Genomic DNA, 288,358 nt, shown 5'->3' on the forward strand with positions numbered 1-288,358 from the left:
AATACAGTTACAGGGCATGACTAGTCCTAGATTTTCATTCCAAATCTCACTTATGCACAAAACTATTCAGTGTGTTTCCTAGAATTGAAGTAGCACAGACTACATGCTTACGATACAAGGCCTTACTGTATATGAATTGATTGCATCATCTTAAGTCCACAATCGGTTTTAATATGACTTCGTTTTATGATGCAATAGCTTATTGGCTGATTTTATCACACTATCATCAGGGAACAAAGTTTGAAGTACAGCTTTGCCAATTTATATGTATGTGTGCTGTGTAGACTGACTAGACCTGCATGTACTATTCGTACCAAGTAAACTAGAGCCTATAAACTTTTTTTTATTGTCATTTTCGTTTTTAGCACACCAATATTAGCAAGAATTCACTATTTTAATTTCAGGGACAATATGGCTGTTGGCTTTTGTAATCGATTGAAATCACATGTGGTCTTATTTGTCAGCAGCCTGCCTTGAAAGGCTTTATTAAGAAACATTCCATAACAGGAATTTTTATACAATAACCACAAATATGAGTAGAAATATTACTTGTGCTCTGACATTGTGTCCTTTTAGTGTGAAATTCAATGTGTAGTTTGTGGTCCATTTGATTGTGTACAGTGTATAAGCACCTAACTAATATGTTAAAAGATAAAATCACAGAAAATTTTACCTTTTTGGCAAATGTTGAAAATAAATTGCAAGAATTTGAATGAAAACAATTGTTTTTATTTATTTCCTAGATCTCCATATGCTGCCTTAATTATCAAAATTCCTATTGTATGAATTTACCATGACAAACCCTTTTCTGCTTAACTATATATTTCACAATACGCAGGTAGATTTTAAGTTTCTCAATATGATGAACACATAGTACTAAGCAATCATGTACCAAATGGGATGGAGAGTCATTGTCTGCCAGAGCTATACCGAATTTTGATGCTCGTGTAGAAGGCTTGTTTAGAAATGAAAATAGGGTCAGTCCATATGAAGTCAAACAACATGGTTGCTTGACCAACTAACTAACTAACTCTCTAACCTTCTTAAACCCGAAGGTTCATGGCTGCAGCAACACAGGCCTTTCATGTTTCCCTATCTTGAGTAAGATCTATATACTCTTTTCCATCCCTACCGATTTCCCTTAGGTCCATCTCAAAGTTGTCCCTCCATCTTCATCTTGGTCTTCCTACAGGTCTCTTACCATCAGGTTTCCCAACAAGAATCCTGTAAACTCCTCGTTCCTCTCCCATTCGTGCCACATGGCCTGTCCACCTAAGTCTTCTTGATTTAATTATTCTAATAATATCTGGACATGAATACAAATTATGTAGTTCTAAATTATGTAACCTTCTCCACTCACCTGTCTCCTCATCCCTTTTAGGTCCAAATATTTTCCTAAGGATCTTATTTTCAAATACTCTCAATTTATGTTCCTCTTTCAATGTAAGGACCAAGTTTCACATCCATATAATACTACAGGCAAAATTACTGTTTTGTATATTTTACCTTTAGTTTCTTAGATATTAACGAGAAGACAAAACTTTATGAAGAGAGAAGTAACATGCATTTCCTGAATTAAGCCTACTTTTTATTTCCTCTTTAATATAATTTTCATTTGTTAATATTACTCCTAAATATTTGAATTTGGAAACTGGTTCAAACGAGTTATCAATAATTAGATTTTGATTATTGCCTAACACTTGGTTTTGGCCTGTAAGCATATATTTAGTTTTCTCTTTGTTAACGTCCAAACCTATCTCTTTAGCAGTTTTGAAAAATATTTTAGCATTATTCTTAATTGTATTCTCATCATCCCCCAGTAAGTCTACATCATCTGCATATGCTAACAACTGAGTCACACCATTTAATTTTAGTCCTCCTTTAGTTTCTTTTACCTTCCTAACAGCATATTCTAAGGCAAAATTAAAGAGCAATGGAGATAATGCATCTCCTTGTTTTAACCCATCATGAATTGTAAATTTGTCAGACATATTAATACCCACACGAATTTTACTTTCTGTTTCACTGGTGCATATTTTTATGATACTAACAAGCTTCTTAGGTATTCCAAACTCTACTAATATATTATATAATTTATCTCTTTTGACCGAATCATTTGCTTTTTTGAAATCAATGAATAACTGATGGACATTTTGATTATATTCCCACTTTTTCTCAAGTGTTTGTCTGATGTGAAAAATTTGATCTGTAGTTGATCTGTTACGTTTAAATCCACATTGATAATCACCTATAATTTCATTAGCATATGGTGTTAGTCTTGTTAAAAGAATGTTAGACAATATTTTATATGTTGTTGAGAGTAGAGAAATTCCACGGTAATTATTGCAGTTCATTTTATCACCTTTTTTAAACACAGGAACAATTATGGATTCTTTCCACTGTTGAGGGATTTCTTCTTTATTCCATATTAAACCAATTAATTTATGAATTTGCTTGACAATTTTTTAAAAAGTTTATTTTTTGTGTGGTGTGAGCCTCATATGTTGACAGTTCAGAACCACTGATATTTTGTTTTTACCATCACCGATTGAAGATGATGGCGGGCATTTTTTTATCATGGCATGCGTCATTTTCTCCATTCGTAAGCATCAGCGGCAACTTTTTTATCTCAGCTCTGTAAGTCCTATGACAATGAGATAAAATCTGTGATGTTAAGCCCATTATAGGCTACAATTATATTTCTGTGTAATTTTCTAAATATTATTCCTTCATAATAAATTTGAAGGTCAAAATTGTGTATTTTAATCGCTCAAAATAACATCTTTGGACATTTTTTTTTGGTGGGAAGGTAGTTTGTGTGAAACTTGAATTTTTTTGTGCAAGTACCTGTGTACCAATAGAGTATGTCAAAAATATTTCAAGCTTGAGATTTTAAAATTTTTTTTCTACAGGTTCATAAACATGTACTTTTTGTTAAAAAAATTCCAAGTTCAGGGTTAAATATCTCTAGTGGGCAGTTGTTTAAAAATCTGAAATGGAGTGAAAGGCCGCAAACTGCAACTGATGGAGGTCATCGGAATCGTGTTCAGCTTGGGTTTTCTTTACGAGCATGAACAGCCAAGATCGCACAGTACTGATGTCTACACATTCATCACCATAAAATGCCCTCAGTCTCAGATGAATGTCAATTTGTAGTACATTTTCTGCAGCTAGAGACTCGATCACGGCACGCTATTTCAGGCACTCCACCGACATTGCATGGTTACATGCTGCCATTTTCCTCGCTATAGTTCAGCACCCCCTAGTGATAGAAGTTTGAAACCTTCAATGGAGAAGCGGGAAAGTCTTGTAAGTGCAATGTATGGATGCTCAAAATCCAAAATGCGTTTGCAAGATAACAAATAAAAATAAAAACATAGGAAGCTTTACTTTTCAGCATGCCCTCGTATATATACTTTATTGTAGATCCATTTCAGGATTGTAATGTTGTTCATTGACATTCCAAATTACAGATTGCAAAATTTTAACACAAAATGTTAATAAGAAATGAAATTAGGCATACCATATTTAATGCAAAGTCTTGAATTTTTCACGAGTTTTGTATCTCTTAAACCAATTGAATCTCAAACTCAAATTTTGTACTGAAGTTACTTATCATGGAGTACTGTATTGTGTACAAATTTCAGATTTTTAAACAACTGCCCACCAGAGATATTTAACGCTGAACTTGGATTTTTTTAACAAAAAGTACATGTTTATGACCCTGTAGACAAAAAATATTAAAATCTCAAGCTTGAAATAATTTTAACATACTTTATTGGTACACAGGTACTTGCACAAAAAAATTCAAGTGTCAAACAAACTGCCTTCCCACCAAAAAAAAAAATGACCGAAAATGTCATTTTGAGCGATTAAAATACACAATTTTGACCTTAAAATTTATTATGAAGGAATAATATTTAGAAAATTACACAGAAATATAATTGTAGCCTATAATGGGCTTAGCATCACAGATTTTGTCTCACTATCGTAGGACTTACAGAGCTGAGATAAAACAGTTGCCGCTGATGCTTTCGAATGGAGAAAATGACGTGCGCCATGATAAAAAAATGCCTGCCATCTTCAAATCGGTTATAGTAAATACAGGGTGATTCTAAAGGTATATTACAAACGAAAACCACAGATACCTCCCATGAAATAGAGACGAAAGTTCCGCTTCCACTTTGCCGAGAGATGCCTCCGTGAGGAGCTAGACAACGCCGAAAACGTGTGAAAATGATCTTCACACCTCTGTACAGCCAGTACCAGTGAAGATAGAAAGGCGGAGCAAACGAAGTCAAAAGGAACACCAAAGTCGCCCATCCGAAAAACACTAGGCGGCAGCTGCGCAACGCATGCGCATGGGGTTCCACAAAGGAAATAGGAGTGTCCCGCAAGACAAGTGAAGGGAAAGGGTAGCGATCGACAACGGTAGGGAGAAAAGAAGCAATGAAGCATGAAGTAACAATTGCACAGCGGGAAACAAACACATGCAGCGCGTGGGAGTCCCCAAACACAGTGGGGAGACACCGCAGCAAGAACAAAGCACGGTTCAACAAAAGAGAAAGAGGACCGGACGGGGAATGGTACCTGTCAAGGAGACAACAAATGCGGGACGAGGGATTCACCGTAGCAGCACCGAGGGGATGTCACACAGAGGTCGTGCGCCAGCAGGACAAACACAGCAACTACGGGCACAGGAGGTTTATTGCCACGCAAAGGTGCATTTACAGATAGGAATAGTACGTAGTCGTACCCCGGACTGATGTTACAAAAGTTGCTCAAATTGACGACCACCACATTCAATGCAGGCATTGCAGCATCGCAGGAAATTCTGGCGAACCCTATCAAAAATCCCTGGCATGGTACACACCTCGGCCGATGCTGCAAGTATCCGCGCTACCAATGTTTCCTTGTCAGGCACCGGGGTCTCATAGACGAGTGTTTTCACATGGCCCCACAAGAAGAAATCCATTGGTGTGAGGTCAGGCGAACGGGCGGGCCAGGGGACGGGGCCCTCTCTGCCGATCCAGCGCTGTGGGTAGGTATGGTGCAAAACGGTTCGCACTGTGCCATCAAAATGTGCAGGCGCTCCATCCAATTGAAACCACATACGATGTCGCACGTTGAGGGGTACATCTTCTAGCAGCTCTGGAAGGACTGATGCAAAAAAGGTGCTATAGAGGCGGCCATTTAAACGTGGTGGCAGCAGGTATGGACCGATAATCTGTTCATCGATGATACCTGCCCAGATATTCACTGCAAACTGGGTCTGATGGTGCACCTCGACTGCTGCATGTGGATTTTCATAATCCCACACATGGCTGTTTCGGCAATTGAAGATGCCCTCACGGGTGAATGTTGCCTCGTCCGTGAAAAGCACATGGCGCAAAAAACGGGGATCGTCGGTACAAAACTGCAACACTCGGTGACAGAATTCCACACGTCGTGGGTAATCCCCAGCCTGCAACGCGTGGACTCGCTGTGGATGATAGGGATACAGCAGATCATCATGAAGGACACGCCACACTGTCGACTGTGATACTCCCACTGCACGTGCAATGCTACGGGTGCTAGTGGACGGTGTGTCGTCCACGCGAGCAAGTACGTCCTCCTCGACCGCCGCGGTGCGCACATGTCTTGGGTGACCGACATGATGGCCTGCATGTAACACACCCGATTCACCAAGGGTACGGTGCACGTTCGAAAACAACCTGCTGTCGGGTTGTCGCCTCTCCGGATACCGTCCGCGATAAAGGCGTGCAGCTGCTCGGCCATTGCCATCAGCAAGGTCGTAGACAAAATGCATGTCCCTCAGTTCTACAAATGTGTAGCGTTCCATGGTACGGTGAGGATAGTGCCAATTATGGAATACTGTACTGCAGTGCACAGGTGGCACACATACACACACTTGTCACAACGGCTTCGAAACAACGTACTCAATTGTCGTAAGTCAAGCACACCACCACCGCACCGTGTCTTTCACTGACACGCTCCCTGACGCTGCATTTCCAATCAGCCCACACGTCCGCACGGCGCTGTGGTACAATCAGCTGACATTCCTGAGCCACCCGTGCCTGTGCTCTTCTCTACCTGACCACTGCCCTCAGGTGGGGCCATGTACTCTGGGGCCTTGTCATCGTGGAACACATGTAGCGTCCTTCATTCTTGCCCCATTCACCCACAACACGTACTTCGTCCATCTTGCTTGAGCCGACGGCCAGTGTGCAGCTGCGGTGGTGTGAGGCCACGCTTGGTTTCGGAGCGGAAGGCTGCGGCCGAGGAGGGACTCGAGTTGTTCGGCTGGGGTTGCACTCGGAAGCAAGCAGCCGCTTCAGGTCTGGGAACGGTCGACCTGGTGATCGGGATGGAAACATTCCGACCTTGTCCATTAGTGTCGTCCACCGTACGGAGTGGTGGGGTCCGTACGACACTCCAGCAGCCTTTCGCCCGCTCCCACCCAGCGATGTGCCTCCGGCTTCATTTCTAAGAGGCTGATTGGGCCCCATCACGATGTTTGTTACAACGTCAGTATGGGGTACGTGATCCTATCTGTACGTGCACCTTTCATTAGCAATAACCTCCTGTGCCCGTAGTTGCTGTGTTTGTCCTGCTGGTGCACGACCTCTGTGTGACATCCCCTCGGTGCTGCTACGGGGAATCCCTCGTCCCGCATTTGTTGTCTCCTTGGCAGGTACCATTCCCCGTCCGGTCCTCTTTCTCTTTTGTTGCACCTTGCTTTGTTCTTGCTGCGGTGTCTCCCCACTGTGTTTTGGGGACTCCCCTTGCGCTGCACCGCCAGCGCCGCCATTTCTGCCCCGAACCATGTACGTGTCTTTTGCCTGTGGAGTGTCACGGACCACTTTGCTTGCATTCTCGGTGTGTTTTTACATCCTACGTCGTCCTCCCGTGGTTCTGCAACCCCGCACTACTTTTCTCGACTGCACTGCTTCAGTCATGGTGTTTGTTTCCCGCTGTGCAATTGTTACTTCATGCTTCATAGCTTCTTTTCTCCCTACCGTTGTCGATCGCTACCCTTTCCCTTCACTTGTCTTGCGGGACACTCCTATTTCCTTTGTGGAACCCCATGCGCATGCGTTGCGCAGTTTCCGCCTAGTGTTTTTCGGATGGGCGACTTTGGTGTTCCTTTTGACTTCGTTTGTTCCGCCTTTCTATCTTCACTGGTACTGGCTGTACAGAGGTGTGAAGTTCATTTTCACACGTTTTCAGCGTTGTCTAGTTCCTCACGGAGGCATCTCTCGGCAAAGTGGAAGGGGAACTTTCGTCTCTATTTCATGGGAGGTATCTGTGGTTTTCGTTTGTACTATACCTTTAGAATCACCCTGTATAAAATAACAGTGGTTCTGAACTGTCAATATATGAGGCTCACACCACACAAAAAATAAACTTTTTAAAAAATGGTCAAGCAACCATGTTGTATGACTTCATATGGATTGACCCAATAGAGTTGTTAGAAACTTTGAATATGTTTATACATGAGGTCTGCTAACAAAGTTCATGAACTTGCCACCGTGTGCGTACATTAGCAGCACTGTACAAACAGGTCAATTTGATTTCATAACCTTGGTATCTCAGTGTCTCACAGCTGTGTTCTTGTTGATCTGTGGCAGTATTGTGCTGAGTGGCGTTCATTATTGTTGTGTGCTGTCGCAAGAATGCCGGATCTTGAATTAAAGCAATTAACAAAATTTATGGAATTTCTTGTTTAACTTGGCAAGAGTGGAAATGAAATAAGGGACATGTTAGTCCAAGTTTATGGGCATAATGACATGAAGAAGCAGTAGTGTACAAATGGATCAAACTTTTTCTGAGGGAAGAGAAAGCATCAATCTTGAGCGAAGGCCAATGCAGCCAGTAACAAGCAGAACTGGTGAAATCATTGTAAAAATTCGTCAAATTATGCGTCAAAATCATGGGCTGACTGAGATGAAAAACAGACCAAGTAATATAATCACTCTCTATATGCCTTCATGGCATGGTATGAAACACAGGGGATCACTACTTCTTTTTTTTACTTTTTTTAATTTTTTGGTTACTTTCTACACAAGTGTAAATATCATTTTTCATTGGATTCAAAAGTATGTTCTGAACAAAAAAAACTTGGTAGAAAAAAGTGTATCGACAGTAGTTTAGTGATGAAATAAGAACAATTGAATTCAATATCCACACAATCTGGGTGTGTGTGTGTACATATATATATCATTTTCGGGCATTCTAATGTGACTGCCCATACAATATTTTCTTGACACCCTTCCCCTTTCCCCCAGTCACTCTTCCCTGGCACCGTCACTGCCTCTACATACTAAAATTTTGTCGCTGGTTCGCGGGTAGCCCTGCGTGTGCATTGAAAGGGTTAGAAGGGATGGGGCTGCATCACTTCCAACTGTAATAATAATTCCATATTATAATCTTGATATATGCGTAGTGTTTTACGAGAAATTAAAGGTGTCACTTTTCTAAATGAAGACCTTGCTCCCCCCCCTCCTTTTGCCACTGCACTATGTGAAGTAAAAGTACTACCAAGGGAAGTAAAAGTTGTGTTCCCCCCCCCTCAGTTTGTCTGCTTGACAAACCTTGTATTATTAATGTGAACAGCACCCCCTCTCCCCTCCTGCAATTCCAAATTGATTCTAAAGACATAAGAGGTGGTGTTTCATTTCAACCCTAGTGCCACAACCACAGGGTGGGCATTACTATCCCCAACCTTGGACAGAAATCAATACTAGGGAGGACAAACATTGATGGCCAAGGGCACCTACAGGCAGCTGTGCCCATCCCCCCAAAATGTAGAAGAACATCCCCCCCCTTTATGCCGAATTATTTACTCAAATTACTTTGGTCAGACAAATTTTGTGCATATACTTTAGGTATTGTTTACAATGTAGACAATTACATGTATATTGCATTTTACTTTGGCATTGGTTGAAATAACATTTTACACAATTGATGGTAACTCCTGATGTGGCAAAGTTGTTGCAACAATGTTATTGATCATTTCCTCAATTGGCTCCAGTTTTAAAATATCTGACTCTCAGGATGGAGTTAAGTTAGACATTAACGTAGTCGGTTTTCAATGGTTCTAATGACACTCATTGTGCGTTCGGCAGAGCAATTTGTCAACTTATTTTATATAATACCTGCAAATTTTGAAAGGTCGAAAACTTGACAACAACGTGGTATGGTTAAAGCAATCCATTCTTAACCAGGGTGTGAAATCATCAAGGACTAGAGGGGTGGGGGGGAAGAAGATCTTAATCTACACTCATATATATATACAGGGTGATTCTAAAGGTATAGTACAAACGAAAACCACAGATACCTCCCATGAAATAGAGACGAAAGTTCCCCTTCCACTTTGCCGAGAGATGCCTCCGTGAGGAGCTAGACAACGCCGAAAACGTGTGAAAATGAACTTCACACCTCTGTACAGCCAGTACCAGTGAAGATAGAAAGGTGGAACAAACGAAGTCAAAAGGAACACCAAAGTCGCCCATCCGAAAAACACTAGGCGGCAGCTGCGCAACGCATGCGCATGGGGTTCCACAAAGGAAATAGGAGTGTCCTGCAAGACAAGTGAAGGGAAAGAGTAGCGATCGACAACGGTAGGGAGAAAAGAAGCAATGAAGCATGAAGTAACAATTGCACAGCGGGAAACAAACACATGCAGCGCGTGGGGAGTCCCCAAACACAGTGGGGAGACACCGCAGCAAGAACAAAGCACGGTTCAACAAAAGAGAAAGAGGACCGGACGGGGAATGGTACCTGTCAAGGAGACAAAAAATGCGGGACGAGGGATTCCCCGTAGCAGCACCGAGGGGATGTCACACAGAGGTCATGCGCCAGCAGGACAAACACAGCAACTACGGGCACAGGAGGTTTATTGCCATGCAAAGGTGCACTTACAGATAGGAATAGTACGTAGTCGTACCCCGGACTGACGTTGTTACAAAAGTTGCTCAAATTGACGACCACCACATTCAATGCAGGCATTGCAGCGTCGCAGGAAATTCTGGCGAACCCTATCAAAAATCCCTGGCATGGTACACACCTCGGCCGATGCTGCAAGTATCCGCGCTACCAATGTTTCCTTGCCAGGCACTGGGGTCTCGTAGACGAGTGTTTTCACAAGAAGAAATCCATTGGTGTGAGGTCAGGCGAACGGGCGGGCCAGGGGACGGGGCCCTCTCTGCCGATCCAGCGCTGTGGGTAGGTACGGTGCAAAAGGGTTCGCACTGTGCCATCAAAATGTGCAGGCGCTCCATCCAATTGAAACCACATACGATGTCGCACGTTGAGGGGTACATCTTCTAGCAGCTCTGGAAGGACTGATGCAAAAAAGGTGCTATAGAGGCGGCCATTTAAACGTGGTGGCAGCAGGTATGGACCGATAATCTGTTCATCGATGATACCTGCCCAGATATTCACTGCAAACTGGGTCTGATGGTGCACCTCGACTGCTGCATGTGGATTTTCATAATCCCACACATGGCTGTTTCGGCAATTGAAGATGCCCTCACGGGTGAATGTTGCCTCGTCCGTGAAAAGCACATGGCGCAAAAAACGGGGATCGTCGGTACAAAACTGCAACACTCGGTGACAGAATTCCACACGTCGTGGGTAATCCCCAGCCTGCAACGCGTGGACTCGCTGTGGATGATAGGGATACAGCAGATCATCATGAAGGACACGCCACACTGTCGACTGTGATACTCCCACTGCACGTGCAATGCTACGGGTGCTAGTGGACGGTGTGTCGTCCACGCGAGCAAGTACGTCCTCCTCGACCGCCGCGGTGCGCACATGTCTTGGGTGACCGACATGATGGTCTGCATGTAACACACCCGATTCACCAAGGGTACGGTGCACGTTCGAAAACAACCTGCTGTCGGGTTGTCGCCTCTCCGGATACCGTCCGCGATAAAGGCGTGCAGCTGCTCGGCCATTGCCATCAGCAAGGTCGTAGACAAAATGCATGTCCCTCAGTTCTACAAATGTGTAGCGTTCCATGGTACAGTGAGGATAGTGCCAATTATGGAATACTGTACTGCAGTGCACAGGTGGCACACACACACACACACTGGTCACAACGGCTTCGAAACAACGTACTCAATTGTCGTACGTCAAGCACACCACCACCGCACCGTGTCTTTCACTGACACGCTCCCTGACGCTGCACTTCCAATCAGCCCACACGTCCGCACGGCGCTGTGGTATAATCAGCTGACGTTCCTGAGCCACCCGTGCCTGTGCTCTTCACTACCTGACCACTGCCGTCAGGTGGGGCCATGTACTCTGGGGCCTTGTCATCGTGGAACACATGTAGCGTCCTTCGTTCTTGCCCCATTCACCCACAACACGTACTTCGTCCATCTTGCTCGAGCCGACGGGGAGCACTACGTACAATCGTGTGGTGTTTGTGTACACCAATGTGGGGTAACCCAGCAGTTGAACAGACGTGCATACCCCCACGTAGCTTCATTACACGATTGTCCCACGCAGTGTATCTGTCTAGCCTTGCTCGGCCCGGTCTCACACCCATGCGGAGTGTGCGGCTGCGGTGGTGTGAGGCCACGCTTGGTTTCGGAACGGAAGGCTGCGGCCGAGGAGGGACTCGAGTTGTTCGGCTGGGGTTGCGCTCGGAAGCAAGCAGCCGCGTCAGGTCTGGGAACGGTGGACCTGGTGATCGGGATGGAAACATTCCGACCTCGTCCATTAGTGTCGTCCACCGTACGGAGTGGTGGGGTCCGTACGACACTCCATCAGCCTTTCGCCCGCTCCCACCCAGCGATGTGCCTCCGGCTTCATTTCTAATAGGCTGATTGGGCCCCATCACGATGTTTGTTACAACGTCAGTACGGGGTACGTGGTCCTATCTGTACGTGCACCTTTCATTAGCAATAACCTCCTGTGCCCGTAGTTGCTGTGTTTGTCCTGCTGGCGCACGACCTCTGTGTGACATCCCCTCGGTGCTGCTACGGGGAATCCCTCGTCCCGCATTTGTTGTCTCCTTGTCCGTCCGGTCCTCTTTCTCTTTTGTTGCACCTTGCTTTGTTCTTGCTGCGGTGTCTCCCCACTGTGTTTTGGAGACTCCCCTTGGGCTGCACCGCCAGCGCCGCCATTTCTGCCCCGAGCCATGTACGTGTCTGTTGCCTTTCGAGTGTCACGGACCACTTTGCTTGCATTCTCGGTGTGTTTTTACATCCTACGTCGTCCTCCCGTGGTTCTGCAACCCCGCACTACTTTTCTCGACTGCACTGCTTCAGTCATGGTGTTTGTTTCCCGCTGTGCAATTGTTACTTCATGCTTCATAGCTTCTTTTCTCCCTACCGTTGTCGATCGCTACCCTTTCCCTTCACTTGTCTTGCGGGACACTCCTATTTCCTTTGTGGAACCCCATGCGCATGCGTTGCGCAGCTGCCGCCTAGTGTGTTTCGGATGGGCGACTTTGGTGTTCCTTTTGACTTCGTTTGTTCCGCCTTTCTATCTTCACTGGTACTGGCTGTACAGAGGTGTGAAGTTCATTTTCACACGTTTTCGGCGTTGTCTAGCTCCTCACGGAGGCATCTCTCGGCAAAGTGGAAGGGGAACTTTCGTCTCTATTTCATGGGAGGTATCTGTGGTTTTCGTTTGTACTATACCTTTAGAATCACCCTGTATATATATATACGCACACACAAATAAATTATGATGATATGGATATTTCTAATGTTATTAAATATAAAAGTCAATTGATTACTAAATATTTTTAAAAAACCATTATTATTAAATACACAAAGTAATTAATTAGTTACTTTTATATATATCAGATATGTGTAAAGTAGCAAATTAATTCCTTTACTAACTGGTTAAAGATGTCAATAAATTACAAAGTAGTTTTGTTATGTACAAGCTTTTGTTTAGTTTTTGTATTAATACAAAACTATTGTAATTTATAATTATGTTTGACTTGTATTTTCCTTTTATTGCACGCATATTGCTATTGGTGTACACAGAGTAATAATCTCTTGAAAAGGATAGTAAGCATTCTGCACTCACTATTTTGTGTGTTTTCGATATTATCCTTAATAAAGTACATAAGAAGTAAATACTAATTGCTTATATTTTGTTGTTCCAAGAAAAACTCTCCCCATCCCTAAGAAATTTTTCGTGGGGGGACTTTTGAGGTCAAGATTGTTGGTGGGGAGAAATCCCCCCCCCCCCCATTTCTGCTGACGTTAAATAACTCAAGATGAATAATGTTTTCCATTGCAAAACATCAGAAACACTTTACAATCAAATCATGCGAACAGAAATGATATTAAGAAAAGGTCATGTATCTCGTGGCTCGTCTCATTAGGCTGAGTTTGTTTGCCTGGTCCTGAACCTGAAGCACTTTCATCATTGGCATAGTTTTCCCAAGGTCCACTTCCAAACCTAACGTCCACAATTTTGTACTTCGTGGGAAGATTATTTTTAGTTTTATGTAGTACATATTTAAGCTAACAGTGTTTTTTGCACTTATCCTGGCGATGAATGGTATTATGACAGCCCACTACGATCCTTCCCGCTACGACCTAAATACTTAAATCAAAAGTCTCTCAATCAAAAGTTCACCTGCTATAGAAGCATCTTGGTAGAAGCAGACAAGTCGGACATCGGCGCCATTTGGTGAGTAGCGGCAGCACATACAGCGGTGTATGTTCTTGTATAACATGAAAAGTGCCGAGGCTGGAAGGATAGTAGCAGGTTATTGTTTGCCTCGTAAGACTTTTGGGCATGACTGTTCTGTTCCTTTTCAATTTACATAGTCAACAAAAGCAAGCTTTTGACAACAAAAACTGACAATATTTTACAATTATCCAGTCAGTCGTAGCACATGAACACAACAAGCGAACAGTGGCAGCAATTGGGTTACAAAACCAGGGGAGCAAGGCACCCAAACTGGGGGGGACAGTTTATTTTCTCTTGGTAGATTAGATTCAGTATAGTGCAGGGGCAAAAGTAGCCAATCGCCACCACTGCAAGCGAAACAAATCATGCCTGAAATCATCCAACAATGAAACTGAAGTTTCCATTGTCCGAAGTACCGAGCCGACTCGGAACTACCACATAGAAAACACCAGATATTATTTGCCACTGGCCGAGATGCCAACAATCTAAAGGTGCATAACATTGGAAACTTTTCATTGCAGTTGAAATTAAAAGACTAAAGGAAGAAAAAGTGGTCCATTCTGTCCCGGTACTGGGCACAATGGACCCCCTGGTCTCAGAATGTGAAATGTAATATAATTTGTTAACATTCGTCTACAAATGATATTATGTGGTAATTATATAACTTGTTGGTATAGAAGGACCTACAATTTGTGTTCTGTGTTCTGGCACACCAGGCCTAACCGGCATGTCAGTGGGGCTTGAAGGTAAGAAATCCACATCTGAGAAAATATCCATGTTAACAGGCCAAATTCCAGTTGCTTCGAAACCTTTGAGTATTATTTACACACACACACATCATATTACACATGCACACGTAAGTAATGCACACAAAAGACAACAGTAGCTATAAACGGAATAATGCAATAACATACCAACATGGGGCAGAATGGACTCCTACTCCGTTCTGCCTCGTCCTACATTGTTAAGCTACATGAGGTTCTGGCGGAAAATGCTGGTGAAATATGTAACTGTTAATATACAACACTGTAGTACCCACCACATCTTTAACATGCAAACAAGGGAAACCATGTGTTACATGTGGAAATGTATCTTACCTTCAAAGTCGAGCAGGGGCGCTGGCTTGTCAAAATTATTGGGGGGGGGGGGGTTCTGATCACTGAAATAAATGAATGAATGACTCACTCCCTCCTTTTTTAAAAACAAGAATTACGTCTTTGTATAGCAGTTTTTAAGCAGCTGTTATATTCTTCATGCAAATGAAATGTAACATGGAAAACATTTAGAAAATGTTTCAGTGTCTTTATGTCTTTTGTGTCTGCTCATTTGTTTTTTTAGATAAATAATATTTTTATTGAAAAGTATGTGTTTACATTACGAGGCCAACCTAACAGTTTTATGCCGGCCTCAGTAGCCGAGCATGTTGGGTGGTCGACTCAACACGCTTTGATCCAGAGGTCTCGGGTTCGAGTCCCGGCGAGGGCGTGGGTGTGTTTTATGTCCGCAACAGACATGTGACGGGTTCAAATATCCTTAGTGTTGACGTACCCATAAAATAACGAATATTTACAATATTTAACAGTTTTATTTAATTATTTACATAAATGCTAACACAAATTGCAGGAAAATAGTTTTACTTTTTTGTTCTTGCTACAATATTTTACTTTTTTAATTTAATTTTGCAATAATAATAAAAAAAATGGCGCATCCCCCCCCAAATCATATCATGCGTCCCCCCAAATCATATCATTCGCGTTCTAAAACCATATCGTAATCCTCACAAAGGATTTAATTACGACAGCGTGTCTACCGAAAGTAACTTTTTCTTAGCAGTACTGAACATTATATTTCATATGCTCCTCCTCCCTAAACAGGGGTGCCAGTCACTCAGGACCGCCCCTAAAATCGTTCATCATAATCCACCAAAATAGTTTGTGTGAGTACGTAATAATTGATGTCTCTTTGAATGAAACACCATGTTAAACTGTCCATATTTTTTATTTAATTGTTCGATTTTCGAAAAAACTTAGAACTAACACATTGATTGATTAAATATAGTAAATTAAATTATTTAAATATGCATATAAATAGTGTTTGTGAATGGGCTTATAAAACTCACAATTGAGTATTTAACACAAATTGATACACAACTTAAGATAAAGATAGAAAATTCAACCTTGGCAAACCAAATAACATGCTCCAGCCGTATGACAGATTCAATTATTGTTTCACGAGACATTACAGAACCCTAGCTAGAAATTTTTAAGCTTAGTGTGATAATATAATACGGTTTCTCTTTCAAAGAACTCCCCCCCAGTTTTCTTGGGGTAAATATAATTATTTTAGTAACCCATAACAATAATTATGTGGATTTTATCCTGAGTGCAAATTTAACTTGTTATTGTTAAAGTAAAGAAGTCAGAAATGCGGATTCGATATATATTTTTGTTCCAAATTATGCACCGGCTTTAAATTAAGCTGAATTCCAACACTAAGCATTATATTTTAAGAAGTAATGTTATTAATGAATATAGCTTATGTCTTGTAATGCACCTCAGTAAAGCGCCAAACACGCATTTTCGCAACGTATCATTGCAAGCGAAGCGGGCAAGAAATTTTTTTCATCCATTTAATAGAGTGTCAATACTTTCTTAGGATCCCGAGATATGTAGTCTTTTCCAGCATCTCTTTTGGCACGTTCGGGGTCGAAAACGTGTGGAAACGATATCGCTAAATACAGTCTCCAAAATTTAATGTTCGAACTCTCTCTCCACTACAGAAATCTGTTGACAATCTAAGATTTAACACTTTTTCAAGAGCCATATTTCCGCCTTGGAATTTAATAGTCAATCCTACCACCAAAATTCGGATGCCAATTTTGGACTTACTGTTGATATTGAATATTGAAGTGTGGATCGACATGTCCTTTCCGGACGTATGAACAGACTGTTGAAGTACACCATCCCGCCTGGTGTACTGTTAATCTTGTTGCTTGTTGTTGAGAAGAAATTTATGCTGTTTCTGTGACTTTTAGTGCGTTTCGTTATGATGTACAACTTTGATTTTAATTGCGTAATCAAGATAAATAGATTCTGAATTCATACGTTAAAACGTAAGTTCTGAGTTTTGTTTCTTTTTACTACAAATCTTAATGTTTTCCCGTGCCCTGAGAGTTGTCATTCGTATACCGATATAGAGTTTGATATTGCTCATTCTCAATATGTATTAAGATGAATATATTTTTATGGCTATTAATATCCTATGGTTGAACCTGGCACGCCCGTGTCAGGATATCACCTCCTCCAAAAAATTAATTCTCAGTCTTCACACCAGAAATTCCGCAACAGTCCAAGACAATAGTAATATACAAAAATTGGATACCCCTATTAATGTAATGCTCAATCCTCCTCTAACTAAAATATCCGCCATAAACAAAAACCTAGAGTTGGATACTGTCCCCCAAACGTTTAATTCAGAATCCCCCCCCAGAACCCACGTGTCAATTAAGGCCTAATATGTAAGAGTTTGATATTTCTTCCTCGCCCCCTTCGATAATGCCCTTAAACACTTTCTTTTCTTCATTTAATGGATTAAATATGGTGCATTTAAGGTGCAAAATTTTTACATATATTTTGGAAAAATATATAAATGTTTAATTTTATATTATTTGAAGGAAAAAATCCTCCCAAAAATCTCGATGACGCAACCTGCGTCATAATCCCCCCTGTCGGCACTCCTGGCTATTACGCCAGTAAGTTAAGGAATGGGGGTGATTGTCCGATAATGGCGTCACATCGTTGGAAGACTTTGGTAGTGGCGTTTAAGTGACTGCACACGCATCCGGCAGAATATCATCTTTTCTCGAGGTCACCAGGGACTTTCATAGCACTTAAACTAATAAATATGTGTTCATCAAGAACGAGTCTACGCTAAACTACAGCAAATTTGTGCAAAAGGCAAAGGACACTTAAAATCAATATTTTCCCCAGATAATAATTATCTCATAAGTTGCATAACAAATAGACAAATTAGTCTAGGTTTTGCACGTACCCATATTTATAGACTATCGTTGCTGCCGTGAAAAAAACGTTCTTCACGCGATGTGTGTTTGTTTACAGATCAGTAAAAGGGTACAGAGATAAAAGTGAGATTATCGAAATTATTTAAAATATTTTCTACAAAGTATGTGAAAAACTGTGCAGTGACGCAACTACAGGGGTCGGGGGCAGGGGGGCATTGCCCCCAACCTTGGGCAAAAATAAATTCTAGGGAAGCAGGGGGGGGCAAAGATTGAAGTAAAGGAAAAAACAAGGGTAACAGAAGCTTAGAGTAGCAGGACAAAAGGCTACTCAAGATGGAACTAGTTTTCACGTATTTATTACATTTGTCTTCTAGACGGCCAAGGGCACCTGCAAAGGCACAGAAAGGCAATTTCAAATTCACCTCGATTTCAAATTTTATGCAAAGTATACTTGAAGTATCATCAAGTACAGAGCAGTAGCTAGGTGGCGGCGGGAGTCAGCCCTGGGCGCCGAACAATCTAATTGCAAAAAATTGTAAGAGAATGACTTGGCGCCCCGTGATTTTATTTGCGTCCTATTGAATCGATATTGTTTTCGATTTACAAAAAATTGAATCTAAAATTTTTATGATCGCTTCACTCGCAATATGATTATTTTTTGTAATGCATTGTCAGAGAGAGATATATGACCAACTATGTACTTGAAACAATTGATGCTAAACAGATTTTTCTTGAATGCATGAACAATTTTTTGAAGAAGTAGGAGCGCTCACATGTGATATACAATTTATATCATTTTTGCTGTTGGTTTGTTATGAGGTGGATGAATTGATTATGTGATGTATTAAAATTATATATATTAAAGAAACTTTGAATACGTCCATATACAAAGTACGCAATTTAGTGTTAGCATGATGCGTGTGTTTTTTCTTATTTTACGTTGCTCTATGTTCCATATGTGTATGAAATGTATGTTTGTCATATGTACAAAAAATTATATTATTATTATACATTTTCTGTCTTTCAAAAATACAGTTTGTGTGCTCGTTTTCCAATATTAGGTAATGTGAAATTCAATGTGTTGGGAAAATATTTCAAATCCTTTGTTTCTACACAAATGCTGTAGCACAGACTTCTACCCCTGTTTGCGTAATATACGAGGATGATAACGTTTTTGATGCTACTACTACTACTACTACTACTACTAATAATAATAATAATAATAATAATAATAATGCAATTTTCATTATAATTATTATTATTATTGCAATGGCACGGTTTTCTTGGTACTTGCGCCCTCCCCATTAGACAAAAATTCATGGTTGCGACTCTGAAGCTGTGTCTCAGAAAAGCTGTATTTTATAGCACGCAATTGTTGCTGTTTTCACATAACGTGGTTGTGAAGTTTTTATTCGTTTTTTTCGGTCACCGTTTCAGCAATTTCTTAAAACGAGAAGACTAAAAGCAAGAGACGCCCTCAGTGTTTGCTTTAAGAATTAAACCTCGTGCTCCAGTTATTTTTGAAATTGGCAACCTTCGTTAAAAGATATTCAGGAGGTGAAGCTACGGGGCAGAAATCGGCAATCGACGATTCTTATAAGTTCCTAGAGATGGCATTGTTCCGTTTGGCCATAGCAAAGTTGTTTGAGTAGAGAATGTGCTTTTGCTTTAGAATCATAGTAATTTTGTACAAAATGAACAAAACATTTGGAAATACCTGTCGAAATCCATTACATCAAATCTTGTAGCTAAGATAGAGGACAGATTTTCTAATCCTATCTTGAATTGCTATCTTCTTTAGAGTGATTGATTGCTTTATTTTACTTCGCTTTTTGTGCCAGTTTTGGCTAATTTGGAAAGATGGGGATGAGTGATGATATGATGAAATTGATGAATGGACACACACAAACATCCAAGCCCAGGCAGGGATTCGAATCCGGGACCCCTGGCGTCGTAGCGCGATGTGCTAACCACTCCGTCACGGAGGCCGGCTCTATCCTCTATAGAAAGGAACACAATAAATACAGCTCGGATTTTTGTAATATCATCTTTATATCCTGTCACATCTAGAATTTCAGTCGCCCACCAGAATCGAACTCAGTAACTTTATTTCGACTACCATATTCCTTTAACCATACCTTTCCTTTATGTTATTCATTGCCCAGCAATGTTAAGTTTTTAAGAGGCTTAGAAGAGCTACTTCGACAAGGAAAATACTTGTTTAGCAACTTGGCAAGAAGCCACAACAGGATACAGTTTATCTCATATGTCAGAGGTCTGCCCGCATTGGCTGATAATCTGCATTGTTTGTCTTCCGGAGGGAAAACACGCGCTGTCAAGGGTTACCGAAGGCAAGCCGCAGAAAGACATAATGAGCTTCCTGTTTGTTTGCAGAGTTGATAAGGTCACGCCACTCATATGCCTCGAGCGAATGATTAATAACCATGATTTCCTTATCCAACTTTCCAAGCCCTAAAGCACCAACAATACAAACCTTCTATATATGGTGATAGTAATTTCCATATTCTTTAGAAACTTGTTATTTCTTAGTTTTCAATGGAAGTCAGAGTTCAAAGAATAAGACGTCAGCCAGAGGGCGCCAGTAGATAACCCCACCCAGTGACAAGTCTTTTTGAATTGTATAAAAGCTTAGGTTTTGCCTCAAAGAGAGAGTTCTCAGTTCTCGACACACAGAGACCGAGACACAGAGAGACAGTTACAGTTCCGTTCAGTTCAGTAGAGTTATTCTCTACAGTCCTTCGTTCGAATTCAGCTTTAAAGTCTGAGTTATGAAGCCAACTTCACTAGAAGCATAGCTGCAAGGTAATGTATGTGTTTCTATATATTTTTGTATACTAGTAGGCCTAATGAGCCCATGTAACCTTAATGTTCAACGTAAAACTCCAAAGGAAAGGAGATTCGATCAAACAGATCGATATGTACAATTCGAACCATCACTCATGGCGAGTGAATACGTTAAAACCTGTATACTTCTCTATTGTAATCAATAATAACCAAAGAATATATGTTTATTAAGTTTACCTTTGTGTTTCTCTTTTATTTATCTTGATTTCAGAAGGTAATGCATACAAGTTTCTTTCCAACAGTCATAGTTATAGAAATAGTGTCTACTTTCTAGTGTCAAATGGTAATGGTGAATGTCAATTGCTTTAAATTCTTAACTCTTAGAAGTTAAGTGGTGGAACCCCCATAAATTGCCCTTTTCTCTTTGTATCTTGTACTCTTCTGCCGGGAGTACAGATGAGGAAAGAGTGTACAGCCCAAGAACCTAGTTCTGTGTCAGGTGAGCGCAGTGGCTGTGAGATCCCTGGTGAGCCCCGGCAAACGTATGTCCCACGGACTCTGAGGGTAGCCCAGTGGTAGACTTGGAAGTCTATGGTTCGAGTCAGGGTTCGTGACATATTAAATGGTGGAGGCGCCGGGCATCTCACCAAAAGTAGTAGTAATAGTGAGAAGGCATCTCACCAAAAAGAAGTAAGAGAAATTTGATTGACATCTCACCAAGATTAGTAGAAAAGGTGAGAGGGCATCTCACCAAACAGTAGCAGTAAAAGTCAAAATATGACACCACTTTGGTGCATGTAATGATTGAAATTGTTGAAACTATGACTTTGGAAATACTTGAATGTCTGATCAAGAAATAAAAGAGACACGACGTAGTGAAAGAATTGCATCACGTAGACAAATAGAAATTCCTTGTATCCTCAGTGAATGTAACCAGCCTATAGCGGAAAGAAAACCACAAATAGTCACAATGCCGACCGATCCAGAAAGCACTAGTACAACGACAACGTCAGTTCCATGCCACGGGCGAGTACCGTCCGTGCAGCCCGACACGTTTTCAGGAAATAAAGGTGAAAACGTCCGACAATTTATTCAGACCTATGAGAGGGTAGCAACTATTTTAGGATGGTCCGAAAGGGATAAAATAAAGTACCTTCCAGCATATTTAAAGAACAGCGCATCTGATTTTTGGGAATTGCATAAGAGTACCTTAGAGGCATTAAATTTGTTTTCTGAACTAAAAGCAAAACTAGAAGAAGCCTTTTCACCTGTCTATCCAGAAGGCGACGCTTTAATCGAACTTAGTGCACGAAAGAAGGGTGATGATGAAACAATAGAGCAGTATTACTACTCTATGTTGAAATTGTGTCAGAGAGCTGACCCACATATGAACACTGAAAGCAAAATGAACTATATTTATAGAGGACTCAGTGAGGACCAAGTTGAGAAACTAGTCCCCATGAGACCGGAATCATTAAGTGATTTGCTAAATAACCTTCGATTAATGGTAAGAGCTAAAAAGCAGGCTTCATTAACTAATAGTGCGTTATCAAAGAAAAAGATAACTGAACAAAAAGAGAAAGATGTTCTTTTAGCTTTTGACAATAAAGGACAAAATACATCCTTTATTAAGGCTAGTCAAGGGTCTAATCAAGCACAGAATCGACCACAAAACCAAATATTGAATCGACCCCAGAACCAACAGGTATCACAGAATAAGTTCTTTCAAACCAGGTATAATCTTAGGCCCAGGCCGGAAAGACAAGATAACCAGTATCAGCGAGGAACAGGTAGGATATTTAGGAATCCACCTAGAAATGATTTTCCCAAGCGTACTTTCACAGCAGAAGTAGCCACTCCACCTAGAAACGAGTATAGAGGCAATGATTTTAGAGGGAATACTTATAGAGGTAACAATTACCGAGGTACTTCTAATCAGTATAATCGCAATGATAGGGGTATCAATTTCAACCAGAATTCTAGAAACAACGATAAGAGTAATATTCAGTGCTTCTCTTGTCGAAATTTCGGTCATTATGCAAGAGAATGCCCACAAAGAAGAAGGTCCGACTTCGATAACCGAACACCCACAGGTAATCAAGCTTCCTTCAGAAATCAAAAAGGTGTACAAGAGTTAGTACAGAAACCAGTAGAACATCAAGTCAACGAAATGTTAGTGTCAGAACTGCTTGGAAAAACGCGTTTGACGGAGAGTAATGACGCACCTGTTCATGCCGTTCGAACCCCAAACGAGTAAGGACGGAGCGAGATGGGGATCGCTTCGTAAATCAGGCGAACTATGTAAAACCCCTACAACCATTAGAGAAACCGTTAAAGTCTGTGATATATGAGTCTCACCGTTATCCGAGACCACACCTATATGTACATTTATTTGAAAAAAAGGAATTAGCTTTATTAGATACAGGATCGGAAATTAGTATCATTAATCCTGCATTATTGCCAAAGGAATTCGTCAGCAACAGTAAAAAGATAGGTTTAGTGAGTATTCGAACCTTGCTTGACACAGATTCAGATTTATATCCAGTCCATAGAGTATACTTTAGAGCAAACGGCTTAAAAATGTGGATAAACTTTGTTTTTATGGAACCAAAAAGAGGAGAAAAGTTCTCCCCTGTATTACTCGGTAGTGATTTCTTTAATAAGTATGTGAAATGGATCAGTCCAAAGGAAATCTGCTTAAAACGCCCAGGAGAATTCCAGCAAATGGAAAGAAAAATTCCGTTGGTAAAAATGGACAGTAACGGCAATATTCCTTCTTACTCTGGTCTTATAAAAGTTGTCAGTTTTCATTCCCAAGTAAAAGAAAGACAAGAAACAAGTTCTAATCAAGGATCGCCATGCGTAGATAAGGAGTGCGTATCCCTAATGAGGAGTGATGGTGACTTTCAAAATAAAGAAACGCCCAGTGAGATAATCTTAACTAAGCTCATTAATATTATCAAGAAGTTGAAGCAAGCGAACACTTTTGATGCCCACGTGATGTCGAAGCGACGCCAAAACATCACGCCACCAGGCAGCAAACACGTGATAACGTCCGGTGGCGACGAAATGACGCCACATCAACGATCAGGACTCAGCCACTCAGGGAACACCATAGAATCTTGCGACCGCACCCAGTTGCGCGCGCATATGACGCCATCATGTCGCCAAGAGGGAACACATGATCAAGTCAGCCAATCAGAAGCTATCTCAAGGAACGCCGACCGCACCCAAGTGCGTACGCAAACAGTAACGCAAGATAGCACCGAACATAAAGTTTCGAGTAAATCAACGCAAATCAACAGTGAGTCTGAACTTAGTGAGTCTCCACGTTGTGATTGTGATCCAGCACCTATTGGGAAGCCACCAGCTACAGAGATTTTGAATTATCCAACTCCTTTACCAGATGATCAGGTAAATATAACTTGTTTAAAATGTTCAGGTTTTGATGATTATTTTGAAACTAGTTTAAAGGCTAGAAAAGAGAAAAGAAAGAGGAGAAAGGAAAAGAAAGTGTTTAAAGTGATGGTCAATACGTTTCTTCCATCTCGTCAGCATACGCAAATCGCTGTAACTTATCCATGTACAACGTTGAAGGAAAGTGATAGTGAATATTTACTGGAACCTTCTGATGGTCTATACAATCAGTTTAGATGTTTAGTGCCACGAATGTTAGTGAAACCTTCCGATCTAAAAGCTGTGCCGATAATTAATATGGGTTATACCAGTATTAATATCCCATCCGGAACAGTGATAGGAAAATTGGAATGTCTTTCACCGCCAACGCAACTCCAAGTGAAATCTTGTTATGCAGTGGATTTAGATGTTTTACACAGTGGAACCACTCCAGGGAAAGAAGATGAACATAACCTAGCCAAAGAGTTAGACATCAATCCCGAATTGACACCAGCTCAAAGGAAAGAAGTTCTTGATTTAGTGACAAGTTATAAAGACTGTTTAGCCTGGACTGCCGATCAGCTAGGAGAAACAGACGTTTATGAATTTACCCTGCCATTGAAGACGGAAACTCCTGTAAGTCAACCGCCTTATAGGACGAGTCCGAAGCAGCGTGAGTTTATAAAACAAGAAGTTCAACAGATGCTTGACATAGGAGTCATAGAACCTAGTAAATCACCTTATGCTTCACCTGTAGTGTTAGTACCGAAGAAGAATAACGAGATACGTTTCTGTGTAGATTACAGAAAATTAAATGCGATTGCAGAAGAAGATAGTTATCCTCTACCTCGTATAGATGATATCATACACTTTTTGGGAAATATCAAATATATAACATCTTTAGATTGTCGTTCAGGATATTGGTCAATTCCAATTAAAGAAGAAGATCGACACAAGACCGCGTTTATCACGGGAGATGGACTTTTCCATTGGAAAAGGATGCCATTTGGTTTACACAGAGCTCCAGCAGCATATCAGCGATGCATGGACCAAATTTTCGCTTCTATGAAATGGAACAGCCTTGCAGTTTATCTAGATGATTTAATAGTCTTCGCAGAAGACTGGGACACAATGGTACATCGCTTGTCAGAAGTTTTAAAAAGACTAAGAAGTGCTAATTTAAGACTATCGCCAACTAAATGCCATTCCGGATACTTTGAAACGGAAGTATTAGGATTCATAATAGGGAGAGACGGAGTTAAAACCCACCCCAAGAAAGTAAAAGCAATTAGAGAAATTCCGGAACCGCGGAATGTCACAGAGATTCGTAGATTTTTAGGAATGTGCGGATACTATCGACGATTCGTCAAAGATTTCAGTCAGCTTGCACAACCGCTTACAAAGCTTACAAGAAAAGACCAAGAATTTATTTTTGGAGAAGAGCAAAGAAAATCTTTTGAGAAGCTAAAAGAATGTTTGATGAATGCTCCTGTATTACGACATTTTGAACCAGGTATTCCTATAGAACTGCACACCGACGCTTCAGAGTCCGGTATAGGTGTAGTACTATGTCAGAGTAGACCGAATCCAAAGGACCCGTCATCAAAGAAGAGAATTGTAAATCCGATAGCTTATGCTAGTAGGACCATGAATGGACCAGAAAGAAATTATTCTATTGCAGAAAAAGAAGCATTGGCTGTAGTGTTTGGAATCACACATTTTCGAACGTACTTAATAGATCAAAAGTTCACAGTAGTAACTGATAGTCATGCCTTATGTTGGTTAAAAAGATGTAAAGATCTTGTAGGGAGGTTAACTCGATGGGCGATAAGATTGCAAGAATACAGCTACGACATTGTTCACAAGTCAGGAAAATTGCATTGCGCACCGGATTGTCTTAGCCGTATTCCATCTACTTCGCTATCAGCTCAAGAAAGAGAATGCATAGAAGAAGGAGCCATTGTCGCCGTCGCCCAGGTTAGAAAGGATATCGGAAAATTGCAGAGAGAAGATCCAGTGGTAACACAATTAATAGCAGATAAAGAAACCGACCCAGATCAACTAAATGTACGATACTTTGAAATTAAAGATGGCATATTGTATCGAAAGTTTGGAGATCAATACGTGTTAGTTGTACCAGAAAAATTGAATGGAGAAATTTTGAGAGAAGCTCACGATTCTCCTCTCACCGGAGCACATTTAGGAATAAGTAAAACTCGTGGAAAAATCACGGAACGTTATTACTGGCCTAATATGAAAAAGGAAATTATTTCATATGTCCAAGGATGCCCAACTTGCCAGCAAAGAAACCGTAATGTTGGTAAACCTCAAGGTTTATTACACCCAATACCTATTGGAGAACCATTCGCTCGTGTATCCACGGATATACTAGGACCGTTGCCAAATTCTAAAGGATTTCAGTATGTCATTACTGCAACATGCTATCTTACAAATTGGATAGAAGCAAGATGTCTAAGAACAACAACAGCAAAAACAGTAGCTAAATTTCTTCTAGAAGATGTAATATGTAGACATGGATGTCCTCGAGAGATACTCTCCGACAAAGGATCTGTATATATGGCAAAGGTAACAGAAGAATTATTGGTACTCATGAAACTGAAACATGTATGTACTACAGCTTACCATCCACAGACAAATGGTAAGGTAGAGAGATTCAACGCTACGTTAGCACAAATGCTAAGTAAATATGTAGAACATCATCAAAAGGATTGGAGTGATTATTTGAGATTGTGTGTTTTCGCGTACAACTGTTCAAAGGTAGATCAGATTGGTTTCTCGCCTTTTGAACTAGTGTACGGTAGAAAACCGGTATTCCCTTTGGAAACAATGGGAATAGAATCACTTAAGACACAAGATCCCACCACGCATACGACGCACCTATCTCAACATTTGGAAGACATACGCCAAATAGCAAGAAAAAGACACGAACAGAGACAGGTATATGATAAGAAAAGACATGATGAAAAAGTTAAAGACGTACAATTCGTCGCAGGAGATTTGGTTTTGGTATACCAACCTGCACACAAAATTGGATTAACTGAAAAGTTAAGACGAAAATGGAATGGACCATGGGAAATCATAAGATATTTAGGAAATAACGTATTCCATGTAAGAAAGTTAGTAGGACGAAAGGAAATGAACGTCAATGTTAGACGTTTGAAGAGATACTATTCGCCGAATCAATGGTAATTACATTTTGTTTTTGAAATGTAAATCAGTAAAGACCAAAATCACAAATAATTCAGAAAAGGAAGAAACTCATCTTAATCACACGTAATTCTGTTCCTTTGTTTAAAGAAGGATCGAACTAGTGTTAAAAGAAAAGATAATCCAAGAAACTAATATTTTAGTTATGCATAAAAGAAGAATGTATATACATTTTCTTTCAATATGTATTTCATTATCATTATCATCTTCTCGTCAATTGAATGAACTGGCCATTCATTTAAGAGACAATCATTTCAGTATCATCTTTTTCATTTATTACTTCATCGATTAATACAATGACGAAAATATATATTTGTATAATATAGGCGAAAGCATCCCTATATCAGGATTTATCTTTAACAGGTTCTACTTAAAGATTGAAAGATTGACCTAGTGGATATCTTCACTTAAAGAATAGAATCGACCTCCTGTTTCTTCTCACGGAGAATAGTTTGCCGTTAGGTGAGTTAAGAAATTTTATGAGTAATATCACGAAGAATAGAGTGTTTGCATGACCTCTTTTCTCTTGTTTTAAAGTGTTTTTGTGATTAAATGTCTGAATCTGCATCCGAAGAAATATTAAGCGAATTAAATATTTTAGGCGAATTAAATATTTTTGACGTGTTACTAATACCAGACGCCGTCAGAAGACGAGTACAAGAAACGATAGATGAAATTCTAATCGAAACGTTTATTGGTTGTTCTTTAATTGAAGTTAAGAAGAATATAGGACCAAATGCCCTTGTGTTTTTAGCGCAAACTTTTTGTGCCTATTATTTGGTATTTGCAAATTATAAAGTAGATTCATCAGTCAGTGGAGGAGTTCAAGAAATTCCATATTTAGAGTGGAATAGACTATTACTCAACGTAAAAAGAAACGCTATAGTAGTTTTGTCAGAGTGGAGAAAGAGATACGGATTAAACTGGAAATTGAAAGTTACAGCCGATTCTCAAGGACATATAAAGCTAGCACGAATACCAAATCCCGCTGAGAAAAGCTCAGGCCACTGAAAGTCAATGTCATTGCATTACACAAAAAAATATCCTCATATTCCATTGGAATTAGAAGATAAAAAGATTAAGTATAGAGAATTTTTGCCCTATTTCTTTGATACAAAAAGGTATACAATAGATCAAGTCTTAGAAAATCAGAGAATTGCTAGATTCGAGTATGTGTTAAATGATATACTTGCCAAGGTTACCGTAATAAACTTCGCAGATGTATATTATGTACTAATAAGAAGATTGTTTGAATTGTGTACGCCATACGGTCCACCACCATTAGTAACTATACAAACAATACAGGGAACAGAGCCGAATCAGTTAGATACTTTGTCTAAACCATTGAAGAAACGAAAGTTAAACAATGAGTCTTCAACCTCTAGCCGTTTTACACGATAGAAGTAAGGTCTATTGTCCTTATTGCGAGAGACAAGAATTAGCCGAATTCCATGATTTTGGATATAATAGGCTGTATTGCATCAATATGCTTTGTCGATATTATAGATATTATGTCTTAAGACAAGAAAAGGAGTACTTGTTTAAAGCACCATACACATTAAGACTACCTAGAAGCTATTTTTGCAGAATTTGTAAAGAATTTTGCCATAAAAGTGTCCAGCAACATACAACTTGCCGAAGGTTTTATGAAGAAAGACCTTGTGTTTTTGAAAAATGAAGAACTCTGTACCCAGCAACATGATTGAAACCATGAAGAATATAATACCTGCTCGATATTGGAAGAATAACTGCAGTACTTTAATAGTACATGTAGGTAGATTTTCCCTGCCCTATTTTTGTTATCCACCAGACTATCAATCCATAATTTATACTGCGAGACAACATTTTACTTTCCCATATGAACCTCTAATCAGAGTAACGAAAGTCATACAAGAGTATGGGGAAAATCCACATAAAGATCTGTATGTTTATGAATTACGAAATTTACAGCATGAGGACGAAATTCATGTAGTCCAGTCTTTTAAGGATCTTGTCAATGATGTCTTATCTGAACAACATCCTACTTTGGTATTGCACCAACCCGGAAACCATGTTGATGATATTTGCTTGTTTATAAGGGACTATCATGATAGAACCCCAAAGGTAAAACTTTTTCCATTTAGTAAAATAAAAGGAGACCTTATGTATACCGGGTAATGTTATATTTTCTTCCTCCCCAGACACAAACCAGGGAACCCACAAGATTTTGATGGCTTTGGATCTTACCAAACCCGACTTATGGACTTGGATTCTAAAGAACGTCTACGCTTTGTTTGACGTACAACATTTGCTATTTCGAGGAAATTTTATGATCAAAGAAGGAACATTGTTTGAATGGAAACAATTCCTAGACGCTAATGTAGAATTTGCCATTATACATGATATGGACATAAATGTTTTTCTTCAGAAAGTTGCAAGTGATACTAAGAGATTTGTATTAGAGAATTTTCAGAAATATGGTAGTAAATGGTTATTTACGTCTACTTTTGATAGGGAAACAAACACCATCAAATTGATTGCATATATCAACCCAGAGAAGAACATTCCAACCTCAAAGTAAACAGTAGTAGTAATATAGAATTGTGTTGTAAGTTATAGATGAAAAATGGCTGAAAGTAATAAGGATACTCCCATTGAGCAACTACTGAAACAATACGCCCAAAAGGAATTAGAGCAATTACACCCAGAAACTATAACTCTTAGTGATTCTAGTACAGGTTCTAATGCAAGTGTTATAGTTAATGAAACTTTACCCTCGAGTGTTACTTATAGTATGTTTGAAAAGGATTTACCATTAGCAGCTTCTAGCCCAAAGACATCTGTGAGTAAGGAAATGATAACGATGTCAGATCATGATACCATTATAGATATTTTAGATTTATCATGCATTGAAAAGTCATTAGGGAGAGGGACTATCACTATAAGCAGTGATGACCCTTCTTCAAAAGGGACAATTACAATTTCTTCCGAAGAAGAGAGCGATATTGTCGAAGTCACATCTAGATGTTCGACAATGTCTATCAGTACACTATCTTCAGAATTTTCTGATTATTTTGACCTAGGAAGAGCTCACAGTTCGATCGAACTAAGACAAGCCAAATTAGAGAGTAAAGAAAGTACGGAGGATGTTAAAAGGGTAAACGAAGGAGCAAGTACAAGTGGAGGTAACGTAACTTCAAAAGTAGTAGAAAATCCTAATTTATCAACAGCCCAGACAATAAAAATAAAGGACATGTTAGAAATAGCTAGCCTTGCACATAAGTTCATGAAAGGTCCTTTTAAGAAGTGTTTCATAGCCAGAGAAAATAAACATATTCCGTATGGAACCAATGTTTTACCTGTAATAGCACCTAATCCGCTTCACGGAAAAACTACAATTGAAAGACATTATACGAATTATATTCGTTTTGGTTTAAGTTTGAGACCAAGAAAAATAGATAGAGAAATATGGCTTAAGCAAAATGCCTATCAACTAGACGCTTATATACAACGTAGCATATGGATGTATGGTGATCAGTGGAAATTTAGTTGCCACTTTGACCCAACCATAGCTAGGCTAAGACTTGTTAGCCTGCCTACAGAACCACACCCTAGTCAAGGTATTCGTTGATTTTTAAGAGTAATTGAATTTCATACATGATGTACTAAATTTCTAACCTTGTAATAACTAATAAATTGTATTTTTAGTTTTCTAACCAGTTTCAGAAATCTCAGCGAACAAATTGGCATAAGTTCCAAACCTATTTCCAAAAGGTACCAATCAACCGGATAAATCCAAAGGAAACCGAGCCAGAAGATGACTCGCCAATTGTTTTTGGAACTCTACGTCGGTATACTGGTAACTATCTCTTTTCAGGTTTATGGAAACCCATTACCACCAATACGTCTAGTATCTGGAGGATACTGGAATATCATTAGTGGATTAACAATGTATGAAGCCACGATCCCATTAGTATATGAAAATGTTTTAGTCAAACCTCCAGTTATAGAACCTAGTTTATGGGAAATTTCAAATTCAGAACGAAGTCATTTATGTAATGAACATGAGGAAACAGATTCACTATTTTGTTTTATAGATGAAGCCATGGGACAGTTACAAGAAGCTTTTCTTGCCCATTTGAATAAATCGTCATTAGAATTTCCTACAGAGGAATATTTTGAATATGAACCAGCTAGAAAGAAAAGAGGACTTCTCCCATTTTTAGGAGATTTCCTTGGATGGTGTTGCTCAGTAGCAACAGATAAAGAAGTTCAAAGTTCTAAAGTAGAAAATCGTAAATTGAAGCAAGCAATTTTGAAGATCACCAGAAGCTTAAAACATTTTGATAGAGATATAGTCACTATTAGATATGGATTAAAAGATATGGCTAAACAGATAAACAAATCACTTGATGCAGTAGAAGGAAAATTTGAACAAATTCGATCATTAGAAATTTTTCATTTCACTGAATTAATGAATGTGTCTCAGAATCTACAGTATAAAGCATTATTGGAACAAATGCGAATCATGTTATTCCATAAGATAGTGTTAAATCAGGTAATAGAACAGGAATATAAAGAAATTCAGAACGCATGTTTTCATAATACTTTACCCCTGACTTCTATTAGACCGCCAACTTTAAGAGACGATTTAATGAATATAATAGAGAAAATTTCTAAGAAAGGTTTTACATTAGCAATTCCACTTAATAAACTAAGTCAATACTATAGCTTACCAATAACGCAGTGTATTTTCTCAGATACAAACGTAGTTTTTCATGTTAAAATCCCTATAATCAGGATAGGAGAAAGAGTGTTGTTAGAACGATTTCAGACAGTACCATTTAGATGGCATAATTCGACATGTATATTATTACATTCCACAAGTTACGCAGCCACTACAAGTACGAGTGTTAGAATGTTGTCAGGAACCTTCCTTTCAACATGTAATCCTCACACAGATAAGTTATGTTACTTACCCCGTTATGGACACGATGCTGTAATAGGCACCGGTTGCCCACAGAAGATAAGAGAAGGAGCTACTATAGAAGAGTTAGCCAAAGTTTGTACATTTCAATGTACCCAAGGAAATCCAATAGTTATCACTGAAATATCGCCAGACAAATATGTAATAACAAATGCTTTAGATGAAATTGAAGTAGAATGTAATGGAAATAAGCGTAAATTTCCTACTCATGGCAATCAGCCAGGAGCTAGTGAATTAAATTTGCCTTGTACATGTTCTGCTAAGATTAGTGATGATGTATTCATCCCTCAAACTTTTCCATGTTCAGACAATGCTGAAACGAATTTTCAGATATCTAGAGTTATCCCCGCCAGTTGGTCTCACATACCTACATTAAAAGTCACAGATATGAAGACAAAACAAGAAATGTTAGAGTTCAAATCATTCCAAGATTGCTTAGATAGCAATTGGACACAGAAATTACCTCATATCTATATTAAACCCACAACTGAAAATCAATCTGTTAACGATAGAAAAGAATTGCTAGATGAAGTTGAAAATATGGTTACCGATATAGGAAGTGAATTAATACCTTCAGATACCACAGATAATTTAGTATTTTATCTTTGGAATGGAATAATTAGCATTCTATTATTATGGTGTATTTTTAAATTAAATCGCACTAATCGATTAGTACAAAATGTTGCTATACCTATGAGTGCTATACCAGTAAGTCAAGTAGAAGCTCATGCTTGTGAACTTACGACTATCGAAGAAATTGCTGTTTACATATGTGTAGTAATAGCATTTTTAGTCATCGTAGTTACAGTTTATTTGATATGGATGACAACTTGTAAAGAGATTAGAGAATTTAAGGATAGAGCAATGTTAAGAGCAAATGTAAGATCAAGTCTCGATGAAACAAAAATAAGATTTCATAGTCCAAATTTTGAAGGAAGGCCTAGTTGTGTATCATTTGAAGCTAGTGCTAATCCTACAATGGAACCACAATATGCTACATTAAATAGAACACCTTCATCCTGACTATCTACATTTGTACTTCTTATGAATTTTTCATTGTTGTCAGCTTTACAAATACCTACTTATATAAATTCAGGATTGCAAATAGAAGAGTTAGGCTCTCCTATATATTATGAAACATCTTTGCCTATTATATATGAAATAACCATTTAATACCACAACCACATGTAATTGATTGGGAAAATATAATTTCACGCGTTGGTAATCATACCTTCAACGCTGATCCTCTTACATATGGATGGCAGTATTTTAGAATTGAAAAAGTGCATGTTAAAACACTTTTTGTAGATAGAAAAGGTTATGATATTATAAGAAGTAAAATTTATGATTCACCAGCTTTATCATGGTTAAACTTTAAAACATTATCAGTATGTACGAATGAAAATTTGATGTTATTAATAAATTCTTGTCAACAAAAAGTCATAAATCCAAAGTTAATATAATTTGCTAAGCTTCAGCAAGATATGTTAGACGTACAACAAAAGTTTGTAAAAACAAATCATTCTATAAGTATAGATGTTACGAATTTAGGACAATTTTATAATGTACCTTTAACTGAATGTGTAATATCAAAAAGCAAAGTGTTGTTTGCTATAAAAGTTCCAATTATTTCAAACCAAAGACGTTTACGTAGTTTTTCTGTAAAACAAATCTACTTCAGAAAACAAACAGAAATTTGTAGTGTATATAATGAAGATATAAACATAGCTTACGATGATAACTCTAAGAGTTTATTAACAACTGAATGTGATATTGTTAAAGATACTTTATGTTTCGTTCACCCGAAACATGGATTTTTGAGTAACTTTGAGAGTTGTATAATAGCTACTATAACAAAGAGTGTACATGAGATGTACAACTATTGCAATATGACCTGCACTAAGAATAATAATGATTTAGAATTCTACAAATTTAACGTTTCTACCCAAGCTTTTGTTGGAAACAAAGAATATAATCGTACTTTACGCATTGTATGTAAAGATATTGAAATCAATTTTCAAGTAAAATTTCAATATGGTGTCACCTTAATTCATTTAGGTTGCTCATGTTATATTAAGTATGATGAAAGACTCCATATCAGAAGTACTTTTCCTTGTATATTACCTACAGATACTACCGCTAGTATAAGTCGTTTAATTCCCTTAACATGGATAGATATAAATAACAAGAATTTAACCATACCTTACTTATGCCATAAAGAGGAATGTCACATAAACTTAAAAGATACGAGATATGAAATATCTATTATTCTATGGTTGACAATATTAACTTTACAGACATACCTACTCATATTTTATATAATATGGAAAGTGAATATAAACACATGTGAGTGTAAAAGACCACGGTCTCATAATGGAAGGTTAAGAGTAAGAAATATGAATATTTCAAGACCGTTACCTTCCCCACCTGTCATTCGCTATGAATCTGACAGAAATTATGAAGAACCAATTCATGTAGTAAATCAAGTAGATCCAAACGAATCAGAGTATATCACTGTTGAACAAGCCAATAGGCTACATAACGTGTAAATCCTAAAGACATTATATTGTCAAGTGTGTAACAGTATAACACCATGTTATAAAGTTATATGAAGTATATATATATATATATATATATATATATATATATACTAATATATTGTGTGTATATTCCTTTGTATAGGAATGGAACATATCACTATATTAATTAACTAGTGAAATTTCACAAGGACTCAACAAAGTGAAATAAACTGTGCAGTGTAGTGCTACGATTAAATCGCTCTAACACAAACAATTTCTCAAGGTGTTAACTACAGACATAAGTGAACCTATAGTGAAAACAATAATGAAACATGAACTGTGTTATAAAGAAAGGAAATAGTGTAGACATTAGATTTACACATGGACTTATATGAAAATAATATTACAAATATCGTGCGTATCATAATCAAAATAATCGTCAAAAGGTATATCAGTACCTACATATTCAATGTAATCAGTACAATCATTTAATTATACATTAATCAACTATTTCCCTCATATATATATATATTAATCTTTTACTATTAACACATCACACCAGGCGGAAAAATATTCCGATAATATATGTTGTCTTTATACATTTTTAAAGTAATAGAGTTTAATTACTTTATGTTTTTGTTTAGTTTGTCGCAATTGTGCAATTGGTAAGGTTGAGTAATGATCGTTATTTCTCATTGAAGAGAAAGGGATAACGAAAATATGAGTGTTCCAGGCATAGACCCTCAAGCTCTTATACAGCTCATGTTAGCTGAAAATGATCCATATGTCAAGTGGCATATAAATAAACAAGTAAGAAATGCTAAGAATCGAAGAGAACACAAATTGTTCACAGCATATATAATGCAAAATCCAATTTTAATACTGGACAAATTTGTTCAATATGCCTACGATAGAGCAAATATTTTCTATCGATACGGAGACATTGAACCAATTTGTCAACCTTTTAAGACAAACTTAAAAGAGTTTGTGTTTTGCCTTAAGTAAATGTAAAAGAATACGAGAACAGAATTTGTTACATCAACATGTTCTCAAATGTATATTTAGAGTAATAGAAGAGTATCATGAAATTCTTGTACCAAAAGAATCTAGAGTGTTTAATAGCTTTACTTTGCTATGTACGGAAGAAAAACCCTTCCCTACATTGATAGCCTATTCTCATGTATCAGAAACAGAGTCTAAGCCCAGTCTGCTTAGAGCTCTTCTTACAGAAAATAGTGTAAGGATCTCATTAGATCCCTTTGATCCTTGTCATTCGAGGAAAAATATGTATGATGCTATGGAATTAGTATCACTTAGCTTTTTGGTCAGGTTATATTCCTGAATATGATTAATTTTAATGCCTAGCATTTTAGTCAATTTCATTAGTATCATTAGTTATATACTTTAGGTTTAAGTATTACAAAAAGAAAGGGTAAAGAGAATATTTCCATATATGTATAATCATCATTCCAACTTATAAGTTGGACTGACTATATAAAACTTTTTTTCATTTTTTTTGTTTAGGTTATACATATAACTGTTTATACTTTTGAATATGCAGCACTTTATTTGTAAGCCTCAGTGAAGTTAGCTTCTCAATTGTTGAACCAATAGCTGCTTTGTTCTAAATCAAAGAACCACCAGCACATAGTGTATCATCGACAATATAATCCAGTATAATCTGCATAAGTAATGATATTAATTATCCATTTGTTTGTGATAAAGTCTGAAAGAAACTCCAGGAACAAGTATAGAAGCTATTGCAGCATAAAGCCTTGTAAATGTCAACGAGACAGATTTTATTTCACCAAAAGTTAACCCAGAAGCACCAGAGAAAAGAAACATCAGGAGATATTTCAATCTCAGGTGGAGGGTATTGTCACATCTAGAATTTCAGTCGCCCACCAGAATCGAACTCAGTAACTTTATTTCGACTACCATATTCCTTTAACCATACCTTTCCTTTATGTTATTCATTGCCCAGCAATGGTAAGTTTTTAAGAGGCTTAGAAGAGCTACTTCGACAAGGAAAATACTTGTTTAGCAACTTGGCAAGAAGCCACAACAGGATACAGTTTATCTCATATGTCAGAGGTCTGCCCGCATTGGCTGATAATCTGCATTGTTTGTCTTCCGGAGGGAAAACACGCGCTGTCAAGGGTTACCGAAGGCAAGCCGCAGAAAGACATAATGAGCTTCCTGTTTGTTTGCAGAGTTGATAAGGTCACGCCACTCATATGCCTCGAGCGAATGATTAATAACCATGATTTCCTTATCCAACTTTCCAAGCCCTAAAGCACCAACAATACAAACCTTCTATATATGGTGATAGTAATTTCCATATTCTTTAGAAACTTGTTATTTCTTAGTTTTCAATGGAAGTCAGAGTTCAAAGAATAAGACGTCAGCCAGAGGGCGCCAGTAGATAACCCCACCCAGTGACAAGTCTTTTTGAATTGTATAAAAGCTTAGGTTTTGCCTCAAAGAGAGAGTTCTCAGTTCTCGACACACAGAGACCGAGACACAGAGAGACAGTTACAGTTCCGTTCAGTTCAGTAGAGTTATTCTCTACAGTCCTTCGTTCGAATTCAGCTTTAAAGTCTGAGTTATGAAGCCAACTTCACTAGAAGCATAGCTGCAAGGTAATGTATGTGTTTCTATATATTTTTGTATACTAGTAGGCCTAATGAGCCCATGTAACCTTAATGTTCAACGTAAAACTCCAAAGGAAAGGAGATTCGATCAAACAGATCGATATGTACAATTCGAACCATCACTCATGGCGAGTGAATACGTTAAAACCTGTATACTTCTCTATTGTAATCAATAATAACCAAAGAATATATGTTTATTAAGTTTACCTTTGTGTTTCTCTTTTATTTATCTTGATTTCAGAAGGTAATGCATACAAGTTTCTTTCCAACAGTCATAGTTATAGAAATAGTGTCTACTTTCTAGTGTCAAATGGTAATGGTGAATGTCAATTGCTTTAAATTCTTAACTCTTAGAAGTTAAGTGGTGGAACCCCCATAAATTGCCCTTTTCTCTTTGTATCTTGTACTCTTCTGCCGGCAGTGACGTGCGGTGACGTCGACACTTGGGGTAGCAGTCAGTGGCGTGCTCAAGGGGGGGGTTGGTGTGAGTCACACCCCTCCTCTCTTTAGGGCCAGTATTCCTTCAAAAAAGAAGAATGTCAATAACAGGAAAAGATTGCAAAATTATGAATGAGTACTAGAAAAAAGTACACGTAACCCCACCCACATTCGAAAATAAAAAACTATTTGATTTGACTCTAAGCCAGAGATCCTGGGTTCGAATCTCGGATTGGCCATTTGTGTTCTTTGTGTGTGTTCCTTCATCTATTTTGTTGTACCAAAGGTGGCGGAAAAGCGAAGTAAAATAAACCAATTTGAGCAATCAATCAATGATTTGATTTCATTTTTGTTACTTAGCGTCGCTTTTTTGTCACATTTGGTTAATTGTAAAGATGATACGATGAAACTGATGAAGGGACGAGCATAGGGAACGCCCATGCCCGGGTCGGGGTTCGAATCCGGAACGGCTGGTGTCGTAGCGCGCTGTGATAACCACTCCCCCGCGCTTGGTTGATTTGGTGACAGGAAACAAAACACAACACACTTTTTTGTAGTTTCTTCAATGATATTCATTTGACTTTTTGAGTTCTGAGATACATTTTTCATTCCAAATTATTTCATTATTCACTGCAACACATTGGACAAGAATGAGCACTCATCACGGGTTCGAATCCTGGCCTGGATTGTTCATATGAGGTCCCTTCACCAATTTCATCATATCATCACTCAATCCTCATTTTCGCGATAACCAAATGTGGCAGAAAAGCGAAGTAAAATAATCCCAACCAACTACAATATGAACACGCGTTCCCTTGCCCAAATAAATACATCCGTATTTATGACTGTTACAGGCCAATATATTAGTATATTTAAATAAAACACTACTAAAACGAGAGTCAGAGAGAGCCTGAGCACATATTTGTAATTTAATCATTATATATTCCATATTTGAAAAAGAAAAAAAAGAAAGAAAGCATAACATTATTGTCTGCACATAACACGTTCCCATTTTATAAATAATAAAACTACATCCCATATTATACATACACACATATTGTACAACGTGTAAAAGGTTGTGTAAATACAGAGAACATAAGTACTGCAGAAAATTTTACCCTGTGTTCTTTAGAGGATTTACAAAAAAAATATGAGAAACCAATCCCCTATCTGTCCTATAGGAGATAGACTGGGGGACCTGAAAGCCTGGGCTTTCAACCATTGCAGCGGGGAGCGTGGGGGCAAGGGAAGTAGAGGTCGAAATCTTCCTTTTCCTTGGGACGGCCGTTTCTACCTGGAAACTGGCCTGGCTGAAGAAGAGCGAGCTAGGGTATCCAGCCTGCTTTGCCCGCGGAGAACACCGATGGACGAGAAGTGCGTGGAAAAGAAGGTGTTGCGTATGAGCTGTGGTGGCTTTAACAAGACAATAAATATTGTGATTTGAATATAATTCGAGATGTGAGATTGATTGATCTATCTCTGCTAGACTAGCTACTCCTCAGTGCACGTCACTGTCTGCCGGGAGTACAGATGAGGAAAGAGTGTACAGCCCAAGAACCTAGTTGTGTGTCAGGTGAGCGCAGTGGCTGTGAGATCCCTGGAGAGCCCCGGCAAACATATGTCCCACGGACTCTGAGGGTAGCCCAGTGGTAGACTTGGAAGTCTATGGTTCGAGTCAGGGTTCGTGACAATCCCAACCTATCTTTTCATGTCTAAAACAATTGAATCAAGTGTCTAGCCTTTGTGAACACGATTACGTTAGTTTTCATTGGTAATATCTTTAGCTTAACTAACAACCGACCTCCATGTTGGAGTGGTTCCCACAGCGCGCTAACAAGCCAGGAGTCCCGGGTTCGAATCCTGGCCTGAGCATTGGTGTTCTTTGTGAGTGTCCCTTCAACAATTTCATCATATCGTGATTCATCCTCATCTTCGCGATTAGCCAAAATTGGCAGAAAAACGAAGTCAAATAAGTCAAATCAATCAATATATCTCTTTAGCTTAACTTTAGGTCATATTTTTGGCAAAACATTATATAAAGCATATTTTGGTCATACTTACAGGCAGTGGCGTAGCACAGTTGTCTGTGTCCCCTCTGCAAGTAAAGTATTGGGTTGGCTTCGTGACAAAAAATATCGAGAATACCATAACCTAGAAGTTCCCAAACTTTCTCGTTGCACGGCGCCCCTAATGTTTCAAGATCTTTCCTCGGCACCCTCGTCAGATTGTAGGTATATCCAACACTTACAACGCTCAGTTAGTGTGGTTAGGTTTCTTGCCTTAGTTAAAACACATACACTTATTTCAAATTCAGAAACATTTTACGTGTAAAAAGTACTAAATAAGCAAATATTTGGAACAATCATATCATTTCAGTGAAAGTAATGGAACATTTCGAGGCCAGCCGCGGTTCACACTTTGGGAACCACTGCCATAACGCATATTCCATTGATGATGCCAGAAAGGTGGACGGACGCACAATAGTTTGCTAGTCTGCCCTCAGTTGCGTAGGAAAATTAGCATTAACCCCAAATACCCTACCTTCCTATTTTTTGTTATCGACGTATCATGGTAGTAGTTTAAGGAAACAAAATCCGAATGATACAAGTCTGATAAGTAACAGGAAGACGAAATTGGAAATATTTTCTTCAACGTCGTAGTGCAGCTAGAATTGTTTTTTGCAGGAGGGGGAGAATTTTTGTAAACGATGGACTAAAGATTGACCTACCATCGACCTATCTAAAGATACGTAGATCTCTAGATTGTAGTGTTGGCCTACCATCACATGGTCCATTGGAAGTTACCAGAAAAAAATAGTGTGGCGATGTGACTCGATTTAATGATCACGTGTCACTCAAGTCGATTGGGGGTGGGGGGGGCTTCCGATGGGGTAGTGGTTATGTCTTTGCCTTGTAATCAAGCGGTCACGGGTTCGATAACCGGTGAAGGCACATTACACAGTCGTTCAGATCCCACTTTAAACTGTGGGTCCAGTCCCGATTAGTCCCGGTGGAGGCAGAGTGGTTCGGATCCCACTTTAAACTGTAGGTCCAGTCCCGATTAGCCTTACTGTGCACAAAGTGGACTTAAAATACCAACTCAATCAATCAATAAATAAATAAGTCCCGATTAGTCTATCTGTACATAAAGTGGACTTAAAACACCAAATCAATCAACCAATCAAAAGGTTCTTTGTGTTTAATTTTTTTATTCTTTTTGATTTGCTTTATTTTACTTCGTCTTTTGTGCCACCTTTGGCTAATTTGCGAAGATGGGGATGAGTGATGATATGATGAAATTGATGAATGGACACTCACAAACATCCAAACCCGGATCCCTGGCGTCGTAGCGCGAAGTCCTAACCACTCCGCCAAGGGGGCCGGCTTGTGTTTAATTACGAAACTGGGCGTGTTAAATATCAAATTACTATTTTGCCAAAGTATCAATTTTTACTCATATCCATACACATAATTCTGTTTTGTTTACTTCTCATTGAATTTTGTAGTGAAGTTACATTGTTTGGTATAAAATAATATATATTCACATCATGTGAAATAATAACTAGTTTTTTTCTATTATTAAACGACAGTGCATACTAATTATTTTTGATTGAAATATTTGAACAGGATTTTCTGTAACTAGTATATAAATATTTTAAATTTTTCCAAAATAATTCGAAAGTCAGATAAAATTAGATTATATGCTTAATTGGATTAACCAACGCTTTATAGACTCATAACAAACCATACAAATCAATTATTCTTATCTGCTGTGCGGCCTCCTGAAGCGCGGGGCCTGAGGCGGGTGCCCGGGTTGAGCCTCCCCAGGGACTGATCTGCAGGAGACATTGACCCTTTCAATTAGGGTGCGGAAAGGTGTGGCAACGGCGATGGCCAGTTCGACGACGTGATTGGTCTCCGTTGACACAGCATTGCACTGTCGTCTGCTCTTCGGGAAGCCGGTACAGTTATGCCTATTGCCCTATAGAGAGCTTATAAGACATCAGCACATCGTCTTTATAAAAATCATGCTTATGCAGGAAATACAAAGGAGTTGTTTTTACCCTGAAAGCATGTGGATTTATTATGAAGCTTCAGATTAGTTCGATTTTTAGATTCATTGACGAGGGACCAGTGTCAAAATATTATATGCACGTGGATATTGCTATTGTAGAATATCTCTTTTAGATGGTCTACGGAAAAATGGTACATGGAAAAAGTAAATCATTCATTCGACAACCACAGATAACGTATTACGTATAAGCAGATATGGAACTCGGATAGCCAACCTTCTGCGCTTTAAAATACTGTATACAAGAAGTTCTAGTATTGACCGCTGGGAGGCACCACTCGCACTTTATACTTTCACCTAGGGACAAAACTATTTACAACAGTTTGTGATGATCTTCTAGGAGAAAATTGTTTTCCGTTGTAGCTGTTCCTTCCCCCCTGGTGTGAGTAAGGCGATTCATTCGTTGACCTGTGCGGAATGTCCAGCCTGAGCAAAAGGTGTGAGTGCGCCTCTCAGCGGTTGATACTAGAACGTCTTGCAGATAGCAATTTAAAGCTCAGAAAGTTTACTGCCCGAGTTCCATATCTGCATATTATACGTTATCTGTGGCACAACTGAATGTTTCGACTTTCCTGTGTAGGGGAGCATTTCGGATAATGATAGACTTGTGTGAAAAGGTTTATTTATTCCACAGCGATTGAAAATGCGTTCAAACATGTACGTAGTAACTAATCCTATAAGAGCTTGTTTTATTCCGTCGTTTTACATTTTCTGCCGTATCTATTGAGATCGACAAAAAATTGACTTAACTAAATTCGGCCAGGTAGGAAGCCACATCCTTAAACATATGCAACCCGGCATATTCCACAGTAGTGTGGGTTGTCTATCTATAAGGGAGTCCGATAGCCACGTTACACATTCTTAAATGGAACGTGACTGGCGCCACCACACCAAGTGGAACTTTCACATATGGTGGCGACTATGCTTGAGGAACAGCGACCACAATTTCGGTATCTACATGACGCGATCTTTCACGTGGCACCCAGACGTGTTCGCTAAAATAAGTAACCAACCACTACTAAATTTATAATCTCTACGACAAAGACCAAAACGAATTAACGAAACATACATTTAAAATGTTGCATTAAGATTCCGAATTTCGAATACCTATGTTCAAGAGAATCAGAAACAAAAGTGAATTGAGATTATTTATACTTGACCTACCTTGGAGCCAGAAGGTTAAATTATGAGGAAAATAATTACCTTAATTTGCAGCTATAGGCACCTTTTCAAGGGCTAACATCGGGGAGATGGACACAAGGGGAAGGGTTCCATGCGTATGCTGGGTCTACTCTATCGTTCTACCGAAATAAACAACCTGTCTGCTCTCAGCACTTTTTACAAATCTTTCGTTTCTCCTAAAATTGAATACTATTCTCCGAGATCTGGTCCATGGCATGCCACTCAAATATAGATAGACTAAATTCCGTTCTAAATTTCTTCCTGACCATTGTTTGTTACAAAATTCCATCCACAAAACACTTGCAAAAGCCCATCCTTCTGAAAATGTTAAATATCCATCCTGATCACTAGAGCTCGGATTCTATGTAATATGAAAGTACAAAATAGTACATAAATACTATGTAACAAAAATTGATAAAATACGTACTTTAAATAAAATACTGCACTTTATGTATTATCAAAAGGATTGAGATGCTATAAAATGAAGCAAGATGCAGTGATAATGTGGGAATTTGGTACGAAATAGAATTAAATCTGTGAAGATATTCGATTTGATTGGATGTTTGTTATTTTAGTGTCGCTATTCTTTCACTTTTGGCAAATAGTGACGATGAAGTAATGTTGAGTGTCCTCCATCATCAGGTGTGTTGATCTTCCAGCTATGTCTAACACATACGCCATAATAGGCTTTGTAACCTTTTTTTTCTATCATCCCTCGTATCTGTTTACATCCCTCGACTATCTTTTATATTTACTTGTTCGTCCCATTAACAATAGATGAATACTAATTTTACGTAAAAATTACCTACGAGAGTGATCACCCAGTTGTACCATTTGTGCAATAGTGTTGCGCACCCTTAGTGGTGTACTACTTAAATAAAACTGCGTGCTTTCTGAAAAAACTTCGTACGTGATTAGTAATCATTTCTACGCTAAAATTGAAAGTTTCGAGTGGCCATGCGCTAACTTGTTACCAATGCCACCTGTTGAGCAGATTCTTACTCAAGAGGCTCCATTTGATGTTGAAATCGTGTTTTCTCTGTTAGAAAAAGAACATGTAGCCACAATGTTTGCAGAGACAAATCGAAATCCTGCAAGGAGCTTCCTTCTTTTTTTGTGTGTGTCTAACTTTCCGCCGACCTGGCAACAATGACAACACAGTTTACGAAGTGAATTCACCAAATCGCTCCAAGAGTTCGAGCCATTGGAGCGTTTGTAGACAGAAGCAACGAAAACGCATTTTGTCGTTAGATATGTAATGCTTCAATGAATTCATGTTCCACTCTGCAGAATATCATATGCTCACTTCAGTGAATTTTGATGTAATAGATTAAACATGTTAGTTGCTTTTGTTTATAACAATTGAGGGTCTAATGAATACGATATAATCCTGTAAAAGTAAATTTTATATAGGTCCTTCCCATCCGGTGTGAGTTTAGAGCGTAAAGGTTAACTGATCGAAGCGCTAATTGTAGTGACTTCTCTTGCCTAAATATCCCACCACATAAGGACATATGGTGTAAGTATTATAATTATAAATGTACCCAACATTTAAAAAAATATGTGGTGATATAATAGATTTTAACAATACTAAACCAGACCATGCATCTATCAGTACAAATCCAACAGCAACTTATTTCACTTTCTTTAATAATTTTGAAGAGCCGCTGTTTTGCATTAGGTAGGGCGTCTGACTGACGCGAGGATAGATATTTTAGATTCCAAGAAAAAGGACGTGTCCGCACACTTTGGGAACTACTGCACTAGCATCTAAAGCAGCTTTAACATATACATTTCCTTGTCCTGCTTGTTTGGAAATACGTAAAAGATGCTTTTCTTCTCTTAGTCTGCGATATCTTCGGATTCAATTTATATGGCAGAACTGTATATCTGCAGTAGGGAGGCTACTGAAAATATAGAAATAGTTGTCGGTATATCTGGATGACTTGCACTACATCCGTATTCATACTTTATGCACATACTAGAAGCGAGTCTACTCTCTGACGTAGTAGACAAAGATCCGTCTTCACAGCGCTACTTGTAGTTCAGGCGCATGTGTTCTCAACCTACTGGCGCTGTTCCCGAATTTTCGACTCTAAGCGAGCGTGAGCGATGCAATCAGCTGCTTGTCATGCAATCCTGCCCTAGCGTTGCTACAATGTGTGGCGTTCTTCAACACATTGTCGTCACTTTTATTCATTGTCAAGTATTTAATACCCTCACGAAAAGGAAAACCGTACATAGCGAACGAATAGAAGTGATTAACATTGCTGAATTGTTTGAGAACGAAGCAAGGGAGGGAAGCAGTGGCAGTGATTGGGTCCCTAAACTGGGGGAGGGGGCAAGAACAGCTTATTCCCTTGATACATAAGGTTTAGCATAGTTCGGGAGTAAAGGTGGCAAAAATTCGGGGGGGGGGACAACTGGAGGAAAGTTATGAATGTGGCAACATGGGGCGCTCGTGTAACTGTAACTATTAGAGAAGAAAACAATTGACTGTCCACTTTGGTTGCCGAGTTATCCACAGTTTAAAGCTTTATAGGGGCGCTGACTAGCTTCAAGGCCGTATCTATAAATGTTGTGAGTTTGAGTAAGGTCCCTGATGCAAATAAGGCCACATTAAGCTTTAATTAATTATCCTGACATCCTCGCATGCAATTTGCAAACAAAAGTTGAACGTAAGTCTTACTTTGGGCCATATTAAAAGCATATGAAGTTAATATGGCCACCATTTGTTTTTCTGTTTTGAAATGGTCTAAAATAAAACAAGAATATCAGAAGTAATTTATTGCATTAGTAAAAATTAGTCCTAACCTAATTTTCGGCATAATCACCACCGTTGTTCTGGCATTTGTCGTAACAAGGTACTAAATGTTGTATGCCCATGGCATATGTGTCTGGCAGCAAAGACTGAAACTATTTCTACCGCAGTGTAGCTGTCAAATCCTTGTCCTGCCAGAAACTTCTTCAGTTGAACAAAGAGATGAAAGTCGGTACATGCAAGGCCAGGGCTGTACAGGGAGTGGTCCAAGATCTCTCACCTGAAGTGATGCAAAGGGCCCGCGTGTACTCATCTGTATGGGGTTGTGCACATTCGATTGGCCTTCTGTGAATTGTCTGCACCATCGTCTGACCATATTATCACTCATAACGTCCGGTCTGCACACCTCACACGATTGCTGGTGGCTCTGTGCCAAATTCTGAGCGTGCATATGTCTGATTACTACACGTAGGCTACATCGTAGTTGGTGGGAGACTGTATGAGAGCTGCAATCTTTAACCTAGAACTGTCCTAAAACGGCTGCATTGCAACTGTACCAGATTACAGCTACATGCCACTTCTTCCTGCCCGCATGTGTGTGTCGCTCTCCGGTCACTAGTGCTGCGCACAGGCACCATTGGAACTTTTTCAGGACGCCCCTCCTATATAAACTTTCAGAAGCTGTTATTAACAGAGTGTTCCTTTTTTAATGTGTGGTTAGCTAAATCAGGTACCTATACAATGCAATTCTATAAATTGCTTGCGTTAAATTTCTAATACCTATACATAACCTTTTCGTCAGCAATAATGGTATAACTGCATGTTGTCAGTTTCACAGTCCTTCACTTGGATATACTGTACTGAAGCAGAAATCCCATTGATAATGTAAGGAAATATGACACTTTCGTTTGTACGATTCAATTGTTTCACTTATATGCAAGAGTTAAGATGTTTGCTTTACAGAGAAGGGAGAAGTAGCTTTATGCATCGAAAAATGAGTCCGCACTCATGGTTCTTGCAAGCAGAGGGTGCAACGATCCTGCGAGATCGCCACAAGTTACGCATTTGTTCTTTTTATTGTCATTATTGAATAGCATTGTATAATCTTATCTATTGTGTTATCGCTTCTGCATAGGAATTCACTGCTATGCTTGGAAGAGAACGTAGTTCTACCATATCTCACTAGGGAGCGTTATTGTTTATAATAGTTCATTGTTAACCTGTATAGATGGCAGTCCATGTTAAGCAACGCTCTCGTAGTTCACGAGAATCCACTAGAGGCGCTGGCGCTGCGCTCGGAATTGTATATAAGCAGCGACCCTGCCCCGGCCAGTTATATAAAAAGAGACAAGGGCCAGACCCGACACTCATCTATAACACTGATTAACAAAAAAATAATTTCGGCGGATATCTTGGTATCCAACATGCGTTCTAAGACAATTGAAACATGCTGATTCAAAATATGCAAACCATTTGTCTGTAACACCCACCATTCTTGAGATATACAACATCAATCATTTATATATGTTTAACATTGTATCAAAGCAAACAACTCACAGTCATAGGTTTCACTAGAGCACTTTTTGCTACATAGAGCACTATTGGACATGGCTTTAGCTAAGAAAATAATGCAAATGCATCACATGACACATATACTATGTAGTAACATCTAGTTGAAGGTATAATAAACATATAAAATACATACATATAGAAAATACTTCCTTAATTTAAGGTGTTCGGTTTGAATTTCTTGGCTGTAGAGTTGCGTTTGTGCTGAGCATTTGGCATGTCGCGCTGAAACGTCCAACAATAGTCTGCCTACATTGCTGCACTCCATTGACACTGATAGCGTGATTCCATCACCGAGATGTCCTGATGAAAATGTTCACCATGTTCGTCGCTGACTGAATCTAGGATCTCGGGGAAGAAGTCAAGATGTGAGTCGAGGAGATGAATTTTGAGGGAAATGTTGCAACCCAGCTGTCTTCTGTCGCACTAATGAACTTCTGCACAACATTCACATAGTCAGCAGATTTATAATTTCCAAGGAAATTGGCTACGACTGACTTGAATGCCACCCATGCATCTCTTTCAGTGCCACCCACTAAGTCTTGGAAGTGGCTGTCAGCAATGATCTTCCTTATTTGTGGACGGACCTATGAACACACCTTCTTTCACTTTCTCATAACTCAACTCCAGAAACTTGTTGCACAGGTACCGAAAAGCCTCTGAGTCGTTGTCTAGTGCCTTCACGAAATTCTTCATGAGTCCCAGCTTCAAATGATGCTGTGGCATGATAACTTTTTCACTCTCAACCAATGGCACACGAAGGACGTTTTTTACTTCTTGGCTGCATTCTATCTCTGGTCAGCCAATTCTTATTTATGTAGTGGGGTGTAAGGGGTGCTCCTTCCACGTAGTGCACCCAATAGTCAATCTCACTTCCACATAGTACACCCTGGACTGCAGATTAACGAGGCTCTGGCGACTGGCCCCATGGCCAGAATAATTTTGTTTGTGTTGTCCTGTGTTTTGTCCTTATTTGTGCTGAGTGCTCCTTTACAGCCTCAACTTTTAACGAAAGTCAGAAGATTTTAATATTTTATATTTTATGCTTTTAGTTATGCAACGTTAGAGTTGTTATTTGTAACGATAAGGGGCTGGACCCCGAATAATGTGACGGGTGCAAAATAGCTTTAGTGCTGACGCACCCAAAGTTTTGAATTCAAATTCAATTCTTTATGTAGTGGTGCTTCCTATCTCTGCTATCCCTCTCGCAGATGAAGCAGCAGTACTTCTTCACCTTCCTTATCCAACCGCGCAAGTTGCATGCACATGTCAAACATATGAACTGTGGTGACCATGACTTACCACTATCTACCTTCGAATCAAAGTATAGTTCATATGCTTTCTTCAGAAACTGTGTAAAAGTCTTCCGATGGGATTTCTGTTAGATAGCCGCACACGTAGCAAAATAGATCTGGTGAATTTATGCAACCTCCGGACGCCATAATCTACTGTTACTCAAAATAAAAAAGAAACAAATGAGAGTATAGTAAAGCGATCTCGAAAATATTTCGACGTATTACAATAAGTATAACTGTGTTCACAAACGACGAAAAAAAATTTTGGTGTTGTACGAAAAATAACTAAAAACGACGATTTTTTTTTTGAGGAACGGTATTCCATGAAAAATAAAATTTTGTCGATATCTTCAAAACTTGACGTGATAGTGCAAAACGGTTTTCAGATTTCAAATCAGCATGAAAAACTGCATTAGAAAATGTCAACATCATGTCAGATATCTACAGCTTGTTTATCAGTGTAATCAGAGTTAACGCAGACGCAGGCCAGTTAGTCTGTGTTGACTTTTCGGCGACTCATGGTCGAGCTCTGCTCCCGCAAATAGCCCAGCATTGCAAGCACACGGGTGCTTAGGGATACAAGAGGGCTTCTTACAGTGTGGCCTACTCTGGTAGATTACACGAGAGGTAGCAATATTTCTCGGCCTAGCGGGTAGAATATACGCATTGTTTCAAGCTCAACCTCCTACAGTGTGGCCTGCCTGTAGAACAGAAACGTACTCCTTGTGCGGCCTACAGGTAGATTATACGCATTGTATTGGGTTACGGTTTAGCTCGTGGACATATTTACTGTTGGGAGACGGCCTACTAGTAGATTATACGAAGGGTATCCGTATTCTTTGGCCTACTAGTAGATTATACATTTCACAACAGTCGATGCAGAAATGACGTCATCTTTTGGCCTACTGTGGTAGATTATACGAGTGATAGCAATATTTCTTGGCCTACCAGGTAGAAAATACGAAGGGTGATGTTCATCGTTAGTTAATTTTTCATTAAGGGAAAAGCGAGCAGTGTTTTATTACTGCCTACAGCTTAGCATTATTCAAGTAATTGATTAAAGTAAATAAAGATTAACTAAGCATTATCCTTTGTAAGCTTATAGTAAATTTCCGTTGCTTTGTTGATATTACTCTTTACTAGGAAAGCAGATTTAAATGTTCCTTGAGTCGTTTAATTAATGCCCCATTGTCCCCAAGTCAGCACAGAGGCGACCCAATGTCATAAAAGAAAAATAAGGTCCTTAATTCCCCACTGGAGAAAAATTGAATGGTCCCTGTCCTCCCTCTCCAAGACTTCTGCAGAGGAGATTCGAACCTGGAACTTCAAGAACGACAAAAGTGCAGTGAAATCTTATCAGGAGATATTGTGACTTTGTTTTGTGCGGATATCTAATTTCACCCCAGTTCAATAAACTGTTTACGTCGACGCTAACTTTCATTATATATATATACCCGAACCCTGAGTGTATAAGAACATCATATCTCCGGCTAGAAAAGAGCTAACATCATGGGCAAAACTGAATAATGTTCCCCGTCACAACGTCGAACCCGGTACGTTGCAGTCAAGTACTATTCTGAGAAACTGCAACGTTGCAACGTTGTGTGTGTGTGAGGATCGAACACGAGGGGGCGTTACAGTTATTTGGCGCCCAACGTGGGGCCCGAGAAGCTTGTTGGAACAGACTGTGCCTGTGTCCGATGAACACCGAACAGTGAAACTTAGTGTCATGGCCCGAAGAGTGAGTCTGTGCCCGTTCAGTTATTGGTGAAACTTACTGTTTATGGCCCGACAGAACTGTGCAATTAAGTGAAGCCAACCGAACCGTGCATTAAAAGGACTGTCCAGTGAAAGTGAAAGTGTGTACTGTATTAAACATGGACCAAGAATTTACTGGCATGAACCTGAGAAGTAGAGGGAGGAAGACCATGGATTCAGAGTCTGGATATGGTTGCTGTGAAGAACTGGGAGAAGAGGCAGCACATTTCCAGTGTTGCCAGTGCCAGCGCCAAATTCACTGGAGCTGTGATGGAAAAGATGTGGCTACCTTCCCCGCTGTAGGAGTTAAATGCCAGACTTGTGAATTTGCTCCGCTGACCCAGGTAGCAGAGACCGCAATACAAGAACCAAGTGCTCCTAGTACGACCCCATCAGACCATTGGTTATTAGAATGGCTGATTAGAGATAAAGAGGAGAGGAAGAAAGAGAAAGCGGAAGAAGCTGAAAGGAGAACTAGAGAGGAGGAAAAGAGAATGAAAGAGAAAGAAGAAGATAAACGAAAGAGAGAGAAAGAAGATGAAGATAGACTCAAGAAAGAGGAAGATGAAAAGAAAGCGGAAGAAGAAAGACAAAATAAAATAATATTGAAGGGTGAAATATCCTGGCTGAAAATAAGAATGCGCTTCAGAGAAGACCATCGTGAGTACATGTTAGGATCCGCTGAAGGACGAATAAAGAGTAGAGAAGATATAATAAAAATTAAACAAGAAGCCGTCCTCCGTGCAGAAACAGATGTTAGAGAAGCAATAGAAAAAGCGTACAGCGATGAAGTAATCCTTCGGAGAAGAGAGTATGTAGAAAGAGCAATAAGGGGATATGAAGAAAGCTTACAGGAACTGGAAAGCTGCCATAAGAAGAACAATGAACGATTGCTGCAATATGAAGAAGAGAGAAAACAGGAGAAGGAAGAATTGGCAAAGTTGACTAATGCTTTAATGGGGGAATCCAGAGTTGAAGAAGTAGAAGAGATAAATGATAAGGAATGTTCTCTTCAGTGTCCTCCGGAACAGGAAACGTTAATTTCCAGCATAGTTGTTGCTTCAGGACCACTCCATGATACTCTCGAGCCGTTGCCCCTCGATGAAGAGACGAAGATGCAACCAGAAATGCAGCCTGTGACACAAATGCAGCCTGTAACGAAGATGCAACCAGAAATTCAGCCTGTAATAGAGATGCAGTTAGAAATGCACCCTGTAATGCCCTTGCAGCCAAGTGTGACTTTCTGCCTACCCGAGATGTTTCCTTGTAAAGAAGAATATTGGAAGCGAAAGAAGAAAAGGAGGATAAAGAGGCTCTTCTACTCTAGCCATCTCTTGAAGAAGGAGAAAAAGAAGAAGAAGAAGAAGAAGGCGCTACAGAGGAAAAGGATGAAGCATCTATTCCACCGAAGCAGATGGAAGAGACATGACTGGCATTCTTCGGTTATTAGGATATGTAGAGATGCTATGCTTTCTTGTGAAGTCTACAAGGGCCGAAAAAAAAAGAAGTAATTAAAAGACAAACAAACAAAGTAAATTTTCTCATTCCAGTCTAGTGATGGTATTCCTGATTGTGTCTGGAGGACTCATACAATTGTGGAGCTAAATAATTAAATAAATGAAGCACTTCATACATACTAAAAAGTGGGAAGAACACCAGCTGTTCAGCATAATGAAAGGAGGTATGACTCCAGTAAAATGAAGAAATGTAGACATATACAGTTGAAGAAGAAGAAGATAAATGATATATGAAAGGTTGAATTGAAGCATGTATTAAGGGTGCCTACTTGAAGTTATTAATTAATGGAAGGAATGGAGCTAGAAAGAGGCCCAGATTAAAGGTAGTTTCCAGAGTCATAGCTAAATAGTGGTCGAGAAGATAGACTCCCACGGAAGGAAGAAGACTCGCAGGGAACTTTATTGTGCTTATTTTTAGTTATTGCGCCCATGCCCTCAACCCAAGTCCAACTGTAATGAGAAACATGTCTCAAGAGCTGGAATAATATTGTCTTAACAATAGCTGAACGCATTTATAGGAGTGCCTATTTTAACTAAGCAGTGCATATATCTAGCCATTTTTGCTGCTTCTTGAAAAGGCTTCTAGAGCTTTTCAGAAATGAGAATGGAAACTAAAGCTACACTGGGATTCTCGGATGTTTGTTTAAAAGAAAGAAAGAATGAAACAGAATAGGCGCAACTTTCCTAATAGTACTGATTCCACTAAATGAGAGCGAGAGCGAAACAAGAAGAAGTTTAAGATTAAGGGAAATGCATTCGTTCTAAAGGAAGGTGATTTGGTTTTAGTGAAGAACCATAAACTTAGTTCGAAGAAAAACAAGACGATAGCCAAGTTGTTTGAAGTGTATATAGGACCTTATATAGCAACCCAGCTTAGAAACAACACGGCTATGATAGTGCATCCCAATACCAAGCGGCCTGTCCACAGGGTAAATTTTGACAATTTAAAAGTGTTAAATTGTTCCCCAGATCGAAAGCAAGAACTGGTTGGTGACGTGAAGAACTAAATTGTGGACTCTTAGTGTATAAAGAAGAGCCCAGTGCTGAATGATAATATTTGAAAAGACTGATAGTTACAGTATAAACAAAGGTTTAATGGACTTTCCTTATTTACAGGAATGTAAACTTATATAAAGAGGATATTATTTAGTGGACTTTTAATATTGTTTTAAAGGAATATTGCTAATATATTCTAATATCTATACATAAAAGACTCTTAAGTGTAGTGGTGAAAATATGAAAGTCAAGTGTAATATTTAGTGGACTATAGTGGAACATTGTTTTTAAAAATTTTTCAAGATTCTCATGTAAATTAAAATTTAGTCGAACTCTCAAAATTTTTCCCCAAGAGAGGGGCAATTGCAACGATCCTGCGAGATCGCCACAAGTTACGCATTTGTTCTTTTTATTGTCATTATTGAATAGCATTGTATAATCTTATCTATTGTGTTATCGCTTCTGCATAGGAATTCACTGCTATGCTTGGAAGAGAACGTAGTTCTACCATATCTCACTAGGGAGCGTTATTGTTTATAATAGTTCATTGTTAACCTGTATAGATGGCAGTCCATGTTAAGCAGCGCTCGTAGTTCACGAGAATCCACTAGAGGCGCTGGCGCTGCGCTCGGAATTGTATATAAGCAGCGACCCTGCCCCGGCCAGTTATATAAAAAGAGACAAGGGCCAGACCCGACACTCATCTATAATCAGAGTTAACGCAGGCGCAGACGCAGGCCAGTTAGTCTGTGTTGACTTTTTGGCGACTCATGGTCGAGCTCTGCTCCCGCAAATAGCCCAGCATTGCAAGCACACGGGTGTTTAGGGATACAAGAGGGCTTCTTACAGTGTGGCCTACTCTGGTAGATTATACGAGAGGTAGCAATATTTCTCGGCCTAGCGGGTAGAATATACGCATTGTTTCAAGCTCAACCTCCTACAGTGTGGCCTGCCTGTAGAACAGAAACGTACTCCTTGTGTGGCCTACAGGTAGATTATACGCATTGTATTGGGTTACGGTTTAGCTCGTGGACATATTTACTGTTGGGAGACGGCCTACTAGTAGATTATACGAAGGGTATCCGTATTCTTTGGCCTACTAGTAGATTATACATTTCACAACAGTCGATGCAGAAATGACGTCATCTTTTGGCCTACTGTGGTAGATTATACGAGTGATAGCAATATTTCTTGGCCTACCAGGTAGAAAATACGAAGGGTGATGTTCATCGTTAGTTAATTTTTCATTAAGGGAAAAGCGAGCAGTGTTTTATTACTGCCTACAGCTTAGCATTATTCAAGTAATTAATTAAAGTAAATAAAGATTAACTAAGCATTATCCTTTGTAAGCTTATAGTAAATTTCCGTTGCTTTGTTGATATTACTCTTTACTAGGAAAGCAGATTTAAATGTTCCTTGAGTCGTTTAATTAATGCCCCATTGTCCCCAAGTCAGCACAGAGGCGACCCAATGCCATAAAAGAAAAATAAGGTCCTTAATTCCCCACTGGAGAAAAATTGAATGGTCCCTGTCCTCCCTCTCCAAGACTTCTGCAGAGGAGATTCGAACCTGGAACTTCAAGAACGACAAAAGTGCAGTGAAATCTTATCAGGAGATATTGTGACTTTGTTTTGTGCGGATATCTAATTTCACCCCAGTTCAATAAACTGTTTACGTCGACGCTAACTTTCATTATATATATATACCCGAACCCTGAGTGTATAAGAACATCATATCTCCGGCTAGAAAAGAGCTAACATCATGGGCAAAACTGAATAATGTTCCCCGTCACAACGTTGAACCCGGTATGTTGCAGTCAAGTACTATTCTGAGAAACTGCAACGTTGCAACGTTGTGTGTGTGTGTGTGAGGATCGAACACGAGGGGGCGTTACAAGGGTTCCAAACCTCAGTGGAAATATCAACGTATAATACCGAAAATGTATAAGGAGACTGATAAATTACAAAATGTATTTCTTAGTCAATCACTCTTCACTCTAATCTCATTTAGTCGTAACTTTAAAAATAATCAAGTATTTTATTTTAAACTTAGTGCGAGTAGAATGACAGCACTATGTTCCTACGCGTCAGCAAAAATTTGATGCGGCTGGTGTTATGTTACATCCGGTCGTAGCGGGCCACGAGCGGTTTTATTGTTGAGTCAGCAGAACGTGTCTGATCACGTTGAAGACATCGGAAGCGGTGGGGGGAGGGGGTCAATGGGTTTGTCACGTTGTTTCTTGATGTATGCTAACCTAACACGTGCGTATGTTTGTGTGTGTGTGTGTGTGGAGGAAATGCGCGCGCAACCATTGCGTATGATGGAAAGACATGAAGAAATGATTTAAAGATGGCGCCGAAGGTGCTGTACCCCCCGAAAGCTTAGCGGCTAAGGTTATTGCTCTGTAAAACAAGAGGCGTCGAGGGTTCGATTCCTGGTAGAGTCAATATTGATTGATTGATAGATTGAGTTAGTTTTTTTTAAGTCCGTTTTATGCACGGCAAAACTAATCAGGATTGGAGCTACAGTTGAAAAGTGGTGATTCGGACCACTATGTGCCTCCACCGAGTATCGAACCTGGGACCCCTTGATTACAATGTGACGATGTCAATATTGAATGGTCTCGATTAGCCTGTGTGTGAATAAAGGCAACAAAATGGTTGAGTTCGAAAATCGAGTTGGGTTAGTGGTTAATGTTGTCACCTGGCAATGAAGAGGTCGCGGGTTCGATTCTCTAGGTAGTTAAATTAGGCCAATTGTTTAATCCCGCCATTATAGGTCCCCGATTAGTCCATCTGTGCATAAATAGTGTTTGAATAAAATCAATATGGCGGCCTTGGGTTAGTGGTTAATGTTGTCGCCTGGTAATGAAGAGGTCGCGGGTTCGATTCTCTAGGTAGTTAAATGAGGCCAATTGTTTTGTCCCGCCATTATAGGTTCCCGATTAGTCCATCTGTGCATAAATAGTATTTCAATAAAATCAAAATGGCGGCCGCGTTTTGTGTTTAGCGGCGGCGGCGGCGGCGACCGGGGCGCGGAGCGGAGCGGCGCGGCGCGGGGCGGAGCGGGGCGGAGCGGGGCGGCGCGGCGCGGGGGTTGTTTTTTTATTCCGCGAGATGTTTCAACCAAGTGGTTGGTGGTTGAGGGTTCGATTCCCAATGTTGGTGAAAATTGGATATTCAATTGTATTTGTTTAAAAGTTCCAATTAGCTTTTTGTGCACAAAGAGAAAATGAACTAATTGGAAATAGGATGTTTATGCTGTAATGAAAAGGTCCCCCGGGTTCGATTCACAATGTCAAATTGGCTGATAATGATGTTGTTTTTAAAATAATAAAAAAAGAAGTGTGTTGAGTCCCCATTAGTATTTATGCAGGAACAGATATTAAAAATCAAAACAAAATGGCTGTGACTGGTGTTTAGTATTCGAAAGGTTCCAGGTTCGAGTTCCTAGTTATAATTTTTTTTTTTAGTTTACAGAATTAGTCCCCATTTATTGCGTTTTGGCGAACACGTCCTCCCCTTTTGTGGCATTTGGATATGTTGGAGATATACATAGAAATTGTTGTCAAAGTGCCTAATAATGATTTTCTGTTTAAATAAAAAAGAAGTGTGTTATCAGTCCCGATTAGCACGAACAGATATTCAAAAAGCAAAACAAAATAGCTGATATTGTTGTTTAGTATTCAAAAGGTTTTGGGTTCCAATGCTGGCAAATTTGCAGAAAAACATTGATTTGTTTAAAAAGTGAGTTACTATTCCCGATTATTTTTGATACACAAATAGAAAATGGGGTGATTTTGGAGTTTTGCAACCAAGGGGCTAATGTTGGCGTTTTTTAACGCAGTCCCGATTAACCGTAATGCATAAAGCTGTTTCAACGAATATCGAACCTGGAACCTTTTGATTACAATGCAAAGACTTTACCACTAATGTATGCTATGTTTTAAAACCAAAAATAAATAATAGTATCGAATTTTTAAAAAAATGCGTTACCAGTCTCGATTAGCCATTATGCACAAACAGATGTGTTTTGAAGCCAAAGGGGGTCGAGGGTTCGATTACAACTGGGTATGTGTGTTGAGGAAACTAAAGGTCAACAGGCATGGAAAGTTTTTATTCGCCATCTCAAAATAAGTTTTTGGGCTTGGTACAGGTAGCTTTTTGTAGAAAGCCCCACAACGACATCAACGTGGCTACCATCTGTGGGGGCCTCTTTTTTTTTAAGTTGGAGAGGGGCACAAAGCCGTTTGTACCATACAACGTTGCACCGAAGAACCAACTTGTCAACTAGTCACTCACTCCATCATTAAAGTGCACAACATAATATCAGATTTGCACTGATAATAAGCAAAAAATTATAGCGGCTGCATAATTATATTTCAATGAGAGCAAATGGTTTCAAATGAATGGTTTTCACTTTTATTTTTTACTAAGTAACAGATTTGGTAATGAAAAGCTTTAACATTTGCATATAATATGAGATTTGTTTTGGTATCCAGTTTGTATGTTGACCAAATCACAGATATACTATTACTAAGGATAGCATTAACTTAATCTAATAAAAATATATTCCACTGCATTACAAAATTAACTCATTCTGTTTTCTGTTGTTTGAATCCATATGGTAAAGTCTCGAAATTTGATGCACATCTTTTTCTTTTGGTATATACCACCTGAAAAACCCTTATTTCCGGCTTACTAACAACGGAATGTGTTTTTGTGCGTACGATTTTGTTCGAGTTGAGTAAAGTTAAAGAGGAGGTGTTGTTGAGAATAGCATTGGTGAGTGATTCGAAATTGATTGTGCTGCTGTTTTTATGGTTTAGACATATGCCTTTCACCTTGCAAACAGTAGTAACATTAGTATTGTCTGGATTTACTACCTCAAACGCATAACTTTTCGGCCCACTGGATGAAAATGCTCTGATATAAGCATTTTTCCCATAGAGTTCTAGTTCATTTGTTAACTCCCCTAGGTAGTCTCCAACAGGCAGATCAACATCACCTGGCCTTTGAATATAAATAACACTATCGGTATCATAGTACAATACATTTTCGCCTAATGTATCCAAATATTGATAAAGCTCTAATCGTGCATGTGTTGTAGTGTATGCTGCAATAACTACATTTACAGTCGATAATGGAAGTGCAGATTCTTCGAGATATTGCCAGTGAACTATCAACATATCTTCATTTATAGGTATAACTTGATGTACTTCAACATTGGGATTTTCTAGTTTATCGAAAAAATCCTTAGGATTGTTGATAATACTAACTTGACCAGGGTTTTCTCTCTGTCCAAATTTACCCCAAAATGAATTCAGCATAAGTTTTGCTAAGCTTCGTAATCCAGGATTAGCACATATTCTGTTTTCATCCAACAACACACCCTCCTTTTCAAAATAGTCAGCTATGTATTTTTTTTTGGATTCTTCATCAATACACCACAATGGCCAGCCGCTTGCTTCAACTTTTGCTTTGAGAAATGTATTGATGTACTCTGCAAAAACACCACCTGATTTTTTTGCAGGATCATATTGTTCAACATTATATTCCCATACCTCATGTAATTCTAAAATTTTGTATTTCTTTTGAACTGCCTTCTGAACTTCATCCACAACCCAGGTTCCAGTTATAGCTCTTTCCCTAGCAGTATGGTTACATTCCGCCTGGTTTATTTCATCGGCACAAGTTCTACATAGAGGGAAAGTTAATTTTGAATTGGTTCGATATGGTAACACAGGATGGTACAGATCTCTCGGTGGAAGTATTGTTGCTTTGACAAGCCCTTCAAAAGAATAAATATCGGGGCATTCTTCCCCCACATAAATTTTCACCGGATGGCCAACTGGAAACTTTTTAACTTTGCAACAATAAGGGTACAGGCTACATACATCCTTATATTGAATTGTTTCATTTTCTTTCACAGTGTAATGTAGTTTGGTAGCATTAGTTCTACCACCATAAAACGCCTCCCGGGGAATTATGGGGGCTTTAATTGATAACGGATGTTTTTCAACATAATGTTTCATGGTTTTGTTATTTCTCAACTGCTGGTGAAATTCGCACCCCCACATCTCATGGACAATGTAGTTAAGTGCTTTTAATCTGGTAATTTTATTTTCTGTTCTTTCATACCGAAAAGACAAAGTATCATATGGGTCATCATGAAGAGGTTCTGTACGTGAAGTAGGGAAACATTTGACACAACCATGTGTTCTGCATCCTTGATATTCAAATACATGCTGTTGCCCCTTTTGATCTTTAAAATATCCATCTACTTTCAAATTTCCTCCAACTTTTACTTCTGGTCCTCTGGCTGCATGTTGGATTTCGATTTTATGTTTTTTTTCCTCCCATACCAACCATTGAATAGCCTCTATAGACTGAATATCACACCATCTGTATCCGTTTTTAGGAATAATTCCTATATGTTCTGCTTTCAAAAATCTTTTACGGAATACTTTATTACAAGCTGAAGCGATGGTGATGGCTTCCAATAATGGGTTCACTGTTGTTTCTTTTTCAAAAGTGGTCATGAATTTCAAACAGGCAGCACGTAGTACATTAACATCTTCTACACAGTATTTTCTCAACTCCTTCTGCATATCGAAAACTACCCCTGTTTTCTGTTGTTCACTATGCCATTCCAAAAAACTGGTTCTCTGATTCTCCATCATAGAATCAACAGCGTAAAATTCAGTACCAGGGATACATCCGACATATTCTTTATTTTTCAAAGTATTAAAAAAATGAGGAAAATACCCTTTGGACATTGGGAGATCAAATGCTTTCGGTAATTTGTTGAGCGCCATTGGAATAAAGTTGAGAGAATCTATGAAATGGATATTGTGCATCTTCAAAGATAATATTTTGGCTCCATTCATGATCACAGACGGTGTCCATTTCATTTTTTCGATCATAGTTTGCAGTACAAAGTGCGAATCATACCCTCTACTATTGTGTGCAATACACACAATATTGTTAATTTTGGGTGCGGTGAGCTGAAACAAGTTGCAGAAAATTGTAAACAGGTTCTGTACTATCAAAAATGTGCTGTCTTTTTCCGCATACACTGCACCATTGAGACATATCTTTGTTCTCAATGCAATTATAGCATACATTTTGGCACACCAAAAGATTTGGAATATGCAGAAAATTGTTTTCAGTGCCTTCTAGTTTTGTGTCCTGCCTCGATTCAATATCGTAGAAAACAAGCATTGCTTTTTTTGATATAAGAGAAGATATTTGTTTGCTATAAAATTAAAATTAACCAAAATTAACAATATTGTGTGTATTGCACACAATAGTAGAGGGTATGATTCGCACTTTGTACTGCAAACTATGATCGAAAAAATGAAATGGACACCGTCTGTGATCATGAATGGAGCCAAAATATTATCTTTGAAGATGCACAATATCCATTTCATAGATTCTCTCAACTTTATTCCAATGGCGCTCAACAAATTACCGAAAGCATTTGATCTCCCAATGTCCAAAGGGTATTTTCCTCATTTTTTTAATACTTTGAAAAATAAAGAATATGTCGGATGTATCCCTGGTACTGAATTTTACGCTGTTGATTCTATGATGGAGAATCAGAGAACCAGTTTTTTGGAATGGCATAGTGAACAACAGAAAACAGGGGTAGTTTTCGATATGCAGAAGGAGTTGAGAAAATACTGTGTAGAAGATGTTAATGTACTACGTGCTGCCTGTTTGAAATTCATGACCACTTTTGAAAAAGAAACAACAGTGAACCCATTATTGGAAGCCATCACCATCGCTTCAGCTTGTAATAAAGTATTCCGTAAAAGATTTTTGAAAGCAGAACATATAGGAATTATTCCTAAAAACGGATACAGATGGTGTGATATTCAGTCTATAGAGGCTATTCAATGGTTGGTATGGGAGGAAAAAAAACATAAAATCGAAATCCAACATGCAGCCAGAGGACCAGAAGTAAAAGTTGGAGGAAATTTGAAAGTAGATGGATATTTTAAAGATCAAAAGGGGCAACAGCATGTATTTGAATATCAAGGATGCAGAACACATGGTTGTGTCAAATGTTTCCCTACTTCACGTACAGAACCTCTTCATGATGACCCATATGATACTTTGTCTTTTCGGTATGAAAGAACAGAAAATAAAATTACCAGATTAAAAGCACTTAACTACATTGTCCATGAGATGTGGGGGTGCGAATTTCACCAGCAGTTGAGAAATAACAAAACCATGAAACATTATGTTGAAAAACATCCGTTATCAATTAAAGCCCCCATAATTCCCCGGGAGGCGTTTTATGGTGGTAGAACTAATGCTACCAAACTACATTACACTGTGAAAGAAAATGAAACAATTCAATATAAGGATGTATGTAGCCTGTACCCTTATTGTTGCAAAGTTAAAAAGTTTCCAGTTGGCCATCCGGTGAAAATTTATGTGGGGGAAGAATGCCCCGATATTTATTCTTTTGAAGGGCTTGTCAAAGCAACAATACTTCCACCGAGAGATCTGTACCATCCTGTGTTACCATATCGAACCAATTCAAAATTAACTTTCCCTCTATGTAGAACTTGTGCCGATGAAATAAACCAGGCGGAATGTAACCATACTGCTAGGGAAAGAGCTATAACTGGAACCTGGGTTGTGGATGAAGTTCAGAAGGCAGTTCAAAAGAAATACAAAATTTTAGAATTACATGAGGTATGGGAATATAATGTTGAACAATATGATCCTGCAAAAAAATCAGGTGGTGTTTTTGCAGAGTACATCAATACATTTCTCAAAGCAAAAGTTGAAGCAAGCGGCTGGCCATTGTGGTGTATTGATGAAGAATCCAAAAAAAAATACATAGCTGACTATTTTGAAAAGGAGGGTGTGTTGTTGGATGAAAACAGAATATGTGCTAATCCTGGATTACGAAGCTTAGCAAAACTTATGCTGAATTCATTTTGGGGTAAATTTGGACAGAGAGAAAACCCTGGTCAAGTTAGTATTATCAACAATCCTAAGGATTTTTTCGATAAACTAGAAAATCCCAATGTTGAAGTACATCAAGTTATACCTATAAATGAAGATATGTTGATAGTTCACTGGCAATATCTCGAAGAATCTGCACTTCCATTATCGACTGTAAATGTAGTTATTGCAGCATACACTACAACACATGCACGATTAGAGCTTTATCAATATTTGGATACATTAGGCGAAAATGTATTGTACTATGATACCGATAGTGTTATTTATATTCAAAGGCCAGGTGATGTTGATCTGCCTGTTGGAGACTACCTAGGGGAGTTAACAAATGAACTAGAACTCTATGGGAAAAATGCTTATATCAGAGCATTTTCATCCAGTGGGCCGAAAAGTTATGCGTTTGAGGTAGTAAATCCAGACAATACTAATGTTACTACTGTTTGCAAGGTGAAAGGCATATGTCTAAACCATAAAAACAGCAGCACAATCAATTTCGAATCACTCACCAATGCTATTCTCAACAACACCTCCTCTTTAACTTTACTCAACTCGAACAAAATCGTACGCACAAAAACACATTCCGTTGTTAGTAAGCCGGAAATAAGGGTTTTTCAGGTGGTATATACCAAAAGAAAAAGATGTGCATCAAATTTCGAGACTTTACCATATGGATTCAAACAACAGAAAACAGAATGAGTTAATTTTGTAATGCAGTGGAATATATTTTTATTAGATTAAGTTAATGCTATCCTTAGTAATAGTATATCTGTGATTTGGTCAACATACAAACTGGATACCAAAACAAATCTCATATTATATGCAAATGTTAAAGCTTTTCATTACCAAATCTGTTACTTAGTAAAAAATAAAAGTGAAAACCATTCATTTGAAACCATTTGCTCTCATTGAAATATAATTATGCAGCCGCTATAATTTTTTGCTTATTATCAGTGCAAATCTGATATTATGTTGTGCACTTTAATGATGGAGTGAGTGACTAGTTGACAAGTTGGTTCTTCGGTGCAACGTTGTATGGTACAAACGGCTTTGTGCCCCTCTCCAACTTAAAAAAAAAGAGGCCCCCACAGATGGTAGCCACGTTGATGTCGTTGTGGGGCTTTCTACAAAAAGCTACCTGTACCAAGCCCAAAAACTTATTTTGAGATGGCGAATAAAAACTTTCCATGCCTGTTGACCTTTAGTTTCCTCAACACACATACCCAGTTGTAATCGAACCCTCGACCCCCTTTGGCTTCAAAACACATCTGTTTGTGCATAATGGCTAATCGAGACTGGTAACGCATTTTTTAAAAAATTCGATACTATTATTTATTTTTGGTTTTAAAACATAGCATACATTAGTGGTAAAGTCTTTGCATTGTAATCAAAAGGTTCCAGGTTCGATATTCGTTGAAACAGCTTTATGCATTACGGTTAATCGGGACTGCGTTAAAAAACGCCAACATTAGCCCCTTGGTTGCAAAACTCCAAAATCACCCCATTTTCTATTTGTGTATCAAAAATAATCGGGAATAGTAACTCACTTTTTAAACAAATCAATGTTTTTCTGCAAATTTGCCAGCATTGGAACCCAAAACCTTTTGAATACTAAACAACAATATCAGCTATTTTGTTTTGCTTTTTGAATATCTGTTCGTGCTAATCGGGACTGATAACACACTTCTTTTTTATTTAAACAGAAAATCATTATTAGGCACTTTGACAACAATTTCTATGTATATCTCCAACATATCCAAATGCCACAAAAGGGGAGGACGTGTTCGCCAAAACGCAATAAATGGGGACTAATTCTGTAAACTAAAAAAAAAAATTATAACTAGGAACTCGAACCTGGAACCTTTCGAATACTAAACACCAGTCACAGCCATTTTGTTTTGATTTTTAATATCTGTTCCTGCATAAATACTAATGGGGACTCAACACACTTCTTTTTTTATTATTTTAAAAACAACATCATTATCAGCCAATTTGACATTGTGAATCGAACCCGGGGGACCTTTTCATTACAGCATAAACATCCTATTTCCAATTAGTTCATTTTCTCTTTGTGCACAAAAAGCTAATTGGAACTTTTAAACAAATACAATTGAATATCCAATTTTCACCAACATTGGGAATCGAACCCTCAACCACCAACCACTTGGTTGAAACATCTCGCGGAATAAAAAAACAACCCCCGCGCCGCGCCGCCCCGCTCCGCCCCGCTCCGCCCCGCGCCGCGCCGCTCCGCTCCGCGCCCCGGTCGCCGCCGCCGCCGCCGCTAAACACAAAACGCGGCCGCCATTTTGATTTTATTGAAATACTATTTATGCACAGATGGACTAATCGGGAACCTATAATGGCGGGACAAAACAATTGGCCTCATTTAACTACCTAGAGAATCGAACCCGCGACCTCTTCATTACCAGGCGACAACATTAACCACTAACCCAAGGCCGCCATATTGATTTTATTCAAACACTATTTATGCACAGATGGACTAATCGGGGACCTATAATGGCGGGATTAAACAATTGGCCTAATTTAACTACCTAGAGAATCGAACCCGCGACCTCTTCATTGCCAGGTGACAACATTAACCACTAACCCAACTCGATTTTCGAACTCAACCATTTTGTTGCCTTTATTCACACACAGGCTAATCGAGACCATTCAATATTGACATCGTCACATTGTAATCAAGGGGTCCCAGGTTCGATACTCGGTGGAGGCACATAGTGGTCCGAATCACCACTTTTCAACTGTAGCTCCAATCCTGATTAGTTTTGCCGTGCATAAAACGGACTTAAAAAAAACTAACTCAATCTATCAATCAATCAATATTGACTCTACCAGGAATCGAACCCTCGACGCCTCTTGTTTTACAGAGCAATAACCTTAGCCGCTAAGCTTTCGGGGGGTACAGCACCTTCGGCGCCATCTTTAAATCATTTCTTCATGTCTTTCCATCATACGCAATGGTTGCGCGCGCATTTCCTCCACACACACACACACACAAACATACGCACGTGTTAGGTTAGCATACATCAAGAAACAACGTGACAAACCCATTGACCCCCTCCCCCCACCGCTTCCGATGTCTTCAACGTGATCAGACACGTTCTGCTGACTCAACAATAAAACCGCTCGTGGCCCGCTACGACCGGATGTAACATAACACCAGCCGCATCAAATTTTTGCTGACGCGTAGGAACATAGTGCTGTCATTCTACTGTGCGTATAATAAAATTCCATAATCCTTCCCTAGCTTGTGAATTGTAATAATTTTCCAAATTCACTATTTGCAGTTTGAATTCAAATCATAGAGAATAGAGAAATTAAGTCAATTTCATAGAAGATAATAATGGTACTTAACAAATCTATACCTGGATCTGTATGAGTTTTTTATTTCCATTTGCAAAAACATCGATTTAGTTTAGTTTGTAATTGTTAGGGAAAAATGTAAATTTTGTCCTGGGAAACCTGGAAAAGTCAGGGAATTTCATTTCTACTTGTTTGTAGCCACCCTGATTAACACAAGTGTTCTCTTTGTTGTATACTAAGAAGTATTTACTTTCAAGGGGGGCCGGCCCCCGTGGCGGAGTGGTTAGCACATAGCGCTATAAGGCCAGGGATCCCGAGTTCGAATCCCGGCATGGGCATGAATGTTTTTGAGTGTCCATTCATCAATTCCATCATATCAGCCATCATCCCCATCTTTGCAATTACCCAAAAGTTGTACAAAAGCGAAGTAAAATAAAGCAAATCAATCAATCAATCAAACTTTCAAGTGGGGGGGATTCCTATGTGCATATTAGGCTTGAGTTCCTATTATGGAATGTGCGAGGGTTGAATACAAAGTAAATTGAGAGATTGTAAGAGAGAAAAAATAAGATGCGTTGAAATTGTTTTGTATCAGGCATGGATGTTTTCGATTTGGATTTTGTTTTTAGTCGAGTCTGCATATTTATGACCCTCCAAACTGCGCATCTCGTGTTACTAGACGGGAGCCACAAGAAAACAATTGGGTTGCTAAATTTCGGAATTTTTGTGATTTTGGAAGTCTTGGTATAGTGTTGTGGGTTTTTGTGATATGACTGGTTTGGGACAACAGCACCAGTGGCGTACCGTTGCAGGTTCTTGAAATGAAATGATAAACATGGATTAAACATAAATAAATTCACACACTAAAACTAATACTGGGACCAACTCCTTATCAAGAACTAAAACCAAATTATCCACACTTATGTCAAATGCTGAACTCTATAGGGTGTTCAGAATGCACAATGAAAATACACAAGACAACGCAAGAATATTCTTGAGCCGCCAGTGACCGAGTATGTTTAGTGATCCACACACGATCTCGCCAACGAAGGTTCTGGATACGAGTTCCGGCCTAAACAAAAGTGTCACTGCATCATTCGTCCTCATGGTTGTTATTTGCCTGAAAAGCAGAAAAGTCGCATAAAATGAGAAAAATAGAAATGCGCAAGGATTATACTGGAAAATTGATCCAGGTGTCAGAAGATCACTCCTCTACTGCAACTACAGGGCAGTGGCGTATCCTAGATTTTCATAAAGAGCATGCTGTACACATTTTTTTAAAACATATATATTATGGAATGGGGGATAGCATTATACATATTCAACAGTTGACGATTTGCACATTAACATTACTAAATATTGCATAACGTATAAAGTAATAAAATATGGATAATAAAGTTTAAAACTCACCAGGTTTGATGTCTGATGTAGAAGTCTTCATAAAATTATAAAATCACTTGATATTTATAAACAGTTTATATTTACATTGGAGATTCACAATTTAGGTTTGTTTGACTTATGCAAATAACATTATAGTAGAGGCCTAAATCACAATCAGAGATTCAGGAACAAAAGACCAGACTTAATTAAAATAATTTAAATGTAAATTCTGCTCTTCTGTTTTGAGTGTTAAATTCCCTTATAACATCTTCGTAAAATGAGGGCAATGCTTTAATTTTCAGAAGCAGCTCTTCTTCAATGGATAATATACCAAGCGCATTTAATCTTTCTTGCGATTGGGTTGCTCTAATATAATTATTAATTCTTCTTAATGCTGAAAAAGATCGTTACACTGATGCAGTTGAAGCTGTTATTGACAAAATGAGTGTAGCCAACTTGTAAGTTTCACTTTAATGTTAAGAATATTGTTCGTGTTCATATATGGTACTAGTTCATGTACAGGTTTATTTTCAAACTCGGGGGAAGAATAGAGAGCAATCAACTCATTCTTTAGCTTTACAAAGTCAAATAATAATAATAATAATAATCCTATATCACACCCTCTGTTTCATTTTCCGTCATTTTTTAAAAAATATTTCGGGAAAATACTGCACTAAGTCATGTGGAACTTTGAAAGAGAACCAGAAATTTAAAAAAAAAATTAAAAAAAACTTTAAACTAAATGTGTATTGCACTGTACCTCCAAGAAGAAAAATCAATCGCTGCCACCTCTTTGTTCAACGAAATAACAAGCACACTCTTCTCTGTAGCTGTAACCTCACCGCATACAGCCAACGTGATATTCACGCATTGTGAGGGGCAAGAAGCGGAGAGGGGAGAAGCACGCGAGCAGCGCTTGCCCACGTTAAAATCTTCCTTCGCTGATGCGTTCCATCCGACAGCTTGCTCTGCGACGACATTAATGAGCATTTCTACATTCTAATTTCTTCATATAGGAGAAGTCTTTATTTTACACGTGAGCGCTCAACTAAGCTTATGTTACATTTCTTGGATCTGAAGTGAAAGAAAGTAATAATTCTTTTCCCACAATTGACGCATGCGCTGCAAGCATCGCTTGCGCCCAGAAGACGCCTCTGATACGGGGTGAAATAAAGTTTGGCCGAAAATATCACCCTTGCACTACAATGTTGATATGAATTTGGTTTAATGAATAAAAAAAATGACAACTTATGATGTTTACTCAGTTGTTTCTTTTTGATTAACGATCTTTCTCGTTCGATGAGAGCAATGAGCAACAAATTCACAAATAAGGAAACAGATTCCCACACGAATAAAGTATGGTTTACGAGAAAATTTCTCTTCAAGAAGCAATGTCAATCGAGATTGTGGTGTCTCTTGCAATTATTGATATTGCATGAAGCTCGAAACACGATGGTAACATTTTATAATGAACTGTCTTCAATTTCACTCCGCAATTTATTCGAAATACTTTGTCTTTGTCGGTTTGTAAATATTATACCTTCTTACAACATCGCAAGTATCATTATTATCTTGTATTTCATTGTTTTCGAGTCGTCTCTTTTAACAAGGAACGCTAGTGGCAACCCTGCCACGCCTCCCTGGAAGTTACGTCAGAGCGATAGTTTGCTGTGTTGCATACGTACAGGTTAGATTTTAAGGGCTTATAGCGCATAAATAAAGCGCTTTCGAGGTAGTGTTTATAAGGATAAGTTCCTTTGTTTTCATTATATCTACCAACCGTTGTTGAAGTTGTTTTAGGAGACCGAGAGGGGAGAGGGAGGGAGAGAGAGAGAGAGAGAGAGAGAAAATATAATATTTTCCATATTCGGAATTATTTTTGGGGTAGACCACTGGCCTCCATCGGGCCCCCTCCATAACTTCTTCATGCACGTCTTAAAGTTTACACTTATGTTGTAACGCAAGGAGAAAAAAATTACACGTGTGTCAAGGAATATTAGTGTGCGAATCTAATCATTATTAAAGCAATAATGTAAATAATTCAAAGGAAAATTACAAGGCAGTCTTAAAAAATATCAGCACAAAGACCACATGTATTTTTAATTAGAGACAAGTTTCTCAACTCGTAATTAAATCAAAAACAACCTGCTGTATACATTAATAAGCGAAGTTTGAAAATCAATTCATATGTTTCAAGAAAAGATATGTTTCACTAGAATTGTATAACAGCAGAGACATCTAGAATATTTAACTGAACTATTTGCTAGTGCCTTATCATATATACAGTCTTCATATTAATAGCTTTGGATTTCAAGAGCTGGAAAAAAGAAAAGAGGTTGATTTCAACTATTTGATGAATGTATTATCACAAAATGATACATATATTTATACAACTGAGTTAATGTTTGAAGTGCTATGGAAGAGTTTATGAGAAAAGGAACAAGAACACGTTCGAGACAAAACACATTGGACATAAAAGAAACTGAAGTTCAGAAGGAAAGTGAAGATGGCATATCGAGTGAAGAGTGTCAAAATGTTAAAGAAGTTGATCACAAGGAAACTACAACAGATGAAAATCATTCTGCTTTGTGGAAGAAAATTTGCAAAGAAAGTGACGAAAATAAGATAAGGATATTGGAGCCACTGGAGTCGGATAAACGAGAAGAACCTGAATTACCAGAAAGGGACACTCCTTCATGGTACTTGAACAAAAAATTATTTCCAGTGCTTCTGCCTGGCATGGAGTCCATGTTGTTGGAAGCGAGGAAACAGAAATGCCTTGAGATCCAAAAGAAGTACTTCAATGGAGCAGACTACCTTGCGGAACTTCTTTATAATAAAAATCCTGCATACCCAGAGAGAGAAAGGAATTGGACAGAAATCTTCAGCATTCCTTTCGCCAAGAATTGGTTGAGGTTCCATCCCAGACCAATTTATCCCAAATCGTGGCTCTGGACTGAAGATGAAGCAGCTACTATAATCCAAGCCAGTATCAGGGGATTTCTAGTCCGATGTAAACCAGAAGTGGAAGAAATGAGACAATTCTGGAAGAATTTGAATCGTGAAAGGGAAGAAGAAGAGCAAAGAAAGATGGAAGAGGAAGAAGAGAAAATGAAAACAGAAGACGAGGAAGAAGAAGGAGAATGATAAAAGTACAAGATAATAAATGAACAACAGAAAATCGTTAAATGAGGATAATAGATTTTTAGACAAGATTTGTTACAAATGTGATGTTGGCTAGGAATGTGATGTTAGCTAGGAACCAAAAATATAATTACAAAGGCATTTTATAAAAGTTATATATGCCAAATCTCATTGTTGAACAATAGCATATGCTTACCACATCACAGTAAAATAATTTTCCTTATTATGTGATCATTTGAATAGTACAAAGTAACAAATGAAATACAGTTTCCACTACTTCACACCTTGCCTTTGCACATAATGCTGCAACTTCTTTGCCAGTCTTGGATGACCTTTGAATAGCTTCAGTTTTATTTGTTCCTTGCACTTAACCTACATCGTACGTTAATTTGAAGTAATTGTGATTTGTTATTCGTGCTGTATGTACAGTCTCACTAGTTAATCCTATTGTGAGATTCAAGTTATGTAGAATTGCAACAAGAATGTTGGATTTATTAATGCATTCGGATTTTTATTATGCAGCCCTAATTCTAAGATGGTACACATTGTCGCAGAGCATATTTGGCTTAAATTATGTTACCATACCTGATTAGTATTTACGACTTATTCTGAAGTAAAGAAAGTGAAAAATATTTAATCCTTCATATCGTATTCTTCTGAAGCAGTGTCGATGTTACATTTTACTCGCTAGAATAACTTCTAAATGGCACTTGCTGTGACTTGATAAAATTACTGACATCAGAGTTTCAAGTTGTTTTCTATTAACCTATATTTTATCTCATAAATGACAATAAATTCTTTAGATATAGGTCAAACACGTTTCCTGTTATACAGTAGTTGAATCAACGAGAGCTACTTGTATAGCAGTTACAAATGGGTATTTCGTAATGAGCAATTGTACGTAACTCGGTTACTTAATGCTTGCCAAGAAGCAAAAATACAATTTCGATCTTCATATATACATTTATAACGAGTAAATGTAAATTTTTTCTAGTATAAGGACACGCATTACATATGACACAGATATAGGTTAGTCAGAATTTACTGTGGGACCTGTGAGTTCCGGTGTACTATATGAAGAAAATATTTTATATGTCGTATTCTTGTGGAACATTAAAACTTTCTGACACCTTCAACTGTATATTCGTTCACCCAGTGAAGTCAATATTACGCTTTTTGAATTATTATTTGATTGTATATGCTCTGCTTTCTAATGTTGCCCTTGAAAGTACAATGGCAAAGGGAAAATTAGATAAGAGAAAAATCAAATAATTCAAAAATTGTAAGATTGTTTTCAAATTGTGAACTACTATCCAGTTGAAGGTAAGGTAAAGTTCCGCGTGCATATAACACTGTACCATTAGGTTACATTTAGGGAGTGTGGCGGTAGGGCCCCACATATTCTCGATATTGGACATTTTGGAGGTGATGTAGTCAGCACCACGCTCTGGCCGCCTTTACACCCCAGGGTTGCCCCCAGGTAGCCATTGATTTGAAGCTGGGTAAGCTTGAATATATCAGATTTTTTTTTTATTCACAAGAATATGAAATAAAAAATATTACATTGTTTACAGTATTCCGGGCCTTCTAGGCCTCCACTGGGCTTTATTGAATACAATGTAAGAGTAATAAGAATATATAGATATCTTTATTTGCAGAAATAATTTAATAAGTAAGGTAACTGAAATTTTTATAACATTGACGTAATTTCAGTTACAAACTCTGTCACTCAGCTCAACGAAATGGAGAAGGTTCCTCCCAAAGTGCCAAATTTACTGTAGAGGCAAAAGTGCTCTTAACATCGTTGAAGAATTGTGATTGGAGATCGGTCACTATGGCATCTTGAATCTACAGTATTTAATAGTGGCTCAATAATATTTCACTCCGTTGTATTTCCAACTCCTATTCAACTCACTTTGTATCGCATCTCAAATTGTCGCGAAACTCTATTTAATAGCTTCGGTGTCAACAATGCACTGGATTGTTCCTTTTTTGTTCGCCTGCTTTGTTAGCGGAACGAGAAAAGGACAGAACTTTCGCTTATATTACCAGATCTATTTGATGAAAATGATATACGTATATTCGTTGATTTGATATAAGAAATAGAAAGCCCAAAACGAATTTCGGAAGGGAATTTGATAGGATCATAATTTTTATAAATGTTGTGTGCGTGCGTGAGCGTGTGTGTGTGTGTTGGGGTGGGGGGAGAGAGAGAGAGAGAGAGATAGTCTATTATTATTATTATTATTATTTCGGTACTGTTTCACACGATTACTAACACATATTTATACATTTGAAAATACATCATACAGTACTGATTTCAGTTCTTATGTTTCTGAAACAGGCGACACAGTTGCGCCGAAACATGTCGGAAGTAGCAGCGATTGGTTGCCAAAACTGGGGGGGGGGGGGGGGGCAAGGACAGTTTACTTTATCTTGGTAGACAAGGTTTAGCATTAGAGGCCATAGGACAGGGGTAAAGAAATTGGGAGGGGTAGATATTCTCTCATTTGATGGCACGAGTTGAAAAATCTCTCCAAAGATATAATAATAATAATAGCAATAGTAATAACAACAATGATAAATCCGGCTTGAAATTGATTTATTTTTTATGTTTATTTTATTATTATTTTTATTAATATTATTTCTTCTCCTGAAGTTGTATAAAGATTGATTGATTGATTGAGTTGGTGTTTTAAGGCCACTTTATGCACCGAAAGGATAATTGGGACTGTATTTACAGTTTAAAGTGAAATCCGAACCACTATGCCTTCATCGGGTATCAAACCTGGGTCCCCTTGATTACAAGGCGACGACGCTACCACTGCGCAATCGGGGAGGCCCAAGTTTTATCAAGAGTTTCAAGAATCTTCAAATTTTGTAAGAAATTCAGGCGACGTTCATAATCATATATTACTAGTCCATTGCAACATAAACAAATCTGATTGGTCAGTTTTTAAAATAATCTCTAAGCGATTAGTCACTTTCTGACTAGTACCCAAGGATCACCTCGCGATTGCACAGTAAACACAGCTCCAATCAGTTCCCGTGAGATTAAAAAAACAGCACTAGTCCAACGATGCACAATAGACAGTTGAAAGTGACAGATGCTAATGCTTACGAAGAAAAGAGTAGTCCGAGGGCGTCTCCGAAAGGTGCAAGACCGTACTTGAAGTGAGCATCTTCCGAGTATGGTCTTGCAGTGCGGTCTTGAAGTCGTGGACTGGAAGTGAAAGTCTTTCGAATTGCACTTCGATTGCAGCGCTAAATACGACCAGTAGAGAAAACTGAGTACTCGTTGTTTTCCCCGCGTCTTAAACACTTTGTTTTTCACCATAGAAATCACATAGCATTTTCAAATGTTCTTATACATACATACATTTCCACATATTAGAACAACTTCAACCAACAACTTGCTGGCCTAAACCTGTGTTCCTGGCTTTCTACCTCATTGATTTCAAACAAATGAACAACGAGTGCGGAAATCACGTGACTAAGTCTGCAACGATCCGTACTCCGAGCTATGGTCTCCATTGCTTGTGTACTTGGCGCTTTCGAACCGCACTAGGTGACGTCACTTCCGTAAAGACCATACTTCAAGTCTGTACATCGTACCTTTCGGACACAGCCCGAGTGTCGGGTAAGTAAGCCATCCAAACATCAATCAAGATGAAAAGCATGGTTTAATGGGTTTTCGTTTACTAAAAGCGGGTAACGGGGGCGATTGTCTTAAGCAGCCTTCATGTTCGTATGCAATTGCCTTTTCCTTGAGAAAATGAGTGTTCGGCAAGATTTTATGTATGAAGCAGGTAAAGGATAATGCTTGGTTATCACACAGAGTTCGTTACCCTTCAAAGGGAATGAATGCAAGTTTGGGACCCATTTTTTGATGAAAGGAAGTATTGACCATTTCTTCCTTGCTGTTGTTGCTTCAAATTGTTTTTAAACAATCATTAGCATGTTTAATTGGGGGAGGCACAAGCCACCCAGAAATACCTTTAACCAAATAAGTTATTATACATAGGCCTGAGGACAGATTCACAAGCGCTGAAAATGCCAAAGTATACTACAATATGATTATCCCCGCCAGCACCGTGTAAATACTATTTTAACATTCGCATGCAATGCTTTGCTTGTAACTGACAATTAGCCAAAATGGGTGCAGAAACAAGGACCGATAATATCTATACTTTCTTCAAAGGAAGCGAGAAAATTAAATATGCTTGTTAATTTTATACATACAATCTAAAGACAAAATACATATTAGATAATTTTCTTGACAATGTTAGCATCACAAAGATACATTTGCTTCTTCTTCAGTTTGGGAAAATGCCCATTTGATACCTGAGTAATGACGATCCACATTTTATTTTATTATTATTTATTTACATATTTATATCCAACAACATTTTTCTTCATGGTCAAATATCAAGAAATTTACTTTACAAAATAAAGAATAACAAGCTTTTCCTCCCTGATTCTTTCCTGAATAATATATAAGCTTATATTTAGCTGATAGAAATTCCAATAATATGAATATCAGGATAATTCATATAGCTGATATCCAGTGTTGGTGTTGCAAAGGTGAGGTTCACATAAATGTCGCAAATCAAAAACATACATCCGTACACATTAGCACGTGAATGTTGAAAATTAATTCAACTGTTTTCAATAATTAGATTTATTTCGACTAACACAAGATTTTACATTCGTGAACAAGAATATATATATGTTTACTGAACTATTCAGTGGAATTATAATACATCACAGCAGAGACATCTCTGTAACTGAACTAATAGCTAGTGTCTTATCATATAGGCTGTCTTCATATTAATAACTTTGGATTTCAAGAGCTGAAAAACAAGAAATGCGGTTGATGTCAACTATTTGATGAATGAGTTGCCACAAAGTAACATATATAATTTACAACTGAGTCAATGTTTAAAGTGCTATGGAAAAATTTATGAGAAAAGGAACGAGAACACGTTCGATGAGACAACACACATTGAACTTACAAGAAACAAAAGTTCAGAAGAAAAGTGAAAATGGCGAATCAAATGAACAGTGCCAAACTGTCAATGAAGTTGATCACAAGGGAACTTCAACAGCTGAAAATCGTTCTACTTTGAGGATTTCCAAGGAAAGTGAGGACATTAAAAGAATATTCGAGCCACTGCAGTCGGATAAAGTAGAAGAGCTTGAATTACCAGGAAGAGACACCCCTTCATGGTACGTGAAGGATGGAGTAATTCCAGTGTGTCTGCCTGCAATGGAGTCAACGTTGTTCGAAGAGAGGAAAAAGAGATGCCTTGAGATCCAAAAGAAATACCTCATTGGAGCAGGCTACCTTGCGGAAAACCCAGTATACCCAGAAAGAGAAGGGGATTTTGTCACGAAAAGGTTGAGATTCCATCGCAGACCTATTTTTCCTAAGACATGGCTATGGAATGAAGACGAAGCAGCTACTGCAATTCAGGCCAGTATCAGGGGATTTCTAGTCCGATGTATACCAGAAGTGCAAGAAATGAGGCAATTCTGGAATAATTTGAAACGTGAAAGGGAAGAAGAAGAAGAACAAAGAAGGAGGGAAGAGGAAGAAGAAAAACAGAGGAGAAGGGAAGAGGAAGAAAGTAAAATGAAAATAGAAGACGAGGAGGAAGAAGAAGAAGAAGTAGAAGAAGAAGAAGAAGAAGGAGAAGAACAAGAAGGGTAAAAGTATAAGATGATAATTTGAACAGCTTAAAAAGTTAAGTGAAATTTCAAAATTTTGAAACAAGCTTTGTTATTAATGTGATGTTAGCTCGTAGCCACAAAATTAATTACATTTCACAGACAATTTATTAAAACTCTTTACGTCAAATCACATTGTTGAACAATATCACATGCTTAGTCTATCGCAATAAGAGTGTTCTCCTCATTATATGATCATTTGAATACTACAAAAGTAACAAATGCAACACGGTTTCCATTACTTCACAACGTGCCTTTCCACATAGTGCTAAAATGTTTGACAGTCTCCAGTGAGAAACGAATAACTTAAGTCTGATTTGTTATTCGGACAAGTACGTAATTGTGATTTGTTATTTGTGCTGCATGTATAGGCTTAATTCATCCTACCATAAACCTATTTTATATAAAATTGCAACAACTATGATGAGTTTACATTATCTCAGATCGTACACTCTGTTTAAATAATGTTACCATACCTGTTTAGTACTTATCCTTTATTCTGAATTAAAGAAGGTGAAAAACATTTTAGTAATCCATATCTTGCTTTGCTGAAGCAATGTCAATGTTACATTTTACTCACTACAATTACTTTTAAATTGCCTGCGTTTGACTTAATAAAATTACTCAAATGTTCAATAAATCTACATTTTTTGTTACAAAATGGAAATATATTCTTGAATTCCTCAAAAAGTGATCATACAGGTTGCCATTGTCACGGGTATTGCGTGATACACTGGTTGGAATCAAAGAGAATTACTTGTGTAGCAGTTACACGAACTTTAATAGTTTCTTTTCAAAATGAGTAATTGTAACTAAGACACTTTTTTTCAGGTACGTCTCAACAGTAATAAACAAATTATGGTTGCTACAAAAAAATATATATATCAATAAAATAAATAAATACATAAATAAAATAAATAAATACATAAATAAAATTGCATTTTAATATGCAGTTTTATAAATGCATTCCAAAATTACATATATAAATAAACATACAGTTTAATTTCATATAGAGTACGATTAAACATAATCTGTGCTAATCTGGGTGCAATTAACATGAGTTCGCCAGCGGATGATTAACAGTCTTCCTCCTTCCACCTTCTGGAATGAATTGCTGTTTTAAGTCCACTTTACGCACAGTAAGGCTAATCGGGACTGGACCTACAGTTTAAAGTGGGATCGGAACTACTGTGTGCCTCCACCAGGAATCGAACCCAGGACCCCTTGATTACAGGGTGGCAACGCTACCACTGCGCCATCGGGGAGGCCCTTCCACCGTCTCGTTCTTCTGCCATAATTACAATGACACACCGCACTGTTATTCACGAATCAGATGACTAGAGGTTTCTCACTGTACGAAAGGGACCGATGAAGTCTCGTGCCTCGTTCACTCCTCCCTTTCCTCCCCTCTTACAGCGCTACAGTGCCGCTGCTCGCCCTTCAGTCCACACGTACTTACATACTAGAGCACTCTTTCGCCAGACCTGACTTACAGTTACTTTTTAAAGTAACAATATCTAAGTAACTTTTCAAAATAAGTAACCGTAACTGCGTTAGGGACTCCCTGATGACGTAGTAATAACGCTGTCGCCTTATAACATAGGGTCCCGGGTTCTATAGCCGTCTTTAGACGAAAACATTTCCTTTAACATTTTTGCTAGCATAAATGTTATGTAAATGTTTCCAAAAATCTTATAGCAGTTAGTACTTTACACGCTAGCATCTCGTGTAACTTTTCGGCTAGCTTTTGCGATTACAATGTATAACATAGACAGCATGAAAGCCACGTCGAGTTACACCATCTATGTTGAGTGCACGGTGTTTACATTTGAAACAACTAAAATATTCTTCCATACGTGTACAGTTAACGTTGTAAAGTATGTATTTAATCATCGCCATTGTTTTGTATCTAATAACGTTTTATACGAAACGTTATTCCTTTCGGTTGAATAATTATCGGCTTTTAAAAATGTGAAGTGATACGTTGTTTACTTCTCACGCGGCCGCCATTACAACTTCACTCGTGACCTAGAGTTCGCTTCTGATTGGTTATGCTACGAAAAATGCTACGGAAATAGGACGGGTTCTATCTTGAGAAATTCCATGAAAGATGCCATGGTATCTGAAATGCCATAAGATTTTTCACTTTACACGGTATCATTTTGGTCATGGCGTAAATGTTAAGAAAAATGCTAAGGAAAACGCTTTCGTCTAAAGCGGTCACCGGCGATAGAAATGGGACACCTAGATCCTGAAATGCTCGCCTTCCTGCAAGACGTTATATGCGTTGCCTAAATCTAAGGCGATAAGTGGATTTTTAATAGCAAATTTTCAATGGCAACTTCTAGCACCGCCGAAGTGTTAGACAACACACACAACGTCATGCAGGGAAGAGAGCATTTCAGGATCTAGGTGTCCCATTTCTATTGCCGGTGACTGTACAATGCTCACAGGTTCGATTAACCTATCTGCGCATTACTTTCTTATCTAAGTAGCTCTATCTGTAGTTCAGTCACTTTAAAAATAAGTTCACTGTAAAATCTTCAAATAGGCTACCACACAAACTACATATTAACCAGGCTCTTTATTGCATAAAAATGTCCATTAATAACCCACGGACGCCATTATAATCTACTGCCTGCGATCAAGGTCTTCAGCAGGGAACGTTTTCACTCTGGTCTGCTGCGGAGAAACCTCTTGCAGTCGACGGAGTGCTCCGTGAAACCCTTGCCAAGACTCTCGATTGCCCCGGGAACATGCCCTGAGTAGTTCGGGATCATGCCTTCGCTCTTGAGGTAGATCTCGTGGGGTTTCGGGTAGTAGATCTTCTTCAGATTTCTTGTAGTGCTCTTCGGCATCTTTCTCTTCTTCCTGTCGCTCCTGCCCTTCCCTTCAAACTCTCAAAGCCTCTTGCATGAGTGGGGCTCCGCACTACGCACTAGCAGCGAGGAATATGGGTGGCACTTCCTGCAAACAGGAAGTTCCAAATAGATAATTCTTAGATGTGGTATGAAGGTTGATCTTTGACAATGTCATACAGAAGGGAAGGCCTCCCTCCAAATGTGTGAACGAAAAAAGGATAAGTATTGCGCGAAGATACACACAATATACAGAGTGAACCAGAAATAAAAGCACAAACTGAAACGGTGAAAAGTACACGTTAGTAGAAGCAAGAAAGTCTCAGTAAACATGGGGTATCAAACAGACCGTTTGCGAGATAATTGCGAATGTATGTTTACGATTCGACACTGACTTGATTGTTTGTACACATCGTATGCTTTCACGTGTGAGGTGCCATAGTCCTACTCAGTAACAAATAACAGAATTAAAAGGTTTATCTCGCTAGATTGTTGTTGTTTTTGATTTGGTGTTTTAAGTCCACTTTATGCACAGTAAGGCTAATCGGGACTGGACCTACTGTTTAAAGTGGGATCCGAACTACTATGAGCCTCCACCGGGTATCGAACCATATGATTATGTCTTTAAAGCATCATGTATCTGCCCCCTCGACATCCAAATGTATATATTTCAGTGTTGTTTTAACACACACGAAATAATTAATTATTTCATAGAACCTAAATTATAACATTTTAAGAAAGCGCTCTTTGAAAACAATAAGTACTTGGAAGAAAGGTCTTGAGTTCAAATTCTGAGTACAGTATGAATGTTTAGGACTTTTCTCACAACTTCCACGAGTTCGTTAGCCATTTTTGTTGTCGCATCGCAATTAAAGTTCAAAAACCAGAAAATGGCATGAAATGGCAAAAATGTAAATTAACACAGCGAGAAAACTGATAAGAGATTTTGTGTACATAATCTGACCCTTGTACAGTTTTACACTGTACTTTGACAAAGTACACGCCAACCCCCAACCTCTTCACGAATATATAAATTTCAGATTTTTAGGCTTATCAAAATGTATTGATGATTTCTCTACTTGCGGACAAGAGACTAGTGTAATTAAAGATAATAATACTACTAGAAGGAAAGAGGATTTTTTTTCGTAATTTCATTTCTTACTGGAGAAAAGGAATTCGTCCGCACACAAAATACTCACTTTCTCATTTCATAATTAAGAAGACTTGAAGCCATAAGCTATTATACATAAATATAATACGTAAGATTTGTGGTGTAAATATGGGAATTGCTCCCCCGAGTTTCTAGGTCGAAATGAAAGAGGATCGAGGGAAACCAATCCTCAGTCTCCTATGTAGGCGATAGACTGGGCTACTTGTTAAAACGGGCGTTCAGCCATGGCTCTGGCCGGAGGGTTCGAGGCGAGAGGGTGAAGGAGTAAACACAGAAATCTTCCCTTCCCTTTCCGAGGCAGCCTCAACTGGTCTGGCGGGGAAAAGGTCAGCTGGAGTAGCTCTTTCCAGGCTTCCAGGCTGCCTAGAGATTGTACAGAGGAGTGAGAAGCGCTTGAAAAAAAGTGTTACATATGAACTGTGGCTAAGAAAAAACAATAAATATTGCAATTTAAATATAATTAGATACGTGAGATCATTGATCTATCATTGCTAGACTAGCTATTCCTCAGTGCACGTCACTGCTTTTATTCCCAAGGACTATTGGACTGTGCAGTATGTTACATGTGCGGTAGTGTTCAGTTGTGAACAAAAAATCCTCGGAATGTGCAAGGAGATAAGCGTATAATGTGTTCAAACAATCGAGTCAGTGGCACACCCCTTGTTTACTGAGACGGAGTGTTATAATAAATTAGGTTGGGTTAGAGTGAATGAAAAAGGTAGATCGAAAACTAGTGTTCCTGTATAAGGTCAATGCATCATTGGTATGAGAGATAGCTTTAATTAGAAAACCCAAATCTAGCATACTCAACGTTGCAATTTCTTAACACTGAAAATTGCAAAATTGAAAGTTTTGCGGACTCCTATACTGTATCAGTGGTTCGGGACTAAAATCAGATTCAATAGGAATTTTTAAGATAAGATTGAGGACTCTACTGCTGAATGAGTAGCACCTTTTTTTGTACTCCACTGCCCTACACGTAGGGAGCGGGTATCATTTACTCGTCTCGATTTTTAAAGATGTCTCGTTACCATTCCTAACAGTAAGAGACATACTTCCTTATTTGCAATAGCTATGCCAGGTCTGATGATCTCTTCTCTTATTTGTTCAACTTTCCCTTTATTACACCACCGCTATTCAAACTGAAGAAGCAGTGGCGTAGCGCAGTTTCTGTGCAACCCCCCTCCCCCCGCAAGTAAAATGTTGAGGGTCCCTTAGTGAAAGCAATTATTGAGACTATTGCAACGTATATAGGCACTGATAATGCCAAGTGGGCTGGTCGGATGCACAATAGTTAGTTACCCTCTCCCCCAGACTGTGTCGCGGCCGCAGCGGACAAGAAACTAACTTTTACCCATTTTCTCATTTTCTGTTACCGACTTACACCGGGGAAACAGTTCTGAAAAATAAGTCTCATGTTTGTACATGTAAGATGTGTAAATTATGGTTATTTTGGTGCTGAATTTGGCCTTATAGCTCCCCCTAAAACCAGCCTCCCTCCAGATGGAAAATTCTAGATCAATTCCCTCTCCTTCTAGATCAGTTCCCCTCCCCAGGCTCAACTCGTTTGTAACAGGAAAAATGAAAATGTCAGCGTCGCCACCATGTGGGCGAGGAGGACTCTGTAATCCACGACAATCCAAATATCCTGCATGAGAAAATCTCAGAATTTTAACATAAGATCAAGAATCACACATGAAGAGGGAATATACAGAACGATAATAGAAATAGAGAGGTATGGAGAAACAAGAAAAAGAACCAGAAGAAATAAAGTGAGAGAAAGATGGAGAAACAGAATAAATGAGAAAGAAATAGATAAACAGAATAAATGAACAGGAAGAAAGAAATGGAGAAACAGAACAAATGAAGACAAAGAAAGGGATGGAGAAACAAAATTAATGAAGAGGTAGAAAGAGATGAAGAAAAAGAAGAAATGCATGGAACGAAAGGAATGGAAGTAAAAGAGCGAGATGGAGAAACAGAAAAGAAAGAGGAAGTTGGTAAGAAAGAACAGACAAAGACAGAGAAAGGAAGAGAGAGAAAGGGAGAGAGAGAGGAAGAAACTGTGAAAGAAAGAAGTATATCGATAAACAAGGGAAGAGAGATAGAAGAAGAAGAGATACATAGAGGAAGAAACATAGGAAAGAGGTACAAACATAAGGAAGAGAGAGAGAGAGAGAACGAAAAAGAGAAAGGAAGAAAGATATAGAGAAGAGTCTGAAGACAGAAGGAGTGAGTCTTTAAGGAAGCCACGATCACCAAAGCAAATTACGCCCCAACTCATCTGGCTACGTCACTGTTGTGAAAGTGACTGACACGTCAAATTTGTGTGAAAAGAATTAGAACCCTGGAACAGTATATAAAATTGTATACAAAATAGCCCGTGACTTTAAATAAATATACTCTTTTGCTGCCGTTATTGTATTGGTATAATTTGAAATTACCTCTATTGTAAACAGAGCATCCATACCACTTTAAAATATATAAATATGAAGAAATAAGTTTCTAAAGCGCTTAAGTGTTTTTTTTTCCAATTAAAACACTACAGGCTATAAGTAAATGTTAATAAAATCTGCAAGTAACAGCTAACCTGTCCATCCTTCTACTGGCATTTTGGTTATCTTCCACCACAGTATTTGGAACCAAACTTGTTAATTTAATTGTAGAAATTCATAAAAATCTAGAACTCGAAGAAATGCTCCATCTGTAGCGAGAAATGACAAACTACATAAGCGCCATTGCTTAGTAACAAATTATTAACAATGTAAGCGTTCATAAGTTAGCACGTTTGTTATAAATCCATATTATGCCAGTGGTTTCGGCAGATAATATGGTTTATGTCCCTGATAAAGCTAAGTTAGAATTAAACTCAGATATGCATCTGTTATTTGGTTGCCGATTTATAAATTGCATTTGAATTAAATACAAGTTCAGAAAAAGTTATTTTTTTAAGAAAGGAAGATTTTTTGATTTTGATTTGTTGTTTAAAGTCCACTTTATGCACACTAAGGGTAATCGGGACTGGACCTACAGTTTAAAGTGGGATCCGAACCACCGGGTATCGACCCCGGGACCCCTTGATTACAAGGCGACGAAGCTACCACTGCTCCATCGGGGAGGCCCAAAAGAAAGGAGTTTGAGTTGCTGTTTTAAGTCCACTTTATGCACGGTAAGGCTAATCGGGACTGAACCTACAGTTTAAAGTGGGATCCGAACCACTTGTGCCTCCACCGGGTATCGAACCCGGGACCCCTTGATTACAAGGCAATGACGCTACCACTGCGCCATGGGGAAGGCCCCCAAAAGAAAGGAAGAAATATATATAGTATAATATAATACCTATTCTCAGTGTCGACGATTGGGTTCTAAAACTGAGGGTGCAAGGACAGTTTACTTTCCCTTGGTAGATAAGGTATAACATGGTGCGGGCGCAAAAGTGGCAAAAAGTGGAGGCAACTTCCCCCACGACCACCAATCGCTGCCAGTGACAGAAGAACTGTGACAACAGATAAGGAGTTTCTCTATCAAATATGTTTCAAAGACAGTTAATGTAATTCACAAAGTTGAAATTTCTTACTGTATAACATTCTCAAAACGGTAAGGTATAAAGATAAACAATAACCACTATTCAGGATGATCAGAATGTGCAGTCAACGAAGTTAGTACTAAGGGTATGTTTTATACAACGTATATTGATACAATTGTAGGTTGAATTGTATATTCTGCAAATATGCTGTACAACAGTGGCGGCTCGTGGTGAACCAAAGTGGAGGGGCGACAGGTCACAAATTTGCTCTACTTGTAATGTGAGTTTAATTGATTAATTTCGTATATAACAGCCAACATGATAAGAAATTGATATATTCGTCTTTACCGAATATCATGTTTTGCACGTTTGCACATATTATGATAAATTAATAATTATTTAACAGTAATGCGAAGATTACGAAAGATGGAAGAAGAAATAGAGTTCTAACAGATTTAGTTGTTTGTTTTTTAACTTAACAGAGGGGAAAATTGATAAGCACAATGACGAATATTTACGTGCCTTGAACGTGAAAATTACTAGTAAAAATGTTACACAAAAAACGTTTCCTGTCCAACATGACTAATTGATATATGAAATAGGGCAGCAAAGTAAATATCTCACTGGAAAGGTGATGTCTGCGTTACCAGAAGCTCAAGCTCTACAGTAAAACCTTCAAACTTACCAGAACTCTTCTTCAGACATGCTTGTTCTATGTAGATTCAAATTCGGTTTAGGCCGGCCTAGGTTTTTTATGTTTATTTTATTCATCCAGACTTCTGGTAGAAAAACTTCGCACCAACAAGTTCTCCACATACTCTATGTGATCAAAAATATCCGGACACACACTAGAATTAGGGCGTGAAGTTCGAAGCATCCTCCATCGGATGCACTGGCAATCAATACCGTGTGGGGCCACCCTTGGCCTTGATGACAGCCTCCACTCTCGCAGGCATACTGGCAATCAGGTGGCGAAAGGTATCTTGGGGAATGGCGGCCCATTCTTCGCGGAGTGCCGAGATGAGAAGAGCAGTGGATGTTGGTTGGCATGGTCTGGCACGAAGTCGGCATTCCAGAACATCCCAGAGATGTTCAATCGGATTCAAATCGGGGCTTTGCGCAGGCCAGGCCATAAATAGGACGTTCTTCTCTTGAAACCACTGTCCCACACGGCCCACAGCGTAGACGGGCGCATCGTCATGTTGAAACACGCATTCATCATCGGCGATCTGTTCTTCGATAGTAGGCAGCATGAACGTTTGTAAAATGTCAACGTAATGATGTGCCGAGACAGTACCATGCAAAGCAACGAGGGGACCAAGCCCCTTCAAGGAAAAACATGCCCACACTGTCAACCCACCTCCACTTAATTTCACTTTTGGCACAACACAGGATGCTAAATGTTGTTCATGAGACATTCGTCCCAGTCACACACGATCATCGGATCGCCACGTACTATAACGTGATTCGTCACTCCACATCACGGATTTCCACTGTTCTAACGACCAGTTGCGCCTCTCCTTGCACCATGCGAGGCGGCGCTTCGCATTTCGTTGGGTGATGTGGGGCTTATGGGCAGCTGCTCGTCCATGGTAACCGAGTCGTATACCTCACGTCGCACAGTCATGCTGCTAGGATTACATCCTGTCCTGGTTTGGAATTCCTGTGTGATGGTGGCGATCGCTGATTGCCGGATCTCTCGTACTACCCTATTCAACACTCGGCGGTCTCTGTCTGTCAACATGAGCGCTCGGCCAGAACGTTTTGTGGTTGTACACGTCCCATTATGTTTCCACTTTACTATCACATCTGCAACCGTTTATTTCGGGATGTTTAGGAGGGTGGATATCTCGCGTACTGACTTGTTACTCCTGTGGCACCCAATCACTTCACCACGTTCGAAGTTTGTAAGTTCCTTCAATGGACCCATTCTGCTGTTTCGTGCACTATGCTGCCTGTAGTGGTCCCTTGCTTTCCTCACCTCACCTTATATGGCACCACAGAGTAGCCTACTATGCAGAACACACATTTTGACTGGTGTCCGGATATTTTTGATCACATAGAGTAGCTCATCGCAACAAACGCACAACTACAGCACACTACCGAAAAAGCTTTACTTTTCCATGGAAAACGAACAAACAACAAGCAAAGAGATTCGAGTATTCTCTTTGCAACAAGTGTCAATGCTATCGTCATAGAAAACTATTTATTCTATGCTATCGTCTTCCCATGCAGTCATTTTATTGCCTCTGGGTTGCCAGACAATTTTGCCAAATTTTCAGAAATTCGTAGTACACAGGTTCCTGTAGCGGCTCTTGGTGAGTTTAGATGACTAGTTTCTAATTTATTTCACAGCCGGCTTGAAAGGAAATTGTGAAACTTTGTCACACTATCAGGGTTTTTTCAAAACGTGCTAATCAAAACATGTAATTAAATCTAATTTTGTGAGTAACACGAAGCTGCAGCCGACTTCCGTGGCTAGCATACAGCATTGCAAAGCCATGGATCCTGGGTTCGAATCCCGGCCTGGACATGGGTGTTCTTTGTGAGTGCCCTTCCATCATTTAATTATCACTTATTCTCATCGTCGTGATTACCGAAAAGTAGCAGAAAGCGACGGTAAATAACAAATATCAAGCACCTGTCTGTACTTTTTCAGTTACCGATATTTTCTTTCCTCATTGGAAATTGCATTATTTATTGCTCTATGGAATACAGAATGATTTCTTTCGACGGTTGGTAATTTTCCTTCTTGTATTAACTTCATTGATTCTGGCAACTCTTCATTGTTTACCGTTCTCCGGAGAGAGGGCCAGTTTCGCCTAGGGGGTTGGTTTCGGACGACAAACCCTCCGTCCTCCCAGCCCATTCCCAGCCACAGATCCCGCGCGTGTTATTCCGCCAGTTCCCTCGCCTCTTACCCCTCGCGGCCGCGCCTGAAAATGCTCTACGTCTCGTAAGGTGGGAGGACGCCGCCCCGCCAGATTTCTCTCGAAGTTCCGTATTCCCCCGCACGATGGCGTGCAAACTTCGCAATTGTCGCGGAAGAATGAATACAGAACCGACTAACCAACGATCTATAAGCAACGGAATATTTGTAATTCAGACAATGTAAAAGATAATATATAAATGTTAAAGTATGTTTGTTCACTTGTGATTACACACGACAGTGCGGCGTCCGTATCGTCCTTATGAGCAGCCGCCCCTGCAAAGAAACAAACTGTCGGAGTACTAAGTGAGGTGAGTGTACAGTGGCATGCGATGACCTTGGCACTTGGAGGAGCAAATAAAACAAACGCAGAAGACCGACAACTTCAACTTTTCCGGCAATTTCTATATTTTTCATATCTCCCTTTTCACCTAAAATTGGACATTTCCCTGCACCAGGAATATTTCCCTTCATGTAGCAACACTGCCTCTGCCGAGCGCATCACAGAAAGCAGGAAGCAACAAGCAGTTTTGTCCTGCCAACGTTGTTTGCAGTGGTGGAAGCAGTGATGTGCGTCTACACGTAAACAACGATTGTCTACATTCTACGTGTAGACAATGAAGACTATGTAATCTACGTAATCAACATAGACAACATGGCGCTCGGTGTTCTCCGTGCAAGACACGGGCATCGTTCTAGAAGCAGCAACCAGCACCAGCAGATGGACATGGAGAGCGTGAAGTATTCCACTGCCCAGAAATAAGTGTTTTAAGTATTTATTTGCGTTCAACCAATTCACTAGGTATTAATTGAACTGCAAAATAAACTTGTCGCGACATAGCCAAAAAATGAGATGTCTGTAGAATGACAAGCTTCTATATCCACCATTTTACAAGTGGAACAATTTGCTTTAAAGACACATGCACTTTCCCATGCAGTAACAAGACAAATAAATATTTTTAGCCTCCCCTTTTGTCAGTGTAGAAAAATAGTGTCAGTTTTCACTCTGACCGTCATTTGTTTTTCTTCCGGTAGTCCGTTTTCCCCTCGTTAGTGAAAATTCGATAGCTTTGATTACGTCGGATGGTCTTAAGTTGGTTATAGACCCAGATTATCGACATGTTTGAAGAAAAAGTACTTTCTCTTTCAAAGACCACTGGGATTTGTTTCTTCCCTGTTATTTGCATTGTCTACATTAGACAATGTAAACTATACGCCAATGTAATCTTCGTGTGATTACGCGTAGACAACGTATGTAGACGTAAACTTCGTAGTCTACGGCACATCACTGGGTGGAAGCAACTTGCATCGGCTCTCTCCCCCTCCTCGCGTGCAACCGGGAAGGAAATTCGATCGTCAGAAGGGTGCTATCCAGTGGGCTACATAAACCAGTCAGTCTTGAAATTCTTTAAATTGAACATCACAGGAAAAGAACGTGCTTTGTCTATTTTTAGCCAAATTCTAATTAAGAATTGCAAAGAAGTCTTGGTTGCGTATACAGGGAAAGAACATACTCATAACAAGGAAATAACGCGCTCTCCTGTAAAATCATTAAAATGGACAAAGCACGTTCTTTCCCTGTGGACTTCAATTGTTTACTGAAATTCTGGTTCAGAATCTTGTTTCAACAGTTTGTATAATATATAATGAGCAATTACCCATTTATTAAAGCTAAATGTTTAAAAATATATGAAAAAAGTTAGTTTTAATAAAGTTAACGCGGCAAGATGGACAATATGCCACTGGTAGTAACTGATTGTGGTAATCTTTAAACTATCGCGCATACCGCGCCTCTCCCTCCCCCCTCCCACACGAACACACACATTGCAGTGTTGTTTCAATGGAGAAGAAAGAATTTAGCTATATCACTGAAAATGATGATTTACCTCTTGTTTCTGTGCATCGTCATTTCTTGTGATCAGAAAGTTTATTTGTAGTGCCCGTGCCTTATATAGTCTCCAAAAGGCTTATAATTGACCATGGCTTCCCGTGATCTTCATTCCGATGAAATTCGAGACGAGCTGGAGGCAATGGATACAGACTCCGAGTGGGAGGAAGAAGAGTTTGATTTTTCCTTTGAGTCTGACATGTCATCAGGATCTGATTCTGATGATATGTCACAAAGACGAGACACACCGACAAGTCCCTCTTCCCCTTCGCTTCTTTGTACTCCTGTTCTAATGAGTTTTTAGACCAAGTTTGCACTTTCCTAAGTTTGAAACTGAGTTAGTGGCGCACGGACATGTCCCTTGGGGTTTACAAGTCGTGTTCTTCCAAACATGCCTGCGATCATTTCCATGTGCATTTTGAAAATGTCCTGTACTTTGTTGTCCAGGGAGGGGAGAAGGAGGGGCATTTTTAAATATATTTTTTTTAATTTTCCGGTTCCTCCCCTCTCCCCGCATCCATATATACACTCAATGTGCATAAATTGTATGTAGTCCGAATCTATGGTTCATTCCGCGTATAACGGTACTTCAATCAGGCCCGTAGCTAGAGGGGGGGCAGGGGGGGCAACTGCCCCCCCTGAGAGCCTGCTCTGCCCCCCCTGTGAAAAATACAGAACACATTCTTACCTATAATTCTCACTAATCTTTACAATTATATCATGTGTTACTCTAGCAACATTACAAAGACACTTATTGATTTTGTGATTTATTAGGGTGTATGGGATTCCGTATAATGTCGTATCAGGATTGGGGGGAAAAATTCCCTTCCAGATTAGACTTCGGGAAATGATTTCACAATTTTTAGTATCTAGAACAGTTGTGACATTTTGAGTAGTCTTGTATTACAGGTGCCTAATGTGTTCGGATGTTTTCTTGGATATGTTGCTATGAACTTTGAATTGCTTAAATTTTTGTTCCCAAAGTCTGTCTTTTGGTAATAGTGTGATAGAGAGAGGGAGTGGATATTTGATATTTGCTAATTTGCGTTACTTTTCTGCCACTTAAAGCTAATCGCAACAATGAAGGATGACGTGAAATTGATGAAGACACACTCATAAACAGTGCCGCAACTACAGGGGGCATTGTCCCCTCCCCCTGACCTTGGACAGAAGTCCATTCTAGGGGAAGCAAACATTTAAGTAAAAAAACAAGACTAGGAGAATCTAAGAATAGCAGGACAATTGGACATAATGGAATTAGTTTTTACGTGTTCCTTGCATTTTTCTACCAGATGGCCAAGGGCACTTTCAAGGGGCACAGAGGGGCAATTGTCCCCCTCGATTTTAAATTTTATACAAATAAAAAAAACATTTTGTAAAATTTTCTTGCTCGCTTCGCTCGCAATGTCTGCTGTTCTTATAGTCCAAGTTCAGATCCATAGCTATGGGGCAGCAGGAGTCGGCCCTGGGAGCCAAACGATCTCTATGAAACAATTTATTTCTATGAAACTTAATATGAAATATTAATGATGACACTGTAATCCAAGAAGTCATTGATCAATCAAGGGATTCCTATTTGTTTGTCAGGTGTCAAACACATGTATTTCAACTATAATATAATACAATTCACACAATATTTTGCAAAATGATTAACGTAACCAGTAGGCAAACGTTGTCTGTAGTGATGCAAGAGTCTCCCCTTTGAAAGAAATAGAGTCAGTGGTGGACTAAGGGACCCATGTTTTAATGTTTTAGCAAGTACAAAAAAAGTGTAATAGCTACAAATTTTTACACAATTCATCAAAGTGTAGGTAATATGTAACCATGATTATTTAATTAATTCTATTTTCTTGCATAACACAACACAATGGTGTTGTTGGATTCTCGTTAGATTCCTTTGTGCGTAAAAATCTTGCATACTGGAAACTAGAGGGAATCATTATGAAACATGATTTTTAAATGGCTCCCTTAATCAGTTCTGCAGAGCGCCCCGAAGTTGTTGGTGCATATTAACCATCTATTAACATTATCGACCTGTAAATATCAATTAGATACAGTCCCTATTAGCCTACCTAGGTGTTTATGTTAAACTTCATATTCTTTGGCAATCTGGAAAGGTCATTATCGAAATATTGCTATTCAATGTTGCTCGAAGTTCTTTTGTTCGTTGCAGTTTCAAGATATCATCCCTTTTCTGTTACTTATCTCTTTTGGGGAAGGGGGCAAGTGCCTCTGTGTACCCTGTTATATCTGCCAATGCGACACTATATATTAAAAATTTGCCCCCTCTAGGATTCACTTCGCCCCCCCTACAAAGAATTCCTGGCTACGGGCCTGACTTCAATCGTCTGTCTAGGGCAATTAGCCTCTGATCTACAGTCATCTAAATGAAACTATGCATTTTTCTAAAAATTGGCCCGGTCCCGGAGGGCTTACATGGCAAAATGAGCTCGGTAATCAAAAGGTTAAACGTTTTATTTGTTTAAAACATGTTTTTTTTCGGTTCTTGTTTAAAACGCTGTTTAAAACATGTTTAAACAAAGAAAACTTTGTTTTGTTTCTTTTGAAGAAAAAAAAACACAAATTTTGCCAACCCTGCTCATTACAGTCTTCGGGCCTTTCAGGGCCCCGGCTGCCCCATCCTAGTTACGCCCCTGTTTGGTTGACTCGTGTGTAATAAGTAGAGCTCGGATTTCAGGTTTCTAACCTATTTTTTCCTTTGCAGGTAAATAAGAAATAACAAGCTATATCCGCGTTTCATTAAAAAACGAAGCAACTGATGAAGTTTTATAGTGCCTAAAATAACCTATTTTGCTTGTTAGAACCTATTTTAGTATATGATCTTTATCAAAGTATTAAACAAAACAAAAAATGTCTGACGTCACTGTTATCTGCAGGTAACAGTGACGTCAGAAAGAGGACAGTTCCTCCATACTTTTTACCCCTGCACTAGACCCTTAATTCTAAGCCTTGCCTACTAAGATAAAGTAAACTGTCCTTGCCCCCCCTCCCCCTCCTTCTCCCCATTCTCAGTTTTGGCACCCAATCGTCTCTACTGCCTGCACAGTCCCAAGTGCAAACTTCTGATCTGTGTGGCTTTGCACACTCTCGTGTCAGTTTGGTCCTTCTTGGCATTCACGCCTTGCGAAGAAATGTTTCAGGATTCAAATTTGCACTACTGACTATGTTTCTGTTGAAAGATAATTTTCAGCACATGAAATGATCCTCACAGACAAAAGGCGGAGTTTGAGTGTGGATAACGTAAAAAGATTCATGGTGGTCACTAGTACTTTCCAAAACTTCAAGGACACAAGCAGATGTTTTCTCTTTCCAACCTTTACGTATTACCGACTCTCACCCTCCCTTCCACACACAAAAATATTGACAATATTGTAGGGTGACAATTAATGAAATAAAACGGAAATTAGTGACAAACCACAGGTACACAAACTGTATTGCACATGTAAACGGCACTACAGACATTCGGATTTAGGTTATGACATGTTCGATATGTCTGACATCTCTGGCGATGATGTGGCGCAGACGAACAGCAAAATTCTGCATGACCCGCTGAAGTGTCGAAACATCGATGCTGTCAATGACCTCCTGAATGGCAGTTTTCAGCTCTGCAATGGTTTTGGGGTTAGTTCTGTACACGTTGTCCTTAACATAGCCCCACAAAAATGAGTCACATGTGTTCAGATCAGGGGAATATGGCGGCCAAACGAGTCCCCTTCCAGTGGCCTCTGGGTACCCCAGAGCCAGAATGCGGTCCCCAAAATACTCCTCCAGGACGTCAAACACTCTCATGGTCCGATGGGGTCGAGCTCCGTCTTGCATGAACCACATCACAAACACTATCTGTTCTCTCAAACTTGCGAATCAAATTATTGATTGTTACCACACTTGGACCGGTTGTCTTTAACTTGTATTCGGTCGCAAACTTCCTTTGCGCCGCAATCGGACTGTTATTGCTGGCATAATAGGCCTTCACAAGTGATATACGCTCCTGCACGCTGTACCGTGACATCTTCACTTGCAAATGGCCGACATCAACACTTGCAAATGGCCGACATCAACACGTTGCGTGCGCATGCGCATACGAATTCCCATTATGCCCTGTGGCCAGCCACGCAGTTTGGACGTTATCACGCGAACCGTTCAGAAATTATGACCGTTTTATTTCATATAGTTCATTAATTGTCACCCTGTATGTGTATCATGTTTGTATGATTCCAATGTACCAAAAAAGTTACCTAATCAACTTCAACATATATTATTTTGTAATAATCTTCCGTCTGTCAGGTAGATTGTTCTGTAAAAGACACTAACAAAGTAAACGGTGTCACGGACGAGACAATACGTCGTTCGCAAATTGTCACGAACGCAATGGCAGTGCCAATTGCCAAGGACGACGTGACTTCCCTAGTCGGACGTAAAGTTGTATGTCCAAATATACTGTAGACAAATGAGGCACAGGCGAAGAAAAAAACGTACAACCACTGATCGGTCGCACGGCAGCTGCTTTACTGGACGCGACGAACGTCTCGACGCTACTGTCAACTCAACCTCTTTCACAGCGGGCGCGGCTCTGCTCGTCTTACCTACCTGCGAGACTTACTATGGCCGTTACGCGCGCTTATTCACGCATGAGGGTTGACCTTAGCTTCATGTAAGACGCAATTCATCTGCGTAATATATATATGTATGTTCATATAACTATAACTGTGTGTTATTTCACTCTCCACTATAGATAGCCTTTCAGTAACACACACACAGAGAGCTGCAAATTATGGTAATCCTAGCCTGCCTCAATCTTCCAAATACCTTATGTTCTAATTTCACCTCGGCTAAAACTCAGGCGGCTAAATGGGATACTCTGACCCCTCTCAGGTACGGGCTTGGTGAATAAAGCATTGAGAACTTAAGGGTGTTGTTGGTGAATCATGAAATAAATGAACGACTATTCTCAAACTTTAAGATTGGCAACTGCATCTTCTGGGAGGTTACTTTGACCTTTCTTTTCATTCATTTTTATCCAGGAGATGGTTTATTTTCCAATACATACGAAAGCTTACATTACACTCAAGTTACAATTTACAATCCATGAATATCCTTAGATTTAAAAGAAATACAGAATCCCCTGTTCGTTAATATTCGATTCGATGAATCCAGAATTCTAATTTGCTGCATGTCTCCACGGGGAAAATCCAAATATGTATATGTGTAGGGAATAGTCACTTGTGTATGTGCGTCGCTAGGAGGAAGCCGTACCAGGGAAGAGAACCCTGTCGTTTTTGCAACCGCAGACGAAGCTTACGGCCTACCATTCAGTAGCAGACAAAAACTTTCGTACGTGCCCCTTCCTACAGTATTGCGACCAAAATATGTCACGAGTATCGATGTTAATACGGGCAGGATTTAAGCAGAATAGAATCTACGGGCTCCACTGAGTACTTGGGATCGAGAAACGTTAATAGGCAGAGCTTGCATCAAGATACACGCCAATGATGACATTTGCATTGAAAAACGAGACATTATTGCATTGCACGTCTAGTCTTGCTTCCTTGCCCAAATAAGTCTACGTTGAATAAATTTTGAAGAAGGCCAAAATAAAGTTCGAAGATCTGAAATTCTATAATTTATCCGTAAGAATGAGAATATATGGGTCAACAGTGACAAATACATGTCCAATAGGCAGGCGTCATTAACCTCAAAGGATTTCGGCCTATCCTAACCTGTCGTCCCATAACATTATAAATTTCGAAGTATAAATTGTGCTTGGCGAAATACAGGTATATTTATTCCCAAGTGTCATTAGATGTTTATATCGTAGAGCCGACGCTGATGGAATGCGTGCAAACTAAGCTCCGCATTTACTTATATACCTTTCCAATCGATGCTCACTTGTTAAGCATTACGTAATTTGCACAGCGCGACTTGCGACATTTCCAAAAACTAAATACTCATCAATGTCTATATTCACAATCTCAATATCAAAGTTGAACTAATTTCCACGTTGCAGCAAAACCAAATAAAATTGTATAAGGGGAACGATTCATCTCTGTTAATAAAGACTAAACTCGAATCATTCCCCGTTGCAACTTGAACCTTATTGAATACATTAAACTTAAAAGAACAGATTCGATCTTCCCATTGTTGCTAAACGAAATCTATGTCAATCTAAATCATAAACATTTTTCTGCCGTGAAAGAACACAGATTTACATATCCAATATTAAAGATTCGGTCAGAAAAATAACATATAGATTATTACATTAGGCTGCGTTTACACTTATTGTTACAATAAAGAAAATATTAGTGGATTATATAAGTCTAGTAATAATCTTTCTATTTATCAAAAATTATGAAATGTGAAATATTAATAATCAAATAATAAGAACCAACTAATATAAAATAACCCAGAATAATTAACGGCACATGGATATGAGCCGTGAGGTTCATATCATATGGCCCCCACTTTGAAAATCGTTTCTTGGACGAAATATATATACATACATATATAAATGAAGGAGAAGAACGATTTACGGAGAATATGCACTATGTGAATTACCCTTTTTTCACAAAAACCCTAAATAATACGTAATAATAATACAAAGGAATATTTACAGGTACAGTCATCCACTAAAACCATTAAATATCTATGGGTATTACAAACATACTATATACACCAAATACCTGGAGTGTTAGTCATAACATCCCCTTTAAATTTCAAGGAACTTTCATGTAAACAATGCCCTTATTGACACAAACATGTTTCATCAGCCTTTTCTTTAATTTGCTACGGCTGCCCACATACTTAAGTTCTGCAACCATACGGCTGACAAGTTCTTCAAACTTCAGTTGTTTTCCAGCGATTTGCTCGGAAATCTTCTCCTTAAGATTCTGATTAGAACCTTGATCGATTTCACACACTAAAGGAAAATTTCCTTTCGAGTCTACCTCACTGATTTCTTCCATTTCACTCCAAACTGACTCTTCACCAAAAGCACTAAGTTCGTCATAAAGTCTTGGCGATATGGTTAGATCCACGAACATTTCATCGTCCAGACTAATCTCACTTAAACCATCACCTTCACATATTGTTCGGGAACAATCCGGTTTTTCTTCTACAGGCACTTGCATTTTCATAGTCTTTATAATTAAGTCCATTCGGGATTCTTTGCGACAACCGCAAAGGTTACACATCTCGATTTCTTCTTCAGTTTGTACCGCCAAATCCATTACATCTCTCTGCACATCCACGGCGCCTTGCATCATCGTAGAGAGCAACGGATCTCGACCACCATCTTGAATTCCTATAGGATTCTTGAAGTCTTTAGTGCCAGCAATTTCTTCAAATTCCTTTACGTTTGTTTCAGAAAGTTCTGCGGTTAACGATTTCCTCAACATGGAAAACTGCAAAGACATCTCTTCTTTCAGGTATTTCTTCAAGTCGGCAATTTCCTTTGTCACGTGTTCACGCAGCGAATCCTCCAAAGGTTGGATCTGCTCGGACACAACTTCTGAAATTAGTTTCTCTGTTTGTATTTCTCTATACATATCTTGTTCTGTCTTCTCGAATTCTCTCTGCCACTCGACGTATTTTCTTGAATTTATTTCATGTAGCTTACGCTGATACTCCATCCTTTTCTTCCCTTCTTCTGGATTTACTTCCGGTCGGACGTAAGACATTAGCTTTAGTGGATCCTTGTTATATAATTGAGCCTCTGACACAACTGATGAACATCCAAAGGACGTTGAGTGTTTTATCTTAAAGGACTGCATCTCTGGATTCAATTAAAATGTTTATCTTCCTTCCGTCTCAATCTAGCTTTCACCAATCTTTTTCTCAATCTAGCCTTCACCAATCTTTTTTCTCAATCGAGCCCCACGTTGTGGATGCCAATTGTCACATGTTCACGCAATGGCAGTGCCAACTGCCAAGGACGACGTGCCACTTCCCTAGTCACGGACGAGACAATACGTCGTTCGCAAATTGTCACGAACGCAATGGCAGTGCCAATTGCCAAGGACGACGTGCCACTTCCCTAGTCGGACGTAAAGTTGTATGTCCAAATATACTGTAGACAAATGAGGCACAGGCGAAGAAAAAAACGTACAACCACTGATCGGTCGCACGGCAGCTGCTTTACTGGACGCGACGAACGTCTCGACGCTACTGTCAACTCAACCTCTTTCACAGCGGGCGCGGCTCTGCTCGTCTTACCTACCTGCGAGACTTACTATGGCCGTTACGCGCGCTTATTCACGCATGAGGGTTGACCTTAGCTTCATGTAAGACGCAATTCATCTGCGTAACATATATATATATATGTTCATATAACTATAACTGTGTGTTATTTCACTCTCCACTATAGATAGCCTTTCAGTAACACACACACAGAGAGCTGCAAGTTATGGTAATCCTAGCCTGCCTCAATCTTCCAAATACCTTATGTTCTAATTTCACCTCGGCTAAAACTCAGGCGGCTAAATGGGATACTCTGACCCCTCTAAGGTACGGGCTTGGTGAATAAAGCATTGAGAACTTAAGGGTGTTGTTGGTGAATCATGAAATAAATGAACGACTATTCTCAAACTTTAAGATTGGCAACTGCATCTTCTGGGAGGTTACTTTGACCTTTCTTTTCATTCATTTTTATCCAGGAGATGGTTTATTTTCCAATACATACGAAAGCTTACATTACACTCAAGTTACAATTTACAATCCATGAATATCCTTAGATTTAAAAGAAATACAGAATCCCCTGTTCGTTAATATTCGATTCGATGAATCCAGAATTCTAATTTGCTGCATGTCTCCACGGGGAAAATCCAAATATGTATATGTGTAGGGAATAGTCACTTGTGTATGTGCGTCGCTAGGAGGAAGCCGTACCAGGGAAGAGAACCCTGTCGTTTTTGCAACCGCAGACGAAGCTTACGGCCTACCATTCAGTAGCAGACAAAAACTTTCGTACGTGCCCCTTCCTACAGTATTGCGACCAAAATATGTCACGAGTATCGATGTTAATACGGGCAGGATTTAAGCAGAATAGAATCTACGGGCTCCACTGAGTACTTGGGATCGAGAAACGTTAATAGGCAGAGCTTGCATCAAGATACACGCCAATGATGACATTTGCATTGAAAAACGAGACATTATTGCATTGCACGTCTAGTCTTGCTTCCTTGCCCAAATAAGTCTACGTTGAATAAATTTTGAAGAAGGCCAAAATAAAGTTCGAAGATCTGAAATTCTATAATTTATCCGTAAGAATGAGAATATATGGGTCAACAGTGACAAATACATGTCCAATAGGCAGGCGTCATTAACCTCAAAGGATTTCGGCCTATCCTAACCTGTCGTCCCATAACATTATAAATTTCGAAGTATAAATTGTGCTTGGCGAAATACAGGTATATTTATTCCCAAGTGTCATTAGATGTTTATATCGTAGAGCCGACGCTGATGGAATGCGTGCAAACTAAGCTCCGCATTTACTTATATACCTTTCCAATCGATGCTCACTTGTTAAGCATTACGTAATTTGCACAGCGCGACTTGCGACATTTCCAAAAACTAAATACTCATCAATGTCTATATTCACAATCTCAATATCAAAGTTGAACTAATTTCCACGTTGCAGCAAAACCAAATAAAATTGTATAAGGGGAACGATTCATCTCTGTTAATAAAGACTAAACTCGAATCATTCCCCGTTGCAACTTGAACCTTATTGAATACATTAAACTTAAAAGAACAGATTCGATCTTCCCATTGTTGCTAAACGAAATCTATGTCAATCTAAATCATAAACATTTTTCTGCCGTGAAAGAACACAGATTTACATATCCAATATTAAAGATTCGGTCAGAAAAATAACATATAGATTATTACATTAGGCTGCGTTTACACTTATTGTTACAATAAAGAAAATATTAGTGGATTATATAAGTCTAGTAATAATCTTTCTATTTATCAAAAATTATGAAATGTGAAATATTAATAATCAAATAATAAGAACCAACTAATATAAAATAACCCAGAATAATTAACGGCACATGGATATGAGCCGTGAGGTTCATATCAACGGATTGACAAAATTTAGTTTTATTTTCGATGTAGCTTTCTTTTTCTTCCTAAAAAAAAGCTAAACTGAGAGAAACTTGCCTCAGGGCATTTATAAACATGTATAAATTTAATGGGATTTGGATTAATAAAAGCTGCAATTTTTCACGTCTACGGATAAAAAAGTGGAATAGAGAAAACATCCGCTTGTACCTTATTTCATGTTTTGCCAAAATTCATGAATAATTTCCAGAGCCAATAATTCACGCATAATTTCCGGAGCCAATAATTCGCGTGTAATTCCCGGAATTCGAGAAATTCCAAGTGAGTAGCCACCCTGATATTGTGCAGCAACTTATAAATACGTAATTCATTTTTCATATCAACAACTAACATTTTCTAACAGCACAACTGCAGTATTGATTTGTAGATAATTTTGAAAATTATATAAAGAAATGAAGATTTGTTTAGAAAATTAATATTTGGGTATTGCGGTTCTTGTGAAATTTTGTTTTTAACGATTGTATCCAATCAGTATTTTTCAGAAATGTTGTACCAAATTAAGTCTTTTTGCAACCTATTTCAGGATTTTTGGAACCTAATTTAAGGTTTTTAGAACATTTTTATAATTTTTAGAACCTATTTTAGGAACCTAAAATCACACTTTTTAGAACCTAAAAATCCGAGGTCTATAGCCTGACAAGTTAAGTCCCGATATGTGCAGATCGCTGAGGAGCACTTCCTGTTACGTCATCCTCCCCATCACTCTTCCACGTACTGGTCTGGCCTTGAGTGTACGAGTGGTGCCAACTCAGCAAAATTAAGCTAAAACAAATATGACAAACGATTTTTACTGTGTGGATTGACCGTGTCGGCTCATATCAGTTTATCAGTAGTTCGTTTGATTTAATCCGGTCTTTGAAAATGCGTGCGGTGCGCGGATCGTAAACTGTAGTATTAAGCATGCACGTTAAGGTTTATACCGAAGAGAAACTTCTGGGCGAATGACTTCATTTTCTGAATGCGACATCGAGCAGTGGCCTGGTTTTTTTTAAAGTCGAGTGGGGTGGGGGTTCTTTTGTTTATCGTACAACAATCACTACGAGAAGGCAATCTGATAACACGCTTGCCTGTGTTCTTTTTTAAAGCATTGAAATGTTCTTGCTCTTTACTCTTGGCTGCATATTTTTGAAATGCAAAACTCAAATCATGCCGGGTCCAACGAAATCCACAATCTGCTCTGGAAAGCCCCTTACAGGACAGGACAGATAAATTGTTTACAATGTCAAGCACCGCCACGGGAGTATCTAAATGGATGGTTTCTCAAGTTTTAAAAGATTTGGATTGAATTGATTTATTGTTTTAAGTCCACTTTATGTACAGTAAGGCTAATCGGGACTGGACCTACAGTTATAGTGGGATCCGAACCACTATGTGCCTCCGCGGGAATCGAACCCGGGACCCGTTGATTACAAGGCGACGACGCTACCACTGCGCCATCGGGGAGGCCAAGTTTTAAAAGAAGGAAAAGAGTCGTTAGCGAAAGGTGAGCTGAATTTCTGTACTCCGACAGGTAGAAAACAGCCCAGGAAAAAGCGAATACAAATTTCGTTGAAAATCCTCAGACCATTCCGCTCCCTCCAGGTTGCAACACTGCGAACCAACGTCGCTGCGGAGAATGGAGTGGTGCGAGATGCGCAACAGCTATTTACAGCGTCTTGTTTTTAAACTTGTCAAGTTTAAGTGCGACCGACACTATTGAAAAAAACAACCGGAAAAAGCAGTATGTACTTTTCGTAGAGAGGTTGCCAACGCTGCTTGAATGCATGCTGCTGAAATGGGTCTCCCATATCGCACAACACGTCTGCAACCTTGCGTTCTGACGTCATCAGAGACAACTTATATTTTAAGGCTAAATGCGCAAGTTGTTAGGTTATTCTAGCTAGGTTTAGTTCTCTTAGCATAAATAATAAAATCGCAGTATATGCTAATAGAACTAAACCTAACAACGTAGGTATTCCTCGTCTGACGTCAGAACACATGGTTGCAGAAGTGTTGTGCGATAAGGGAGACCCGGTTGAATGTCTACGCGGTTGAAGGAGAACTCAAGTAAGTAGCAAGATCAAATGTAAATTTCATGATTGTATTTGAAGCGTACGATTTCTGTCATGTGATAATTTCAACAAATACCATGTTTTTAACTAACTCTAAATATGTTTTTATAAGTTTTAACTACAATTAATTAGCCTAAATGACTATTAAAATTTCAATCGCCAAACGTCTGAAATTCCGTTATTTTGTTCTTTTTCACATTGGACATTGGTACTTACGTATTCTGCATTGCTAAGGATTCTTGGTAAAAATCTGATAGTCCCCGGACACCTATAACCTTTTCGTTTTGTGAATTTTTGACGTTCGTACTTACCCATCTGCTTCGCGGAACATTCTTGAAGGTGCATTCACGTTTTTTTGATGAAAGCAATTGCAATTTTTTTTTTTTTAAAAAAAGTGTTTTTGTAACTGAAGAACATACGTTTCCGCAAATGGTTTGTGGGGCTATGTGTCAATGGTTCGTGGGGCTATGCGGGAATGGTGTGTTGGGCTACGCATATTTTTTTCGAAACCAATTTTTAACTATTGTAACCTATACGTGACCCTACCTAACCTAACCTTACCGGAAATGGTTTGTGGGGCTATGCGTCAATGGTTGAATTTCCGCTATGAAACATTCCCACATGACACAAAACACCTTCCAGATGTTAGACATTGCTACAGGAACTTATTACCGTAAGTAGTTTCTTCAGTAAAAATGAAGAAATCTGTCCGGGGAATTTCAGATTAGTACCGCATTCTTGAAGGTGGGATTTTGTTTTTTTCACGAAAATAATTTCAATTTTCCACATATCGAGTAATTATTGTTCGTTCGTTTTTGGGTTGCATTACACACAATATGGCGGGCAAATCTTGACTAGCGTTGTCTATGGTCAGTGGGTGTGCAGTGTTTCCAACCTTCACCGAAAAATACCTTCTTTCGTGTTACTGATTTTGTATTTTTTTTTTGGGTTTGAAAACTCCACGAACCATGCATGGATAGCCCCACAAACCATTCATAAATAGCCCCACGAACCATGCACGGATAGCCCCATGAACCATTCTCAGATAGCCTCACGAACAATTCATAAATAGCCCCACGAACCATGCATGGCAAGGTTAGGTTAGGCAAACACAGTTAAAATTGTCATGTTCTTGCAAAACAACGGCGTGATCGGAAACACTGACCGGGGGTTACATCATCGAATGCACGCAACATTTGGTCCACGCAGTGGAAGGACATAGAGGGAACAGCTTTCGTGCATTGGAGAGACATTAATCTTCAAAAATACATGATTTACCGGCAAAATAAATTAAGTGATGGGGAAAAAACACTTCCACGACCATTCAAAAAGTGTATAGAAACTCATTTCGGTAAGTACTTTCTCCTGTAAAATTGAAGAAATACTTTTTGTGGAGATCAACATTTTACCATTCACACATATTGTTGTGTTCAACTTGCGCCATTCGGGGGACGGACTGAAAAAAAGGGACTGTCCCGACTAAATCTTATTCTGGTAGTCTTATTCTGGACCCAAGTTCCGATTGTTTAACCCTCCGTTGGTATAAGTGTGAGATTGAGGCTCACCCTGGGATATGATTGTAAGTTTTTCAGGCCTAGATAATGATATCACTTTCTGGTCTTGAGTAGCTGTAATTTGGAATATGATATGATATGATATGATATGATTTATTTCATTCCTTTGACCATTGTACAGTGGTTGTTTTCCACACATGGTATGGAACATGTCAGCACATTACAGTTAATAATTATTTTCAAATAGGTACAAGTGTGAAGATATTATACATAACATTTAAAAAACATTGATTACATTATAATTGATTCTCCTTGTTCTTGCTGTTAGATGCAAGGTTTACAGTAATTTACATACATATAATAGATAAAATTCAATACATGCTTATACATGTCCTAGGAGTTCATTTAGGATGTTACAATTTGCAATTTATTGTTAGGTACTCTTTAACAGAATAAAAACAATGATCTAATAGGTATTTTTTTACATGCTTTTTATATGAGGTAGCTGATTGTATTATTTTTATGTCACTTGGAAGGTTATTGAAACAGTGAACAGCCATGTATTTAGGTCCTTTCTCAAATAATGTGGTGTTGTGTGATGGTATTGTGAGGTTGCTGCCATTCCTTGTATAATATTTATGTGAGGAGTTGTTACATTTGAAGGAATCTAAGTCAGTTTTTACATACATCAGCAGATGAAGTATATACAAGCATGGTGAGGGTAATATGCCTAAATTTTTAAACAGTCTTCTGCAGGGTGTATTTCTCTTAGCTCCTGCTATTATTCTGACAATTTTCTTTTGCAGCACAAAAATTTTATTACTATTAGTGGAATTTCCCCAGAAGATTATACCGTATGTTAATAAAGATTGAAACATGGTGTAATATAGTATTTTCAATGTTTCTAAGTTTGATATTGTTTTTAGTGTATTAATGGCAAATATAATTTTACCTAGTTTTGCGGAAAGGTGATCTATGTGTGGGTCCCATTTTAAGCTTTCATGAATCCATACTCCCAGGATTTTGACTGTTTTAACGTGATTTACTGTCATATTATCTAATGTAACATTTGGTTCATTTATCATTTTATTCCTTGTGTGATGGAAATTGACAGCCACAGTTTTGCTGCTGTTTAATACTAAATTATTGTCAGAAAACCATTTGCTGAGTTTGATTGTTACCTGTTTGATATTAGAGTTAAGGGTTTGTTCCTTACCACCGGTGATGGCTACACTTGTATCATCTGCATAAAGAGTAGTTTTTGCTGAATTTAAATTTATTGGCAAATCATTAATATATATTAAGAAGAGTAATGGTCCAATAATAGAACCTTGTGGAACTCCACTTGATATTGTGCAGGGTTTCGAGACAAAGCTAGATTGTACACCGTCATCCTTTCTGTGGATAATCTCGACTATTTGCATACGATTGCTAAGATAGGATGTGAGCCAATCGTGTGTGATGCCTCTTATGCCATAATGTTTTATTTTTTGTAATAGTTTTTCATGGGGTACTAGGTCGAAGGCTTTTGTTAAATCTAGAAAGAGTCCCGTGCATTGTCCCGTTTTGTCTAATGTTTCTCTTATATATTCCAAATATTGAAACACAGCAGATTCAGTTGATTTCCCTTTGCGGAAGCCATGCTGAGTATTTGAAATAAGTTGTTGTTTTTCTAAAAAAGATACAATTCGATTGTTCATGGTAGCTTCTAAAATTTTCGAGAATGGGGAGAGGAGAGATATTGGTCTGTAGTTGGTTAAGTTGTTTCTATCTCCTTTCTTGTATATTGGAATTACTTTTGCTTCCTTCAGCTTTTGTGGAAAAACTCCTGTGGTGAAGGACAAATTGATTATGTGGCACAGTGGGATTACAATATATTCTTTGCATTGTTTGACAATATAAGTGGGGATTTCATCTACACTACACGACCAAGTAGGTCTGAGTTTCTGTACGATTTTTTCAACCTCCATAGTAGTTGCTGGATGCAAGTACATTGTTTTGGTGCACGTTCCTAGTTTCTTTAAGTTGTTTGTGTTGTGACTGGTACTATTGTTGGGGGTGGAGTACATTTTCGCAACATTTGCATAGTATTCATTTAATAATGTTGCAACTTCGAGAGGTTCCTTTACAGTCTCAGAGTTATGTTGTAGTGCAATATTTTCTTTTCTTTTGCTGCCTCCATGTAGCTCTGTATTTACAATTTGCCACATTGTTTTAGATTTATTTTCGGAATTTATGATGGTATTCTCATTGTGCATTTGCTTAGCCTTTTTTATTATTTTCCTATAGATTGACTTGTACTTGTGGAAATATGTTTCAAATTCAGCTGTGGCATCTTCATCTTTTCTGATTCTGCTTAGATATCTCATTCTTTCACTAGATTTAATAATTCCAGGTGTTATCCAGTGGTTCTTTTGGGTTGCTGAAGTTCTAACTTGTTTCTTGGGAAAAGCTATTTCGAAATAATAAGTGAACGTTTTTAGAAATGACTTATATGCTTCATCTGTATCATTGGACTCATGAATATCACTCCACGTTTCTTTGCTTAGTAAATAAAGAAAATAATTAATATTTTGTTTGCTGAATGATGGCCAGATGTTACTAGTTACAGGTTGTAGCATTGTGGGCTGTCGACCCACTGTACCCCCTCGAAAATTAAGTCAATTTTTTTTTATGCTCGTATTTTTAACTTCATCCACACACATTCCTGCGATATCGTCCATTGCATTTGACACATTTCTTTTTTTCCGGTCACTGAACCATCCTCCTACAACTCATGGATATACACCTCCGGCTCCCGCCCGAAGAACGCCACGATACTGAAAATGTCGATACACTCCCCAATATGCATTTGCAATGAATAACACTTACCACACTAAAAACGCATGCTCACCTTGCAAACAAAATCCCAGTACCATGTGACATGAACCGAAACATCGTCTGCAGTAAATCTCGCGCCGCCTGACGTAACACCAGGATTGCCAACCTTCAATCTCGGATATTTCCAACACGGCTCCAAGTTACAAAACACAAATAACGTAACAACATGTTCCTTCATATCACATGCAAATGGCAAGGATGAAAATGATGTCATAAATAATCCCATCAAAAAACTCTCATTACTCCGCTATAATAGATCTCCTAAAGCTAAAAACAACACAAATCGTTCGTATAGAACATAATCTTCATAAATGATACAAAAATCGTCACCTTATCACGGGGGTACGGACCGTCGACGGTACCTAGCATTGTTCTCAGTCTGCGCAGACACGTCATGGTGATGATAATCCGTGTTTTATGAGCATCACGTGTATGGGCATGTTTCACCTACATCACAAACTGTTGCACTGTGGGATCGAGCAGCCATGATTGAGGCTAGTTCTTGTAAACATACAAAATTCAAGTGGGCAAGCGGGAGATTTGAACCTTGTTAACGATGTTACATTGTGCAGTATTCGGTTGTTTAACAGAAATTCACGTTTATCCTCGAATTTTCTGAGAAAGAACAGAAGGTGTGCTTCACAGCACGAGACCCATGATTGTTGATCAGCAGATGTCGCCTCACGTCTGGTTGGTGAGAATAACAACCAACATTAGTGAACATTTCCTCTCAGGAAAGTTCATATGTCACCTTTCTCTGTGACTTTTAATACAGATGGATCAAACTGATGGGTTTAACCTGGGAGAACGCATGCGGCAACATCTTATGTGAAGAGACTTGCATTGAATATTTAGGTCTGTTGGGTTTGTTTGACATTTTTCAAAAATTAGTTTTCTTGTATTTTGTTGTTTTCTTCTTTCTTTTGTATATTTTTATTTTTAATACAATAAATAAAACTGGTGAGAGTTTTCAAAAGTTTAATGCACTTTTTAAAGAAAATATTTTGTTCTCTATTTTTGTAAAAATATAATAGACAAAGGAAACACAATTTTACAAAAGTTTAATTGCTTAATTGTTCTTGCTCATTTTTATTATTGTAAGAATACAATGTATTTATGAAACAAACACAATTTTACATAAGTTTGATGCAAAGGTTTTAGAGAAAACAAAATTATGATAAAAAGAAGGTATTTACAATTGTAGTATATTTTCTACATTTACTACTCCAGTTTTTTTAGTTTTTTTTTAATGTATCTATTTTATTTCTTTACTCCACATCCACTTCATCACCATCAAAATTGCCATTTGCACATTCCACACATTAAAAAACTGTATTCACGGCAGACATAGAGTGAACAGTGAATGCATTTTCTTTATTTTTCTGATTCACATTCTTCGTCGCCAAAGAGGTGTCATCTTACGCTTTCAAATTGCCTTCCAAGCTCTTTATCACATTGCTCCTCCTATGAATTCGATCCTCTTTTTCTGGGAAAATTCAATAAAGATCTATTCTCAAGTCTATAACACGAGAATGCATGCTCGGTCAATAGCACCGCAAATGAAACTGAACTATGCCTTTTCAATGGTAGAACGCCACTGTTAAGGTTCTTGGCTGGCCAGCATGTCTCCCACATGTCCAGCATAGAGAAGGTGGGGAGAAAGAGCAAAGCCAACACGTTTGCGCAAGCAAAGAAAGTAATTTGCAGGCAAATCCTCGCCATGCTCGTTCTCCCGGGTTAGTCATACTTGCAAGTAGTGTTTCCTTTGTTTTTTGGTAGAAAGGTGCTGATACTGCCGAATGTTTGAGGATAAAAATCAACATTGAAAGATAAATTCAACTCGATAATTCTACATTTGTACTTGATTATTTGTATTTTGTTCGTTAACACAAACTGTTATTGTTTTCCAATCACAAATATCTAAACTTTGATGCAATTAAAAACAATAATAATTTCTATATTAATTCATTTTGTTATTTACATTGAGTATGACCACTTTTTGTGGAATGCCCCACATTGATAATTAAGGTTCACAGAACAATTATTTTGCGTTACCATTAACAAAAAAAGAAATGAAGTTGATTAAAAAAAATATATATGTGTGTTGATCTAGCATACTGGGTGGTTCAGATTATGCATAAAAAACATAGTTCGGGTTAAGGGTTAAAATATCATCCCAATTGTTCCAACACCTGATCATGTAATATCTGGTCTCGGGCACAAAACTGCCTTCAAGCCTTGTATGAAAATTGGGCAGTACTCTGTGTTGGACATGATTGTAAAGCAATAATGGTTGCTTGTTGCAAAGCGCTGGAGCTACTTTTCAAATGTTAAGTTATGTGGCAAACTTACATCTTTTACTTACATGATGCTATTGAGTTAATCATTTGCAATATCCCAAGTTAATTATGGAGGTGAAATCATAAACGTAAGATTTACTATTGTATTCATTCTTGGTTTTGGACTTTTAACCACTGTGTTATTTTTAAAAAAATATCAACGTTTCGGAGGCTGAATCTGCCTCCATCTTCAGGGTAGCGTGTAGTCTGTTAAATCATATGGTGTCTATAATTGGTTGCCTTGGAGGATTATTCTCGGTGGCCTAGGCTCCACCTCGTCTGTCTGTCACAAGGACCTCTATATACATGAAGTTGCCAGGGAGGAATATCAGTGGCCCAGGCTCCACTTCATCAAGTGGCCACATCAAGGCCTATTTTTGTATGTAGGTTGCCAGGGAGGATTATTTTGCGGTGGCCCAGGCTCCACCTTGTCAAAGGATTGATGCAGTAGGATATCAACCCCCCAAAAATGAAAAAAAAACTCCTTTGTGCCGCTTATGTGCTACTGTCAGGCCCTGAATGGTTGTGGACATACAGTTCTCCCAGTGTGTGTGCTACACTGATCATCGTTTGTATGCTGACTGGCCAAAGCAGGGTTGGAGATGTATCTGTAAAGGACGTAAAGGAATGGATAATAAACCTTTTTGAGCAAGGCGTCATCTCCAGGAAGTTATCAACTCACGGCACCTAGCAACCTGTTGAGTGAGATCAGTCAAGGCAAAATGGATAATAAACCTTTTCCTGCTCCCACAAAAATAGGCAATAATTAGGCTGGAGAGTTCAATGAACTAACCGATCTCTAACTACACACTGGTAATGATCAGGCTGAAAAGTTCATACGAACTAACCAATCACTGATGCACTTCTGTTTAGTTTAAAGGATGTAAAGGAGGGTTGGTGTGCAATGTACGAGGGGGTGCTGAAAAGTTCGTAGCCCAACCCAGAAGGAGTGCACGTGGAATGATGAAATTGTACAGTTATTCTACATACTCCCCCCGAAGTTCAATACACTTCCTTGCACGGTGCTCCAATTTTTGCAGACCAGTGAAAAAAAATTGTGAAGGCTGATCCACACACCACTGTTCCATAGCACTAATCACCTCCTTATCAGATCCAAAATGGCGTCCTTTCAAGTGTTGTTTGAGTTTGGGGAATAGGAAATAGTCTGATGGAGCTAGATCTGGGGAATAAGGGGGATGATCTAGACATTGAAACCCTAGATCATGCAATGTCAGTTGTGTTTGCAGTGCTCGATGGACAGGGGTATTGTCCTGCAGGAACAGAATTCCTTTTTTCATTTTTCGGCGGCGTTGCACTTTCAATTTGTCTTCCAATTTTGTGAGTAATGCAGAGTAATACTCTGCATTAAATGTCTGACCCTTGGGCAGGTAGTCTATGAGTAGGACTCCATCCTTATCCCAGAAGAATGTTGCAAACACTTTCCCACCCGACATCTGCCTCTTGAATTTCTTGGGGCGAGGGGAACCTGAGTGCCGCCACTCCATTGACTGTTGTTTAGTTTCAGGATCGTAGTGGTACAACCATGTTTCATCCATGGTTAATATTCGTGACAGAAATTGGTCGGCATTACGTTCAAAATGGGCAATGACTTCCCTTCATGTCCTCACTCTTTCACGCTTTTGATCTGATGACAGATTTTTGGGAACCCATTTTCCCGAGAGCTTGCGCATGTCCAAGTCATTATGAATTATGGTACCAACGTGTTCCAGAGAAATTCCCATAAACTCTGCCACGCGTTTTGCTGAGATTCTGCGATTTTCAAGAAAAAGGTCATTAATTTCATCCACGATTTTGGGGACAGTCACTGTTTTTGGTCTTCCTGCATGTGGAGCATCATCTGTTGCAAAATCGCCACGTTTAAACTATGCCACCCACTTCTTCACCACTGCATATGATGGAGGAGAGTCCCATAGTGTTCCACTGATTTCCTCATGAATTTGCTTCGGCGACTTTCCTTGGTGAAACAAAAATTTGATGACAGCTCTGATCTCAATGTTTGTTAAATTCGCTGGCTGGGCACACATGATCATTTCAGGGGCCTGAAAAGCACATTAACAATTCCGTTATTAATATGAAAATTTGCAAGTGTACATACCAAGATATGTTCTTTAAAACTGTAAAGTTTCATCATTCCACGTGCACTCCTTCTGGGTTGGGCTACGAACTTTTCAGCACCCCCTCGTATATGAATAATCTATAGAGACTGTGCGTGAGATCTTAGGAGATAGTGTCCGAATTGTATACTCTGGTCCCATTGTTGTTTATAATTTTTTTTAGTTTGTATTTTTGTACAATTATATGATTTAGCAGACTACACTCTACCCTGAAGACGGAGGCAGATTCAGACTCCGAAACGTTGGTAAATTTTTAAAAATAACACAGTGGTTAAAAGTCCAAAACCAAGAATGAATAAATCACCACTGATTAGCTACAAAGAAGTATTACTATTGTATGTTGGAATTTTACCTGAGATGGAATGTTGGTTGATTGTGAAAATGTTTCATTCTTGCATGTGGTAATTTCAAAGTTGCAACAATTGTTTAATACTGATCATTTAAATTTTGTTACTTTGCTTATGTTTGTAGAGAAATCGTTATTGAACCATGCCACAGAAAGGCAAGAAGGATTTCAAACAACATGCAACACAAAGGTATAATCTATCCACACCAATTGGAGAGATGTTTATCATCAGCTGCTGCGATGGACTTCATTCAGTGTCTCAGATTGATGATATTGTAGATAAAACGTTTAATCCATTGAAAGGGTAAGTAATCTTGAGTAAATTGTAATTCAATTTTGGTGACAATATAGTCTGTTTTTTTTTTTTATGTGAAATATAATTTCTTCACGTCAGTAGGTCAGGTCAGTACTTTGATTGTCTAAATATTTCTGAAATTGAAATTGTCATGAAAATCTCAATATGCTGACCAAGGCAGAAATTTATTTTATTATAAAACATAAACTAAACGTAACATTTCAACCTTCTAGCAAGTTCTTCTGCACCAAGTACAAATGTAACAAGGTACAAAAAAGGAGGATATATGTACACAAAGATTACTCCCCTCCAGACTATAAGAAAGTTGTTCTGGAACATTCTAGACATTCTAGGTTGAAACGTTACGTTTAGTCTATGTTTTATAATAAAATAAATTTCTGCATTGGTCAGCATATTGAGATTTTCATATCGTGGAAACAAGGCTTATAGGTGTTATATGTTGAAATTGTCATGTAGTTGTATGTAGTTTTTTGTAGCAAAAATGCAATTCCTACAGATGAAATTTTCTAGAGTGAATGTTTTAAAGCAAGTGAAATAGTTGCAATTTAATGGTTCTATCATCTTTAATTTTTCTTAATGTTTTAATTTGCTATAACAAGTACTTGCATCAGTTAAAGTAACCGGATTGGTATATAAATTCAAAATGATATTAGCTCACCCTTAAAAATAAACTGAATTATAAAAAATAGAGCCAGCTGTGGTCTAATCAGTAGGGCATCTGACTTCCACATGGGAGACTGGGGTTTGATTCCTGGAGTGGTCCGGCCTTATTCCATCATTAAAAAAAGTGGCTCCGGTGCTCATCCAGCCTCCAATGAATGAGTACATGGGGAATAAAGCTGGCCAGAGAATGGTGCTTATCACATCACCTCCAAAGTGACTGAGATGAAGAATGTGTGGGACTCTACCCCCACATTCCCTGAATGTACCTTCATGGCACTGTGCTACAAACCTTCATATAAATAGGTATGTAGACAAATTTTATTTTTACCCATGTTTTATACTTTTGATCCTAAATTGATTTTGTGTTTCTTATTTTGCTCTTGAAGCTGGGAACCATGTTGCCATATTTGGCATCTACATCCAACATTTTAGTTAAGCCTTGTTTGTTTCCATGTTAATAAAACAATCAAATGCTGACGAAGGCATTTTTTTGTAGAAAAATTATACACTAATACGCAACATTGCCACCCTCTAAAAGTGTCTTCTTCAGACAAAGATTCACATAATTACTTTGTTTGAAGAAGACCCTGTTAGAGGGTGGAAATGTAATGTTTTAGTGTATCATTTATTCTGCAAAAAAAATTGCCTTGGTCAGCATTTGATTGTTTTATCAACGTTTTAGCCATCCCCCGTGGTGGAGTAGTTAGCACATTGCACTACGACACCAGGGATCCGGGGTTCGAATCCTGGCCTGAGCATGGATGTTTGTGACTGTCCAATCATCAATTTCGTCATATCATCACTCATCCCCATCTTCGCAAATTAGCCAAAGTGGCACAAAAGCGAAGTAAAATAAAGCAAATCAATCAATATCCAACATTTTACAATTTCACTAATTTGATTATTATGTGTGCAGTTAATGAATTATCATAAATTAGGGATGGGCGGATATGAAATTTTGGCCGATACCGATAAAGTACCGATATAAAATTTAGCGATACCGATAACCGATATTCTACCGATCCGATATAAAATTAGAAATGGTCCTTGAAGAACCTGAAAGGTTCATTGACCTCCTTAATATATGTGTGCTTCAAGTTGACTGCAGTGCAAAAGGAGTTGCATATTTAGACATATCCTTTTTTAGAAAGTAGGGCACGGATATTATCCATAAAAATTACAACAAAATGGCAGAATTTTGCACTAAATTATCATATATTTATCGATATATCGGATCGGTAAAATAATCGGTAATTTTACCAATAAACCGATACACCGATATGCCTATATCGGCCGATACTGATAGAGTACCGATTAATCGGTCCCATCCCTATCATAAATTAATGAAAAGATCCATGGATTGAATTACACACTCAACCACAGGATCATTTAATTATTTTCATCAAATGGCCGCTATTAGCCAAAACTGACACAAAGCAATGCTAAATATAAAAAATACAGCAATTTGTGATTTTTTTATGTATATCTTAGAATACCAGAAGGCTTCTGGGGCAAATGACATTACTTTTTAGCCAAAAAAACATCACTAAAAATAAGACACTCCAATTGGTCCTTTGCTTTTGACTCCTTCCCATAACCTCATTCTTTATTGCAATTTGTGATTGCAGATTATGTGTAATATTATGGGCGTCAACATGGCATAGAAGCTAGAATCAGAGGCGCAACCGTAATTTTTTGTCGGGGGATGGGGGTGGGGGGGGGAAGTACCAGGATAAACATAACATTAATAATAATAATGACATTATTATAATATATATAATATATAGTGGTAGTAGTAGTATCAAAGACATTATCATTCTCATAAGTTATGCAAAGAGAGGGTAGAAGTCTGTGCTAGAGCATTTGTTTGGAACAAACAATTTAAAATGTATCACATTAAATTTCACATTAACTAATAAAGTAAAACAAACACCAAACTGTATTTTTGAGGCAGAAAATGAATGATAAATGCATTCTGAAGATAATAATTATTTTTGTACATATAACATGTATGTTTTACACATATGCAACATGGAGCGACATAAAATAAGAAAATACGTATGCAACATGCTAACACTAAATTGTGTAGGATGTAATTAAAGTTTATTCAATACATAGGTACTGTATATACAACACACATTATTTAAAAAATATATTACAGAAAAGAATTACATTGCAAGAGAAGCAAGCAAGATCCATTTTTTCCAAACTGAAAACAATATTGATTTAATGGGCACCATGGCCAACTCCCACTGCTCCCAAGCTACAGCTCTGAACATGACGAGTCTAAAAAAAGCAGGCATTGCGAGCGAAGTGAGCAAGAAAAGTTTACGAAATGTATTTTTATTTGCAAAAAATTTGAAATCGAGGGTGGCAATTGCTCCTCTGTGCCCCCCAATTTGCAGGTGCCCTTGACCTTCAATGTCTGCTCATAATAGGGCATGATAGGGCACAACTAATATTACAGGTCGCCAAGGCATTCTCGCTTTCACAACTTTTTTTCTCTTAGATCATTCAGCGCCCATGGCCGACTCCCACCGCCCCCTTGTTACTGCTTTGAACTTGACGATACTGAGAGAAGCAGGTACTGCGAGCAATAAATTTTTACGAAATTATTTTTATTTCCATAAAATTTTAAATCGAGGGGGGTAATTGCTTCTATGTGCACCCCGTGCAGGTGCCCTTGGCCGTCAACGTTTACCCCCCTAGAATTGACTTCCCTCGAAGGTTGCACCACTGATTAGAATGAGTGGAAGAAGAGTAATTATTATTTTTAAAAGTGAAATATTATTTACATTAAATGTGTTTTTTTTTTTGTACAGTAATGAAATATATTTTATTTAATCTTCATAAAATCATTAGTTTTGTGTACAATAAAATAATGTGTGAAGGCTGGGTATGGTGATCTGGAGGCCAGAGAATATACGTTTTTAATGAAATCCCAATTCTTCCTTTAAAATGCCTAAGCCTCACATCAGGTTAAGTTTGCAGCAACTTTTCGCATATATAGACCCAAACGTGCACGCTGAATATAGTTCCACTGAGATGGATTCTATTCCGACATAAATGCATACTTACAACAAAATAGTTATTTAATTTGTAATATATAATCAAAATAATACACACATTAGCAGGTATGGACTTGATCGGTTGTGATCACTGAGCAGACAAACTTGGAATTCCAAATTCACCAACTGCACAGTCTATTTCGCGGAAAGAACACTGAAGCTCAATAGCGAGTTGAGGTGTACTGGAGTACATTGCAGGGTGCATGGAATCAGTGTTACCAGTGTTGCACACCTCAATATTTTAACCTGATGTTAATCGTTCTATTCAGCGTTGAGAATGGCTGAATCGAGGTCTCCTGTTCAGCATGTGGTTTTGTCCGACTGTTATTTTGAGCATCATCCGAAGGGAAAAGCTCTTCAAACTCAATGTATACTCCTCCTTACGGCAACAAGATCAAAATGAAACAGGGTGATGAAAATAACCAGTGCTGACAGGTATCAGTGTACATTCCATTTATGCTATGAAGAGTTTTTCTTTTACTTGTAATATGGTAACACCAGGCAAGAAGAGATCTCTTGCTATTCACGAATGGTGGTGTTTAATGATTTATCCATGCGACTGATACGGAATAATGTGCATGAGCATGAGGTTTATCATTACCGCAAAAAACTTTCAATTGTCCCAGCCAAGTGAAAGTGATTTCCTGTCAATGTGTGCAAGAACTCTGTGTCTTGGGTGTTGAATGATTTGAGGTTTGAGTTTAGGAGGAGGAAATGATTGTTTGTTGTTTGGCGATACAAGAATTCCTTGGTATTTAAAAGATATCGCCTTGAGAGGAAACATGTTTATTATTTGGACGAGATACCACCGTGCAAAACCACCGCCAGGCTTTCATTGAAGAGCTGAGCACTGGGTTGAAGCAACCGACTGGAAAGGGGGAGGCGGCTTATTGTTTCACACATTGGCAGTAATGAATGATTTGTTGAAGATGTGTGTTTACTGTTCCGTATAAAGAAAGGGAATGACAGTTATCACTAAGAAATGGACAGACCAAGATTTGAATCCTGGTTTAGTGAAATGATTCATAAATTGAAACCAAACAGAGTGATTAGAACAGACTGTACATTACATTGTATTTATCACCAATAACAAATCATGCTTATTTTTTTTGTTGGTATAAACTTGAAGTGCATATGTCTTATGTATTGCGAACGAAGCAACGAAGTTTTTCATAAATTTCTTTTTTTCTAAACTGAAAACAATAACACCATCAAATTCAAGAGGAGCCTGTCATTTACATATACTTTTTTATTTGCATGCTGGACACACATACACATGCCCTCATGTTTTGAAGATATTTCGTGAATTATATTAAGCAGCGACTCATTATTATATAATTTATGCACATAAAGTCCTTTAAAAATTATATGGTTCAGGAAACAAAAAGAAGCAAAAATACATTCTGCTTGACATGCATGGGTGGGTTTTGATGTGTTGTGCGGTTGGCAATACTGCAGATTTTCTCATTGTCTGTGATATGAACAGCTCGGCAGTTGAGTCAAAACTTGTACGGAAGATTTTGAATGCCTTTGTCACGCAGATTAATACATAAAACATGCTGCAAAGTTAACCTCTCGTGGCGCTTAGTTATAGCTGGGATATAATTAAATTGCTCAGTAAATAAAGTCAGTATTTGGTCAATGTGAAACATTTTAAATAATGGAGAATTTTTATATTTTTCTGTTTTGGATGTACTGTATGTCAATAATTGTCTTGACTGTAAATTGCATTTCATAATAGATTGAATGTATTGAGGAAATTCACATTGTCTAACGTAGTCACTACTATTGGGGGACATCAATTAAAATTCTGTTTCATTCAAACATTAGCATAAAATAATGTATCTTTTCTCAGTGTACAGTATGTTAAGAAAACTCCTTCTTTTTGACAGATGTGAAGTTAGTCTGAAAAACGATCCTGGCTCTGTACATCCCCCTGCAAGGGAGTGCATTAACTGGCTAAGAGGCTACTTTGAAAATCCCTCCTCTGTGTCTGTCAAAAACATGCCAAGGATTTGTGTTGCAGAGGAAGATGGTAAGTTAAAGGGCCATTGCAACATGGTGCAGGGTGATCTACTGTACAAGGGTCAATATTTATATTTTGAGCCTTGGAAACACTGATTGAAGTTAGGCGCGATTTGACGTTTGCACGGAATCATCTGGCATTATTGACCATAACGTACTTCAAATGTTTTGTCAATAGCTTCATTTGTGTTGTTTATGTTGCCTTGGAGATTGCGCGACAACAATAAAATGGAATTAACTCGTGAACATTTTCGTGCAATGATTTTTTACGATTTTCGACATGGATTATCAAGACAAGAGTGCATCGATCAACTTACTTCCACATTTGGCGATGAAGCCCCATCCTTTGCCACTGTGAAACGCTGGTATAACGAATTTAATCGTGGCCGCCATTCGCGAAGGTCGTCCAAAATCAGTTGTTGTTCAAGAAAACATTGATGCTGTGCAAAACCTAATACTGCAAGATCGTCATGTGACATACTGTGAGATTGAGGCAACCGTAGGCATTAGTTCCACCAGCATATATAAAATATTACATGATCATTTAGCTGTGAGAAAGGTATGTTCTCGTTGGATCCCACACAATTTGACAAAAACTCAAAAAGACGCTCGCGTCAATTGGTGCAAACAAATGCTCAATAAATACAATCGTGGTGCTTCAAAAGACGTATATAAGATTGTAACAGGTGACGAATCATGGATATATGCATATGAGCCGGAACGTAAACAGCAGTCGACTGTATGGGTGTTTCAAGATGAACCCAATCCAACAAAAGTTGTTCGTGCTCGAAGCAAATCAAAACAAATGGTCGCCTGTTTTTTCGGGAAAACTGGTCATGTGGCAACTGTGCCTTTAGAGGAACGTAGAACGGTCAACTCTGAATGGTACACAACAATTTGTTTGCCAGAGGTCTTCGGTCAAATACGGAAAACAAACAAATGCCGTTGGATCATTCTTCATCAAGACAATGCCAGCTGTCACACATCTCATCTAACAACTGACTTTATGAACAGTCAAAAAATCGAATTGATGGGTCATCCGCCATACAGTCCTGATTTGGCACCCAATGACTTCTTGTTCCCGGATGTCAAGAATAAATTGCGTGGACAACGATTTTCGTCAGTGGAAGATGCCGTTGATGCGTTCAAAAACCATATTATGGAGGTGTCTCAAGAAGATTGGAAAAACTGCTTTGACAAATGGTTCGAACGAATGCAAAAGTGTATTGACCATAAAGGAGAATACTTCAAAAAACAATATAGCAGTTTTCAATGCCAAATTCCTGTTTTTTCATTGTTAGGCTCAAAATATAAATAGTGACCCTCGTACTGGATGATAATTTATTCTGGTAATGACAGATTCACTGCTGTGTGGAAATGGTTGTAGCAGTGGTGTTTTTTCGCTACACTTTGAGGTCTGCCATCAATAAATGTGAGACCCAATGGATCCTATCTCAAGTATTGTTTCAGTTGTATCCACAGTGACTCATCTGTATTTAATGATATTGTCAACTCTTTCCATGTTGCAAGAATTTCCTCTTTAACAAGGAAATCAATCACAGCACGTGGTCGAAACAAAACATCACTGTCAGCCATTTTGAAACAACTTCCTGTGCTCACACAATTGAAGCTAATGACGTTACACTACCTCAACGCGTTCAGTAAAGTCTGTATATTGCAATGATTTACTTTGTTTGCATGTACGGATGCATTCTGATTGTTGCTCATTACTTTTATATGCCCGTTGTATTTAGAAATTTGGTACTCACAGGAGATGTACTATGTAGAAATTTCATAAAAAAGTGCAGGCTCAACCAGGACTTGAACCAGTGTGTCTGGCATACTACCGTAACCATGTTATCAAATTTGAAAGGCAAAAATGTTATAAATTACCACAGCTTCAAATTTTTAGGGAGGTGGAGGGGCTGGCAATCAAATAATTTGGAATGCACTAAACTGCGTTTGGTACAATGTTTTCCGTTCTTGCCAATCATTGGCTTTTCTAGCAGAAAGCTTGCACCGTTGCCCCTGCAGACAAAGTGAACTCCACGTTGGGGGAAGCCGAGGCCAGGCTGCAATTAAAATATGCATATTAAGATACCACCACACTAACCAACACCACGCTTATAAAAACAAGCTTCTTCAACAAGACACAAACAAAACATGTGGGAGTTTGACTACAACGTGTCAACAGCACCTCTCTTCTGGCTTCCATTCATTCCTCGTTGCCTAGCAGATGATTTTTTCCTTGTTTCTCATTTGCACAGAAACTGCCAAGCAATTGCTAGCATGGAAGACATGACAGGTTAGTGTCTTTGAAAGTGAAAAATAATTTTGCATGGAAACGGTGCAACTGAGTTTCATAAGAAATTGCTGATCTCTAAAATTATCTGATAGTTATGTGCATCGTATCATGCCGCAGACGTGAATCGAACCTAGGACCCAGGCATCATAAATAAATAAGCTAATCACGTTATAAAAAGGGTCCGGCTGAAGCATTGAAAAAGAGCTTCTTAAAAGCACCACGTATAAAGTCTTAGAGGGGGGATTGTTGATGGGCTATGACAGCCTTTAGCCACTCGCTTGCTAGGCGAGAGCAACGTTGTAACTCAAACTGCAAGGGGACTAGCCCTGTAAAGAAGAACACACGGACATATATTTAAAAACACTACCTTTGACTGAACAGGCAGGGGAAGGAAAGATAAGGAATGTTCATTACCTGGAGTTCTACGGCGATCTCTTCTCCGCTGGTCCTTCCTACTCTGTAAGAAAACGGACGAGGGAGCAACTCCGGGCTCCAAACTCTGTACTTTCGTAGACCGATATTCCAAACGATAACTTTAACTTCCGATCGTTCGTTTGCTCCTTTTTCTAAACTTATGATGCCTGTGGAGCTCTCTCGCGATAACCGGATTCAACGGAAACTGAAAACAACTAGAGTTCTTTCGTAACTACTTCATCTGACGGAAAACGGAAGACAACTAAGACTGATATTTTCTCATGCGACCTATTCAAATGAAATTCGAACTATCGGCTGTTACGACGGTTGACTCGATCGCATCCTTTGGCAACGGCAATTCTGAGGAAGAACGCTGATTCCTGATTTCATTTCTCTAATGCCATGTCAGCGGAGTTGGAAAAACTCCGCTGAAGGACGCTGTCGCGGTGAGCTTTTAAGAAGCTCTTTTTTCAATGCTTCAGCGGGACCCTTTTTATAACATGATTAGCTTATTTATTTATGATGCCCGGGTCCTAGGTTCGATTTACGTCTGCGGCGTGATACGGCACATATTTCTAATAAATAATATAAACAATACTTATTTTAACAACATGAGAAACTGTTGTAATGTGTTTATAACAGTTATGAGCCTGAAAACAGGTAGGAGAGAGAGTCTTTGCCTTCAAATTTTTACTTCTCTCTTTTAAAAGTTGTTTGAAATTTTCCTCCACTGTAGAAATTTTCTTCTGAGTACAGACTTTAGATTGCAAGTTACTTGGAATGAACTTAACAAGGGTGATTAAAAACTAAAACTATATTCTGCTCAGTTTCTTTGATTGTTGAGACAGTTGTGTTTCTGAGGGAAGGTTAGTTGAAGATTTTCATGAAATAATCACTAGTTTGCACATCTTCCAATTTGAAAGCATCTATTTCACTACCTTAAAATCTGGAACCTATAAAGAAAAATGGTTATAGGTCAAAACATCGACGCAAAAACATCGACAACAAAAACATCGCCTACATTTCATCGACAGTACAAAATATCGACAGCACAAAACATGGACAGTACAAAACATCGACAGTACAAAACATCGACAGTACAAAACATCGACAACAAAAACATCGACGGCCAAAACATCGACGACAAAAACATCGACGGCAAAAACATCGACGGAAAAAACATCGACACCAAAGACATCGACGACAAAACATCGACACCAAAAACATCGACACCAAAAATATCGACGGCAAAAACATCGACACCAAAAACATCGACAGCAAAAACATCGACACCAAAAACATCGACGGCAAAAACATCGACGGCAAAAACATCGACACCAAAAACATCGACGGCAAAAACATCGACACCAAAAACATCGACGCCAAAAACATCGACAGCAAAACATCGACGCCAAAAACATCGACGCCAAAAACATCGACACCAAAAACATCGACGCCAAAAACATCGACGCCAAAAACATCGACAGCAAAAACATCGACACCAAAAACATCGACATCAAAAACATCGACACCAAAAGAATCGACGGCAAAAACATCGACACCAAAAACATCGACAGCAAAACATCGACGGCAAAAACATCGACGCCAAAAACATCGATGCTAAAAACATCGACACCAAAAACATCGACGGCAAAAACATCGACACCAAACACCGCTATTTTTTTGTCATTAAAACTGTTAATTTATAATGCAGTCATGTTTTATTATTATTGGAGGAAGGCGGAAAGTAGGAGGAGCAGAGTAGAAAGATGGGGGTGAGTAATAGGGTGGAAAGTAGATCGGTGCTAAAACTTCAACTCGCCCAGGTGAAATTTATATCTTGATTCGCTTCATGAATAGGATTTAGTGTTATGATAATAGCATCATGAAGCTACAGCTCTTCTTTGTTTCGACCAAACATGCCTACATTGGGGCGATCTTGTTTTTAGATTTCTTATCAGCCATGGTTGTTGTGCAAGAGCGGTATTTTCATTGATTCGATAATTTCAGGCTGCACGCGCACCTTCTGACATCAAAACAATATTATTTTTAGCACCTGATTCTTGCCCCAAAGCTCAAACAATGGAATCGTAAACAATGCGAAGTGTCATGTTTCCTTCTGCTTTCTAGCAAGCTGCTTTTAACTTCATAGACGGGATAGTTGTATGCTCGTTATATTGTGGATGTGGAAGAAATGTTCCTTTATGACTATGGTACGAACCGACTGAGGGCCCCTTTGCTTTACCTCCCCCGCCCACCTTCACACAGCAGACCCCTTGTGATAGCCACTGGACAGAAGCCTTCAAAACATCGTCTCTCACAAACATCAGGGTTTATCTGTAACTGATATCAATTCTACCAGTCACACCAGAAGGGTTTCTAGAATTTTTGTCACAAATGTAGATTGTGCATGAAGGGTTTTTAACAAACAACGTGTTTTATTTTTTAAAATACACAGCCTTATATGAACTTAAGAAAATAAGGAGAATAATTTAGCTGTAATTTTTTGCTAGTAGTTTGTGTTAGACATAAATATACAGGTTGTCGCCATACACATAGGCGGATCTAGAACTTGTTTCTGAAATGATGTCCTCCTGCATCCACATATTTATAAGAAATTTTCACTAACACGTATCAGTTCCTCTTTCGAAATTGCTTCAATTTATTTCTTCATATTTTCTTTCAATTCTTCTGATATATGGCTTCCGGTATAAAACTCGCCACGATGACGTTAGAAATATGTCTTTCTTGTGCAAGGCGTCTGAGAGATTTCTGAGGAGTATGTTTCAATCATGTTCCAATGTTGTCTATTTTATCCTCAGTAAGCACGTGCCGTTTTACCTTAACAAGAGCAGACCCCATTTTCCTAAATTTGTTCACAAGTAACAGATCACTGTCTCTGTGTGAAACAGAAACATCTGGTAATTCTGCTGCAATACGAATTCTAACTTCACTACAAGAATTCGTAATGACGTAAGAGTCGTATATAAAAATTCCTTGTTTAAAATTGTACGGATAGCGTGGCATTATTAGACTGCAGAAAGAACTGGCAATACATACAATAAAACAAAACAATCTAAAACACTTGTTAACAATTTAACACATCACAAACACGTGCAAACTGGATAACAGCTGTCTGGATACTGAAGCACGGACGTGTCCAATGTCAAGGTCAGCGTACAGTTGTGGGTTTAAATGCCGGCAGATGTGCTCTTACTTTCCGACGCACTAGCCGCCGCCCAACGGACACCTCGGCCGTGAAAGGCAGTGTATACTAGGGATGGCCAAACGGATCCGGATCCAAAAAATCCGGATCCATTCGAATCCGGATCCGGATCCAAAAGTTACGGATCTGCATCCGGATCCGGATCCGGATCCGAGAGTTCCGGATCCACGGATCCGGATCCGAAAGTTCCGGATCTGGATCCGAGAGTTCCGGATCCGCGGATCCGGATCCGGGTCTGAAAGTTTCGGATCTGGATCTGGATCCGAGAGTTCCGGATCCGGGTCTGAAAGTTTGGGATCCGGATCCAAAAATTTCGGATCCGGGTCCGAAAGTTTCGGATCTGGATCCGGATCCGAAAATCCGGATCCGGATCCGAAAGTTTCGTATCTCAATCCCATTATAATATTACCACACCTTAGTCCTACAAGAATTTTTTTCAAGTGTTGTTCCTAAAATACTTTGCTACGCATCGGCTAACACACTCGTGCACAAATGTCCGAAGTGATTTTGTAAATGCCATTGAAACGAATATATATTCATTCGAATGTATTGGAAATGAAAACACACATAAATGTGAGACATTCCATTCCAGGATGAAACCTTTAACACATATAACAAGATAGAAACGTTATACAAAAATTATACAATTGTTCTACAGTTACAGCTTTACAAATTAAAATAAAACATTATAATATATGCAGTGTTAAATAATTACAAAGTGTAAGACTAACAAGGGAGGTTATCTAAGTGTCCCCCTCCGATTTCCATGAAACTTGGCAGTATAGTGGGGGCCAAAGGAAGAATTACGTGTTTTTTTGTTTCAGCTAAAAAACGGTTTTAGGGGGCAAAACCCCCTCAAATGTCAAGATGAGGACAAATTGAAGTGAGGATCTGACCCCTGTGTCTTTCCGATTTCCATGAAACTTGGCAGGTGTATAGTGGGGCCCAATGGAAGAAATACGTGTTTTTTTGTTTCAGATAAAAAACGGTTTTAGGGGGCAAAACCCCCTCAAATGTCAAGATGAGGACAAATTGAAGTGAGGATCTGACCCTGTGTCCCCCTCCGATTTCCATGATACTTGGCAGGTGTGTGTATAAACGGGCCCAAATGAAGAAATACGTGTTTTTTTTTGTTTCAGCTATAAAACTGTTTTAGGGGGCAAAACCCCCTCAAATGTCAAGATGAGGACAAATTGAAGTGAGGATCTGACCCCAGTGTCTTTCCGATTTCCATGAAACTTGGCAGGTGTATAGTGGGGCCCAATGGAAGAAATACGTGTTTTTTTTTGTTTCAGATAAAAAACGGTTTTAGGGGGCAAAACCCCCTCAAATGTCAAGATGAGGACAAATTGAAGTGAGGATCTGACCCTGTGTACCCCTCCGATTTCCATGATACTTGGCAGGTGTGTGTATAAACGGGCCCAAATGAAGAAATACGTGTTTTTTTTGTTTCAGCTAAAAAACGGTTTTAGGGGGCAAAACCTACTCAAATGTCAAGATGAGGACAAATTGAAGTGAGGATCTGACCCCTGTGTCTTTCCGATTTCCATGAAACTTGGCAGGTGTATAGTGGGGCCCAATGGAAGAAATACGTGTTTTTTTGTTTCAGATAAAAAACGGTTTTAGGGGGCAAAACCCCCTCAAATGTCAAGATGGGGACAAATTGAAGTGAGGATCTGACCCTGTGTACCCCTCCGATTTCCATGATACTTGGCAGGTGTGTGTATAAACGGGCCCAAATGAAGAAATACGTGTTTTTTTTTGTTTCAGCTAAAAAACGGTTTTAGGGGGCAAAACCTACTCAAATGTCAAGATGAGGACAAATTGAAGTGAGGATCTGACCCCTGTGTCTTTCCGATTTCCATGAAACTTGGCAGGTGTATAGTGGGGCCCAATGGAAGAAATACGTGTTTTTTTGTTTTAGATAAAAAACAGTTTTAGGGGGCAAAACCCCCTCAAATGTCAAGATGAAGACAAATTGAAGTGAGGATCGGACCCCTGTGTCCCCCTCCGATTTCCATGATACTTGGTAGGTGTGTGTATAAACGGGCCCAAATGAAGAAATACGTGTTTTTTTTTGTTTCGGCTAAAAAACGATTTTAGGGGGCAACCCCCCCTCAAATGTCAATATGAGGACAAATTTAAGTGGGCATTTGATTTGTGTGTCCCCCTCCGATTTCCATGAAACTTGGCAGGTGTATAGTGGGGCCCAAAGGAAGAAATACATGTTTTTTTTTTGTTTCAGCTAAAAAACTGTTTTACAGGGCGAAACCCACTGAATTGTCAAGATGAGGACAAATTGAAGTGGGGATCTGACCCCTGTGTCCCCCTCAGATTTCCATGAAACTTGGCAGGTGTGTGTATAAACGGGCCCAAATGAAGAAATACGTGTTTTTTTGTTTCGGAAAAAAAATTGTTCTAGGGGGCAACCTCCTCTCAAATGTCAAGATGAGGACAAATTGAAGTGGTAATCTGACCCCTGAGTTCCCCTCCGATTTCCATGAAACATGGCAGGTGTATAGAGGGGCCCGAAGGAAGAATTACGTGTTTTTTTGTTTGAGCTAAAAACTGTTTCAGGGGGCAAAATCCCCTCAAATGTCAAGATGAGGACAAATTGAAGTAAGGATCTGACCCCTGTGTTCCCCTCCGATTTTCATGAAACTTCGCAGGTGTATAGAGGGGCCCAAAGGAAGAAATACTTGTTTTTTTGTTTTGGCTAAAATACTGTTTTAGGGGGCAAAACCCACCTCAAATGTCAAGATTAGGACAAATTGCCGTGGGAATCATCTGACCCCTGTGTCCCCCTCCGATTCCCATGAAATTTGCCAGGTGTATAGAGAGCCCGTATGCCCCCTGTTTCTTCCTATGCCATATTTACGTGGTTTCGGGGACAGATCCCCACTTCAATTTCTCCTCATCTTGACATTTGAGGGGGGGGGCTCTATACACCTGCCAAGTTTCATGGAAATCGGAGGGGGAGACTTATACCTCCCTAGTAAGTAAGTGTATTAATTAATTACAAATCGCGCACGCGAGCACACACACTATATATATATATGTGTATGTATATTATATATATATGTATATTAGCAGGTAACAATATGTTATAAGCACATTCTTACTTTCCAAAGAAGCGCATGTGGGATGGCAAAACGGATCCGGATCCAAAAGTACCGGATCCAGATCCGAAAGTACCTGATCCGGATCTGAAAGTACCGGATCCGAAAGTTTTGGATCCGGATCCGAAAATTCTGGATCCGGATCCGAAAATTCTGGATCCGGATCCGAAAGTTCTGGATCCGGATCCGAATCTGAAAATTACGGATCCGCGGATCCGAAAGTTCTGGATCCGGATCTGAAAATTCCGGATCCGCAGATCCGGATCCGAAAAATTTTAGGATCCGGATCCTAAGGATCCGGAACCAACCGGATCCGGATTTCGGATCCGCCAGGATCCGGATCTGGCCACCCCTAGTGTATACGTATATCCTTATCACTAAAAATTCCGAGAGAGAGAAATACGACGTTATGAAATCAAGGAGTTAACAAACTATGAATTAGAAATATTAAAATTGAGTTCCACACCTAGGTAGTCTGGCAATAAGACTGTTGCCTTGTAACCAAGTGTACCCGTGTTCGATCCCTGGTGGGGGTACATTTCATTAAGTGGCTCGAATTCCACTATAAAATACTGCAATTTGTGCAAGAGTCAGCAGGCTTGGGCAAGTTAATGCTCTTCGGAGTCTTAGGAGTATGCCTACATTCCCCAAGCGTGCTGATTTTTGCACCGTATTGCAGTATTTAGTTGGTTGGATTTATATTAACCTCATTTCTGAGGTCAGAAAATAATTTGTGCACTGTCATAGTAGGCCATTTCGATTCCAGCATGTGAAAGCAGAAGAGCTACATGTGAAGAGAATATTAAAATTATGATTTATTAATTTCTAAATTAAAGGAAAGCTTTATTAAGGACACTAAGTGATGTGTTAATTGGATTTGGCCGTTTCAGTTCAGAAAGTTCCGAATTTATGAACTACGGAAAGCTACAATCCTACGCCGCTCACTACTGTTGTGATATGGAAGGGAATTAGCAATAAGAACCCTTCAGCAACTGCTTGCAATGGTTGAAACGTTCAAAATTGCCTTTAACGAACTTTATAAGCTTTGTGTTATTCATCAACAGTTAAATTCAGTGGAGGCGATTGGGTTACAAAACTTTGGGGGGGGGGGGACAAACGATTTACTTTCTCTTCGTACATACGGTTTAGCATAATGCGGGGGCAAAAGCGGCAAAAAGTGGGGGGGGGGGCATCTGCACCCCCATGCCAACCTAATCGCCGCCACTGCACTAATCGAGAATCGAAAAGTTGTTCCATCCCATAAAAATAATATCCAGGACTATTTTGTTAAATAACTGTTACATTTGAGGGAATAAATACAGCACTCAACCTCCAGTTACCAATCCCATTACGAAGGTAACCCATGAATTGCTGCAAAAAGAAAAATGTTCTTTCACATTTAACTAGTGGCGGAGATTTTGGGGGCGTGCAGGGACAGTTGCACCATCTCATACATTTTGCCACATTTTCTCTCGCACTATGCTAAACCTTATGTACCAAGGGAAAGTAAACTGTCCTTGTCCTCCCCCCCCCTCAGTTTTGGAAACCAATCGCCGCCACATTTGGACATCATTTTGCCACGAATTATCTATTTTTTGTTTGACGAGGAATTTCTATATCCAAGTTCATGGGCGTAACTTGGAATCTAACTTTAGGGGGTCACAATCGAACTTGCCGCTTAACTTTTTTGGGGAGGATGAAAAAGTTTTCTAGGCCATAAAAATAGCGTCCAAGATTATTTTTATTTTGTGAAACAACTGTCACATTTGTGAAATCATAAAAATTGCTCCTCTGGCCCGAAGAGGTCAATAAAAGTACCATTGACTTGTAAATTTTAATAAACCTGAAAATTTTAGACGGTCAATGCTCCCCTTGCTTCCGCCATTCTCATTTGCGAAAGCAGTCCTCTTCTATTGCCTTCACTTCAGTTACTTTTGTATTTGAGACTATTTCCTGATGTCAAATATTTACGGAAAGAATTTATGACTGTCGTAGCATTCGCACAGCAAGCCCATCTTGTTACAGATAGGATCTTTAAAGGAATAAGTTTCTATCCTGCATCTCTTAAGATGCTTTCGAAGATACCATGCCTTGTTGGAATTAAGCTATATATGTATTGCATTATTAAAAAAAGATCACACTGTTTAAATTATATGTGACTTTAAATTAATCTCTCAGGTTCAGATTCAAAACAACTGCACATAATTTATTAATTTCCAAGTATGAGCCATTTATTCGCCAGCCATATTAAGCTACACAGCTGACAACTTACAGCTAACGTATAAAGTATGAGTGAGTGTAATTACAAGAAATTTCCTAGAAAACGGAGTGGAATAGTTCAATTATATAAAAAGTAATACAAGCAACCCATTCTCCCGTAGTTGCTTGGACATGTATCGACTTAAAAATAGGTAACATTCTTTTAGAGTTTAATATTATAACTGCAATAAGATTACATTGCATTTCTAAGTAAAGGATTAGGGGAGACAGTCGGCCACCTTTGCCTCCCGTGCGCACGCCTATGAAAATGAAGCTTAAAGGTTCGTTAGGTGTTGAACGTTCTCCTACTTATAAAAAATTATTTTCGCACCTGTTACACCTATTCCTAATAATAGTGATTCAATTTTTGTAGCAAGTTTGGTGAGTTATGATTGGCCAAATGGAAGTTTGTTAATGGAAAATATTGAGTGAGAAAACTTCTAGTTTTTCCTATTTTTGGTCGAAATGCGTCTAACCTACTATAAAAATCTTGGGGAGAAGGGAGCCAGAGATGTTTTGTCCCCTAGCCCGCCTGGAACGCCGTCCCTGATGAGGTGGACATAAGGGAATAAGAGCGAATATTCTGAGGGAAAGTGACTCACTAGATGGACAGTTTGATTCAGATGGTCATTGATACCCATCACTGTAACATTTGTAAGAGTGCAGTGAAAAATTTAAAAATACTTTCAATCACCAATTACTTTATTTGCAAAAGAAACTAATTTTTCCAATTGTCTCTGCAAGAAATGCAGTGTTACCCTGTAATCAATGGGTCACGGGTTCGATACCCAGTGAAAGCACATGGTGGTTCAGATCCTATTTTAAACTTTGGGTCCAGTCCCGATTAACTTCTCTGTGCATAAAGAGGACTTAAAACTATTATTATTAATATTATTTTATGGGTGCACATGTAATATTGACATTTTCGGTATTTGGAATGTTATTTATTTTGTCCTGTATATTTATTTTTAGAAACTGAAATATGCAATTCGTAGTTTTATACAATATCAATTGTTTGCAAATATATTTATAACAAAAAACAATATATATATTTAATCGTAATAATTGAGGATTTGGTGTGTTAGACCTTTAATTTAACTTATATCAAGAGCCCGGTCTCTGGCACCGCGGGCGATCAACAAGATAATTTTTCTCGTGTGACCCACGAACGGTTAATCGGAACTGAACCTATAGTTTAAAGAATCCATACCACTGTGCCACTTTCCTCCACCGGGGATCGAACCTCGGACACCTTGATTCAAATACAACAGCGGTACTGATACACAGTGAAGGCGCTTCGTCGTGCGACACCCGGGGAAAATGTCTGGAGAGGAAGGGGGCAAGACAATATTACAAGGGGGCAGTTATATTACTTGCACACGGTGTGTACCAGTGCATGAACCGAAAGGAAGTCACTACAGAAAAGTCAACTTGTATATTGGTCCTTTCGGTCTCCTGCGTCTAATAAACAAGAAATAACAATAGTCGGTGGTCTTTTCATGTTTCTCACGGAGGAGCCTTCCTTTCCCTTTCCCCCGACCACAAACGCTGCCGGCGAGAAGTGATAAATGGTTACCAGAAACTAAACAATCACGTTCACTGCGCAATCTCATTGTTTGTAAATTAATCAATAATAATAATAACAATAACGTCTTTATTGAGAGGGCGTGTTTCGGCCTCGCGGACCGTTCTTAAAACAATGACCATTATACATTGGTAGCACGGTAGCACTATAAGTTGGCAACTTGAGTTGGCTCATTACACATTGTTCGTTTCACTGAAACACTTTATAATTTAGGGTAGCCCATCTCAAAATATTCGGGATTAGATATGAATTTATTAGTGTGGAAAACTTTGTCAAAAAATGATTTTCCCGTCGATGTTTTTGCCGTCGATGTTCTTTCCGTCGATGTTTTTACCGTCGATGTTTTTGATGTCGATGTTTTTACCGTCGATGTTTTTGCCGTCGATGTTTTTACCGTCGATGTTTTTACCGTCGATGTTTTTACCGTCGATGTTTTTACCGTCGATGTTTTTACCGTCGATGTTTTTGATGTCGATGTTTTTACCGTCGATGTTTTTGATGTCGATGTTTTTGCCGTCGATGTTTTTGCCGTCGATGTTTTTGCCGTCGATGTTTTTACCGTCGATGTTTTTACCGTCGATGTTTTTGAAGTCGATGTTTTTGCCGTCGATGTTTTTGCCGTCGATGTTTTTGCCGTCGATGTTTTTGCCGTCGATGTTTTTGCCGTCGATGTTTTGTACTGTCGATGTTTTGTACTGTCGATGTTTTGTACTGTCGATGTTTTGTACCGTCGATGTTTTGTATCGTCGATGTTTTGTTGGCGATGTTTTGTCGGCGATGATTTGACGCTACACCAAAAAAAATTTATCTTCATCGGAGGAGGTTCATTGTCAAGGATTGTTGTTAAGTAGCTACTTTGGATTTGCGTTCTAGCCTTAAAACTCTCAGGAAAATAAGTAGCACTTGATATTTATTGATTTCCATTCTCTCATGAATACTACAAGCATATATATGGTAAAGAACACAGTGCATGTTCCTTTTATAATGCATCTACATTCTCTTAAGAAAAATGAAAACTCAAAGACTCTAATTCAGTGGGATAAAGAAAGTAAAACTGCGCTTGTCACCCTCTGAAACAGATCCCCTCTTCTGCCTTTTGTCACTCAGATGACGTCAGAACTGTGATGTGTGGCTGAGAGCCATTCACGTGCAAAGATAGTTTAGTCAGACCTGGCAGACCTGGCAGATATTAGTGTATATTAAAATAGATTGTATGCAGTTTTTTATACTATTATTTTTTTAATGATAAGGGGCTTCTTTGTTTTTTATGTACAACCACCTGATGTTTAAATATAATTTAATTCTGTCATGTGTGGAAGCATATTAATTTATTTCTGCTCATTTGAGATTTGCTAGGTTACTTATCAACAATACATGAGAGCTGATGATTACTAGAGTAAATCATTAACACCTTGTAATAGTACAAACATCCTGCATGCAGTATTCCATGCCACCCTATCAAAACAAACGTTATTTCCATAAATTATCGATGCAGAACGATGTTGAATTACTGGAAATTAGACTAAATATATATGAACACAAACATGGCCATTATTAGCAATTAAAGAATATAAACTACAAAAAATAAGAGAAAGTATGTCATAGAAAAACAAACTTAGACATACCAAAATAATATTTTAAAAATAATAAAAACTTTGCCATATAATGAAGGAACTCACTGTTCACAAAATTTTCAAAGTATTTTTCAATACGAATTGAAATCGTACAACTTATATGAACTAAGAAAGGAACTATTTTTTGTCTAAAGTTCTCACTGTCAAAATCTTAATGACTCGCAGGAAAACAATGATTGTAAACACACAACTCGAAGACAGTTCCAAAATATTTAAAAAATGCTCAAAACCTCAATATTTTCTCCTGCTTTTACGAGATGTACGTAAAAAAAGACATACTGATTTAAATAAAAGGAACTGAATGATATTTTGTATGGGTACTGCAAGGCTTCTGCAAACAAATAATTTGCATTCCAAACAACGTACCGTTCTTTTTTCCTCCAAATTCATGGCTGGCACGCTATGATTTAGGATAGGAAACGTTTTCACACATGGTTCAGAGTGCCTCTGATTACTTCAGAGGCATGTAAATTTAACTGAAAGTATTCCAGAAAAAGGCACCAAAGCCTCTATGTTTTTACGGGGATAGTGTAGATAGGTTACCTAGTGCTTTCCAGCCCTTTATTGCTTGGGTACATGATAGAATTGAAAATTTTAAAAAATGCGAGGATTAGGGAGAGTTAATTTCAGTTTTCTTAATTTCACAATTCATGCAAAGAACATGCTCATTTTTCTTACATGTACAGTCAAGGTAAAATTATGGTAGAGATTCATGAAAAGCACGCACACAATTCCAAGCAATTAAGATTCCTTTTTGGCAAATTTGGTGGCCCAAGCATGTTAAGTGGTCAACTTTTCATCTTCCTACTGATGTGCCTGAGTTTGAATCCCAATCTGTTCATGGCTGTTCTTTGCAAGTGCTCCTTCATCAATTTCTTTGCCAGGTTGTGGTAAAATATCAAGAGATAGTACACAATGCAAGGTTGTTTCTCGAAATAGTGTGTAATTTGTGGCGTTTGAGCATGTTTTTCAGTAAGTCTTGACAGTGATATTTTTTTCTCGTAACTTTGATTTTGTAAAATCTTCAGGTCCTTTTCAACAGAGAGTTTGGTTGACACTTGCCAGGAATGTTGGTACTGGACAGATGATATCATATGCTGCTTTGGCACAACAGGCTGGATCACCAGGTACAACAGCTATTTATTATTTTCTTGTATGCGCATATTGCTTGCATTGTAGAAAAATTTAACCTGTAGTTTACGGTTCTTACAAGCATATAAGCACAATATTTGATGTAACGTTTTGGGAGAGCACGTGCTTCTTTCATCAGACATTTGTTCTTAGTTTGATAAATGCTACAGTTATACAATGAACCTTGTTAGTAATGTTTTACATTGTTGAAACCTAACAAGTCTACTGTGAAACAAGCTGTTATTATTATTATTATTCCAAATGATGACATAGGCAGGTCCAGCCTCCTGGTCTCATAGGATACTTTGCCACAGGTTATTATGGATCCCAAATATCAACAGGTAATTTAAAATCATCTTCCTTTTTACAAATATTCTTGATCTCTTCTGTAGGATTAAATTTCAAAGGTGGTGGCTTATGCCACTTGCGAAAGAGAACCCCATAGTGAGTCTATATTGCCATATTCGTTATTTAATTTCTTCCAGTGTTCCGCAATGAATGAAGACTGTCACACATTTAAATCTATGTCTCTCATTACTCTTTTCCAAACCATGCTTCTCCTTGATGATGTGAGCCAACAAACCCATTCTTTGGTCTAAATGTGTAATGTCGAAATCTTGTTTATGCCATCTTATTGCCATTTTCCTTGATGTTTGCTCTACAACATGACCGCATTATATTACATATTCCTGTGGAATCCACATCTAGCATCATTTTATATTCGTTAAATGCGTTCCAAATTTCTTGCTGATTTAAATACAATTTTGAAGTTACATTCGTGAAAAATTTAAATATATTGTTTATATGCTTGTAAGAACAATACACTACAAGAGAAATAATTATAGCTATTTATTATTTTCTACAATATTTTCCACAATTGTAGCGTTCATTTTATGTGGAAACAAGGTAGAATAATACTCACGCATTTATTTATTTTATCCTGCTTTTTTATGCTGGTATTATTATAGAACAAAGAGCCACGGTGGTTGGGGTTTAAAGAACTGGTGGTCACATCACCTCCAGAGATGGCCGAGACTGTGAATGTGTGGTGTCCTACCTAGGGTTACCAGATCACTGTAAGGGAAATGTAGGACATTAAGTCAAAATGTAGGACACAAAACATTCTCAATAAATAATACATATTTCTATAGAACACGTTAGAAAATAGTTGAAAAATGACACCTTTTAGTTTAAAAAAAAAAAAAAATTTAAATGCAAAATTTCAAAACTTGCAATCATACTAATCAATACAGCTCTTACTACATGATTTAAGTGTTACTTCTCAGAGGAGACAATTTTTATCAAAATTTTAGGTTTAGTCAAACTATATTTATGTTAGAGTTGACAGTAAAACATTTCAAAGTTATAGGGACCAGTACCAAACATTTTACAGACTTTATAAAAAAATAATTTCCCTTCCTGAGTCTGTTGTACTGATGGTAATGAAAATACTCTCTCAACATTTGAATTATGACCTGTAATGGCAAACAAATACAGTCAACTCTCGATTCTACGACCCCGGGTATAACGACCCCCTCGAAGCAACGACCCTTTTCCCGGGAACCGTGAAAAATTTAGAAAAAAGTTGAAAAATTTGGAAAAAAGTTGAAAAATTGAAGGAAATCGACCGAAAAATGCGTTGTTTTTTTCCCCCATTCATTCCCTTCACGAGCGCTCTACCACTCACAATTGGGTCTGAACTAAAAATAGACACCACCACACCATGCTTGAGTGAAAACCAATAGCACTTGACCTCTACCCTCCCCTCCCTCAAGCGCACCAATGTTACCCCGCACCCGACGGCTGATACCCAACATGCCAGGCATGTTTTGCCACGCTTTCTCTTGGATACGTGAGAAGAGAAGATCGAATGTGCTTGGATGTTATTTTAAATTGACCTTGACTTGTTTCCTTGTCCTAAGAGCTGCTGAAATCTCGCAGGTGAGGAGGGGGGGGGGGGGAGCAGCGCGAAATGACTGCTGGACTTGCAGTCTTTGCCAATGTGTATGGCAGGTCAAGCTCTTTCATCGATAAATACACCACCTTGAGAGATAAGATCGCAGGAATGTTCCAAAATACAGATGCGTGGCGCCTGGAAGTCTGGCCCATCTGTCCAGCTCTGACCTAGATAGGTTCCCGTGAGTGAGCAACTCTCGGACTTGTAGCCGACAACTTCCAGTAAACGCTTTCTTTCAAAACGTGTTCTTTGTTCCCTGCAACACTTCATAAAAAAGCGAAACTGTTAGAGATAATCAAAGCCACATAGGCGAACTAAAGATCGTCAACCTGCTTAATGCGTTGTCATCCAGGTTTCCACAAAAGTGTACTTCGATCTTACGTGCATCATAACTCCCGTTTCCCACTTCATTCCTTTTCCTAATTGTGTCGTAATATCTGCCAAAAAAGTGTTCCGTTGGCAAAGGGGGGAGGGGCGATTTTCTTGCTTGTGTGTGCACATGGGCTGATTACAGGCAAGGGTGGAACTGGATCCACCCCTCTTCCTTTCCTTTGATGTCTAAAATGGGGCAACCAGTTCTGGATATATTCTTGGAAACCCCCCCCCCCCCTTTTTCCCAGCTTATTCTCCGCCACTGGTGTGCACGGCAATGTTGATAATTGCGGAATTCAGGTCTTTTTCTTTATGCTGTTGTCTGCATAGGAAATATTACCCGTATTATTGTCTGTTGCATGGTAAAACGTAAAGCAAGGGTCATTTCTTTCTTCTTTACACTGCTGTTAAAAGTTCAGTCTTCCACAGTTGCGTTATCTTTAAAATGCTGGGATTTTTCCCTTCCGCCACCTGTTGCTCGAACTTCCAGCCGGTCTCCTTGTTTTTACGATGCAGCTGGCGCCAGTGTTTTGTCTAGCGTCTGCAAAGCTCTTGCTTGCCGATAACAGCAATGACTCATCCAGCGCCAAGGAAAAAGTTAGTTATTGTTTTGAATCTCGCAAAGCTGTTTTCATTTGACGATAACGAAATTCGATCTCCAGAAAGGAAAAACTTCATGTTCTGCACCTTCTGATAAGCAAAACTGTAAATTTAATTCGCATCCGCTTTTTTTCAGAGCCATTCATGTGAAGAAAAAAAAAGTGCCGAATGGTCGCTGAGATCGATTAAAAAGACATTATTCAAGGGGAGAACTTTTGGAGGAGTGGGTGTTTGACATCGAGAATACTCCTAAATCCAACATTAAATCATGGATTAATGTGAGAGTAAATAACGATCTACCATTTTGATATGTAAAAATGCACAGATTCATAAAGCTTGTTTTCAGTTCATTTTATGCTGATGGGCTAATCGGGACTAAATATACAGTTTAAAGTGAAATTCAATTCCAAACCTAAACGACTTTCGACTGGGACGCTGTTTAATGATGTGTCCTAGAATACACATTGGGTGAAGACAGATCGCAAGTTGTGCTTTTCCTTTTTCACACTGGATTACAATGCAAGTCAAGGAAGGAGTTTGGACTGCTCCCTTGAATGGGGAGCGGGGGAGGGTGAATGAAGTAGGTTGAAGCAAATAAAACGTGGTTCTTTTTTTTTTTGCGATGTACTTTACACAGCTGAACCAGAACGAAAATTACATCCCTGCCTTTTTTTTTTTTTTTTTGTCTGGTGCCTAGAAAGGTTGTGTTGTTTCTCCCGAGAGATCTAATCTTACCAGTTAATCTTGTAACAGACAATGCTCTAGTAAACCCGTATAAAATCCAACATTCATTCTGCCCGATTATCTCCAGAATTTTGCTGGCGCCAGTGTGACTGGTGTCAAGTTTTTTCGAGTTTCGCTTGCAATAAACGAAAGATTGTTTTCCTTTCCATAGGTCTCGGTGCAAACGGGTTTCTCATGAACTATAATTGTAAGAATTTCCTGGAAAAGCAACGACTGTACACAATTGAAAGAAAGTAACATTATTTTAAATTATTTTTTGTGAAAACATTTTCATGTTCTATTTTCCTTCTCACAACACGCGTCCTGTGCATAACAGGTTGTATAATTACCAGGATAAATGGTGTTACCATCTCCTAGGCATCTTTGTGTCCGTTTGAGCTCCGTTTAAGCAGAAAATTGGGGCAAATTCCAATAACGACCCCTTCGAAATAACGACCCTTTTCCCGGGAACTGTGAAAGGTCGTTGAATCGAGAGTTGACTGTATTCAGCAATTACCGTAATTTAAAATGGTTCCAGAAGTTTCATTTTGGGTAGCTTTTAGTTCAATAACAGGGTGTCTACCAAAAATAACACATCCAGAATTCTTGTTTTTTCTGGACTTTCTAGACCTTTTATTTGTTTTTCTTAACGTTTATTTATTCGACCCCTACTTAGGTAAAGTTGGAAATTAGTAATTAAGGAAATAAATATTTATTTAACGAAAATCCCTACCAAAGGGCCAGTTAAGATGAAAACTGAAGCTGAATTTAAGATGAGAATTAGATCTACTTTCTCGTATTAATGCATCCTGAACTGTGTTTGGCAGACAAGCGAGGCTTTGGCATCTGGACTCACAGCCAGTATAATCTTATGTGGGGCTTGTGTTGGTTGTCCCTATATGTTTGCGAGTGTGCCTTCATCCATCTTATCTTACCATCATTCATCCTCATCTTCGCGATTAGCCAAAGGGACAGAAAATAGTGAAGTAAAGTAAACTAAATCATTATGATAGCAAAAATTCTTGACCACAAGAATAATTTATTGCCTTTTTCTTGACTTCTTGATTTCTTTACTTTTTCTTGACTTCCATGACTTTCTTGACTGGCAGACATCCTGAATAACTTTGTTCTCCATACCCCTGCTTTACAATATTCAAATTATATTGAATACTGAATAAGATTTCTCGTAGTGTGACAATATGAAAGGGAAAACAATTTTTTTATAGAACCTGCAACTGTTCATCAGTGTGTTACAATAATATTTCATAATGAGGACATTTGTGTAGAAGTGGCTGGTAATACACATTGAACATGCATATTTCCCTATAAATTTATAGATAAAACACTGCTGGCTTTTTTCAAATTATAAGAGATTAAACTGATGTGAAATTTGCAGCAGTTCTGATCAAATAACAGTATAAATTTTGGCAAGTGAAATCCTACATTCTGCCAGTCTGATATAAATGTGTGAAATGTTCCATGAAAACCTGAATGGCTCATTCACCCCATTAGTATGTTTTCCAGGGTGACTGCAGTGGATTTTGCTGTAAAAAGGGAACTGTATTTCAAAATTTACTTTACAGAAATTAGGTATATGAATTATATCTTATATTTATAATAAGAGCAGAGTAGCAGAATTTTACATAGATTATTTCATTCTTTGCAATTAAGTACTTCTATTTTTTAGTGGCTAAAACATTTAATCAGTGAAAGATGTATCCGAATTACATCAAAATGCTGAAAGAATTAAAGAATTTTAGCCATTATGTAAGTTTGTATCAATAATATTTTACTTAAAGTTTCTATTTATAGAAGTAACAGATTAGTAAAATTATGGTTGGGACAATAAAGTGTAGTCACTACAAGTACAGGCTTGGTTACAATTATTAGTTTTAGATTTTATCTGTTCAAATTCTTGATCCTTCACCTATGTTTTATTTTTTACCATCATCATAATAATCTTTGCCGTTTCCTGCTTCTGGCTGGGTCACCATAGAAGTCAAGCCTCTGCATTTTCTTCTGGTCTTGCACCATTCCTCTCTTTCAACGGTGTTCCAATCTTGTCCTCTTCTAACACTCTCCACTATCTGCTCTTTCCACCGACATCTTGGTCTCTCCCTTGGACTTATTCCCACTCCTTGGGCATTGTAAGCTCTTACTGGTAGTCTTTCTGCATCCATCCTCTTCGTGTGTCCGAACCATCTCATCTGCGCCTTATCTATTCTGTCCTGGAGCTTCACTGTACCATGCATGCCTAATTTTGTGAAATCAAAATAATACAAGTTTGGAATTTAAGAGCTGATTTCAGAATGTGTTCTGGAATAATTCTTATGTCATAACTCAGTTGCCTTAATACCAGCTGACTCTTGTTTATGACACCCTTGATAGCATAGTAGTCAATGTTTGCCTCATAATCAAGGATTTCTGACAAAGCCACATTTCACCTTAGCACGTTCCCTGCCATGTCGGTCATAATGACCGAAACTGGCGCACATTAATCACACCATGTTGGTCATTATGATCGAAACATGTGGCTTGCACTTTGTTGCTCCTAGCGTGCCGTCTGTCAGGTGTGTAACAATGATGACAAAGAGTGGGGAATTGGGCGCACATGAGAGGAAAATAGTCAAATATACCTCATTGGAAAGCCAGAAGTGTCTGCTTTTAGACAAAAGCAAGACAAAGTGATTTTGACTCCTGTCTGTTCTCTATTCAGACAAAATTGTTTGTAAAAGTGTAGTTTTTCTGTGTGTTTTTTATATAAGTCGAATTCAATTGTGTGTAACTTTTTTTAAACCAGTCTTAAAAATATGAATTTTCTTGTGATTGAAGCTTGTTTATGTGGAAATATCTCCGCCATATATAATGTTGCCATCATCTGTGGAACAGTCACAATTAATGCGTAATAACAATGTTGCAATTTCAGTGGTGGTCAGCTTGAAGCTTTCCAATGAGGTATACAGTATTTTATTTTTTCCTGCCACCGAGTCAATTTTACAAGCGCACAAACCGACGGCTCAATATTTTTGGTGCAGATAGTAAATATTTTCAGTCTTTTGTAAAATACATTTCCATTTTTCATTGTCTTTAGGTGCAAGTCAGGCCGTGGGTACAGCAATGGCTTCCAACCCGATCCAGATATTGGTTCCGTGCCATCGAGTTATCCGCAGTGATGGCACAATTGGTTTGTACGGAAGAGGATGCAAGAACTCTGTGAAGTCTTGGCTGCTGCAGCATGAAGGCATTAACATTACGACTGCTATGCAGTAGAGGCAAAATTGAAAATATTGCAATTAGTCATTTTTTTTTCTTGTTTTTTTTTTGGCAGCATTTATACGTACGTATACATATGAGCCTATGTTCTTAGTTCTTCCAATACAGTCACAAGCAAATTCACACAGCATTATTTTAAATAGATCAAGAAACATTTCTATTGTAAATTGAATTTGCTGTATAATTTCCCTTAATTACTCTGTCTATAGATCTTGAAGAAGTTCATTGCATCTACATTTGCCAGGAACTATAAACAGAAACAAAATAATTACATTGTATTTTAAGTAATTGTTACTGAAATTTGAAGGCTTTATTGTTAGTGTTTTATACATATGTAAGAAATGAGAATTGCTTTGCTGATTAATGCAATTTTGTATAGCAGTGATAAGTTTCCTAGATCTGTGATTGATTGAAGTAGTATTATGATATATATATATATATCTTTTGTTCACCCATTTTAGTTTATACGTACTTCAGTATAATAAAAAAAATCTTGAAGCTTTAAATGAATCCATGTTTTTTATTTTTTCTGTAGTAAAGACACTATTTGTGTGAAACATATTTGTAATGACAATGTTAATTTAAAGAATATGAAGTTATGTCTTTGCGTAGCCCTTTCAAAAACCTACTAGGAAACAGGAATTTTTCCATCTCCAAGGTTTTTGAAACACAAAATTCCAAAAAAAATACTTGCTTCTGTGATCATTTAGTCCATAATACGAAAGCTAAACTACAAACTGATCTGACAAGACATGCATATTCATAAAAATAGACAATCCCATTCCTACATGAAAAAAAAAATAAAAGGGAGCATTACAGTGTACTGTTCATATATAAAATTGTTCATTTTAAAGTTATATTTACTTGACATCCAAAAGTAGAATTTGTTGTTCAGTTTGTTAAACTGTTACCTTACACGAGTATAAAATATTGAGCCATCTCGTAAAAATTAAAACAGGAAATAAATTTGCAGCTTTCCAAGATTTATTCCTGTTTCTAGTGGGTTTAGTGTCCGTTATTATGAAGTGCAAGAAAATATCAGCATTATCAGTAATGTATAAATGTAATATAGAAACTTGTTATTTACCAAGAAATATTTACTGGCAAATATCCCAAACTTGATGTCTATATAGCATAGCAAACTGCTTACAGTTAAGCAAAACTCCTTTTATAGAGCTACAGAATTGTTAGCCATTTCAGTCAACATTAATGCTAATATTTTCAGAGCAAGTAGATCATTTTAAAGCTTTTCACATTAATAATGCTTCATGCATTTCTAACTATTGATGTAATGTAACCAATCCAAAGAAGTATTTGTATACTGGTTATTGAGATTTTTTGTACAAATTTACTGTGATATTGTGAAGAAAATTAAATGTGAAATGTCATTTCCTCATTGTGTTTTTCACTCTCATAGAGGTACTGGATCAGCATTGTGAGTATATGTCTTGATATTTTCCCTAACTTCTTGCTTCTTACTTTCAGAGATAATTCACACCAAAGTGACATTTGGTGCAGGGGTTTCACACCAAATTTGTAAGTGATACTTCACATCAAACTTCACACATCTGTGTGGCCACTTTGCAGTGGCGAATCGTGACATCTTCACGTAGTCATGGCAAGACTACGGTCGATTTTTCAAGGGGAGAAAGGGGTGCAGTATTTCTCTGCGATAAACGCCAAGGTCATTTCCAATTCCATGAAAAAGCTCATATCACAGATTTTGCGACTACAAAATACATAATTCTATTCCATACGATGAGAATTATTAAATATGATTATATTGTTCAATGTGTGTTTTTCCTCTTAACAAGTCTACAGACATTCACAGTGGTGTGCCCAGGATTTTCGAAAGGGGGGGGGGGGGTGCGTGTACTTTTTTTAGTCATCATTCTTAATTTTGCCATATTTTTCTACCTTGGATGGTCTTATTTTTATATTGAGCCTAAGCAGGGATTATGGCCCTGACCAACCTCTCCTGGAGCATGCCACTGGGCACTCAGAAGAATCTTGAGGACTCCAGAGAAACCCTGCCATGTGGCTGTAAACATGGGGATGGGGGTTGAGAAAAGGCCTGTTATGACACAGACCTTCAAGAGTGGGGGTGCCTCCCCGATGGCAGAGTGGTAGCGTCATCGCCTTGTAATCAAGGGGTCCTGGGTTCGATACCCAGTGGAGGCACATAGTGGTTCAGATCCCACTTTAAACTGTAGGTCCAGTCCCGATTAGCCTTACAGTGTATAAAGTGGACTTAAAACACCAAATCAACCAACCAACCAAGAGTGAGGCAATTAGAGGTTGTTGGACCTTGTCGTAGGGTCTGCTTGTTCGGAAGCATTTTTTTTCCATAATTTTATGTTTGATTTTTTGACACACCTGAATTTAAAAAAACAAAAAAACTACAGATAATATTAGTGTTTCTTAAAAATTATTTAAAAAAAGTGTATTTTTTCAAGAAAAGGTCTGCAGTTATATTGAAAACGTAGTCTGGCAATAGACAAATGGATGACCTTCTCCATGTTAGCAGGGTTGCTACACGTCTGGAAAACCTGGAAAACAGGGAATTTTGCAGATTGTCTGGAATTTGTATGCATTTTGGAGTCTGAAAGAGAAAAAGTTGCAAAATGAACAAGCAGTTCACTTCCACTTCTGGATTCGGTTTTTGTGATTCCACTCCCAAAAAAAGATTCAGTTTAGAAACTTGTTTCTTTCGTTCTTATGACTCTCAGTCTTGTGCAAAATTATGGTTACTTCGAATTTCTGTAATAAATTTTAATTTTTATAATACCAGATATTATAAAAAATATCAAAGTAAAATTTGCAGTCCAGATATCTGATTGATAACTAAAGTACATTGACAATATGATGATAATTATCGGAAAGGTTGGTGAAAATGGGGTTATCATCTATTATTTTGTAGATCATAGTCTTGTTGGCATTTCCTATAGAATTCCAATATGCAACAAATTATTTTCCAGATGCTGTCTACTTATAAATGTAAGGAAAAGCATGTGATTGTAGTACCGAATACATTTGATGTCGATTGTAATTTTACATTTTACTCTTCGAATTTTCACATGTTCTTGTGTGTGTAGAATGAAATTTGCCAAAAGAAAGTTGTGAAAGTGAAATTTCATAATAATTTATGGATTATATATTTAATTGAAAAACACAATGTTCAAAAGCAAAATTCATGATGATAAACATATCTGGAAAATTTTAATTTTTGGACTGGAGAACCTGGAAATGTCAGGGAATTTCATTATCAAAAAATCGTAGCAACCTTGGTTAGGAAAAGTCCCATAAAATAACAATTGATTGGAAAAAAATGTAAATTTCATGTAATTTTGGAAATTAAATATATACAGATAAGTCACTAATCACCACTAATTACAAATAGCTCTCCCACCTCATGGTACGAACATGTAATGCCAACCCACTACAGTTTCATCCACCTCACTTCAATAATAGGGAATCGACAGTTTTTTTTAAAAAAAAGTGATTGCAATAAAAATAAATAAAACTCTCTCAAGGTGATTCATTACCTTAAGATAACCTATTTGCATCCATATGGCTGATCCTGCAACTGAATTTTCAGAAGACTTCATCAGCATTAGATGGCTAATTTATTCTAAATGTAATGTACACTCCATCACAAAAGATAGCCCCACTGTGTGAGAGCTCCGTTATAAATTATGTGATTTTCCGGCAACTGGATGATATAGAAAACATTTTTATTTATTCCGAGCCTGTGAACTGGACAAGAGCAAGAATAGAGCCATGGTCACAAACAGGGTGGATAATAATCATGATTTTTATTAAATCACGCTAAACATGCAATTTGTAAGTGATTCTATTTTGTTGTGACTGACTGTATATATATTTTGAACTGTTGGCTCTTTATTGTTGAAGGTAAATGGGTAAAAATGTAGTTAATTTTTGTTGCATTAAGTTTCCGAGATGGGAGTTTTTGTTTTTTATTAGTGACTTGGAGGCAGATGTTTGTTTTCTAAAATGTTCACATTTTCTGCAAAATATGCTTTTTTTTTAATTTGAAGATGCCAGTGGCGTGTGGTTAGAATGGTTCTTCCTTGTCATTACCTGCAAATTTCAACAGATTTGCATCTATGAGGTTTATGCCAGAGCTAAATTTCCCCATTAAGATTGATACAGTGCTGCTTTGTAGGAGCATTCTACTTTTTTCCAAAAAAGTATTTCACTATTTTTAACTCGGTGACCTTCTTTTTCTTTTTACAAGTTTTGTTGTTGGGAGGGAATATGTATAAAATACAATTCCATTGAAACAACTTTCATTCAGCACAAGGTTAAAACTGACTTCAGCTCTCTACGGCAATTAGTTCTCCTGCTATTTTTTTTTCTTCATTTTGTATATGGCATATTTGAAAAGCTCTTCCCTGGAATGTCCAGTCTGCTAGAGGGATATCAGATGTGGGAGGTTCTATCTGCTAAGGGATAATCATCCCAGACTAATGCACAGTGATGCAGAATGCCAAAACATGGTAGCAATAATAGAAATATTTACTTTTCGGTAAGTGTATAAAACATGAACAGTTCTCTAAACAACTAAATGGGGCAGAAAAATGCCACATAAATTTCTCCCTAATCGATTATTTGTTCTTGTTTTCGGGTTGCAAAATGGACATTCATTGTACTATATTTTTTACTTACTTTTAAGACTTGTAGAATTTTTTGCCAGGCACTATAATTTTGGTATGTATACTAATGGACAGAAAATGAGTACACATTTGAATCATAATAAATATAATGTTTTTGTTTTTGATTTGAGAATATAAAAGTTATATTGAGTTAACATAGCTTTCATTGCCATTTCATGATGATTTCTAAAGCAAAGGATACTATAAAATCAGTGGCATATGCTGGGTTCAAAACCTGGGCTATCTCTTCATACTGTAATGTTCGAATGAGAGGCTCTTTTTCGTTCAAAGTTTGATTTAAGTCAGCTTTGTGTTCAAGGCACGCTAATCGGAACTGCACTTAGAGTTTAAATTTTGATCCGAACGTGCAGAGGGGGATCAAATCAGAAGCATTTGAGGGAATAGGTTTTTGTTTTATTTGTTGATTCAGTTTATTCCTCATATCTAATCGACCAGTTTACGGTGACAATAGGAAGAATTATGATAACAACATACACTAATGACCATCTACTAGGGATCCCGTGTTCGATTCTCAGCCTGGGCATGAGTGTTCCATTATCAATTTCATCATATCATCACTCCTGCTCATCTTCGTGATTAGGATGCAAAACAATACTATGATCTCTGATTCCTGTTTAGAGTATGATATACATGTATTGTTCATATTAAACACTTCAAGTGTAGGTTAGAAATGATTCTTGGTGAGGTGAGGCACACTACTGAAATTCACCCCTCCCAACTGTAATTTCTGGATCCGCCACTGAAGTGAAGCAACATTGTAATTTAAGACACATACCTTACAATTTACAAATAATTATAAAAATGTCAGTTTCATTAATATAGAAATGGTAAGGAAAGGATTTCAAGTATTTCATGTTTATTTATAAAATATAGACGCCCATGTTGTGAAATATTTATGTAGGGTTACGTGGGAGAATAATATACATAATACAATTCTTACCTTGAATATTTCATTGGTACTAATCTGATATTCCCCGGACAGATTTCTTCATTTTTACAGAAGAAGCTACTTACTTAATAAGTTCCTGTAGCATTGTCCAACATCTGGAAGGTGTTTTGTGTGATGTGGGAATGTTTCATAGCGGAAATTCAACCACTGACGCATAGCCCCACGAACCATTTCCGGTAAGGTTAGGTTAGGTAGGGTCACGTATAGGTTACAATAGTTAAAAATTGGTTTCGAAAAAAATATGCGTAGCCCCACACACCATTCTCGCATAGCCCCATGAACCATTGACACATAGCTCCACAAACCATTTGCAGAAATGTACATTCTTCATTTACAAAAACACTTTTTTTTTTTTAAAAAAAAAATTGCAATTACTTTGATCAGAAAAACGTGAATACACGTTAAAGAATGTTCCGCGAAGCAGATAGGTAAGTACAAATGTCAAAAATTGACAAAATGAAGAAGTTATAGGTGTCCAGGGAATATCAGATTTTTACCATTTCATTTGAACATTCTTATCTTAGTGATGTCTGTGGTAAAATGGTTAGTACAGCGTACTACGATGAGGGGTCCTGGGTTCAAATCCAGGTCTGGGCATGGCTATTGTTGTGATGTCCCTTCATCAATTTCCTTGTATCGTCAGTCATCCTCGTCATTGCGATTAGCTAAAGTGGCAGAAAACAACAAAATAACAAAACTAAATCAAATCCATTCTGCTCTTCTTTGGGATGCCAGGCCTGCATATCTTCACGATTTGAAGCTTATCCTCATACAAAAGCAGAGTAAATTGTTTCGTCAATAGTTCGTTAATTATGTCACTCATGTTCATTCACTACACTATGCAGCACAGATCATTCAAAACGTGTATATCACTCACTCACTACACTAAATAAAATCTGTGCAGTAAGGTAAGTAATTTTCTTAAACTTCTTTCAACGTGGTCAGCCACCCTCTCCCAGTCATAAATAAAGCAGCCGAGGGGTTCGAAACTTTGTCACCATTGTAAGGCATGGTTGGTTGAAGGTCAGCACTCTCGCTTCTGTGTGTGTTCAATGGGACAGTGTTGACCCAGAGGGGGGGGGGGAACCCTGTTGCCACCTGTCCTGTAATTGTAGTTCCATTTAAAAATTTCCCTTTCCTGGGAAAAATCCCATGCTGGTTAGCGAATTGGCATCGCTGTCAGGTATTACCTCCGTTGTAAAATGAAGACTTCCCTGTCCAATGCTCTTGGGTTTGGAAGCCACTACAAATATGTCACAGATCGCCTCCAGGTGCTGCTTGGGGAAGAATTAAAAGAAACAGCCTGGTGATACCATTAAAGGAAAGGAGCTCATGTACTATCGTTTTCTCCCGCGGTCGTTATTTGAGAGTGAAACATCAATCACATTTGCTAGTCTATTATTTTCTGAATTTAGTCTGGGCTTCAGAGATTGACTAGCTAGCCTAGAATATACTTGCTTGTATGAAGTATTGTGAAACATGCACAACAAAAGTTATGCTACTTTTGGCTAATTTAGCTTCTTTGTGAACGCATGCTCTGCTGTTAATGCGTCACAGCCATACCAAACGTGAACACACGTGTGGGTGCTGTGAAATGGGAGTTCCCTGATTTTGCTATCATCTGATGCTCAATACATATAGGAGCAGATCAGTGTAACATTGATTTATCCACACAACCCCTGCTCCCTCCCCAAAATTTAATCAACAACCCTTCCTAAAATTTTTTTACATAAAACCTAATTTATGGTCATTTTGACTCTAGATGGGTCTTACATCCTCCTAAATACGAACTTACACCCGTCCAGTGTAATGTGACTGAAATTTTGGTGGATGAGAAATTAACCTGACAGGACCCACCCCCTCTCCACTAGTATGCAAGGATGCATGCTGGGTAAATGTTACACAAGCAAAATTACTTCGTAACTCATCATCATCCTCCTTCGCAGTTTCCTGCTTCTGACTGAGTCGGCATAGAAGTCAAGCCTCTCCACTTTCTTCTGGTCTTCCACCACTCCTCTCTTTGCATGGTGTTCCAATCTTGGTCTCCTTTGGCCTTACTCCCACTCCTTGGGCATTGTAAGCTCTTACTCGCAGTTTTTCTGCATCCATCCTCTTCGTGTGTCTGAACCATCTCATCTGTGCCTGATCTATTTTGTCATGAAGCTTCACCATGCCCACTGTCTGTTGTATATCCTCATTCCTTATTCTATCCCTTCTAGTCTTCCCCACTGTACTCTTTAAAAATGTCATCTCCACTGCCTGCATCTTTCTTTTGTCTCTCTCTGTCATTGTCCAAGTCTCTGTTCCATACATAATTATTGGCACATAGCATGTGTTGTATATTACCTTCTTGCATTTCATAGGTACATCCCTGTTCCATATTAATCTTCAAACACTTTGATAGTCAACCATCCATTTGCCTTCTGTTTACCTCCTCATCTCTTCTTCTCCTTCTCTCGATTATGCTTCCTAAGTCCAAATTATAATTGTTTTGATGCATTTGCATAACAATACATTTATTGAAAAAATAACATCTTGAAACACCAAACTGAAAAGTATGAGCATGCGTATGGGCGAAATTTACACAGTCAGTGTTTCTATGGCCCTACGAGCAGAACGAACTAAGTCTCACAGCTCATGTAGGGTCCTGACATTTGGAAGGAAGGGTTCACTGGAAAGTGACTGAGAAGGGTGGCCTCAGACACTCATAGAAATGACTAAAAACAATTTATATTTCAAAGTTGTGTAGCTAATTTTTATCGACATGTGAATCCTTACCAATTAATAGTGGTGCGTTATGGAAATCAGCAAAATGTCCTTCATGACAAACCTGGTGAAGACAAGAATGATCAAGTCAGTATTTGTTTCATTTGTGTTATGTTCTATATATATATATATATTGACAATCTCTCTGAAGATTGTGTTGAAAAGATTAGTATTGATGTGTCACGGTTCTACAGCAAAGTATTTTAAAGATATGAAAATTATCGCCGAATAGAAGATAAATTTCTTTAGAATTAATTTCAGTTAGAGTGAAAAGAGCAAGTTGTTTGTAGTTGCTTTTTCTTCTACTCTATGTACTCTGAAAAGCAGAGTGATGGTTTTGAAGAAAGTAGTGAGAGAAGTAAAAAGCGATAAACCAAAGAACTTTGCCAGGAAAATATGTCCAAAGAACTCACATTTGCAACCAAAGTACATTTAAAAGAGGAATGAGATAAAAGGCATCGGAACAAGTGAATACTTTTGCTGCCCAAGCATCTCGAACGAGATACCCAAATGTAACCCTCACTGTCCCAAGCATCTCGATCGAGATGCTGTGTCAAGGTCGTAGTTTTTTACGTTATAACTTTTCTATTTTTGGCTAGAATTTCGATTTTATTTTTTTATATTGTTCCTAACACATGTATTTAACAGAAATGGTTTTTTGCATTTTTTTTTTTTTTGTCTTCATGAAAATGGAGAGGAAAAGGCGGGAAAAGGTACTTCTCTTTTGCGGCTCTTTTCAACGTCAATTTTTTGCCAACAAAGGAAGACCGGCTTTGTTGTTCTAAAGCAATGCTTTTCACTCCCTCCTGCTATCTGCGTTCGAAGGAAGCTTGTTTATAAGTATCCGATGTCAAAATGAAAGTTTTTCGTGAGGGCAGAAGCAGGGGGTGGGGTGGGGGGAGGGGGAAAACTGGTTGTTGAATCTGCATTGTGAGAATGGGAATTCGAAGCGTGCTGAAGGAAACCTTTGTTTGTGAGCACAAGTGTTACACAATGTTGAACAGAGGTCACCCAGCATTGTCTAAAAATAGAATGTCAAGCAGCTGCAAGAATCGGCGTTCATTTTCCAGTGCGTTCTAGCTTTTCATCCGTGAAAGTTGTGCGTAGGTGTGTGTCGTTTTGCGCCCAAGTGCGAGGATATTTTTTGATTGAAGTGACACACTTCCAAGGACTTTTTTGTCATCTACGTGTTTGTGAAAAGTGTGCTAGCGATAATTTCTATGTGCATTTTGAACTTTTCATATCCTTTTTTTCGGGGGGGGGGGGGGAAACCCCATTTTTTAAGAAAAAAAAATTAAGGGGATTTCCCCCCTTTCCCCCTCCACATGTGCGCCAAATGTGCATAAATTATATATCGTCTGAATCTGTGATTCATTCTGCGTACAACGGTATATCATTCATATCTCCAGGGCAAATAGTCTCTGAGCTAAAGTCATTTCAAGGTACCGCTGCAGTGGTACTTGAATCAGTGGCGTGCCGACAATTTCTTTTGGGGGTATAACTCAAGTTACATTGGTCATATGATAATAATGCAAATATTTTTGTGTTCCTTACATGTTAGCGATCATTTCCATGTGCATGTCGACACTGTCATGTACTTTTTGCTTGAGGGGAGGGGGGAACAAAATTTTTTTCCCCGAAATTTTGGAATTTTGAGAGTTAGGCCCCTCCCCCACCACATATACGCCGAATTTGCAAAAATTTCATATAGTCTGAATCTCTGGTTCATTCCGCGTACAACGGTATATCACTCATCTCTCTAGGGCAATTAGCCTCCAATCTACACTCATTTAATTGAAACTCTGCATTTTGCTCAAAATCGGCTCGGGACAGAGAGGCTTACATGTGAAAAAGGCCTTGGGCGGCAAAAGGTTAAAAGAGGAATGAGATAAAAGGCATCGGAACAAGTGAATATTTTTTATTGCCTTACGAGACATAAATTTATCATCAAAGTCATTGTTTTCCTAATGTTAACATTTATTGTGCATAAATCTATTTTAACAATATTTTTCACTGTTATTATTATATTATTACCATAATCATCATTATTATCAATATTAACCTATTTATTTTTTATTGGTAGTTTGTCAGCATTGTATTTCCTTATCAGTCCATTCCTATAATTTACTCCAGTAGAGTACACAATAAAAGAATTTATTACTGCTTTTTCTGTTTTGTACAATTGAAATTATATTTACAAATAACATAGAGAATTTTTCATGTGTTGCATCAATATTTGCAGATCTGCTCCTTTGAAGAGAAATATTAAGCATGGATTACAAATAGCTGGATTTTCCAGTTGACCAGCAACAGAAGAAGAAAAAGACATTTAATCTTGAATAAAGCTGAAAGGAATCAATGAAAATAGTTTGAAATACAATGATGTTACATCTCAAGACATGCACATCAATTTATGTCGCCCATATTATTTATGTTATGCTTAAATATAAAGTCCATAATTTCCTGCACAGATACCTGCATGCCCAGGTACACATGGAGGAAATGTAGGTAGTCTTAGTAATTGTGTTCACTAGGGCTGCATCAATATAGAAATTTTACTATTACTCATAAAATACACATAAAATTACTAGGGTTGAGCTGATACTATTTTGTACCGATACTGATCCTAATATTTGAACAAATTCCCAGTAATACCGATACTTGAAAATATAAATAATTAGAAGTTGTTCAAAATTATGATTTATATGTCTAAGTATTCCACTCTAATGACATGCATCAATTTACCAACACTTTTGCTTTAAAATACTCAAGAAATATGTCAGGTCATTTACCCTCCATTGGTTTACTTGTTCCAGGGTAATGTCGGTGAGCGTGGTGCTCACACATAAATTTTATTGTTTTTTGTCATTTTGTCAAATATCTTTTTACGTTAATCATATTGAAGATAGTTTAGAAATATGTATTTCCTAATATATATCACTTATAAATTAAAATGTTTCTTATTTATTCTATAATAACAAAATTATATTCTTGTATTGCAATGTTACTGATTACCTATTATGATACCATGCTCGGAACTGCTGTTATTCATTTGTGACGAATATCATATTCCAAAGTTCATTTAGCCAGAAAGAGTAGCTGTAATAAGTGATTGGAGTCAAATAAAATAACTATTGAAGAATCAAAACAGAAAACAGTGACAAACACAAATTTTGTGCCCACAGAAATAAATTATGTTTTCAGAAAATGGTTACATGATTAGTATACATGTGAGCGTGGCACTCGCAAAACACGGACTGTCATCAAAATGACGTATCTGAGCAGACACGGCGTGCTATTACAATATTCAGTATTTTCACACAAAACTGATATAAAATATAAAGGAACTTCTAATTTTGCATATTTTTCAGCATATTTAAACTCCATGAAAATGTCGAGTGACATTTCTGCATAGTCCGTGAAAAAGCAATATGCAGAAAAAGTATCAACCGGTATTGGTAAATAAATTCGAACCAATACTTTCCGATATCAGTCTCACTGGTATCGACTGAGCCCTAAAAATTACCTTGTTTAGGGAACCTGTGATCACCACCAATGTAACAATAGTGGTCATGAATATTCAAGGATTTACCACAAAGAGGAATGAAGTCCAAATCAGGATTCAAACCCAGGATCCCTGTTGTTGTAGAGTGCTGTGCTACCCACTCCGCTACGGAGTTTGGCTTTGATGCAGATGACACACACATCTAATAGATTGGTAGTCCTGTTGAAAAATGTCATCACTGAAGAGCTAAAGCTCGGCGAAGTTGGAGATTCTTAAACTGTCAGGTTATGCCCAGAGAATTTAAAAGTTTATTAAGCTAGTGACAGAAGCACAAGAAGAAGTGTGTGGAGAAGCAAATTGGGATGTTTTCATCAGAGCATGAATTGAAGGAAAGAAGAGATTGAGAAAGCTTGTCACAAAAAAGAACTTCATTGCTACCGCAGAAATTATAGTTGTACCAAATGGTAGGGTGGATGGGCTGGGCACCTTCCTGTGGTGACTCCAGGGTTGTTTCTATTCGGAAACAGTGCAGAGTTCAATAATCAGACAATCATGCAGAGATTTCTCATACAATAACTTAAAATCAGGTTGAAATCGTATATTATCTCCTTTTACTCAATATTTTTGGTTTAAACTCTATAATGACGAAATCGAGGGTTAAGATGACAATGTTTTTTAAAATGTCACATAATCTTTATTTTAAAAAGGCAAAGGAGGAATAATTTGTTATATTTTTATCATCATAATCCTAAATTTAATGGAGTTATGAACAACTTTGCAAACATAAAAAAATGCTTTTTTTAGTATTGGCACCTTAAGATGCCCAATTCAAACAAAATTTTGCATGTTTAATACAACTGTACACATATTTTCTGCACTACACTGTTTTCAATTTAAAAGCTGTTTTACTTACAGCTGACTCCTGATGTGATGTCAGGTACTCTGGCAATGAATTTCTTGTAAGTTTCTTTACTCATTTCCTTTACTTGTTTATAGCTGAAAGCCTGTAAAAGTAAAGTGTGTCTTATTTACAAATGGAAACAAAAGTTTTGTGTTTTTGCAAATCTTCTCACTCCTTTTATTTATTTTTAATAAGTCTGGGCCCATTGTGGAATTATGATCTCCCTACCCCAACGTTTTTTCAAACATGCCACTTTGAAGGAAAATGTTCATATTCAATAGAAGAACCACTAATGGATAAATGTATCACAATATCTTACATTGATTTTATGTAATCTATAAACCTACTGTTTTGTTGTAACATCTCAAAGCAAGCACCCAGCTTTTTAAAGCTATGCATTTCTCTGTTACATCTTTTAGAATTTCTTTTTTTTTTTCCAAATAACTTTTCATAAGATTATGATTATGTTTTTAGGTATGTTAGTTACGAGGGTAATTCGGAAAGTAACTGCCGATGTGGCAAGGTGCTAGTAGTAGTGGGCAGAGCACAATCGTTGTTACATCACGCATTCTGTGATTCAGTAAGCTTCCAGCTGTGCTAGTGAGAGCATCTTAGTGCCGTGCGTAAACTGGTTATAACGTCACAAAATGTGAGCTGCCATCGAAAATCCCGCCAAATGCGAGGTAAAAAATCTGTCAGCGGCAGACATTCATCGTGAATTGTGTGCTGTATACGGCCCAAACATTATGGGTGAAGGTTTTGTTCGTCAGTGGATCAGATTTTTCAAAGACAGAAGAACAAACATTCATGATGAACCTAGGAGTGGTAGGCCTTCTGTAGTGAACGAAAATTGACGACAAAGTTCGTGAGAACCGCCAATTCACAATCTCAGAACTTTCTGAAAAAATTCCGAACATGTCTCAGACTATGTTGTACAAAGAAGAAGTGGCCTGGGGCACAGCACTTCGATGACGATGAGGATCTTCAAAATGCTGTGACAGATTGGTTGAATTCCTATGCTTCTGAGTTTTATGCAGAAAGGATTGGTAAGTTGGTGAAACACTATGACAAGTGCTTGAATTTACATGGTGACTATGTTGAAAAATAGAGGACAGCTGTACCTATCAGATGTAAAGTAAAAATTTGTTGTATCTATGCGGGTTTTCTATTTACAGTCAAACGGCTGTTACTTTCTGAATGACCCTCGTATTATTACTATTATTCCTTACTCTACAAGTTGCTATCCAGATATTTCTGAGAGTTGAAACATCAGGGCTTGTTTTAAGCTTGTCCACTTCGAGATGCGAGTGGTGTAAGGGATTCACTCCACATTACCTGCCCTATCTCCCATCTGTCAACAATGTACCATGTGATGACACTCCATAGTAACCCACTCTTTCATTCTTCTTCTGCATGCAAAAGTGCAAACTTCCATGCTTATTGTCTAAGCCAGAGGTTCCCAAACTTTTTCGTTTCACGGTGCCCTTAGTGTTTCAAGATCTTTCTGCGGCACCCCCCAGGTCAGAACGTAGGCCTATCTAACACTTGCAATGCTCAGTTAGTGTAGTTATGTTGCTTGCCTTAAGTTAAAAAATGAACACATATCTCAAATTCAGAAACATTTTGTATGTAAAAAGTACTAAATTAGCACATATTTGGAACAATCATATAATTGACTAACAAATAAGTATCATTTCAGTGAATGAAAATATTGGAACATTTCACGGCACCCCTTTAAGCTAGCTAAGGCACCCCAGGGCACCGTGGTGCACACTTTTGGAACTGCTGGTCTAAGTAATAGGACCTTAAGGTTTATTTGAGAAGCAGTATCTTTGTTTTCATATGTAATTGTAACCTCACACACATTTATTATAATTTTATTTATAGTTATACCTATTATAATTTGAGGATTCGGAAATTGACTAGTACCATTAATACTCGGAGCCCCTGATATAGCCTTCCCACGATTAAATAACAAGATTTTGACTCTTAACAGTGGCATATTCTCCCATGTTAGGTTTGAAGATGTCAAAGTTATGTTTTTGTTTTACTTGCATGCCTTCATTGGTGTTTTATTTCTATTATATCTAATTAATATACAACAAATATATAAAATAAATAAAAATTGATTTGGTAAACTAGGTCAAATTTTTAGAGCATGCCACTGAACTCTTAGACCTTTTCTAAAAAGTTTATATCATCAATGTTATGAACATTGTAAACATAACCAAGAAACTGATAACATGTTCACACAACTGATCTCTTGTTTAGAAAAGTATACAAACTTGATCCAAGATTGTGTCTAGAATAACCAGGGTTTTCAGCATTCCCATGATGTCACCTTTTGTATAAAAGAAAAATAGGCTCTAAATTAGAACCAGAGAGAAAATATAATGCAAAATACTGACTACTGGCAAAAACACACAAATGTAAACATATTTATCAACATCAAAACAGTCAGTATGGGTTCATGTATGGCACACCCCATATATAATCCAAGTTTCTCTCATCTTGTGGAAAACTTTATGATGCCAACTAGGTAGTTGGCATCAACTTGTATAGAGATTTCCTCAGGTGCCAAGATAACGGGAGGCAAATTTTCCATTGCTGTTTCCATTCTTTGTCTTTCATTCTGTGTGTTTTGTTGTCCTCACAATTGGGCTTCCGATTGGTGATCTAATTTAGGGCCGAGATCGCTTGTATATCTATTTTAACAAGCAACATTTACATTTTAAAGCAGTGCAACTCCCCACCAGCTCGACAAATCTTTGTAAACAATATTACATTTCTGGATGATTCATGCTGATTAAACAAAACCTAGAGATGAAAGAATAGTTCAACACTTGCCAAGGGTTAAGCATGTGCTCCTATTTTCTCGTTAATAAAAGAGAACTCGTTCTCAGAAAATGAGTAGATGTTTATATATCCACCTACCAGAGGTGTGTGGTGACGTTTGTGACCGGGCAAATGACTAATTATGATTCAATTTCACTCAAATATGTAATATTAATCAATGTTGCTACCATTATGACTTTACATGGTGTCTGAAAAGTCACACAACTGAGACTATATTTTTGTAACTTTTTTACAGAAAGCGATAGAGGCATGAACCTTGCACTGGGTATTAACCTTATTTATGTGGATATTTTTTAAACATTAAACAAGATGATTCTCTACACAAGTTGAATTTTATCGTACAAAACTAACCTGCCTATCTTTTTGTACAATAAATTTCAAGTCCTTCCTTTCATCTGGGCATCATACATAACTTAAAACCGTGTGATTATAACTGTAAGGAATCTAAAATAGTGATCTCAAGACCAATAACGGATGATAAAATATTAAACTTCAGAAACTTGCTCTGTAATATAAACTGGCTAGATCTGTTAAGTAAACGTCAGTCCTTGGATACAGAACACACAGTGGCTAATGTAACATTTGAAAAGTTTCTAATGGTATTTTTAGATATTTATAATAGGAGTATTCCCCAGAAAGAGTGTAAAGTTAGTCTCATCGTTAATAAGAAGAAAATAACAAAAAAGAATGCTGATTGGTACACTCCTAAGTTAGCCGGTATGAAATGTAGGGTTTTATTATACTTAGATTTATTTAAGAGGGCTAAGACAGATCTGGCTAAATCAATCTACCTGAGGGCGAGAAAGGGATACAAATGGGCTATAAATGAATCAAAGAAATTGTATAATGTAACTAATATTGAGGCATCCAGGAATAAATGCAAGACTGCCTGGAACTTAATTAATTCGATTGCCAAATACAGCAAAAAAGATGTTATAGAAATCTCCCCTAATGACTTTAATAATTTTTGTATTAATTCTGTTGAGGAAATTCGTAACAACATTGTACGACCTTCTGAAACAGTTTCCGACTTACTTGAACAGTATAACATAAGACATTCTGAAATAAAATTTGTTTTTTCTGAAATAACTCCAGAGATAATTATAGATGTGAAAAAGCTGAAACCATCAGATAGTGTAGATATCTATGATTTATCCAGTAATCTTGTGAAAAAATTATAGATTGTATAATTCTTCCACTGACCTTTTGTATAAATATGTGTCTTAGGGAAGGAACTTTTCCAAATGTATTGAAATTATCAAGGGTTGTACCAATTTATAAAAAAGATGAGAAAAATTGTTTAGCCAGCTACCGTCCCATCTCACTGACTCCAGTGTTTTCAAAAGTTTTAGAATCAATTATGCATTCTCAATTATGCAATTACTTGGACCATAAGAACTTAATTAGCAAATCACAGTTTGGTTTCAGGAAGGGTAAGTCAACAATTGATGCCATGGGGACTCTAGTCAAAAATGTAGTTAAGGCTTTTGAAACTAAGGACTTTGCTCAGGCCTCTTTCTGTGACCTGAGCAGGGCTTTTGATTGTGTAGAACACACTACACTTTTAAAAAAGATGAAATACTATGGCATTGGTAGTACAGATCTTAAACTATTTCACTCATACCTTCAGAACCGTAAACAAATTGTCTGCATAGGAATGGAGAGGTCAAATGTGGTGTACCTCAAGGTTCGGTTCTTGGACCTTGATTGTTTGCTCTCATGATGAATGATTTACCATTTTGCGTCACTGCTCACACAATACTATATGCAGAAGATACTACCTTCTTTAATGCCAGCTCTGACTTAACACACTTAAAGCCATAACTGATAATACACTGTATCAATATTCTTTATGGTTCAGAGCTAATGGTTTTTTGCTGAATGAAAGTAAAACCCAGCATATGTTTTTCAGTCTTAGAGACATCCCGATCGATAATAGCTCAATGTGAAATTCCTAGGTATTGTCATTGATAATAAATTATCATGGCAGGCACATATTAAATACATAACTGCCAAGCTCTCCAGGGTTATATATTTGTTAAGGAATCTAAACAGTCATGTACCTGAAGATTACGTAAGATCAGCTTACTTCGCTTTCTTTCAAAGCATTATTTCATATGGAATTTAACTTTTGCGGAAACTGCAGTTATGTACAAGAAATTTTAATCCTGCAGAAAAAAACCGTGAGAATAATTACCAACTCACACAAATTAGTTCATTGTAAGCCACTGTTCATTAAGTTAAAATTTATGACTGTGATAAATCTATATATTTACACTGTGCTGTTGTATGTAAAGAAAAATTTGCCACAGCTACAAAGTAGACAAGATGTACATTCCTATACTACAAGAAAGAGCAGGTGTATAAATATACCCTATCATTCACATGTATTTTGTTCTTGACGTTGTCTACTGCTGTACAAGCTTTATGACAATAAAATATTATTATTATTATTGATTGATTAACATAGCCAGATGTTGGGGAAACCTGGTACTGCCCTCTGACACTAGACACAACCAATGATGCGAGTACACCTTGTAATTTATATATATATATATATATAACACAAGTTTTTATGAATGTGTAATAATTAAACACCATATATCATCTGTAATGCATAAAATGCATGTAATTTTATTGTGCTTTTTTCAGTTCAATAAATATTCTCGGAGACAATACACATTGAAAATTATTGCAAGCAACTCCATAGTTTTCTTTTATTCATGTTTCTTTTTACTTCGTACAGAAACTTTTTGATGCCTTAGTAACCTTTTTTCCCCCTATTTTCAACATTCAAGTAGAGAATCATCAACCTCCTTAAGTTTTAAAAAATATCCACGTAGACAAAGTTAATATGCAGTGCAAGGTTCATGTCTGTATTGCTTTCTGTACAAAAATTACGGATGGCCAAAGTCTCGATTGCCTGACTTTTTGGACACACTGTACAATACATATATTCAAGCTTAAATCTGCAATACAAAGTAGCCTATTAAGAAGCACTAGGAACCCTCATGACTGATTAGTGATTATTCCTCTTGGATTATGTAATAATATGGTCTCTTTAAGGTTAATTATTTTCCTTCTAAATTGCAGGATTTAAATATATACATTGAATATAGTATTGAAAGTGTAGGCCGCCATCTTGGTGCCTAAGCAAGGATAGTTTGCGTAAAGCAGCCCCTTCCCAACCTATTCCAAAGGCTCGAACAAACATTTCCCACTTAAGAATTTTCACCTCAACCATGAAAACTGTTAAGAATTCAACTGTTAAAATATGTAAATCTGTAAGATTATTCTATCACTTCTGAAACGTTACATCAAGAATGTACTTAATTATTCGTGAGAAATTGCAGGTTTATAACTAGTGTACATGAAAAACTTCCATCATCTGCCTCAGTTTCAATCATAGGCAAATACATGTGCCTTCTTTTAATTGTTGCAATTTAATCATCTTTTTCCACTGCATTTAAGGGTGCTTCATCTATTTTATCAATCATATCTGTGTCATGTTTGCAAGATTGAAGCACAATAGAAAGAAAAATGGAAGGAAAAGTCTGTCGAAGGCAAGGTTTTACCACTGATCTTCCCCCAAAACCCAACTTCTTTCCTTCTATTAGTCCTAGATCTCCCCTACACTACATCAGTGTTGCATACTCTAAGCCCCATCACTGGAATTAAGCAATCCATATTCGTGAATATGTACATGGATTTATTTTTTGCAAAAAAAGAATAGCAAAATCTACTAACACATCTATGGCATAATGTTAAATGAATGCATTCAAATATTTTTGAGAGACTTCTATCGCCCATTCCATGCACGGGGCATATGCAAAGGTTTAGAGAATCACGTCTCACTTGGATGGAGAACCAGTGCAGTTGAAAAGCAAGCACAAACACATTCCAAATGAAGACTAGTGGAACATGAAGAAAGCAACAAATACATGAAGTATTTTATGAGAATTTCAGAAAAAACATGCAATCAGTGCTTATCTTGATACTCCTTAGTGCACACTACTGACAAACGGACATTTGCACCTAGCTTGTATGCATAGCCCCCAGGTATAAACAATTTGATAGGTTGAAAACTGCAGGGGAGAACTTTAACCAAAAAAAAAATGAAACCACATGCTCACCTCTTGAGAACCTTCTCTGCTACCATTGGAGTATATGCTCATAAGGACCAACTAATGCAACCCATTTAGTAGGGTGGAATTAGGATCGAACCCTGAAGTAATTACTACAGAAATTATCTTTTGAGGTGTTGATCATCTACTTCTCGGAAACTAATAGCCAGAATGCCAAAACTGTATGCCTTGGGGAAAATTAGATATGTAAGGAACAATAAGAGGGACTAAATAGGCTTTGTCATGAATATTATGTAGAATACTTTTTACCACAAAAACCTATCAGAAGGTTATTACATATCCATATATTGTATCAGTAGCTGAAACATGTTACATTTCAATGTATGAAGATATAATAGAGCATAAAATTCAAATTGTAGAAGTACATGGTGGTGTGTAAGTCACATTACACATGGAACTAATGATGGAATGGGGAAATAATGATTAAAGCGTTTGCTGATAGTGATATTTCATGATCACTGATAGTTTGGGGTTGCCATGCGATTTTCCCTTGTGGGACTCCTTAAAACCAAAAGAGGCAATGTGATTGTGACTTATTAGGTGGGCTGATTTGTGCCACCCTGTATTAAAGTGAGAAAAATATAGTGGAAACTAATGTGTTGGTACCTTGTAACATGAATGCTTTGAAAAGTTTGAAGTCTATAAGGAAATATAAATGTTTATGAGCATAGGTAGACATGACATATAGCATGACTTGGCGGTAGCAAGGGGGCACTTTCCACCCACACCACCAAATTTTTTAGATTTATGAAAATTTACGAGGTAATGGTAATTTTGTTAACCTCCTGGAAACTGAGGTAACGAGTCTTTTTCTTTACAACTTTTCAAATGTAACAGTTCAAAATAGTCATGGATGATATTTTTATGGGTTTGAAAACTTTTTGATTCTGCCCCACAAAGTTTAGCTCCAAGTTTTCTTCTGCCCCCCCCCCCCTCCCCACCAAAGTTAGGCCACAAGCTACACCTATGTCTATGAGAGTTACAAAAAATGCATGAGAATATTGTGAAATTAAACATGTTCATCGGAATCTTTTCACAGTCATGGACAACATGGCAATATCTACGTGTCAATACACATGTCAAGCCAAGTTTCTGGCAGGAGCATCTGCTCGTGCAACAAAACTCATTTTCCTTTGCTTTGTACTACATGAAACAACTGTGTGGTGCCGTTGGTTCAACGGTTGTAGCCTGGTGAAGATGCTCTTTCTAAGTGTCCATCCCCATATCACCAGGCCTCACTTGCTAGTTGATAAACATTTCTACTGATATACTTGTATGCATTTGGGTAAACTAGGATAACGAATTGTTCTGGGTGATGGAGATGAAACGTTTTAGGGCATTAAAACCTGTGCATTTCATAAGACTGGGCCAAACATTTAAAATAACATTAAATACATGGCAGAGCGGAGGTTCCAGCTCTCCAGCAAATGACTGTGGATGAGATGGCCATGTCCATTGAAAAGCCAATTTAGTATTATCCCTTCTCTGCTGGACAAACGGCGTGAGGGAAGACATGCACCAATGATGAATGGGTTTGACAGTGTGCAGCTGGCCCTCCATTACCCCATCCTTCCAAATCTCAAGGAAAAGAATGGAACACATTCTGAAGGCCCCTGACTGATGGAAGGTGGATGGCACTTTGCTGTCTCCTTCAGCAGGCTTTGGCAGCACCAGCAGCTGATTTATTTCCTTTAATGCCCACATTAACAGAAAGAGCACTAACCGTCGAAAAATTTACTGCACTGTAGGGTGTCCTGAAGAGAGTTGTTCCAGACTCTAGAGCACATGAAAGGAATCTGAATAAATGAGGACTCTCTGCAAAGTGTGAACTTCAGCAAAGTGCAGCAGCTTCAGTATTGCACAGAGTTCTGCCATGTAGATGGAACAAGCAGGATGTAAAGCAAAGCTGTAACTACCTGAGTTGACAACAAGGCACATCCACTGATTCAACCAATATGGACTCATCCGTATAAAAAGACAGTAAATTGTGGTCCGAACTCTAAAAACCATAGGTTCCCCTGAAATGCAGGCAATTGCAGGTGGAGAGATACAGGATAAGCAGAGGAACGTCAAGCACATTGCTCTAAACACCAAGTGCTGAGCTCGTCTGCATGAACACAGAGTTGCCTTCTGGCACGAGAATGTTGGTGGTAGAGGCAACATGTTTTCGGAACAGCTTTGAGTTCTGTCGCTTCGCTAGTCAGTGAGCCTAAAATGGTTTTCCTCCTTGTGACGGCATAGCACGTTGCGCAGAACGACATGCTCAGAAGTCATTCGTGAAAGTGAGACTGAGGTGCGAGGATCTGGTGAGTATATAGAAGTGCTATTTTGTAGTGTGTTCCACACATAAAATATGCCTCCTGTTCATTCGAAAGTTTACCATAGAACGTTTAAGGGACAAACGCGTGAAGTTGTTGCACACGTCTTGCAATTCATGCAAGAAAAGGCTGACAAAAATGATTTGAAGTTGCCTCTTAAAAAAGTTATTGACTGTGTTTGTGCCGCGACAGATGTATCTTTAAGTACAGTAAAATCAATTAAGAAGGAAAGTTCTGCGGTTCGTGATGGATCATCATCATTATACAGCATGCCCCTTAGAAATAAAAATTGTACGCGGCCGTGTACAGATATAGATGATTTTGACATGTGTGTTGTTCGGAGAATAATTAATGAATTTTACACCGCAGACAGGCAAGTCCCAACAGTAAAATCTGTGCTTGCAAAATTAAGGAAAACCATCAGATATAAAGAGCAGGTAACCAGTTTATTGAAGATCTTCAAAAAACTTGGGTTTAGGTGGAAGAAAGTGGAAACTAATAAATGTGTGCTTATTGAGAGGAATGACATTCAGAATGCAAGGATTGCTTATTTACGTGCCATCAGTAGATATCGTCAGGAAGGCCGTCCTATTATATATTCTGATGAAACATACATCCATAGTTCCCACACGACCACTAAACATGGTACGACGATAGTCTCGAGGACCTGAAATGTCCAATATCCAAAGGGCAACGTCTCATTATTGTCCATGCAGGCAGCAACAAGGGGTTCATCCCTAACACCCTTCTGATATTTAAATCAAATCAGAAAACTGGAGACTGCCACTATTACATTCGGTGGGTAAGAGAAATGATCATTCCAAATCTACCACCAAATTCCATCTTCTTAATCGACAACGCATCCTACCATAATATTCAGAAAGAAAGATGCCCTTCGTCTATCACCAGGAAAAAGGAAATGCAAGAGTGGCTATTAAAAAACAATATACCATTTACAAACGATATGTTCAAGCCTGAACTTTACAGCCTTATAAAACTGCACAAACCGAAGATGAAATCTTATATATTTAGATGAACTGATGAATGAACATGGCCACACTGTCCTTCGTTTGCCTCATATCATCCCGATTTAAATGCTATAGAGAAAATTTGGGGCATTTCTAAACAATGGGGTGCAAATCGCAATGTGAATTTCAAATTAAATGATGTGTGGGAACTGTGTAAGGAAGTGTTTTCGGTGATAGGAGAGGAGGAATGGGAGTCATGTTGCAGCAATGTTAGAAAAACTGAGGAACAATACATTCGGAAGGAGGGTTTGTTGGAACCAGAAATAGAGCGTCTTGCTTTCAGTGGTGGCAGCAGTTCGGATGATTCATTCTCGAGTGCAGAAGATTCTTGTTGCAAAATGTCTGATTCCGATTCCGAACTTGATGGCATCGAAGACCTGGAATAAATCATTGGTTTCTTCATTTGATCGTATTTGCAGTATTTACAATGCATAAGGTAAGCTTATTGTATTGTTTTAGCTAGTGAGGTTTTGTTTTTGTACAATTCTGCATTGAGTCATTGTTACCCACTGTTTCTTTGTTCACTTGCAACGCTGCTCGAGAATTGTGAACATGTGCCAACAGTCACGTGTTACAACTCCCTCCCCAGCTGATTCGGTTTCTGTGCAACTCACTTTCAACTTGTGCATAAGAATACCTGAGATGTTCCAAAAATGCGTTGCCTCTACACAATCAACCTTCTCTCGTCAGAGACTGTGCTAACATGGATGGGCTGGCATCAAGTGCAGATGGTGGCAATAATGAAGAATAAGTTGTCTTTGTAGAGACAATGAGGACTCCGATATCTCCGTAAACAAGTACACGACTGGACTGGTATGAAATGCACCAGAACATGGATGAATACCAGCATGATGAATAGCTTTGAGGATGCGAAGTTGAGAAAAACGAGCAGAGCTTCGACCTAATGAGAGAACAATAAAGTCGAAAGAACAATGCGATCAGCATCGCAAGATGTGTAACTTAACACGTGAAGAAGAGTGAGAACACATAGACAAGAGTACTTCCGCTTTCAGAGATGAGATTGCCTAAATTCACAGAAGTCTTGCATCACAATATTGTTGAAGTGCTAACCATGACGAAGTGTGTTCAAATGGATTGAAAAGCTCATAAATGGTTAGACAAGTGTTAAGTACGAAGGAGCAGCAGAATGGCCATTCAAATCCACTACTGACAATTACCCACGAGTAACTATCGATGAAGTGGCAAGTCATCTGCACAACATTAGTTGTCTATACAGAGGTTGATCGGGTTATATCCGACCGATATGTAAAGTGTACTTACCCTATGAAAAGCCATGCTGCCACCACTGGCTGTGTTCTATGGGACCACCAGCATTATGGACTATCGCCTGACATTGCAATTTCCACTACAACAAACTGCGTTGAAGCACATGCATAGGAATTCCTCCTTACAGGCTTTGCATAGGCCAGTGAGGGTGTGGGTCCGGTGATGTTGTAAATGTCGTTTTAACAGTCCAAATGCTCAGAAATCCATTGGACTGGCATCAGGATTTTTGACAGGAATGTCATGAAAGGGAATAACATGGATTCCTGTTTCCTGCTCCATGTCCTGATTAAACCGGATGATCTAGGGGTGTGGCTGGATGCTTTGTCCATGTGGATCCGCACCTGGTTATTGTTGGCTCCGTACAAATGAGGGATGACTGTCCAATAGATTTGGGCCATAATGGATTCCTGGAAGTAGGCAGCATTCACCTTTATGTTTTTCTCCACCATACGTATCTCCAACTTTCCCTCGTAACCGTATCCTGTGACAATCATGATTCCCTGCAGGAAACTTTCTCAGCACTGGCATTAAAACTCGGTACGTCCCTTGCCAGAGGTGTCAAGGTATATAATTGCCCTAATTTTACCACTACGCATGAGATAAATGTAGGTCTCATCCAATGTTACAACTGTCTTCCATTTTGACACCACCAAGTGTCTTTCGTACAGTTTGCGGCAGGTGGTCTTGCATTCTGTAATTTGGCATGGGAGGAGGTTGTAAACCCGGCACTTACATACGCACCGCAGGCCAAGATGGCGACGAATGGCGTCGCTGACAGTGGACTGCACCACATTGAACCTCTGGGACATGTCACATTTGGGTGGTGGACTCTCCTGGACTGCAATTGTCAGAATTCCACGAAGCACTTCAGGTGACACTGTTGCTGGCAAGCTCGAAAGTGCCCCTATTGTTGGTGAATGTTTCTGCATGAGCACCATTTGTGTTTGCCTGGCCAAGATATCTTTAGCTGTGGTCACTCCAATGGTTAAACCATTTTCCCGACACTGTTTCACTATTCGGTTGTATGAAAAATGTGTGTGGAAAAGATCCATGATGTATAACTGTTAATTTTCGGCTGCATTTCACTAGCACGAACATGACGCTCCAGCAACTGCAAGCTCAGACACAACACTGGTGTCAAGGTTCTGGCACAACTATACACGTGGCAGCAGCATTGCCAAATCGTTCGGATATAGCCTGATCAGCCTTCTGTATTGTGATGCAAACCTTCTGTAGATTTTGGTCCCTAATACACCTTGATACCACAAAAGAGAGATTACTGATTAGTGTTCTTCTTTGGTATAAATGGAGGGTGGCACGGCCATTTTTACTCTTTAAACACAAGAAAAGAAAAAGAGTGGTTGTGAAGGTCAAATATACACTAAGTCAATGACAAATGAACACTCCAACCTAAAGACAATTACAACAAAAGTGCAGTTACTTATTGACTCACTCTCGTATGTACAGGGTTGCTCTATAAGTCACTTAACACCCCCAGTACAAGGCCACTGCAGCGCGCAACATGGAAATGGTGATGACCAATCGTTATCAGGCCAAGGGGGAACCACATTGACGCCACCCACACGGTCGGCGGCCATCTTGATGTCCGCCATCTTGAATTCAACTTCAGAATTTTAAATGGGAAGGGGGTCGTGCGACATATCAAAATGGGCTAGAATTTCATGAGAAATGCAATGGTTAAGGTTTTTTCGACGTATCTTTAACCAGTAAAAAGTTATGACTGAATTCTTGTACCAATTTGCTCCTTTTCGAGGTGTTAGAAAAATGCCTTAAAATTTGTTTCGCGCTTCGGTAATGCATCGAGATCAAAGTGACGTCTATGGAGAGACGTTCGCATGCCATTGCACATTATTTTAATCGGATACATCCATGAAGAGCTGTGCATTATGAATGGTTGTCGCGAACAATTTACAGTGTGACGCTTCCATTGAATTAAAAGTCCTTCACAGTGACAAGGCTAATGTTTATGTTCATAAGGAAGTTCATAAACAGAATATTCGATGATTTTTATCTGATAACCCATTTTCGACAGATGAAAGCTGAATGGTTAATGTTGGTAAGTTAATGGTGTGGTGTGCTGTGTGGAACACGAATTGTTAGTCAATTTTCCATCAACGGAACTTTAAATGCTTAGGGCTACTTGGATTTGTTAAATAAAGTTTTTTCATCCTTGCTTATGGAAGAAGGTACTTTTTACAGAGTTTTTTCAATAGGGAAGAACACCAGAACACTTATGGGAACGTTATGAACCAGTTTTTGTCCAAAGTTAGCCTTGTCACTGTGAAGGACTTTTAATTCAATGGAAGCGTCACACTGTAAATTGTTCGCGACAACCATTCATAATGCACAGCTCTTCATGGATGTATCCGATTAAAATAATGTGCAATGGCATGCGAACGTCTCTCCATAGACGTCACTTTGATCTCGATGCATTACCGAAGCGCTAAACAAATTTTAAGGCATTTTTCTAACACCTCGAAAAGGAGCAAATTGGTACAAGAATTCAGTCATAACTTTTTACTGGTTAAAGATACGTCGAAAAAACCTTCACCATTGCATTTCTCGTGAAATTCTAGCCCATTTTGATATGTCGCACGACCCCCTTCCCATTTAAAATTCTGAAGTTGAATTCAAGATGGCGGACATCAAGATGGCCGCCGACCGTGTGGGTGGCGTCAATGTGATTCCCCCTTGGCCAGATAACGATTGGTCATCACTAATTTCAAATTCCATGCTGCAGTGGCCTTGTACTGAAGGTGTTAAGTGACTTATTGAGCCACCCTGTATAATGATTTCCCCAAGCTTACATTCTTTGGCATTTTGGATTTGAGTTGTCCTAACATCGAGGAACATTCCTACAAAATATCTTTTCTGTAGTATTTAATTTCGGGTTGTGCAAAATTTTAGCTAATTCCACCCTTCTAATTGACTTGCTACAAATCGTAAGATGATATTCAATAAATTCTATTTTGTATGTGAAACTAAAGTACTGAAGATGAAGCTGAGACACTTGGGATGAGAGTCAAGCTATTTGCAGATAATGTATACGAGGAGTGCACATTTGGTGACCTCTCTACAATTACCCATAAATCACAATGGCAAGCATAGATGTACCTCTAGTTGCTCCTTAGTCATTCTGCTGATTACTTCTGGAATCACACCCTTCATTGCTTTTGGTTTTATTTCTTCTATGTCTTCTGGAGTCAAGCCTAGAAGGAGCAAGCCTAGGTCTTCTGCGCTTTCAGCTGTCCAAGTAGAAGTAGGACCATACATACTGGAAGCTGAAGCTTGGTCCATAAGCACATTTAGTTGGTTTATTTCTGTGCACCCAGTTAGCTGCCGGAAGAATGATTTGTCCACATTCCTTCAAGAAAATGCACACTTTTTAATAGCAATGTAAGAATCTTAGATTAATGATTTTTTAATTAGGATTGTACTTATAAAACTTTCCAACAATACAGATATCAGTCTTGCACTGATGTCAATACTGATGCTTGAATATTGTAATGTTCCCTTGGTGGCAGAGTTTCGAGTTCTGGTGTGGAGATGGGTGTTTCTTTGTGAGCCTCCCTTCTTCAATTTCATCTAATACGCCATCCATTCTCTTTGCCATAGTTAGCCAAAAAGGCAGGAAGAATGACACTAAATAACAATAACAAAATACAAGATTGTAACAATTTAAAGTTGTTCACACTATTCAAAAATATTATATATATCCTTAAGTTGGAAAAGTTTCCTGATTTTCACTATAGAACATAAGATATTGAACTTATCAACTATGGTCTCTGCCCCCTTCAAAACAGTTACCTTGAATGCTAACATTCTGCTGGCAGTGTTTCTGGAGGTACTGGAAACAACAGAAGAAACCCCCTTTCAGTTCATCAGTTGCTGTCATTTGGATTGCTGAAACCCTTTCAATTCATTTTTCAGTCAAAAATCAAAATTAAATTGCATGTAGTGCTTTCATTTGGCATGTAGGAAAGAAGTCTCACACTAAATGAGCAGTGTGTGGCCTGGCATTATTATGTTACAGAAACCAAATAGTCAGGAATTCAGTATTCTCTTTCCCAAATCTTCCCTTAAAATTTACTGCACAATAAAAGTGAGTGTATCAGACATATATTGTATGTTGTTATATGATAGTCTTCCTTCTACATTTTCACATACACCCATTGTTAAATACTGAATAAAAAGTATACATATTAATCATGGCCGTATTTAGAGGGGGGGTTTCTAGGGTTCAACCCCCCCCCCCCCGAACCTTCTGACATGTTGGATTAATGGATGTTCAGAAACCAAAATCTGTAACAAATTTTCAATTTTTTTTCGAAGCATCACAAAAATACATGGAGACAATGTTGAAACGATCGAGCTAGAATTTTCATACATTTGGAATTCTGAAAGTTGAGTGAAACAGGATTTATTCTCGGAATCGCAGCCCCCCAGCGACCCCTCCATTATAACTTCTGCTGTCATCTTTCCAGTGTTGTTCCTGAGTCACAAGGAATAAGATTCCCTTATGATTGTCCCAAAATTCCCTTTCCAGCTTTTAAATTCCCCATCCGATAAAGTCGAAAATAAATCCCCCTTGATAGGAGTTCAAACCTAGTACCTCCAGTTTCGTAGCGCATTACATTCGCGATTGAGGTTACAATCCATGCACCAGGCTAAGCTTTTAAAGAGAATAACTGGTTCCACAATTTTCAAAATTCCAAAAATTTAATTTTAAAGTCAAACAACAAAAACTTTATGACTAAAATTTCCATCTAACTTTTAAAGTTTTTTCATGAAGGTATCTAAAGTTTAATGACGAAGTAAAATAATTGTGCATTTCAGTACACACTGTATGAAACGTAAAAAAAAAAAAAAAATAAACTTATGCTGGATATTCACTCATCTGCTGGATTGAGTAAGCTCCCTCAAGGATATAACAATAATATAATAATTATTATTATTAGTATTATTATTATGGAATAAAATTGTTTTATTATTATGAAATTTTAATTATTATTGTACAATTATTATTATTATTTCTATTATTCAAATTTCTGGCAACGCCCTGGGAACAATTATGAATGAACCCCCCCGAAAATTTTTCCTGTCTACGGCCGTGATATTAATTATCAGTGAAATAGCTTCAATGCGAGAATGTCTGGGTGATGGAAACAGATTCAGTAATCAATCATAATAAAACGTGACATCTCAGATAGAATTGTCATTATTCGACAAGATGTCTCTTCAATCACATATTTTTGGGATAGTGATTGGCAGAGCAGTCTCTTCCCCATTCTATTCCTCCCTCTTCAGAACACATTGCACCAGTGTACTTATTCTGTTTTATTTATGTAAATAATGGTTTTTAACCACTCATCATTTACTAGAATTGTTGACCTCAAAACATATATTACAGATTCCTTCATGATGAGTGTTGAAGAATCCCCAAATAACGAGGCAAGAGCTTGATTATCATTTGGATGTTATTGTGAAAACCCATTCTTAGTAAATGAAACCAAAAGTTGTTTCATATGTCTTTTTTTCTAAAACCGATGTTCATACAGTAAAATGTAATTACTCACCTTAATGTGATGAGGTTAACAACCTTATTTCCCACCCAGGGTACAAAATGTCTGGGGGGAGGGGAATGTGGTTTTTTAACCTACTTTAAAAATTTAAGAAAAAGTATTTTCTGTGCATTGCAAAAAAAAATATTTCAGACATATTTCTTATCATTTCTACAAAATACGCTTCCAAAACATGAAAAACAATTTTAAAACACATTACATATTAAATTTATTTTTTGTACCTACATTAAAATATCTGTAGTCACCCTCTTAAGAATGTGGCGTGGAAATCCACAAATAAGCCCATTTATTTTATCCAAGGCTTCAGGATCTAAGATGATCGCATTTCCATGCTCACGTTGCAGGGCAAAGGCCAAAATTCCAAGCTTTCGCCTGCTCAGTCCTTCCAGCGTCCCCAAATACTCCACTATTTCCCAGTCATTCATATTCAAAGTATATAAGTCTTGCTCTGGTATTTTTTCAATCATTTTACCCATGGGCCTTATGTCATCTACTGTAAGAGCAGATGGCAACCTTCCATCCTTTATCTTCTCCCAAATTCCAAGTTGCTGGCGCCATGAGAGACTTAAATCATGTTGTTCTAATTGCAGTATATTGAGCAGTTCTTCAAGGTCAATGCTTTCAATCTCCTCCAGGGTTGCATTTGTTAGAAAAGAGCCTTGCGCAGCTGAAACTAACCAAACATCACATACATTATTCACTATATACACCGGTGATTCAGAATTGCCATTACTACACACTTCTAGGGGTTGTAGAGGGGACTTAGTAGATCAAGTTTTATTAAGGAACCCATGTCAAGATCAGATAATTTCACATCTCCATCATCATCTAATCGGGAAAAAATGGTATGTGATGAAGTGACACGATGCGGAAAATGCTCTGCATACAGATGTTGTGCAGGTCGACCATTACATCCAGCTTCGCCGTAAATTAACAACATGTCGGTGTTCTCGGCAAACATGTATTCAATCATACTTACTGTCTTCCGCAACGACTGAATAGCAACTGATGTGAAGGTTGAAGCACACTGGATTGTAAACAGAGGATGTTGGAAACAGCACACATGGCATCAGGTGACTGAAGACGTCGCCCTCCGTCAATGTGGGTTGCCTACCGTGAAGCGAGAGATGTGAAATTATGTGATCTTGTCATCTGGTCATCTGTGTAGTACCAAAACGGTATGTTTCTGGACATGGATTCCTTATCAAAACTTGATCTACTAAGTCCCCTCAATAACCCATAGAAATGTGTAATAGGAATTCTGAATCACCCTGTATATGTACCAGTAGCATATACTGAGTTCAGAATTTGGGCTATCTTACTATTACGCGTATAAAGTTCGAATGGACAAAATTTTGCTTGTGAGGAGGGGCTCTTTTTTTCATTGTTCTGAATTTTGAAGTGATGTGATATTGTCAAATATTTATGTAGGCCTAGACACAAGAATAAAATAATAAACTTCTTACTTTATACCAGGTGTGCCAGTTAATAATTCTTAATTGATCCAAAAGAAAACAAGTGTATCTGGCGAGAAAGGTAACAAATGCTTTATTCAAAGTATGCGCCATCACTAGCTATACATTGTGCCCATCTGTTCGTCAAATTGTGGATGCCCTTCCAGAAAAATCGTTCACATTTTGAGGTGATCCAGTCAGCAAGCCATTGTTCGACATCTTCGTAATTGTTGAAGTGTTGCTGGGAAAGTGAGTGAGACATCAATGAGAACAAGTGGTAGTCCGAAGGGGCTAAGTCTGGTGAGTATGGCGTGTGAGGCAAGAATTCCCAGCCAAGTGCAGAAATGGTGTCTCTGATGCCTTTAGCTGTGTGTGATGAGGCATTGTCGGGCTGCAAAATCACTTTTCCGTGTTTTGTCGCACAATCTGGGCACTGTTCGATCAATGCATGGTTCAAATTGATGAGTTGCTGATGGTAGCGAACGGCATTCACTGTTTCCCCTGGTTTCAGAAGCTCATGGTACACCACACCCTTCTGATCCCACCAAATGTACAGCATTGTCTTCCTTCCGAAGCGATTCGGTTTTACGATCGATGTTGAAGGTTGTCCTGGGTCAACCCATGACTTTTTGCATTTTAGGTTCTCGAAGTAGATCCATTTTTCGTTCTCATTCACCATCCGATGCAAGAAAGATTTTCTTTCATGCCGAGAAAGCAACACTTCACACACAGTTTTTCGCTTTTCCATTTGTCTGTCGTTCAGATGATGTGGGACCCATTTTCCTGCCTTCGGGATCTTTCCCATGGCATGAAGATGATCAGATATGGTTTGGCGACCAACATTTAACTTCTCTGCCAGTTGTTGTTGCGTTTGCATATTGTCTTCGTCCAACAGTGCTTGCAATTCGGCGTTGGAGCACATGCTCCTTATTTGGTTTGAAGGTCAACATGTTTCCCACATGTCCTGGCAACACACTGACGTAACAGTTGAGACTGTGCACCAACCAGAAGCGTGGCGTGAATGTAGCCGGTGTTACCGCAGGTAAGAGCAAAATGTAAAGAATTAAAAAGTTTTTCAATAAAATGACAACATTGTTAAATACGTTAATGAACACCGTTTCCGTTGAGTAGATATTGCCTAGGACATTTTTTCTGCAGCCGACAGAAGCGAAGAGGGAGGCCGTTCTGCTACCCTGAAGAGGCAACAAGGGAGAAGAGGGTGCCAATGCAAGGAAAGAGTGAGGAAGGACTTTATGGGGTTATTCATTTGCCTGTTAAGGGGCCCTGTTGCCGTTCAGACCTACTGGGGCAGCCAGTGTTGTCACATCGGATTGGCAGAAAAGAGCTAAATCCCTCCTAAAATAGGAATACAATTTCTGTGAAGCAACTAGAAGTAGACTGCAAAGCCAAGGCTGGATTTAACTACAACTGAGACCAGTTAGGTAATAGACAAAAATATAGTTCCTTGGTGTGATTCGTGATTTGGACAAACCTTGCTCCAAAATACTAAGTTGGCAACAGTAGTACGTACAGCTGGGTTTTCCTTCCACGAAGGAGTGGAGTTCTGTCGTCTGCTCAGTGCTAACCACACAAACGTCAAACTGACCAGAGAAAAGTGTGGTTCTTCTTCTTCCCCTTTGCAGCTCATTGCAAAGAAACGGAGACAGATGAAGAATTGGAAATGTTCTACCACTATTCATTGGATTTTTGTGGTAACTGTCTCATGAGTGGTAGTTCTTTCTAGGAGTGTTTGTGGCTAAAACAATATGCTGATTGCAAAACAAGAACGAAATGAACAAATATCTAGCTCGAAGACATGTTTTCTTTACCGAAAAGGGGGGGGGGGGGGTGTAATAACGTCTAGCAGGCATTGTTATCGTACTGATTGATAGCCGGTAACACTTTTTAAAAGTCATGCCACGCCACGCCACTGGCACCAACCCTTGGGCGAGCGCCATCCAGTGACGAAATTAAGAATTATTAACCGGCATACCTGGTATACTTCTTTTGGAGTGTCTGAGACCTACCTATCTTCATGATTTGAAGCTTGGGGCCTTCTCGTTGGCATAGTGACAACATCATCGCCTTCAAATAAATAATAATAATCGGGCAGCCAGCAAACTCCCCAACTTCCTCTCACCCCCGCATCTACTCTGGTTGTTTGAAGAGGTCAGTGGCCTCTCCTTCTTGCCCTACTCGTCTGTAACTGATGTTTTTGGTGCAGAGGGGAAATGTCCCACTCCAAAGTTCCCCGTTCGTGTGAAGATTCCATGCTGGGAACAGGGGGTTGGCAACACTGGCGGCATTCATGCTAGATGACCGCCGTGCTAAACTTGCAGGACTTCTTGCATGCTTTTCTACGTTTCGTGATTTTCAAAGAAAGAAACTCCTTTATCTTCTCATTGAAATGAACAATTTTATGCACATTTTCCGATCGATTTTTCTTCTCTTTTGAGCCTAGGCTTCGCAGTTAGCCTAGGTAGCCTAGAATATACAGAGGAAACACTCATCAAACACTAGAAAAACTCAGATTTTTGCAGACGCGAGCCGCATCGTCAGTTTAGAAGAAAAGGTGGAAATGGAAGTTAGAGACCTGCAGCATTGCCAGGTCTGGATCGAAGATAAAAACCACTGTTCTTTTACTAGGCTCGTCAAAAATTGTGATGAAGGGAAGGTTGAGGGTTGGGATTGGAGATGGGTTTGATTGGGGAAGTTACTGGTAGCCTTGTTTAGACCAGGGGGTGTAATTGCACTCATGGCTGATATGTAGGCCCTCTCCCATCTTTTGCATAATTAGGTGTTGGCAGATTTGGGTAAGAGGTGGATAATCGCTACCCAGAAACAGTCATTGAAAGGGATGTTGTGATGGTTGGTATGGACAGTGAAACCAGGTTGTGGGTGGAGGAACAGTGCTGGTCGATTCTGAGGTTGAGGGCAGTGGATGTTTCCCTTAGGTAAAAACCACAGATGTTGCAGGTGAGGATGCAGATTAGGTTTGAGGTGTGGCACGTCCCTTTGGGGTGGGGGTGAATTTGCAAGTTGTGGTGTGAATCTGGAGGGTGTGTGAGGTGATGAGAATGGGGCAGGTTTTGCACTTAGGATGGTTGCATTTGTGAGCAGGGGGATGTTGGTTGTGTGGTGAAGGGGTGTTGTGGACGAGGATGTTTCTTAACTTGGTGGCATTTGGAAAGAACTCTGGGCTTGTTGGGAAAGATGTTTCTGGTTTCGGAATCACTGTGGAGAATGGGAAGGGGATGCTATTAGGTGATGAGTATGGGAGGGTTGGTGGCATGTTAACCTTTACATATAAGCATCTATTTAGTATTTGCAAAATTTTTGCTGAGCATGATATCAGGCTGATCGTCCTGTATTGAGCACATTTCCTGGCATCATTTTTCTTCTGTAGAGGAACGAGACTAGATTTCGTCTTTCATTCTCCCAGACACTTGATTAGTTTCGTAGGGTTCCATTCTTCATTTCTCTCAGCGCTTGCTTGAATTCTTCCTTCAGGATGGGTTTGATTGGTTGATTGATTTGGTTTATTTTTATTTCGTTTTTCTGCCACTTTGGGCTAATTGTAACCATGAGTATGAGTGGTGATAATATGAAAGGACAATCACAAACACACATGGACAGCACACAACACGAACACCACAGAGCATTATACTGGCTGGGAGTCTGGATGCCAGAACCTTATTAGTGTTCAAGAATGCAGTCCAGGGTGTACTACATGGAAGAGAGGTTGACATTTGGGTGTCTACAGAAAGGGTCACACTGCTCCTTTAGGATAGGAAACCCTTTCTCATCATCAGATACATCTACTTCATTTCATATAAATTCAGTATTCCTGGTTATGTCTGTGATTTCACAACCTCTGTTATCTTCTATCATCCACATTATTTTCCTTTTTTTTTTCTTCAAAGTCCACACAATTTGCTTCATTATTCATCAAAATCATATCTTTCCGTTTTTCTATTTCCTCAATTTCCTTAAATTTATGTTTTATCAATTCTCCTTTTACTTTATCAGTTTCTCTTCTTAGCAATTTGGTCTAGGAATTAATTCGTGCGGTTGTTACGCACACATTGAAGCTGTAGTTCAAACACAAAATACGTAAATACCTTAAGAAAAATATTGTCCTTCGCGAGCCACCACTTTCGCCCATCTGTCAGGCAAGTTACGGATTCCGTGGCGAAAGAAGTCCTCATCCTTTGAAGCGATCCAGTCAGAGACCCATTTTTCGATATCTTCTGAAGAAGTGAACCGCTGTCCAATCAAATCGTTATTCATGCAATGGAACAAGTAGTAGTCCGAAGGAGCAACGTCTGGTGAATACGGCAGGTGGGGTAAAACTTCCCATCCGACATTTTCTAAATAGGTTTTGACCGGTTTTGCGACATGTGGGCGAGTGTTATCATGTTGAAAAATAAGTTTATCATGTCTGTTCTCCCATTCTGGTCGTTTCCTGGCCAGAGCTTGCTTCAAACGCATTAATTGTCATCGATAACATTCTCCATTAATAGTTTCACCCGGTTGCAGCAGCTCATAGTACACCACACCTTTCATATCCCACCATATGCACAGCATAACCTTTCCACAATGAATATCTTGTTTCGGTTGTGATGGACCTGGTTCACCTGGCTTCACCCAGGTCTTTTTTCGTTTCGGGTTCTCGTAATGGATCCACTTCTCATCGCCAGTAACAATGCGATGCAAAAACCCCTTTCTTTTCTGTCTTTGAAGCAGCAATTCGCAAATGGTTTTTCGTCTCTCAACGTCTCTGTCTTTCAATTCATGTGGAACCCAATGTGACATCTTTTGAATCATTCCTATGGCTTTGAGGCGTTTGTAAACTGTTGTTTGATCAACGCCTAATGCTTCTGCAAGTTCTTCCTGCGTTTGACACGAATCCTGATTGAGTTATGCTCTCAATTCTTCGTCTTCAAATTTTTTTGGCTGCCCAGGTCGCTCTTGGTCTTCCAGGCCGAAATCACCACTTCTAAACTGTGCAAACCACTTCTGACACGTTCGCTCAGCTAGCGCATGGTCACCATACACTTCCACCAAAATACGATGACTTTCGGTAGCACTTTTCTGCATGTTAAAGTAATGAAGCAGAACACCCGGCAAGAACACTTTATCTGGCATGAACTGCACCATGTTCAGTTGACTACAAAATGCTGTTGTTGACGCGTCAATCAACTGCCCTATACTACGAACAATGCGCGCTGACAGGAGTTTTCAATGCATGTGTGGCTACACGGAACTGTAGGACGATACGCTCATTACGCCATCTCTTGTCCAGGCGCACGAATTAATTCCTAGACCAAATAGTTATTTAGTCTCCTGTAGTTTTGTCATCCTTCTTTAGTGTTTACATTCTTCCATTTTGTTCTTTCCTCCATCTTCTCCAGTATATTTGCTGTGACTCATGGTTTCTTCCCTTCTCAATACCCTTTTGTTTCTACTCTTGTTTTCTGTAAAGATCATTTTATACCATCCCAAACTTTATCACTATTCTCAACTCTGTTTTTAATTTAGAGGCTTTGTCTGAAGTTTTCTTGAAATTTATATATTTTTCGTAAGTTTCTCAATATCAGGCTTTTTCATCATCTGATCTCTTCTTATCTTCTTCAAACAGATGTTTATTTTGACCATAAGTAGGACATAATCTGAATCTATATCAGCCCCAGTGATGGTCTTTCAGATAATTTCAGAATATCTCTTGTACCTAGATATAGTATTTTTGGTATTGTTTATTGTCCTTTTGGCATGTCCCAATGTATCTTCTTGCTTTATGTTGGAATAATGTATTTTCAAAAATCATTGAGCTCTATTTACAGAAATTCACTAAGAGATCACCTCTCTTATTTCTCTCTACTAATCCATATTTTCTTATTATGTTTTCATCCTGGTCTTCTTCTACTACAGCATTCCATAACAATGATGTATGATTTCTTCTCTTCTTTCTCCATTATTGCTTCAATCTTTTCATAGTTATCCTTCATGTCTTCTGTTAGTCCACTGTGTGGCATGCAAACTTGCAGAAACAGTAAATTCTGTTTGTTTCTTGCAGTCTCACCATTATTGTCCTGTAGTTACACTGATGTTACATTCTTTTTTTTTTTACACATTGTCTGAGTAGTATGTCAACATCATGATTTCCTTACATTTTCCTCCAAAATAAAATATTTTGAATTCTTCACTAACTAATTCATTACTCTGTTTCCACCTCATCTTTGATATTCCCATTTTGTAACATATTGTAACATATGTATACCAGTGGCTGGCAACAGTGCAGGTGCACAAGATGGCCGCCCACAGTAAGCTGTGTTGCTGTATGCACTTCGTTAATAAATAGGTTATTGAATGAACCTTGTTTGTATCTGGAATACAATATAAAACACATTTGTCGTGTGAAAAAATCTACATATTAAAAGAAGTTCTCTTTAAGCCCAAGACTGATAATAATAATAAATTTTCTTTATTAAGCAGGCGAGGTTCCGCCTAGGGCTGTTCTGCCACCTAAACCTTGTCAATGTAATGTAATGTATGATGAACTTCATATGGAGCAGAAAGTAATACACAAAATTAAATGGATACACAAATGTGAAACTGCAAACCCAAAAGACAATAATAATGATGATAACAGTAATAAGTTATACAATTCTATATATGTGCTGCAACTTTGCCATTGTTCCATTAACAGCAAAATATTTTACTTTACCTCTGAAACAAACAGGATTTTTTATACATGTGATGTTCACAGGCAATGCATTCCATGCTTTGGGAGATGAAAAGGAGAAATATGATTTTAAGGCAGTGGTTGAATGATGTCTACTAATGCTTAGTTTTGCCCATTACATTTCTAATGCTTGACTTTCTTTTGTTAGAATTTAATATCTACTTCAAGCTTCTCTGGACATATAAAATTCTATTATTGGGGTAAAGTAATATTTTCATTAATATTTAATGACCTAAAGCTGTGATGAAAGTATACATTTTACCAGAAGTAAAATTCTGAAATAGAATTTTAAAGTAGTCGTAATTATAAAAAAATAAATTAAATATTTGTGTTGTGATTTTTAAGTAATGTTTTAACAAATAATATTCACACACACACACACACACACACACACACACACACACACACACACACACACACACACACACACACACACACACACACACACACACACACACACACACACACACACACACACACACACACACACACACACACACACACACACACACACACACACACACACACACACACACACACACACACACACACACACACACACACACACACACACACACACACACACACACACACACACACACACACACACACACACACACACACACACACACACACACACACACACACACACACACACACACACACACACACACACACACACACACACACACACACACACACACACACACACACACACACACACACACACACACACACACACACACACACACACACACACACACACACACACACACACACACACACACACACACACACACACACACACACACACACACACACACACACACACACACACACACACACACACACACACACACACACACACCCACACACACCCACCCATGATCATCATCCTTTAACCATGTAAATCTCAATGGATATTGCATTTGCTCAAATCACCCAACAGTAGAATGGAATATTCTAAACACTGAACATGAATTGTATGTTTTGTTAAATGCACTTACCACAAATGATAATTCCCATACTCAGGAGATATTGGTCTTGCCATTGGACTTCCATAATCAATTATTTCTTACCTAAATTGAAAAGAAAAGAATAATTTTATGAATTCATAATAGATCTACAGTGACTAACGAATCCCAGCACAAGTAAGTTAGACATTAAAGGCATGGAAAGTTGGTACAAACTTCACGTATAAAACAGAATATCAAAATAACATTATGTTAGTATGAATGAAGAATGTGTTCCTTCAGTTAAATGTCAACAGGTACACCCAACGGCGAAAGAAACAGTAGGCGAATTGTCCACCACCATTTTCAACTGAACTGAATTACACAATGTGATGACAATGAATTGAAATAAAGACATCAATAAGCAAAGAACAATGCCTGCTTCGAACCAACATAGTTTCATTCCTTAAAACAACATAGGATGTAGAATAAAAAAGTAATGAAAATAGCAGTGGACAATTGATTTATTTATTTATTTATTAGCATCCATTCCACTTTACGAAAGTTTGGAATTGTCACATTGTACATTGTACATCTATAAAATTATAGACATAATATAATATAAAATACATACCATTATATTTGCCGTTGACTGTACATGCAGATAGTAAATTTCAATACTTAATATATGTGCATACAGGCCCATAGCCAGGAATTCTTTGTAAGGGGGGGGGGGGGGCGAAGTCAATCCTAGAGGGGGCAAAATTTTAATATATTGTGTCGCATTGGCAGATATAACAGGGTACTCAGAGGCACCTGCCCCCTCCTCCAAAAGAAATAAGTAACATAAAAGGGATGATATCTTGAAACTGCAATGAACAAAAGAACTTCGAGCAACATGAAATAGCAATATTTCGATAATGACCTTTCCAGCTTGCCAAAGAATATGAAGTTTAACATAAATACCTAGGTAGGCTAATAGGGACTGTACTTGATATTTACAGGTCGATAATGTTAATAGATGATTAATATGCACCAACAACTTTGGGACTCTCTGCAGAACTGATTAAGGGAGCCCTTTATGAATCATGCTTCATACTGATTCCCTCTAGTTTCCAGTATGCAAGATTTTTACGCACAAAGGAATCTAACGAGAATCCAACAACACCATTGTGTTGTGTTATGCAAGAAAAATAGAATTAATTAAATAATAATGGTTACATATTACCTACACTTTGATGAATTGTGTAAAAAAAAATTTTTGTACTTGCTAAAACACTAAAACATGGGTCCCTTAGTCCACCATGGACTCTTATTTCTTTAAAAGGGGAGACTCTTGCATCACTACAGATAACGTTTGCCTACTGGTTACGTTAACCATTTTGCAAAATATTGTGTGAATTGTATTATATTATAGTTAAAATACATTTTTTGACACCTGACAAACAAGTAGGAATCCCTTGATTGATCAATGACTTCTTGGATTATAGTGTCATCATTAATATTTCATAATAAGTTTCATAGAAATAAATTGTTTTAATAGGGTGCAATAATTTCATGGGGCACCATGGCATTCTGTTTAATAAGAACAGCAGATATTGCGAGCGAAGCGAGCAAGAAAATTTTACGAAAAGGTTTTTTATTTGTAAAACTTTTGAAATTAGGGGGGAATTGCCCCTCTGTGCCCCTTGCAAGTGCCCTTGACCGTCTGGTAGAAAAATGCAAGGAACATGTAAAAACTAATGCCATCATGAGTATCCAATTGTTCTGCTATTCTTAGATTCTCCTAGTCTTGTTTTTTACTTAAATGTTTGCTTCCCCTAGAAAGGACTTCTGTCCAAGATCAGGGGGAGGGGACAATGCCCCCTGTAGTTGCGACATTGTTTATGAGTGTCTCTTCATCAATTGCACGTCATCCTTCATTGTTGCGATTAGCTGGAAGTGGCAGGAAAGCAACACAAAGTAACAAAAATCAAATATCCACTCCCTCTCTCTACCACACTATTACCAAAAGATAGACCTGGGATACAAAAATTTAAGCAATTCAAAGTTCATAGCAACACATCCAAGAAAAACATCCAAACATATTAGGCACCTTTAATACAATACTACTCAAAATGTCACAACTGTTCTATATACTGAAAATTGTGAAATCATTTCCTGAAGTCCAATCTGGAAGGGAATCCCCCCCCCCCAATCCTGATACGACATTATACCATTATAGGGAATCCCATACACCCTAATAAATCACACAATCAATAAGTGTCTTTGTAATGTTGCTAGAGTAACACATGATATAATTGTAAAGATTTGTGAGAATTCAAGGTAGGAATGTGTTCTGTATTTTTCATGGGGGGGGGGCAGAGCAGGCCCTCAGGGGGGGAGGGCAGTTGCTCCCCCTGCCCCCCTCTAGCTACGGGCCTGTGTGCATAATGATTATAAGTAAATAATTTGTTTAACATTATATAGCATACTGAAATGGTATGATATATTTTCAATTTTGTATTGTGAGATAGCCGCCTCATTTCATTACCTGAATGTGTTGATTGGTTAGTTCACAACATCACCACTAGGGGTGACATCAAGATGAGATGAGACAAGATATGGCAGTCTCAGTCTCGTTTCGAGTTGTAAATGCATGTCTCATTCTTGGTCTCTTGTAAATTTATAAATCCGGTGGAGGCACAAGTGGTTCGGATCCCACTTTAAACTGTAGGTCCAGTCCCGATTAGCCTTACTGTGCATAAAGTGGACTTAAAACACCAAATCAATCAATCAATCCATTTATAAATGTCTTGTTGATGGTCTCTTCTCAAGTCTTAAAATATATAGAATAAACAACATGTACAACAAGTCACCATACAAACTTCCACAGTGTATAGAGCTTTTTAAGACAAACAACTTTTCTTAATGAGGTTTTTTTTGTTTGATGTCTCATTTCGATGCTACAAGCCCTTGAAAACTGGATATTTTCCTGATTATAAACCACAGATTCACAATTACAATGAATGGACTGGCACTGTAAGTATTATGCACAAAATGAATGACTTATCTGAGGAAGTTGCACAGTAAAGTAAATTCGGTTTACATGTTATTTTCAATATCACACCAAAGTCTCGAATGAGATCAAGAATCTCAGATGTCTAGGTCTCTCCTCGATTTTTCAGAAGTCTCTCTCATAGGGTCTGTTATCATTGTCGTCTAGATTATTACATGCCCATCTTGTCAAGCCCAAGTCAGACAGGGGCCAGGGGAGGCTCCTTCCTGGCATTGCCATCAGGGCCTTGACATTACGTAAAATTATTTTGTACACGTATAATTTCTTTGCAGTGAAGAGTGAAAATGTAGACAGCAAATATTATTTTGCTCACAACTTGGTGAAGGATGAATTCATAGGACATGAACAGCAGCTACTACATTCGTTCATCTTATTTATGTGTGAAATTCTAAGTAGCAGCAAGTAATTAGAAGATTCTCTACAATAGAAAGTTCTTTCATACGGGAGTTTCTTTATATGTACCTTCCCGCTTATTCAAAAATCTGTGAGTTTGACATTATCATCCACATTCCTTCCACATCTGCATCAAAGGTCAACAGCTCCCAAGTTTTGGGAAAGAAGGGGATTTTTATTGCTTCAGCTGGGGGTGGAATGTACAGTAGACACAATGATTGAACCCAAGTAACCAGAACCACTGGGCCAACTAGAGTTTTTATGTGGCGAAGGTTGGGTTTACGTTCGGCAACAGTTGTTGCCAACACTTGCTCAACCATAGAAAAGTGAGTCAAAATCAGTTTTAAAAACTACTTTCTCCTGTTAAGACAAGTTTCAAGAGTATGTTGTCAATTCTATAGTGTCTTATCCAGTGACATGCACTGAGGAGTAGCTAGTCAATCTCACATCTCTAATTATTTTCAATCACAATATTATTGTCTTGTTGAACCCACAATTTACATACAACACTTTTTTTTCACGCACTTCTCGTCCCTCCAATCTTGGTCTCATTCACCGTTGTCTGTTACAATCGGTTGCATCGTCGAAGGCATTGTGTGGTACCTCAGGACGTTCTACAGTGCATTCCTCGCGGGTAGTGTGCATTCCTGTACTTAATTCGCAGTGGCAAATTGTTGAATGTGAACTAATAATGCCTTTCACAAACGAAGAAGCATTTGATATGCTCATGGTGTTGGGTGAGTGCCCACGAAATAGTTCTGCTGCTGCTCGTGTGTATGCTGCAAGGTATCCCAATCGGGAACATCGTTCAAGACATGTTTTTCGCACCCTTGCCAATTGTGTACGCAGAAGGGGCAATGTTAAGCCTTCTAGCAGTCACAAACATGAACGCATTGCTTAGCCTGTTCAAGATGAGAGGTCTGCTGGTGTACTTGCAGCCTTCCATCTCAATCCTCACGTGAGTATCAGGCAAGTTGCTCGTGATTCTGGTGTTAGCGCAAGTACAGTGAGAAGGATTTTAAAGGAGCACAGATTTCATCCATACCACGTGTCTTTGCATCAAGAGCTACACGGAACTGATTTTCAAAGCAGGCTAGACTTTTGCATGTGGTCTCAAACTCAAGTGAATGCAAATGTTCGATTCTTTGACAAAATGTTGTGATCTGATGAGGCTACATTTAAAAGTGATGGCCAGGTAAATCGGCACAACATGCATTACTGGGCCGTCGAAAACCCACGGTGGATGCAAGAGGTTGATCATCAACGTAGATGGTCTGTGAATGTGTGGTGTGGAATCATCGGCCGACGAGTAATTGGACATCATTTTTTTCAAGTGAGGCTTACGGGTGTTGTGTACTGCACACTTCTTCAGGAACAATTACCCAGTGTTCTCGAAGTCGTCCCCTTACACATCAGAACACACATGTGGCTACAACAAGATGGCTGCCCAGCACAATTTGAGCTGACAGCGAGGAATCAGGTGAATGCAATGTTTCGTGATCGCAGACTTAACATGTTTAGATTATTACCTCTGGGGACGAAAGAAAGAAATCGTTTACCAAAATCGCCCTACAACGCGGTACGACATGATCGAGCGCATAGTTGCTGCATGCAGGCAGATTAGTGAGGCAGAAGTTATTGCAGCACAGAATGATTTCAGTGTCCATGTGCAGAAATGCATTGAGACCGAGGGAAGACATTTCGAACATCTACTGTAAGTTGGTGAATGTGCATCACACTGGGTGCTTTACCTATTCTTCTCGTTTTCGTTGTTCATTGGTCAATTTCCGATAAATTTCACCATCCAGACACTTAAAATGTAGAAAACGTCGAGGATTAACGACTTTTAAAAATTACAATTGGGTATTTCCAGACTGCTCGGGATACCGAAAAGTCGGGAAGTCATTTCCCGAAGTCGAGATCGGGCCGGAAATTTTTTTCCCGATCCCGGTTCCGACTTTTCGGGATCCCGCACACCCCTATATATAAGGCTTTCTTCTAATCTGATAATCCACTTTCTACTTTTCTAGTGATTAACATTTTCTGTTTGGAGTTGTAGCGGCATGAAAATATAATTTGGTTAAAAATATATTTTAACCAAATACGTTTATGTCGTTTTTATAAGGCAATGGTGTTTTTCTACTGCATAAGTGTACTGCATCCTTGTAAATTACATTACACGATAAAGCAGTGTGCAGCAGGATCCTTGGCAGGAAATCGCTTGTAGGAAAACGACGACAACGACGTTCTTTCAGTTTCAATTTGTCCAGTACGGGGATCAAAACAAAGAGGTAAGTTTATATTAACTTATATTTTTCGTATTACTACTGTTGTGAAATATGTAATGCTATGTTTAATTTGCGCCATATATTCGAAATGAAATCGTGATATGTTTTAGATTAAATAAGTGTGATGTGGTGAAATTGTATTACATCAGTTTTTTCGGTACTACTTTCGTATAGGTGTGACAGCTATAAATCATTTATTTCGCACTTACTTATTTTGTGTGTGAAAAATATGTCTAATACCATAATGCATAATAGGTAAGTACGAATGTAAAAAATGACGAAATGAAGGAATGAAATGTGTTTTCCCTATACCATACTGTTACCGTAGTTTCTTGTGTAAAAATGAAGAAATCTGTTTGTGGAATAGTAAATTGGTACCATGAAAATAGAATGCCCGGTAAGAGTCTAGTTTACGTCCTTTTCATATGGAATACGTGTCATATATCGTTGGAAAGGTTATTGTATAAGGAATTCAACAAACAAAATCCCAAGGCGAGGAAAAATTTCATCGAGGAGAAAATCGAGAAAAATCGATGTTGTCCGGATATGCGTGATTGAACGTACTGAGGACATTTTTCGATGATAAAGCACATATTTAGGGGTGAAACGAGTGCTAATGGAACCTAACCCAACAGGCCTAACCTAACCTCGTAGGCATACCTCGTTCCCGTGAATGGTTAGTTTCAGAAAGTGTAAAAAGAAAAACTTTTACTTACCCTACGGATGCCGGAGCGCCAACTGTCTGCTAGCACGGTTTTGTAAATGGGCAAGAAGGAAATGTAGTTTTGATCCATTTTAATGCGAATACATGTTTTTTTCTGCAAAAATCTCTGTCCGACATGCTGTTTCTGGTGCTGCCATTTGCTTTCTGCAGGAGAGCACAATGTTCCGTGTGTTAAGATGACATAACCCCATAGTCAGTGTTTCAAACTCGCCGTGTTTTCACTAGAACATGACATGTCGAGTTTTTTAAATTTTTTTTAACTATGCTTGCGTAACCTAACCTTACGGAAAATTGTTTTTGGGGCTAACGTGAATGGTTTGTGGACCTAACGTCAATGGTTTGCGAGGTATTAGCATAATTTCAAATCTGGGCAAGAAAGTAGGTATTTTCTGGTGAACGAGGTTGCATCACTGCACACATCGACAAAACACTCGCACAACGCACCCTCAACCAGTACGCTATCGCCCGCCATAATGTGTTACAGAATCGAAATAACAAGTAACAGTAAGTACTCGTAAATGTAAGAAATAGACATTATCTTAGTTAGAAATGCATTATTTCACCTTTGGAAATGTTCCGCATTCCAAAATAGTATGTTAGCAATGTAAAAAAGTGTGAAATAGTACCAAATTGTCATGTTCTGGCAAAACAATGGCGAGTTTGGAAACACTGACCGGGGGTTACGTCATTGAACGCACGGAACATTTGGTTCACGTAGTCGAACGTAATGGGCCCGACCCTGTGGCCGAGTGGTTAGCACATCGCGCTGCGACGCCAAGGGTCCCGGGTTCGAATCCCGGTCGGGCTTGGTTGTCTGTGAATGTCCATTCATCAATTTCATCATTTCATCACTCATCCCCATCTTCGCAAATTAGCCAACAGGCACAAAACGCGAAGTAAAATAAACTAAATCAAATCAAATCAAATCGAACGTAATGGAGGCAAGAGCTTGTGTGCATCGGAGAGACATTATTGTTGAAAAATACATGATTTACCAGCCGAATAAGTTGAACACTTCCACGAGCTTTCAAAAGTCTACAGAAACTCAGTTCTGTAAGTAGTTTCTCCTGTAAATTTGAAGAAATGTGTTTTCCCTATACCATAATGTTACCGAAACTACTTACTGTAATAAGTTCCTGTAGCATTGTCTAACATCTGGAAGGTGTTTTCGGTAATGGTTCCGATTGTTTTATGATTTCTCATAGCACAAAGACTAATCAGCATAGAATTTTGGAAATCATTGTCACACGAAATTTGAACCTTCCTTAAAGTAATGAGCACTGTTTGGACTCGAAAAAAGTTATTTATGTTGAAAAAAACAACTTGAAAATTACCTTATGCACTTCTCATGAAAAATATATTCTCCATCGACAAGCGACAGTAAATATCGTAGAAGCGTGGGAATGAATGTAGAAGTAAATCGGAATCTTACTAGAATGCATTTAGGGACTTTATTTTAATGCTAAGGGAACCAAACCTAACCTGCCTAACCTAACCACGAAAGCATATATTGAACAAAACCTTAAGGGGGAGAGGGACAATTTCCCCTAGCTCCTTCTCTCCGAGACAGCTGGAAGCACTGTTGCCAACTTAACTCTTTTCAGGCCAGATCTGGCTCTTTCGTGCACTCGCTTGGCTGTGTACTGTGGCACCCGCCCCACTATGCATCACTAGCCCCGAACATAGGCCATGCGTATACATTTTGCACGTGACGTGATATTATTATATTGGCTGCATCGTCTCACCCCCCACTCTTACCTCCCCAGCTATTTTAATATAGCGCCTTGACTGAGGTAAAGATGACAATATTGTTATCCGGTAATCCTTTGTTTTCGATTCATACAACCATCGGTCGATTTTTGAGATGGGTGATGCTGTCCGATCTAGAAGGTGAAAACTAAGAATAGATTGTCATCAGTTTAAAGTTACCGGTAGTAGCAGTGACCCCTCCCCACCCTCTTGACAACTAAAATACCATGGGAGGCACTTTATCCAGCCTTCGTAAATCTAGCTCCTTGAAAGTCAAGCTCAATTTAAGGTGAAATTTAGCTCTTTTATGCACATCAGGTTTGGCAACACTCAGGATGGCTGTAGGAGGCAAGGAGAAATGCATTACGCTTATATGAGAAATATTTTACTCGTTTTCTTGATGATATCAAACTTCTGATGGCGGAAAAAAATATATGATCGGTTAAAGGAATCATTGAAGATGATATTTGCGCTAGAAATAGTCGAAACTCCCATTTGTTTAGCCGTAACTTCAATTTGAAGTTGTTTCTCCATAAGGAATACATGGGATTCTGTAAATACGTATTCATCACATTTTTCAAACATGGTATCTAGCTTAATAATCAACTTTAAAAACCGCTTCCACTTGCAACATGGGGAGAAATTCATACTCTCGAATTATGCTTGGATTTTCTTTAGTAGCAGCGCCCATTCTGACGATATTTAAATAAATGTATGCCTGGTGCAAAATTGTCCCTCCTCACCTTAAGTAATCGCTAAAACTCCGCAGTATGTGTTAGCAGACGTTCATCAAAATCGAACCATGTAAAAATTTCATTTGTAGCATGATGACATCACAATAAAACAAAAGGAACTTGGGCCGTGTTTTCTGTCATGTGGGAATGTATCATGGCAGAAATTCATGTTTTTTGTTGAAAATTAAATCTCCGATGGACAATAGGCTTTGGCGCGAATACCTTCCTAAATCATCACGTGTTGTGCTTGTGTTATGTTGATGTTCATTGGGATGAAGTGTTTCCAACCAAAAATACGAACATGACGTGTCAGGGATGCATGGTGAAATTCATACCGGGAGCCCCACACACCTTTGACGGATACCCCCAAAAGCCATTCACAGATAGCCAACGAACCATTTCCTGCAAGTTTAGGTTAGGCAAGCATAGTTAAAATTTTGTTTGTAAAACAATACGAAGAAGTGAAAAAGAAAATACATCAGCTTTCTTCACGAGTTTTTTTTTTGTTTAAGAAGGTTGGAAACACTGGATAAGGAATGAACATCGACAAAACACAAGTACGATTCATGATTATCTACGAAGGTATACGTGCCATACTGTGTCATACACAAGCGAGACAACACAAATAAAGAAGTACTTGTAATGTGAAAAATTGACATTCCTTTCATCAAAAAAACGTGAATACACCTTAAAGAATGTTCCGCGAAGCAGATAGGTAAGTACAAATGTTAAAAGTGACGAAATGAAGAAGCTACAGGTGTTGTGGAATAGTAAATTTTTACAATTTTCATTGCACAAGAACGAAAACACTTAGGAAAGAGAAGAATAGTGTATAATTAATATCACCATGAGACCTAACTCTCCTAATCTTATAAGAATGGAAATCACCACTTGTTTTGAAGCAAATGTCGTTACACGCAGTTTTAGCAATTACTTACTGCATGTTTGCTAGAGAATTGTTTTCACTACCATATACCCCTATATAATACTCTTCTTGCCAGCAGCCATTCACTTAGTTTTAGTCATTACCTATTTGATCTCGGCAAAACACCTCTCACTTGTTTATTTCATCATTTGTTACATTCGTGCTGACCTATTCTGCATTGTGAAAGATTCTTTAAGGTGTAATTTTGCTTTTTCCACGAAAATAACTTCAATTTTTCACATTAAGAGTAATTATTGTTCTTCATTTTTTCGCTTGCATAACACACAATATGGAAGGTGCTAGCAAGGTGGATCATGTGGGTATGCAGTGTTTCCAACATTCGTAACCGAAAAATACCTGAATAGCCCCACAAACCATTGACAGATAGCCCCAAAAACCATTTCCGGCAAGGTTTGGTTAGGTTAGGCAAGCATAGTTAAAATTTTGTTCATGATACAGCTTTGAAAAAAAAAAAATCACCTTTACTTCTTGCAAAACAACGGCATGTTTGGAAACACTGACATAGGGTTACGTCATGAAATGTATGGAACATCCGGCTCAGCAAATACAAGCAAATGTAATTGTGCATCAGAGAGATATTTTTCTTGAAAAAATACATGAATTGCCGGTCGAATAGATTAAACGATGGAAGAAAATACGTCCACGAACTTTCAGAATGCTACAGAAACTCATTTCCATAAGTAGTTTTTCTGTAAAAATGAAGAAATCCGTTCTGCCGAGTTCGAACTGTTACCGTTTTAGTCTTTAAGACTTGCCATTTAAGAAAAATAATGTTCTCTTGCAAATAAAATAACTGGTGATTGAACGGCTTTTTTTTTCACTCTTACAAATGTAATGCTGTTGGGTTTCAATGGTCATCTGAATCAAACTGCCCATCTATTGAGTCACTTCCGCTCTGAATTTCCAGGAATAACTGTTTTATCCACTCTTCTTCATTTCTGTCCATCTTATTACACCAACTGTTCAGTTATTATTCCAATATCACAGTTTAATTGAAACCAGAAACACAATTAAACAACAAAGGCACTATTCATTATTCACGCACGGACTCGGAGGCATGGGCTTCGACCCCCCCCTCCCCCAAACTGGCTCAACGATCTGCCTAACACTGAAAACAAAAACGTGGAGTGTAAGAGGAAGGTCAAAACTCAGAGATAGAGGACGATGGTGTTGGCAAAACTATCATTGTTTTGATAAATGGCAACATAAAGACCACACACTGGGAAGTAGAGACAGTGCACAATCTACGCAGGGTTAACTATATTTTTCCAAATACCCTCGAACTAAGTTATGAAAAGAAGTCAGTGAGCTTCGTGAGAAAAACTGAAGTTAGAAAATGCTAAATATTACACATGACTTACGCCATTGCACATATTTCAACATCATTTCGTCAGTTTGCATTTCATTATTCCAACTTAAAAATAGAGTTGGCTCTCTAGGATCAGAGAAATATCTGAAAATAATTTGTTAAAGGTACATGATATTTCCAATACATGTGCTCATGCATAATGCAATGAAAATATGAATTCTGCTTTCAATGACGGAATATGAAAAGTTTTAATTTGTGTATGTTTCAAAGGCAGTCAAAAATCCCACAATTTCATCTTTTGTGACTAGAGAGAGACCGTAGGAATTCTCAAATCTGTGTCAGAGTGGTTAGTGAAGCATGCTACAATTCCAGGGGTACTGGGTTCAAATCCCAGCCTGGGCATGGGTTTGTGAGTGTCCTTTCATCAATTGCATCACATCATTACATATCCTCTCATCAGCGCCAAAAGTGTCAAAAGTGCTAAATAAAAACAGTCAAATCCAACATTTCATCTCAAATTGCATAGAACATTTGAAAAAATTTGTCAAAATTAGTTGTTCAGTTTTTAAAGTTGTACACTTTGACAGCTTGATAAAATAGTTTTCATATTTTAAAATTTTCTCCGATTTCCTACTCTTTTATCTGCTACTCAGAACAAGCTCTCTCTTTTTACTCACCCCAAAACAAACATTATTTTCTGAAACTTCTTGGAAAAAAGAATCAAATTTTTAAAATTTACTGTATAGTTTTTAAAAATATAACTAATACCTACTAAGTATTTAGTTTCTGAAATTCCATGAAAAAAATTAACTAGTGAAGTTCAGTGGTATAATATTATTCTGAAGCAGTTCTTTATATCGTATCTTCCAATTAGATTGATTTCTCAAAATTAGACTTTATCTTATCCAGTGTTGTGCACTCATTTTAAGCAGTTTTCACACTCTCAAAAAAAGTTTCCCATGGTGCAGAACAAGTTAAATAACTGCTACCATTATTAGGGTTACCAGACGTCTGGTTTTATCTGGACATGTCCTACGTTTTACTGTCATTCCACGTCAGATCGACCAGGGCCTCCGGGTCATGGTTTTTCGATTTGGATGAAAATTGGCATGAAGGTTGAATCATTTCTGGAAGGCTTGTATTCCCAATAATAGGTTCCTCCGAAAAATAGTTCCAGAGTTATAGCCTGTGGAAGATGGTGGCGTGCAACTGAAAATGTGATCCAAATATGAGAAATGAGCCTCAGAGCTAACTCCAGGACTCAATAACTTTGGAACTATTGATCACAGCCTAGTGATATTTACACACCAAAGAAACCTTCCACCAACGAACACGTGTATTGCATCAAAATACCCTAAGCTTGTTGACGTTAGCAAGAAAAATACCCCAAAATATGCCTTAAAAACCTTACATGTCAAAAAATGCATATTTTGTGTACCTGCTGTTAAAACTGTAATCCAACCAGGGAGGTGGCATTAATTTTTCTAGTAACCCTGATGTGAGCTCAGTATGCGCACACTATGCCAAGTTTCATTCAAATCAAAAAACCATGACCTGGAAACTTTTCTGAAATTGATTGATTTGACATGGAATGACCCTTTAGCTTTATGTCTGGCGTTCGTGAGGTTTTGAAAAATATCATAAATGCCAATGCCAAATTGCTTATCATGAAATTAATTCAGTTTGTTTATGCATGGAGAATGTCAAGATTGAAACGAACTGACAACAAAGCAACGGACAACATCTCCAATGCTGCTGGAATAAAAGAATCCTGTGGAAGCACAAGATGGTGAATGAAATAGTGAGTGGCATCTGGATTACTACATCTTTGGCTATCCATCACCAGAGCAGAAAATGAGCTGAGTGTTTTCTCACAACAGGCGTTCGCACATCTGATGTGTACCCTCAGAGCTTTTCAAATGCAGTCGTTCAATTGGTTTGAGGAATGGAACTTTGGCATGCACGCAGTGGGGAATAGATTTAATAAAATTTAGGGATTGGTAACGGATTTCTTGAGCATGCATTCCTCACATTTTCTTCCAGAACTTTATGCCACATTTTGCACCCCTGAAGAGATACAATTATGGGGAATTTATTTTCCTAAATCAATTAGAATATAGTTATTTCTCTTCCATTTTGCAATTCATAGTTACACTTATTATTATTTTGTAGAAGTTTTTCCCTTTACCTTGAAAATTCCCCAAGGTGTCCATGTTTTTCACAGTTAAGTAAAATTCAATTGAAAGCAAAAGCTGTTAAGAATTCACTGATCTGTGATCACATGTTGATCTTCGATAGGGTATATTGGAGAGTAGTTTCGATATCATTTCAAACTATAGCTCCATACCCATCAACTACTCTGAACATGAAATGAACTTTGACGTTGATGTTAAGCATATTTGGAAAGATCATTAATTATAAATGTACAATTTTTTTTATTTACAACAGAGTGCAAGCAACAGTTGCCATAGGTGTCGCTATCTTTAATTTTTTTGGGGACCGGGCCATAGGGGATGAATTTGTCCTATTTATTTATAGATCTTTTGGTTCACAAACTGACAATAATATGATTTTAATAGTATACCAATACTGTAAAGATATGGCAGGACATTTACATTACTTGCAGATTTTTCAATGTCTGATTGATTGATTGAGTTGGTGTTTTAAGTCCCCTTTGTGCACAGTAAGGCAAATCGGTACTGGACCTACAGTTTAAAGTGGGATCCGAACCACTGTGCCTCCACTGGGTATCGAACCTGTAATCCCTTGAACACAAGCCAATGATGCTACCACTGCACCATTGGGATGGCTTCAATGTCTGAGTATAATATTCTTATCTGTGGTAATACTGCTTGATGTTGTTCAAGGCAATGCCTATTCTCATGACAGTCCCTGATGTGTAATGTTTTTTTGTTACAAGTCACAGAAGAGTATGGTTTTGCTTGGAATCTTGTGCAGGGCTTAAGAATTAGAAGATGAGTACTAACCAAATAGAGGATAATGTTCACTCCAAAATCAGTACAATTACTTCACTTAGAAAATCCAGGGTATAAGAGGAAAAAGAATGAAAATAGCCATAACAGTGTGTCAAATGAAACCTTTCCAACTGATTGCACATTACTGAGTAATGTTTTCAACACTACTTTTAACCTTCATTAGGAGTACTGAGCATGTAATATTAAGTTCTTATACGTCCCAGATTTTCTGTGACAGTCTGGGAATGGTATCATTTGTCCTAATGTCCCGAAAACTTTCTTCAGGATGCGCTAACATCCCGGAATTCGGTGGGAAAGAGAAATGATTTACTATACTTTCATCAATGTCACTATTTATTAATTGCATTCCTATACACAAATCTATTATGTAAAGTACGAAGTGGTTTTCTGAATATCCCTTTGAGATCTTGAATTTTTCTGACTGATGTTACAAAAATGTGTCTTCTAAAATTAGGCTACAAGGTGGTATTTTCATTTTCCTCCCTGTTTTGAAAATTGTTGCTGAAATATACCTTACCATCATTGGAATCCAAAGCCAGTGTCAGCGAATAGTTAATAATAATTATTGTAGTGAGTGAACATACTACTATGTCAGGTCAGGTCCAGTCCCCCCCCACACACACACACATTTCACTAACAGGCTTCTGATCAGCGGCATCCCAGATTTTCACTTTGAAACATAGCAACTGTTACAAACACTATTTCTTTGTCTATAATTATGCATAAATAATTGATTGTATTGGTATTTCATGTTTGTATGTGAATGTGTGTGTTCTGGCCAGATTCACATCCTAATTAGGGTTAGTTATTTTAATGTTATGTAAAGAGTTTGTATCCTTGGGTTTCTTCCATGGTTCTCAAGAGTTCAAAAGAGCCAATAGAATTTGAACTTTCAGCCCTCCCCCACACGACGAGGGAGTTCGTATAAATATGTTGTCTCTGACAGAGGACAGGGACAGTGAATTAGAGAGAGAGGGTGCTTGTGAAACTGATAGTCGGAGGGAAAGTGATATTGTGGGCTTTAGCGGCCTCCCATGACAGGGTGGCGACAGACCTGGAAAACCTGGAAAACCGGGAAAAGTCAGGGAATTTGAGGTGTCAAAGAAAGTCAGGGAAATGTCAGGGAATTTCGTCTTCATTTACTTTTTAGATTTTTTTTTTATTATTTATTTATTTAAAGATATCGTTATGGAACTCTGCACGGGAACAGGAAATCTCGTTCGTAGGTTTCGGCCTCAACTTGTAGGCCCCTTTTATGCGCAACACAACCACGGTGCCAGAAACCAGTGATGGCAGGAGGAGAGAGAGAGAGAGATTTTTCTCGGCGGGAATTTGAAATTCGAACACTCTTTGGAGGAAAATTGTTATAACTCGGGCACTATGGGAGCAATCTACTTCGAATAACTTTTGTTTTTCAGCTAAAACATCATAGCATGCAACCGTGTACAATTCAAAACGTCAAACCGAGAAAGGGGGCTTGGGGGGGCGATCCCCGAATTTCAATGGAAAGAAACATAAAAATCTTGAGTTTGCCCTCTCTTCTCCCACTATTTTGGAGAGAAGCCGCGAACTTTAGTATTCTTTTCAAAGAATGGATATTTCTCAAGAGAATGAAAAATGTTTCATGTTCTTGGGTGCTATACAAGTTGATTAATAAGCCAAAATATTATTTTTTTTTTAAGAAAAATAGGTAATTTGCAGTTTTTGAGGAAAATTGTTATAACTCGGGAACTATGGGAGCAATCTACTTCCAATAAGTTTTGTTTTGCAGCTAAAACATCATAGCATGCAACTGTGTACAATTCAGAACGCCGGACCGACAAAGAGGGGCTTGGGGGGGGAGGCGACCCCCGAATTTCAATGAAAAAACAAAAATCTGGAGTTTGTCCCCTCTTCTCCCGCTATTTTCGGGAGAAGCGCAAACCTTAGTATTCTCTTCAAAGAATGGACGTTTCCAAAGAGAATAAGTGCCATACAAGTTGAATAATTAGCCAAAATGTGAAACTCTGTTTTTACGAAAAATAGGTAATTTGCATATTGCTCAGAATATTGTTATAACTCTGCACTATGGGAGCAATTTACTTCGGATAAGTTCTGTTTTGCAGCTAAAACATCAGATCATGCAACGGTGTACAATTCAGAACGCCGAACCGAGGAAGGGGGGTTTGGAGGGCGTGACCCCTGAATTTCAATGATTAAACCATATAAATCTTTAGTTTGCCCCCTTTTCTCCCGCTATTTGGAAAGAAGGCGCGACTTTAGTATTATTTTCAAAGAATGGACATTCCTCAAGAGAACGTAACATGTTTCATGTTCTTGGGTGCCATACAAGTTGAATAATAAGCCAAAATGTGTTGTTGTTTTTTACGAAAAATAGGTAATTTGCATTTTTGGAGGAAAATTGTTATAACTCGGGCACTATGGGAGCAATCTACTTCGGATAAGTTTTTTTTTTTTGCAGCTAAAACACCATAGCATGCAACCATGTAAAATTTAGAATGCGGAACTGAGGAAGGAGGGTTTGGGGGCGCGACCACCGAATTTCATCGAAAAAAACAAATCTGGAGTTTGCCGCCTCTTCTCCCGCTATTTTGGGGAGAAGGCGCAAACCTTAGTATTCTCTTCAAAGAATGGACATTTCCAAAGAGATTGAAACATGTTTCATGTTCTTGGGTGCCATACAAGTTAAATAATGAGCCAAAATGTGAAACTCTGTTCGGAAATGTGGCATGGATATGTTGCGGAGAGGGGGGAGGTTGGTCATCAATATGAATTTCCCAGGCTTGCTCCAGACCTGTGTCAGAGTTTCCACCCAAACACAAGAGTATGAAGGTCCAAAAAGCACATTCATTTCGTAATCAGCACCATGATACCATATGGTATCATCAGAGTAAGGTCGTACTGGCCCGATGATACCATATGGTATCATTTGGGGGAGTAAAGGTTAAGCCTCTAAATATTACTTGGAAAATGCATTGAATTTTCATTTTTTCTTGTCCGTATGGGAGTAGTAAATGTCAACAGATGGAGGGGATGGGAGCGGGTGGCACCGTCCGATAGTTGTCGGACGTCGTAGTAAGGCATTTTGTTGGACAAACTGAAGGAACTAGAAACAAGTAGGCTCCATTGATACATACGATTTTTGTAGATTATCGCCCCCCGACAAAGTACCTCACTACAACATGCGACAGAAATTGCGTGGACTGCAACATCCAACAAAAATCGCATGCATAAACAAGAAGAGCTTTAGACTGCCAATATGCTGCTCGAATTTTGTTACTCTTCTGGCTCACTTCACCTTATTTAATGTAGCAGTGTTTACGAAGGTTTTCTTTCATCATCCTGACGTATTACTGGTTTTGCACAAGTTAAAATACGTTTACAATGACATTGCACTATTCTTAGATATCAAGAAGAATCCAACCAAATGTGATATATATTGAATAAAAGTGAAACATAAATCTGCATTAGTGAACGTTATAAAAATTGGCAAGTGCATACTCCCAACCTCAAATTTACTGCAACACTAGTATTGCAATGAAATTAACGCCACTCTCTGTCCTGTCTGTTTAAACTCATAACAGATGGTCATTAATCTCTCACCGAGTACGGTTAATGTCCAATATTATGAAATAAAATACTAATTATAAATACGTAAATATTTTAATATCATATTTACTCAAATCATTCCATCATAAAAGCAAAGCCCAGCCCTGCTAAATTTTCACTTTCCATGTACTGATTTATACGACGGGTGGCCAGAAAGTAATTTCCAATTAGTAGGGACATTGATTTTTCCCAAACGCCAAAACCGTGAAAAATGGTACTTGCTGCGAAGTTATGTTTAGGAATGTGCAGTGATGTCTGGACACATTTTTCGCCCGTTCGAAATATCGAAATAATGCAAATTTGGCATAAAATGCAAATTGTTGGCGTTTTTAGCGATTTTTTAAAAAAGAAATGTCCTAAAACAACGAAAGTTCCATGAAATACAACATTCTTGTCTTTTGTAGGCCATATTTGTGTACATAGAAGATGCAAGTTTTCCAACATTTTACTCAAGAGTAAACTATAGAGTTATACGTACATGGAATAATTCCGACATTCACATTAAATCATGTATTTCCCACGATTTTTTCAACTTCTATCGAAACCATTTGCACCACAGAGCAAAGGGGCTGGGTTTTAACAGGAGATCGAGTGCGTATCTACCGTCACACGGGAGCCACATATTCGTATTTGTCGCACGAGATATATTTTGAAATTACCTAGCTAAGTGCGCACCATCGGCATTTGTCGAGCGAGTAATAATGGAGCTGTCATTAGGGTGTCAGACAGACCTGGGGTCGATCCCCTGTGGGGGAGAACCGGCGCCCACCCAGCATCATATGAAGCTGGTACCTTGAGGAAACTTTGAGGGATAAAGGTAGCCAGGAGCGTGGTCCTGATCACATCACCCCTACCTTCAGCCGTGATCAAGAAAGTGTGAGGCCCTAACTCCACACCCCCATACACCTTCATGGAAAAGTGCAGGGGAGCACTTTACTTTTACTTTCTCAAAAATCTGTTCCAACATATCAAACTGTCACGAAAATACGTAGACCATGTGACCTACAATTTAAAATAATAGTTTAAAAGCACAATGGAGTATTACGTTTTGGTATATTTGGCAGATAAATGTTCTAAAACAAAAATGCGAATTTTGGGAAACTTAACACTAACAAGTCAAAAAAAGATAACACCAATTTTTGGTGCCATAATATATCAGTATCTGTCACGTGAGATTGATTTTTTGGGTGCGTTGCCACTAAAGGTCATTATGCACCCTTCAGTATATATGGGGAAAATTCCATTATCTAAAATCTTTATCTTAAAATTAAAAAAGGGGTATGGAAAATAACTTTCCCAAAATAACTTTCAAGATATCAAACTCTCACGAAGAGACGTAAGCCATGTGACTTAAATTTGAAACAGTAGTTTAAAAACACTATGAAGGTATAATTTCAGATATTTGCCAGAAAATGCGCTAAAATGAAAATGTGAATTTTGGGAAAAATAACTCCGTATAGTAAAAAATAAAAAAATAAGAAAATAAACCAATTTTTAAAAAAATAACAAAATATCAAGGTCCCTACCGATTAGGCATAAATGGAACAAGAATATCAATTGTAATTTGTTGCATTAATAACAGTGAGTCCTAACCTAATTTTCGGCATAATCACCACCATTGTTCTGGCATTTGTCTTAGCATGGCACTAAATTTTGTATGCCCATGGTATATGTGTCTGACAGCAAAGACTGGAACTATCTCTACCGCAGTGTAGCTGTCAAATCCTTGTCCTTGCCAGAAACCTCTTCAGTTAAACAGAGAGATGAAAGTCTGTATATTCAAGGCCAGGGCTGTACAGGGAGTGGTTCAAGATCTCTCACCTAAAGTGATGCAAAGGGCCCGTGTGTACTCAGCTGTATGGGGTTGTGCACATTCGATTGGCCTTCCATGAATTGTCTGCACCATCGTCTGACCATACTATCACTCACGATGTCCGGTCTGCACACCTCACGCGATTGCTGGTGGCTCTGTGCCAAATTCTGAGCGTGCAATGTAGGCTACATCGCAGTCGGTTGAAGACTGTATGAGAGCTGCAATCTTTAACCTAGAACTGTCCTAAAACGGCTGCATTGCAACTGTACCAGATTACAGCTACATGCCACTTCTTCCTGCCTGCATGTGTGTATGTCTATCTCTGACCACTAGTGCTGCGTATAGGCACCATTGGAGCTTTTTTCAGGATGCCCCTCGTATATGAACATTCAGAAGCTTTTATTATTAGAGTGTTCCTGTTTTAATGTGTGGTTAGGTAAATCAGGTACCTATACCATGCAATTCTATAAATTCCTTGCGTTAAATTTCTAATACCTACATACCCTTTTTGTCAGCAATAATGATATAACTGCATGTTGCCAGTTTCACAGTACTTCACTTGGATATACTGTACTGAAGCAGAAATCCCATTGATAATGTAAAGGTATACGACACTTTATTTTGTTCGATTCAATTGTTTCACTTATATGCAAGAGTTAAGTTGTTTGCTTTACAGAGAAGGGAGAAGTAGCTTTATGCATTGAAAAATGAGTCCGCACTCATGGTTCTTGCAATCAGAGGGTTCCAAACCTCAGTGGAAATATCAACATATAATACCGAGAATGCATAAGGAGGCTGATAAATTACAAATTGTATTTCTTAATCAATCACTCTTCACTCTTATCTCATTTAGTCGTAACTTTAAAAATAATCAAGTATTTTATTTTAAACTTACTGCGTATGATAAAATTCCGTAATCCTTTCCTAGCTTGTGAATTGTAATAATTTTCCAAATTCACTATTTTGCAGTTTGAATTCAAATCATAGAGAATAGATGAATTAAGTCAATTTCATAGAAGATAATATTGGTACTTAACAAAACCATACGTGGATCTGTGTGAGTTTATTATTTCTATTTGCAAAAACATCGATTTAGTTTAGTTTGTAATTGTCAGGGAAAAATGTAAATTTTGTCCTGGAAAACCTGGAAAAGTCAGGGAATTTCATTTCTGCTTGTTTGTAGCCACCCTGCATGAGTTATTACAAAGCACCATTCTGGCAGAACGTTGATGCTAGCTTCCGTGCTGCAGTTCCACCGTGGTTCACATATGATAGAAAATATGTACATAAAGTAAAATAGAGAACCGAAATGGGAGAATCCAAGCCTTGTTTTGTATATAAATGTATAGAGCCCATTTCTGTGAGTTTCTTGCCTGTGAATTGATTCTTTGGTTCCAAGCTCTCTGGTGAGGAATGGGATGGAAACCCAGGACTAACGAGCCAATTTGGTTGTTTATTTGGGTTTATTTTCCTGCCAGAAGTGACTTGGTTTCGGAACACAACCCTAATATAATATCCTATCTTTTTCATAAATTATTTGCTGCCATTAGCGTATTTTGATATAGTATTTACTTTGACTATATTTTTTTACTTACACGCATGTAAAACTCTTTACAGGCATTGAGTACCTTGCCATCATCAAATATGATGACAGAGAGTGAGCAGAGAGTAGATGTTGACGAATCCTCTTCATCACCACAAGTACCAGCCCCTGAATTTGTGAGTTGCTCAATTAAGACTGAACCCCAAGATTTTCCTCCTCATGAAGAGGCAGTTGAAAATGCAAAACCCACAACTGTTGTAAAATGGGAACCAGATGAGGAAGAGACGAAGGTGGATGTCCTGGACACTGTTGGTAGTGACCACTTTCAGCAGACTGATACAGAGGCAAGTGCATTGAACGAGGATGAAAGTGTACCTTTGGGTGGGAGTGACAATGGGGCACCGTTAGGAAATAGTACGTTCAAGGACAGTGTCAGTGACATTGATGAAGTGGTGCCTGAAGAAGTGAAGAATGAACTGAAGATTGAAGATGAAAGGTAAGTGTTTTCTTGTCTTCAGAAGAATGAAACTGAGATAACAGTAACTTGAATCGTGAGCACATTTCAAATCCTTTTATTTGTGTATTGCAAGTAGTAATTTAAAATTAATTATAGATTTCAATTTATTATTATTATTATTATTTGGAAGTAGGAAGAGAATATAATTTCAGGCAATATTAAACAAAATATATGGCTTTCCAATTGTGTTGAAAAATTACAAAATTTGATACAATTCACATGTCTTTGTTAGGGTGATATAAATATAATGTACTAGGATCTTTACTGAAACTGATGAATAGTAAGTTTAAAATGCTGGAAAAGAAATCATTATTTGATTAGTTAGTAGAATTTGTCAGTATTATTACTTTCAGTTATCATGGATCATTTCAGAATATTTGTAAATAGGCATTGTACCTTTCCTGGTGACGTGATTCGAACAAATGCTCTCAGGTTATCAGTAAGGCTGTGTGATATTGATTGAATATCGATATTGAGTATCAAAAATTTCAATGTCAATGTTGATAATATGAATATTGACAATACCAATAATATTAATATCAACATACTGACATGATATCGACGACACCGACCCATCTAAATCTTTCAATTTGAAGTTTTAATTTAATTTTAGTGTTATCTAGGAGAATCAGAGAACAGTGTTGTTTTTTGTTAGTGAAAATAGGCAGTTCCATAACACAATGGAGTCTAGTTCTTAATCACACTAATCGAGGATCTGGAAATATGCAAGCTGGAATGGTGAGTTGCCTTCCTTATGTTCATGTTAAGTCAGCCTCATCATGATTTAGCATAAACAACATATACAGTGTCACAGCACAAACATTTTGTAATAATATTTTTATGTTTGAGGCATTGTTGTGACACTACGAGCAGTGACAGCAGCAGAAGGCAGGGTGAACCCCAGTCGGCCCTTCTGGCAATAATAAAAATTAGATTTTTTTTTAGTCTAAATATGGATTGTTGTATGGTGGTTAGAAGTTTTCTAAATATAAGTCACTACCCTTTCCTCTTTCTTATTTCATTCACATCAGCCTCTTTATAGATGACTTTCTTTATGTCTTTCCTATTGAACTTTGTTTAATTTGTTTGTATCATACACACTACCTCACGAAATATGACTTTTTGGTAACTGCGGCATTCTTTCATACCATGTAGCCTATAGTTGTTGTGTTCATAGTTGACAAAAGGAACTACAAACGAAACGACAATACATTATAGGTGTCATTATAGAGTCATTATTAATCATAAATTTCAATGCAATTTAGGTGTGAGTTTCATCTTTTACATGCTTATTTATGATGATGTTAATGCAAAATAATTTTTTTCTAAGTCCTAAGGAATCAGGATAAAAAATCTCTTTCAATAGTGATACACCACCAATAAGTGGCTTTCTCACAGATTTCTGAAGAAAGTTCCACACTACCATGTCAACGTTCTTTTGTCTTATCAAAGCTCGACAAAAGGTAAGACTATAATTTCCATCCTGCTTCTACTCCCTGTTGAATATGAGTACTGAAAAGTTCAGAACTACAGAATCATGAAGTGCTGGGAAACCAAGCAGAGGCAAATGTGAATCCTGCACTGTTTACTGTTGCTAAGCCCCATCAAGTGCAACAGAATGGACGTACAGACCTACATGTAGTTTAATACTGACAAATTATAAAGATGAATCTATTAGGTTACTAAAACAAGCACAGAGATGAAGTCTATACATTCTAACTATTATGCAATGAAACATAAATTGATATAATTAACCCCCTAACGTTGATAATATCATATATCGGATATCGATGTATTGAATATCAACATATCAAATATTGATATCAGTATATTGACATTGATATTTTAATGATATTGATGATTCAATATTTTAAAAATATCCACTTGATATTGATATATCGAAATATTGCACAGCCCTAGTTATCAGCCAGGTTAAGTCGATGTTGGCGTCAATGTTTCGAGCTCAGACATTGCTCTCATCATCAGGGTATGTTGAATTGGAGACCAGTGCAAAGTTATATATGAGTCATTCCATGCGAAATCAACACAGCCCCCAACCTGACTATCTCCGGTTTTCATGAAATTTGGGGAGTTGAAACTATGCATGGAACTTAGTAACTATGAAAATTTTTAGTTTCGATTGTCTTGTAATTGTTAAATTATTCAAGGTCAAAGTTCGCATAAATTGCCCTTTTTGAGCCTGCTTAGCTATACTAAATGTGCTGTAACTCCGCCCCTATTTCACCTAGGAAGCTCAAATAAAACTTATTGTACAGGGAATTGAACAAGCTTTCCAGTGATATATAACAAGCTCACCTTTCGACAAAAATATAATTTTGTCACGTGACCTTGACCTTTGACCTTGAATATCTCAAAACACGTCATCACCAAAAATTGTGAAAAAAATATATTTGGTCCCTCATGCCATACTATAAAACATATCAAAAAATTATTCTGGGACTGCAATGGGATCAGAAGATACAAAATAATATATGTAACTATGTGACTGATAAAAGCCCCAGTACATGAATTATGACGAGTCAAAAATCCTTTAACACACCCTACAAAATGTAAAGGAGTTATCCTGGTCATGAAAGAAATAGATCTCTAGCTGTGTGTGTCAAGCGCAGGTCCGGCATATTGTTGACCGCCATATTGAATTCAACGCAAACATTTCAAAGGAAAGAGGGTGATGTGATATATCAAATCAGGCTTGAATTTCAGGAGAAATGAAGCAGCGAAGGTTTATCCAACTTATTTTTAGGCAGCAAAACGTTATATGCATATCTTTCACTTACGATATATGAACATTATAGTGTTGTCAATATTCCTGTGAGCACACTCGTTGACGTCTCTCACGCTCACATCGAACATTTGGCAATGTAGCAGGTGCAACATCATCACAAGCAGCAACTATACCTTCTCTCAGATGGTCAATATCAGGGACTTTTAGTGCATGCACCATTCTCTTCAAATGTTTCTGAATGTAAAAGTCCACCTAAGATGTTAGATCTGGGGAATGTGCAGGCCTTTTAATAGATCTCCGTCTGCCCATGAATCTACCTAGAAATTTACCATGAAGAAATTGCCAAAATGTTAACATAGTGTGGTCACACACTGTCCTGTTTCAAAACTCTGGAAAAGTGCCATATCCCGTAAGCAAGGATGAAAAACCTGTTCACTTAACACATCCAAGAAGCCCTCACCATTTAAGGTTCCGTTGTTGAATATGGACCAACCATTCCCGTTCTCCATACACTATACCACATCATTAGCTTAACAACAACAAACATTCGGCTGGGATCTGTCTACTGTAGATTTTCAAATAACAGGTATTGCATATAATTTTTATTAACTTTACCATGAACATAAAAATTAGCCTCGTCACTGAAGAATTTTTCATTCCAAAGGAAGTGTCACGTAATTGTTTGAGATACTTTTCCCAATATTCTCCACTATTCAAGTATTTGGTGAATGTTGCTGATTAAAATCATATGCAATGGTGCGTATACTTCTTTCTCTCCCAAGATGTCAGCGTGATCTCGACGAGTTTCTAACACATTAGGAGCATTCTTAATACTTTGTTTTTAACACCTCGAAAAGGATAAAATGGTTATACAAGCATGCAGTAATAACTTTTTGCTGGTTAAAGATACTTTGGAAAAACCTTTGCTGCTTCATTTCTCATGAAGTTCTAACCTGATTTTATATATCACATCACAGCAATATTGACAACACTATAATGTTCATATATCGTAAGTGAAAGATATGCATATAACGTTTTGCTGCCTAAAAATAATTTGGATAAACCTTTGCTGCTTCATTTCTCCTGAAATTCAAGCCTGATTTGATATATCACATCACCCTCTTTCCTTTAAAATGTTTGCGTTGAATTCAATATGGCGGTCAACAATATGCCGGACCTGCGCTTGACACACACAGCTAGAGATCTCCTATTTCTTTCATGACCAGGATAACTCCTTTACATTTTGTAGGGTGTGTTAAAGGACTTTTGACTCGTCATAATTCATGTAATGGGGCTTTTATCAGTCACATAGTTACACATATTATTTTGTATCTTCTGATCCCATTGCAGTCCCAGAATAATTTTTTGATATGTTTTATAGTATGGCATAAGGGAGCAAATATATTTTTTTCACAATTTTTGGTGATGACATGTTTTGAGATATTCAAGGACAAGGGTCAAGGTCACGTGACAAAATTATATTTTTGTCGAAAGGTGAGCTTGTTATATATCACTGGAAAGCTTGTTCAATTCCCTGTACAATAAGCTTTATTTGAGCTTCCTAGGTGAAATAGGGGCGGAGTTACAGTACATTTAGTATAGCTAAGCAGGCTCAAAAAGGGCAATTTATGCAAACTTTGACCTTGAATAATTTAACAATTACAAGACGCACGAGATTAAAAAAAATTTCATAGTTACTAAGTTCCAAGCATAGTTTTAACTCCCCAAATTTCATGAAAATCGGAGATGGTCAGGTTGGAAATTGCACATATCTGTGTTGATTTGGCATGGAATGACTCATGTTATATATAACATGCTTCAGCCCTTCTTTGAATACAAATTTGCCACCAAGTCGTTAAATGTACATTTTGGTTTTGGTCGTCTGCTGAAAATCTAAGCATCCGAGGTTTGCATTGTTACATTATTGCTAAAACACACCCAACCACAGACAGCAACAACCTAATGATGAACCAACAGTGAGTATACTCTAATGTTGACAGTTGGTAACCATTACATGTGAATGCAGTTTTAGAATAAACACAGAAATATTAGTCATAATGAAGCTTGTTTTACAAATGCCAGCAATAATATTCTTATTCACATCAACCTACTACTATACATATCCCTGTATTTTCAAACATTTTTGACCCTTGCCGCTTAATGCTTAGACGCTATCATATTGATGCATTAGTCTCAAGTAAAATAATACTAGCCACAATATTAACAATAATACTAGAGATGAAGTACATATTTACACACATTAGCTCACCAGATCATGCTGCCTTCTGTTAGCAGAACTGACATGTTTCAAGTCAAATATATGTGCAGACATATGCATAACTAATCAGCATGTGCCTGCATCAGATACATCTCAGAATACCACACAAGATTTCTGCTTATCAATCAACAGCTATGAAAAACCACTCGATATTGTTGAGTTTCGGGTTCTTTCAGTTCTTCAATTACACAAGAAATGGAGTCAGGAATAAAACAGTATCAGCAACACGAACGTAAATGTATAATTTAGGAACACAGTAACATAATCAGCACAATAACTTACATTGTGGTATGAAGATACAAAGTTGCGTCGCACAGGACGGCTATATCATATTGGACATGTTTGACAGGAAGGACGCACAGACTAATCACCGACAACATTTAATAATCAGGTCTGGCGTTCGAGTTCAATCAGCATACGACACTCTCCCCCCCTTAGGTTGAAGAGACTCCCGTTTAATGTAGTTTGCCCATATCGGTCAGGTGGTCGTCTTGGTCTTTGTGATCTCCTAACCGGTTGATTGTCGCAGGCCGCATTCGGAGGTACCACTGGATCCTGATAAGCAGGCACTGGGAGATAATCTTCCTCTCCAACAAGCACTGGGTTTTTTCGGACAAGGATGTCTTTTCCGACCTTGTCGGGATACTTCTTGATCTTCGAGAGATGAACAACAATCGTGTCATTGTCCACAATCACCTTCGCCATCTTCCGGCCCGTTTCGGGTTCTTTCAGTTCTTCAATTACACAAGAAATGGAGTCAGGAATAAAACAGTATCAGCAACACGAACGTAAATGTATAATTTAGGAACACAGTAACATAATCAGCACAATAACTTACATTGTGGTATGAAGATACAAAGTTGCGTCGCACAGGACGGCTATATCATATTGGACATGTTTGACAGGAAGGACGCACAGACTAATCACCGACAACATTTAATAATCAGGTCTGGCGTTCGAGTTCAATCAGCATACGACAGATATGCTGCATGTAATTTGCTATTTCATTTTCTTCACTCCACAATTGCACTATGAAAGAAGAAATCCCTCTTGCTAACCTTCTTGAAATTTTCAAATACAAACAGACAAAAGTTGCCTTAACCAAGACTCTAACTTGACATCTGGGTTTCTGTGCCTGCCTTCTGCCACTGAGATACACCTTCAACTGAATGTATGCATATCCACCACCTGACTTCACATCTCCATCATCCACATTTTCTACAACATCCGAACCTTCCGTTTCCTGTTTTGACGTGTTCAGGAGTGGATATAAGCCTCTCTTCCCCTTCCTGCACCCAACAAAACTAAGTTTACACTGGATAAAATGAATGTATTTCAAAATAAGAGTGAAATGTTAATTTGCAATTAACAGACATTTAGGCTGAGAGATCCAACAGAACCAATATTTGGGCACGAGAAAAATTACTAATATTATAGATAACCTGCTCCCCCCACCCCCATCCTTCTCCACCTCTGATAGCAATTTCTGGTTCTGCCCTTGGACACTCACTCTTGAGCCAAGGATTCATTTCTTTCCCACTGTTTTTTGTGTTGCTGCTTTACTTCCCATTGGGTTACTGGACATGTTCCCCTCATAAGGTTTGCTACACATAATGTGGCTGGTAGTTTGTCATTTTTCACTGAATATGTGTGTTTCTTGCAACACTGGCATGCACAGTTTCACAACAAGAAGAGACGTCATACATGCAATTAAATGTTGTGTTTCAAACATTGTAAAGACTCACCAAGGACAAAAGTGTTGCTGAGAAAAATTGTTTGTTTTGATGTCCTCTATACGTTTCTGTGCTCTCTGCTCGCCATTTAGTGACATCCTGTATTTACATTTTAATATAAAAATTATATTTATGACCTATTTCCATAATCATAGTAATGCACAGTAATGCTATGCACCTTGCGTGGGTAGTGTGGAAAACGGGATGGTTCAGCACTCTGGCGGTTCCTCTGAATTATTATCTGCTAGAGACGCTGGTGTCAGCCTCGCTATGTGGTATTTGTCTGCTTATAATGAAAGTAAATGGAGTTTTCGCTGCAATGTCTGATTCTTTTACATGAAACATTTCTATGAATGTGATAATTGCTATGTATTTGTTACAGTGGTCGTGAAGATATTAACAAACATTCTAGACAGTCGACCACGTCCTGTTATCGTGACTTTCATTAATAATATGGGAGAAAATTATGCATGGAATGCTCTTGGTAATTCTAAATTTTTGTGTATGAATTATTTTTATTATTATCATCATTATCATTTCTTTTAAAGATATACACACTGAAGCATTTGTATTTTTGATATTTACTGTATCTTTTCTTCTGCTTGAAACTAATTGCGGCGATGATGATAACTGATGATTGCATGAAACGACAAAGGAAACCCCACAAAACTCCCTTAGTGCCATCGACACGAGTGGAAGGAAACTTTCAAACCAATGGGACAAGCGACACAGGATGTTCACACTGATGTGACTAGTGACACAGACACTTCCAGACTGCAAAATAGCATTCATTGTGTGTGAAGGTCCAAACAGCAAACCGTTCAGCACAAGTTCATATGTCATATACATGTGTCGCATATCACTTCGGTCTGAAAGCTGCCTTAGACCGAAGAACCTGTGTCGCTTTGGTGTGAAATCCCCATATCGTTTGTCGCGTTCTGCTTTGGTCTAATATCTCCTTGTGGAAACTGTGCAGTCAGAGCTTTTGTCCCTACGGTTCAAAAGGCTAGCTGCTTTGATTACTGACTTCTCGCTTCCAAGCGACACTTGTGGTTTGTTGCCTCTGTATGAAATATCTCTCAGGATATTATTTATATTCTAATAACATAGAAAAATAAACTCTAGTACACAATCCAACACCTGATGTCCGGAATCACATTGTGATGTTTCTTCTTGTGTTACGCATGTAATTTATTTATTTTATTTTTCTTTCAGCCGGACCCTGTGGCCGAGTGGTTAGCATATCGTGCTGCAATGCCAAGGATCCCGGGTTCGAATCCTGCTTGGGCTTGGTTGTTTGTGAATGTCCATTCATCAATTTCATCACTCATCCCCATCTTCGCAAATTAGTCAGGAGGCACATAACGCAAAGTAAAATAAACTAAACCAATCAATCAATCAATTATTTTTCTTTCCAAGTTAATGCCATTTTGTCACTACAAATCACTCCACAAATATAACTGTTTCCATCAATTCATGTACCGCCTTTCAAGACAAACAATCTACACAATATATTCTAAAAACTAACTAAGCTGTTTTACTTTCATAAGAAAATTAGTTGCAATACTGATCGTACTGCCATCTATGTTGTCATCTGCCACGGGAACCAGTTTTTCGAGTCATTTTCCACACTACATATTCAAGGTGCTGTAGTAATGCTAAGCAAGACACTTGAGATCTACATTCACAGAAATAGAGTAAACAAAAAAATGATAATAATGATAGTGAAAAAGTATTGTTAAAATACATGTGGTAGAACAGCCGCAGGCTGAACCTCGCCTTTTAATAAAGGAAAATTTAAATTTAAATTTATGCACAATAAATGTTTAAAGATAGGAAAAATGTCTTCCTATCAATTCGCTTTCAATATAAATGCAATGTCTATTAAGGCATTAAATAACACATATTGTATCCACTAGTTCCAGTGCTTTTCCCTTCACCTTCCTCCTGAAATGCACTTTCGTTGCCTATGCACATATTTTCTTTTTAAATTCTTACTTCTTGTGTAAACTTACTTGAAAAGCCAGAAACTTTACAAAGAAAATGTGAAAGTAGTGTTATTCTAGAATTTAACTAGCTGCTGTATTTAGTAAAATGAGATCTGTGAAAATAAAATAAAATGAACAGTTCACTTACATAGTTATAGGATCTGTTTTACATAAGTTCTGCAGTGGTGTATTCGCCTATGTTATCTGTAGGGGCAGATTTATATACACTAAGAAAAGCCAAAATATGCACTAAAAAAAGGCCAAAATATGCACTAACATTTTTCAAAACAACCTATTTTAAGGTTCTGTACACCTTACATGCAAAGTAAATGTGTCAGTAACTCACTGAACACAATTATAGAAATCAAAGTGTGATAAATTGTGCTTTTTAAGATCACCAAAAAAGACTAATTTACAAATGTTTTTAGTTTCATAGAACAAAATTATATTACCCACATTCCTTTGTCTGGAGGCTCGCTCTAAAAACTGCAATATTGAAATTATAAAGATATATGTATTTTGGAAATACTATGCTCTTTTCGTTCCATTAATCAATATCTTATTAATTTACATTAGCATTTCAATATACTAGACATTATTTATTGATGTTTTCACGTAGCAGACTCTTGCGATTGTCAGATAGTAAGTCTTTGTATTTTGAAAAGTTTCATTCCATTTCACAAGATACTACTGGACAGTATTTGTTCGTTTCAATTCTTGTGTTGATATCCTGATGTAAAATGGATTTTTCTGTATTCAGAATTTTCAAATAAATAAATTTCAGTTGGGGATACCCAGGCATATCCTGGACAGGTTCCCCCTGCAAACTTCAAATTCACATGTCACATGAACTGCAAACCTGGATTTCTGGAAGCTACTGCTAACTGCTTCTGCAATTCAGGTTTCTCAACTTCTCCTGGTACTGTTTTCTTTTGAGAAATATTGAAAAAAGAGATTGGATGGACAAAGGAAGAAAAAATCTAATCTTTGTCCATTCAAAACTATCACCAAAATCAAAGGAAGCAATGCTGCATTGCTACATTTAATGTGCGGTTCTGGTGGCGATAGAGTTCGCACAGATATAAATATATTATAGCCAGATATTGAACTCGGACAGCAAACTGTCTGCACTATGAATCTGAGCTTCACACCTACCGTAACATGGGAGTTGAACAAATGCTATTTGTCATGTGAGATTTAATGGAAAATATTGCACAGCAACATTCCGTCTTTGTCCGCATAACAGCATCTTTAGACCAAAGAATGAGAAAAGCATATTTTTTTAAACATAATTTGTGCTGCAGTCTGTGTACGAGATATAATTGTGACAATTTTCCTTATCAAAACCAGGGACCGTGTTATACGCCCATAAAAGTGGCATTAAATATATCAATAAGTGCACAAATCCCACAGACGCTATCTCAGTTTCTATCTTTCTCCTTCCAATTACTTTAATAGTAAAAGTAGCAGTTGAAATCACTACTACTTTCATGAAGAAAATCACCCAAAAATCATGTTTAATCCTCACCAGTATGTTGTTTGAATATTTAGCTGCAATCCATCGACAGACATAATCGAAAAAAGTTATTGTATTTTTATTATGTCTAATTTAAGAATAAAATATGCTCAGTGCACAGCTTCATCATCTAACTATCATTCCCTTAGTTTCTACTTTCTTCTTATTTTGTACTCAAATAACAGAATGATCCTTCACTAGGATACACAGCAGCAATGTCCGCAAAAGTTAACATAAGTTTATATAAATCACAGTGTCCAGGCCTACGCAGGCAACAAATACTTGGAAATATATAACTCTGCTGGCAGTGGTAAATGCATTGTTACCTTCTACCCACTGCTGGTGCAATATGCTGTTACTTCTCTCCTTCGGCATTTATTGCCACTTCTGCAGCACACACACATACACACAGCATTAACAGATAATCCTCAAATAATGCAACCCAAGTGTTGTCGCTTGAATTTGGAGATGTGACATCTCTGAAAGGTCGTTGGTTGATGAAAGGGTGGGTTTTCACTATCTTCTCAACCAGACCACCTGCAAGGCTATGAGATGAGTTTTGGAATGTCCTTGACCCAACTAGTGCCCAAGACCAGACGAAGTAGGCTATTTTTTAATGCTGACACAAGGAATGGGGAAAATGAAGCAAACTTGAAACGAACAATTACATGAAAATTACTCCCAATATATTCAAATTATATGCACATTATGCTAAAATATGCACCAATGTTCCAAATATGTATCTATATGCACTGTGAAGCTTTACCAGAGTAATCAACATCAAGTGAAAGGGATAAATGCATTGAGAGCATATGAATTTTCTGTAAGGAAAAAAACATGCAAATATAAAAAATCCACCCCCTAGTTATCTGATATACTGCAAGTAAACCCACTTTTTTCTTACATACAGAAATTGACGCAAAATTTGAAGTTGACAGACTTCGGTTCTTGATTTACTTGCATGTCTGCATTGGTGATTTCTATCATATCTAATTAATATATAATAAGTATGTACAATAAATAATAATTATTGTGGTAAATCTGGTCAGATTTTCAGAATGTGCCACTTAAGTTCTGTAAAGACTGTGTTTATAATCATGAAGTTAACCAATTGTTGTAATTGTCTTAAGTATCTTTGCAGGCATTCAGTGGAAAACCCAGGAATTTCAAGTGCAATGCACAGATTACACGTGAGGAATGATAAACAGGCCCATATTGAATTTACTTCTATTTCAACTGGGAACTTAGCAGAGACACATCAACCACAAATTCAGTCCTGGAGCCCTACAGGATCAGCACAAGTTGGTTTGAAGATATATTCTAATACAGCTAATTCAGAATCTTCAATAAGAGCAGAAGAATGTGCAATGTCTTCAATATCTGAAACTGGCATAACTGACATACATGATAAGAAATATCACTTGCTGGAACATGTGGAAATTCCAACTGGAGAAAAGCTATTTGTCTGTGTGAAGTGCAATGAATCATTTACAACAGAAAGATGCCTGGAAAATCATACTAGAATTCATGGTGGAGAGAGACAATATGTTTGCTTGACATGTAACAAATTATTTGCAAGCAGGGGAAGTCTTAAAAATCACTCAGGAGTTCATACAGGAGAAAAGCCATTTGTGTGTTCAATATGCAACAAATCATTTGCACTGAAGGGACCTCTTCAAGTGCATTTGAGAATCCATACTGGTGAAAAGCCGTATGTGTGTTTCATATGCAACCTGTCATTTAGAATGAAGGGGACTTTGGAAAGTCATTCTATGATACATTCTGGAGAGAAACCACACATTTGTTTGACATGTAACAAATCATTTTCACGGAAGCAAGCACTTCAAGAACATTCAAGAATTCATACTGGAGAAAAACCGTTTGTGTGTTTCACATGCAATCTCCGATTTAGAATAAAGGGGAATCTGGAAAAACATTCTTTGACTCATACTGGGGAGAAACCACACATTTGTGTGACATGTAAGAAATCATTTGCATGGAAGGGAACTCTTAAAAGACATTTACGAGTTCACAGTGGAGAGAAACCATATAGTTGTCCAGTTTGTAGCAAAAAATTCAAATATCGAGCAGGTTTTACAAAACATAAAACTATTCATACTTTAAAAACCTCACATGTGTAGCTTGCAACAAAATATAATGTAAAAATCCCTACAACTTTACCTCGTGTATAAAGACAATTTGTATGTATCAGTTTATTATTATATTTAATATTTTAAACATTTGCGTGTGGCTTCTTTCTATTTTTAATTATTTTAAATCTCCACATGTTCACACTTAAACAAAAATCTTTCCAACATGTGAAACTTAATGATTTAGTTTTGAGAGCACTTCTTACCTCATAATATGAAGGCCTCATTTTGACTTTAACATTTAGCAGACTGAGTCTTCACACACCTGTTCCTCTGATGATAGAACCTTTACAAGTGCTCGCTTTTCAAATTTGCTGCTTGTACAAATAAAAAAATCGTAGCTTGAGAACTAATTGTTGTAGAGAGATGCAATTGGTTTTGTTTTCTTTCTTAAAGACGGGGCTTTTAGAGCAAGTAAAATTTATGCATCATGTCTCCCAATAGTTAGTGTTAACAGAAGAAGAAGAAGAGAGGAGGGGCCTCCCTGATGGCACAGTGGTTGCGTCGTTGCCTTGTAATCAAGGGGTCCCGATTTCGATACCCGGTGGGGCAGAAGTCAGATCTCACTTTAAACTGTAGGGCCAGTCCTGATTAACCTTACTGTGCATAAAGTGAACTTAAAACATCAAATAAATAAATCAATCAGAAGAAGAAGAAGAAAATTGAAATTAAGAAATGGCATACAGCCCCTGTGCCCCCATCCCTAATAGACTGAAGTGAATGAAAAAAATGTGCTATGTAGCGGTTGTACATTCCTACAACCATGCAAAGTTTTGTTGAAATCAAACTGGTTCTTCTTGACTAAAAAATGACCCATTGTATAAAGTGGCAGTGTTGCCAGTTTGCAGAACAATTTATGGAATTTCGCTTTTAGCTTTGGCCCCTATCAATGCTGGATGGATTCAGTTAGGAGGGAATCATGACAAAAGACCATTTTATGAGGATATGTAATGCCCATCCTGTAACTGAAAAAAGAAAAGAAAATAGAAATTATAGCGCTCGGAAATTTTCCGTAATGATGAAAAATTTCAATCTTTGGGCTTTTACCCCCACTTCCCCCCCTAGACCCTTAATTTTCACACATTGCTTAAAGTGTTGCTTTTTTTACTCATTCTTACATGTAGAATTGGTGCTGTAGTTTAAAAGTTAGAGCCCTTTATTTTCAATTTATCCATTGTAACAAAAGGGAAACAAAGGAGTTTTCAAACAGCACTTGACAATAATAGTAACAGAGGATATATTGATTCATAATTAGAGTATGCAATGCCTTTAGAAGTATACTAATGAACAGAACAGACATAACTCTAATATAGTGTATAGTTTTCAAGAAAGGGCATGTTAATTTTGCCATGTGGTTCGGGCAATTTCGAAAATTGGGCCTTTGCCACCACATCTCACCTGGATCCTCAGTTGTTGGCATTGCTTAAAATGTTGCTTTTTATTCATTTTTACTTGAAGAATTTAAATTTTTTAAAAAGATGCATTAGTTTAGAAGTTGGAGCGGAGCTATTTATGTAAATCTATCCCATATTATGATGTAAAGAAGGATAAAAAAGGACTTTTTCAAATGGCACTTGTTAATATTATTAAAAATGGATATATTGTTTTATAATTCGAGTATGTTATACCTTCATGTGTATACTAAAGAATGAAAAAGACAGAAATGATCTATCACGTGTAGTTTTCAAGAAATGGCACATGAATTGTTGGTGTATGCTGCTGCTCAATATACCAACCACCTATCCTCAATGGTATTACCTGTAGTTGTCGGTAATGATTGTCCAACCTCTAAAGATTAAACAAGGAATAAGTGTTTGAACCACTTGTATGGCACATTGAATGTTTTGTTTCAAGGAAGAAAGTGTGAATGAAGAGCATATAGCATCTTGAAGTAGAAAGTACATGTACTGCAGAACTCATCACTCTGTGAGGCTACTCCTCCAACACGTGTGTGTCCCCATCAGGTGCAAGTTGAATTCCATCTTGCAAGGCATATGTGGATTGTTTACATAGTTTCTCACCACTTGCAACAACCAGTAAGACTGCTGTTTTGTTCTGTGCCAGAAACATTTCATGCTGTCTACACATATACTCCCACCGTTCTTCCTGACCATTTGAACAACTACTTATGCATGCTTTCGCAGGCAGTTAAGTCTGAAGAACTCCCTGGTTCCAACTCTCATTTACCCACCTCTCGTATAGTTGTGGAATGTAATCAGCATGGAGAACATCCTCAATTCCCTTAAATAGAAAAATGCACGTGGCATTTTACAAGGGAAAGTCTACCTCAAGCCACACTGAATGCTCATCAGTGATTAATGGGGTGTTTTTGGTGAACCTGAAATTTTGGCCTGAGTGGCTTCCACCTCACCTTGCAATCAAGTGTCCAGGGTTTGATCCCTGGTGGAGGCACATTACACAGTGGTTTGGAGAAAGAGGGAGTTATGAAAGAAATTTCTCATGTTCTTCATTGAAACCTGAATGGGACGAAGCTTTCCTTAGAAATCATCATCAAGTCAATTACCAATCAGAATTGAGGAGTGCACTAGATATCTGACTAGTTTACGTGGCTACTTATTTACGCGTGACTACATATATGATTGCAGGGAAAACTGTTTTTTATTGAATGAAGAATATGCATCGTTTCATATACATGCTACAGATATCTAAATTTCATACCATCATATTGATATTTTATTCTCACAGTCGCATACAAATATTTTGAACTCAACATATATACCGTATTTACTCATGTATAATGTGCACTTTTTTTTCTAAAATTTTGCCCTTTAAAAACCATGATGTGTGTTATGTGCACGGAATAATCCAGACAGCCAAACTGTCACTGGGATATAACACGTATATATCAATGGGTGCAAATACAAATTACCAGGTTGGATTTCTTGAGTAATCATCATCATCCTTCGCTGTTTACTGCCTCTGGCTGGGTTGGCATAGAAGTAGAGTCTCTCCATTATTTTCTTTCACCACTCCTATCTTTCCATGGTGTTCCAATCTGTCCTCTTCTCCTAAAACTCTCCACTATCTGCTCTTTCCACCGACATCTTGGTCTCCCCCTTGGCCTTATTTCCACTCCTTGTGCATTGTAAGCTGTTACTGGTAGTAGACACCCACTGTCTGTCGGATCTCCTGATTCCTTATTCTATCCCTTCTAGTCTTCCCCATTCCCCAATACACTCCTTAATAATTTCATCTCCACTGCCTGCATCTTTCTTATGTCTCTCTCTGGCATTGTCCAAGTCTTTGCTCCATACATAATTATTGGCACATAGTATGTGTCATATATCACCTTCTTGCATTTCATAGGTACATTCCTGTTCCATATTAATCTTCGAATTTTTTTATATAGTCCACTACCCATTTGGCCTCTTCTGTTTACCTCCTCATCTATTCTTCCACTTCTCTCAATTATGCTTCCTAGATATTTGAAGCTCTCCACTACCCTCAACTCTTCTGTGTCCATCTTTATTCTTGGTTCATTTCTGGCTCTATTTCTTGTTATTAGCACCTCACTCTTTTCTGCACTGAATTTCATTCCTGCTCTTCTGATTTCCTCATTCCAACTATCAAGCTGTCCCTGTACTTCTTCTTCCCTGTTCCCCCATATTACTAAGATATCAGCAAACAACGGGGCCTTTATCTCTTCCTCTCCTATCTTATTCCCCACCTCTTTGTTAATTGCATCCATTGTAATTATGAAGAGCAGTGGGGAAAGAGCACTTCCCTTTTTTAGTCCATTATTTATACCGAACCAGTCCGTTCTTCCCAGTGGTGTCTTCACCCAGCTGTGGCTGGCCTTGTATGTGCTCTGCACTCTACACACTATCTCTTCCTCGGCTCCTTTCTCTCTTAGAGCCTTCCAAATCTTTGTTCTGTCCATGCTATCGTATGCCTTTTCTATATTTAAGAATTCCATAATCAAATCATTTCCTTACTCGTAGTGCCTTTCCTGTATTTGCCTTATGGGGAATATCAGATCTACTGTTGATCTGCCTTTTCTAAATCTATACTGTTCCTCTTTTCTTGTTCAGCTCTGTTACTTCCCTTACTCTTTTCTCTAATATTTCCTTATACACATTTTCTGAGTGGCACATAAGTTTTATTCCTCTGTAGGTTTTACATTCCTTTCTGCCAGTCCTCTAGAATATGGGAACTATGAGTCCCTTTGTCAATCTCTTGGCACTTCTCTCTTTTGCCACCTGTTTTCAACACTGTACAGCCACTGCACACCAATCACTTCTGGCACTTCATCTACTCCAGGTGCTCTACCTCTCTTGATTCCGTGGAATGTCTATCGGTGCAGGTATGAGTCTCGCAACTCAAAGATGATGAGACAGGAGTTCTCAGGTAAATGTCTGGTCACTGCCAGGGTGAACGCAATGCAATTGCAAAATACGAGGATGAAAAGGGCAGGCAGTGATCGAAAAGGGTATCAGATCGCTTTAAGAGGGAGTAGAGCTGGAGGTCTTGAGAGAGAGAGAGAGATAGGGGTTCGAGATTCCTCCACTTCTTTCCATGTGAGATTCACTTTTTCCATCACTTCTTCATTTATAACACCATTAAGCCTTGTTTCCATGATTATGAAAAACTAAATATGCTGACCAAGGCAGTAATTTATTTTATTAAAAACATAAACTAAACGTAACATTTCAACCTTCTAGCAAGGTCTTCATCAGACTCTGTATCAGACTTTTGTACTTGATACAGAGTCTGATGAAGACCTTGCTAGAAGGTTGAAACGTTACGTTTAGTTTATGTTTTTAATAAAATAAATTACTGCCTTGGTCAGCATATTTAGTTTTTCACTTCTTCATGTTCATTTCTTTTTTTCACGTTCAGCAATTTCTCGAAATGATTTCTCCACATTCTCCTTATTTCTTCATTCTCTTCTACAACGTTTCCCCTTTCATCCCTTAGCTTCCAGCTGTCTTCTCCTTCTCTTCTCACTAATCCATACAATACTTTATTGTTCCCATCTACATCTTCTTCTAGCACTTGGGCCCATTCTTGCCCTTTCTTCTTTCCTCCTTTACAACTGTTCTTGCCTTTTTCTCCTTTTCCATGTACTCTTTTCATGCATTTTGTATCAGGGGGTGAATTCAGACAAGAGTGTATTTCCTACTTTGTCGAGCCTGCAACACTGCTCCAGTGTGTTGTGAGTTCCTACATTGTCGCTTGTAGCATTGCTGAGTTATGTAGCTGATAACCTTCCGTTGTTGAACTTTTGCACGTGTGTCAATATACATGTGAGACTTGTCTGAAGTTAAAGGAGAATTTACATTGTTGTCCTTAATAGCGGAAACTTTGGGCCATAGCTGACAAAAAATTGGAATTAGGAATTTTTGTCCCAAGAACGTGTCAACAATGGAGGTGGTGAGGACAGTTCTGTGATAGTGTAAGCTGTGTGCATTTGCAAGTGGGCATGTAGCAGCAGTCAAAGTGGCAGACAGTGCTTCATCGGGGTGAATTCGGACAATGCTGCATGTGTACAGAAATGAAGTTGGCGGACAGAATTATGGAAACTATGATAAGAAAGATTTGGAGAATGCCATAAGAGATGTGAAGGCAGAAATTAACACAGAACAGAGCTCGCAGACAGCAGTGATGAATCAGAAATGCAATTCAACAAGAGAGAGAGTGTTGGAGAGCCCATGTCAGAAACCTGCAATCGTGTTCTAGAAGAGGATATGATGTTTTTGTAACATGGGTTTATACATACACAGGTAACAAAAAAGAGCAAACACGAAATTATGTTGGTGTTGTAACTGGTGTATCCGCAAGAAATGTTGATGTGAAATTTATGTCCTTATAATAACAGTAGAATAGTGTTTGTGTTTCCTACCTTAGATGATGATGATCAGGATTCTATTGGAAAATATCAAATCATGGAGATTCTTCCAAAGCCGCAAGAGAAGAGAGGAAAATTCACATTTGGATATGGTATTCTGTGACTTTTTACTGGAAGCATGCTTTAAGAAAGAACAATTAAACACAAAATGATGTGATTGTGATTGTCTTGTTTAATTATGTAATGGATATTTGTATCTATGTACCCCTTTGCTTTTTTAAAACTCATATTTGTGTCAGAAATCACCCATATAAACAAACTGTTTGTACAATATTTTGTCCGGTGGTGTGACTTCGGACATACTAAAGCGTCCGAATTCACCCCAGATTACGGTACTTTATTTTTTGAAGAGAATAATATTGTTTAATAACGGTAATAAGATTTCTCTACACTAAATTTCTAAGTGAGAATATTAGGAGGGGCAACAACCCCCCCCCCCCTTGTGCATGCCTATGGTGTTGGTAATAACAATATCTTTGAATTTCTTATGTCTACTTTTAATAGACATGAAAAACTTATATCTCAATTCAGCCTCACATTACAATCAATGACATTTTGAGGCATCCTTTTAGGAGAAATTGCCACCGCCCTCTTGGTAGTCCCAGTCCAGCCCTGGTTTAGCAAGTGTTTTCTGTCAGCTACTTCACACACACACACACACAGTGCTCTTTTTCTGGAATGAAAGGTTCCAATACTCTTCAACTTGGTTTATTATTGTGTTCATCATAAGAATCTCCACAGGGAGATTCAAGAGGAGTCGCTTGAGTAACCCCACCTCCCTTGGAACAAGGAAAAATTTCCTAATTCTCCTACCATTTTTGTTTATAACTCTGTTGTCTATTTCTTTTCTTGTTTTTATTTCTAGCTTTTGAGGTTTTCTCAGCTTTACCTATTAGTTCATGTTTACTTCTCTCTTCGTGACCATTTCTTTTTGTTTTCCCTCCCATTTCCTGTCAGTTTCTTCTTTATTCTTTTTCTAGCGCTGTCATGCTACTCCTCTTCCTTCTCTCTTTCTGCCTGTTTATCTTCTAAATTTCTCTTCTTTCTCGCTCTAGCTTCTTTATTTCTTTTCACTCCCATTCATTGTCTCCTCCTTCTCTCTCTCTCTCTCTCCCTCTATTTTTCTGGCTTTTCTATTCCTCTCTATCTCTGCTCTCTATATTTTCTCTCCCCTTCACTTCTTTCTTTCTTTATCTGTCTCTCACTTGTGATTTCCTTTTTCTTTTTCTCTCTCTGTAGCTTCTTCAAATCTTCCTTGCTTTTATTCTCTACTGCTTCCTTCATCTCTTTTTTTCTATCTTCTGTTTAATTTAAATAACGTTCTTTGGTTAAAAGAATGTGTCAAGATTTTGGTCCATCACCCTGGGGCCCAGAGTAAGTTGTTTAATTAGTGTTTATTTATGTGTGTTCCTGAAGTGTAATTGATTATTTGTTATTTTGATAAAAATTCTGTACTAGAAGAATATGGATAAGAAAATATCTGTTGCTGAGAATTAATCTTCAGTAATCTTCAGTCAGTTCCAGATACAGTGGACCTACTTACTTCATTATGAATTATGTTGCAGGAGAGTACAAGAGCTCTGATAGCCAAAATGCAAGATAACTTTAGCAATCTGCAAATCAAGATACAAGAAAACTCCAACAATCTGGAAGCCAAAATCCACGAAAATTCCAGCAAGTTGGAAGCCAAGATCCAAGAAAACTCCAGTGTCTTGGATTCTCTGGAATATAAAATTCAGGAAAACATTAGAGATAATTACAGAAGTCTGGAAGCCAAGATCCAAGAAACCTCCAGTGGTTTGGATTCTCTGGAATCAAAAATTGAGGAAAATATTAGAGAAAATTTCAGAAGCTAAGATTCAGGAGAATGTTACTGTACCAGCTGACTGTACAGCAGATCCGCACATAGTTGCAGAGAAGGAGGAGGGAAATCGAGTTGACAAAGCGCAGCATTGTCAACCACACGGTCCTGACCGATGACTGTACATGTATGGAAATTTTGTGGCATATACGTACGGCCATACGGTCCAGACCTTGGTTCGTACGTTTAATTTATGGCTTGTCAAAATTTGCACTTGATGTTTTATCCCTCGTACATTCAAATGTTGGCTGTAAACATGTTTCCAGTAAAACAAATTGAAAAACAGGAACCTCCTTTCTACATCGACAATGAATTGGTGTATGCTTGTTACTCACAGTCAGTGCATTGACAGTGATTGTACATGCATGAACTTTAATTTGTTGTTTTAAGTTCACTTTATACACAGTAAGGCTAATCGGGACTGGGCCTACAGTTTAAAGTGGGATCAGATCCAATGTGCCTTGTACTTCCACCGGGTATCGAAACTGGGACCCCTTGATTACAAGGCGACAACGTTAACTCTACGAATCAAGAGAACTGCATCAGCTTTCATTGCTAACGCTTGGTAAGTCGATCTTTTTTCTTTTGTGTTGTTGTTTACAGAGGCAGTAGCAGCTATACAGAGGCGTCGGAACCGGGGCGGCAACTTTCCCCCCCACTCTCCAAAATCTCATCTTTACATGGATGTACGATGCACGTCACAATTTTGTTTCGTAACTGCTGTCACAATAATTAAAGCTACTCCTTCCAAAGGAAAATAACATTGAATTGGATATGAAGAAAAGCACGTGTTTATTTGTTTAGACTCAGCGTGTCGTCTGCTGTAACGTCACACTATTGGACTCCATTACCCAACATGAGAAAATGTGCACACAAATAAGAAACCACTTGACCCCACGGAAGCCTATTCACGAACTTTTGCCTGGCCATTCCCCGCCCCCCTCCCTCTTTCCAACACGTGTTTGCAGCGAGTGGCAACAGGCGAAGGCTGTTATTTTTAACTCCCCAAATCGCGGTTAACACAAGAAAGGAAAGTGCCTTTTTTGAATGGTCTGAATTGTAAAAGAAGGCGTAGACCATCAAAACCTTACATTTCCTCTGCTTTTTGCATATTTATTATTTTCTCTTCGAATTTTAACGGTTTTTGTTTCTGACAGAAACACACTTGCTTGGGGGTGGTGATCTCAAACGTAATAGCCCATAACAGCCCATAATGAACTTTTAATTTGGGCTCCACTATACATTCCATGAATGCATGGGCTCCGAACCAGTGGGGTAGGTGGAGCTTGAGCCTTCTAGGCAGCGGCGGCGCCAGGATTAATCACCTGGGGGTGAGGATAGGGTGCAGAATTACATTTAGGGGGCACGACGTTGAAAATAAAGAAAACCTAAAATATGGGCGCTATTCACCGGATGTTTACATTTCTGTGCTTCCTTGGCGCTGGCGGGGACTGCATTTCCGGCTTTCAAAAGAATAACATTGAATGCAATGATGTAAAGGCAGTGTCTTCGGAAAAGGCAACAATATTTGTGTAGATTTTGGTTTCAACGTGAGATAGGGAACAAACAATTGTCCTCAGGTATCTACGCATCGTTTTCAGACAGACCCGATATTGAAAGATAAGTGGATTTAGGCAGTAAAGCGAAAAGATTGGACACAAACATGAGGGAGTATGCTCTGCAGTCGGCACTTCATCAAATCAAATGAAAATATTTTACTTGTTTCGAAATTATAATTGTCTAACTGACATGTGTTGACTACATTTAAAAGTTGGAACTATTTATAATCATATTATATCGCATTTGCCTTTTGGGTGTTTTTTCTAACTTCTAAAGTCCTGTCTTGAACGACACTTGCAAAAGTTAATAACAAAATACAATAACTGTGCATTTCAGTATAGTAGTAACTATGAAATGTAAAAGTATTAATGCAAAATAGTTGTGCTGGATATTCACTCGGCTTGTGGATCGAATAGCATAATAATAAACAACAATAATAATTCTAATAAAATATATTTAATTAGGTAGTAATTATTATTATTATTTCTTTTACTGTTGTCATCGAAGTATTTAAATGTTTATAATTAATGTAAGTTTCATTTCAACCTGGAGAAGTCTTTTCAAAAAAGAAGCTGATGGTAGATCAACATTGCCTTGGAAAATATTAATATTGTCCCTTATATCTGCATCCAAACGATCCGGGAAATTGTCAATCTTTTCTAGGTACCTTTGTTCTCTACATCACTCAAGAATTTCAAGTGGTCCATTTTGTTTCCGATCTTTTATAAGAAAATAAGCTCGGTGACGATCTGTATTCCACGTGTTTACATTGGAAAATTCGCCAAACCGGAAGTTCTTTCCCCGCCATCAATAATCGAATTGTCTGATCGATATTTTTTTGTTTACTCAGGAATAAGCCCCATACGTGCAGGGTTTTGTCCCTAAATCAAATACTAATCAACATTTAGTAGGTTTCTATGATAATATGCTAACTGAAGAATACTAATGACTTCCTTCATTTTTGCCTGATATTAGCACAGAAACGACGTTTGGACATTTGAAAAGAACAGCTTGTTCAAGGGAGACCAATGACATATATGGATTACTGGAGGATTTTTTTACATAGAGAGGCAAGGCAAGGCATTTTTCAACGGAGAGGAATATCCCCCCCCCCCCCTAATAGCGTTGCTCACTATCTCTAAAAACTCTTCAGTTTGAAGTTACCATGTTCCTGCAACGCTCTTATAATAATTGACATAAATGACCGTGACTGAAATGTACACTTTTAGATTGACATTCATTGTTTTAAGTCCACTTGATAGGCTAATCGGGACTGGGCCTACAGTTTAAAATGGGATCCGAACAACTATGTACCCCACCGGGTATCGAACCCGGGATCCCTTGATTACAAGGCACAAGCAGTTGAGGTACGCAATTCAGTTATTAATCAAATGTCAAATACGTTGTATAATTGTAATTATAATTAATGATGAGTGTTCAGTTTGCGTGCGTTGGGTAAAGGAAAGAATTCGGTACTATGCAACCTAAAGTTTGAAAAAGAAAATAACACAATAAATACGAAATCATGTAGTCACTTTTATGTAATTATCAATTCACTTTTTTTTTTTTTTTTTTGACTGCTTCACTTTTCTGAAAATGTTCCGTTGCTTTGTTACCCCTCTTTTCGTTTTACATAATGCATAGCCTACCTTTCGTCTGCCCAGATGCTGTGGTGTCAGGACAAAACTATAAATGCACAGCAACTTCTTAGTTAAAATATCTTGGGCCGCACTGTCCCCAATAACGAACTATACCATTTCTTCGCGAATTTTTGGCGTCTTCGTAACAGTCTTTGAAAAAAATCTGAAATAGTACGTTTAATAGAAGAAATAGAACGAATTAAGAAGGAAACTACCGTCACGATAAAACTCGCGTTAAATAATTTACCGAGAACGACCTGATGATACTTGAAAGCAACTGAAAGTTTTGTTCCAATGCGACTTGAAGAAAATGGAAGAATAAGTAGGCGGACAATAATACCGTGTATCAACAGTGCAAAGGAAAACATACAACTGACAATGAGCCTGAACACTGAAAAACACAAACAACAAATCTGAAGAAATAAAGACAAGGGCCGCTGATCTTACAGTACAGGAAAATAAATGCGGGATCTCTTTGCCTGTTGTAAATAATAACAGCAGTCTCACTTCAGTACCTAACATTCGGCCCTCAATATGACAACGACATGACATAATATGATACTGTAAGAGGTAATATTTTCGATAGAATATAGGTTTTGGATAGGGGGTGCGGAAGAAAATTAAGGGGTACGCTAGCACCCCCTGGCGCCGTCCCTGCTTCTAGGTAAAAAGGTGAAGGTGGGGGAAAAAATAGGTAGGGCGTCTGACTGCCACGTGGAGACTCGGGTTCGATTTATGTGATGGGTGATCTAAGGTCGAAATTTTTCCAGCCTTATCCCGCAAAGAGCGGCTCTCGGGCTCAACCAGCCTAAAATGAAGGGGTACATGCGGCCGAAGTATGGTGCTGATCACATCATCTCTAAAATGTCTGAGATCGAAAATGTGTGGGCCCTACCCCCACATCCCTTAAATGTGCCTACATGGCACGGGTTAAAAAACAAAATCACATATGAACATAAGAATAAATGGTGTTACCTCTCTCTTGAGGTCTAAAACTAAGCCATCAGCTCTGAACATGACGTTTAAAACAAACAGTAAACTTTTAATAAATCTAAATGGCCAAGAAATGAAAGTTCCTTGGTTGTTCCGCCTCTACCCACAAGTGCTTTCAGTATTGCCTGATGTTAGAAGCCACAGAGAAGAGGCAAGATTTTCTTTTTGCTACCCCTCCTCCTAGTCACGCCCTAAAAAATGAGACTACATATATTTCAACTTATCTTGGTTGTGAACAGGGACGTCGGAAACGGGGGGGGGGGAGGGGGCGCCCCCCACTCATCATCGAGGTGGCAAGATAGTCTTTTTGCCCCCCCCCGGTCGTAAAAAATATTTTTTACAACTTATGTTTAGCTTTGAAAAAAATCGGGAAAATATTTTTGCACTACTTCAATGAACGTGGACTCAAGTGTTCGCTACCAGCAAGAAGTACCTGACACAAAGATAAGAATCGCAGGCGCGTCTCCGCAAATCAAGTGTAAGGTGGAATTATTCCTTAGGAATTCGCCACTTCGGTTTCCAGTTTTCCTTTGTAGCTACCAGGTTTTATAAGTACACGTGTGGTCGGTGCGAAACAATAAACCCATTGTACCCCGGAGGCAAAGGAATGGGTGAAGAAGGGGCAGAGAACGGTTTAATTTTAAATTTCTTCTTTTCCATCTACAACTACATTGCACGGATGCAAGAACTCCGAAACACGGGGCAGGTGGAGCTTGAGCAGGGGCAGCGCGTGCCTTTCCAGGCAAGCAGGGCACATTTTTCTTTTGGGTGGGGAGGGGGGGGGGCAGATAACCTCCAAATCTCTCTTTAAGGTGTTTGTGAAGAATTCCTTGAAATAGAGTAAGTAAATTGTTCGGACAATGGGTCACTATTTGGAATGAAATTAACAATTTCCGATCTAATATCAATAAGTAACTAGGAAAATGATGCACCGTTAAGTTCAGTTACAACACTTTTTATTGGCTATGTACCCCCAAAAAAGTTTGTTTATACTTACGAAGAAAATCTGCATGTCTAGTTGTCTGGAACACAGACACAACCACTCAAATAAATACACACGTACAGTAACTATAAACTCTTTCGCTCGCGAAAAAAACTAGTTGTTTCATAAGCGATCAATACGCACACAGATGGAACGCAACGCAAACTCGCACACTAACAAATCGAAATCCGTATGCATGCAATGGAAAGGAAGGATGATCTTTTTGAAAATACCGAGGGACTAGTTTGTGCAATAAAAAGTGTTGTCAACTTTTCAGGTCGCCGGAACAAGCTCGAAGAAAAGTATTCGAAGGATTTTTTTTCTAGCTTATTGCTGCATCTTACTGCGGAAGGTGAAAGTACGAATGAAGTGCCTGCCAAGAGTTGGGAACACTGAACGGTGAACGAGGCAAGAATGAATGGGCAGAGCAGCTCGTCCACTGCCCAAAGACGGCTACGAATTTTGCGCTTTTCCATTGTGAGGGGGTACCGTCCCTTGCCTATGCTGTAAAGCTTTGGATCAGTCAGTGACGTCACGTCCCAAGGCAGAGCTGAGATCGGACTCTCTCCAACAGAACGCAGAAATATATTAGCCTCGCACAGGATGCACACCCTGTACGTCTGGTTGCAGCAACGTAGGAGTGGAGGGAAAAAATAGTTATATACCAATCGTATCTTCAGATGAACTTTTATGTTCTAGTTGCCCTTTATCTAGCATTGCCACTGAGCTTGAGCCTTCTAGGTAAAATGTTGAAGGTGGAAAAAAATTCGAAACGACGTGGTGGTCTAATGGGTAGGTTGTCTGACTGCCACGCGGAGACCCGGCTTAAACCGGTGGGTGATCTAACGTCGGAATTTTTCCGGCCTTGTCTCCGCATAAAGCGGCTCCGGGGCTTACCCAGCCTCAAATGAATGGGTACCTGAAAATATCAGTAAAAGGTGAAGGAATCGTTTTTACACGCCATTTTAGAAGCAGAAATGTTTTATATGAAAAATATAGCGCTTACAAAATAAAATATACTCATCGACTGTCTTCGCGATTAGCCAAAAATGGTAGAAAAGTGAAGTAAAATAAACTAAATCTATCATAAAATTACTTCTTTTTAACTCTTTCCTTCACGTAATTCTTCTTTAGTGTGCGGTGTTTTCGTTAAAATTATATTACGATTTATAAAATGATGAAATGGTAAATGAACACGGGAGTAGTGTAAGTTAATTGTTTCAACGCAACACTTGGTACGAGTGCATTTGTAGCTTCTTTTTTTATCAATTGAATATCACTTTTTGACATATATTGACAATTTTTTGTCGATGTTTTAGCGCTTAGCGATGTTTTAGCAAAATTTCCCATTTTTCCCACCTCACACTTGGTACGAATGCCACGATCTTACGTGATATAACTTAACCTATCCTTTTTTATTACGTGCTAAACTACACGAGAGCCTCTATAGTAGTACAATAAGCCCGTTTGACAAACATTAATTGAGGATCAAAAAACCCTCATAAAATTCCCTTTCTCTCCACGTTCCGCGCCTCATTTATTACGCTGACGATGTTTCACAGCGTAGAAAACAGCACCAAAACCTCAAAAACTCACTTTACTCATTTGAGGTTCAACAAAACCTAAAAAAAAACTCACTTTCTCTCCACGTTCCGTGCCTGACGAAGGTGGTATGGTACGTTCTGGAACCATCCTTTTGATCTACTTTTTTTTATTTTACGACGTTTTACGGGCTAAACTAACCTACAATGAGAGAAAAGTGGACAGAAAAAAAGCTCTGGCATTACTTTTTTAAGCTATTTTTTACCTCCTGCAAATTTTGCTCTTATGCTAACTCGTCCTTTGACCTACACTTTTGAAATGACTTACGACATTTTCCTATAAGTCTGTCTCCTCTTACTGTAAGGTCCCTCAGTGTAATCTACTACGACCTTGCTTTCAGCATAATCTGCTACGATGTTTTTTGTTTTTTTTTAAAAAAAAAACTCATGTGTGATCTTCTGCGGTGTGTGTGTGTGTGTGATAATTAAAATTATTTTTGTTAAGGCCCCTCAAAAAAGAAAAAAAATATCCCGGCAGAGAGGGGTGCGTGGTGCCCAACACCAGTTCTAATGGTCATGGCTATCAAAGCCATGCCTCTGTAGAGTTTCATGAGTTATTATTTTTTTTTATTTGCGCACCGAACTAACTTACATTGGATCCCGATCGTGGTGTGTAACGTTAATTTGATCGGAGGTGCCTTATCGGCTGGATCGTCGTCATTCTGCAGCACCGTCGAGGTGAAATCCAGATCGTACACGCGCTTGCCGAAATGCTTTCGTATGCGCGGAAGGGTGTGCTCGGACCAGTGTGGAAATTTATTTTTCGCACCACCGAGGTTTGTGGGAGTCTTCGTACTCGAAGTGTGCGAGGGGCTTGTGGTCGAAGATGTGTCTGTCGTGCTGGCGATGCTCGTCATTGTAGTGGTGTCCTTTTTAATTCGTCGTTGGTCGGGACACTAAGGCTTCGATCAAAAACGGATTCAAAACAATCCTGTCGGGCTGGCGCAAATCCAAAACTAATCCACTAGGGTGATGAATTAATTGCAAATTTGCAGCATCGACATCGGATGACGATCTAAACCAGGCGCGGCATTTTTGGCATACTCTGTAATTGTTCGTGATGGGTTGCAACGAGGAAGGTTCGGTGCCTACGAGTATAACTTTCAAATCCGAAGAAATGAGCGTCGGGGTTGTGTTGGTCAGCGTCTGCAGGAAACACATCGTGTGGCAAAATTCGCAGCACGAGTCCGGTACGTCGCAGCAGGAGAATTCGATGCGAATGCCCGGGATGAAATGGAGCAAGCAGCACGCTTCGTTCTCCTGCTGGTCGATCTGGTCGAGGATCAAGCTGAATCCCAACTTCGGAGAAACGACCGCTTTCACGGTGTTGTTTGCCTCGGTTCCAAATTGCCTGGTTCCGAAATTGCGATCTTTCATGTGAAAGTAAGAAAAAAGCGTTCGCACGACGTCGACCCACGGTGTGGGAATCTTTACCCAGTTCACGCGTTCGATGCGCTCCCGAACGAACGCGGAATCCTTTTTGGGAAAGTAGCGTTCTTTGCTCGCGTCCAGGTTGAGAGAGTCGATGTACGTGGCCCAAGACCACACGTGGTGGTGCTGGTGCTGCTCGCCGCTACCCTCTACGATCTGGTGGAAACGAAAATTATCGGGCAGAATCGTCCGTTCGAAGGTTTTGTACTGAGTCGATATTCTCTTTTCCGTCCTCAGGAGGCGCAGAAATTGAGTTTTGAACGCGTCGGTTTCGGTTACGACCTGGTAAAAATCTTTCAGGACGTTCAACTTGTTTTCCAGAACCGTATAATGCAGCACCAAGTAATTGATGTTGCAGTGTATGATGAAGAACGTCGGGATGATGCAGCAGAATCGATAGATCAGACCCCAGCCGAGAAAGTATAATGCGTGTGGAAACGATGCTGGGTCGTCCACGTGAATTCGTTCAGAACGTGGCTGTCGCAGACGGTGTTCGGAAAAATCGTTCGCAAGTACATGGCCGGATCCTTTCCGAAAACCTTCTCGAAAAAACGTGACGCCAAGCCAGAGCGTTGATGCAGTCGCTCTTGAAACTGGCCAGCTGTGGGGGCTGACAGATCGAGCTTCCTCCCCAGATCGAATTGAGTCGCGTGCCTTTCCACGAACTCCAAGTAAGCCTTCGCCGTGGGCCACACGATGCTCGTGACGATCTGTTCCCCCGAGAAATTCTATATAAGTAGTTGTATTGATGATATTATAAACCCAGGAAAGGAAGAGCCCCCCTCAAGCAGGTTTGGCTATACTTAAAACTAGCTCAACATGAGCATATGAGCTTTTTGCTCTAGTGTGGAACCCTGCCTAATCCAAGATTTTTGTAAAAATGCCCTCGGGAATTTTCTGTGAAAGGAAGAGCCCCCTCAGATTGATTTGTCTATACTTAAAACTATGCCAAGTTCTCTTATCATCTTATTGTTTATAGTATGTTTTTCTGTCAAAATCCCAGGAATCTTGAATTGATATTTATTGGGTTCTGAGAGCCAGTAGAGTGTGGTGCATGGTTTTTATTGCCTTGTAATCACCCAAGCCTAGTTAATAGCTGTTGTCTGGGTATAAAATCATATTAACTGCTGTTATATTTTTATGAGGCAAAACTCCCTGATCAATACAATGGAATAGAGGTCAAGCAAACATAATTAATTGCTTGCATGTTCTTCTAATCTTTTAATCAATCCTATGTTTTGGCCGGCAATAAATTATGCTTGCCCGGGAAAATTATATTTCTTTTATGCCAACAGATATAATCTACACTGCGTCTTTTCAGAGAGAAATAACATATTATTCATCATCAAAGAGTAATTGCCTTCTTTCTGTATGCCTGGGAGATTATATCTGTTGGCATAACCTGCACTGTGCTTTTTCCGAGGGAAATTACATGTCATTTGTCATAGAACTCAAAGAGAAATTCTTATTTGTACTGTGCCTCTTTTCAGGGAAAATTACTTGCCATTCATCATATTGAGGAAATTCCTAGTATTGGCTTCATGGATATTTGTCATGCAAACTGAATTGCAGGTTTGGTCTTGTTGCAATAATATAGGCTCAAGTCTTTAACTTACAGAATAATCATTGCAATATTTCTGTATTTCAGCTTTTGGCAGATGTGTTGTGTTTTGGGTAGGTATAAAAGCTTTTCTGCCACGAGCAGAGGTGCTATAAAATTTGGGTAAGTAATATATTTCCTGACAGCAAAGTGTTGGTATTATTGGTTTATAATCAAAGGGCCTCTGTGTTTGAATCGGAGCTCTAGAATTGCTCCGTGACTCTCTCATTTCTTACATCATAAACATATGATTTTTCACCTATGAGAATAACACTACATATGGTGTCATGAGGTAAAGCCTCATGGAATTCACAGATAATTTTAATGTTTGTCCTGTCATTCACCACAACTTGTTTTCTTTTTGAAGTGTTAATTACAAACATGGGTCTCTGTGCCTTGAATTCATCTGGTGTGTAATACATGTCAGTATTGCCTGTAGTGACCCTTTTGAAAGCCGAAAATGCTTCATATAATTTCAGGAAATCATTCTTGGACATGTCTAAATTGTAATTTTCTCTAGGAAAAACCTCATTTCTGCCATTTTTAAGATATATGTTCTTGATGTTGCAGCTATCAAATTTACTTGAATTTTTTTCCTGATTATTGTTTCTTCCAGTCTGAAACAGTACCACTACAAAATCAGGCATGTCAAATTGTATGCTGGAGAATGAATTTGTGGCATCAAATTCATAATAAGTACCAGTTGCGGGCTTCTGTACACATTGATATGTATAAAATTGCAGAGGAACCTGTGGATTTTTTATTATATCTGCTTTGTATTTAAGAGCATAACTGGCCTCATATTCAACAACAGGGATTCTTAACTCCATAGTCTGAATAATACATTTGCCTGCATCTGGTAGGGTATTGGGCAGAGCTTCCCCTGTAGAGTTTATTGCACTGTACCTCATCAAAGCATTGTTATCATTGGCAGCTCTTCTAAATGTAATTCTTAACCCACCCTTCCACATAATATCTTTGTAATCCGAGAAGAATCCTGGCAATAGGCGCATAGGGAACAGCACTGTGTGGTTCTTAGATAATATCTTATCACCAGCCTCAAATCCACCGATTTTGTAGTAAGAAGCCTCGGTTTTGGATAATTTTAATGTGGCCAAAGCTGTGGAGGTAATGCCGGGATAATCCACTCTGTTTATAACAACGCCATGCTTTCTGATCTCAATTTCAGAGAATAGATGTGGCACAAAATTATCTACCAATCTTATATTTGTATTTGCCGGATAATCTGTACCATCGAGCTTTACAACATCAAATTTGATGTATAAATCTGCTCTGTGGGGGTGTATAAATCCATCCCCTACATCAAGATCAACCTCAATCTCTGTGTTGGGTTGATTTAAATTTGCAAATGTCCTCCTGTTTGGGGGGAATGATTGTAGCTCATAACTCTCAATATTTTCCATTTTCTTCTTGTATGTATTTTTATTTAAATATTAATCTCTATGATTGCAGTTGTTGTGGCTCCAGCAAAATCAACTAATTCTTCTTTTTCATTAGTGACCATCAATTCAATATTATCTATTCTGTTATGACACACAGGAAAATATAATGTTGGGGATGGATTGTAGATGATGGGCTCCATAAATTCAGAATTAGGTTTGAATGTTGCAATGATCCCAGTTTGTTTGTGAGTGCCTATGCCATTTGATTTGGTGATCATACCCTCAGCCACATTACAGTGAATATTCAGAGTTTCTATGGCCAAGAATTTAGGTATATTCATAGCAGTGTGTTTGATGCCTGGTTCAAGTTTTGTGTTGTTCTCAAATCCTAACAGCTCTCCTATAGTACCCAGATCCACTGTTTCTGTAGCAGATACAATCTCTACTCTGTGAGTGACAGAATTTTGACTTAACACTACACCTCTGGGTAATTGAGCATTTAGAGTGGATAGATTATATTGCCCTGGAGTAATGACAATTTTTTCATCCCCAACTGCAATTGTGTTGTTGTGGTGTGTAATATTGGGGATTAGGTACATGCCATAAAATGCCCTGAGAGCTATTGTTTTGGGATATACTATGTCATCATGCAATTTGAGTTTCAATATTGAATTTTGGCTGGTGAGATGGAATACCCCCATGATGTTTTAAATACCACAAGGCTTTTTGAAAATCTTCAATTGATGGTTTATTTATTTGAGACATATATCTAAGAACTGATAAACACAAATGTCCACAATTAACATCTTTGAAATTTTGAACACGGGCATTATTGTAATAAAGATTAGCTGAATTTAGATATTTTATTAAATTTTCAGGTGGAGCACCTCCAAATGAATCAAACACAAATGCCTCATTTTTTAAATATTTAAGATAGCAAATCCAGTGAGTGCCCTGATTTTTGTACTTATCCAAATTAACAATGCCACACTCTTTGTTGAGTGGTTGTTCTGGTAAAGAATCAGACATGTACACACCTCTAAAATGTTTGATGCCCAGTGGCTTGATTAAAGCTTCAATATCTTGGTTTGTAAGCGGCTCTTGTTTTTTTTAAACTTATTCATGGCACTTTTAACACCTTTGCCTTGTTTCTCAATGGCCAGGTTATGGCGCTTCAATTCATCTAATTCTGCCCTATTTTTCTTGGCATCTATTACTGTTTTTGCTATGGCGGCTGATCCCCCAGCCAAGCTCCCAACAGCCCCGAGAGCAGCTAAGATGGCAGGGATGGTAAATATAAATCCCCCCACATGTGATTTTTTTCTTGATTGTTGTAATTTTTTTAATTGGGGGGTACTAAGCAACAATTTCATACCATGGCCCTTTGCAAGACAAGAATTTTTTTTCTTGCGCTGCTTTTTGGTCAAAAGACTGTCAATAGTTTTAAGAGATTTGAGACCTGCATAAGGTACTTGATACATAACACCCTTGGCCTTCATTGTAGGTTTATTATATACATATTCACAACCCCCACCCCAATTTTTGTTTGGTGCTCATAGCTATGGTGGTTCCCAATGCTGCTATTTTTTCACTTAAAGAAGCATCTTTGCTTACAAATCTGCCAAATGCAGCCTCTTCTAATTTCTTGTCTGCAACATGTCTCTTGTCAAGATCAGAATGTGTGTTGTATGCAATATCATGGTCTCTACAAGCAGCATCTAAAGGATTAACACCAGGATCCCCTCTGTTTAATCTATGATCCAATTTTGTGCCTGGACCACAATATTGATAGCCTGGAATGTGTAGTTCAAATGGCAGCTTGTTTATAATGTCATTAACAAGGCCCCGACCCTCAGAAATATTCCAAAATTTAGGTGGTAGAGTATTAATAATTTTTATGAGATATCCAATCCCCTTAGTGTCATTCACTATAAAATTAGACAATTTGGTGCTTATCATGTCCATAATTCCAACCTTTTCATTGTAAAAATTGTGGTTGCCAGCATTTTCCTCCCCAGCTATTACCAATAACCTATCTACAAGTTTCCTGACATCATCAACCCACACAAATTCTTTGGGCAGGGTGTTGTATTGTTTGATTCCACTGCCAGTCTTGATTTGTGACCATATGGGTTTGATTAAATTGTTGTATTTTGCTCCACTGCTCGACTTGACTCTTTTTTGTGTGGGATCATTGTTCTGGTATAGAGCATCTGATTTTATTAATATTTCTTTGTAATATTCATAATCTTGATCTGTATAGCTGCCAGGTCTCTTCCTGGTCATGAGTTCCCACAATCCAGGTGTTCCGGGGTACTTAACAAAAGCACCTTTTTCTCCGAGACGAGATTCTGAATATACAATCAGATCATCCCCCATAAATGTTACTCTGAAATTGCCAATTCTATGTATGATGCTGCCATCAAGCTCTGTGTCGGCATATAAGCCAAACACCTCATCTTTGTTGTCTTTAGATGTGCTTAAATATTTTTGAGCAAGAAGACCCAATTCAATAGGATCCTGAGTAGCCTCAATTCTTCTAGGAGCAATAGGACTAGGTGTATGAATACTGGAAAGTGGGGTGAATGGATAATCTAATATGTTCCTTGCAGCTACAGGTACAAGCTCTGTGATCAAGTTTTGATTTTGCTCTGTAACAGTTTTGATATTCTTACCTAATTCACTAATAGCATCAATTACAGGCTGTTCTGTTTGTTTGTGTTTTTCATAAATTCCTCGGTTCTCTGATTTCCATCCCTTAAATCTTTTTACAAGATAATCTCTTAATTTAAGATCATCAATAATTGGCCTTTTCATGGTTATTTATTTATGTTTCAATGTCTAGAAAATTGTTGATTTTATTTCTATATTTACCAGTGCTGGGTGTTCTTGTCATATCAATTGTGACAAACCCATAACTGTCCTGGTTCCAGCACCTGCTGCAAAATTTAGAAAAATCATTGTAGCTCAAGTCCCCACCTACATATTCATCATGTATGTGTTTGAGGTTGGTATGGTCTTGATGAAACACACATATAAAATTGCTGTTGTCCCGGATCAGTTGCTTGGGTATTTTTGAAAAAGTCTGTGCCAGGTAGAAGCAATCAATGTTTTTGTGCCGCCCCTGTGTAAAGAAATTCCTAACCTTGTTTTGATTATCCAGTATAATGTCATCAAACACAACAACAGAATTATCGAGACATTCATCAAGTGGCTTAACATCTGGTTCAAAAGTGGCTATATCCAATCCATCATAAAGCTTCATCAGCTGCTGATATTTTAATTGTTCCAAGCTCTTAGAGAAGATATACAAGTGCCTGTTTTTCCAGTCTAACCAGTTGGGTGCCAATAAAAAATTATCAACCATTAGTGTAGTTTTACCACAAGCAGATGGCCCAACAATAAGACACCTAATATTTTCAGGCAGCAATTTTCCATTTCTCTTATTTTGTTGTTCAGGTTCTGGCAGCCTTTTTATAACATCCCAGGTGCTCATATTATTATTTTGTTTGCATCGATCCAGCTGTGTTCTGGAAGTCCTAGCCATTTGACAAGTAACTTGTTGCCTTTTCTGCGGATAATTTTTTCTATGAGATATGTGTCAGGCTGTTTAGTTTTGCTGAGCTCTTGTTCATAGAACCTGCCTTTGAGAATTTCTCCTCGGTGATCCTTTATTATATATGTGTTAAGGGTCCCAGGTTTAATTTGAACCACTGTAAATAATTCAGTGCTCCAGTTTCTTGTAAAGCCTCTTTTGAATAAGTGCTTATATTTGCTGATTCTTACTTGTTCACCCACCTTGTATTTGGCCTTTCTTGTTGTTGGCTGATATTTAGGATAAAAAACAGTACTGATCAATTTTTGCTCATCAGATGAAGTTACTTCAGAGGGTTTCATGTTGATTGTGGAATGTACCGAGTTGTTATATTTATGTAGAAGTTCTGGAAGAATATTAATCCATTTATAATTACCTTGAAGTGTAAATTGTTTATACATAAGATTTTTTAAGGTTCTGTTGAATCTCTCTACAATTGAGGCCTTGAGGTCACTGTAACTCGAGTAATGTTTTATTGCCTGGCTTTTAATAAATTGTTGAAACACTGAATTATAAAATTCTTTGCCATTATCTGTTTGCAAATAGCGTGGGGATCTTCCACTCTGATTGATGATTGTTCTAAAAGCTTCTGTAACACATTTTCCAGTCTTGGATTTGAGTGGCACAGCCCAGGCAAATTTTGAAAATGTGTCTATTACAGTAAGTAGATACTTGTAGCCCTTGTTGATTTTGTCTAAGTTTTTCAACTGTCCACTTGCCATTTCAATCAAGTCGCTTTGCCATAAATCATCTATGCCCTTTGTGACTACTGGCAGTCTCTTATAATTATGTCGGGCTTGTCTGTGTAATTCATCAACAATAATTTTTCTAGACATAATATGTAAACAAGAATATTGCAACTATGGGGTGTTCAGCAGCTGAGACTGCAGGATTTTCTAAATATAATTTATCCCCTATTTGTATTTTAAATTCCAGAGAGCCATCATCTTCAACATAGGCTGTTTCCAATGTATTGGGATCTGTAAAATCCTCCAATTCTACACTGGTGATTTTCACTTTGTTATCAGCATTTGTTATTGATAAGGTAGGGTAGTGGTGTGCCTGTGGTTGTAGCCAATATTTGATCTTGATTGGTCTCAATGTGCCCCCAACAAAGAACTGGTAATAAAATTGTGCAGGGGACAGCATATATATTTTGCCACCTGGTGTAAATGGAGAATCATATTCTTTGTTGGGGATGCTGTACAATTCAAGAATTACTGTATGTTTTGGATTTTCAATTATGCCTGTTATTTCCTTTTCTGCTGTGAGCAATCTGCTTGTTACAGATTCAAGGTGCTCATTGATGGTCCTAACAATCTCATCGTGCCCAGGCTTGATTCTTATGTCAACAGCAAGTTTTTTGTATTGTTGCACAATTTCTTGGAGCTGGGTGGCAAAAACAGACAGAGCATTTGCTTGATTGGATTCCATGGTCCCTAGCTGTTGCTTGATATTAGCTACAATTTGTTGCAAATTTTCAACAACTACCAATTTTGAATTTTGAGCTGTAAGATCATGGACCTGCCTTCTGATATCCTCAAACAGGGCATGCAGTTCATTAATATGTTGATTAGTTGGTAGAGTGGCCACTGCCTGAGTGAGATGTTTGATCTCTGCCTGGATATTCTTGATATCTTCTGATTTCAATATCCTATTCACTACCCTCTTAATATTTTTAAGTTCCTGTGATGTAGGCAGATTTGATACTGTATTTTGCAAAAATTCAAGTGCCAATTTCACATTGTTTAATTCAGAAGCATCAGCCACATTTTGCATAGCATTTTGGAGCAGGGCTATATCTGCCTGAGAGGGTGTGGATTGTTGTAAAATTTCAAGTTTTGTTTGGATATCATCTATCAAGTGATGAAAATGAGATAGTTCAGATTCAGTGTTGAGGTTTTCAAGCTTTGTGATTTGTTGCTGGACACTAACAAGGGTATCTACAATACCGGGCAGGCGGGATTCTAGTACATTTGCCAAATCACTTTGCACTGCTGCTATTGTACCTTCAAGATGGGTTATGGAACTTTGAATTTTTCCAAAATCTTCATATGTTTCAAGTTGCAGCTTAATATTTGCTACACTCCGAGTTATTGCATTCAGAGCATCAGAAGATGGCAAGTTGTTCATAAAATTTTCAAGTGTCTCAATTTTTTCTTTAACCTCGGCTATGGCATTGTTCAGAGGATCCAGATTAGGTATTTGGAGTGACTGAATCTGTTCCTTTAGAGTGGAAATCACTAGATCAAAATCTTCTTGTGATTTTATGCTTTTGACAATTGTTTGGAGCTGTGCCTGGACATTATTTATTTGCTCTTCCAATTGTTGTTTCAATTGCTCAGAGTTGTTAGCCTGGGTCTTAAATCTGGCTTGAAGAGCTGCTACAGCTTCTTCTAAACTTTGAAAATTATCCAATGTGGCCAAATCAGTATATTTCTGAAGCAGCAATTTGAGTTCAGAATCAATTTTCAGAAGAGGGTCCATGCATTGTGATTGCAAATTTGTAATTTCTAATTGAAGACTGGCATTGAGAGTGGTTTGTAAAGCTTGTAAATCACTTCTTAATTTCTTGACTCTGACATCAAGCATAAGAATCTCATCACTGTGATCTTCATGTCTTGTATGGCCAAAAATATCATTAGGCATTTTTGTTTTAGTGGTTATTTATTATTGAATATCTGATTCTTAATTCTATAAAAAAGGGTATAAGCTTGTCATAAGATCCAGGGACCTCAATATATAAGCAGTCACCAGCAGAAACAGTATAAACAGTGCCAGAAATCATGTTTGAGTGCTTAATTCTGTAAATATTTCTCCCTACTGAAATTTTAACATCACCCTCAGGAGTTGTAATAAATTGCAATTGCCCACCTACAGGTAATTGGTAATAATTTAAATTATTGTTAAATATGTACAATATTTTGCCTGTTTCATCATCAATATCTGTAAGTATGCTGTTCAGATGAATAATTAACAAGCCACTCAGTTTAGATATTATATCAGAAGAGGGTTGTGGTGTTGGCAGCTCCATAATACCTTGTTTTTTAAACCCAAATAAGTTCATAGGCATGTTTATTTATTTCAAATCATGCTCTGCTTGTGCATTGATTCCCATTTTTCAAATCACAATGACCCCATGGTAAAGTATGTATGCCACATGATAAAATACATCTCTTATCATCATGTGGGTCCAGAGCCACTTTTCTTACAACATTTGAAGTCAATAAGTGATCCACACTCTGAATTCTGGATTCTGATGTTCTGATTAAACTCTGGGATTTGAGACAATTTTTATAATCTTCAAATTCAAGCTCTTTTTCCACAGTTACTTTGCCAATGCCCTTGGCCTTTTTGGCAGCAACACCACTACATGTTATAAAACTGTACATATTGGCACTTAACCCAGCAAATGCCACAATAACATCACCAAGTGTCTCATCTTTTAACTTGCCAGGCACCTTTTTGTTGTGGGGTTGAATATTCAAATAGCCTGGCAATTCACTGGTATCAAAATATTTAAACAATTCAGGCTGTGCCATATCTTGATAAACATCTTCTGTTTTAATATCAAGAACAAAACTATCCGTGTCCATGTACATCAATTTTACACTATCACCATAAAAAGGTTTCAACACATCATAATACAATATTAACATATGTAATTTGGCCAATTCCAATATTGCAGCCCCTACATAAATAGGTTTATCAAACTTAATCTTTGTTTTTTTCATGTTGAAAAGTGCCATATTTTCATCATAAATTCTTCTATAATTGAAATTAGGCTTTGCAACCAATTTTTTGCTCAGGCTGGGGTCAGTAATTTTAACATCGGTATGTTTTCTGACATTTTCAATTGTTTTGCCATAGACAGAATTGACCATCAATTTAAACAAAGATTTATCAAATTGGCTTTTTGCAGATGTTCGAAGCTCTGTGTTTGTATTAATGTATGGTTTCAACCATTTTGAGTGCCTGAACCTCAAAACTTTGCCAAGTTTGGTCACTTGAACACCATGTTTCATCAGGAACTGGTGGTTTTTGTAATATATGACATAGCCTTGTTTTGGCTCCAGTGTCATCATGAGCTTCTTCTGTTTAGAGCCAGGTGAGCACTGAACCTCAGGAATTGGGGGCAGATCAGAAAATTTGTTATGTAAATCATCTGGAATTGTCAAATCAACCTCTAAGAAGAGTCCATAGTCACTGTCATCAAAGTTCTGAAGATCCTCAATATTGAAATTTTCAACCCACTCAAGCCCTGCATATGGCAGTTTTTGCATCATGGAATGACCATAGAGGCTGTTGGCATCTACATACACTATATAATTTGATGGCAATTCTGGATTATAATTGGGAATATGCTTGTTATTTGCTCTGGCATATCTCTGAGAACATTGCACCATCCCCCCTCTTATACCTTGCTCCATAAACAAGTACATATTTTGATCTGGGATCAAATCCAATGGCTTTTTGGTGTTTAAAAACATTGCAGCCCATGCTAGGCCCGGGGCACTGTAAAAATACACTGGGTCCAGCCTATAATTTTGCATAGAAGATTTTCTGAATGCTTGAAGTATATCAGCTAAGAGGGTCACATCAAGTTTCAAATATGCCATGTGATAATCACCAAATGTCTGGCATTTTAAATTGTTCCACATCAATTGGGCATGGTGATAATCATCATCAGTGATTCCAGATCCTCTGATTTTGCTGTAAAACTCTTCTTGTGGTGGCAGAGAACACTCATCAAATTTAGAAAAATCTGTAACATAATCATATGGATATACCCCCTTCCGCCTAATTAATTTCAGGTCCTGATTTGGAAACAATGCACATGTGATTTTGAATTGATCATCAGATAATTGAGTGGCCAGTGTAGCCAGGCTAGCAGATAAAATTCTGTAAGAATCAAGAAATCTTATGTGAATAGGAACACCATTAACTTTAATTATTTTGCTAATAGCAATATATTTCTCATCATTTTCAGCTAAAATATTTAAATTCTGCTTGTCAAACCCCTCATATCTGATCAGATGATGGAAATCATAATTGGATGCTCCATGGCAAAATATGGGGACAAATCTTGGTCTCTTGATCTTAATATTACAGCTATTACACAGGGCCATTTTGAATTTACCATCTGTATGAGAATGGTGTTTCACCTTGATTTTTGTATCTGAAAATTCAGAATCACATACCGGGCATTTTTCTGCATTGTTGAAATCTTCAATCTGTTTCTCTGTTAAAGGCAACATGGGTTTTGATTTTAATAAGATGTTAGATGCTATGTCACGGCACTCATTTTCTATTTTATGTGCAAATATTTTGATGGTATCTGCTCCCATGTATGAATATTCTTTACTAACAACACCATCCTGTACAACCACATAATAAAAGCTGGAAGGTTCATGTAGCTGGTATGGTGTAATTGAAGATTCTTCAGGATCTGGATTGCAGGATGCAAGAGATTTGAGAATGGATTCAAAATCACAGACAATATATACTGGGTGTTCCAACAAGGCTTCAAACTTTTTGAATTTGCAATTTTCACTTGGATTGGGCATCACCATATGAACAGGTTTATGGTTCCCACAGTATTTCAGATGCTCAATTAACTTGTTTTTTGCAATTTCTGCATTTTCTTCCCGAACCCCTTTCACCATTTTTTGACCATCAAATACAGTTAAACATCTTCTGCACAACTTAAATATTCTATTAGATTTGTCTAGTTGTGTTCTCACTAAAGCTTCAAGATTATGTATCAGAGTGTAATGATGTGTATCATCCCCTTCAATTAAGAGCAAATCAATCGGAATTGCAGATTCATCATCAATTGTACTGATTCTGAGAGGTTCTATCGAGCAATTGCCACGGCCAGTGGAACAAATAAATACATTAATAGATAATTGTTTGCCATTGATATGCCTGGCCTTTTTTTCAAATTTATCAATATTCTGAACAGATATTGGATATTCTAAACCCTCCATTGCTTCATTAAAATTCTGTTCATATTGCTTCTAATAAGTTATTCTCTCAGGATGCCTTGAAACTGGAAACAAAGCAGCTAAAATACACCACAAAAAGCATTTATCATCATTATTTTCTATATTAACCACGGCTCTTTTGTTTTTAATATTGGCCGGTAATGGCAGATATGTAGATCCTTGTAATGGGCTGAATTCAGAAATATTAACATATAACTTGTGTGGAGAGCCGCATAGGCTCCATCCAGACTCTTTTGCTGCAAATTCAGAGTGTTTAATATTCAATTGATCCATCAAACTGCTTATTATTCTGTCTAAATTTGTATTTGAATATACAGGTACAGTTTCTGTTATGTGGGGCTGTGTAAATTTTGTGCCGTTTGGCTTCTTATATTGAGTATACAATTTGAGGGACAGCTTATAAGAGCCATTTTGTGCATTTAGAATTGCCTGCAGATCAGGATTTACACTGTTCAAAAAATTCTCAATACCACATCTTGGCTCTGATACAAACCGATAATCCCTAAGTTGGGCATTAAAACTGCTAGGGATGGGTTCATAGCGTGGCTGCTTTGCAGGTCCAGCATTAACAGGTGCTTCATGCTTTCTTTTCAGACCAGATGTGGATGGTTGTAGGGGCAATATTGATGATTGTGCAGAGCAAGTATCTTTATGTGTATATGTGAAGTATTGCATGCTGTATTTTCTATTGCATTTGGGGCATATTTTTGTGGGGCTTCTGTATTTGTCTGGGTTACAAATCTTTTGGTGTCTGGCCCAATTAGAGCTAAATATATTTTTATTGCACTGATTGCAATATTTTTGATTTGGCATTTTTGCTGTTGTTTATTATATACAATTTCCTGGGTTTCAATTCAAAACTTTATACTGAATAAAAAATATCAGTTGGGTTCAGCTGTGTGATTTGTGTGTGTGTATATATATATGTGTGTGTATGTGTGTATGTGTGTTAATATTTTTGGCTTTGGTATTTATATAAAATTTCCTGGGGTTCAATTCAAAACTCCATGCTTATTATGACAGGTTGTAAAGCCAATAGCTTACAAGTGGAAAAAGAGAATAAATATTCATTCACACTGACCCAGCGCAAATACCTGCACAAACATGCGTGTCTAGAATGGCAATAACCTTGTTATGTATTGATTTTTGTATAACAGGCTGGGACAAATATAAACTTGACTCTAAATATGAGTGGATTACAACAAATATCAGATTTTATATTGTTCAATATGAATAATTATATATATTTAAACCAAACAGGCCTGTAAGTATGAGAAGCACTGTATCAACACATCTATTCTCCTCAGCCACTCTCACAATACTGGCTGATGCAACTTTGTTTCCACGCAAAGCTTCCATACTCGGGAATTTCTGTAAGTAATGGCGCTGAGGAGAAACATGCAAAACAAAAATCAATACTACCGTCTCGGGAATTGTATACACTGACACAGAGGGGAATTACTTGAAACATGCAAACATATAATATAAAAAATAAGAGAATCACGGAGCAATTCTAGAAGGTCTCTGCATATTGCATTGTTTTAATATTGGATATACAAGTTGAGGCTGGTACCCAATTGAACTTAAACTGGAAGTAAATATGTGTGTGTGGGTATGGGTTTTTGGCTTAATTTCAGGTATAGCCAAAAAAATGTCAATTTTTGACAAGTTTATGGACAAAAATCTGGCTAATGCAATTTTTGTAAGTATAGACAAATCAATCTGAGGGGGCTCTTCCTTTCACAGAAAATTCCCGAGGGCATTTTTACAAAAATCTTGGATTAGGCAGGGTTCCACACTAGAGCAAAAAACTCATATGCTCATGTTGAGCTAGTTTTAAGTATAGCCAAACCTGCTTGAGGGGGGCTCTTCCTTTCCTGGGTTTATAATATCATCAATACAACTACTTATATAAAATAACATACCTGAAATTCTATTCACAGTATAGATTGAATTTTTTTGAGTTTTGTAATCACCCCAAGAAATTCTATATAAAATAACATACCTGAAAATTGTATTCACAGTATAGATTGAATTTTTGAGTTTTGTAATCACCCCGAGAAATTCCATATAAAATAACATACCTGGAAATTATTTTTTTGGTTCTTGTGATCTGAGAAAGCATAATGGAATCCACCAGTTTGATCGAATGTGTTACTTGCGAAAAATTAATATCTAAAACTAATATTAGCAAGCACAGGGCAAGATGTAGCGAAACAGGTTCGAGAATTAATCGTTCGTTACCTTCTAAGCCTTGTGCTCGATGCGGAAAGATGATCAGCATTGCACATTTAAGTAAACACCTCAAAATTTGCAAACCATCGACCGGACAAGCATCGAAAAGGAAAATCGATAATTCAGAAACGGAAGCTTCCACTTCCAAGCTAAGTAAATTATCCAATGAACCCAAACCAATTAGATCTGCATTCAACGACCAACTCCAGGATTTTTCAATTAAGTCAAAACCAGGTCGTGACATTCTAAGTTTCTTGGACGAAACGAAAACATCTGTACTAAATATTTTGAAAGATAAACTTGAAAACAACTCTATAAAAGTATATGTTGTTCTGTTTTCTGAATACGAGAAAGTTGATGGCACAACGAGTATTTTTTATCATCGTACAAAAAACCAGACACTTTATTTTGCTGACGTCGAAAATTTGGTTAAGAAACATGACGATTTCGAGGCTAAAGGGTCGGGATGGTCTCTGTGTGGAAGTCCTCACACGTTAACCGTTTACGTGAACCGATTCTCGCCTCTTCGAGCTTCCAGCTACGTTCCTCTTCCACCGAACATTCAACACAAGAGAGCTGTGTTAAATATACAGAACAGCGATAAAAAAATGTTTCCTTTGGTGTATATTGGCTGCACTGCATCCTGTTCATTGGTCAAATCATCCAGAACAGGTTTCTAATTACAAACAATACGAGACCGACTTTCAAAGTGTAATGTCTGGCATCGAATACCCGGTGACATTGTCGGATATAACAAAGTTCGAAAATCGTGCAGGAAAACGCATCGCTATTAATGTATATTCCTTCACGTCAGATAAATATCTCGTGCATCCCGTCAGGATAAGCGATATCGACGATGACGATGCTCGTGTAATAAATCTCCTTCTAATTTCAAACGAGGATGTTCATCACTACACGCTAATTCGTTCTCTATCACGTTTGGTCAGAAGTCAAACTACCAAGTATGCAAACCACATCGAAGTTTGCCCGAGATGCCTAACCACGTTCGACGATCAAAAACAACTCAATTATCGAAAATACACCGGACGTCAAATTGCTATCGATAAACTTGTCGAACATAAAATTTATTGCGGTGACAACAGACCGGCTAGAATGTTGATGCCCGAAACGAACGAAGTCGAAGAATTCAAAATGCACAAGGCATTGTTAGAACATCCCGCAATCATCGTCGCAGATTTCGAGTCTTTCCTGAAACCACTCTCCTACTGCGAACCGGATCCCGAAATTTCCTCCACAACGCCGTACCAGCTTCATCAACCTAATAGTTTCGGTTATGTTGTGCGACGTGATAAAATAAATGAAGCATATATATACCGCGGGCCAAATGTAATCGAACACTTCCTGGAAAAAATGGTGGAGGAGGTTGAGGTAATTGGTAGCGTACTGCTTACATCAAAACCGATGGCACCTTTAACTGAAAATGAACTTCAAAATTACAATTCCACTGAGGTGTGTCCGGTATGTGATCAAAGTTTCACTGATGAGAACAAAAAAATATTCCACCACGATCATTTCAGCGGAAACTACATAGGTGGAATTTGCAACACGTGCAACCTTAAAATCCAGAAACCTAAATTCATCCCCATATTCTTTCACAACGGAAGCGGATATGATTTTCACCACCTGGTGAGACATCTTGGCTACGATCCGAAACGTATAGGTGTCTTGGCCGAGAATGAAGAACGCTACATTAGTCTCAGCAAGCAAGTGTCGATTCCGGGAACGAAAAATACAATCGAGATGCGCTTCCTGGATTCGTATAGATTTCTCTCTGCAAGTCTGGATGCTTTAGCGAACAAACTCACCGACGATCAATTTAAAATAACTGGAGCTAGTTTTCCCAACGTAGACATAGAACTCGTTAGACGTAAAGGGATTTATCCTTACGAATACGTTAGTGATGGTTCTAAATTTAACGACGACGCTCTTCCACTTCCAAGAGAATTTTACAGCAGACTCAGAGAGAAAGGAATCACGGACGAAGAATACCAACACGCGCAACTCATGTGGGAGAAATTAGAATGTAGGACACTCGGAGACTACCACGATGCCTACTTAAAATTAGACGTCACGATACTCGCGGATGTTTTTCAAGCGTTCAGGAAAACGGCAACGAATATTTATAAATTAGATCCAGCGTATTTCTACAGCCTACCGGGATTAGCGTGGTCGGCAATGTTATTCCAGACAAAGGTCAAGCTGGAACTGATATCGGACGTTGACATGTTGCTATTTATCGAAAGAGGGATACGAGGTGGAATGGTACAATGCGTACAGAGACATGCAAAAGCTAATAACGTACACATGAAAGAAGATTACGATTCAAATCGAGCATCGAATTACATCTTCTACGCCGACGTTAATAATCTCTACGGACATGCCATGGTTCAGAAACTTCCTTACGGGGGATTCGAATGGTTAGATCCCACTTCCATAGACATTATTCATTTCGACGATAGCGAGTGTGGTTTCTTCGCAGAGGTAGATCTCCAATTCTCCGACCACCTGCACGACACGTTTTCGGATTTGCCTCCGACTCCCGAAATCAAATGTCCACCCTACTCGGTTCAAGACAAGCTTTTGTTAACATTGGACCCTAAACAGAGATACGTCGTCCACTACAAGAATCTCCGGTTTTTGATTGGGAAGGGTGTTCAGATAGTAAATGTTAGAAGAATACTAAAGTTTAAACATTCCACGTGGTTAAGACCTTACATAGAAACTAACACACAACATAGAACAGCTGCCACTTCCGATTTAGACAAGGACTTCTTTAAATTAATGAACAATGCGGTGTACGGAAAGACCATGGAGAATGTTAGAAAGCACGTAGACGTGAAATTAATTTCCGATAAGAATAAATGTCGGAAGTGGGTGGCCGATCCTAGATTCAAGTCGAGAAAAATTTACAACGAGAATTTGGCACTTTTCAATCTAGATATAAAATTGATGAAATTCAGAAAACCAATTTACGTTGGCGCAACGGTTCTCGACTTGTCGAAACTTTACATGTTCGAATTTCATTACGACGTGATGAAACCCTTCTACAATGATAAAATATCACTTTTGTACACGGACACCGACAGCTTCATTTACAGCATACAAACACCTAACCTATACGAAGACATAAAAAATCCTTCCATGCTTGAGTATTTCGATACTTCTGCATATCCTCAACCCAACAGATTTTGGATTCCTTCCCTCAACAAAAAAGTCCTAGGTAAACTGAAAGATAAATGTAACGGTGATATTATTGTCGAGTTCGCGGGTTTGCGTTCGAAGATGTATGCCATGAGAACAGAGAGTAGCGTCACGAAGAAAGCAAAAGGTGTGGGCAAAAATACGGTGGAGAACAAACTCACCTTCCACGATTACATCGATTGCCTTTACTCACAATCGACGATACTAAGTATAGAACAAAGAATCCAAAGTGTAGACCATGTGATTACAACAAACAAAGTTAGAAAAATTGCGCTGGATCCCGATGACGATAAAAGATGTATTTTGTCTTGTGGAATCCACACGTTGCCTTGGGGACACTATCGTTTAGAAATTAGTAAAAATTGTAGGCGATGCAATTGGAAAAAAGAAACTTTAACTGTCTCACATACACAATAAAATAAATAGCAAGGACAATGAATCTTTTTGGTTCCCGAAAGCAAACAATGGAGACTGTACACCGCACGACGACAGATCTACCTTCCGTGTTATCTAAACTCAACGGTCTACTGATCATTCACCTCAACAGCATTTGGACGAAATTGGATGAAGACGTCGGCAAAACTTTTTACATCTTCAACAACAATTTACATTTTTACGAAATTCCGATCGGTGGGAAACTTCGGATCACCGTGAATCCGGAAAACGTAGGCGAAATCAAAATTTCTAGCGGCAAGAACATTTTTCGAATGAAGCACGACAAGATGCTTTCTAACATGGCGTACGATGTTTCCGCAGGAGATTATCTTTACGTGGAACTCCTAGGAGATTACGACAAACTCGTTCCTCTCTTCGTAGAATTACGAATCGTCTATCCTACCATAAATAACCGTTAACAAAATGCCTAACGACATTTTCGGCAACACCAAGCGTGTAGACCACGCAGAAGAGATTCTCATGTTGGATGTCCGAATTAAAAAGTTGAGGAGCGATTTGATCGCTTTGCAGGAGACCTTAAACAAAAGTTTAGAGTCGGAAATCGCTACGCTCCAAACGCAATGTCTCGACCCCATTCTGAAAATCGATTCCGAACTGAAAACGCTCATAAAAAAATATGTTGATGTACCTTCTTACGACAACGTTCAAAATATACAGTTGAGCGTGGATTCGCTTCAAAATGATTTGGCCAAATTACAGCAATTTCAATCGAAAAATGAAGATTTGGAAAAATTGAAACTCGAAATCGAAGAACGAACTTCCGCAATCGAAAAGAATTTCTCTGAACTTCAAACCGTCGTGAACGATATCGATGTAGAACGCTTGCACGTCGTCGTTTCCAAATTACAAGAAGAATTCACCAGCACATTGGAAGAAATTAAATCCAAGTTACAGACTTTGGAAGATACCATGACGAACCTACCATCGTCAGACGAACTGCAGGTCATCGGTAAAAGCGTCGCGAACATAAAAATTCAATTGGAGGCCTATCAAGATTTCGAACACATTCAAACCACCATCGCTACGCTTCAGGCGTCTCTGGAGTTGATCAACGAAGAAATTAAAAATATTCACGTTCAAGCGAGCGCGTTGACGAGTATTCAAGACACATTAAGCACGGTTCAGCAGAAGATCGAATATTTAGAAAATTTGAACGTCGAAACGAATCTCGCTCATTTTCATCACGTACTGGACAACATACAGGGTGACTTGGAATCGTTACGGACGAGCGTGCCTTCGAGCGAAGATTTGGAAAAATTGAAAACGGCGGTGACGGCATTATCCCAATCGAGCGACATCAAAAGTTCGTTGAGCGATCTCGAGAGTACGGTGGCCAATCTCCCCACCTCCAAAGAATTGCACGCTTTGAAAAGGAACATATCACGTATGCTGAAACGACTGGAAACGGAAACGGCAAACGTGGAACAGATTCGAGATGAAATTAGTTCGCTGGTGTCGACGTTGCCCACTTCGCAGAGCGTCGCGGATCTTCACACGCAGTTTACAGAGATGCGAAGCATCGTGAACGATCTTACCGAGAAAAGCTCGAAATTGAATCAAGTCGAGAACCTTCAGAACATTGTCGTCAACATCAGAGATCAAGTTGGAGTGCTGGAATCCACGCAGGAATCGACGCTGGCCTCTTACGGTGCCAAGTTGCAAGAACTCAACGAAAACTACAAGCAGTTGAACGTGGAAGTGAAAAAGAAACCGTCATTTTCTGCCGTAACGGATACCATAGTCGAGCATTTGCTGCCCATCGAAAATAAACTCGGACACGTTCACAGTAATCTGCTCGGCGTCGACACTAAATTTGCCAAATTGTTCACCTTGCAAGCCATCGAAATCAACAGCGTACCCAATCAACAGAGAATCTCCACGTTCGTCGAAGGTAACAAACTGTACATGTTGCATCCTTATCATCCGTACTACAAGTTTCTCCTCGATGGCACGATTCAGATAAACGAATTTTCGTACTGGTCTCACGGCAGAAAAGCTAGCGTTCCCACCATGACGTTGATATCGAATCGTGGTGTCCAGAAAGCAGGAAACATTCCTCTGGCACGTTGGAACGAAACGCGCAACATATATGAAATACACGAAGACGAAGATCTTACCGTGTTCGACGTGAGTGCCGGCGATAAGCTGATCGTTCAAAACACGAGCGAGGTGCCACCCTCTTTGAATCCCATCACGCTGGTGCTTCTCTTCAAACGTAATCTCTAAAAAAAAAAAAAAAAAATGTCTAGGCAAGCCATCGTCCAAGAATTGCATAAACCTGCACGCCGCAACTACGAACGTTTGGCGGTGGTAACCAAGGGCATCGATGACCTCTGGGAAAGCGACCTCGTCGAGATGAGTAGCGGCAAGTTAAAAAACGTACATAAATTGAACAAGGGCAACAAGTACCTCCTCACCGTCATAGACACGTTTTCGAAATTCGCGTGGGCTCTACCTTTGAAGGCCAAACAGGAACGTGCGTCACGGAAGCATTCAAGACAATTTTTCGCGAAAGCGGCGGCAGACGACCTCGGTTTCTGCACACGGACAAAGGGAAAGAATTCTACAACGCCGTATTCCAAAAGTTTATTCGGAAACACGACGTTCGTCATTACTCGACCTTCAGTGACGTCAAGGCCAGCATCGTGGAAAGATTCAATCGCACTCTGAAATTGCGCATGTGGTCACGCTTCACGCTTCAGGGAAGCTACAAGTGGGTCACCATTCTTCCGGAACTCGTTAACGACTATAATCACACGGTGCACAGAACGATAGGCATGAAGCCAGCTGACGTTACCAAGTCCGACGAGCAGCGTTTAATTTCTAGCGTTTACTGTCCAAAGTACACACCCACGACAAAAAGACCTAAATACAAAATTGGAGACCAGGTGAGGATCAGTAAATTGAAGCGAACGTTCGACAGGGGTTTCACACGAAACTGGAGCACTGAACTTTTTACCGTCGTTCGAGTTTTACCCGGGAACCGTCACACTTATATAATAAAGGACAGTGGCGGTGAAATTTTATTGGGGCGCTTCTACGAGGAGGAACTCTCTAAAACTAAATACCCCGACACGTATCTTATCGAAAAAGTTTTGCGCAAGAGAGGTGACAAACTTTTGGTGAAATGGCTGGGACTTCCGGAAACGAGTTGGATCGATTCGAACGAAGTGATTCTATGAGTACGTGGAATGTCGTGAAACGTTTACCTGATTCGGAAAATCAAACGAAGAAAAGAAACGGCGAATTGCTCCCCGACAGCATACGGTGTCTGATCGTAGGACCTTCGGGGTGCGGAAAGACGACACTGCTCATTGATAATTTTATCCTCGCACCCAATTGGTTAGACTGGGAAAACAGACACCTCTACGTATTTTCGAAAAGTCTCGAACAACCGAAATACCAGCAACTTATGAAACTGTACGAGGGACTGGGCATTGCAACTTTCGCATCTGAAATCATTCCACTGGACGATTGTCTCGAGAATTCCGTTGTGGTGTTCGACGACATGATCTTGGAATATCAAAACGAGATTCGTAATTTTTTCACTCGAGGTCGTCACAAAGGATTGGATTGTTTCTACCTGGCACAAACTTTTTCCAAGGTTCCGAAACAACTGCTACGCGACAACGCTAATTTCATTTGCTTGTTTCGACAAGACCACACCAATTTAAAACACGCACACGATGATTACGTAGGGGCTGACATAAATTACAATCTATTTTCTAAATTCTGCTCCCACTGTTGGAACAGTGACGATTTCGGATTCGTGACCATTGACATGACTCGAAAAGCAAACCATGGAAAATATAGAAATAAAATAAACGTTTATCTAGACGTCTCAAAGGCTAACAAGAGGACAATTTCAGATTTGCAACAAGAAGAAAAAAATCCAAAAAAAATCAAAAGTCGTGAGAATCTAAAAAATAAAATTTGAAAAAACGTTCTTTTTTTTCAAACGTCTGACAAGCATATATAAAATAACCATTACAACAAAAAGTGAATGTTAGAAAAAGTGGATAGTCTCAAGCGGGTGACAGCAAGAAAACTACGAGAACCGAACGTATAGGCTGAGAATTCGACGTTTCAAAAACGTTTCAACGTATATAGAAAAATGTCAAAACGTCAATTTCAAGAAGACGAAAATCTCAAGTTGCGGGAATACCTCGTGAAACGCTTCAAAGGTTGGAAATCCGAGAATCGCAGATCCTACGAAGAGAAGAAGCGTCAGGATCAACCTGTGATCGATGCCATCAGCGGTCTAGGTAAAGAAATTAAAAGTGTCACGGAACAAAATAAAAATTTGATCAACGAACTCGTACCACTCGCAGCTAAAAGTTACGCCGTACCCACGCCCATTTCGAGCATTCCTTCGACGCCGTTCGAACTGAAGGACGTACCGGCACGACGTCGAGCCATAGGTAGCACGTCGTCGTCTTCGGATAAAATCGAGTTGGGACCTTTGGCACGAGACTACCTGAGCACGGGGAAATTCGACAAGGACGAAGTGTTCGGATTGTATCCGAGCATGGAAACCAACGAGGGTGTCGTGTGGAAGATTGGAAAATCGAAGGTGACCTTCGAAGGCAACGACATTAAAGTTAATTTAGGAGAGAAGGATAGTTGGACCAGGTATCTGGGTACGGTGGGACTGTGGGAACTCGTTGCCAAAAAGCAGCCGAAAGATTACACCGACGAAGATTACCAGAGTTACAAGGAAATTTTGATCATGACGGATGCCTTGTACCAAAACAACGACGCCTCGCAGAATAGGGTGAAATCGAGCAGCGGCGAGAAGTACAGGAATCTCATCAAACCGATTTGGAACCAGGTCAAAACAGGCAGCGGCGTCAAACGCTACAACACGTTACCCAAAGAATTCGTTTGGGTGGACGACGTGAGGAAGCTCGTGGACCGATTGTTGGTGATAGCCGGCGAAGAGAATGCAGGCAATCGTAATTTCTACAACGAGAAGGTTGGGATCGTGGACATGATCAGCACGAAACTTTCCAACTTCATCGTGAACGACGACAAGGGCATAGGTTACCTCATTAAAATTATCAACACGCTGCCTCCGAGATTCTGGAACGTGGCCGAAGGAAAGGGACTCGTGAACGACATCATCAACAAGTTACCTTTCGAGATGCATTTACCTGGCTACCAGTACTGCGGACCGGGTACCAAACTCGAGAAAAGATTGGAGAGAGGAGACAAGGGTGTGAATCCGTTGGACGCCGCATGCAAAGATCACGACATCGCTTACAACAACACTCGCACGGATCTGGATGCACGTCACGAAGCAGACAAGAAATTGGAGCATGCCGCTTTCGAAAGATTCGTCAGCAGAGACGCATCGTTGGGTGAACGAGTTGCAGCACTGGGCACCACCATCGCCATAAACACGAAACAAAAATTTGGATGGGGTGTATAAATAAATAACATACAGTAAAAAAACAACATGTCTTGTATAACTGATTTGCCTCACGAACTGCTATGTAAAGTATTCCAACATGCAGTAAACGGAGATGTTAATAAACTTTTAATCATAGCGAAAACGACGCCGGATTTTCGCATCCCTTGTGAAATGGCTGTCAAGGACCGTCTTCGGGAGATCAGTGGCATGAGGTGCGGTGATCTCGACACTCTTCTTTCGGCCGCAGGGGAAAAATTAAACGATAGGTTGGATGAACTTCACGAGGCGAGGCAGGGAAGAAGACGATACACGGATGATTGGCGTAAGTCTAAGCAGGAGACGGAAGAAATCATCACGTACATCATCGCGTTTTCCGAAGCACGGACTTTCTTTCTCTAACACAGACAAAAAAATCTTCGATACAAAAATCACGTGAAAAAAAAGTATATATAAATAACACACATCGTGAATAAAAATTAAATTTCTCTAACACTCTGAAATTTCTCTTCGATATGACTGAAAAAAAAATGAGTGATCTCCAAGCATTAAAACAAATGCTAAATTTGTCAGTCGAGTATGTAAAAATTCAGGAATTGGAAGTCGGCAAACCTTACACGATAACTTCCGGTTGAATCGTTTCTACCCAGTATGGTCCCAAGGTGCGTCTGTTGCTCGACGGACAATACAGTCTATTTTTACCAGATCGATACGCTAACATGTTATCCGACGAGAAGCTATCTATTTTAATCGAGAACAAAACTCGAATCGTGTACAAGGGGACAAAGGAACTTCTTGGTAAGAAAACGAAGCACGTAATAGAATTTGTGTAACGGGGCTGCGCGGAGTATATATAAAATAACATACCTTGAAAAAAATTACACGAGAGAGGGAAACAAAAAAATCTCGGAACATATATATAAATAACATACCGTGAACAAAAATTACACGAGAGGGAAACAAAAAAAATCTCAGAACATTTATATATATAAATAACATACCGTGAAAAAATAACATATAGAGCATCAACATGAAGCCCAAGGGTGTTGTGTACCAGATACCATATTCGAATCTAAAAAATCTAGGTGCCCTCGATGGGTTACTCACCAAGAAACAACGCGAGAAGAAACGTTCTTGCTTGACGAAAGGACACGGAATGAAATTACTTCTCAGCACTCCACAATTGAGACGCTTGCAGCGTTCGCGGAAACAGCAAAAGATCGGAGGTTTCATATTCAGCATCCCGGCCATCCTGGCAGCATTGGGGGCCGTTGGAAGTTTGGCTGGGGGTAGCGCCGCCATCGCGAAAACCGTCATCGACTCGAAGAAAAACAAGGCGGAATTGGAAGAACAGAAACGTCACAACCTGGCCATGGAGAAGAAAGAGGGGAAGGGCGTGATGAAAAAGTTTAAAAAAAAGAAACAGCAGCACTCACCAACCGAGACATTGAATCTCTGATCGAACCATTACGAATCAAAAACTTCAGAGGCGTTTTCATGTCCGACTCGTTACCTTCAACCGTTAAAAGAAGAGAATGTGGAGTAGTCAACTTGGACAGTCAAGAAAATCCAGGCACGCATTGGATATGTTACCACAAAAACGACAACAAAGCATTCGTTTTCGATTCTTTCGCAGGTGTTCCACCTACAAATTTAGTTCATTACCTAAAAACGAACAAAACCTCTATATACTACAACGACGAACGCATTCAAAATTTCGGAGACGTGAACTGCGGTCATCTCTGCCTCTCCATGCTCGCGTTTCTCTCTAAAATAAATAAGCCGCCACAGGTGGAAGATTTCCAGAAAGCACTGTGGAATCTGAAACAGCATCACGACAATGGGCGTGTTCCATCTCACGAGCGAATCTTCGATCTTGAAACTCACGCTGCACGACGACATCGACATCGACATGACCAAAGACGATTACCTAAAACTTTACGAAGCTTATACCTCTTACAAACGCGTGACCGAGGGAAGCGTGGACATGTACTACACTCCCAGCGAATTCAAAATCCGCAGGCCGATGTTCGTCATCAATACCACGAAACGGAAGCAGGTGGTGGTCAACGATCGCACCAACATCAAGATCGTCTGCGAGTTCCACGACGCGCTGTCTGCCGATACTCTGTGCAGCGTCATCCTCATTGCAGAGAAGTCTTTCGCGTACGACGTGAAGAACGAGAGGGTCACGGAGCAGTTTTAAAAAATAATTCGTAAAAAAATAATTGCCACATACTAAAAAAAAATCAACAAGGTTATATAAAATACAATGTAAGTTAGTTCGGTGCGCAAATAAAAAAAATAATAACTCATGAAACTCTAGAGAGGCATGGCTTTGATAGCCATGACCATTAGAACTGGTGTTGGGCACCACGCACCCCTCTCTGCCGGGATATTTTTTTTTCTTTTTTGAGGGGCCTTAACAAAAATAATTTTAATTATCACACACACACACACACCGCAGAAGATCACACATGAGTTTTTTTTTAAAAAAAAAAAAATAAACATTGTAGCAGATTACGCTGAGAGCAAGGTCGTAGTAGATTACACTGAGGGACCTTACAGTAAGAGGAGACAGACTTATAGGAAAATGTCGTAAGTCATTTCAAAAGTGTAGGTCAAAGGACGAGTTAGCATAAGAGCAAAATTTGCAGGAGGTAAAAAATAGCTTAAAAAAGTAATGCCAGAGCTTTTTTTCTGTCCACTTTTCTCTCATTGTAGGTTAGTTTAGCCCGTAAAACGTCGTAAAATAAAAAAAAAGTAGATCAAAAGGATGGTTCCAGAACGTACCATACCACCTTCGTCAGGCACGGAACGTGGAGAGAAAGTGAGTTTTTTTTTAGGTTTTGTTGAACCTCAAATGAGTAAAGTGAGTTTTTGAGGTTTTGGTGCTGTTTTCTACGCTGTGAAACATCGTCAGCGTAATAAATGAGGCGCGGAACGTGGAGAGAAAGTGAGTTTTTGAGTTTTTTTTGATCCTCAATTAATGTTTGTCAAACGGGCTTATTGTACTACTATAGAGGCTCTCGTGTAGTTTAGCACGTAATAAAAAAGGATAGGTTAAGTTATATCACGTAAGATCGTGGCATTCGTACCAAGTGTGAGGTGGGAAAAATGGGAAATTTTGCTAAAACATCGCTAAGCGCTAAAACATCGACAAAAAATTGTCAATATATGTCAAAAAGTGATATTCAATTGATAAAAAAAGAAGCTACAAATGCACTCGTACCAAGTGTTGCGTTGAAACAATTAACTTACACTACTCACGGGTAACTTCCTTTGCAACAAAGCTATCGGAAAGTTTCAGAAACATGGATTTTCTCCTCTTTTTAAAAGTTCCGCGTTTTCAGTTATGTTACTAATCATTAAAGGAATGCCTCAATACCATCATGCCTCACTGCATGCGAAGATCGAGTACCAGGCAGACATAGGCGTTCGCACGGGGGGGGCAAGGGAAGATAAATGCCCCCTAATCATGGACGACCGCAGATTTTTTGTCACGGAGGGACAAGGCATTTTTCCATGGAGTATATTGTCCCGATAATTAGCCACTAATTGGCGTTATTTAGAACCGGTCATAATGAGAAATTCTTTGACCTAACCTTGGATCCAATGAGAAAAAATGTGGTTGTCTCTGATGTCAATTCCTTTTAAGCGTTCAAAAGAAGTCACGTGATTACTAAATCAGTCGCAGTTTTACAGCAATTGAAAAAAACTTGTGGTTGTATTCATAGCCAGTTACCTTTTGTGGTTTTATCGAAATATGATTATATCAATACATTCTCCGTTAACTATTCTTCGGGTTAACTAATCTGGTGCATCAATGAACGTGGAAACTGTACAGAGACTCGCATCTCACTTTGTGCCTTTAGTTAGGTGTCGAGAATCAGTAAAGCATAACGATATTTCGACAGTGAGAAACCACATCAAAATTTCAGCAACTGTAATTCAACTTTCAGCATTTGGTTATTATTTACTACAAGAATGATTGGAAGATCGCATGCATAAATTTTGCTAAAATATTTAGTTGTTTAATTTTAAATGATGAACACATAAACGATTTGAGCCACCAAGTTAGCTGAGCCAGTTAAGTGGTCGACTTTCAACCTCGCCATCCAAGTTCCTGGGTTCACATCCTGACTTGAGCGTGGGTGGCTCTCTTTGTAAGTCTCCCTTCATCAATTCCATGAAATCGCCACTATTCATCAACATAGCGATTAGCCAGAAATGGCAGAATAGCGGCGAAAAGTAACAAAATACAAAAGTACCTTACAAAAAATGTATCCGTTCCCTTCCGCTGCCCCACTCACTCCGTCACTAGAAGGCCTGAAAAGTGGCACGTAATCAGCACATCAGACTAAATCACCGCTACTTCTTCTTTTTAAGTATACCCTGTCCCACTATCTCTGGAGCAAGGCCGCACATAGCACCAGAGAAGGGGAGGAAGTCGAGTGGGCAGAGCGAACCAGCACATGCTGCTGCGAAGGCTGGTAACTGCAGTCGCTTTCCCCCTCCATGCAATCCTGTTCCCTCTTACCTGTTTATTGGTGGAGTCGTCTCGCGTCACTACTTGTGAAGACTTGTTTTCGTTCATCTGCTCCGGAGAAACCTGGGATAAGGTATAGCTCCCGAGTTGGCGAAAATTTAAAACTTCTAACCAGCGGTGCTCGAAGTGGAAATTCCTAGCTGGGTGATTCTTGTATGGTTGAACATGGAGACAACGAAGCAGAAAGGGGGATGCCTTACAAAGATTTTCTTAACTGGGGGCAGCACTACTATAGCTCTTGTCTACTCTTACGGCGGGTGCTCTACATGCTGGCAAGGAAATTGGGGAGCGGGGAATACACAGCAGACCAACCAAACAACAGCGACGGTGCCGAGAGTTACGACGTTGGCGAAAGGAAGTACTACGCGCACCTCGTTCTACAGGATGCTGCATTTCTTATCGCGCTGGGTTGGTTGCTTCCCCACTTCCCTTGCCAGCATGTAGAGCGCCTGCCGTAAGACTGAACAAGAGCTATAATCAGAGATCGAACACAGGACTGCTCGCACCAAAAGCGAGAGTGCTCGCCGTTGGGCTAGATGGGAGCTCGAGAGTGTAAAATTTACATTTTCAATTCGATATTTAAAAAAAAATACCTTAGAGCAGGAGAGAAACCGTTCCGTGACTTTACACTGGCGACGCACTTACAGACTTCACGTTGCTGACTTAGTATTCCAGAGGTGACCTTCATAGCAATATCATGGGTAAACACATTTGTCCCGAAACGAAGCTATAACTGTCAATGAATATATGTTACGTATAAGAAGGCAATAAACCGCTGAAAAATAGCTGACGGTGGAAATATATGGAGAAGCAAATTCGACATCAAAGGCGCACGGGGTATTGTGGGAAACGCACAGGGTTAGATTGATAGGCAGATCCTGCTCAAGTTCTTTCATCTTATATGAGGGCAATTCGGAAAAAAACCTCCGTTTGCGTATGCGCGAGAAATGTCCGGGAAGAGCGACGTCAGTCCTGTGGCAGTATGTGCAGTAGTCCAGTAGACAGTGAGCAGTGGAAGGAGAAGGTTGTGTTGCAGTTCACTCGTCCGTTACAACAATTGAAAATGAACGTTCCAATAGCAAAGCCCGCCAAATGTGAAGTGCGTGCCGTAATTCGATTTCTGTGTGCGAAAAATCTTTCGGCGGCTGCGATTCATCGCGAACTGTGTGATGTTTACGGACCAAACGTGATGATTGACAGTGTCGTACGTGAATGGTGTCGCATGTTTAATGATGGACGAACCGACGTTCACGATGCGGCAAGAAGTGGGCGCCCATCTGTAGTCAGCAACGAACTCATGGAGGAAATTGACAAAACTGTCCATGAAACCCATCGGTTCACGATATTGGAACTTTCTCTGCCCTTTCCCCAACTTTCTCGGACTGTTTTGTACGAGGTGGTGACAGAAAATTTGGGGTACCACAAGTTCTTTGCTCTTTGGGTTCCAAAACTCCTTTCGGAGGAGCACAAAAAAAACAGAATGGGCTCTGCTTTGGACTTTCTGTCGCTTTATGCCGAAGAAGGAGAACAATTCCTTAACAGAATTGTGACTGGCGATGAGACCTGGGTGTCGTACGTGAACTCTGAAACCAAACAGCAATCAATGGAGTGGGGACATACGCACTCACCAAAGAAACCCAAAAAGGCTCGGCGAACATTGTCTGCCAGAAAGGTTATGGCAACAGTCTTCTGGGATGTGAAAGGTGTACTGTTAGTGAAGTTCATGGAGCGTGGATCGACCATCACTTCAGAAGTCTACTGTGAAACATTACGACAACTCAGATGAGCCATCCAGAACAAGCGTCGGGGCATGCTGACTTCCGGTGTGGTGTTGGTTCACGATAACGCTCGCCCGCACACTGCTGGACGTACTCAAGAACTTTTGGAGCAGTTCCACTGGGATGTTTTTGGTCATCCTCCCTATAGCCCAGATTTGGCACCAAGCGACTACCACCTCTTCAGGCACATGAAACAGTGGCTTGCATTGCACCGCTTCGACAATGACAATGTGCTTCACGATGCTGTTAGCAGGTGGCTTCATTCCCAGGCGGCAGATTTTTTTGCAGAAGGAATTTCAAACCTTGTAAAACGTTATGACAAGTGCCTCAATTTGAATGGTGATTATGTTGAAAAGTAATGTCATGTTGTAAGTTTCAAATGTATATAATACAAGTTCTGTATCTACAAATGTATGTCATTGATAACCAAACGGAGGTTTTTTTCCGAATTGCCCTGGTATTTGTCTCAGAAGCATTTGTAAAAACATTTTTCTGACATAATAAGTGGTACTGACGTTATATGATCTTCCGAAAGGAAATTCTTTTGTTTCTTTTTTCTTAAAAGACTCATTTAATGTGTTATTTCATAGGACATTCAAGCTTCTTAAAATTATTTAATTTTTTTGGTGAATATGTGACTATACATTGATTTGTTACAGTTTGTTTCAAAACTCTTAATTTATAAAATTGTTTCCCGTATAGATTTGAGTGAGAGACAGTGGCATGTACTGGTTTCAAAACCTGGGCTATTCTGTATCATACCATTGTGTTCAGACAAAGGTTTGCTTTTTCTGGCTCACTTTTTTCGATCATTGAAGTGATGTGACATTGCGATTAAAACTACATACATCACAAATAGTTATGAAAATGTATCATTCAAAGTTATGAAGAAATTGAAACCTATGTTATCGATCAACTACAGATCAATTATCGATTAGGTATTGATTGATTGATAAAGATTGATGAATGTTTATGGGGAGGAGATACAGTTACGCACCAGTTGTGAATTTATTTCAATATTGCCCGAATGGGTATAGCTACTAAAAAAAAACCTGGGTGTATCCATGAGTATGAATTTCTCTCCATGTTGCAAGTGGAAGCGTTTTTTATGTTGATTATTAAGCTGGACACGATGTTTGAAAAATATAATGAATAACAATTTTCGGAATCCCATGTATTCCTTATGGGGAATCAACTTCAACATCAAGTTAAGGATAATCAAATTCACATTTCGACTTTTCTGCTGGTGAAATGCATCTTCAAACTGCCCTCTTCCCGTTGACATATTTTTCTCTTCCATCGGAAGTTTTATATGCCCAACATAACAAATCAAATCAAACTCCCGAAAGATAAATGTTTTCCTCCTTGCCTCCTGGCAGTGTTGACAAACCTGATGCGCATAAAAGAACTTAATTTCACCTTAAATGGAGTTAAAACGTGACTTTCAAGGAGCTAATTTTACGAAGGCTGGATAAAGTGCCTCCTAGGGTAATGTTAGTTGTTAAAGGGATGGGGCACTGTTATTATCGTTAACTCTAAATTGATGACAATTTATTCTTATTTTTCAACATCTAGATTCGGCGGCATCGCTCATCTCAATAATCCACCGATGGTCGTATAAAATCGAAAATAAAGAGTTCCCTGATAACAATATTATGTCAATTTCACGTCACACACGGCGCTATAAAGAAGTAGCTGGGGAGATAAGAGGGAGTGGGGCGGCGCAGCCAATATAACAATATCACGTCACGTGCAAAATGTATAATTATAACAAAAAAGTTGGTCTATGTGGACCGGAACCAGTGATGGCATCATAGTGGGGCACAGGGGTGGGCGTCCAAGTTCACAGCCGAACGAATACACCAAAGAGCCTGATCTGGCTTTAAGAGAGAGCTAAGTTGGCACACTGCCACGTACTGAAGAGCTTGGGAAGAGTCTCGTGCAGACTGTATCGCATGCCCTTATCGATTTTCACTTTGTAAACATTTATTTTCCGCTGAAGCCCATAAGGGTACTTTTTCAACTGTATTGGTTAGTATTCTGATCAGTGGCGTGCGAAAGGGGTGCAAAGTTCCTAAAAAAAGGAACATAGAAGGCAGGACATTTTTGCAAAATGAGGGCATACTGCTAAAGAAAAAACTATACGTAACCCCAACCCCTTTCGAAACTTCTGGGCACGCCACTGACTAATTATAAATTAGTGGGAAAACAACATTTTTCTCTAAGCAGCTGTAATATGGCGTGGTGAATTAGGAGTTGGAGGGAGCAAATACATTTTTCACCTCAAATCGAATAATCGCTCTAGCTGAGTTAAACACAGATTAGTATTGATTTATGGATGTTTCACAATACTCGTACGTGCCAAGCTATAGTTCTAACTTTTCTCTATAATCTTGCGTTGGTGATTTGAAGAAATGGGGTCGCTATAATCTTTCAACCTCGGAAATGTAATGATGGAAACACAACTGAACAATGGTTTTGTTCCATTACTTTAAGTATTTTGTTTATGCCAACATACAGTTTTCAAATTGAATGGCCAGTGTAATAGTTTCTAGAAATACAGATTGCCAACGGCGATACTTATATCCAAATCTACCATCAAATTGAAACGAGGTTCCTTTAGGCAATTATTTTTAAGAAAAATAAGAACAACAATGCAATAAATAAGAATCAATTTCGGCATGTGGTTCAGTTTGAGTTGGAACGTACAAGGGTGTTTAATCGACCAGAAATTTCCAAAGCAAACATAGGTAAATATGAATCTTTCTTGAGTACAATTTCCAATCCTTGAGGTTTTATTGTTAGATTTTATAGCATTATTATTAGATTTTATTTTATTATTTATTCATTAATTTCAGCACACAACATTCGAGTTTAGTGGATTCATTGGTCGACTCCAGTTGCACCTATAATTCTAATAACCTTGGGTTGCACCATCTACTTCCGTATAGAGGCCCATAGTGTTTCGGATCCTACTTTAAAGTGTAGGTTGAGTCCCGATTTGCCTTTCAAGCTCTTTCACCAAATTTTTCACGGTTGCGTGCAGAGCCAAAACCACGACGAAATATGAGAAAAATACTTAAGTTCAATTAAGAAAAAAAAATCTCTTCAAGGTATACAAGACGAAAAAAAAATGTAGTCGGGACAGAAATTTATTTAAAAGTCATACGTTCGTAATTTCAACCTGGATGGATTCAATGTCTCCGGACACTGTAAAAATGTCGAATTCTGCACACTATTTCCCCATGAAGTGGTTTTTTCTTCATTTCTGGAATAAAGACTGAATTTTTTTAGAAAAGTAGGAGACTTATGTTGCTGAAAACTTCAAGAATTACATACTATTAATATACACCTATTCGAAATTTCCCGACTGTTTTGATTCTCTAAAATCGGGTGTAAAAACGTTTTTACAGGTTGGTATCGAGGGGGGGGGGTTCTTTTCATATCCCTAAATGGCTAAACCTGTCCTCCTCCATGGCCGTGCGGTCTAATTCACCTTGTTTTGGACGGCGGCTGCGGGACAGCATGGGTTCGATCCCGGGTTCAGTCTCCAGGAATTTTTGGCCTGTGTATAGGGCCGGTGGCAACCCACCATCGTGAGTAAATTGGGGAGCTCCGAGTGAGTGAGCGTAATCTGTTGGGGCCGACCACTTGTCCTCCTAATCTGGCTGCAGATCTCCACCCCACCCCCCTGGTTGCCCACCTGGGAGGGAGGCCAGCAGTCGGTAGGTAAGCCATGGCCCAATATTGGGCTGTAGCGCTATAGGAAGAAAACGGCTAAACCTAGATTTCGGGATACCATACACCAACTAATTTTATAGTCAACATATATTAATTTCATTACATTCGCCTAAAGGATGAGTACACGTGAAATGTTGTATGGCTTAATTGTCACCCTATTGAGATAATTTATATATATAAAAATGTATGTATGTACACGTATGTATGTGGCCTCCTCGATGGCGCAGTGGTAGCGTCGTCACCTTGTAATCAAGGGGTCCTGGGTTCGATTCCCGGTGGAGGCACATAGTGGTTCGGATCCCACTTTAAACTGTAGGTGCAGTCCCGATTAGCCTTATTGTGCATAAAGTGGACTTAAAATATCAACATCAATCAATCCAATTAATCTATAAATGTGTGTATGTTTGTTCCGGCATAAACTCTCGAACGCCTGGAGCAATTTCAACCAAACTTGGTTGCAATCTGCAAAGAAATGCTGTGGGGGTAAGACACCCCTGGCATCCCTAGGGATGGGGTGGGAAAGGGGTGACATGTAAAAAAATCGAAAACGACCGATATTAGTGTGGAATCCATAGTTTTCGGGGTTGCTAAGATGAATAGTGACACTGTCAATGCCGTTTAACTTCAAGACACATCTGGCACCCCTAGGGGTGGGGGTGGGAATGGGGTGACATGTAAAAATAATCGAAAAATTTAAATTGGGCTCCCAGCCCCGATAGTCTAGCGATAAACCTGATATCAAGTGGTCCAGGGTTCCATTCTCGGTGGAGGTAACATTTCATTAAGTGGTTAGGATTTCACTAGAAACTGTATCTCTCGTCCATATTGTAGCTTTCTGTGCATATTGTGGACCTTAATACAAATCCAATCAACTAATCATTGCAATACGGTGCGAAAATCAGCATTCTTGGGCAAATTTATTGCTTGCAGTGTTAGTCCTACATCTTAATTAATTATCATTTGTGAGGTTAGAAAACAATTTCTGCAGTATCTTCATAGTGATATCTGTGCAGGAGAATCAATCTGTGATCCAATTCTGATTAGTATTTATGCATAATATATTCTGAAATAAAATTATAATCTTCAGCAGTTATTTTCACTAATCAAAATGCTCGCTCAGTGCAAGGGTTGCAACTCTATTAATTGCTTTTATGTCAATATATTTGTCTCCTAATGAAGATGAATTTGTAGTGAAAATAAGTTTGTTCTTTGAGAGTAGCACCTCCTAAGTAGACGGTATTTCTCGTACCCTCGGCATTTTTAGCCCTAAGTTCTGAATTCCTGTCGTTGATCAACAAAACGTAAGATATTTCATCATGGCAGCAAAGAAAGTAGTATCATTAACACATTTTCTATTAAAAAATGGTATTGTTTATTTGATGCCTACTTTATTAAGTTAATGCCACTTTTCTGAAGAACTAAAAGCTACAATCTTTTGCTGCTCCCTGTTGTGATTTGGACAATTTAGAGTTATGGCACACTATCAGGCAGAAAGGAACTAAAAATAATGACCTCCTTTCAAAGGTTGAAACATTAAAAACTGCCTTTTACGAACTTTACAAGCTTGGTGTTATTGAAATATGCATACCCCCATCAACGGATGTTTGCGCCAAATCAAGTGTTATCTTCGTAATCGAATTGGTAACGAACTAGAGGTTGAGTGCGCTATCTGTTCAGTTCTTTGAAGAGCTTGCAAAATCTTTGGATTTAAACAAGGTTGTATCTGCTCATGAAGACATACGTATTCTTGATGTGGTTCATTTTCTTATTTTAGCCAAAAAAAAGTACTCAAACTCTTTACAGAGAAATAGTGTTATGTATATATACAGGGTGAACAGAAACTATAGGGACAAACTTCAGGAGGTGATTCCTGACAGGTAAAGGAACAAAAAAGTTCATATCAACATATGTCCGGAAACGCATATTTGCCAAGATAGATGACACTGAAGAACGACATCATCCTCTCATAACAACACTCACAGTGTGCTAATTTGTGTTGTAGATTGTGTAATTAGAGCTACGTCGAAGCACCATGGTCCGTTATTCATACCAGAAACAAGCCGAGATGGTTTTCGTATATGGTCAAGTAGATGGAAACGGTCGAGAGGCTGCATGGATTTATCGAGCCACGTACCCGGACAGACAGCACCACTGGAGCCTTTCATACAGGCGAACATGGAGGGCGGCCGCGGCATGTGCGTACACCAGATCTGGAGGAACGGAACATGTGCTACACGATATTGAGAACAACCCCAGGCAAGTGGCCTGCCAGCATGGTGTAAGCCAAGCGACGGTGTTGTGTATCCTACATGAAAATTGCTACTATCCCTATCACCTGCAACGTGTGCAAGAATTATCACCAGCGGATTTTCCTCCAAGGGAACGGTTTTGTCGCTGGTTTTTGCAAAAAACCACCACCATATTGGGTTTTCTGTCGTCAGTCCTCTTCACCGATGAAGCGACCTTTGGTAGAGATTTCATCTTCAACCTACACAATCGTCATCTGTGGGCTACAGCCAATCCTCGAGGAATGGTTGAATCATCTCATCAGCAATGGTTCAGCATCAATGTTTGGGCAGGGATTATTGGCGACCACCTACTTGGACCATTTGTTCTTCCACAACGTCTTAACGGACAGACGTATCTGGAATTCCTGCAGAACATTCTGCCTCTTTTGCTTCAGAATGTGCCTTTGGCAATACGACAGGTAATGTGGCAAATGCTTGATGGAGCGCCAGCCCACTTTCGCATTATTCTTCTTCAACACCTCAACAACATCTTCCCCAGAAGATGGATCGGACGAGGAGGCCTTGTGGCATGACCCGCTCGATCAGCGAACGGTTTAACTCCCTTGATTTTTCCTTGTGGGGCCATCTGAAAAGTGTTGTGTATGCTCAGCCAGTTCCTGATGTGCAGACGCTTGCAGAGTGTGTCTGTGTAGCCTGTGACGCTATTCGGGTACAGGCTGGAACATTCGAACAAGTGAGGAAATCCATGATGCAACATGTGGATGCTTGCATTGCATCCCATGGAGGCCACTTTGAGCACCTGCTGTAACATGGATGAAAGCTATGCCATGTAATGTGTACCGGTGCTAATTGCTTTATTTCAGGCTCACCGTCCATTTCTGGACATATATTGATATGAACTTTTTTGTTCCTTTACCTGTCAGGAATCACCTCCTGAAGTTTGTCCCTATAGTTTCTGTTCACCCTGTATATATACGTTCATCCATAGCTTTTATGGCAAAAAGCCTGAATCACATGGAAATGGATTCCCAGTAGGAATACCCTAGTTGGTGCTAGACTGGCTACCCATTTGCTAGTTTTCGTCTCATACGATACTTGTTACCATACTTGTCAATAGACTTTTGTTCCCATAAGACATTGCGCAGAGCCAGTGCCGGATCTACAAATCTTGGCCCCCCCGCAAAATATTACCGAAGGACCCCTCTACCTATCTACCTTCACACACACCCGCGCAACTTGACATTATGGGTCTCCTCCGAAATTCAGAATTAAGTTACTTGCTCACAGATTACAATCGTCGATAGGAAACTTCTCTCATCTCATACCTTTATAGCTACGTAATTTTCGAAAACGTAGTGTAGTCAAGTGTAGTACAGTTGCGAATCGAGAAGAAAGATTCAGTTGCTCAACCGGTCGATGCCTCATACTCAATACCTAAACAAACAAACTTAATAATTTATGACCTTTTTTATTACCAGCAATATTACGTGATATTTAAAATGTGACTTCCCACCAAATATTTTCAAGGGGGTCTCCAAGCCTCAGTATGAGATTGAAATAAGATCTGAGATAAATTTCCCACATTGTCCAGAGCTATTACGTTTTACTTCAGACGGGCCCAAAAACTCAGGATGTTGAGCCCAGGGGCAATTTTCCCTTTGCCCTTTGGTCCAGTAGCCCCAATTCCGCCATGCAGGGTGTACAACGTATACAGTGCTCTAAGTGCTCCAATCCCTCCAATCGGCATTTCTTTGAGTGACAAATTTTCAGTAAATAAAGTCCAGTCGCTGCTTAAATCTATCTCTCAAGACTGGAGTCCGCCTCTATTTCTTCGCAGCAGACTGCAATTGACCCTTTGATATTAGGTCACCATTGACAATGTAGAGGTCCAGTCAACCCCCGTAACTGAAATGATAAGTTTGCCTGAGTATATAACTCACTATTAGTATTTTAAGCGTAATGTGAGCGGCTCTTACGTTGAATCTTGGCCTGACTTAGCCAGAGGATGGCTTTGTGGGCTGAAGGTTCATCCACCTCGTCCAAAAAAGGAGTGTTTAAACAATTTCCCCAAACAGTATTTTTTTAAAATATATGTGTATTATATGTATTATATGTAACCTACATTTAAAAAAAAAAAGAAAGTTTCGAACAAAAAATACAAAGGGTCACGAACAAAATAGTTGGCTGTGTGAAGCCTCCACCTTCCTTAAAAAAGAATCCTGGCTGTGCCACCGCATTGAAGTAAGAGAAAATATTTCTAATTTCTTCATCCAGTTAGTTATCAGAGATTCAGACAACTAAGATTTAGTTTCGACAAACTACGTACTAAACTGATATATAGCCTAAGTCGATGACAAAAAATTGGGTGGGGGGTGCTAACTATTGTGTGTCTGTTCTACTCTGGCATCATCTCGATATTTATTTTTTCCACTGAGGGGACCCCAATATTTTACTTGCGGGGGAGGGGGGGGGGGGGAGTGAACTGCCCTACGCCACCTGTAGGGTGATAATTTTGTTTTGTTCGTGATGGATGTTTTTCTGAACGTAGCTAGCTAGCATAGCATAACAATTTGTTAACAATTAGTGGTTAAAATTTTAAGATTGTTGGTAATCATCACGCTAACTGCAGCTGCACTCAGTGAAGATGATTGTACTCCAAGATCCTGTAACAGTTGGCATATTTGCTGGTAAGTGTTTTCTTCGTGACTATGAAAACCCATGAAACTATTCCGAATATCTAACCTCTGTCAGAACAATAGAATAAATAATAATAATTATCAAATAAAAAGTAAAAATGAGACCCACAAGGTAAAGACGAAGGCAATGCTTAGCCCATTCTTGGCAACAATGCATCTCCATGTAGGATGCAAGCTTGTGAATGCTATAATATGCACTATACAACCACCTTTCGTGATCGAAGTATTAAAAAGTATTAACAATTTAGGCCACACTGAAAGGAAAATATAGTGATAAAAAAAAATGAATGAATCTGTTATAACTTGGGTTGCCAATAGATTTAGCATCACTATGTATGCAAAAACAGGTGAGAGTAATTTAGAGGAATTATAAAACTACTTCTGGAGGTGATATTGAAGTGCACACCCATAGCGCCAGACCAACAGCCACCACTGTGCCCATGAGACTGAAACATGCCTGCATAAATATCCATTCTGCTCATGTACCCCACTGCTGAATCTGCAAGGGGGGGGGGGTGATGTGTGTGTGTAAAGTAAGTAGATGATAGCATTTTTCTGTACTGCTTTCGTGAAACCACCCCTGGATTATTAATATCTTGTTTCTTACTTACAGATATCGGTCTAAGAGATGATTCTCAGAATAATCTTATTTCTTTGTATTTCAACTGTTCTTGCTGGTATTCCTCATTCTGAAAGAGAGATGGTGATTTTTTCATCTTGTGTAAATGAGATTCTAAGGAAATACTTCAGCAACAGTAGAACCTTGTATATTTTGGAGGATGAAGAAACTCAAGAGATTTGTGACGCCATAAGCAGAAATTTCTCACAACCACATATGGCCATCGAAATCAGCAAAGCAAATTACGTGGAAAGTAAGTTGGGAACAAGTTGGTTTTTTGAAAGAAACGACGTTAACTATGTCATAACTATAAGTAACAAAATGAGAATTAATTATATTTTCAACAGCATTAGACGTTCATTATACTGGAAGCCACTGTCAAAATATTTGATAGTTCTTTATACAAAGAGACCAACTAAAACTGGTGTACTTGGAGTACTGGATATCCTACACAGACTGGGAATAATCAATGTTGTAATTGCTGTCTTCGCTCAGAATTTGAATCAAAACTATGTTCTTTTGTATTCATACAGTCCATATTTGGAGGGTACTTGCAACAACTTTTTAGTAGGGTATCTTTTAGACACATGGAATGGTAATAGATTTGCTACTGGGAAAAATCTCTACCCAAATAAAATCACTAATTTGCATGGGTGTCATCTTAAGTTCACAGGTAATCAGTATCCAGGATTGCTTGACTATGTTGTCCTCCAAAATGGGACACTCACAAATATTTTGACTGGTATGTTTGGAGAAATGATACAATCTTTTGCAGAGAAGTATAATATTTCAATATGGATGAATAACATTTATAATCAAGAAACCACAGGAAATATAAACAAGGAAGGGAATTCTGAAGGCGATTTGCTCAAAATTCTGAGGAGACAAATTGAAGGCACTATAAAATTAGAATCTCTAGACGATGTAAGAAAATTTGTTCGTTACGACACGATCATTGTAAATGATTTTTTCCACAGTGGGTTTATGCCAGCATTTTATCCCCCATGGATGAACTTGATTTTTCCTTTTCAAAGTCTTTGTTGGGTGTTTTTTGCTGTCTCCTTTACTCTCTATTTCACCTTCATGAAATGCAAGGCAAAAACTCACAAAGGAAGGGAATCAGCTACTGGTGAATCAGATCTACTTCTTACTCTATCTGTTATTTTAGGAGTTTCAGTACCACATGTATCACAATTATTCTCATCAAGGTTGGGTTTTGCCTTCTGGGTACTGTGTACGTTGGTTCTCAATGCGGGGTATCAGGGGTCTTTCTTCAGCTTCATAACACATCCTAAGAAGGAACCGCTGATCGACTCCATGGAAGACCTCCTCAATTCAGGACTGACCATAGTGGGTATTGAAGGATCAAAGATAGTTTTCTCCGAATATGAAGATGAAACTTCACAGGCGTTACTTGGAAGATTTGTTGCAGCTAACTTTAGCTACGAATTATGTGAGAGACTTGTGAAAAATAGAGACTTAGCCATTAATGGTTTCACTAACTTTGCAGCTGATTTTGCAATTGCTCTTAACCTTACAGATCCCTATGGGAAACCACTTTTCCACATCATGTCAGAACACACTCAAACTGCCCCTCAAGTCTTCTACATGAGAAAAGGGTCTCCTTTCACAGAACCTTTTCAACGAGTCGTTGATGCATGTATGGAGTCTGGTCTCTCCCAGTTCTGGAAACAAGAATCAGAGTTTTCCCCATGGGTTGAAAAGCATGTTTGGTTTGAGGAAGATAATGTTGTCTTAGGGTTTCAGAACTTAATGGGTGCATTTACATTGTTGTTTCTAGGCCTCTCTTTCAGTATTATAGCATTGTTATGTGAATTGGTATGTGAGTATTTTAAAAGAGAGGTATATAAGGCTTAGAAGCTAGCTAAGAACTGAAAGTAAGTATAGCCAATGACTGTGATTTATGGTCCTGTCATTTTGGCAACACATCTATAGTCATTTTCACAAATTCCTCATTTGTGGTAATTTTGCCACAAAATTTACCATTATACCCACAGAAACATTTTTACATGCCTCTTATATTGAAAATTATGGATGAAACCTTGGTCAGTTGCAAAATTACATTAAGAAATTGGACTGTTAATTCTCTAAATGGCCTTTAAGGAAAACAGTGTTTCTTGTATTGGTGGGAAACAAACAAAAATTTTGTTTTACAAAGCTAAAGAAACTGACTTAATGTATAAACTTTTAAATGCGATGTTTTGAAATTAGCATGTGAAAATGCATAACACCATAAAATGTAAAATCAAGTGTAATGAACAAATGACAAAACTCAATATTAACAGTCTGTTTCAAGAAAATTTTGAAAAGGACAATGACAATGGTGGAATGATGAGTGTCAATATGCAAAAGAAGAAAGAATAAGAGTGTCTAAAATATTTGCTAAAGATTTTATTTGGTCTAGGAATTAATTTGTGCACCTGGACAAGAGATGGCGTTACGAGCATATCGTCCCACAGTTCCGTGTATCCACACATGCGTTGAAAACTCCTGTCAGCGTGCATCGTTCGTAGTATAGGGCAGTTGATTGATGCGTCAACAACAGCATTTTATAGTCAACTGAAATTGGCACTGTTCGTGCCAGATAAAGTGTTTTTGCGGGGTGTTCTGCTTCATTACTTCAACATGCAGAAAAGGGCTACCGAAAGTCATCGTATTTTGGTGGAAGTGTATGGTGACCATGCGCTCGCTGAGCGAATGTGTCAGAAGTGGTTTGCACAGTTTAGAAGTGGTGATTTCGGCCTGGAAGACCAAGAGCGACCTGGAAGACCAAGAGCGACCTGGACAGCCAAAAAAATTTGAAGACGAAGAATTGAGAGCATTGCTCGATCAGAATTCGTGTCAAATGCAGGAAGAACTTGCAGAAGCATTAGGCGTTGATCAAACAACAGTTTCCAAATGCCTCAAAGCCTTGGGAATGATTCAAAAGATGTCACATTGGGTTCCACATGAATTGAAAGACAGAGACGTTGAAAGACGAAAAACCATTTGCGAATTGCTGCTTCAAAGACAGAAAAGAAAGGGGTTTTTGCATCGCATTGTTACTGGCGATGAGAATTGGACCCATTACGAGAACCCGAAACGAAAAAAGGCCTGGGTGAAGCCAGGTGAACCAGGTCCATCACAACCGAAACGAGATATTCACTGTGCAAAGGTTATGCTGTGCATATGGTTGGATATGAAAGGTGTGGTGTACTATGAGCTGCTGCAACTGGGTGAAACTATTAATGGAGAACGTTATCGACGACAATTAATGCGTTTGAAGCAAGCTCTGGCCAGGAAACGACCAGAATGGGAGAACAGACATGATAAACTTATTTTTCAGCATGATAACGCTCGCCCACATGTCGCAAAACCGGTCAAAACCTATTTAGAAAATGTCGGATGGGAAGTTTTACCCCACCCGCCATATTCACCAGACGTTGCTCCTTCGGACTACTACTTGTTTGATTGCATGAATAACGCTTTGATTGGACAGTGGTTCACTTCTTCAGAAGATATCGAAAAATGGGTCTCTGACTGGATCGCTTCAAAGGATGAGGACTTCTTTCGCCACGGAATCCGTAACTTGCCTGACAGATGGGCGAAAGTGGTGGCTCGCGATGGACAATATTTTTCTTAAGATATTTATGTATTTTGTGTTTGAACTACAGCTTCAATGTGTGCGTAACAACCGTACGAATTAATTCCTAGACCAAATAGAAAATACTAATTGGGGTGCTCACCCAAGAATAATGCTGTTATTTTACAAAAACTTTTTAGGCCTAAGTTAGAATATGGATGCAGCATATATGGAAATGCTACAGAAAGAATTCTATGCAAGATAGATAGTTTAGAAAGGAAAGTCTTGAGGAGATCATTGGGACTCATGAATTCAGCTCCCAATGTAGGAGTTTATTTAGAATCCATAGAGAAACCTTTTAAGTATAGATGCAAATGGATTACAAATAAATTTGTTTTCAAGTGCTGGGAAACACAAGACCATCCAGTAAATAAACTTATGCAAGACCAATGGATTTTATACCAAGAGAAGAAAATAAAAGGACAATATTCAACTTTCCTACAATGTAAAATAGAATTTCAAGATTTATTTTCAACAATACTAATGCATAGCAAATATATAAATAGGACAGTTGATTTCTTAATTTTTAAGAAATTTTTAAGTTTATGAACAAGCAATTGTTTTATTATTCAATAAAGCATATTAATACCTATGTTCATAAATAAAGATAACAATTTGGGTTGAGAACAGCATAAGTAAAAGTACAGTTAATTAAAGCAATATTTAGTACTATGTCATGCTATCAGTTTCATTCATCTAGTTTGCAAACAATATACAGTGGGCGTGTAAAAATTCTATATATAATCCATACGATTTATATGAAGAATATCTCAAACCCACGAGGTTTTTGTCTTTGTGGAATGGTAATGAAGTTTGCTGTGCTATTTATAGGATGCTGGAACTTAAAGGTATCAATTTCACTTTTTCCTCACAGATGTCTCTAGCTTCGTTGCAACAGAAGACAAACGAGTAGCTGCGTATGCAAAGCCATTGTGATTTTTGCATGTCAGGAGGTAACAGCTTGCATGTTACAGTGACTGTTATCCATCATCTTACCTTTGTCGACATGTTTAGGAAGGGGCTTACAGCAAGTGAAATAAAGGATATTCTCCTTGATCCAACCGTAGCTGACAACTCTGCAGAACTGAGTGTGGTGGTTCTGCCTCCCGATAATGACATCATGAGCGATTAAGATATTTTTGAAGATGATCAAATAAATGATGTGGAGGTTGCAGATGTTCCTGGTGAGTTACTTTTGCAAATTGTACCAAATGAAGAAAACACTGAGTCTTCTTCTTTGAATGTGGAAGAACCTGAAGAAATCCCTACACCTGGTTGCAGCAAAAGTAGGAAACTACATTGGCAGGCAAATCTCCGCTTCAAGTTTTTGAAATGTTTTTCAATTGCGGTGTTTCGAATTTGATTACTACACAGTCTGTGAAGTATGCAACTGAAATAAAAAAAGAATCGCAGTTTTCTCTATCAGTTGATGAGTTAAAGCGATTCTTAGGGATTCTGTTACTATCAGGCTATCACAAGGTGCCCAGTGAGAAGCACTTTTCGAGTGAAGATGATGATTTATGTGTAGATATTGTGAGAAAGGCCATGTCAAGAAATAAGTATCTCAAAATTAAGAGTTTTATACACTTCAATGATAACAGCAAAGTGAACGAATTCAAAGATGATCGAGGTTTCAAAATCCGTCCACTATTGGATGCTGTGAATGAGAAATTCCGAAGGTAAGGCATATTCGAGAAATATTTGTCAGTGGATGAAATGATAGTGAAATATTATGGCCGCCATGGACTGAAGCAATTCATTCGGGGAAAACCAATTCGATTTGGATATAAGATGTGGACTTTGTGTGGTGAAAGTGGATACTGCTTTAATTTTGACCTATATTATGGCAAAGACATAGCACACAATGAAAGAGAAGACTTAGTTTTGGGTTCCCGTGTTGTGCTTAATATGTTGGAACCAATTCAAGAACCAAACAGCTACAGGGTATTTTTTGATAATTTATTTACCAGCAGAGACTTACTTGTGCACTTGCGAGACAAAGGCATTAGAGCTACAGGTACGTTGAGACAGAATCGCCTTAGTAAGTGTCCCTTGAAGGATTCAAAAGAATTGAGTGAAGATGCAAGGGGCACATTTGACTACTATTTTGATGTGGAAGGAGAGATACTATTTGTCAAGTGGAATGATAATAAGTGTGTTGCTATCGGTACCAACTTTGATACTATTGAGCCATTGTGTCAAACATCACGATGGAGCAGAACAGCTAGCGAAAATGTCCATCCCTCAGCCACATATTTGTAAAGACATATAATAAATACATGGGTGTCGTTGACCAAAACGACTGGCTCGTAAGCAAATACAATGCTTCTGTTCGAGGTAAAAAATGGTATTGGTGTCTGTTTACAAGAATGCTTGACATGGCAGTTGTAAATTCATGGATTGTGTACAGAAAGGTATCACAATCAGGAATGGACTTGCTGGAATACAGAAGATCAATTGCAGTGGCATATTTGAAGGCAGGACAAGGATGTCCATCTGCATTTGGAAAACCCACGAAAACATCATCACAATCCACATTTCAAGATGTGAGGTATGATGGCATTGGACATTATGTTGTGCGAAGAGATAAACAAAGAAGGTGCCAAGGACTGAACTGCAAATCTAAACCCTTAACATTTTGTGAGAAATGTCAGGTAACATTGAGCAAAGATTGTTTCACACCTTACCACACACAATAAGCAACCAGAGTTCCATATATGTATTGTTTCCTTTTCTTGTTATTTGAAAATGTATTTGTATCGTGTGTATCAAATGTAATAATCAATAAACAGAGAAGTAGTAATACAACTTTTAACCAAGCTTTGAAACTTCTTATATCATCTTAGGTTCTGTCAGAAAGGTGCATATGTTGAGTATGATACCCTATTCTACCAGCGTCCTATTTTTAGGACAGTTATTTATATGAAACTGGTAACAGGTAAATTTTTTATTGCTGCGTGGATCACTTTAAAACAACCCCCTTATCATATCCAATCAGAATTTCAGTCAATAAAATCAAAAGAAAAAGTGTGGTACTTAAAGGGTTAATATACACAGATGCATCAAAAAATAAAGAAGAAGTAGGATGTGCTTTTATTGACTCTTCTAATGGAAATATTTAAAAGTTTAGACTACCTGGAGAGTGTTCTATTTTCTCGGCAGAAGCATATGGAATATATCGTGCATTGATGTACATTAATAATATTCCAGAAAAAAGGATACTAATATTAACAGATGCTAAAAGTGTTTTATACAGTGTACAATTGTATATATTCAAAATGTGTAACTTGATATAGTCACCAGATATAACAATTGTATTTATAATCAATTTTAGATTTTGTATGATATGATGTATATGAAAACTGTATATATTCAAAATTTGTAATTTGATGTAACAGTATCATGTATGACATATTTTTAGGACACTTGGTGTAGAGCTGGTATAACAGCTAAAACCAATAAAGTATGAATGAATGAATTAACGAACATGTTTTTCAACCTCTCCGCTAAGTCTTCTCGGCATCGCATTTCTTAACCTGCCACCTTCTAATTCGTAATGAATATATTTTAGGTACTGAGTGTGCATCATTTAACAGTGTAATGAAAATTGGCAAATGATCACTACCCCTATTCACAAAATCTACTTCCCAACACAATTTATTTATTATATTATTTGACACAATAGTTAAATATATGGCTGTTGGTGATTTACCATTCCAAGAACACTCAGTAAATAAACATATGCAAGACCAATGGATTTTATACCAAGAGAACAAAATAAAGGGACAATATTCAACTTTCCTACAATGTAAAATAGAATTTCAAGATTTATTTTCAAAAATACTAACGCATAGCAAACATCCAATTTATGAAATTTCGTATGACCAAATACCAGTAAGAAATGTTTCATTAACAAGTTATACAAATATTCAATCATATTTACAAAATTGTGAGAATTATAGATTCATATACACAGATGCATCAAAATATAAAGAAGAAGTAGGATGTACTTTTATTGACTCTTCTAATGGAAATATTAAAAAGTTTAACTACCTGGAGAGTGTTCTATTTTCTCGGCAGAAGATTATGAAGACGGCTATAAGATGTATTGTACAACTCCCACGGGAAAACAAAAAGGATGTGAATGTAGATTCTTCATCCTCATCAGACACAGAAAAAGAACAAATAAAATACAAATATTCAGTATATTTTAGAGAATCCCCTTTTAGTAAGCAAGAACAAAATATGGACAATATAAATTGCAGAAGATATTCAGATCGTAAATCAGTTCCTTGTAGACAAAAGGAAATATACCAGTCATTGTTGGACTTTTTACCAGACATGATTGAATCAGTTTGTGATTTAAATGATTCCAGGAAGAACCAGATGATCTTAATTTTAATGCAACAAATTATAGGAAAGTAAGTTACAGAACTCGCACAATAACTCTCTCTCTCTTTGGTTTTAGGATAAACAAGGGTTGTATTGGTGCATGAGCAACATTAACATTGCATGTTCAAAATGCAATGTATAAGAAACAGTATCCGTTTGCTCACTTTATAGATATCGAAGGTGCATATGATAGCGTTGATCCTCATATATTAATTGATATGAATCAGACAAATACTCCGAAAATAATTATGAAGATAATATGGAATTTGATGATAAATAGGAAGATATTGTTTCGCTTTCAGGACACACTTAGTGGGCCCTGTACCACTTCACAAGGATTACCTCAGCGAAGCCGACTCAGTCCATTATTATTTAATATATATATGAGAGGAATATTTCAATTTCATAATTCTACAATAAAAATAATTCAGTATGCAGACGATTTGTGTATATTAGGATCATTTTATAATCCATATGAAGGTATTCAGAAAATAGAAAATAATTTTTATGAAGTGAAATATTGGCTGGAGGGAATAAACTTTATCATATCACAGAACAAGTCAGCAGCTGTATGTTCTAACATAGAATTCTATGACTCTACATTGTTTTTCTCTTTCTTTCAAAACTGTCTAGAATACAATATTTCATTGGTCCGCAATTTTGCAGTAAAGCTTTTAAAACAATATTTCATGGATTAGGAGAGGAGTGGTGGCAAAATCAAAACGTTGTATTTATGATAACCCTCACTACAGCGCCTTGAATAACGTAGTGTTGAAAACGACCCAAGAAACTGGTTCCCTGAGACGATGACAAGTAGATGGCAGTGCGATCGACCCAGGTGCTAATTTTGTTATGAAAGTAATACGGCTTAGTTAGTTTTTGGAATATATTGTGTAGATTTGTTTCTCTAGAAAGGCGGTAAGTGAATTGATGGAAACAGTTATATTTGCGGAGTGATTTGCAGTGACGAAATGGCATTAATTTACACAGAAAAGTAACATAAATACGTTTTATGTGCAACGCAACACGAGCATCAACATATATCGCATGTGAGGCTGGACGTCAAACGTTGGATTGTGTACGCAAGTTTATTTTTGTATACTAATAAAATTGAAATAGTGTCGTGAAGGAGAAAAAATGTTTCGTGACGTACATATTATGAAGTCATTTTCCCGAAATGCAGATATTCGAAAGAATTTAATTTCATGTTCCATGGAGTTCAAATAGCCGATTAGGCTGTACCTTGTCATCTCTATCAACAAATTGCTTTACATTCGTGTTGATTGGTAAGTAGAACATTGGTGTTAAGGACTGTGCATTTTTACTCGTGACTTGGCTGTAAAATGTCTACCTTGTACTTGATGAAAATAAACCGCAAATTAACATAAGTCCACCGTTGTATTTATTCACTTTTTATTTATTTCATTGGATTATTTTTTAAATTTTTTTTATGGGAAAGCATTTATGAATGATTTACAGGCAGTGCAATTGCTGGCCGGTTTAACATCGTATGATCATATAATAATAGCACAAATATAACTCAACCAACGCATTGTTTACATTTTTCCAGTAAGCGGGAAACGAAAAGTGTCATATTTCACGCTTGCAAGTTTTTGTTGGACAACACGCAAGTGGATGTAAAACAATCTTTGAAAAATAAACGAGTATTGTCTGTGTGAATTTCCATAAAAATAATATTTGTGACAATGACAATATTAATGAACCTTTCAGAATAATGCATACACAATACTAATTCTCGCAGCAATTGTCATGTTACGTGTTACAATCCATACCTATGTTTTCTTCCGTATTGTTAATAAAAAACTCCAGGACAGGTCATGATCGACGGTTCATAATATTCTTTAATATTTTCGCGACTACTGTACCAAATATCATAACAATTTTCTGATACAAAGAAATGTTACAAGGAAAAGAATCAGACGTTGCAGCAAAAACCCCATTTACTTCCATTATAAGCAGTCGAACACCAAGCACCGGGGTCAACACTAGCGTCTCTAGTGGATCATTTTCGAGTGGAACCAGCCAGAGAGCGCAGAACCATGCCGTTTTCCACACTACGTTATTCTAGGCGCTGTTTAACATGTCATATTTGACTAGTTTACATTTTTGTAGATTAAGAAACACATGTCTCAGCAATGTTATGGCATCACTTGAGCTTTTAGTTTTTAATAAGAACTCTGTAATGTAGTGTGTTTTAGAAAAGGTGGGCGTTAGTCACCAATTTTGAGACCAGGATAACTGCAACAAATTTAGAGGTTCTTAGCTGAAATTAACCGCAACTATAGTCGTTTTCACGTTCAGAAGACCCAATGGGCTCTTATGGACAATGCTTTTCTTATGGGAAATACGAGTGCGCTGTTGTGAAATTTCTCGATTTACAAATTTAGCTTACGTAAAATTGGTACCTGCAGTTTTGCAGGAAATTCTGTAGAGAATACGATGGTGAGCACAAAAAAGTGGTAACTTGTTTACACATTTTTAGATAAATTAAAAACGCAAATTTTCTGTGAAAACAAAATTTTTACATTGTTTTCATTCCTAACGTTGAAACATGCCGTAAAATTGAAGCATTCATTATGAAAAAAATTGACACGGTTTTCTAATTGTCATAAGTGATGGTGGTGCTCAGAGTTTATCAATACTTTAAAGCATATTCGCATTAAAAAATATTCAAATAAAGTATGTGGAGATTTTTTATATTCGTACAGTAGAAAATGTCGTCGCTGGCCATTTTTTGTTCTGTAATTCCAAGTAAAAACTTCCAGCGACAAAGTTGTGAAGAAAATAATGAAATTATTTTTTATAACCACTCAAAGGTTCCCAGAAATATTACTTCCATGCATTTGGAGTTTCTTTTTAACCCGAACCGTGCGCGAATGAGACGTTGTCCGGCCATCTTGAGCTGACTCACCGCAGCATTCCGGCTAATCACCACAAAGTTTTGGAGTTATTTTATTTCCATTCAGTAAAAAATATTAACTTCATTCAGTTTGTTATAATTGAATTGCAATTACTTTAATTTAATAATTGACAATTATTTCCAATGCTGCTGTTGTGAGCAACATTAGTGCTGTCGCAAATACACGTTGTTTTTGTTTACATTACTGTCGACATTAATACTGAAATGAAGATCACCTTTCAGTTTCCAACGTACACATAAATTCATAGACAATAATGAATTTATATATATATATATATATATGTAACACATTACCACATCTCAATGTTATTCTATGAAATAATTACAGAGAAAGGCGAATGAATATTAAATGTGCCTGTGTATTACATTAAATCTACTGAGAAAATGACATGCTAATGAACTGTAATGTTCACAGTATAATATTAATATTAATATTAATAATTACATATAATTATCATTATATATATATATAATATGTAACACCTACATTGCGAAGGAAGCTCATCTTTTCCCGGCGACATGAGCTGTACGGTTTCTCCATAAGCGCCGTTGTGTCTTCTGAACGTGAAAACGACTTTAGATACACCTCAGGAGTGATTTTGTTTTGCATTTACATTGGTTCAAAGCATTTTTCATATGCTGAAGTAGATTCCAAATTCTGATGACACTTTCAAATACCTAAACTACATTTTTGGAGATTAACGAAGGAAACTCTTAAGAATTTTAGGGCGTCACTTAAGCTATAGTTTGACAATAAAAGTTTTGAAATATAGTGCATTTTTAGGGAGCATTGGGACCAAATTGGGGGTCACAAATGTTTTGACCATAGCAGGAATTGCGATTTTCATATCAGCCAGATATTTTGAAGGATATATAATGACCAAAATCAGTCACACAATTAAATCTGGCAAACTTGTCACAAATGTTTTGACCATAGGAATTGCGATTTTCATATCAGCCAGATATTTTGAAGGATATATAATGACAAAAATCAGCCACACAATTAAATCTGGCAAACTTGTAATTTGGCATGGTTAATGCACGGAGGAGGTATTTAGGCTTGCTTGAAACATCCAGAAAAATAATGGGAAAACACAACTGTGATGAACTGTGAACAAACTCTATTCAATCAGATTTAAAACAATGTTTTGCATAATATTTTTGGATTATTTCATAGTCTATGGCAGCTTGTAAGGAAATTAGGTAAAAAATGTGTTTATAGCTGTAGCATAATTCATTCCAACTTAGGCACAACACTGCATTCACAATATAATTTGTTTCATAAACTGAAGTTCAGAATGGAATATTCACAAATAGTATTTACTAAAAATGTGCTGCATCTTAAAGAACAATACTTTAACATGTTTAAATTTGAGTATCGTTGCAGAAGGAAAAAGTAACAAACCTGATTGATTAAATCCAGTCTCACTGTAAAAATGTTACAGTTATTGCTTTTTTTTCCTGGAAAGAATGTTTCCGACACTATTCAAGTTGATTTGTTATATTACTGTGTAGTTTGTTAATTAATATGTTCATCATAATGAGTGAAGATATAGTGAAATTCATGAAGGGACATACAAAGAATACTCATGTCCAGGCTGGGATTCAAACCCAGGAACTCTGGCATTGTAGGAATTTATCTTGTTAAAATAAAATGTAATTAGTCCTCACCTACAATAAGGTGCCAAATGGGGCCTCCCCGATGGTGCAGTGGTAGCATCGTTGCCTTGTAACCAAGGGGTCCCAAGTTTGATACCTGGTGGAGGCACATAGTGGTTCGAATCCTACCTTTAACTGTAGGTCCAGTCCCGATTAGCTTTACTGTGCATAAAGTGGAGTTAAAACTACAAATCAACATTCAAATCAATAAGGTGCCACTGTGGAGTACCGTTGTTGACTGCCGGGGGAAAAAGCACTGGCTATAACATATATTAGCCCTCTCCCTCCACCACCATAGTCTGATTGTTGGATGCATCAAAGTATGTGTCTCATCAGGGAATGCAATCCTGAAAATTAATCACAAATCAACAGTATTAACTATTTCACCATCCAGGAAGAGTAGAATCAAAACTGTTGGACAAAACATTTTAGAACAGAATATGTTGCCAGAAATGTTAAATAGTTTTTGATTCAGTCAACTATACCCTGTCTCAACTATCTCTGTAGCAAGGCTGCACATAGCATCAGAAGGGGAGGAAATCGAGTGGGCAGAGTAAAGCAGTACATGCTGCTGTGAAGGCTGGTAATAGCAGTCGTTTAACCCCATCCATGCAATCCAGTTCCCTCTCATGAATTCATTGGTGGAGCTATCTCGCATCACTACTTGTGCAAACTTGTTTTTGTTTAACTGCTCCAGAGATAACTGGAACAGGGTACAAAGCAATACAAATTGAATGTTATGATCCATTACTACCAGGGAGAAAATGTATTTCATTTTTATAATATATATTTTTAAACATAACCTGAAAAAACCAATAAAACCCAGTTTTGCCCAGGTTTAATTGGGTTTTATCTAAAAAAAAACACCCAGGTTGGGTTTCTTCGAAAAAACCCAGGCAAAATGCCATCCCTGCTTTGTCATGGTGACTATTTTCCCTTTGCATGAGTGTGTAAGTCAGTCTGTGTGACACTGCCTCCAAGGCCCAGCATCTTTTATACTATTCCTCCTAGGCTCCCTTCCACCTATCTTGCATTCCTTAGTCATGGGCAACACCCTGTAATTGTGAAACAACTTCCTGCTTTGACAGTGGTGTTTCACTATCACTGTGCTGGCTAATGAACAATGTTTTCTGGTTCCATGATTTTCTGTATGTTCTTTCAATCTCTATTGTTAAAGCCTGGTTTACATTGGTGGAGTAGACGGGAGAGTAGCTGGAGCAAGTAGGGTAAAGCAAGCTACTCTCCTTGTGTAAACAACTGGGGAGAGTACTGTAGCCTGTACTCGCTCCAGTAGCCAGGACAGTCGAGTGGCTGTCCAAGGAGGACAGGGACTAGACCGAGTTGCTTCCTCCCCCATCGATTTTTTCACTCGCGACTAAACTCAACAGACCACTCGATCAATGTAAATGCTTTCTGAGGAGAGTATAGTCTGTGTTGTGAGTTTGCCCTTTAATCATGGGTGTCTGGAAGGGGAGGGGAAGAGGGACCCATGCCCCCCCTGGAAAATGAATGTGTACCTAAAAATTATATATTTCACACATAATTTCATTTCAATCACAGTAATTTATGTTAATTATTATAAATTCGTTGAAGAAACATGATAATTTCAGACTGAAATAGTGTTTTTTGAGAGGGCATCACTATTTTGGAGGAAAATATGTGTCCTTTGCTCCCCCCTGGAAAAAATTACCTTGCTTGCCCCTCCCTGGAAAAAATCCTGCGGACGTCCATGCTTTTAATTGTAATTGTATTAAAAAAAATCATGAATAAGAGTCATACGTCAGAATTTCCTACAATTTCACAATCAAATTATGATATTCGCCATTGCCGTACATTTATTACATAATGCAACAAAAGGGAAATTTCGGTTGTTTTCAAATCAATAAGTGATTCTGGAAGTATTTTCAATGCAGATCACAGACATGACATCAATTTTTTCCTATCACGTCAGGATTTTTCACAATCAAAATTCTCATTTTCGCCATTACATCACATTTATTACACAGTGCAACAAAATAAATTTATTCAAGGGACATTTCATTTGTTTGCAAACCTATATGTGATTCTGGAAGTATTTTGAATGCTGATCATGCAAATGGCATCCATATTTTCCCATAAACGTCAGAATTTTTCACAATTTCACAATCAAAATTCTCATATTCGCCATTACATTATACCTATTACAGAATGCAACAAAAGAAATTTACACGGAAAATTTTGGTTCTTTACAAACCAATAGCTGATCTTGGAAATGCTGATCACGCAAATAACATCCATTTTTTCCCTCAACATCAGGATTTTTCACAATCAACTGTATAGTTCTATTATTTCCTCAATAAATGGCTCTGTTTTGATGGTGGTAAAATATTGATTTTCTACAATACAAATCCTCCAATTTTGAACCATAAATGCATGTAAAATTGTATGCGTTTAATCCACCTTCACATGACACATTAGCATGAAAATTGTATTGACTTTGATTATGTACTTTTATTTTCGAAATCCCTCATGAAAATTTCCTTCACACCACTTCCTTCCAATACTCAATGTTATAATATGGTGGGTTGATTAAACTTAGTTATGTAGAGAAAAGTCCCAATATGATGGGTAGAAATTGATGTAATTTCTGTGATCAGCATTCAAAATACTTCCAGAATCACCTATTGGTTTATAAACAACCAAAATTTCTCTTTTGCTGCGTTATGTAATAAATGCAATGTAATGGGAAATATGAGAATTTTGATTGTGTACAAGTTCTGAAGTGATAGGAAAAAAATGGATGCCATTTCTGTGATCAGCATTCAAAATTCTTCCAGAAACACGTATTGATTTGAAAACATCCAAACTTTTTTCTCAAAATGTCGACCAGTGTAATTTATGTTCTACGTACAACCAAGATGTCCTTATGCATTATTATATTCATTTCTAAAAAGAAAAGTGTGTAAACCTTTTCAGAACTTTTTTAAATCGCCAATGATGTTGGTGGGTTCATTCTGTCAAAAAAGACTAAATAGCTGCAACCACTATCCTACTTTGCTAAAGTTTATCAGAAAATGTGTGAACAGCTACTCGCCATAGAAGAATCGAGTCAAGCAGACAGGCCAGTAACTCATCCCAGTAACTCCACCACTCACTCGACCAATGTAAACCAACCTTTATATACAGTGAACTCTTTTTATTTCAAACTTCAAGAGGACACAAAAAGTTCAAATTATCGAAGTTTGAATTAAAATGTTCACTATGTATGTAGTGGAGGATAGATATTGATGCAAATAAGCCATTTTCTAAGAGAAATGTATTCTTCATCAACATAAATCTAGATTTTAAACTAAAATAAAGTCTGTAAATCTAAATCTGAAACAAATTCAGTGCAAGCAGAAGAAAGCAAAATATATCTCTGATCTCAGATAGTAACACAGGCTAATTATGGTATATACAAAAAAATCATTGTGACAAATACAATAAATAAATTTGTCACTGGTGTCATAATGCTGAACATTATCCATAGAAGGTGTCTTCTGATAATAACCAGAAATTATCTTCCATGGAGGAGCTGTCAATGTTACATTCTTTGTAGGGAAAGGTCCCAGGTTTGGCAGTGATGAATACTTGTGTTTGTCCTGTCATCCAGCTTATGTTCGCCCACATTCTTATGATTAATCCAAGAAGTACAAAACAGTGTAAAGTGAATGAAATAGATAAAAGAACAACCAGAAACTGCTTTTTTATTCTTTTATATTTTTCTTATCCTGAAACAGTGGTTTTGGAAACATTCACAAATGAAAAATTAATGAGCTGTGCAACGGGTGCCATTCTGACCATGTACGTTACCACCTCTGCGATTTCATCATGGATGGCAAGTTGGATCTCTTGGCCAGTGAAGTTCTTCCACTCTTGAAGCGCATGCACCACTCAAAACATCTCGAACGACTCATTGCAACATCGCCGTAAACTTGCCGAATCATGTCAACTGTCTCTGTGGCAGATTTGGCCAGTTTCACGCAGAATTTCACGTTTGCTCTATTCTAACTTTCTGTCCATGATGAAATCGCAGACATGGTAATGCACGTGGTCAGAATGGCAGCAGTTGCACAGCTCCTGATGTACACAGGACAATGTCTTTTGGCAAATTGACTTATTGCATGCAGCCTTGTGCTGCCATCTGTTAGCATCGTACAGAACTAGTCTCGACATTTTGAAACCACCTTGTCTTTACAATACCTGTACAAATATCTGGACATTGGCTAAAGTAACCACACTCATATTAACAGAATTCTTCAAGAGGATTTCAATAATCAAATATAGTTCAGTGTCAACATTATTCCAAATGAGATACATATATTAAAAATCTTAAGATACTGATGGGTGTTTGGAATGTTTTGGCAAAGATTTATTTTTGAATTTTTTTCTAATTTTGAAACAAATAAAACTATTCATACTTGGGAATGAGAGATGCGGTAATAGATAATTCAGGTACTCACATTTTCCACGAAGCTGTCTTAAGGAAACTATGTGATGTTTCAAATTCTGAAAAATTACATCTGTTTGGAATTTCTTGTACAACATGAAGATTCATTTGAATGCTCCCAGAGGTATTCTAAACAGATACAGTGTAATCCTGATTTTACATTTTCCTGCACTAATACATTCAATCTTGAGGTCCCAACAGAGCAAAATGCTATAAAATTTTCCTCAATATTACATTTTCCGGCATTTTAAGCTTTTCTGGCTTGGTCCCTTGAAAAACGTAAAATCAAGGTTCCACTGTATTCCGTTCAGACAAAAGTGACACATGACAGCCAATATGCTACACATGTTGCTACACCAGAGGCGTACCCTGAATGTATGCGGTGCATGCTGCACATGCATCAATTGTGGGAAAATGGACAGCTTGCTCTGCGACGACATTAATGAGCATTTCTACATTCTAATTTCTTCATATAGGAGTATTTATTTTACACGAGAGCGCTCAACAAAGCTTATATTAGATTTCTTGGATCTGAAGTGACGCATGCGTCAATTGTGGGAAAATAATTATTACTTTCTTTCACTTCAGATCCAAGAAATGTAATATAAACGTAGTTGAGTGCTCTTGTCTAAAATAAATACTTCTCCTATATGAAGAAATTAGAATGTAGAAATGCTCATTAATGTCGTCACAGAGCAAGCTGTCCTTTTTTCCACAATTGAAGCATGCACAGCATGCTGCAACAGTTCTTTAATTCAAAGACATTTATTGCAATTATATTTTGGTATTTAGTTTTGTGCATAATCTGAAAAGAATGAAGAAAACTTCTGTTGTGTTACTCTATTCAATGTTGATGTTATTTTGTTTGTTATTCATTACTATAGTGACTGCAGAAATTGGTTAATATACTAATGTGATAAGTAACATTTAAAAAGTTATTTTTATTTAAAATATTGCAACAAACTGCTCCACAGTGGGGACAGTTGCAATAAATTGGCGACCTAGAGCCAGGATTCGAAAATTGTAAGTTGATAAGGACTGAACTGATAATGCTATAATGAAGAAAAGAGAAGTGCCTTACGTGCTTCGAAGTAGTGTGTGCCTTCAACCGGATCTCAGGGATGTTGCTGATGTAAGCAACAAAGAGGACAATTCTGGTAAGCAAATGGAGGATTTACTCTGTTGTAAGGACAGATTTTCTGACACTCGCATGATTGAATGCACGTCATGCAAGAAATGGGAACATGTAAATTGTAGAGGCCTTACAGTTATTCACTGGGTAATATTCAGCTCTATGAAAGAAGACTATTACTGTACGACATGCAATCCAGAATTCAATCCATTCACTTTAAAATCATACTTGGATACAGTAAATCCCAATATTGACCAAATTTTATCTGCTTTTCACTTGAGTTTGGCCCAACATGAGAATAGGTTGCAAGACAAGTTGCTCCAGAATACCGAAATGCTGGAGAATAGGTTACTTCAGAATACTGAAGCTCTGGAGAATAGGTTGCAAGACAAGTTGCTCCAGAATACCGAAACTCTGGAGAATAGGTTGCAAGATAAGTTGCTCCAGAATACCGAAACTCTGGAGAATAGGTTGCAAGAGAAGTTGCTCCAGAATACTGAAACGCTGGAGAATAGGTTACTTCAGAACACTGAAGCTTTGGAGAATAGGTTACAAGATAGACTTGATCAGAACACTGAAATGCTGCACGAAAGTTTACAAACAAACTGTGAAGTTTGGGACACAAAATTGGTTAGGTTGCAGCAAAGTACTGAAAAACTGAATGAAGTGCTCCAACATGTAGAAAATAAGTTGCAGCAGGTTTCTGATGCTTGTCAATCAGCTAATAGGTTACTAAATGAACATATAAATGATGAAGTAACTATATTAAATTCGAAAGTCAGTGATCTTGAATCAAAACTAGACCATCATGATGATGAGTTAAAACAACACGTATCAAACCAGTTGTGCCAACATGAAACTTCTATAAGTACACTACAAACAAATATGAATACTACGCAGGTAAAGTTGTAAGAATTTGATTCTATGCTTAAGGATTTAAATGAGAAATGCATTAACTTAGAGCAAAGCGATATAATTTGTACTAGTATGGTTAGAGATGTTCTACAACCAGATAAAGAATTAAGTAATGTTGATGCACTTACTAATGAACATAGGCACATAGCATGCCAAACTGATACAAGATTAAATTCTAAAATAAAGCATGTTGTTTTTAGTGAACACAATAAATGTGAAACATTTCATACAGGTTCTTCTGGCTATGATACATCTGATGCTGAAGTGAATTCTGCAAAGGAAAATGTGACCAAATTGTGCAAGGGCAAATCTGCTCACAATAAAAGTAGAAATAAATAAAGTTTCCACTTCACAAGGCAAGGATACATTGCGGCATTGTGTTTTAGATAATACTGAATTTACTAATAGCAATCCTATTGTTGACAAAATCCATTGTGCATGTTCACTAAATAACCATTCATGTCTTTCTTCATTGAACAGCTCTTTACTGTATAATAATAAGCACGTACATACTTGTGATATTGAAAATAAAGCACCTAGTTCTTTATGTGCTACAGACACATCAAAGCAAATTTGTTCTACATCTAACAGAAATTCCATGCCTTCTAGAACTTATGTTGCTTGTGATAATAAAGACAATTTCACAGGTCTTGAAACTTCAGTATGTGGTTGCCAACATCAAAGTACATGTCATTCCTTAATCCATGATCAGTTTCCTGATGACTTAAATGTAAATCATAGTCCTTGTACTAGAACAAACTGTACTTATAACCCGATGTGGCTGAATAATGATTCTACATGGAATTCTTATAATCAGTCTGATACATGCTCTAATAGATTTTCACGAGTTAGTGAACTCAGTCAATTGCCACGTTTTGGAGGAGATGTTTCAAAACAGTCTGCTAGAGAATTTATCGAACAACTAGCTACAATGTTAAACATAATTGGTGTTCCTTCCAAGTGTAAATTATGTATAATTCGTAAGTATTTTTATAATGTAGGCGCTTACTGGTTCAACAGTGAAAAGAAGAATTTCACTTCTTATGAGGACTTTGTACATAAATTTCTAGACCAATTTGCTTCTAATGAATTATTAGAAAGTCAGTTGACATTGTTACGATCTAGGAAATACAACCCAGCTTCAGGTTTATCATTGGAAGCATACGCTTTAAAAACGTACTCTGCTTATTGTAACCTTGTGGAAACTCCAAACAAAGTTGAAGTAATACGGATGATTTTGAAACAGCTACCTGAGTCAATTTCAAAGAATGTGGGCTGCCATAACATTACAGATCTTAAGCAACTGACGCAGAAATTAAGGACTATTGATTTGTATTCGAGTGATAAGAATAGAAGTTTATCTTTGCCCGGTGATAATACAGATTCTGATGACAGGGCTAATAAGAAGAGAAGTTTCGATAGACCAAAATACTTCGTCAGGCAAGTAAATGTGGAGCAGAATTCTTATGATTCTACAACACAGACCGAAAATGCAGGAATCAATGTAAATAATCGTCCATCTCCCAGAAGATTTGAACGCAATCCCTCAAGAAGGCAGTTTGTAAGGTCTGAAAGAACTAATAATAACGTGAATAATTCTAACTTCAGACGTGAAGATTATCCATCCAGATCTAATAATAATGGAAGTGCTGGTGTTAGAAGAAATGCAAATGTTGATGAACAATCATCTTATATTAGTGGCCAGTATACACTTAATTGTAATACTAATCAGAATAGTGACTGTGTTTGTAATAATTCTTGTAATTCGATAAATTACTCGGATGCTAGAATGGATACTCCTGTTTCATCTGAAAGGTTAGGCCAGTTTATTTGAACAGTGAGTTGATCATCGCTGTTACAAGAAAGCTCATTGTTTCTTATTATCGTGTGTAAAACAGCATGAATTTATTGTATTTGTTCTGTTTATTTATGTTCTGCTGATAATAATATTGTCTTTTATGGAAGAACTTATGTTTGTCTTCTCCTCTCATAACTGTCTGACTTATTTCAATGTATCAAAGACAAGTGTTTGACACGAATAAAAACGGAAAGCGCCAAGAAAAAAGTGTACAAAGTGTCTCGCTGGAAGAATGATAAGAAGGAATATATATAATGTAAGTTGAATGTAATATGGTATACCATTATAATGAAGGACTTCATTTGCACATATAGCTTCAAAGGGAAGAAGTGCACTCGTGAAGAATATAACCTTTTAAATGGATATAAGATGGTTATGAAATAGTAATGACATTGTAGTAAAGAAGAAATCTACTGAAGATGGCTGTAAAGAAGATGTGAAAAGAATGAGATTGCTGCCAAAGAAGTAGTAGAAGAAGAAGTGAAGATGATACATTGAAGATGTTACGTTTGAAAAATATATGTATTTCTACATCAAAGTATGATGTCAAGGTTTTCAACCAGAGGAGGAGGCTATTGCAACAGTTCTTTAATTCAAAGACATTTATTGCAATTATATTTTGGTATTTAGTTTTGTGCATAATCTGAAAAGAATGAAGAAAACTTCTGTTGTGTTACTCTATTCAATGTTGATGTTATTTTGTTT

The 288,358-nt window shown here is 38.3% G+C and overlaps 7 protein-coding genes across 9 annotated transcripts; 5 read left to right on the forward strand and 2 right to left on the reverse strand.

Moving 5' to 3' along the window:
• The first annotated feature begins 68,872 nt into the window (after positions 1-68,872).
• LOC145992610 (IQ domain-containing protein K-like) lies at positions 68,873-70,314 on the forward strand. The gene has a single exon (XM_083128967.1). The coding sequence runs from the start codon at positions 68,948-68,950 to the stop codon at positions 69,677-69,679; it is 732 nt and encodes a 243-aa protein (XP_082985093.1). The 5' UTR covers positions 68,873-68,947; the 3' UTR covers positions 69,680-70,314.
• A 4,229-nt stretch (positions 70,315-74,543) lies between these two features.
• LOC145992611 (IQ domain-containing protein K-like) lies at positions 74,544-75,999 on the forward strand. The gene has a single exon (XM_083128969.1). It carries the CDS (start codon positions 74,628-74,630, stop codon positions 75,387-75,389), a length of 762 nt encoding a protein of 253 aa, XP_082985095.1. The 5' UTR covers positions 74,544-74,627; the 3' UTR covers positions 75,390-75,999.
• A 1,972-nt stretch (positions 76,000-77,971) lies between these two features.
• Positions 77,972-82,164, reverse strand: LOC145992612 (CIMIP2 protein CG18335-like). The gene is made up of 2 exons (XM_083128970.1): positions 82,026-82,164; positions 77,972-78,373 (listed from the first exon to the last, which is right to left on the reverse strand). Exon 2 carries the CDS (start codon positions 78,262-78,264, stop codon positions 78,076-78,078), a length of 189 nt encoding a protein of 62 aa, XP_082985096.1. The 5' UTR covers positions 78,265-78,373; positions 82,026-82,164; the 3' UTR covers positions 77,972-78,075.
• Positions 82,165-99,699: 17,535 nt separating this feature from the next.
• agt (O-6-alkylguanine-DNA alkyltransferase) lies at positions 99,700-139,240 on the forward strand. Its single transcript, XM_083128016.1, has 5 exons — positions 99,700-99,961; positions 109,306-109,484; positions 115,120-115,262; positions 130,823-130,921; positions 137,669-139,240. The coding sequence occupies exons 2-5, from the start codon at positions 109,324-109,326 to the stop codon at positions 137,845-137,847; spliced, it is 582 nt and encodes a 193-aa protein (XP_082984142.1). The 5' UTR covers positions 99,700-99,961; positions 109,306-109,323; the 3' UTR covers positions 137,848-139,240.
• On the reverse strand, positions 131,946-182,162 carry LOC145992006 (stereocilin-like). Of its 3 annotated transcripts, XM_083128014.1 has the most exons (7): positions 182,038-182,162; positions 177,112-177,183; positions 168,131-168,578; positions 165,438-165,687; positions 150,681-150,771; positions 146,275-146,326; positions 131,946-131,999 (listed from the first exon to the last, which is right to left on the reverse strand). In XM_083128014.1, the coding sequence occupies exons 2-6, from the start codon at positions 177,164-177,166 to the stop codon at positions 146,316-146,318; spliced, it is 855 nt and encodes a 284-aa protein (XP_082984140.1). In that variant the 5' UTR covers positions 177,167-177,183; positions 182,038-182,162; the 3' UTR covers positions 131,946-131,999; positions 146,275-146,315. The 3 variants fall into 3 exon arrangements, with proteins under 3 accessions (XP_082984140.1, XP_082984139.1, XP_082984141.1); XM_083128013.1 differs by lacking the exons at positions 131,946-131,999; positions 146,275-146,326 and adding an exon at positions 148,445-148,607; XM_083128015.1 differs by lacking the exons at positions 131,946-131,999; positions 146,275-146,326; positions 150,681-150,771 and adding an exon at positions 152,959-153,009.
• A 537-nt stretch (positions 182,163-182,699) lies between these two features.
• On the forward strand, positions 182,700-210,325 carry LOC145992613 (uncharacterized). Its single transcript, XM_083128971.1, has 3 exons — positions 182,700-182,799; positions 198,294-198,715; positions 210,128-210,325. The coding sequence occupies exons 2-3, from the start codon at positions 198,321-198,323 to the stop codon at positions 210,189-210,191; spliced, it is 459 nt and encodes a 152-aa protein (XP_082985097.1). The 5' UTR covers positions 182,700-182,799; positions 198,294-198,320; the 3' UTR covers positions 210,192-210,325.
• A 46,219-nt stretch (positions 210,326-256,544) lies between these two features.
• On the forward strand, positions 256,545-257,348 carry LOC145992375 (histone-lysine N-methyltransferase SETMAR-like). Its single transcript, XM_083128758.1, has one exon. The coding sequence runs from the start codon at positions 256,545-256,547 to the stop codon at positions 257,346-257,348; it is 804 nt and encodes a 267-aa protein (XP_082984884.1).
• Positions 257,349-288,358: the final 31,010 nt, after the last annotated feature.

Source organism: Lepisma saccharinum, chromosome 9 (assembly GCF_977018435.1).
Source record: "Lepisma saccharinum chromosome 9, izLepSacc3.1, whole genome shotgun sequence".
NCBI classification, from domain to species: domain Eukaryota; kingdom Metazoa; phylum Arthropoda; class Insecta; order Zygentoma; family Lepismatidae; genus Lepisma; species Lepisma saccharinum.

Excerpts from the sequence above, each read along its gene's own strand:
- LOC145992610 (XM_083128967.1), top strand. The coding sequence starts at position 68,948 with ATGGAAGAGTTTATGAGAAAAGGAACAAGAACACGTTCGAGACAAAAC.
- LOC145992611 (XM_083128969.1), top strand. The coding sequence starts at position 74,628 with ATGGAAAAATTTATGAGAAAAGGAACGAGAACACGTTCGATGAGACAA.
- LOC145992612 (XM_083128970.1), bottom strand. The coding sequence starts at position 78,264 with ATGCCGAAGAGCACTACAAGAAATCTGAAGAAGATCTACTACCCGAAA.
- agt (XM_083128016.1), top strand. The coding sequence starts at position 109,324 with ATGCCACAGAAAGGCAAGAAGGATTTCAAACAACATGCAACACAAAGG. Across the intron at positions 109,485-115,119 it reads ACGTTTAATCCATTGAAAGG|ATGTGAAGTTAGTCTGAAAA; the intron begins GTAAGTAATCTT and ends TCTTTTTGACAG. Across the intron at positions 130,922-137,668 it reads ACAACAGGCTGGATCACCAG|GTGCAAGTCAGGCCGTGGGT; the intron begins GTACAACAGCTA and ends CATTGTCTTTAG.
- LOC145992006 (XM_083128013.1), bottom strand. The coding sequence starts at position 177,166 with ATGGAAGTCCAATGGCAAGACCAATATCTCCTGAGTATGGGAATTATC. Across the intron at positions 165,688-168,130 it reads GTGACTACAGATATTTTAAT|GAATGTGGACAAATCATTCT; the intron begins GTAGGTACAAAA and ends ATTTTCTTGAAG. Across the intron at positions 148,608-150,680 it reads CATCACATCAGGAGTCAGCT|CTTTATTCAAGATTAAATGT; the intron begins GTAAGTAAAACA and ends GATTCCTTTCAG.
- LOC145992613 (XM_083128971.1), top strand. The coding sequence starts at position 198,321 with ATGATGACAGAGAGTGAGCAGAGAGTAGATGTTGACGAATCCTCTTCA. Across the intron at positions 198,716-210,127 it reads CTGAAGATTGAAGATGAAAG|TATCTTTGCAGGCATTCAGT; the intron begins GTAAGTGTTTTC and ends AATTGTCTTAAG.
- LOC145992375 (XM_083128758.1), top strand. The coding sequence starts at position 256,545 with ATGTGCAGTAGTCCAGTAGACAGTGAGCAGTGGAAGGAGAAGGTTGTG.